This window comes from Rhinoderma darwinii, chromosome 1 (genome assembly GCF_050947455.1).
Source record: "Rhinoderma darwinii isolate aRhiDar2 chromosome 1, aRhiDar2.hap1, whole genome shotgun sequence".
In the NCBI taxonomy this organism is placed as follows: Eukaryota; Metazoa; Chordata; class Amphibia; order Anura; family Rhinodermatidae; genus Rhinoderma; species Rhinoderma darwinii.
Genome location: NC_134687.1, coordinates 249,886,174 through 250,132,341, shown reverse-complemented (window position 1 = coordinate 250,132,341; position 246,168 = coordinate 249,886,174). Strand labels below are relative to the sequence as shown.

General features: G+C 43.8%; 1 protein-coding gene across 1 annotated transcript; it reads right to left on the bottom strand.

Moving 5' to 3' along the window:
- Positions 1-8,436: 8,436 nt before the first annotated feature.
- LONP1 (lon peptidase 1, mitochondrial) lies at positions 8,437-169,310 on the bottom strand. The gene is made up of 18 exons (XM_075863488.1): positions 168,763-169,310; positions 150,501-150,589; positions 141,500-141,619; positions 117,377-117,596; positions 109,560-109,621; positions 101,433-101,562; positions 97,691-97,774; positions 85,326-85,546; positions 84,747-84,885; positions 80,536-80,714; positions 64,790-64,877; positions 56,822-56,944; positions 45,658-45,774; positions 44,480-44,620; positions 21,484-21,649; positions 21,046-21,254; positions 15,659-15,823; positions 8,437-8,747 (listed from the first exon to the last, which is right to left on the bottom strand). The coding sequence occupies exons 1-18, from the start codon at positions 169,240-169,242 to the stop codon at positions 8,598-8,600; spliced, it is 2,883 nt and encodes a 960-aa protein (XP_075719603.1). The 5' UTR covers positions 169,243-169,310; the 3' UTR covers positions 8,437-8,597.
- Between the last annotated feature and the right edge of the window lie 76,858 nt (positions 169,311-246,168).

Here is a 246,168-nt window from a genome sequence, read left to right as displayed (position 1 = left end):
ATTGGGGGATAGGGACACATCTAGGGTCGGGGTTATACAAGTGCATGGCATATCATGTCTCTCTCAGTCTATGGCATGCAGTCACATATTGTGCCGCTGTGCCCACTGTGTTTTCCTCTTCACCCAGCAGGATGTATAGTTTCTCTTCCATGGAGCTGAAGTCCGGTAGGAGATCAGAGAGTCTCCTGAAGTGAGTGTCCCTCACTACTGAGTATTTGGGGCAGTGTAGCAGGAAGTGGGCCTCATCCTCCACGGCCTCCTGGTCGCACTGTTGGCACAGTCTGCTCTCCCTGGGCTTGTAGGTTTGTCTGTGGCGCCCAGATTCGATGAGCAGGTTGTGGGCGCTCAGTCTGTAGCGGCTCAGGATCTGTCTGTCTCTGGGGTTTGGCAGTTTCTCCAGATATGGCGCCAGTTTATATGGTCTCTGTTGATTTCGGCTTTTGTGAGGCCGCGCTGAGTGACATTTTCTTCAGGCCGGGTCAGGGTGAAATGTTCTGGGGTGCCTGGTTTACCTGGGACCCTTTGGTGTAGCAAGGCTTTATGGTGATATGAACTTTGGCTGCTGCTGTGTAGATGGGCCCAGAATGATAGTGCCCTCTTCTGGATTGTGACGTGTAGTGGGAATCTGCCCAGTTCGGCTCGATATGCACTACTTGTGGTACTCCTATGGACTTAGAGAAGGGGTTTGCAGAATTCTAGGTGGAAAATTTCTGTTGGGCTGGAATCCAACCTTGAGCAGTCTGGGTATGTGTCTGGACCCCTGACTTCACTGGCATACAGGAGGATTGGGAACATGATGGAGTCAAAGATTTTAAGCCAGACCGTCACTGGTGGTTTGAGGTGGTACAGTTTTCTTCTGATGGCATAGAAGGTTTTGCCCGCCTTGTCTTTCAGCATCTCAATGGCTTGTTTAAAGCTTCCTGACTGGTTGATTTGTAGGCCCAGGTAGGTGTACCGGTCTGTCGCTGTAAGTGTGGCGTTATTTAGTGTGAAGGTCGGGTTCCTGGGGGATTTTGAGTTTCTCCTCTGGAACACCATGATGTTGGTTTTCTTTGCATTGATGGGTAGTGCCCACGTGGAGCTGAATTTTTCTAGGATTTGCAGGTTGTCTTGGAGACCTTTCTCGGTTGGTGATAGCAGCAGAAGGTCATCTGCATACAACAGAAATTTCACCTGTGTGTCATGGAGGGCGAGACCTGGTGCTGAGGAGGATTCCAGAGCTGTGGCCAGTTCATTGATGTAGATGTTGAAGAGCGTTGGACTGAGGCTGCAGCCTTGTCTGCTGGAAATCAGCTGTTCTTCTCCCGTTCACCTTCACGCTGCATCTGTTCTCTGTGTAGGAGCTTCTGAAGACGTCATAGGTTTTACCTCCTATTCCGCTCTCCAGCAGTTTCAGCAATAGGCCCGGGTGCCACACTGAGTTGAAGGCCTTTTTAAAGTCCACAAAACAGGAGTAAATCTTCCCATGCTTTGTATTGTGGACGTGGCTCTTGATGAGGCTGCGCAGAGTGTAGATGTGGTCAGTGATGCGGTGGTTTGGCATGAACCCAGCTTTGCTTTGGTTGAGGACATTGTGCTGGGTGAGGAAGCTGAGGATTCTCTTGTTCAGGATGCTATTGAACAGTTTCCCCAGGTTGCTGCTGACACATATCCCTCGGTAGTTGGCTGGGTCGTACCTGTCCCCACTCTTGTGGATTGGTGTTATAAGGCCTTGGTTCCAGATTTGAGGGAAGTAGCCGGCACTCAGCACCATATTAAATCGTTTTACTATTGCGGCCTGTATTTCCGGCGGGCTGTGTTTTATCATTTCTGGTGAGATTCTGTCTCGGCCGCTAGATTTTTTACACCTTATGTCTGAGGTTCTCTCTGTTACTTCTTGCAGTGTTATTGGTGTATCCAGGGGGTTTTGAGACTCTTTAAGTGTTTCCTCCATCGCCTTCAATTTTGATATTATTTGTTTTTGTTCTTGGCTTTGTTCTTCCTTCGGGATATCTTTGTAGAGGTCCCTGAAATATTGGAGCCAGATGTTGCCATTTTGGATGTGAAGGTTGTTTTTCTTGCAATTTTTGCCCATGTGTTTCCATAATTCCCAGAACAAGTTGTCATGGATAGCATTTCAGAGTTGGGTAAGTTTGGTGGAGATGTGACTTTGTTTTTTCTTTTCCGAGGATGGTCTTGTATTGCCTCTATATGTTGCTGTAGGCCTCCTTCAGACCGGTGTTGTTTGGGTCTCGGTGCTTCTTATTTGAGGCAGTTCTTAGGGTCTTCCGTACTACTTTGCACTCACGGTCAAACCAACTGTTAGGATGTATTTCTTGTGGCCTCTTGTAGTCACATCTTTTCAGGTCGGACCTCTCTGCCATGGTATAAAATATATTATTTAGGTCATTTACGGCCTGATTTATATGTTTTATACACTATATATTGTCAATTAGTATTATAGTATGAATGCGTTTTCTTTGGTGCAATTTCTTTTTTTATTTTCACTTCATATCGGTCCCTTCTTTGTACAGTTTTTCCTGGACCGTCTTACATACATATTTTCCCCCCATCCATACCATGCGTCTATGTGGTTTGGCATAACTCCTTATTTTACATTCTCTAGTCCAATCTTTACAATTTCTATATGCACACTTTATAGCCACTTTACCTCCTGATCTAGTCTGCCTATATGTGTCCATATACAGTGTTCCTGTTCCACATTTTCTTAGGCTGCTGTGTGGTGTCTTATTCGCTTGACCACATAGAAGGGACGGAGCGCTGTCAGGGCGGGGGAGTGGCGCACGCACCTTTCGTCCGCTGTCTTCCATCGGGGTTGGCTGTGGGCGGCGATATCCGACATCGCCGTCCCACATCCTCCCTGATGACGCGGAGCCGGAAGTGCGGCGGCGGCCATCTTTGTACCCTCTGTCAGATGCCGTTTGTTTTCCCTCCGACGTGTACAGGTGATTTGACTCCACACACCCTCATGTAGCACTATAAAAGGGAGGTCCCTGCCGGGATGATGCCACCCCCGGACGAAGGCATCCGACGAAACGCGCGCCGGGTCTGGCTATGTTCACACGGAGCATTTTGGGGGAGGAATATCTGCCTCAAAATTCCGTTTGGAACTTTGAGGCAGATTTTCCTCTCCCTGCACGCCGATTTTCGCGCCGTTTTTCGCCAGCGGCCATTGAGCGCCGCGGGCATAAAACAGCGCGAAATACGCTTTCTCTGCCTCCCATTGAAGTCAATGGGAGGTCAGAGGCGGAAGCGCCCGAAGATAGGGCATGTCGCTTCCTTTTCCCACGAGGCAGTTTTACTGCTCGCGGGAAAAAGACGCAGACGCCTCCCATTGAAATCAATGGGAGGCGTTCTCGGGCCGTTTTTGCCGAGTTTTGCGACGCGGTTTCCGCGTCAAAAAACTCGGCAAAATACTCCGTGTGAACATAGCCTTAGCGTCTTCCTCTAGCAGGACCATGAACCCTGGTATGTACGTCTTTCTGTACATGTATCTGTTGCCCATCTCCTAGGCGCATGGTTATCATTGTCTGTGTCTCTTGGTCTTACATTTTGATGGATGTGCTCTACTTATCCTTTTCACTTATGCACCTTGTAGTGGTCGACTTTTTTACATGTCTTCTTGACACAATTCAGACACAGTCAGTGTTGTTACTATAAATGCATCATATATAAAACGTACACATTTATATCTATGGGTGTTCATGCCCCGGTCATATGATATCTTGTTCTGCAAAGGTTGATGCCTTTTTTTGATTGTGTGACTCATGCTTTTTAATGTGTTTGTATCGATTTAACAATAAAATATATATTTTTTATATTCATTATTTTCGTGCCAGTATTGATCTGGTCTTGTTTAGGTGTTCCTATTACGTTTGTGGTCAATGCACCAAGTTTACTTGGTTTTACATGGGGGATGTCTCTTAGTGATACAGATGTAGAATAATTGGGTTTAGTACATGTATTAGCACATCACATAATACACTATATCAGCACATATAGAGTCCTTCCCTGTAGTCCCTCGTGTGTACAATTGGTTATGTCCTATACACACACACATATATACACACACACACACACACACACACACACACATACACATTTTCTTGGGGTGGGGGGGGGGGACATATGTATTGAGGCTATTTCCCCTGACATTTTAAGACCTTAGTGACGCCCCTGGCTGATAGTGCTGCATTGTTGGGTCACTTAGGGAGACCCAGCGATGCAACGGAAAGCTGCAAGCTGTTAGCCATGAGAATTTTGCGGGGGAGGGCCCAATAAGAACTTTTGCATCAGGGCCCATGAGCCTTTAGCTACGCCCCTGGATGATAGATAGATAGATGCATTGATGATGATAGTTAGATATAGATTGATTGATCTATCTATCGATCACCTATCTATCCATCTATGCATCTGTCTATGCGTCTGTCTGTTGGTCTGCCTATACCTCTGTCTCATATATATTGAAATATAGTATAGTTTTATGGCTGGGCCTACACGGCGACTTTGGCCGCGACACAAGTCGCACGGAAAAAGATCACTATGTTCCGTAGTCTACATGGCAAGTAATGAAAGTGAATATGGTCGTGGTAATTTTACTTGCAATGTAGGCTACCGGACAAAGCGATTTTTGGCCATGGGACCTATGTCGTGGCCAAAGTCGTCATGTAGCCCCAGCCTAGAACTATATTATATATAAATATATATGAGACAGACAGACAGACAGATATGAGATAGATAGATATAGAACAAAAATTAGGCAGCACTCCGTTTGAAAAGGTGAAAAAAAGAGGGTACTTTTATTGTCCCATAAGAAACGTTTCAGCTCCTTCCCCTGGAGCCTTTCTCAAGGGGAAAGAGCTGAAACGTTGCTTATGGGACAATAAAAGTACCCTCTTTTTTTCACCTTTTCAAACGGAGTGCTGCCTAATTTTTGTTCTATACACAATTGGGATTTTGGTCTAGTCTCTTGGGCCTGCACCCACACTATACCAGTGCTGCTGGATCTATTTGTCTAGATAGAAAGATATGAGATAGATAGATGATAGATAGATAGACAGACAGACAGATAGATATGAGATAGATAGATAGATAGAAAGTCCACAATCCAGCAGCACCAGTCAAAGTTGTGGATGGGTGCACGCCCTGGGAGCTTGATCACTGCTCCAAATCCAAGTATAGTCGTCCAAAGACAGGCAATACTCCAAGTTTTAGTGAAAAAATTGCTTTTATTTAGCCCTTGTGCAACGTTTAGGCTCAGCGTATGGAGCCTTTTTCAAGCATACAAAAAGTGTGTAAAACAGTGGTATACACTACCGTTCAAAAGTTTGGGGTCACCCAGACAATTTTGAGTTTTCCATGAAAACTCACACTTATATTTATCAAATGAGTTGCAAAATGACTAGAAAATATAGTTAACACATTGACAAGGTTAGAAATAATGATTTTTACTTGAAATAATAGATTTTCTCCTTCAAACTTTGCTTTCGTCAAAGAATGCTCCATTTGCAGCAATTACAGCATTGCAGACCTTTGGCATTCTAGCTGTTAATTTGCTGAGGTAATCGGGAGAAATTTCACCCCATGCTTCCAGAAGCCCCTCCCACAAGTTGGATTGGCTTAATGGGCACTTCTTGCGTACCATACAGTCAAGCTGCTCCCACAACAGCTCTATGGGGTTGAGATCTGGTGACTGCGCTGGCCACTCCATTACAGATAGAATACCAGCTGCCTGCTTCTTCTCTAAATAGTTCTTGCATAATTTGGAGGTGTGCTTTGGGTCATTGTCCTGTTGTAGGATGAAATTGGCTCCAATCAAGCGCTGTCCACAGGGTATAGCATGGCGTTGCAAGATGGAGTGATCTCCCACTTTACCAGCACCAAAGCAACCCCAGACCATTACATTACCTCCACCATGCTTGACAGATAGCGTCAGGTACTCTTCCAGCATCTTTTCAGTTGTTCTGCGTCTCACAAATGTTCTGTGTGATCCAAACACCTCAAACTTCGATTAGTCTGTCCATAACACTTTTTTCGAATCTTCCTCTGTCAAATGTCTGTGTTTTTGCCCATATTAATCTTTTCCTTTTAAGACACAACCAAAAATGTGTACATATAGGGTTAAAATACATTGAACAATGTTGATACTAACCTCTAATTGGTCGATGACCTAGTGAAATAGATAACTAATGATATGGCTGCTACGCTCTGAGGAAGTCACGCGGTGACTAAACGCGTAAGCGTACGCCCCTTTTCCTGACGTCACAGATTGAGTAGTGTGTGAACCCACCTGTGGAGCTATTTGCCACACATGCACGATTGAATTGCACGGTGCTTATGCTAATGTAACCCAGATGGAGTGAGACCTTTCGGCTGATACAGATGCGCCCTGTTCCCTTCCATCCTTGCTTGGAATTTGGTGCTACATATTATATGTTCTATAAAGGAACCTTATTGGGACGGATAGTTCCTTTCAACTGCCGCTGTTACCTTCTGTTCTCCTCTGGTCTAACTGCGGGCTGTCAGTTACAACGTGGACTGCCGAAAGGGCACGGACCTGGCAAATCAACAGTTTGGTACAAAAAAGGAATTTAGCGCCTATTCCCTGATCGACTTTTCGGGAGCTATACTACTGACGCTAAGTATACGAACTGATACATGCCATTGGATAAATCAGTTTCTTTCTTGCCTTTATTTATGTCCATGTGATCGATTGGTGTTTTTCTCTGACACAATAAGGCATATTGGTTATATATGTTGATTTATGATCTACGTACACTAAGAGGTTAAATTTACCTTATATTTGCAACTGACATTTATTTCAGCTTTTGTGTGGCATCGATACACTACTCTTTATCTGAACATGTTAATTTTTTGACTCACACTCATATGTTCTAATTATTAGAGAATGTAAATTGTATGCTACATTTCCTCTATACTATATATGCAATCCTTTATGAATGTTAGATATTACTAATATGAGCTAACTACTAGTTACCCGGCCGGGCTTGTGACGTCTTCTTTGCTTGTTTATTTTAGTATTTGTGTTGTGTTTGTTATTTTGACAGTGTTGCACTTCGTGCTATCTTTGTCATATTTTAATTAATTGTTCAATAAAATTTAATATAAAATTTTTACATACATGCTGAGCCGAGTGCCTATTTGCCAGTGGTAATCTCTGTCCATTCCCCAATTCCCTATCCCCGAATATATTTTTTGTATATCACTCCAATTCACTGGTCGGCACCGTACAACCTGTACTGAGCTGTATTATATGACATGATCTGGTTTTCATATTTTAAGTATGTCCTAGCAGATGCCTGTCCGTTTTAAACGGACAGGCAGTAATACACTGCAATACGAAGTATTGCAGTGTATTATAATACCGATCGGATGATCGCATATTAAAGTCCCCTAGTGGGACTAGTATAAAAGTAAAAAAAAGTTGAATAAAGTTAATAAAAAAAAAGTGAAAAAAAAAAAATGAAAAACCCACTTTTTCCCCTTACAAAAAGCTTTACTATTAAAAAAACACAATAAAGCAAAAAAGTTACATATATTTGGTATCGCCGCGTCCGTAACGACCCCGACTATAAAGCTGTTACATTATTTAACCCGCACGGTGAACGCCGTAAAAAATTAAATAACTATGGAAAAATTTCTGTTTTCTGTTAATCCTGACTTGTGATGTGATAAAAAGTGATCAAAAAGTCGAATCTACTCTCAAATGGTACCAATAAAAACTACAAGTCGTCCCGCAAAAAAAAAAAAGCCCTCATACAACTGCATCGGCGGAACAATAAAATAGTTATGACTCTTCAAATATGGAGACGCAAGAACAAGTCATTTTGAAAAAAATGCGTTTTTACTGTGTAAGTAGTAAAACATACAAAATCTATACAAATTTGGTATCTTTGCAATCGTAACAACCCGTTGAATAAAGTTATTGTTTTATTTATACCACACGGTAAACGACGTAGATTTATGGTGCAAAAAAAGAGTGGTGAAATTTCAGGTTTTCTTCTATCCCCCCCAAAAAAGTTTATGAATAAATTATATGTACCCCAAAATGGTGCTATTAAAAAGTACAACTTGTCCCGCAAAAACAAGCCCTTATACAGCTATGTCGACGTAAAAATAAAAAAGTTATAGCTCTTCGAATGTGACAATGAAAAAAATGGCTTGGTCATTAGGGCGCAGAATGCAAGTAGGGGGAAGGGGTTAAATACGCTTACGCTATTGATTTATACAAACTGCTAAAAAAACAATGCCTATTTAAGGTTATGAATTATTGATGGGGATATACTTTAAGACGACTTTATTCAAACATAGATGACGAATCCTTGTGGCACCAGCTCGATCTGCTGTATGCATGAGGGCGGAAGTTGCCTATAACCAGTTCAAAAATAACAAAATTTAATGCGTGCTCAAGTTAGATACAGTAAAAGCATTTTAATAATTACATTACTAAATAAAGGCCATTAACTAAGTGAAATAGTAAATTTAGTCATAATTAATAAGGGCTGCGTAGCAGCAACATGAAGAAAGTCTTTCCAGTGGCTGACACCGAAATGGAGAGTTACTGGAATTGGCAGGTGTCAGGGTGCAGGAAACACAATATCATAAATTTCATCATAGTGTTCAACAAAATGCACTTCTAGCCCTTCAGTGATAAATGTAGCCAGGTCATAGTAATCTTTCTTGTTTTCCGAAGGAAGGATGATGCACGTAACAGCTGCTCTTTTAGCCTGAAAAGAAAGTGAGAATATCATGAGGGTTGTTAAATCTAGTATTGTAAGAGCACCAATAAATTAAATAAATTTGTGCTCAGAGGTCTTTGGTCCATAGCAAAATTTCATCTTTTTGCATTACATTCATATGAACATAAATATTTAACCCGGAGAATACTGAAGGGTTAAGGGATTTACACTGCAGACTACCTGTGGAGTGTAATGTTTGGTAAATGCACAGTTTGTGTGGGAAGTGGTCACTCTGCCTGCTCACTGAAGCTTTAAAGGAGTTGTCCGATGAAAAACCATGTTTAGTGGTCTCAAAACTTGAAATAAAGCAACTTACCAATGTACTTATTTTCAAAACTGCACAGATTGCCCAATGCCCATGTGCGGTCACTTGGTCCCGTTAGTTTAGAGGGCTTTAAGGTAAGCTGTGACTCATCGCCACAGTCAATCGCAGCAGGGAGCTTCTCCCCCCCCCCCCATACTGTGGGTCAGAACGTAACTAGCGACATGATGAAGGGGCTAGCGGTCTGGCTCAGTTCATTAGCTAAACCTGCCCTCTACTCCGTATTAGATGGAGACTGCAGTGATGAAGAAGGGGAATAACTTAGCAAACAAATTGAGCCCGACAACCAGCCCCTTCATCACGTCACTGGTCACGTGCCAACAGGGGGAGGAAAGGAGCTCCCTGATACATGAGGTTGTGACGATGCATCACAGCCTAGCTGAAAGCCTCTGAACTCCCGACCCATGTGACCACGGCTGTAACCGGGTGCTCCATTCAGTTTTGAAATTACTAAGTTGCTTTATTTCACATTCTGACACCATGTTGACGTTATTTTTGTGCTCTTTAAAATGAAGATTCAGTTTTCCCCCAAAATATTTTTTTTTTAATAGCTATAGAGTACCTTAAACTTTAAAAGATACGTACATTAGATCTTTTTATATGCAATTATTTTTTTTCATGTTTCTCTGACTTCTTCCTATAGTATAGCTAATTAAAATTAGAGCCCAACGAGTGCCATCTCAGTGATACACGACAAACCCTCGCCTCCTCCTTTTGTGTGTTACTATATCAACACAGCAAATGGCACTGTGGCACATACTACACACTCTCAACCTCCACTCTGCTTTGTGAGGTCGTTCACTAAGGCAATCACTTCTTCTTACCCCCATTCACCACTTAAGGGTGTAATATCCCCTCAGTACTTCCTTTCTCCCTGCTGCTGAGATGGTTCTTCTCAGTTACTACAGCCTGCAATGTGACATGTGAGAAGATACAATTAAAGGATCAGCATCGGGTCATCCACTATGGACTTTAAATGTGAGATGAGACATTTAGTTCTAAACGGCATGCTCTTGAAAGACAGCTGCTGACTAATCCAAATAAGGAATATGCCTGCTGCATTAATCAACCGTATTTTATCTATCTTCCTGGTTCTAGGGCAGTGAGTCACCTCAACGGTCAGTCATTTTTAGGTAGTAAAAAATTGTGATTTGCATTTTGAATAGTTTGACATTTCTTTTCCTCACCAGATGTCCCAATACTTTTGTTCATATATAGTGTGTGTGTATATATCTATATATTACACACACATACAGTGTTGCAAGGAAAAGTTGACTCTGGAATTTGCAGATCCCCTTTAGCGGCAATCTCCTGTAAAATGGACAGCAGCGGCTTCTTCCGTGGCGTACTTCCATGATAAACACTCTTGTTTTGTGTTTTTCGAATAGTGGACACATGGTCTTTTGTGGTTACCTTTGGGTTCCCTTTCACCTATTTCAGGATTGCCCATTGTGATCTTAACAGGACACCCACACCTAGGGAGAGTAGCAACAGTCCTCAATTTTCTCCATTAGTAGACAATTTGTCTAACCGTGGATTGAGGTACCCCCAGGTCTTTAGCAATGTTTTTGTAGCCTTTTCCAGCTTCATGCATCTCTATAACACATCATTTGAGGTCCCCTGAAAGTTGTTTGCCTTGAGGTATGGCTCAAACTAACCAATCTTTCTTTAGAAGAACAGATTTGTCAGTAAACAGGCCGTGTGTGGCTTTAATGGGCACAGCACCTGTAAAACCCACACATTCAATCTCATCTCCTTAACCCCTTAAGGACGCAGCCTAGTTTGGGCCTTAAGGTTCAGAGCCCATTTTTCAAATCTGACATATTTCATTTTATGTTGTAATAACGTCGGGATGCTTACACTTATCCAAGCGATTCTGAGATTGTTTTCTCGTGACACACTGGGCTTCATGTTCGTGGTAAAATTTGGTCGATATATTCAGTGTTTATTGGTGAAAAATTGCAAAATTTAGAGAAAATTTTGAAAAAATAGAATTTTTCATAATTTAAATGCATCTGCTTGTAAAACAGACGGTTATACCACCCAAAATAGTTACTAGTTCACATTTCCCATATGTCTACTTTAGATTGGCATCGTTTTTTGAACATTCTTTTATTTTTCTTGGACGTTACAAGGCTTAGAACATAAACAGCAATTTCTCATATTTTTAAGAAAATTTCAAAAGCCTTTTTTTTAAGGTACCTCTTGAGTTCTGAAGTGGCTTTGAGGGGCCTATGTATTAGAAACCCTGATAAAACACCCCATTTTAAAAACTAGACCCCTCAAAGTATTCAAAACAGCATTTAGAAAGTTTTTTTAACCCTTCAGGCATTTCACAGGAATTAAAGCAAAGTGGAGGTGAAATTTGCAAATTTCATTTTTCTTGCTGAATTTCAATTTTATAAAAACATTTTTGTGTAACACAGAATGTTTTACCAGAGAAATACTACTAAATATGTATTGTCCAGATTGTGCAGTTTTTAGAAATGTCCCACATGTGGCTCTACTGCGCTCGTGGAATAAAACACAAGCCCTAGAAGCAAAGAAGCACCTAGTGCATTTTGAGACCTCTTTTTTATTAGAATATATTTTAGGCAGCATGCCAGGTTTGAAAAGGTGTTGAGGTGCCAAAACCGTGGGAATCCCCCAATAGTGACCGCATTTTGGAAACTACACCCCTCAAGGAATTAATTTATGGTTGTTGTTACCATTTTGACCACACATTTTTTTCACAGCACGTATTTGAATTGGGCTGTGAAATGAAAGAAATTTCATTTTTTCCAATAAAATGCCATTTGTGATCAAAATTTCTTATTTTCACAGGGAACAAAATACCCTATTTTGTTGCCCAATTTGTCGTTAGTGTGGCAATACCCCATTTGTGGTGATAAACTGCCGTTTGGGCCCATGGGAGGGCTCAGAAGGAAAGGAGCGAAATGTGTTTGTTGGAGTCCAGATTTTGCTGGATTGGTTTTCGGGTGCCATGTCGCATTTGCAGAGCCCCAGAGGTATCAAAGCAATGGAAACCCACCAGAAGTGACCCCATTTTGGAAACTACACCCCTCAAGGAATACATTTATGGTTGTTGTTAGCATTTTGACCGCACAGTTTTTTCACAGCACCTATTTCAATTGGGCTGTGACATTAAAAAAATTAAATTCTTTCCAATAAGATGTAATTTTTTATCAAAATTTCTTATTTTTACAGGGAACAAAATACTCAATTTTGTTGCCCAATTTCTCCTGAGTGCGGCAATACCCCATTTGTGGTGATAAACGGCCGTTTTGCCGTTTCATTTATGGGTGTTGTGACCATTTTGACCCCATAGTTTTTTCACAGAACTTATTTGAATTGGGCTGGGAATGAAAACAAAATTATTTTTTTCAAATAATATGTCGTTTTGGCTGAAAATTTCTTATTTTCACAAGAAACAAAATACTCAATTTTGTTGCCCAATTTCTCCTGAGTGCCGCAATACCCCATTTGTGGTGAAAAACTGCAGTTTGGGCCCATGGGAGGGCTCAGAAGGAAAGGACCACCATTTGGCCTACTGGGGATTTTCTATTGCGAAGTCATGTATGCAGAAGCACCTGAGGTACCAGTACAGTTGAAACCCGCAAGAAGTGTCCCCGTTTTAAAAACTACACCCTTAAAGGCATTCATCTAGAGGTGTAGTGAGTATTTTGACCGGAGACCTACACCCCATAAACTGTAATGTGGGTTCTCCTGGGTACGGCAATACCCTACATGTGGCTGTTATCAGCTGCCTGGGCACACAGAAGGGCCCAGAGGGGAAAGACGAGGGGGGATAAGCTGTGTGGAGTGCATCAGGGTAAGTAAAACTGGGGTAGATTAAAAATCAAGGACTGTATGATACATCTTAAAACACTCTTTCATACAGAGCTCTGGTTATTCGAGACACGTGTCACATTGATATATTGTGTCATCCCTTATCCCCCTCTTATAGCAGACTTTGCACCTCTTGACTTTTTCCCTTCTTGCCAGTTTGGGGAACTTCTCCTGGAAAGTGTTGCCACCCTGGTATGATGCGTGTGGCCCCACTTCCAGAAGTACTGGGTGCCCCCCCTTCTTGGTTCCTAAAGATTAGGTTCTTGATAATGACCTCTTGAAATTCCAGGAAAGTTCCCCTCTGGCCTGCACATCGACGTATCACGTACACATTGTACAATGTCATCTGTATGATGTGCCCGGCCAGCTTCTTATACCACACCGCATGGCGCTGTAGGGCTTCAGGATTTGATCTGACAAGTCCACCCCTCCCATGTACTTATTGTAGTCCAGGATGCAGTCTGGTTTGGGGGTGGCCTTTCCTTCATATATCCTAAACCTGTAGGTATACCCTGATGCACTCTCGCACAGCTTATACATCGTCACACCATACCTTGCCCTCTTACCCGGCAGGTACTCGCGGAATTGAACCCTCCCTTTAAAATGTACCATTGACTCATCAATAGAAATACACTTCTCGGGGGTGTAGGCTTGGGAAAACCGGGCACTGGAACGGTCTAATAGGGGTCTCCGTTTATACAAACGGTCAAAACTGGGGTCACCTCGGGGTGGGCACGGCTCATTATCAGTATAATGTAAGAAGCGAAGTATTGCCTAATTTATTTATTTTTTTAGGTTACAGTTCAGTTCTGAAGTTGCTTTGAGGGGCCCATATATTAGACACCCCATCAAACACCCCATTTTAGAAACTAGACCCCTCAAAGTATTCACAACAGCATTTAGAAAGTTTATGAACCCTTTAGGTGTTTCACAGAAATTTAGAGCAAAGTAGAGGTGAAATTTACTTTTTTTTTTGTCAGAAAATCCTCTTTATACCATTTTTTTTATAACACAAAAGGATTTATCAGAGAAACGCAACTTAATATGTATTGCTCAGATTCTGCAGTTTAGAGAAATGTCCCACATGTGGCCCCAGTGCAGTAATGGACTGAAGCACCGGCCTCAGAAGCAAAGGAGGACCTAGTGTATTTTGAGGCCTCTTTTTTATTAGGCACCATGTCCGGTTTGAAGAGGTCTTGTGGTGCCAAAACATTGGAAACCCCCCAAAAGTGACCCCAATTTGGAAACTAGACCCCTTGAGGAATCCATTGTAGTTTTCTTGGGATGCATGCGGCTTTTTGATCAGTTTTTATTCTATTTTTAGGTGGCATGGTGACTAAAAAACAGCAATTCTACTATTGTTTTTTTATTCTATTTTTTTTACAGCGTTCACCATGCGCCATAAATGACATATTCACTTTATTCTGCGGGGCGATACGATTACGGCGATACCAGATGTTTATAGTTTTTTTTTATGTCTTATGGCGTTTGCACAATAAAATAAGTTTTGTAAAAAATCATTCACTTTTTGTGTTACCTTATTCTAAGAGCCATAACGTTTTTATTTTTCAATCAATAAAGCCGTGCGAGGACTTATTTTTTGCGTAACGAACTGTAGTTTCGATCAGTACCATTTTTCGGTACATGCGACTTTTTGATCTCTTTTTATTCCATTTTTTGGGAGGTGAAGTGATCAAGCAATTGTGATTGTGGTACGGTTTATTAATATTTTTTTTTACGGCGTTCACCGTGCGGGATAAATAACAAAATAATTTTGTAGTTCAGGCCGTTACGGACGCGGCGATACCAATTATGTATAGTGTATTTGTTTGTTTATATATTTTTATTAATAATAAATGACTGATAAGGTAAAAAAAGTGGGACTTTTACTTTTATTACTTTTATTTTCTTATTTTTACACATCTTTTTAACTTTATTACTTTGTCCCACTAGGGGACATGAGGGCAGGAGGCCCTGATCGCTAATCTAATACACTGCACTACATACGTAGTGCAGTGTATTAGAGCTGTCAGCTACTCACTGACAGCAAGCATAGTGGGTCCTGACGTTGTCAGGACCCACTAGGCTTCCGTCTATGGCATAGCCGGACGCCATTGTTTGGTGTCCGGTTGCCATAGTCACCATCGCCGGCCGCTATCGTGTAGCAGGCCGGCGATGGCAGCTTAACCCCTAAAAAGCCGCGATCTCTATAGAACGCGGTTTTTAAGGGGTTAATCAGCGGGGACACAGCGATCGGTCCCCGCTGTAGGAGCTGTCACAGCTCCTGTATGTGTCGGGAGGACGGCCGAAACGGCCGTTACTCCCGAGACGTACTATTAGGTCATGGAGCGCGAACGATACAGCTGCCATGACCTAATAGTACGTCCAGGAGCGGGAAGGGGTTAATTGAATTTTTTTTTGCCAATTTTAAAATAGTCGTTAACACAGAGGTTCACTTACTTTTTCTCCCTGCACTATGTATAGAGTACGAAGGTAGCCCGTCGGTCCTTCCACATTTGTTTATTTTGTCAGGGCATGGTTTTGTGCATTCAGGAAATGTCTGGCAGTAGCTTATTCTTCTGTAGTAAACAGGTATGGCTAGTTCTATCCAAGTATTGTACAATGCAACCAAACCACTGACTTCATTACAAGCATGCCACTGCTGTGTTTCCAGGCAATAAAACTGCTGTAAAATACATAGGGAGCTAATTGATGTCTGCATACTCACAGCAATAGTTTTTTCTTTGATGCCCCCAACAGGCAGGATTTTTCCGGTCAGTGACACCTCTCCAGTCATTGCCAAGTTTTGGCGAGCTGGGCGCCCTAAAGCAAGGGAAAGCAGTGCAGTAACAATTGTGCATCCTGCACTAGGACCGTCCTTTGGTGTAGCACCCTAGATAAAACAAAGATAGATATTATGTGTATTTTACAACAATCAGGATAAGATCAGAAGAGTAATAGTGTTAAAAAGACAAAATAGCATTGTATTTTGATCCCCTCCCGACATATGCTGTGTATGTATCTATATATATTATATGTGTATGTATACACACACACATTGGAGGTGGGGGGGGGGTTTATAGAACGGGCTCAGCCCATAAGCTTAGCGTGTCGGTTGTATGAAACAGCCGACACTTCACTGAAATGAGCGGGATCCCGCTCGGTAAACCCCTTAAATGCTACGGTCGATAGCAAACGTAGCATCTAAGTCGTTAGAAACCGGTGGCGTCCCACTCAGACGTCCCGACGGCCCCCACTTGACGCGATTGCAGGGTCTGTCATCTTTGTACTCATATTAATAGAAACCTGTAAATATCACGATATACTGCAATACCATAGTCTTGCAGTATATCATGCAAGTGAGCCAACAATTGCTGTTTCAAGTCCCCTAGGGGGACTAATAAAAGAGGTAATACAGGTTTTACATAAAAAAACAAAAAACAATATAAAAACAAACATAACAAATCGCCGTGTGCGAAAAAAATCCAAAGTATTACAATATAACATTATCTAACCCGCATGCTAAACGGAGTAAAAAAATATATATCATTTTTTTTTAAAAATGCCAGAATCACTGTTTTCTGGTCATCTCATACAAAAAAAATGCAATAAAAGGTGATAATAAAACTTGTATGTACTCAAAAATTGTACCAATAAGAATGACAGCTCGTTCAGCAAAAAAATAAGCCCTCATACTGCTCAATTGACAATTTTATTTAAAAGTTATGGATCTAAGAATATGGCAACAGTAAACAACATCAGTTTTTCCCTTGTAAAAGCAGTAAAAAAAAACTATGTAAATTTGGTATTGTCATAATTGTATTGACCCGCAGAATAAAGTTAAAGAGCATCTGTCACAAGTTTAGTAATGCCCAATCTCCTAGCTAATCGAATAGGCGTCATCACATTGATAATGCGTATGTCACAAAAAGTTTATTTTAAAAGTTATGAACTTTTTTCTAAATATGCAAATAAGGCGTTATTAGACAAATGAGAGGGAACACCAGCGATTCTCCTGAGGTGGAGCCTCCTCACAGCCTCTGACACGGTCTATTCCAAAAATTCAGTGTAAGTGTACGTTTCAATTTGATAAATAGAAATTCACTGCCTGTGTAAACATTTAAAATAATTTTATTTAGGTTAATCCAAAAGATTGGGCACCAATGCCAAAGGATCTGACTACAGGCGTTGGCAACACAGATAAGTCCTTGATAGAGTGTCTAAGATATATTAGTTCACAGTTCGCTAGGTTCATACATCAATGCGACATTATACAAGAATAGTCAATTTTATTGCTGGTCTGTTTGCCATAGAGATGTAAAATTCCCATGCCTTTAATGAAGTGTCTAAGATAACATAGTCTCAATACATGTACCACTGCGACACTCCACAAAGGTACTAACAAATATAATAGTTGGTCTGTTTGCCAGAGATTGCAAGATTCCCTACGCGTTTCTACGTCCCTATAACACAGGGGAGAGTCCTCAGGGGTATAAATTGCCTAAATATTTCTAAGTGCCGGTCAGCACATATTATGCTGTTTGTGTGTTTACCGGCGTGCACTAGACACGGATAACTGGTCTAGCGCACACCGAGGAAACACTAGAGCCTTATAAGGCTACTCCAGTGATGTCATCAGGACCTAAACCAATCTGTGTGTGTGACGTCAAGCTGACGCCCACCAGATAGGACGGCCCCTTGGTAACGTCGCAACTAATTGAGTGGATGCATAAAGCATCAGTGATCACTAGGGGAGCTTCGGGCGGCCGAATATACACCACTGAACAAAACAAAACGAGGAAATGAGCGAATGAGGAAGTTGAACTTCCGAGAGTGAGGGCATTGGTGACAGAGGGATAAAAAGGGCTTATTGAAGATAAGGATTTATGCCCCAAGTAAGTATCAATGCAGGGAGTCAGACAGCATTAGATCTAGTGGATGCCAAGTCGAAACTGCACCACTAAATAAAACCCCACTATTATACTAGGGACTAGAGGGGGAAATGAGAAATGAGGTGAGGTACAGACACGTAGATAAGTGCAAATTGATGAGGAAGAAGATTGGAAATGAGGGAGATAGGTAAAGTGGGAAAGGATTCACAAATTTAGAGGAAGGGAAGATAGGATATTTGTTCATTAAGACCCAGTGGTCTGATGGTTTGCATCCTAAAGATCCACTGGGCCTCCTTCTGCAAAATCCTCCTATCCCAATCTCTCCCTCTCACGTGTGGTTGAACATGTTCCATCCGCTGGACTTTAAGGACCGTTGGGTCCCCTGAATGGCATTCCCATACATGCCTGGAGACCGATGTATCTTGCTTCCTAGCGATGTTGCATACATTATCCCTAATTCTCCGCCTAAATTCTCTCTTGGTCTTTCCAACATACTGTGTCTCACAAACACAGGTGATAAGGTACACCACCCCTTTAGTCAGGCAATTGATAAAGCATCTAGTATAGCAAAGTTCTCCTGTGGTCTTGCTCTTAAAGGTTTTAGTGTTCCGAATGGAGCTACATGCTTTACATATGCCACATCGAAACGTACCCTTAAGGTTTGATGATAGCCAAGTTGTAGTTCTCCCCGCCTCAAGAGGACTATGCAATAGTCTATCTTTAATATTACAACCTCTATAGGTGTGGTTATTGGGCCCCACCTATATCTCTGATATTCTATGTCCAGTTTACAAACATATACAAAAACAAATAAAATAGATAGCAACTAAGATACAAGCTGGACATGAATATATGTGATGTGTTCTTTTTTTTAGCACTATTACCTACCACACTAGATTAATTTATTTTGTGTCAATGCAAAGTGCGAAAGCACTAGACACATATTCTTGATACATTGTATCATTTATGTTATAGAACCTGACGTATTTACGATGCAAACATTGGCAGTGAAGCGTTGACTGCCAAGTTATATATCCCTTAAGCGACTCAGTGAAAATAATCTGAACTATACATGTTGGGGAAAACTAACGGAAACTGAGAATTACTGACAGTGATTTAACCTCCTGATGTCGCTATGACTCTGATGATCTCCTCCTTCTCTGGATGTACTTTGAGATTAATGAGAGATTCTCTATTCGCCCCCAGAGCATGTTGGTATGCTGTTTTGAGTACACCACTGGGATATCCCCTACGCTCAAACCTATCTCTCAGACCTCTTGAAATCTGATACTGTAATCCAGTTTCGTCTGGCTTTGATATATTGCCCCTTTGGTATGCCTCTTTTAAGGGGCATAGGGTGCCAGCTATCCCAACTTAGTAGATTGTTCGTTGCTGTATTTTTTCTAAACATTTCTGTCTGAATATAGCCAAGATCAGTTTTCTCTCTTAATGTCAAGGAACGTAATATCCCTTTCTTTCATTTCTGATGTGAAAAAAAGGCCCACATCATTGATATTCAGAATGGACACAAATTCCTTGAACTCACCAGATGTTCCTGACCACAGAATAAACACGTCATCAATGAATCTGAGCCACATCAAGATGGAGGAAGTGTACTTCTCCATATTTTCACAGAACTCAAACTCCTCCCACCAGCCCAGGAAAATCTTTTAGATTAACCTAAATAAAATTATTTTAAACCCCTCTGACACTGTCCTATCAGCATGAAGCTGCTTCACATACAGTATGAGAGACTCTGGCTTATAAAATATGAGATTCAAATTTTTCATATGACACCAGGATCGCAGTTCTAGCTGTGCAACAACCAGAGATATCGCCAGTTGAATACACAGTCGGGAATGGAAGCTGTATACTATATGATCAAACTGTGTTGCTGGGAAGGGGAAGTAGCTGTATGCTGATTGGACAGCGTCATACAGAAAACATTACACCGCCCAGAGTGAAAAGAACGAGTAACCTCCCATTTGGCTATTAGAGCCAAATTAGCATATTTAGAAAAATGCTCATAACTTTTAAAATAATAAAAGTTTTTGAAAAAAAGATCACACTGTAGTTATCAGCAGAAAAGCACTTATTAGTTTAGTTAGAAGATAGAGAATTAATAAACCGGAGACAGAGCCTCTTTGGTATGCGGTTTATAACGCACAGTGAACACGGTAAAAACTAAACCCAAAAAACGGGGGAACCTTTGTTTTTTTTTTCCCATTCCAGCCCACAAAATATTTTTTCCCAGCTTCCCAGTATATTATATTGTACAATAAATGGTGTGTGAAAAACTACAACTCGTCCCGCAAAAAAAAACATGCCCTATTATCAATGGAAAAATTAAAAAACGTTATGGATTTTGGAGGGTGGGAAGTAAAAAGCGAAAATTGGCAGAGGGAAGGGGCTGTATTTTCATTGGCAGTATACATAGAAGATCATACAGAAAAAAAATAAATAAATAAATAAATAAATATATATATATATATATATATATATATATATATATTCCGAAGATGTTCTAATTAGGACCAATGCAATTTGCTTCGAGGGGTTTTCCCATAATCAATATTTATCAGCTATCCACAGAATAGGTGATAAATATCTGATCGTGGGGGTCCGATCCCCAATGATCTTGAGAATGGGCTTACCTGGCCGTCCCTGTGCACTCCATATGAATGGAGCAGTACTGTGCATGCTCAGCCACCACTCCATTAAATTTCTATATAGCTGCCTGACGCTAGACGGGTGGTTTAATTCCCAAATATGGATCAATTAGATTCACACACAGCAATTTGCGGATCTTACAATCAAAATAAATTTTTAGCACACCTGGAGATCTGCAAACGTAATTTCGACAATCAAAAGTGGTCACTTATGAGTATTTACATGTTGAGACGTTTGTAAGCGACTATCAAAATCTGTGGATTATGGATTATCATGTGTAAAGGCACTTTTAAACAATAAAGATGCTCAAAAGTATATTTCTAAATCAGAGGGTAGAACTGGATTAACACAACGTCTTATGTGTTGACCGGTAGTCAGTTCATGAGCCCACGTTCAACGTTGGTCTAATAGTGAAGTCAAAGAATGCAGAATATGTTATACAGGAACTACTGTTTATATGAGATTTATAAAAAATAAAAAAAAGTGTGTAAAGGCAACTAGATTAAGTTTCAAGTATTTGTCATACAAGAGGGGGAACAAAAAAATCACTCACCTCTGGCACATGTAAATGAATGTGTGAGGTCACTAGGAATCCATTATCAGGGTGATTCTTCATCAGGAAGGCACGTCCAAATGTGTAAGCAATTTTAGCACTTTCTTTCATAACATCTCCGAGCTGGCCTGTAACTTCTAAGGAACCATCTTTATTTTCCTTGTCTAGAGGACGGCGAAGGGATGTCTCAATAAAAAGCGTGGAACCTCCTGCAAATCAAAGTTGCCAATTCAAGGATTTGAAATGCATAAGTTACATTGATGAGACAGGTTGAAAGAAGACGCAGGTCCATAAAGTCCGAGCTATAATCCTACAGCGTTAATTTCAGAGGCTTGCACATAAAAAAAACGCACCCTTAGCACCTCTTTTACAATGATGATCCAAAAGAAAAACATTATAAATACATTTCCCAAAAAAACAACTTCCTATTGTACCTACCCATGGCAGTCCAAGCTAAGCCCATCACCACCCCAGGCGGGGTGACATCATACATTCTGTCCACAGTGAAGATTGGCTTGCCTACAAAGTCTTGGAGGTTGGATGGATTCACTTCCACATACTGGGCTTCTCCATTTACAATCTTGTATGCAGACTTACGCAAAACCTTAGGCAGAAAATGCAGATGAGAGAGTTATTTATGCCCCTGCTTATATTAATTTCCTACACAGCTACTTTCTGCATTATACAATCTTAAAAAGCAACGTATCAGATACATAGTTCGTACGGTTGAAAAAAAAAAAAAAGACATGTCCATCAAGTTCAACCAAGGGATGGGAGTAAGGGAAGGGAGAAACTACAGAACTTTGTTTCACCCCTATTGATCCAGAGGAAGAGTGCCCCATTGTCTTTTGAGGGGATATTATATGGAACAGGTTTTTACCATATTTTTTGTAACGGCCATTCATACAAGTTAATCATGCCCCTCCCCCCCAGTCGTCTCTTTTCAATGCTTGCTTAATAGCTTTAATTATTTTAATATTTCCTCATAACGAACATTCTCCATGCCCCTTATAGTTTAGTTGCTCTTCTTTGTATTTTTTCAGTGAACTAGAGGCCAGAACTGAACTGCATATTATATGTTCAATATATTTTTATTGAAAAAAATAAGAGGCTGTATCTGCATGCAAGCCGGCAAAAAAGATGCACATGCACAGAATTACAGAACCATAAAAATAGACATATCAACAAATCAATGAGCTCTTATCTATATGTTTTAGTAATGGTATGTCACACTTTTAAGAGAAGAGAGATGTCAATATGGTGGATGGTGTAGATTGAACATGACAGAGTCAAAAAGTCAACATTAACATGTGACAATCATGTGTCCAGCACAGTAAAACATTGTAGAAGTAACATTCCGTTGTACATCCAAGTAGATAAGGAAGATTACCTTTGTGTAGAGGATAGGGAAAGCCTAAATGCAGGGCTCTTGGTGAAATCAAGCCAATGCTGCCAAACGTTAATATATTTGACATGAGTTCCTCTCTCCCAGCTAACAAGTTCCTCCATTCTGGAGATGCCACCAACACGGTTTAACCATTGTAATATGGTAGGAGGTGCCGTGGATCTCCATTAAAGAGGGATAAGTGATTTAGCTGCCGTCGGAAAGTAAGTCACCAAATCATTTTTGGATGGTCGAAAGGAGCTCGGCATCCACAGTAATACAAGCTTGGGAGTGATGTACAGATTAGTTTTACATATATTAATGTGTGTCGTTACTTCAGACCAAAAAAGTTTTTAATGTCAGAACAATGAAACCATATATGTGAGATGGTACCCACCTGAGCTTTACATCTCTAGCATAAAAAAAAACAATAAATAGAACAACCCTAAGTGTAATGGTACGTGTAACCTATTTAGAAATAAAACAAATGACAACACAACACGACCTTTAGTATGCAATAAAAAGAATAGACAATTAAAGTATATAGATGGAATAAAATCACAAATGCAACCTATACACTAGGACAGAGAAAGAAAAAATTGTGGCAAAAGTATATATTGTGTCAAGGTCCTAAAAGAGAATGCCAATGTGCACTGAATTCAGAGAATAAATATCATAGAAATAATCAAAAATAGTACAACCGGCTATTGAAAATCTCACAGTGGAGACACACATTGATTAGCTTCATATGGAATGGAAATCACATAGCTAGAGCATAGCCACAAAGTGTTGATATAGTGAGGACGAACTAACAATACCTGGAGATACAACCAAGTAAGGATTGTAAACAATGCCCGGATAGGACCAGTTCCACACCACCGCCGCGCTCCCGCACTCTATAACACAATTTAAATCACATCCCACCAAAACCATCACGCTTCCGAAAGTCTGTAATTTATGTAGAGTCCTCGCCAACTAGTCTAGTTATTTACGTAATAATACCTCTTTTTTGTGTATGATTACCAGTACAGATATTGCAATTGCCTATTCTTGTACCCCATCTATATTGTATCGTATGGTTATAGCACCATCTACTGGTGGATTTGTGTACTCCTAGATTGTAGTTCTCTATGTATTATGGGAAAGCTCCTGAGGCATTGTGGGTTATTTCCTGTTCCTGTTTGTGTATGAGTAGCAGCCATTTTCCTCATCATGCCAGTTCTACCTCAAGTTCAGTGCCAACAGCCTGTTCTAAGCATAGTCGGTAAGATCAATATTCATATGTTATAATCCTGTGGTTCACTGTATCAGATATCACATTGTCAGCTTGCAGTATTACCTCATGTTATATTGTGTATGTATAGCAGATTATTTGTATCCTATGCACTGTACAGTTGATATATTCTGAATACTACTGTTATTTCATCCTATAGTTTCACCCTTTCCTGTCTACCAGCAATAAAGAGAAAGATTTCACAGTTTCACAGCCTTTTTCTTAAAAAGACAGGGGGTTTAGCTACATGTCAGATTACACACCGTGTTAACGTGTATGAGGACAGAATAGTGAAACGACTGCTGAGAACAAGCTCAGAAGATCAGACCATAGGGTGCCCGCCATTATCCACGCAGAGCCTGCATACGGATATCGCAGCAACCTCCTAACGGTCGCATCACGTCTCAAAGTCGAGCATCTTCGGTCAAGACAAGGTCCCTGACAAGTGGCTCTAACAGGACATCGATCAGGGAAGTTGCCGCCATTGCCCGCGCAAAAGCTGAAGCGGCAAAAGCGAAAGCCAGCTTCGCAGAACAGGAAATACAGATAAAGCTAGAGAAAGCGCGCCTTGAAGCAACTCTAGAGAAACTCACTGTTGAGAAAGAGACAGCCGTGGAACTTCCAGAAATCGAGAATCGTCGCGGCGTTCTCCAGCCGGAACTTGAACACCAAGATCCAGAACAGCGTACCTTACAATACGTCTATCAACATTCCAAGTCAGAATATGATACCGACCTCCAACTTAACACAAAGGGTTTTATTAACAAGCCAAGCCACCCTGATTATTCAGACCGCCAGAAAGTTGACTATCAGTCTCCTTACTGCGAACAAGAGAATACACATCAAAGGGAAACCGGCTACAACAACTTCTCTTCAGAACAGAAGATCAAAAACCCGCTGCAGCTAAGAGAGACGCCCTTCGCTTCAGAACGGTACTACGCAGGTTGTAATAAATCAGAGACTCCCAACAGGTATGGTCACACACCACACATGCACTCTGACAACACACCAGTAGTCGGATCTAACGTTAATCAAGCCACAATGGACTTTGCCAGATTCCTTGTTCGACGTGAGCTGGTCACCAAGGGACTTGTAAAGTTCAGCGATCGTGCTGAAAACGACAGAGCTTGGCGAGCTTCCTTCCAAAATGCCACCAGAGACTTAGATCTATCATGTAGTGAGGAACTGGATCTCCTGGTAAAGTGGCTAGGAAGTGAGTCCGCCGAACACGCTAAAAGAATCAGAGACATCAATGTAAATTATCCAGATGTTGGTCTTAAAAAGGTCTGGGGCAGACTTGAAGAGTGCTATGGCTCAGCCGAAGTCATAGAAAGTGCCTTATTCAAGAGAATTGAGGACTTTCCTAAAATAGCGAACAAAGGCTATACAAAGCTTAGGGAGTTAAGTGATCTGTTAATGGAGTTGTGTGTCGCAAAGGCAGAAGGGGATCTGGTAGGGTTGACATTCCTTGACACTGCAAGAGGTGTGAACCCCATAGTTCAGAAGCTCCCATACAACCTTCAAGAGAAATGGGTTATGCATGGTTCTAGATATAAACAGACTTACAATGTACTATTTCCTCCATTTAACGTGTAGATTTTGTCTCTGAACAAGCTAAAATTAGAAATGATCCTAGCTTTGATTTCATGCTGTCATGTGCCGCCACCCCTGTTCGTAAACCTCGTAGAGCAATGGTGGAGGTCCACAAAATTAACGTTTCCTCCACAGGTTCAGTCCATAAAGAGTTCAGCTCCCGTCAAGGAGACAAACCCAAAGACCCGAGCAGACAGTGTCCCTTACACAGGAAGCCACATTGCCACTTAGGTGCAGAGCCTTCAGGGAAAAGTCATTAGAGGACCGCAAGGCCTTCCTTAACCCCTTCCCGCTCCTTGACGTACTATTACGGCATGGCAGCTGTATCGTTCGCGCTCCATGCCGTAATAGTACGTCACGGGAGTAACGGCCGTTTCGGCCGTCCTCCCGACACATACAGGAGCTGTGACGCTGCTCTCTTGTTCAGCAGCTGTCACAGCTCCTACAGCGGGGACCGATCGCTGTGTCCCCGCTGATTAACCCCTTAAAAGCCGCGTTCTATAGAGATCGCGGCTTTTTAGGGGTTAAGCTGCCATCGCCGGCCTGCTACACGATAGCGGCCGGCGATGGTGACTATGGCAACCGGACACCAAACAATGGCGTCCGGCTATGCCATAGACGGAAGCCTAGTGGGTCCTGACAACGTCAGGACCCACTATGCTTGCTGTCAGTGAGTAGCTGACAGTTCTAATACACTGCACTACGCATGTAGTGCAGTGTATTAGAATAGCGATCAGGGCCTCCTGCCCTCATGTCCCCTAGTGGGACAAAGTAATAAAGTAAAAAAAAAGTTAAAAAAAGATGTGTAAAAATAAGAAAATAAAAGATTTAAAAGTATTAAAAGTAAAAATACCCCTTTTTCCCTTATCAGTCCTTTATTATTAATAAAAATATATAAACAAACAAATAAACTATACATAATTGGTATCGCCGCGTCCGTAACGGCCTGAACTACAAAATTATTTCATTATTTATCCCGCACGGTGAACGCCGTAAAATAAAATAATAATAAACCGTACCACAATCACAATTCTTTGGTCACTTCACCTCCCAAAAAATGGAATAAAAAGAGATCAAAAAGTCGCATGTACCGAAAAATGGTCCTGATCGAAACTACAGTTCGTTACGCAAAAAATAAGTCCTCGCACGGCTTTATTGATGGAAAAATAAAAACGTTCTGGCTCTTAGAATAAGGTGACACAAAAAGTGAATGATTGTTTACAAAACGTATTTTATTGTGCAAACGCCATAAGACATAAAAAAAAACTATAAACATCTGGTATCGCCGTAATCGTATCGCCCCGCAGAATAAAGTGAATATGTCATTTATAGCGCACGCTGAACGCTGTAAGAAAAAAAAGAATAAAAAAACAATAGTAGAATTGCTGTTTTTTAGTCACCACGCCACCTAAAAATAGAATAAAAACTGATCAAAAAGTCGCATGCAACGCAAGAAAACTACAATGGATTCCTCAAGGGGTCTAGTTTCCAAATTGGGGTCACTTTTGGGGGGTTCCAAATGTTTTGGCACCACAAGACCTCTTCAAACCGGACATGGTGCCTAATAAAAAAGAGGCCTCAAAATCCACTAGGCACTCCTTTGCTTCGGAGGCCGGTGCTTCAGTCCATTACCGCACTAGGGCCACATGTGGGATATTTCTCTAAACTGCAGAATCTGGGCAATACGTATAAATTTGCGTTTCACTGATAAATCCTTTTGTGTTATAAAAAAAAATGGTATAAAGAGGATTTTCTGACAAAAAAAATATGTAAATTTCACCTCTACTTTGCTCTAAATTTCTGTGAAACACCTAAAGGGTTCATAAACTTTCTAAATGCTGTTGTGAATACTTTGAGGGGTCTAGTTTCTAAAATGGGGTGTTTGATAGGGGTTTCTAATATATGGACCCCTCAAAGCAACTTCAGAACTGAACTGGAACTTTAAAAAAAAAAAAAATGAGGCAATACTTCGCTTCTTACATTATACTGATAATGAGCCGTGCCCACCCCGAGATGACCCCAGTTTTGACCGTTTGTATAAACGGAGACCCCTATTAGACCGTTCCAGTGCCCGGTTTTCCCAAGCATACACCCCCGAGAAGTGTATTTCTATTGATGAGTCCCTGGTACATTTTAAAGGGAGGGTTCAATTCCGCGAGTACCTGCCGGGTAAGAGGGCAAGGTATGGCGTGAAGATATATAAGCTGTGCGAGAGTGCATCAGGGTATACCTACAGGTTTAGGATATATGAAGGAAAGGCCACCCCCAAAACAAACTGCATCCTGGACTACAATAGGTACATGGGAGGGGTGGACTTGTCAGATCAAATCCTGAAGCCCTACAGCGCCATGCGGTGTGGTATAAGAAGCTGGCCGGGCACATCATACAGATGGCTTTGTACAATGCGTACGTGCTGCATCGATGTGCAGGCCAGACGGGAACTTTCCTGGAATTTCAAGAGGTGATTATCAAGAACCTAATCTTTAGGGACCAAGAAGGTGGGGCACCCAGTACTTCTGGAAGCGGGGCCACACGCATCGTACCAGGGCGGCAACACTTTCCAGGAGAAGTTCCCCAAACTGGCAAGAAGGGAAATAGTCAATAGAGGTGCAAAGTCTGCTATAAGAGGGCGATAAGGGATGACACAATATATCAATGTGACACGTGTCCCGAATAACCAGAGCTCTGTATGAAAGAGTGTTTTAAAATTTATCATACATCCCTTGGTTTATAATTTACCCCAATTTTACTTACCCTGATGCACTCCGCACAGCTTATCCCCCCTCGTCTTTCCCCTCTGAGCCCTGCTGTGTGCCCAGGCAGCTGATAACAGCCACATGTAGGGTATTGCCATACCCGGGAGAACCCACATTACAGTTTATGGGGTGTAGGTCTCCGGTCAAAATGCTCACTACACCTCTAGATGAATGCCTTAAGGGTGTAGTTTTTAAAACGGGGTCACTTCTTGCGGGTTTCAACTGTATTGGTACCTCAGGTGCTTCTGCATACATGACTTGGCACTAGAAAATCCCCAGTAGGCCAAATGGTGGTCCTTTCCTTCTGAGCCCTCCCATGGGCCCAAACGGCAGTTTATCACCACAAATGGGGTATTGCCGCACTCAGGACAAATTGGGCAACAAAATGGAGTACTTTATTTCTTGTGAACATAAGAATTTTTGAGCTAAAATGACATATTATTGGAAAAAATATATTTTTTTTTAATTCCCAGCCCAATTCAAATAAGTTCTGTGAAGAAACTATGTGGTCTAAATGGTCACATTACCCATAAATGATTTCCTTGAGGGGTGTAGTTTCCAAAATGGGGTCACTTCTGGTGGGTTTCCATTGCTTTGATACCTCTGGGGCTCTGCAAATGCGACATGGCACCCGAAAACCAAACCAGCAAAATCTGTACTCCAAAGAACACACAGCGCTCCTTCCCTTCTGAGGCCTCCCATGGGCCCAAACGGCAGTTTATTGCCACAAATGGGGTATTGCTGCACTCAGGAGAAATTGGGCAACAAAATTGAGCATTTTGTTCCCTGTGAAAATAAGAAATTTTGATGAAATTTTTTCCAATAAGATGTAATTTTTTATTTTTTTAATGTTACAGCCCAATTCAAATAGGTGCTGTGAAAAAACTGTGTGCTCAAAATGCTAACAACAACCATAAATGAATTCCTTGAGGGGTGTAGTTTCCAAAATGGGGTCACTTTTGGTGGGTTTCCATTGCTTTGATACCCCTGAGGCTCTGCAAATGCGACATGGCACCCGAAAACCAATCCAGCAAAATCTGGACTCCAACAAACATATAGCGCTCCTTTCCTTCTGAGCCCTCCCATGGGCCCAAACGGCAGTTTATCACCACAAATGGGGTATTGCCACACTAAGGACAAATTGGGCAACCAAATGGGGTATTTTGTTCCCTGTGAAAATAAGAAATTTTGATCACAAATGACATTTTATTGGAAAAATGAAATTTTTTTCATTTCACAGCCCAATTAAAATACGTGCTGTGAAAAAACTGTGCGGTCAAAATGGTAACAACAACCATAAATGAATTCCTTGAGGGGTGTAGTTTCCAAAATGGGGTCACTATTGGGGGATTCCTACTGTTTTGGCACCTCAACACCTCTTCAAACCTGGCATGCTGCCTAAAATATATTGTAATAAAAAAAGAGGACTCAAAATGCACTAGGTGCTTCTTTGCTTCTAGGGCTTGTGTTTTAGTCCACGAGCGCAGTAGGGCCACATGTGGGACATTTCTAAAAACTGCAGAATCTGGACAATACATATTTAGTAGTGTTTCTCTGGTAAAACCTTCTGTGTTACAGAAAAAAAAATGAATAAAATTGAAATTCAGCAAGAAAAATGAAATTTGCAAATTTCACCTCCACTTTGCTTTAATTCCTGTGAAATGCCTGAAGGGTTAAAAAACTTTCTAAATGCTGTTTTGAATACTTTGAGGGGTCTAGTTTTTAAAATGGGGTGTTTTATCAGGGTTTCTAATACATAGGCCCCACAAAGCCACTTCAGAACTCAAGAGGTACCTTAAAAAAAAGGCATTTGAAATTTTCTTAAAAATATGAGAAATTGCTGTTTATGTTCTAAGCCGTGTAACCTCCAAGAAAAATAAAAGAATGTTCAAAAAACGATGCCAATCTAAAGTAGACATATGGGAAATGTGAAGTAGTAACTATTTTGGGTGGTATAACCGTCTGTTTTACAAGCAGATGCATTTAAATTCAGAAAAATGCAATTTTTTCAAAATTTTCTCTAAATTTTGCAATTTTTCACCAATAAACACTGAATATATCGACCAAATTTTACCACGAACATGAAGCCCAATGTGTCACGAGAAAACAATCTCAGAATCGCTTGGATAGGTTTAAGCATTCCGACGTTATTACCACATAAAGTGAAATATGTCAGATTTGAAAATGGGCTCTGAGCCTTAAGGCCAAAACTAGGCTGCGTCCTTAAGGGGTTAAGGAAAACAACATCTGCTTCAAATGCTGTTCTTCAACATCACACTTCGCCAGAGATTGTGAGGTTCGTGCAAAGTGTATCGAATGTGACAGTACAGAACATAACACAGCTCTACACCCTGGAGCACCATCGTGGACTTCGCCCCAAGAGCATAGTGGGGAGCTGAAGGACACAAGTACTGACACTCCAGCGGTTACTTCTAAATGCACGGAGGTTTGTAGAGGCCTCATAGGAGGAAGGTCCTGCTCAAAAATCTCCCTAGTGAGAATTTAGCCAGCAGACGACCGGGACAAAGCCATCAAAGTATATGCTATTCTAGACGATCAAAGTAACAAGTCATTAGCCAAGTCTGCCTTCTTTGATAGCTTTAACGTCAGAGGCCCTGGCACCCCCTACTCTCTAAAAACTTGTGCCGATACTGTAGAGACAGTCGGAAGGAGGGCAAGCGGCTATGTAGTCAAGTCTATAAATGGCCAAGTGTGTCTGCCCTTACCAACCATACTGGAGTGTAACCAAATTCCATATAACAGGTCTGAGATACCTACGCCGGAAGTAGCAGCGCACCAACCTTACCTGAAGCGTATAGAACACTTGATCCCGAAACTTGATCCAGAGGCTCAGATAGTCTTGCTCCTCGGGAGAGATATTCTTCGAGTCCACAAGGTTAGGCAACAGATCAATGGCCCTCACAACGCTCCATATGCACAGAGACTCGACCTAGGATGGGTCGTCGTAGGAGAGGTCTGTTTGGGAGGTGTACACAAACCGACAACTGTCAACAGCATGCTAACCAGTACCCTGGAGAATGGACGTCCATCTCTCTTCAGACCATGTGAAAATCACTTCTTCAGAAAGGAACTGCCACACAGCACTTCATCATCAAGTACCCTTGTAGGCTCTGCCTACGATGACTACATCTGGGATGGCAACCAAGATCACCTAGGGTGCACAGTCTTCCGCCAGACAAAGGAGGACAATCGTATGGCGATGTCATTCGAAGATAGACTGTTCCTAGACATAATGGAGCAGGGCATGGTGCAGAATGAAATGAAGAGCTGGGTTGCACCTCAACCATTTAGGCCTCAAAGACAACGCTTACCTAACAACAGAGAACAGGTTTACAAACGTTTCGTCTCTCTCAGACACAGCCTGCAAAGAAAACCAGAGATGAGAGACCACTTCTTTACCTTCATGGAAAAGATATTCCAGAACGGCCATGCGGAGTTAGCACCTATACTTCCAGACTCTGAAGAGCGCTGGTACCTGCCCCTGTTTAGAGTGTATCACTCAAATAAACCAGGTCAGATCAGAGTAGTATTTGACTCAAGTGCCAAGTATGAAGGTGTCTCGCTGAATGACGTCCTGATGTCAGGCCCGGATCTAAACAACAAGCTCTTGGGAGTACTTCTACGCTTTCGCAAAGACTCTATTGCATTCACGGCTGATATACAACAGATGTTCCATTGCTTCCTCGTCAAAAAAGAACACAGAAATTTCTTGAAATTCCTTTGGTACAAGGATAACGATCCCTCTAAAGATGTTACAGAGTATCGAATGAAGGTACACATCTTCGGTAATAGTCCTTCCCCTGCAGTTGCCATCTATGGGCTGAGGCGTGCGGCTCAAGAGGTCAAAACGAAGTACGGAACGGATGTCAGACGCTTCGTAGAAAAGGATTTCTATATGGACGACTGTTTGAAATCAATGCCCACAAATGAAATCGCAATTTGCTCGCTCTATCTAACCTAAGGTTACACAAGATCGCTTCTAACAGCCAGAAAGTGATGGAAGCCTTTCCTCCTCATGACCACTCAAAAAACTTAAAGGATTTAGATCTAGGCATTGACTCCCCTCCCATGCATCGGAGCCTTGGCCTACTCTGGGACCTAAAAGCTGATACCTTCACCTTCCAGGCCAACAGAGAAGAAAAACCCTTCACTCGCAGATGAGTACTGTCGGCCATAAGCAGTTTATACGACCCACTGGGATTTGCAGCTCCTGTAACCATCGAAGGTAAAGCTATGTTGAGAGACTTCACCAGGGAAGTGTCGAACTGGGACGCTCCTCTTCCCATGAAGGAAAGAGCCACGTGGACGGCTTGGAGAAATTCCCTCACAGCCTTATCTGGTCTTCACATAGCACGCCCGTATGCTTCTGTACCAACTACCAAGGTTGAGACACAAAGACTTTGTGTTTTCTGCGACGCTTCAGTCAAAGCGATTGCTGCTGTAGCTTACTTAAAGACGATCGATACCAGCGGACAATGCCACGTAGGGTTCGTCATGAGCAGAGCAAAACTAGCGCCACTCCTTGAACACACAATACCTCGCCTGGAACTTTGCGCTGCTGTGTTAGCAGTGGAGTTAGCCGAACTCATCACTATGGAAATGAACATGGAGATTAAAGACGCCGAGTTCTACACTGACAGCAAGATAGTACTAGGATACATCTGTAACTTAACTAGACGCTTCTATGTATACGTAAGCAACAGAGTGCTAAGGATTAGAAGATCTACCTCTCCCGAACAACGGCATTACATGCCTACGCATCTCAACCCTGCAGACCAAGCAACCAGATCCGTTGCCACTAACCGTCTCAAAGACACAATCTGGTTTACAGGCCCTACGTTTTCTGGACGGCATCATATAGCTACTCTTCTTGTGCAACATCACAATGAGCAAACAAGGCACCAGGGTCGTCTGTTCACAGAAGGAGCCTTACGATCAGCTAGACTGTGGAAAAAGCAATACATTCCCACTCTACAACCAAGGAGAAAGTGGCAAACCAGCAAGCCTAACCTCCAGCCTGGCGATGTGATGCTAATGAAAGATTGCCAGTCATGAAGAAATGAGTGGCCGTTAGGTCTTATTACCAAGACATTCCCGAGTAAAGACGGAAATATACGTAAGGTCGAAGTAAAAGTACGGAAGCAGAGTGAGACCAAATTGTTCCTCAGACCAGTAGGGGAACTCGTTCTACTGTTTTCATCCAACGAACCCAATAGTGACGTCGGCTGACGTCAAGCGGGGAGTGTTCTGTCCTCGCCAGCTAGTCCAGTTATTTACGTAATAATACCTCTTTTTTGTGTATGATTACCAGTACAGATATTGCAATTGCCTATTCTTGTACCCCATCTATATTGTATCGTATGGTTATAGCACAATCTACTGGTGCTTTTGTGTATTCCTAGATTGTAGTTCTCTATGTATTATGGGAAAGCTCCTGAGGCATTGTGGGTTATTTCCTGTTTGTGTATGAGTAGCAGCCATTTTCCTCATCATGCCAGTTCTACCTCAAGTTCAGTGCCAACAGCCTGTTCTAAGCATAGTCGGTAAGATCAATATCTGTATCTTATAATCCTGTGGTTCACTGTATCAGATATCACATTGTCAGCTTGCAGTATTACCTCATGTTATATTGTGTATGTATAGCAGATTATTTTTATCCTATGCACTGCACAGTTGATATATTCTGAATACTACTGTTATTTCATCCTATAGTTTCACCCTTTCCTGTCTACCAGCAATAAAGAGAAATATTACAGTTTTACAGCCTTTTTCTTAAGAAGACAGATGGTTTAGCTACATGTCAGATTACACACCGTGCTAACGTGTATGAGGACAGAATAGTAACCATCTATCTTGATGCCTATTAGGGGCGTATAGGTCAACGTGTTGCCAATTTTCCCTTTTACGAATATAAATCTGGCTGCAGGGTCAATTTGTTGAGCTAGGGGGGTAAAGGGAACATTCCTATTGATGGCTATGCTAGTGCCCCTCGAGGCAGAAGAGTATGTGCTATGGAACCACATAGAGAAAGGAGTATGTGATAGAGAGGGAAGATGCAAGTGACGGAAGTGGCGTTGTACAGAAGAGTGTATGACGCGGACCAATCAGCGTCATACATTTCCCATTGTTCCAGCGTGATTGTGCAGTGAAAGAAGCTGGGCTGGAACAATCAGAAGTGTATGTGTACAACGCCCAGTTGGTAAAAAGTAAAAACACGCCCAGTTGCTCATTAAGAAACTAATTAGCATAAATCAAAAATTGCTCATAACTTGCTCAAAAATTATAGTTTTTCAAAATAAAAACCACTGTTATCTACATTACAGCGCCGATCAGATTATGTAGGAGATAGGGCACTTATAATCTGGTAACAGAGCCTCTTTAAGCTTACCGGTGTATAATTACCCGGGGGAAGACCAAGAGCCCTTTTTGAAAAAAAACAAAACATATTTTTCCTGCGCTAGTACCTTGGCACTATACCAGCGTCCAGCGAAACTCTGAATATTATGAAGAGGGGGTCAGAAATAACTGAACTAAGTTCTTTAACCCCTTCCCACCACAGCCATTTTTTGATTTTCGTTTTTCACTCCCCTCCTTCCACGAGCCATAACTCTTATTTTTCCGTCAATAGAGTGGTCTGAGGGCTTATTTTGTTGGGGAGGAGTTGTAGATTCTATTGGTACCATTTAAAGTACCATATAATGTAGTGGGAAACTAAAAAAAAATTATTTGCAGGCTGAAATTGGAAAAGACAGATACCTCAATTGCTTTTTGGGTTTCGTTTTTACGGCTTTCACCATGCTGTAAAAACAACAACTTAACTTTATTCTGTGGCTCAATACGATTACGGTGATACAAAATTTCTATATTTTATATATATACACACACATATATATATTTATATACATATATATATACACACACACATATATATATATATATATATATATATATATATATATATTTTACTACTTTTAAAGAACAAAAATTGTCCTTCATTAGGCCCCTGGGCTGCCACGACAACCATAGCCACACCCGATCTTATTGCAGGGAGGGGGGTCGATGAGCTGTCGGAGGTCGCGATTGACTGCAGAAATTGAGGGGGTTAAACAGCCAGGAACAGTGCAATTGCTGTCCCTAGCAGTTAGTCCCAGGTGTGTTTTACAGCGTATGGAGCGCACTCAGCGTGTTCCATACATTACTCCACACACTACGACGTACCAGACACGTAGTTTTGCGGGAAGGGTTAAAGGCTATGGAAACCTTTGTGCTTTAAAGAAAAACAGAACAAAAAACTTCATCCAAGTAACGAAGTCCTTGTAGAAAAAAAATTATGCACTTATGTTTTTTGCATCCAGCTTTCCTTCGTATGCTTTCAGCAACCCTCAGAAGTGGTTTGCAAGCTTTCCTCTATTCAAAACTTCTTCAATAGGGATGTTCCCCAGCACTGGTCACATGTTCTCTTCTCTGCCTGTTTGGATTTCTTAAGCAGGAGCAGATTTCCCCATGCTCTCCCCCTTCCCCTGGTTCACAGGCGGTTTTGAATAACCACGCCCATACACAGTAACAGTCTGTAGATGTGTATCTCACCCCCCATTTCTCCTCAACTGAGAGCTGCTCAGAATCTTTCAGACTGCTGCGCTTAGCTGGCTAAGCTTTGATCACCTGGACGCCGCGTCTGATTGGCCCACCGGAGGACCAGAGGTTCCTCCGGTGGGCCCAGGCAGTGAGCTGGTTTTATCTGGCAGCGGAGCAGAGACATATTCTCCCTGCCCCGCTGCTTACACTTGTCACATAACATTTATGGGCCGGGCAGCATGGTCCCCCTCATGCCCGGTGGCGTCGCTAGGACCCAGGGGGTCCCGGTGCTAGTGACTGCCACATTCAATTGTATTTGCATCCTTAGGACGCAGATACAATTGATTACTATAGGCTGCAGGCCACGTTAGGCCTGCAGCATATAAGGCACTGGGAAGAATCCCTGCGTAGGCCGGCGTGATGATATCACTGCATCACACTGGCCTACGCAGGGGTCCCGTCTCGCAGGGAATGGGACTGAGTGTCACTGCCTACAAGAGGGGGGAGCGACAGAGTGTCACTGCCTACAAGAGGGGGGAGCGACAGAGTGTCACTGCCTACAAGAGGGGGGAGCGACAGAGTGTCACTGCCTACAAGAGGGGGGAGCGACAGAGTGTCACTGCCTACAAGAGGGGGGAGCGACAGTGTGTCACTGCCTACAAAAGGGGGGGACAGAGAAGAGGGGTCTGTGCGGCACTGCCTACAAGAGGGGGGGGACAGAGAAGAGGGGTCTGTGCGGCACTGCCTACAAGAGGGGGGGGGACAGAGAAGAGGGGTCTGTGCGGCACTGCCTACAAGGGGGGCGGGTGGCAGTGCGGCACGGCCCACAAGGGGGACGGGTGGCAGTGCGGCACAGCCCACAAGGGGCGGGTGGCACGGCCCACAAGGGGCGGGTGGCAGTGCGGCACGGCCCACAAGAGGCGGGTGGCAGTGCGGCACGGCCCACAAGGGGGGCGGGTGGCAGTGCGGCACGGCCCACAAGGGGGGCGGGTGGCAGTGCGGCACGGCCCACAAGGGGGGCGGGTGGCAGTGCGGCACGGCCCACAAGGGGCGCGGGTGGCAGTGCGGCACGGCCCACAAGGGGCGGGTGGCAGTGCGGCACGGCCCACAAGAGGCGGGTGGCACGGCCCACAAGAGGCGGGTGGCAGTGCGGCACGGCCCACAAGAGGCGGGTGGCAGTGCGGCACGGTCCACAAGAGGCGGGTGGCAGTGCGGCACGGTCCACAAGAGGCGGGTGGCACGGCCCACAAGAGGCGGGTGGCAGTGCGGCACGGCCCACAAGAGGCGGGTGGCAGTGCGGCACGGCCCACAAGAGGCGGGTGGCAGTGCGGCACGGTCCACAAGAGGCGGGTGGCAGTGCGGCACGGTCCACAAGAGGCGGGTGGCACGGCCCATAAGAGGGGGTGGCAGTGCGGCACGGTCCACAAGAGGGGGGTGGCAGTGCGGCACGGTCCACAAGAGGGGGGTGGCAGTGCGGCACGGTCCACAAGAGGCGGGTGGCAGTGCGGCACGGTCCACAAGAGGCGGGTGGCACGGTCCACAAGAGGGGGGTGGCAGTGCGGCACGGTCCACAAGAGGCGGGTGGCAGTGCGGCACGGCCCACAAGAGGCGGGTGGCACGGTCCACAAGAGGCGGGTGGCAGTGCGGCACGGCCCACAAGAGGCGGGTGGCAGTGCGGCACGGTCCACAAGAGGCGGGTGGCAGTGCGGCACGGTCCACAAGAGGCGGGTGGCACGGTCCACAAGAGGGGGGTGGCAGTGCGGCACGGTCCACAAGAGGGGGGTGGCAGTGCGGCACGGTCCACAAGAGGGGGGTGGCAGTGCGGCACGGTCCACAAGAGGCGGGTGGCAGTGCGGCACGGTCCACAAGAGGCGGGTGGCACGGTCCACACGAGGCGGGTGGCACGGTCCACACAAGAGGCGGGTGGCAGTGCGGCACGGTCCACAAGAGGCGGGTGGCACGGTCCACACAAGAGGCGGGTGGCAGTGCGGCACGGTCCACAAGAGGCGGGTGGCAGTGCGGCACGGTCCACAAGAGGCGGGTGGCAGTGCGGCACGGTCCACAAGAGGCGGGTGGCAGTGCGGCGCGGTCCACAAGAGGCGGGTGGCAGTGCGGCGCGGTCCACAAGAGGCGGGTGGCAGTGCGGCGCGGTCCACAAGAGGCGGGTGGCAGTGCGGCGCGGTCCACAAGAGGGGGGTGGCAGTGCGGCGCGGTCCACAAGAGGGGGGTGGCAGTGCGGCGCGGTCCACTAGAGGGGGTGGCTGTGCGGCGCGGTCCACTAGAGGGGGTGGCTGTGCGGCGCGGTCCACTAGAGGGGGTGGCTGTGCGGCACGGTCCACAAGAGGGGGTGGCTGTGCGGCACGGTCCACAAGAGGGGGTGGCTGTGCGGCACGGTCCACAAGAGGGGGTGGCTGTGCGGCACGGTCCACAAGAGGGGGTGGCTGTGCGGCACGGTCCACAAGAGGGGGTGGCTGTGCGGCACGGTCCACAAGAGGGGGTGGCTGTGCGGCACGGTCCACAAGAGGGGGTGTCTGTGCGGCACGGTCCACAAGAGGGGGTGCCTGTGCGGCACGGTCTATAAGAGGGGGTGGACTGTGGTGTGGCACAATCTACAAGAGGGGGTGGGCTGTGTGTGGCACAATCTACAAGAGGGGATGGGCTGTGTGTGGCGCTGTCTACAAGAGGGGATGGGCTGTTCGCGGCACTGTCTACAAGAGGGGATGGGCTGTGTGTGGCACTGTCTACCAGAAGGGGGTGCTGTGTGTGCCACTATCTACAAGAGTGGGGGGGCCTGCGTGTGGCACTATCTACGATAGGGGGCCTGTGTGTGGCACTACCAGAGGGGGGCTGTGTATTGCACTATCTACAAGAGGGGGCTGTGTGTGGCACTATTACTGTGTGGGGGTACTATTATAATGTGTGGCACCGAGAGAGCATGATTTCCATCTGGAGCACTATAAATGGTGAGGTTTTTGTAGAGGGTGGGGAGGTGCTAGAAAAGCGAGAAGCCAAAGATGTTTGTGTTTCAAATTCTGAAGAGGGCAATCTGGGCTGGATGAAGAAGAAAAGGAAAATTGAGCGACTCCAATCTGAGAAGACATCACCGGTGAGTCACTGGTTTCACTGTATTGTATTAAAGAAGTTATCCCATATTAGACACTTATGACATATCCACAAGAAATTCCAAAAATGTCTTTTAGATGCCTAAGATCTACTAAGATCTAGAACTGGCTGCAGAATCCAGGCAGAGACCAGTGAAGAGAGGGTCACGCGTGTGCGCAGCTCTCCCTATTCTGTTGTATGGAAACTGCCGAGCAGCTCTTGCTTGGCTATTTTTGTAACTCCCATTGAAAACAATAGAGCGCTGCGTGCATGCGTGACCCTCTCTCCACTGGTCTCCGTCTGGATTCTGCAGCCGGTTCTATATAACGGTGAGGGTCCATAAGCTATATGGTCTGCAGAGCGCTTGTGTAGGACTGGTGTCTACCACTATATGGTCACTATGTGGTGGTAATATTGGTCTTTGGTTTACTACACACGTTTTACTACACAATTAAGGGTGGTTGAATTATTTCTATATAGCGGACGGGTGGGCCCCAATAATTATTTCCTCTGGTGGGCCCAAGGTACTCCAGTCTGACACTGCATGGACTTATGGTTAGTTTTATATTGTTTACCCAAGTGTATTATGCTTTTTTTATCAATGGTAAACATTAACTAATTTTTTTTTTTGTATATTGCGCTCTCTAATTTTTTTTAGAATTCTATTTACATTGTCTATATATCCTAATGTATAGATTATGTTCTATATTGATTTGGATTATAATATACACACACATATATATATACATACACACACACACATGCATATATATATATATATATATATATATATATATATATATATATATATATATATATATATAATCTTATGCAAACAGTATTCCAGAGTAGACAATTTCAGTAGGTTTTCTATCTACTCAACTCATTCCTATGTCCAGCTTTTGTTTCACAGTGACTGATTTAAAAAATAAATAAAATTCAAGTCTAGGTTTAGCACCATCGTAATGCTGTAGTACATAAGGTATGCATTATGATGTTGTCCATCAGCTGTGTGTACTATAAAGTTCAGCTTTATTTTTTTTTGTTCCTCCTTCTCAAAATTCTGTATAATGATGTTCTGCATCAGAAGTGGTGTGTGATGTTCCATCACAGATAAGGTGTTTATTGCGAGGATCTGCATCACCCAATAGTGAATGGGGATTTTGGGAGAGGAATGTGATACAGAGTGAGAATAACCCATATGTGACATCTGTTTTGTCATGGCAACGATTTATTGACTATGTTCTATTTATCTGGCAGGGTACAGAATGTGAACTTGGAAGCTTCTTGAGTAAACACAGTAGGACTGAAATAGAATTTCTGGATATTAAGATTCTGTTAGAATCAGGAACTATATTTTTAGGAAGGCGACTTTGGTCAACTCATATTTGATGACAGATTCCTCCCACCCTAAACATGTTATAAAGGCGATCCCGAGAGGACAATTCCTCCGTGTGAGACAAATATGTTCCCCAGATGAGTGTTTAGAAACCAGATCTAAAGATCTCATGTCAATGTTTCAAACTAGGGGATATGAAACCCATGTAAGACAGGAGTTTATAAATGCCAAATTGAGGAAACTAAGTGACCTTCTAAAACCTAAAGTGAAGAGGGGGTCGGCCAAGGTGGTAAGATTCATTTCAGGTTACAATAAACAGTGGAATACAATGAGAGGGATATTTCAGAAACATTGGGCTCTACTAAAAACTGATAAACATCTGGCCATGATTCTAACCCCGTATCCCGCTATGACACCCAGACGTAGCCCGAATCTGCGGGACTTGTAGCCACTACGCCCCACCACCCACAAACCCCTATATTTTTGGATCGAAGGGACCGAAATGGGGTAATTTATCAAGTGGTAACTGTGGGGCATGTACAGTTATGGAAAGGACAGATTCCTTTTTTGGCTCATATGGTACAAAGAGGTACAAGATCATGAACTAAGTTAATTGTAATGTCAGGAATGTGGTCTACCACGCCAGTTGAACGTGTAATAAAATCCATATTGGTATGACCACTAGGGAGCTAAAAACTCGCGTGATGGAACACATTCGTGACATAAAGGGTATACTACCCAAAGATTTTGTGGACGAATGCGGGGACAGAAGTAAGCCCCTAGGGAGACACTTCAGGGATTACCATAATAGCAACTGGAGACTTTTGAAAGTAAAATGGTACTGATCGGTTATACGAGGGAAAAAGAGGAGGTGACATATTTAGATACCTCCTGCGGAGAGAACTAAAGTGGATTGTAACATTAGACACAATGTCACAAAAGGTCCTGAACGAATCTCTTAGCTTTGCATCCTACTTATAAATATGTTTACGTGTATTCTTTTTTTTAACCCCTTAACAACCGGCGTATAGTGTTTTTACGTCGGCCGTTCAGGGTAGTTCTTCTGAAGTGTCGGCTTTTCACGTCAGCATTTCAGAAGAACTTTTCTGTCATTGTGCAGGGATCTCCTAAAGACCGGGCTGTTAGTACTAGCAGTGGTCTCCGATCATATTTAACCCCTCAGATGCGGTGCTGAATAGCAAGTGCCGCATCTGAGTGGTTTGAGGAGGGAAGGGGCCGCATCGGAGCGGTTTTCGCGGGGATCTCCTGAAGTCCGGGCTGCTGGGCAACCATCGGAGACCACTAGCACTGGTCTCCAATCATATTTAACCCCTCAGATGCGGCACTCAATAGCAAGCGCCACATCTGAGTGGTTTGGAAGGGAGGGGGCCGCATCGGAGTGGTTTTCCCGGTCATCGGGTAATCTGATTCTGAAGCCAAGGCTGTTAGCAACAGCCAAGGCTTCAGAGTGATGATCGGAGACCAATAACAGTGGTCTCCGTTCATGTGATCACTGTGAGAAACATTCACAGTGATCACAAAATGAAAAACAAGTGTTTCTCCTCCCTGTCTCTGTCTCTCCTCACACTTGTTACTTTGTATGAGAAGAGACAGAGATAGCATTTTACTGTGACACCAAAAACACTAAATTACAAAAAATCGAATATAAAAACTTCAATTGTATACCTAGGCTAGGGTTATCTTTGGGGCACGTTCACACGTGGCAGAGTTTTTCCGCTGCAAATGTTGGTACAGATTTGGGGTAATTACGCAACGAATCTGCACCAACATTTGCATATTTGACAGGTAATTCAGACGTTGCAGAAAACATAGCGGACTTGCCACAGATTTCAGTTTTTGAATTGCAAATGCTGAAATCTGCAGTGAAATTCCGCTTCTTCTCCGCAACAGACAGTGCATGCTGCGGAGGGAAAATTCTGCACCACAACCTATCTTCCGCACCACAAGATCTTCTGCCATGATTAAGAACACTGCACGTGTTTGAAACGCGTAGGCTTGGGTATTCACCCGCACCACTCTCTGCCTTGAGACTGTGTCTCTGTTCCATTTTTAACCATTTTTGCCAATAAAAGTGGGAACAATCTTTCCCTTTTAAACTCCATTCAGCGCTGGATCATCTCTCCTTCTTCCTTGTACTACACACCGTGGGCCGTCTCGGGGATCCGAGCGACATATCTGGAGACGCAGAACCGGTGAGCTGGAGGTTTCCTCCCTTCTCTATACTTTCATATGATACAATTCTTTTATTTTGAAACGGTTACATTTTAAATTATGAAAAATCTAAACTTTTCTTTTTTTTCTGTCTTTCCACGGCTATAAAAAAAGTAACAAAAATGTTACCTATACATATATACCACAAAAAGGAAGCACTACATATCCCAAGAAACCAGTGCAAAATTCACATTGATACATAAAACACATACAGAGTTATACTGCGTTACATCTGTGAATAGCAAAACTGTGAAAATTGCTCTGGTCGCTAAGGTTTAAAACTCCTTCGGTATTAAGGGGTTAACTGAAATTCTTTATATTGACAGTGTGTGGAACGGAATGCACAATTATGACATTCTATTTTCAAAAAACCGAACAAAATTATGTGATTGAAGGAAGATCCATTCAGCAGCCTGAACCCATGATTTGATTTTGCATAGAAATAATAAATGTTTTAGGAATATTATCATGTTTAACTCAATTCGTTGAGAGTAACTCGCAGTGTTTTTTTGGGCTAGCAATTACCAGTATTGGTGAACTTTGCATGGTTCATCTCTATTTATTAAATTTATGTTGTTCACATGAAATATGCACTTTTTGAGATTATATGTATTTAGAGTTTGTATAACTGTCACTTGTGCGCGGTTGTCTGTTGCTTCCCAGGTGTGGATGACTGTTGTCCCACGCTGCTTTGGGGATCGTCTGATGGGTGCTCATTATTTATTTATTATGGGGAATGTGAATTGTCCCCATTCATCTCCTAGTTTTTTTGTGCAAATATAATTTTTAATATATTTTTTAAATAATTAAAAAATATTTTTTATTTTTTCACATATTATAGAACAACAATATAGATTTTTCACTTTATATATAGAGGTAATCTTCCACTATATGATTGCCCTTGGGAGATATCCCTCAACTAATATAAAAAACAATGCAGGGCAGGCGCAGTAGTCTTCAGGAAGCAGAAGAAGGTTGCAGTTGATCCAAACAAATATTGATGTAAAATGATATGGGCATTCACAGTGGTCTCAACAGCATGCACAGATTGTAGAGAGGATGCTCATCACGAGAGATAGGGAGAAGGGGCTGCTAAGGGAGCCGTCAGGAAGCAGACTCACGGATTTTAGCAAGAAAAAAAAAAGACAGGAGCTTGCCATATGGAGTATTAGACTACTAGTACAGAAGAACAGTAGGGCATTTTTTATTAAAACCAATTACAAATGTAAAGAGAGCCTTATCTGTGTGCATAGAACATACTGTAGCTGTCCATTATATAGGTCCCCAGTAGTATAATAGATTCACCATCTGTCATTTAATCCCTCATCCTCTACTGACCCTTCCCAAGCCTACACAGAAAAGCTGACAATTGGTCTACATTAAATTTTAGCTTTTTGTATCTGCTCTAGTGGTCAGTGCAAAAAATAAAAAAAATTCAAGAATTTTACATATAAGAAAAAAATGCACACTTTTTTTTTTTTTATATATCAGAGACAAATCCGAAATTTTATTCGGTGGGGGTACAGGTGCAGAGACCACCACCATCGCTAAAATAAAGTGTGTGCCTGCACCACCTACTTTTATTGCGCTCCCTGTTAGGCTGAAGACTAGCTCTAAGACGATCTAGAATAATGATTAGAGCTAAACGCTTCTGAACCTCCGTTTCAGTGAGTGTGGGGATTTCAGCACCCGGACCACCACAGATCAAAACTTCTTATATGTCCCTGACATACAAAAGTTTTTTCTAAATGCAGTTACTCTTTAATGCTCTAGACTGTGAGCCTGCGTATCCACCCCTTTCCCCCTCTCATATTAACATGCTTGTGCAAGCTGTGATTTCTGGGAAATATTGCAGCTCAGAAGAATCCTGTCAGTGAATAACACTACCCTACTCTGGCCACAGATGTCGCTACAGTAGAACAGCAAAAAACGGGAGTAATACATGACTGAAGGACAAGACTACTACACGATTTGTAGTCTGTAACCATGGATCAGCAGTTGCATCAAACTGGTGAACACATGCCTGCATAGGAGCTGCATAAAGCGGTTTAATTTTTATTTTAGATTCATTGGAAAAAAAAAACCCCCCCAAAAAAACAGGTTGCAAAGGTTTACATAGCCATTCATTTGGATTTAAACCTTAAATTGTTATCACTCACCTTTTCCACTTGCTTCTGCAAGTTTCGCACACCACTCTCTCTGCAATATTGCTTGATTAGAACTGTGAGTGCCTCAGATGTGATGCGAGTCTTCCCTTCATCCAAACCACACATAGTAAGAGCCTGTGGTACTAGATATCTCTACAAATAAAAGTTTTAAAAGATTAAAGGCTATGTAAACTTTTAAAAGGCAATTTTTTTTTTAATAAAAAGGTGTAAAAGGTGTACATTTTATTGAAAATTTGTTTAACTTATTTAGATACAGCTGCTCTGTATTCTCTATGACGGAAAGAGTGAATAGCGCTAGATACAGCTGCTCGGTATAGAGAACAGAGCAGCTGTAACTAAAAAAATAAAACAACATTTTTAATAAGTATTTGTAAAGTTGCACCAAACACACATACACCTTTAAATAAACAAAAATAAAAAAAGTTGCCTTTCAAAAAGTTTTAAATAGCCTTTAAGGATTTATTTTGTTTCTTAAAAGAACAGAATAATTTCCAATACCAGCTCATTTCATTGTGTCGATTTTATCACTTAAAAGTACTGAATGCTTTAATAAGTGTATGCAATATTATAATACTATAGTGTTAGGCGGAATTCACACGACAGGGTCCCGCCCGAGCCCGAGTTGTCGGCCGGTAAAATCGGCCATTTTGCCCGGCCGGTTTGCATAAAGTTTTGCATCCGTGCCGGGCCGGGCAGATCTGGACAGTGACATCAGCGGCAACTCCTGAAGGGGAATCCCCATGTGTTCGGGGATTCCGCTTCAGGAGTTTCCCCTGATGTCACTGCCCAGATATGGACAGAGACATCAAGCGCTGTGCAGGAGCGGAATCCCCGAAAACACGGGGATTCCGCTCCTTCAAGGAGCTAAAGTGGGGCTAGCACATAGCAGAGCGGGGAGATTACATCCCTGCTCTGCTATAGTGGCGTCGCTACAGTAGTAGCAGCCGCAGCAGCTGCTAGCGGTGCCATGGAATGTGTCGCCGGGCCGTCAAAAAATCGGTCGTGTGAATAGCCCCATTAGGGGTCTATTATTCCTAATGCAGCCGGGTGCCGGCCGATTTATGAACGGCCGGGAAACCCTGTCGTGTGAATGAGGCCTTAGAGCTTCAAAGTAAATATTATAGAAACGCTCTATTTTAATCTGTAAGTAAATATAAAATGCATTTCACCTCAGCTATAGCTAATTTCTCCTGGGCCACGTAACCAGAGATATTGATCATCTCCATGCGATCCCTGAGAGGTTCTGGAATGGTTTCTGTGACATTGGCTGTGCAGATGAAGAGAACCTGCAGGAAATAGATTCAATATAGATAAACACTTTTTTAACTTTATAGGAAATATAAATTCTAAAGCTTAGGAAACAAATCTAACAATAAACTTTACAGTAAATACAGGGACTGAAAATGTGAATATTTCCAGTGCTTATATAAAATGTCAAAATAAAAGGCAACTCCATATAGAGAAAAAACAAAACAAAAAGGTGATCAATGTACTAGTACGTTGCTGTCGTTAAGGACTTAACGCAACGCAACACAACGTACTGTAGCCGAGCCCGCACCATCACCATCGGGTGTCCGATGTATATTACAGTTAACATCCTGAAGTATGGCCAGGACCGGAGCAAGCTTCCGATCCGACCGTTCAACCCCTTAGATGCAGCGCTGCATCTATGGGGTTTCCTAGCAGATCGGAACTCCGCAATACAAATCGCGGGGTTCCGATGGCTGTTCTTGCAGACCAGAGGCATAACAATAGCCTGCTGTCTGCAAAGTACGAAAGCCTGCTAGGTTCCACCCGGAGGCAGGGCCTAAAAGGCTTCCAGCCGCAAAACAAAGCTGGCGCAGGCTCAGAAGCTTAGCCTGTGATATGAGCCGCCGGTGTCGTCTGTATGTTACAACTGACAGCGTGCTGTAACGACAGGTAATGGAGCTAGCTCCGATCCCTGCCATTAACCCCTTAGATGCCGCGATTGAAAGCAATCGCAGCATCTTAGTGGTTTGTAGCGATTGGCATCGTCACGATGCGATCATGAGGATGCCGATCGTCACTTTGGCAACAGGAGGCCTAACAATGGCCTCCTGGTCTGCCACGTAGGATAGCCTATTAGACGGGACCTGCTTGCTGTAAGTGAATGACTGGCAGCTCTAATGCATTGCTCTACGTGGGTAGTGCAATGTTTTAGAGTAAAGAATAGAGGTGCAGGCCTTCAAGTCCCTTAGTGGGACAAAAAAATAAAGATGAATAAAAAAAGTGTAAAAAGAAAAATTTCAAGTTAATAAAAACAAAGACTGACATTTTTCCTATAATAAGTCTTTTATTATAGGGAAAAAATGAAAACGTTAAAAAAAAAGTACACATATTTGGTATCTCTGTTGTCCGTAACGACCCAAACTATAAAACTATGTTATTTTTCCCGAACGGTGAACACCGCAAAAAAATAGCGATTCTGGCATTGACTTATTTATTACCACCTCTCCCAAAACATGGAATAAAAAGTGATCAAAAAGTCGCATGTGCCCCAAAACAGTATCAATAAAAACTACAACCGGTCCCGCATATAATAAATCCCTTACACCGTTTTTTTTACAAAAAAAAATAAAAAAAAGTTCTGGCTCTCAGAATATGGTGACACAAAAAAAAAGGGGATTTTATTATGCAAATGCAGCAAAACGTAAAAAAAACTATATACATATGGTATCGCCGTAATCTTAGCGACCTGCAGAATTAAGTAAAATTGTCATTTATAGCCTACGGTGAACACTGTAAAAAAAAAATATATATAAAAAACATTGCCAGAATTGCTGGTTTTTGGTCACCTTGCTTGCCAAAAAAATTGAATAAAAAGTGATCAAAAAATTGCATGTACCCCAACATGACACCAATGAAAACTACAGATTGTCCCGCAACAAATATTCCACCACACAGCTCCGGTGGAGAAAAAATAAAAAAGTTCTGGCTCTCAGAATTTGACAACACAAAATGTGCAAAGCTTTCCAAAAGCGGATAAGATCGGGCGCCATTTATCAGTGCGACACCGGCCACATATCTGTGAATTATTTATTTACCGCATTATTATACAGTCTTCTTATGCCCTGATGTATTCCGCACAGCTTATATATGCCCCCACATTATAAACCCAAAAAATACCAGTAAAATCCCAAAGAGAACTATTACCAAGCAAAATCTGCGCTCCAAAAGCCAAATGGTGCCACCTCCCTTCTGAACCCTACAGCGTGCCCAAACAGCAGTTTACATCCACATATATGGCATCGCCATACTAGGGAGAACCCGCTTAACCCCTTTGGCGACATATGACTTACTAAATATCACCAAGGGGAAGCATGGAGCGCACTCACACACTCCATACTCAGCACGTGACGGCTGTGTTACACAGCCGACACCTTACTCCAGTGGGCGGAATCAAAGTTCACTTTGATGCTGCCCATTTAACACCTTAAAGAGGCTCTGTCACCAGATTTTGCAACCCCTATCTGCTATTGCAGCAGATCGGCGCTGCAATGTAGATTACAGTAACGTTTTTATTTTTTAAAAAACGAGCATTTTTGGCCAAGTTATGACCATTTTTGTATTTATGCAAATGAGGCTTGCAAAAGTACAACTGGGCGTGTTGAAAAGTAAAAGTACAACTGGGCGTGTATTATGTGCGTACATCGGGGCGTTTTTACTTCTTTTACTAGCTGAGCTACTTACCTGCAAACGCTGATGCTGCTGCAGAATCAACTGTAGCCTCTGGTGCCGATGTGTCCTCGCTCGTCCGACACGATGCAGGACCTGTGAGTGACGTCACAGCGTGATCTCTCGAGAACACGCTGTCTGCACTGCCAGAAGCTGGGCGTTCTGAAGAGAAGTGGATGATACTTCTCGTCAGAACGCCCAGCTAGTAAAAGAAGTAAAAACGCCCCGATGTACGCACATAATACACGCCCAGTTGTACTTTTACTTTTCAACACGCCCAGTTGTACTTTTGCAAGCCTCATTTGCATAAATACAAAAATGGTCATAACTTGGCCAAAAATGCTCGTTTTTTAAAAAGAAAAACTTTACTGTAATCTACATTGCAGCGCCGATCTGCTGCAATAGCAGATAGGGGTTGCAAAATCTGGTGACAGAGCCTCTTTAAATGCCGCAGTCAATTGAGACAGCGGCATTTAAATTGCTAGAATCAGTAGGCGGCCACTCAAACACGTCATCGCGACCTCCCTCCCCCGCGGCGCGATCGGCCGTTTACAATTGTTGTAATGGCAGTTTGGTCTGCCATCTTTGTACTCCTTTGAAGCTCTGCCTCTGCTCTGGTAGGGCTTCAAAGGACAATGTCCGCATCACGATATACTGCAATACATTAGTATTGCAGTATATCATGCAAGCGATCGCTGGTTCAAGTCTCCTATGTGGAATAATTAAAAAAAAGTAAAAAAGACACTTATTTTTTTTGGAAACATAAAAAAATGTTTTATTTAAAGAGGCTCTGTCACCACATTATAAGTGGCCTATATAGTACATGATGTGATCGGCGCTGTAATGTAGATTACAGCAGTGTTTTTTATTTAGAAAAACGATAATTTTTGAGTTCTGACCTATATTATCTTTATGCTAATGAGTTTCTCAATGGACAACTGGGCACGCCGTTTTTAAGGAATTCACTGTGCAATTAAAACAACATGTTAAAGAGGCTCTGTCACCAGATTTTGCAACCCCTATCTCCTATTGCAGCAGATCAGCACTGCAATGTAGATAACAGTAACGTGTTTTTTTTTTTTTCAAAACGAGCATTTTTGGCCAAGTTATGACCATTTTTATATTTATGTAAATGAGGCTTTCTAAAGTACAACTGGGCGTGTATTGTGTATGTACATCTGGGCGTTTTTACTACTTTTACTAGCTGGGCGTTGTGAATAGAAGTATCATCCACTTCTCTTCACAACGCCCAGCTTCTGGCAGTGCAGACACACAGCGTGTTCTCGAGAGATCACGCTGTGACGTCACTCACTTCCTGCCCCAGGTCTTGCATCGTGTCGGACCAGCGAGGACACATCGGCACCAGAGGCTACAGTTGATTCTGCAGCAGCATCGGCGTTTGCAGGTAAGTAGCTACATCGACGGGTTAAATAATGATATATTGTAATAGTTCAGACTTTTGCGGACGCGGCGATACCAATTATGTTTATTTATAAATTTTTTTACTATGCTCTAGGGGGAAAATGGGAAAAGGTTTTTTTTTTTGAACTTTTAATTTTTTTTATTACACCCAAAAAAACTTTACTTAACTAATTTTTACTTTTTTTATTAGTTCCCCCTAGGGGACTTCAACCAGCGATCGTTAGATCGCTTGTACGATATACTGCAATACTAATGTATTGCAGTATATCGTGATTCTGACAGGCACCTACTAAGCCCTGCCGGAGGCAAGGCTTAATAGGTGTACAAAGATGGCGGACCTGGAGGCGTTCATTAAGCCCCCAGGCAGCCATAGCAACCATCGCCCCCCCATAATTGCATTGCGGGGGGCGCGATGAGCTGTTAGAGGGGGGTCGCCCCCCTCTTTCTAACGATTTAAATATTGACCGCAGCATTTAACGAGTTAAACTAGCGGGATCGTGCTCGAGCGCGATGCCGCTAGTTACTCTGAAGCGTCGGCTGTAACATACAGCCGACACCGTCATCGTATGGAGCGAGCTCACTGCCCGCTCCATACTTCCACTACCCGACTTTGGCGTATGGAACCGTCAAATGTCGGGAAGTGGTTAAAATGCCTTAAGGGGTGTAGTTTCCAAAAGAGGGGTCACTTCTTGGAGGCATGTTTTACTATTTGACCTCAGAGCCCTGCACTTGTGGGCCAATGCTTTTAAAATCACCAAAATAGACCTCAAATACGCATGGTGCTCTTCACTTCTGAGCTCTGTCATATGTCCAGGCAAATGATAAATGCCTTGAGGGGTGTAGTTTCCAAAATGAGGACACTTCATGGGGGCTTCCACTGTACTCTGGTAGCTCAGGGTTTTGCAAATGCAACATGGTGCCCAAAAACCAAGCCAGCAAATCTGCATGCCAAATAGCGCTCCTGCCTTTCTGAGCCCTGTCATGTGTCCAAGCAGCAGTTTATGACCCCACATAGGGTATTGCCGTAATTGGGAGAAATTGTTTTTAAAATGTTGGGTTGCTTTTCCTCCATTATTCCTTGTAAAAATGTCTACGTTTTGTCAGAAAAAATTTAATTTTCATTTTCACAGTATAATTCCTTTAAATTCAGCAAAAAGCCTGTAGGGTCAAAATGCTCACTATATACCCCTTGATAACACCCCTTGATAACTTCCTTCAGGGGTGCAGTTTCCCAAATGGGGACACTTTCGGGGGGTTTCCACTGATTTGGTTCGGCAGGGGTTTTGCAAATGTGACATGGCGCCCAAAAAACATTCCAGCAAAATCTGCATGTCAAGTAGCAGTCCTGCCTTTGAGCCCTGACGTGTATCCAAACAGCAGTTTATGACTACATGTGGAATATTGCCGTACTCGAGAGAGATTGGTTTACAAACGTTGGGGTGATTTTTCTCCCTTAACAGTTGTAAAAATAAAAACTATCAACATTTTAATGGAAAAAATGTTGATATTAATTTTCACAGCCAAATTCCACAAGAAACCTGTGGGGTCTAAATGCTCTCTATACCCCATGGTCACTTTTGGGGGGTTTCCACAGTTTTGGTCCCTCAGGGGCTTTGCAAATGTGACATGGCACCCGAAAACCATTCCAGCAAAACTTGAGCTCCTAAAGTCAATTGGTGCTTTTTCCCATCTGAGCCCTGCCGTGTGTCCAAACAACAGTTTATTACCACATATCGGGGGAAATAGTTTTTTATATGTTGGGGTGGTTTTTCTCCTTTATGCCTTGTAAATATTGAAGATTTCTAAATTTTATTTGTAAAAATTGGATTCTCATTTTTACATCCTATTTTCACTAAATTCAGCAAAAAAAACAAAAAACAAAAAACTTCCGGCCGAAATACGTTCCGTCCATTACGGACGTAACATGGTCGTGTGAATCCAGCCTAACTCTTGATAAATTCCTTGAGGGGTGTAGTTGCCAAATGGTGTATTTTTTTTGGGGGGGGGGGGGGGGGGTGGGCTTTCCATTGTTTTGCCACCACAAAACCTCTTCAAACCAGACATGGTGCCTAAAGTGTATTCTAATAAAATAAAGGCCCCAAAATCCACTAGGTGCTCCTTTGCTTCGGAGGCCTGTGTTTCAGTATATTAGCACACTAGGGTCACGTGTGATATTTCTAAAAACTGCAGAATCTGGGCAATAAATATGGAGTTGCGTTTCTCTGTTAAAACCTTGTTACAGGAAAAAATTAATTAACCCCTTAACGACCGCCCGTCTCTTGAAGGCAGGCGGTGCAGGTGCTTAGTCTACAGCGACGTCTTTTGGCGTCGCTGTAGAAGAGGTTGATGAGCACTCCTGTGAGCTCATCCTCTAAGCAGGAGCTGTAACTAACAGCTTCTGATCTTAGAGCAGCCTGCTAAACACAGCTGGGGTTGGAAAACGTTCGGACCCCAGTTGTTTAACCCTTCGATCGCCGCAGTCCGTGACAGCAGCAAGATCAAAGTGAAATCTCTAATCGCATCACTGGAAAACCGGGTGACGTGTTTAAGGAGCAGGGAATCCCTCTGCAGCAAGTAAAAAATAGAGTTGTAAATAAAAGTTATCCCTTAATGGGATTAAAAAAAAAAAGTAAAAAAAAAAGTCCCAAAAAGTGTTATTATTTTGCATAAAATATATTTTATTGCCCCTACATTAAATAAAACAAAAAAAAACCTACACATATTAGGTATGTACACGACCGTAATAACCTGAAGAATTAATCTAACATGTTATTTAGCGTGAAACTTGAACGAGATAAAAAATAAAGAAAAACGATGTAGAAAATGGCTTTTTCCTATATTCACACCATAAAAATATTTTTTTTCTACACCCAAATGGCGAAAACAAAAACAATTTTTCCTGCATAAAACAAGGCCTCATACGGCCACGTCAATGAAAAAATAAAAAAAGTTATGGCTGCTGAAAGGCAGTGGTAAAAATGGAAAAATGTAGCTGGACATTAAGGCCTTTTCAGACCCGGTCAATAAGGGGCTAAAACAGTTTTTCTGCAAAAAAAAATAAAAATTTGTACGTTTCACCTTCACTTTGCTTTAATTCCTGTGAAAAACCAAATGGGTTAAGAAACTTTCTAAATGCTGTTCCAAATACTTTGAGGGATGCCGTTTTTAAAATGGGGTGTTTTATAGGGGGTTTCTGATATAGAAGTCCCTCAATGCCACTTCAGAACTGAACTGGTTCCTGAAAAAATAGCATTTTGAAATTTTCTTGAAAATGTGAGAAATTGCTGCTAAAGTTCTAAGCCTTGTAACTTCCTGGAAAAATAAAAGAATGTTCAAAAAAACGATGCAAACATAAAAGTAGACAAATGGGAAATGTTAACTAGGAACTATTTTGTGTGGTATAACCATCGGTCTTATAAGCAGATACATAAAAAATTTTGAAAAATGCTAATTTTTGCACATTTTCTCAAAATGTTGGAATTTTTCACAAATGTATGTATGGACTGAATGTGTGGACTAAATTTTACCACTAACTTAAAGTACAATGTGTCACGAGAAAACAATCTCAGCTTGAAAAAATAAAAGCATTTCATAGTTATTATCAGATTAAAGGGACATGTCAGATTTGAAAAAAAACGGCCTAGTCCATTAGGTGAAAACAGGCTGTGTTCTTAAGGGGTTAATAATGATGCACATTTGGCAGTACAGATGTTATAGTGTTTGGGGCATTATAAAACGGAGTTAAAAGGACTGTCTCATGAAGACAACCCCTTTAAAAAGAAGCTGGCTTCTCTCATCCCCGGTGATGAGTTGTTATTGCTGGAGGTAGATGCAGCCAGTCACACACATGCAATGGCCTCAGCCGGAGAAAAGTAGCATAACATTTGGCAGTCCATGTAATGCAAAGAAGGTCCGGGTCCTGGAGTCGCTCTTAGGTTATGTTCACACATACAAAAAGAAGTGGCTGAAAATTACAGAGCTGTTTTCAAGGGAAAACAGCCTCTCATTTCAAGGCATTTTTTGAAGCTGAAAATGAAGCTTCACAAGAGAAAAAAAAGCTTATTTTGAGGTGTTTTTCATAGTGTCGATGGAAAATCAGCTCCAAAAAACACCTCAAGAAGTGACATCCTACTTCTTTTTACGAGGCGTTTTTTAAAATTCAGCAGTGTAAAAACACCTCTTGTGAACAGCACTGATTTTAATGGGAAGCTGTAGGCGTTTAGCTACTGTTTTTCTCAGAAATGCGCCTGAAAAAACTACATGCTAACATACTTTTACAGAGCGGCACACCGTTTTGGCATGTAGAGTGGGGGTCACAAGCATGGGATCCCTCTCTATGGCATCTAAAGGCCTGATGGGACAATTGCTTTAATAGAATTTAACCATGGATACAGAATGAGGCTCCGGGGAAAATGACTGATCTAAGGGCTTGCCCACACATCGGAATTGCTGAAGAAAATTTCTGCACAATTCCCGCTAAAACTAGCAGACTAAGGCCCCATGCACACGACCGTGTTCGGTCCGTGATATACGGTCCGCATGTCGGCTGCATGTCCCGGACCGAACACAGTGCAGGGAGTCGGGCTCCTAGCATCACACTTATCTATGACGATAGGGGTCACTGCCTGTCCGCGGAACTACTGTCCCGTACTGTAATCATGTTTTAGTGTGTGACAGTAGTTACGTGGATAGGCAGTGACACCTAGCGTCATAGATAAGTATGATGCTAGGAGCCCGGCTCCCTGTACTTTGTACGGTCCGGGACAAGCGGCCGACATGCGGACCGTATATCACGGACCGAACACGGTCGTGTGCATGAGGCCATAATGTTGCGGGCAAATCCGCACCATTTCCTGCGTTTTTTACAGCAGAAAATGGTGTGGATTTTGCTGCATTTTTTTCACGTCTGTGAGATGGTGATATCTCCTTTGAAAAACGCAATTCAGTCCACCTTCCGCAGAAGGAATTGACATGCTGCGGAACGGAAAAAAAACACACCGCAAGTCAATTTCGGATCAGAAATTTTACGCAGCGTATGGAGGAGATTTGTTAAATCTCACCCACTATGCTGCTACATATTTTCCGAAATTCCGGGCTGAATATTTGCAGCAATTTCGTTACGTGTGGACAAGCCCTAAGACCTACGAAGCAGTTGTGTAGACCCGCACAAAACCCTACATTTCAAAAAGAACTCAAGTTGCTAGTTCATTTCCAGTTGGTCTAAGTCCATCTACCACCTCTAATAATATTGTATTGTCTGAACACTGCATATAATGGAATAGAAATACCTAAATAAGTACAGGACACGAATGACGTACATAGGTTTTCAGTAGTGTAGCCCTAGTTTGCTCTCTTCAGGTAAGAAAGTGAGGGATCAAAAAGGACAAACTCCTCTAGCAGCTTACCACCCTTATAGGAGGCTGGTATCAGGAATCATCTCTGCATCTCTGGCAAAAACAGCGTTCTCTACCGAAAGGCTGTGTTTTTACGCGGCCGTTTTTCAAAACGGCCGCGAAAAAGAAGTGCAGGTCACTTGTTGGGACGTTTTTGGAGCAGTTTTTCATAGACTCTATTGAAAACGTAAACGAAAATCGCGAGTGGCTTAAAAAACGTCTGAAAATCAGGAGCTGTTTTCCCTTGAAAACAGCTCCGTATTTACAGACGTTTTTTGCCAAGAGTGTGAATATATCCTAAAAGGGTTTTTTCCGCAATTAACTTTTATCACCTATACATTGGATACATGTCTGATTGCTGGGGCCCCGACCAATCTCTAAAACGTGGGTCCTGACACCGTTCCCCCACACTGCACAATCGCAGTTAGGAGAATTTTAAATAAAGTGGCAGTCGTGCATGTGAGCTGACACACTATTTAATGTTTTTGAGCAGATGGAAACAGCCACTCCATTCAAAATCCTCCTCATTGCGTTCGAGCGACCGCCACCCTGTTCAAAATCCTCCTTGCATGCGCGACCGCCGCTCCATTTAAGATCCTCCGCACTGCGATTCCAGAGATCGCTGGGGGGCCCAGTGGTGGGCCCCTAGGAATCATACATTTAGCCCCTTTCCTGTGAGAAAAAAAATTTCCTCATAGTTAGGTTATGAAGAAAGGGGAGCCTTAGGAATAGTTCACACAGAGTTTTTTTGCAGGCTGACAAATTTGCTTAAAAATTCCTTTCAGAATTTTGAGGCAAATTTGGACCTGCCTACACTCTGTCTGCCGCGTTTTTTGGACGCGGCCATTGAGCGCCACGGGCAAAAAGCAGAGAACACCGCTTTATCTGCCTCCCATTGATGTCAATGGGAGGTCAGAAACGGAAACGCCTGAAGAAAGAGCATGGTGCTTCATTTTTGCCGCAAGTGGGGAAAAAAAAAAAGCTCGCGGGGAAGAAGTGTCATGCTCTTTCTTCAAAAAGAACGCCTTAAAAATCAAAAAACGCCCTCCGCCTCCCTTTGAAATCAATGGGAGGCGTTTTCTGATGTTTTTTGGCGCGGCTTCCGCTTGAAAAAATACTCTGAACTAGGCCTAAGTGTGTTTTGTGCTTTTAAAGCGTACCTAACCTTTCAGGTGACTTTTCAGAATAAGCAGTCTTAAGTGTGTCCTGTAATTTTGAGCAATGTTTCCTTCTGCATGTTTCGATATATTACGTTTTTTTTAATATTTGCTTGCATAGTTGATTTATGCAAAGCTTGTTGAAAAATTAGTGACCATTTAAGTGCAGCAACGTCATTCCAAATATGGATGAACACGTATCTGTTGCTGAAGTTCGCCATACACATTAGACCTTAGTTGGCTGAACCCACTGATTTCAGCGGGACATGCCAAACATCTGATGTGTAATAGATGTTTGGCCAACATTCGTTTGGCAAATGTCAGGGAAAAAAAGGAACAGGCATGTTGAATTTCAAGATACCCGGTCCTTTTTTCTCAAGAAAGATAAGCCACGTCCCAACCAAGCAAGCTTGTGTATGGAAACAAGACTTTCGCCAACAGCTATAGAAGACGTATGGCCGCATTTACTCTCAGCATAAAACCTGCTTGAGCAAGGAAACCTTGTTCATCTTTGAAACATGCAATAACCAAAAGGTAAAGAAAGGAGTCCCTGAACAAACATTCGCAGAAAAAGAAAAAGGGACCTCTCGCATTGGTTGTCTGGATTACTGCTAATCCAGTGAAAACGCCAAAAATACACACTTTACTACAAATTAATATTTTACCTTAGATAAGTCTACAGGAACATCCAAATAGTGGTCCAGAAAGTTTGAATTCTGTTCTGGATCCAGTAGTTCCAAGAGAGCAGAAGATGGATCACCTTGATATCCACGTCCAAGTTTATCCACCTATCAGAGGAGACACATTGCAATTTAATATGTACCAAAAATATAAGACCAACGCGTTCTCGTGTTGAATTCCACCCACCTCTCCACACGATAAAGCTGGTATACCTGGCAATCTATAATCTCAGCGGAAAATGTAAACACAGCGCAATTCAAGTGAATATGCGATTATATAATAAATAGTGAGGAGCCGCTCTTTGTGGAAGCTCGCTGCTCTGGCCAATAGTTAAGGGTTCTGATCCGATGACCATATGCCCTAATAGTGTATACAGACATTGTCCTCTTGGAGCAACCCCTTTAAAGCAAACTAACTTGTGATAAGCTTAAAAGGATTTACGCATCAGGGACATTTATGGCATATCCAACTATGTTCTTGTCATGAACATCGATGCCTCTTATGATTTTATTTGCCTTGCACTGGTTGCTAAAGGTAAATGTACTGTCCACCAATTTCCCCAAATCTTTTTAAGTAGTAGTTTTCCCCAGTGTTATATCATTTAATGCATAATTGTACAATTTGTTTCCTCGGCCCAAGTGCATAACTTTACATTTAACCACATTAACCCCTTCCCGCAATTTCACGTACAATTACGTGATGGGAGATGGTGTTTTCCCGCAATTCTACGTAACTGTACGTGAAACAGATGGAGCTGGCTCAGGAGCTGAACAAGCGACATCACCACCGGGTGACAGCTGTATGTTACAGCTGGCACCCTGAGGTATCGGCCAGGACCGGAGCTAGCCTCCGATCCAATCGATTAACCCCTCACATGCTGCGTTCACAAGAGATCGCAACATGTGAGGAGTTTATAGCCACCGGCACCCCAGCAACGTGATCACTGGGTTGCCGGTGGCTGCAAAGGCGATCGGAGGGCTAATACTTACCTCCCGGTCCGCCAGTAACGGAATCCTCCTATGCCCCGTCGTCGGCGGGGCCCAGGAGGCTTCCGGTACCATCGGCAAGATGGCGCCGGCTCAGCTTCCGGCTCAGAAGCTGAGCCGGGGTCATCAGCAGTGGGTGTCCGCTGTATGTTACAGCGGACACTCCGATCTATCGGCAGGAACCGGAGCTAGCTCCGATTCCTACCTTTAACCCCTTCAATGCAGCGATTCAATGCGATCGCTGCATCAAAGTGGCTTGTTTGAAATCGGCAGCCCTGCCATGCGATGGCAAGGCTGGCGACTGTTACTATGGCAACAGGATGCCTAACAATGGCTTCCTATCTGCCATTACGGAAGCCGATTAGGCCCCGCCCAGAGGCGGAGCCTGATTGGCTTGCTGTCAGTGAACAACTGACAGTTCTAATACATTGCACTACATAGGTAGTGCAATGTATTAGAACATCAAACAAACAGTTGGAGCTTCAAGTCCCCTAGTGGGACTAAAGAAAAGTGTCAAAAAAAGTGTCAAAAAAAGTAAAAATAAAAGTTGTAAAGAATACAATAAAAGTTTCAAATAATAACCCAAAACACAATCGCCCTTTTTCCCTTATCAAGTCATTTATTATTGAAAAAAAATAATAAAGCCATACATATTTGGTATGGCTGCGACCGTAACGACCTTAACTATAAAAATATTGTTATTTATTCCGCACAGTGAACGCCGTAAAAAAACAAACTAAAAAATACTGACATAATCGATATTTTTTAGTCACTTTGTCTTCCAAAAATTGAAATAAAAAGTGATCAAAAAGTCGCATGTACCTAAAAATGGTACCTATAAAAACTATAACTCGTCTCGCTAAAAACAAGCCCTCATACAGCTCCGTCGACTAAAAAATTGAAACCGTTATGGCTCTCACAACTTGGCGACAGAAAAAATCCATTCTCTTTACAAAAGTTATTTTATTGTGCAAAAAGTTGTAAAGCATAAAAAGTGCTATAAATTAGGTATCACCAGAATCGGACTGACCTGCAGAATAAAGGTAACATGTAATTTATAACACATGGTGAACGCTGTATAAAAAGAATTAAAAAAATATGCCAGAATTGATGTTTTTTGGTCACCTTGCCTCCCAAAAAAAAAAGGATAACAAGTGATCAAAAAGTCACATGTACCCCAAAATGGTACCAATAAAAACTACAGCTCGTCCCACAAAAAAAAACAGCCGTCATACCACTACGTCTATGAAAAAATAAAATTAGTTAAGGCTCCAATAAGCCAAGAAATAAAAATATTCAGTTGTCCCGGCCTGAGGGGAACATTTCTTCTGTTTTCAAGTGGCGAATTATCAAGGCCCCTAAAATTAGGGAACCAGGAAGGGGAGGGCCCAAACATATCTGCTGGAAGGGTGCCCGTATTATACCAGGACAACACTTCCCAGCAAAATTCCTTAAACTGCAAAGATCCCGAGTGTGGAGCAAAAAGGGAATAAGTAAAGACCATTTATTAGTGCGACACCGGCCTGTGCAGAAAGGATTGTGTCACATCGTAGCACACATCTATGGATTATTTTATTGTTTTTTTTTACCCCATTATTATATCACCTGACTATGCCCCTGATGTACTCTGCCCAGTTTACATGTACCTCCACATTATAAATGGAAACACCAGTAAGACTCCAAACAAAACTACTACAAGCAAAATCCACGCTCTAAAAGCCAAATGGCGCTACCTCCCTTCTGAACCCTACAGTGTGCCCAAACAGCAGTTTACTTCCACATATATGGCATCGTCATACCCGGGAGAACCCTTTTAACAATTTTTGGGGTGCATATCTCCAGTGGCACAAGCTGGGCGCCACATATTGGCATATCTATGGAAAAAAATCCCATTTTCACTCTGCAACATCGAGTGCACACCAATTTCTGCCAATCACCTGTGGGGTTAATATGCACACTACACCCCTAGGTGAATACCTTGAGGGGTGTAGTTTCCAAAATGGGGTCACTTCTGGGGGGGATCCACTGTTTTGGTCCCGCAGGGACTTTGCAAATGCGACATAGCGCCCAGAAACCAATCCAGCAAAATCTGTACTCCAAAAGCCAATTGGCGATCCTTCCCTTCTGAGCCCTACTCTGTGCCCAAACAGCAGTTTATGACCACATATGTGGTATTGCCGTACACAGGAGAAGTTGCTTTACAAGTGTTGGGGTGCTATTTTTCATTTATTTGTTGAGAAAATGAAACATTTTCAGCTAAAACTACGTCTTATTGAAGAAAAAGGATTTTTTTTATTTTCACTGCCCAATTCTAATAAAATCTATGAAACATCTGTGGGGTCAAAATGCTCACTACACCACTAGATGAATTCCTCAAGGGGTGTAGTTTCATGAATTGAGTCACTTTTGGGGAGTTTCCACTGTACTGGTACCTTAGGAGCTTTGCAAAAGTGACATGGTGTCAAGAAACCAATCCAGCAAAATCTGTGCTCCAAAAGCCAAATGGCGCTCCTTCTCTTCTGAGCCCTGCCGTGTGCCCAAACAGCAGTTTATGACCACAAATGGGGTATTGCCGTACTCCAGAGAAGTTGCTTTACAAATGTTGGGGTTCTTTTATTCCTTTATTTGTTGAGAAAATGAAAAATTTTGGGCTAAAGCTACATCTTATTGGAAAAAAAGGATTTTTTTTATCTTCACTGCCCAATTCTAATAAAATCTATGAAACCCCTGTGGGTTAAAAATGCTCACTACAACCCTAGATGGATTCTTCAAGGGGTTTCCTAAATGGAGTCACTTTTTTGGTGTTTTCACTGTTTTGGTCCCTTAGGGGCTTTGCAAATGCGATGTGGTCTCCGCAAATCATTCCTGCTAAATTTGAGCTACAAAAGCCAAATGGCACTCTTTCCCTTCTAAGCCCTGCCGTGTGTCCAAACAGCCTTTTATGACCACATGCCGGGTATTGTTTTACTCGGGAGATATTGCTTTACAAAAGTAGTGGTGCATTTTCTCCTTTTAGTCCTTGTGGAAATTAGAAAAAATTAGCTAAACCTACATTTTCTTTGAAAGAATGTAGATTTTAATTTTCACGGCCTACTTCCAATAATTTCTGCAAAAAACCTGCGGGGTCAAAATGCTCAATATACCCCTAGATAATTTCCTCAATCGGTATAGTTTCCCAAATGGGGTCACTTTTGGGGGATTTCCACTGTTTTGGCGCCGCAAGAGCCTTTCAGACCCGACATGGTGCCTAAAATATTTTCTAATAAAAAGGAGGCCCCAAAATCCTCTAGGTGTTCCTTTGTTTCGGAGGCCTGTGCTTCAGTCAATAAGTGCACTAGGGCCATATGTGGGGAATTTCTAAAAACTGCAGAATCTGGGCAATAGATATTGAGTTGCGTTTCTCTGGTAAAACTTTCTGTGTTACAAAAAAAATTGATGAAAAATGAATTTCTGCAAAAAAAATGTATCGAGCAAATTTTGCCAGTAACATAAAGTCCAATGTGTCACGAGAAAACAATCTCAGAATCGCTTGGATTGGTAAAAGCATTCCGAAGTTATTACCACATAAATTGGCTGTGTCCTGAAGGCCAAAACAGGCTGTGTGCTTAAGGGGTTAAACTTAATTTGTCATTTCTCCACCCAAACCTCCAGCTTCCCCAAATTCCTCTGTAGTATTACATTATCCTCCTCTGTGTTATATTACCTAAGGCTAAATGCACACAGGGAATTTGGTGCAGAAACTCTGCATCAAAACCGCAGGTATAATTGGCACCTAAGGGTCAATGCACACAATGCATATTCTGAACGGTTTTGCTGCACGTATTAAGAGTGCGGCAAAATTGCAGCATAAGACAGTACCAGCATAGTCAATGAGATTCTAGGTAAACTCATGTCCACGCTGCAGTATTTTTCGGGACGTAAATTGACCCGCGGTGCGTATTGTCAATTTCTCGTGATTCCGCTTGTGAATTCTATCCCTGTAGTTCTACAGAAATACACAGCAAAACCCGCAGCATGAAAACGCTGCGATTTATGCAGCAAATTGTAAAAACCGCACTGAAAACCGCACGTGCGGTATTTCCTATGAATTTCTTGCGGTTTTGCTGCGTATTTTCAGCAGCAAAATACTGAATGTGTGCATGTAGCCTAAGGGAAAATCTGCATCAAAACCGCAGGAATACGCAGGTAGTTCCACAGGTAAATTCTGCACCCAATAGTGCGTTTATAGATGCGTTTCTTATTTCTACATTTTGATGTAGATATAGGTGCGTTTTTATGCTGCAGATTATGATGCGTTTTCATTAAAACTAGTCAGATACATATCGCAGGTGGAAACGCAAGATAAATTGACATGCTGCGGATTTGAAAATACATACCGCAGGTCAATTTATGTTCAGAAAAAAACAACGTGTAGATGAGATTTTGTGAAATCTCATTTACTTTGCTGGTACTGTATTAAGCTGCGGATTTGCCGCACGAACATACGCGCCTCAAAATCACACATAATACAAATTGTGTGCATTTGGCCTCAGTGTTTTTTTTTTTAGGTATGGTTTTTACATTTTGATGCAGGAATCGGTGCGTTTTTATGCTGCAGATTTTTGTTTAAAACTAATCTAATACAATTCGCAAGCGTAAATGGAAGATAAATTGACATGTTGCGGATTTTAAAATACGTACCGCAGGTCGACTTCCATGCAGAAAAAAATGCAATGTGCAGACTAGGTTTCTTGAAATCTCATTTAGGCTTTATTCAGACGAACGTGAAAAAGGTCCGTGCAACGCGCGTGATTTGCACGCGCGTTGCACGGACCTATATGTGTCTATGGGGCCGTGCAGACATGTCCGTAATTTTTGCTCAGCGCGAGTCCACTGAAAAAAAGTCACGACATGTCCGTTCTTTGGGCGTTTTGCACGCATCACGCACCCATTGAAGTCAATGGGTGCGTGAAAACCACGCATGCCGCACGGAAGCACTTCCGTGCGAACTGCGTGATTCGCGCAAAAGAGCTGTCAAAAGGATGAATGTAAACAGAAAAGCACCACGTGCTTTTCTGTTTACAAACATCCAAACGGAGTGTCTTTGAGAAGAGCGAACCCGGACAACCGACCCGAACTTCACCGGGTTCGGCCGAACTCGTTTTGGCCGAACCCGGTAAAAAAATATCCGGTACGCGACGTCAGGAGATAGTCACTGTCCAGGGTGCTGAAAGAGTTAAACTGTTTCAGCACCCTGGACAGTGACTTCCGATCAAAATATACATGAACGAGTTGAAAAAAAAAAAGTTCTAACTTACCGATAACTCCCGGCTTCTTCCTCCAGTCTAACCTCCCGGGATGACAATTCAGTCCAAGTGACAGCTGCAGCCAATCGCAGGCCAAGCACAGGCTGCAGCGGTCACATGGACTGCCGTGTCATCCAGGGAGGTGGAGCCAGATGTCAAGAGAGGCGCGTCACCAAGGCAACGGCCGGGAAGTTCTCGGTAAGTACGAACCTCTTTTTTTTAACAGGTTGCTAGATATGGTGATCGGAATTCACTGTCGAGGGTGCTGAAAGAGTTACTGCCGATCAGTTAACTCTTTCAGCACCCTGGACAGTGACTGACGTCGGCTAGAATCATCTCTATGATGGCGGCTGCGCGAAAATCATGCAGCCGCGCATCATACACGGATGACACACGGAGCTGGCAAGTGATTTTTGCGCGCGCAAAACGCCGCGTTTTTGCGTCCGCAAAAACACCACGTTCGTGTGAATCCAGCCTTACTTTGCTGGTACAGTATTATGCTGCGGATTTGCCGCATGAAAATCTGCGTGGCAAATCCGCACGGAATACGATTCGTGTGTATTTGGAATTACAGAGCTAAGTATCAAAAAGCAAATACTGAAATTCTACTCTGCAAACCCTCTACAAGGTCATTAACCCCTTGAGGACTGCCATACTGCTATATACGTTCTAACTGCCAATGACTCGTGCAGTTAGCATGTGTATAAGGCTGGGTTCACACGACCTATTTTCAGGCGTAAACGAGGCGTATTATGCCTCGATTTACGCCTGAAAATACTGCTCCAATACGTCGGCAAACATCTGCCCATTCATTTGAATGGGTTTGCCGACGTACTGTGCCGACGACCTGTAATTTACGCGTAAAATGACTGCCTCGTCAAAGAAGTGCTGGACACTTCTTTGGACGTTTTTGGAGCCGTTTTCTCATAGACTCCAATGAAAACAGCTCCAAAAACGGACGTAAAAAACGCCGCGAAAAACGCGAGTTGCTCAAAAAACTTCTGAAAATCAGGGGCTGTTTTCCCTTGAAAACAGCTCCATATTTTCAGACGTTTTTGGTCACTACGTGTGCACATACCCTAAACGTTGACAGCCTGGAACAGGTCTAATGAGTGCAGTGCTGCTTCAGTGTGAGCGGCATTGCACTCTCATGTCGGCCGGGGATTTGAGAGCCCCGGAATATACCCCCACCGTAGATGGTGCCACCCACAACCCACTGTAGGCAGCGCAAAACCCTCCGTACATAGCGCCACCTAAGCTCCTTCCAGCATCGGAATCCCCAAACAGGAACTGCCTGGCGTCACACCCCGATGCACGTTTCGGCTCGAAGCCTTCGTCTGGGGGTGGTGCCAGAGAGTACGGAGTAAAGAGTCTGAATACTTATGCCAATGCAATTTTTTAGATTTTCCTTTTCAATAAATTAGCAAAGATTGCTAACATTCGGTTTTCACTTTGTCATTATGGGGTATTGAGTGCAGAATGACGGGGAGAAACTTGAATTTTATTTTTAACAAAATGCCTCAACATAACAAAATTTGAAAAAATGAAAAGTTATTTGCACTTAGACTGCAGAATCTACGAGGTACAGTCGTGCTTGGAGAAACAGCAATATGCAACATTCTTATTATTAGCCGGTATTACAGCACCAACCCTTATTAATAAATTAAAGGAAATCACAAACCTCATCAATAAGAACAAGAGGATTCTCCGTTTTGGTTTTCTTTAGACACTGGATGATTTTTCCTGGCATTGCCCCAACATACGTTCTCCTGTAGAGAAGTTTAGATGCTTGAATTGAAATGTTAACCATGTATTTATAAACAAACACATACTTAGACGGAATAATAGCACTTTATACAAATCATTTACTTCACAGAATTAAGCCATTGGTTTTATATCAGCATGTTCACATGATCACCATGGGGAGCTTAGATTTAGAAATCGGTTTTGTCTTGACTGAACAACCACTTAAAAACAGAGAAACGTCAAAATATTAATTTGATTGTTAAGAATTAGAAACCACAAAGGAGGAGTAACTGATATCCTTTAACCCCTTGACGACATTTGTCGCAAGTATACATCATGTAAAGCTAGTGCTTCCGGCAATTTGTCGTATACGTCCGACAAATGGATGCTGAGTCCATACCATCATCCCCGGCTGTCAGCTATGTTACAGCTGACACCCTGCTGTAATGGCGGGGACAGACTTTAGCTCCGATCCCCGCCATTAACTCCTTAAATGCAGCAGTAAAAATTAAAAAATGCATTTAAGGTTTTTGCAGCTCTTCGCCACCCCAGCAACGAAATTGCCAGGGTGCTGGTGGCTGCAATGGCAACCGGAGGCCTAATACTGGCCTCCTTGTCTGCCTATTACGGAAGCCTTCCAAGACCCACCCGAAGGCAGGGCCTAAAAGGCTTCCGTAGCCCACACTAAGATGGCACCGGCTCAGGAGCTGAGCCGGCGTCATCAGCGGTGGATGTCAGTTGTATGTTACAGCTGACAACCTCCTGTAACGGCACGGACCGGAGCTAGCTCCAGTCCCTGCCATTAACCCCTTAGATGAAGTGATTGAAAGCGATCGCTGCATCTTAGCAGTTGGTAGCAAATTGGCAGCACTGCATGTGATCGCAGGCTTGCTGACTGCTGCTATGGCAACAGGAGGCCAAACAATGGCCTCCTGCTCTGCTGTTACGGAATCCGATTAGGTCCTGTCCGGAGGCGAAGCCTAATCGGCTTACGGGTCAGTGAACGACATAGGTAGTGAATGGATTCGAAAATAAATCAGACAGTTAGAGCTTTAAGTCCCCTAGTGGGAGTAAAGGGGAAAAAGTGGGGCTGGGGGAAAAAGTGCGGAGAAAAAAGGTGCGGAGAAAAAAGGTGCGGAGAAAAAAGGTGAGGGAAGAAAAAAGGTGAGGGAAAAAAAAAAGGTGGGGAAAAAAAAAGGTGGGGAAAAATTATGCCAAAAGTTTCAATTAATAAAATAAAACAAAACACAATCACCCTTTTTTCCCTAATCAAGTCCTTTATTATTGAAAAAAAATAAAAATAAACATACATATTTGCTATTATGGCGACCGTAACGGCCTGAATTATAAAAATATAATGTTATTTATTCCACGCTGTGAAGGCGTTAAAAAAAAAATACAATGTAAAAAACAATGCCAGAATTTCTGTTTGTTGGTCACTTTGCCCTACAAAAAATTAATCAAAACGTTGCATGTATCCAAAGACGGTATCTATAAAAACTATAGCTTGTCTCGCGTGGCATCATCTGCAGGGGGGGGGGGGGCCAGCGTGGCATCATCTGCAGGGGGGGGGCCAGCGTGGCATCATCTGCAGGGGGGCGCCAGCGTGGCATCATCTGCAGGGGGGGGGGCCAGCGTGGCATCATCTGCAGGGGGGGGGCCAGCGTGGCATCATCTGCAGGGGGGGGGCCAGCGTGGCATCATCTGCAGGGGGGGCCAGCGTGGCATCATCTGCAGGGGGGGCCAGCGTGGCATCATCTGCAGGGGGGGCCAGCGTGGCATCATCTGCAGGGGGGGCCAGCGTGGCATCATCTGCAGGGGGGGCCAGCGTGGCATCATCTGCAGGGGGGGCCAGCGTGGCATCATCTGCAGGGGGGGCCAGCGTGGCATCATCTGCAGGGGGGGCCAGCGTGGCATCATCTGCAGGGGGGGCCAGCGTGGCATCATCTGCAGGGGGGGCCAGCGTGGCATCATCTGCAGGGGGGGGCCAGCGTGGCATCATCTGCAGGGGGGGGCCAGCGTGGCATCATCTGCAGGGGGGGGGGCCAGCGTGGCATCATCTGCAGGGGGGGGCCAGCGTGGCATCATCTGCAGGGGGGGGCCAGCGTGGCATCATCTGCAGGGGGGGGCCAGCGTGGCATCATCTGCAGGGGGGGGCCAGCGTGGCATCATCTGCAGGGGGGGGCCAGCGTGGCATCATCTGCAGGGGGGGCCAGCGTGGCATCATCTGCAGGGGGGGCCAGCGTGGCATCATCTGCAGGGGGGGCCAGCGTGGCATCATCTGCAGGGGGGGCCAGCGTGGCATCATCTGCAGGGGGGGCCAGCGTGGCATCATCTGCAGGGGGGGCCAGCGTGGCATCATCTGCAGGGGGGGCCAGCGTGGCATCATCTGCAGGGGGGGCCAGCGTGGCATCATCTGCAGGGGGGGCCAGCGTGGCATCATCTGCAGGGGGGGCCAGCGTGGCATCATCTGCAGGGGGGGCCAGCGTGGCATCATCTGCAGGGGGGGCCAGCGTGGCATCATCTGCAGGGGGGGCCAGCGTGGCATCATCTGCAGGGGGGGCCAGCGTGGCATCATCTGCAGGGGGGGCCAGCGTGGCATCATCTGCAGGGGGGGCCAGCGTGGCATCATCTGCAGGGGGGGCCAGCGTGGCATCATCTGCAGGGGGGGCCAGCGTGGCATCATCTGCAGGGGGGGCCAGCGTGGCATCATCTGCAGGGGGGGCCAGCGTGGCATCATCTGCAGGGGGGGCCAGCGTGGCATCATCTGCAGGGGGGGCCAGCGTGGCATCATCTGCAGGGGGGGCCAGCGTGGCATCATCTGCAGGGGGGGCCAGCGTGGCATCATCTGCAGGGGGGGCCAGCGTGGCATCATCTGCAGGGGGGGCCAGCGTGGCATCATCTGCAGGGGGGGCCAGCGTGGCATCATCTGCAGGGGGGGCCAGCGTGGCATCATCTGCAGGGGGGGCCAGCGTGGCATCATCTGCAGGGGGGGCCAGCGTGGCATCATCTGCAGGGGGGGCCAGCGTGGCATCATCTGCAGGGGGGGCCAGCGTGGCATCATCTGCAGGGGGGCCAGCGTGGCATCATCTGCAGGGGGGCCAGCGTGGCATCATCTGCAGGGGGGCCAGCGTGGCATCATCTGCAGGGGGGCCAGCGTGGCATCATCTGCAGGGGGGCCAGCGTGGCATCATCTGCAGGGGGGCCAGCGTGGCATCATCTGCAGGGGGGCCAGCGTGGCATCATCTGCAGGGGGGCCAGCGTGGCATCATCTGCAGGGGGGCCAGCGTGGCATCATCTGCAGGGGTGCCAGCGTGGCATCATCTGCAGGGGTGCCAGCGTGGCATCATCTGCAGGGGTGCCAGCGTGGCATCATCTGCAGGGGTGCCAGCGTGGCATCATCTGCAGGGGTGCCAGCGTGGCATCATCTGCAGGGGTGCCAGCGTGGCATCATCTGCAGGGGTGCCAGCGTGGCATCATCTGCAGAGTGAACATGTGACCTTCCTTTGAGTGTTTTCAGGGAGTTGGGACAAAAAAAGCCTGACAAATGAAATATCAGTTTTTGTTTTTTTAATGGCCATGAAAAACGGATGCAAAACGGATGTCAAAACGGCCATTAAAAACAGACAGACGGACTGGAAATGGATGTAAATTTGGAGACACACTGATGCAAAATGGCCATTAAAAACTGACAGTTGATCAGTTTGTAATGGCCATTATTTTTCACCGTCGTGTGAATGCAGCCTAAAAATAGACTTCTGAAATTTTCTTCAAAATGTGAGAAATTTCTGCTAAAGTTCTAAGCCTCGTAGCGTCCTAGAAAAATAAAAGAATGATCAAAAAAAGATGCAAATCTAAAGTAGACATATGGGTGATGTTAATTAGCAACTATTTTGTGTGGTATTACTATTTGTTTTACAAGCAGATACATTTAAAATGAGAAAAATGCCATTTTTTGCTAAGCTTTGGTGTTTTTCACAAATAATGAATGTATCGACCAAATTTACCACTAACTTGTGTCACGAGAAAACAATCTCAGAAATCGCTTGGATAGATAAAGTTATTACCACATAAAGCGGCACGTCAGAATTGAAAAATAAGGCTCTGTTAGGAAGGTCAAAAGTGGTTGCAGCGGGAAAGGGTTAAAACTGATGTGTCCCCCCTACTATGCTGCTCTGTTCAAGCGTAAAGTTTCGTAAAAAAATGCTAAACCGCTTCTAAAATTATAATTTCAAAATATGCCAGCTTTATTCATGTCACTTATGCCTATGTCAATATGCATACATCTTCACATAATCATCAAAACTGGAGAGACCAAAAATCACTGCAATCCTGATGTAGATTAAAATCCGAGTCATGGAGTTACTAAATGGTCTGATTAGATCTGTAACTGATCATATTCTAACCCCTGTAGGGGGGGGGGGGCACAGGATTTTTGTACTTACCTGTAAAATCCCTCTCTCGTTGAAATCACTGGGGACACAGTACCATGGGTATAGGCCGCTGTCACTGGGAGCTAGACACTAGGTAAATATCAAAAAAAAGCCCAGTAGGCTATACCCTTTGCTGAGCACTCAGGTCCTCAGTTTGTACCAAGAGCAGTAAGAGAGCAGAGAAAGTTTAACACAATGTTTCCAATGAGAAAACCAACCTCAAGAAGCAAAAAAACAATCAATATAGGAATCAGGTGGGATCTGTGTCCCCACAGTGAATTCAACAAGAAAGGGATTTTACTGGTAAGTACAAAAATCATGTTTTCTCTTTAAAGTATTAACTGGGCGACACAGTACCATGTGACGTCCTAAGGCAGTCCCTTAGGGTGGGAAAAAATAATCATAGCTATGCGAGCAGCCTAAACCACGGCTGCTTGCAACACCATCTGACTCAAACTGGCATCGGCAGAAGCTTGAACTTTAGATAAACGTGTGACAAACTTCTGACATGTCATAGTAACAATGCAGAAGTTTGGATTGGTGGGGGTCCACTGAGACCCCCACCAATCGCTAGAACAAAGCAGCTGAAGTGTTCATGTGAGCGCTCAGCCGCTTTGTGTGTGTTCGGCTTTTTACGGAAAGCCGATGTATCGGAGTACGGGCTCATAGACTTTCTATTGAGTCCGTACAACGATACATCTATTTCCGGAAAAAGCCGAACAGACACAAAGCGGCTGAATGCTCACACGAGCACTTCAGCTGCTTCGTTCTAGCGATTGGTGGGGGTCTCAGTGCTCGGACCCCCACCAATCCAAACTTCGGACATGCCACTATGACACGTCAGCAGTTTGTCAAACGTTTAGCTACACTTTAAGAATGGATCCGGCAAAACCTCGAAAAAGTATGTAACGAGGACCAGGTGGCGGCTTTACAGACCTTAAGGGCAGAAGCTTGATGCCGCACCACTCAGGAGGCACCAACTGCCCTAGTAGAATGAGCAGTGACCCGGAAGGGAGGTTCCCTACCCTCTAGTAGAGTAGGCCTTAACGGCCAAACTAATCCAGCTAGCAATGGTGGCCTTTGAGGCCGGGCCACCCTTACAAGGGCCCTCAGAAACAACAAATAGGGAGTTATTTTTCCGGAAGGACTTCGTAGCTGTAATTACTGCTGGGCGATTTTGCCAAAAAATAAAATCTAGATTTTTTTCTACACTTTGGGAGATTTTAGATTTGAATCTCGATTTTTCTTATTTTTTTCTGTTTATTTAACAGTAATACCCAGAGATAAGTGATTTATATAAAGAAAATGTATTAAATTAACATATATTGCTATAATTATTGTACGTAACTTCACAACTTTTAACCTCTGCAAATACTTTTTTTTTTTTTATCATAAATACAATTAGAGAATTGTCTATCTAATTGATTATAACTTCTGTGTCCCCTGGCAGGGAACAGGTTAACAGAATCTATAATCAATTATATACTTTGTGCACGAACATCCAACCTCTGCCCGTCACCACCTCAGCCAGTCTCTGATATTGCAGGCGAGAGCAGTGTAAAGTGCAGCAGGGCCAGGCAGATAGCACCGAGCGGGCACTCTTGGGAGCGATTACATTATAGTGTCTGAAGTCAGAGGAGGACCCACAAAGGCCCCACGATGGAGGGTTAAATAAATTACATTAAGGTCGGATTCTCACGACTGTGATTGGACCGTGAAAATAAATCTGTGTCTCCGCCGGATTCCCCAACCCCAGCATGATACATGTGAACGGGACTCCTGGCATCATAGTCATTTAGGCTACAGTCACATGACAGTGAAAAAAGATGGCCATTAAAAACTGATCAATTGTCAGTTTTCCATGTCCATTTTGCATCAGGGTCTCCAAATTCTCATCCGTTTCCAGTCCGACTGTCTGTTTTTCATGGCCATTAAAAAAAAGTTTTTTTTGTCCCAATCCCCTGAAATCACCACAGTGCCCATATATAGTGACATAGTGCCGCAACCTCCCTGTAGATAGTGCCGCAATGTCCCTGCAGATAGTGCCACACTGCCCACATCAGTGCCACACTGCCCACATGTAATGACAGTGCCACAGTGCCCACATGCAATGACAGTGCCCACATGCAATGACAGTGCCCACATGCAATGACAGTGCCCACATGCAATGACAGTGCCCACATGCAATGACAGTGCCCACATGCAATGACAGTGCAATTAGCATGACCTTAGCCAACCTTTGAGCAGCTTTAACGGAGACGCAACAGATCTATTTAGACATCTGCGAAAGCTGTGCAGCTAGCAGGGAAGTATCCACATGAGTCCCCTGAATCAATTGCATTCTGTAGTAGAGTAGCTAGATCAATACCAGCCAAGATAACCCATTATGCTGCAAAAAGGGCGCCTGACAAGCAATGGGCGTGCTTAAAGTGGCTTTTGCAATAGACTCCACTTTGCCATCAACATGATCCCTTAAGGCGGAAGCATCTTCAACCGGTAAAGTAGTATTTTCATAAAAGCAGTCCATGGGAGCATCTAACTTGGGGTGAGCTGGCCATTTGGCAATACACTCATCAGAGAAACAAAATATAGTCCACACTCCTGGACACGTAAATAGACCCGGTCAGGGTGTTTCCATGTATCAGAAAACAGTTTGTCAAAACCCTTATGATCTGGAAAGAGCAGAGGGGGTCGCTGTGGCGATGCAATAATTAAGCATTCTAAAGTGAAATCAGCAGGATTATCTGCAATCCTTAGTATATCTCTCACTGCCTGAATGAGATCCTTCACAGCAAGGAGTGGATCGCTTCTATTACACCCAAACGCCGAATCGAAAAGAGAGAGACGCCCCCTGAAGAAGTTGGTTCAGTTATAGCTCTTGAATGATTAGAATGAAGTAAACCTGCAGTATTTACACTACCGTTCAAAAGTTTAGGGTCACTTAGATATTTCCTTATTTTTGCAAGAAAAGCAGTTTTTTTCAATGAAGATAACATTAAATTAATCAGAAATACACTCTATACATTGTTAATGTGCTAAATTACTATTCTAGCTGCAAACATCTGGTTTTTAATGCAATATCTACATAGGTGTATAGAGGCTTTTTTCCAGCAACCATCACTCCAGTGTTCTAATGGTACATTGTGTTTGCTAACTTTATTAGAAGGCTAATGGATGATTAGAAAACACTTGAAAACCCTTGTGCAATTATGTTAGCACCGCTGTAAACAGTTTTGCTGTTTATAGGAGCTATAAAACTGACCTTCCTTTGAGCTAGTTGAGAATCTGGAGCATTACATTTGTGGGTTCGATTAAACTCTCAAAATGGCTAGAAAAAGAGAGCTTTCATGTGAAACTCGACAGTCTATTCTTGTTCTTAGAAATGAAGGCTATTCCATGCAAGAAATTGCCAAGAAACTGAAGATTTCCTACAACAGTGTGTACTACTCCCTTCAGAGGACAGCACAAACAGGCTCTAACCAGAGTAGAAAGAGAAGTGTGAGGCCCCGCTGCACAACTGAGCAACAAGACAAGTACATTAGAGTCTCTAGTTTGAGAAATAGACCCCTCACAGGTCCTCAACTGGCAGCTTCATTAAATAGTACCCGCAAAACGCCAGTGTCAACGTCTACAGTGAAGAGGCGACTCCGGGATGCTGGCCTTCAGGGCAGAGTGGCAAAGAAAAAGCCATATCTGAGACTGGCTAATAAAAGGAAAAGATTAATATGGGCAAAAGCACACCGACATTGGACAGAGGAAGATTGGAAAAAAGTGTTATGGACAGACGAATCGAAGTTTGAGGTGTTTGGATCACACAGAATAACATTTGGGAGACGCAGAACAACTGAAAAGATGCTGGAAGAGTGCCTGACGCCATCTGTCAAGCATGGTGGAGGTAATGTGATGGTCTGGGGTTGCTTTGGTGCTGGTAAAGTGGGAGATTTGTACAAGGTAAAAGGGATTTTGAATAAGGAAGGCTATCACTCTATTTTGCAACGCCGTGCCATACCCTGTGGACAGCGCTTGATTGGAGCCAATTTCATCCTACAACAGGACAATGACCCAAAGCACACCTCCAAATTATGCAAGAACTATTTAGGGAAGAAGCAGGCAGCTGGTATTCTATCTGTCATGGAGTGGCCAGCGCAGTCACCAGATCTCAACCCCATAGAGCTGTTGTGGGAGCAGCTTGACCGTATGGTACGCAAGAAGTGCCCATCAAGCCAATCCAACTTGTGGGAGGGCCTTCTGGAAGCATGGGTTGAAATTTCTCCCGATTACCTCAGCAAATTAACAGCTAGAATGCCAAAGGTCTGCAATGCTGTAATTGCTGCAAATGGAGCATTCTTTGACGAAAGCAAAGTTTGAAGGAGAAAATTATTATTTTAAATAAAAATCATTATTTCTAATCTTGTCAATGTTTTGACTATATTTTCTAGTCATTTTGCAACTCATTTGATAAATATAAGTGTGAGTTTTCATGGAAAACACAAAATTGTCTGGGTGAACCCCAAACTTTTGAACGGTAGTGTATGTCCAAAGAGGAATCAGAGGAAGAATGATATCTCCTTCATTTCCTGGCCCGCTTGCATCCCGCACTGGGAGAACTAGAACGAATGCAATCCAGGGAAGAATATCTGGGGGCCTGAATGAACTGTGGTGCCTGAGAGGGGTCAGAGAATTAGAACGCTAACTACTGAGTAAGGCGTTGTAAGGCACGTACCGTAGCCTGACAGAGGCGGGGAGATTAAGAACGGGGTGAGGGAGCCCCCCAGTTGGGGGGTAACAAGCTCTTTAGCCATGGGGGATATGGGATTCTGTGGTGCTTTAGGCAGATGGCATTATGGCAGATGGTGGTCTCCAGTTCTCTCATGCCCCCAGACCTGAGAACAGGCAGGGTGGGGGAGAAGGTATACTTCTTTCCCCACACTGCACTTTCCAGGTCATTCCCCCGGTCCCCTCACTCACATTTCCCTCTTTTGAAGTCCACACCCTCAGACTCTTTTACCCTTTTTCCCTCCGAGTGGCAGTTGTCTACCGCCCCCCGGGCTCACCCCGCCAATTCCTGGATAATTTTGCTGCCTGGCTTCCACAATTTCTATCCTCTGAAACACCCACTCTCATCATGGGTGACTTCAACATCCCCATTGATAACCCAATCTCCCCATCTGCCTCCCAGTTTCTATCTTTAACCTCGTCCCTAGGTCTGTCACAACTTACTAACTCTCCTACACATGAGGACGAGAAAAAGCAAAAAACACGGCGCCACATAGTGCAGGTTACCCAGGTATGGAGTGGTGTACAAGAAGAGTGGTACTCACCTGGTAACGGATGGTAGAAGGCAATAAAGGATAAAGGTACAGCTGCTGCCAGGACTCGGGACCGGTGATTCAAATGAACGACCGCGAAGTTTATGCTGGTATAGCAGGAAAAGGAGTCACCACGGGCGCTGCTGCACTTCAATGGAACCAAAATGCTGACCTGATGAAGATGCCAGTACGGCATCGAAACGCGTAGTCCTATTATTAATAAATTCCATTTATTCTTACAATCCTCCGTACATTATTACCAACGATCTGAACCTTCCAAGCATTTTGGTTCCATTGAAGTGCAGCAGCGCCCGTGGTGACTCCTTTTCCTGCTATACCAGCATACACATGAGGACGGGCATTCACTTGACCTGGTCTTCCGTCTCTGCTCAGTTTCTGACTTTATTAACTCTCCTCTCCCGCTTTCTGACCACAACCTTCTCTCCTTTACTATCAAATATTCTCTGCCTTCTCAGGTCATCCCTACATATCAGACATACAGAAATCCACATGTCATTAACACTCAGAAACTCATAGACAGTCTACAGTCCTCATTGTCCCCTATCTCTTCCCTCTCCTGTCCCATTCTGGTTGCCAAACTTTACAATAACACTCTCAAGAATGCATTGGATGAAGCAGCCCCCCTTATACTCCGAACCACTCGACAAAGACAACCCTGGCACACGCCTCAATCCCGCTTTCTTCAGCGGTGCTTGAGATGTGCCGAACGATGTGGAGAAAATCGCATTTGGATGCAGATTTCCTCCATTACAAATTTATGCTGTGAACTTACAACACTGCCCTTCACCGAGCCAAACAAGTCTATTTCACCTCTCTCATCTCCACACTATCTAATAATCCAAAACGCCTCTTTGATACTTTTCACTCCCTCCTTAGTCCTAAAGTGCAGACGCCAATCACAGATCTCAGTGCTGAAGACCTGGCCACTTATTTTAAAGTTAAAATTGACAACATCCGCCATGATATTATCTCCCAGTCCCCTAGTAACATCGATCCCCTTCCCTCCCGCACTCCCTCTTCTTCACTCTCAGCATTTGACCCAATAACAGAAGAAGTCTCTAGGCTCCTCTCTTCTTCTCGTCCTACTACCTGTCCAAGTGATCCTATCCCCTCACACCTCCTCCAGTCTCTCTCCCCAGCTGTCACTGGTCACCTAACTAAAATATTTAACCTCTCTCTTTCCTCTGGTATCTTTCCCTCCTCATTTAAACATGCCATTATAAACCCATAACTGAAAAAACCGACTCTTGACCCATCCAGCGCTGCTAACTACCGACCAGTCTCTAATCTGCCCTTCATCTCCAAACTCCTGGAACGCTTGGTCTACTCTCGCCTTATCCACTATCTCTCTGCTAACTCCATTCTAGACCCCTTACAATCTGGTTTCCGCACTCTACACTCCACAGAGACTGCCCTTACCAAAGTCTCAAATGATCTCTTGGCGGCTAAATCTAACCGCAAATACTCTCTACCGATTCTTCTGGATCTCTCTGCTGCCTTTGACACTGTAGACCACAAACTCCTACTTAAGATGCTCCACTCTTGGCCTCAAGGACACTGCTCTCTCTTGGTTTTCCTCCTATCTCTCTGACCGCTCGTTCAGTGTGTCATTTGCTGGTTCCACTTCTTCTCCTCTTCCCCTTGCTATCGGGGTTCCTCAGGGATCAGTCCTAGGTCCGCTTCTCTTTTCTCTCTACACAGCTCCTATTGGACAAACCATCAGCAGATTTGGCTTCCAGTACCATCTCTACGCCGATGACACCCAATTATATACCTCTTCCCGTGACATCACCCGCGCTCTAATACAAAACACCAGTGATTGTCTGTCCGCCGTCTCTAACATCATGTCCTCTCTCTATCTGAAACTGAATCTTTCTAAAACTGAGCTCCCAGTGTTCCCACCATCTACTAACCTCCCTAAACCGGATGTCTCCATCTCTGTGTGTGGCACTATCATAACTCCTAAGCAGCACGCCCGCTGTCTCGGGGTTATTTTTGACTCCGATCTTTCCTTTACTCCTCACATTCAATCACTTTCACCTCAAAAATATCTCCAGAATCCGCTCTTTTCTTACGGAGGAAACTGCCAAAACTCTCATTGTTGCTCTGATTCACTCTCGTCTTGACTACTGTAACTCATTACTAATCGGTCTTCCCCTCACCAAACTCTCCCCTCTCCAATCTATCCTCAATGCAGCAGCCAGGCCCATATTTATGACCAACCGCTACACCAACGCTTCTAATCTGTGCCAGTCACTGCACTGGTTGCCCATCCCCTTCAGAATAAAATTCAAACCTATTACTCTCACCCACAAAGCTCTCCACAGTGCCGCACCTCCTTTTATCTCCTCCCTCATCTCTGTCCACGACCCTACTCGGGCTCTACTTTCTGCCAAGGAGCTTAGATTAAAATCCTCCATAATCCGAACCTCCCACTCCTGCCTCCAAGATTTTTCTCGTGCTGCACCAGTCCTCTGGAATGCGCTACCCCAGACAATCAGATTAATTCCCAATATCCACAGTTTTAAACATACCCTGAAAACACATCTATTTAGACAGGCCTATAACATTCCCTAATCTGACTCCTTTCCATGGCCCCCCTTTTAGATTAGTCATCAGAATAAGATTCCCTCACACTCCTTTTCTTCATGTCAGTCATACACGGATACTGGCTGGTGACCGGCTCATGCAGCTTTATGTGTATCACCCCATGTGTATAAAAATGGCTGGACTATTGTACAGAACAAACACTGTTACACTTTGTGTCTCCCTTATTTCCTCATAGATTGTAATCTCTTGTGAGCAGGGTCCTCACTCCTCTGGTTTTAATTGTAAATTAACTTTGTCACTATGTAATGTCTGATATTGTTTGTTTCATGTTCCCTCTAAATTGTAAAGTGCTGCGTAATATGTTGGCGCTATATAAATAAAGATTATTTTTATTATTATTAATTAAACACAGAACTCTTTCCGCCCAGCGCCCGCAGGGGAGTTACCCAAGTGGAACACACAAGGGACTCGCACCCTGCACCTAAAAAAAATAAAATAAATAAAAAGTCTATCAGAATTGTCTGCAGTGCAGGACATGTCTGCCTCCTACGGACACTAGGCTAAAACTGAGCAGCGGAGTTCTCAGCAGAGGGTATAGCCCACTGGGCAGAGCCACACTTTTTTATATTTACCTAATGTCAGCCTCCTAGTGACAGCAGCCTATACCCATGTTACTATGTCTCCCAGTAAATACTTTAATGAGAAATATGCTATTCATTTTATCCAAGAAGCCTTCTAATTGGTTCTCCCAGCTCATTCTGTTCCCAAGTCAAGAGTCTAGATTATTAGAAAATCTGGTGCTGGAAAAAAGGGGAAGGTACTGGATCCTGCATTAACCACTTAATCTATAACGGATATATCCGTCAAGAGCGGGTGCTAGTTCCCGCTCTGTGACAGATCTATCCATTATCAAGATCTCGTGGCTACTGCCACTGTACCCATAAGATAAGCGGCAGGAGAACTGCTGTTATATACACTCGGCTCCTGCCGCAATATAAAAAATATCCGATCCCGGCAGTTCAACCGCTTAGATGCTGTGGTCAATTGCGACATCTAAGGTGTGTGACAGAAAGAGGGGGCTCTTTCAGCCTATCTGCATTGTGGTGCGCCGATGGGTTACCATGGTAGCCGCGGACCTAACAAAGGCCCCCAGATCGGTCATTGTTAACTGCTTATTAGGTAATAATGCTTTGGAATACTATATACTCCAAAGCATTATACAAGCGATCAAAGGATCTCTGTTTCAAGTACCCTAATTGGACCAAAAAAAAAAAAAAGTTAAATTGAGTTTATTAGAAATTTTACACCTGTTGCAATGAGAACAAATGAAACAACTAATTTCAATGATTAAAAGGGGCGTCCCAAAACTTTTGTCCATATAGTGTATGTAGAAGCTACAGCTGCATGGAGGAGCATATACAGCAGTAATGAGCAGTGTAGCTGAAAATCCAGCACTGGGGTGAAACGAACACTTACCAGGAAGCTGCTTTAGCACATCTGTGTCTATCTCACACTGTTCCCCCCCCCTCCCTTCTCCATAGGATTTTATTGGCAGCATGTCAGGGTCTTTCTCTACTCCCCCCTCCCCTCTACATAGATTTGTATTGGCAGGCAGTGAACAGACACCCCCCACCTTCTGAAGTCCGTCTGTAACATGGAATGGATTTTGCTGAACAGGGGGTGGACAGCAAATTACAGGAAGGGAGACACCTAGTGGCAGTAACTTCACACAGACTTTGAAAGGATAAAGCAAACTTTTAACAGTAAGTAAATTACAAAGTTGATCTATATAAGCTATACTATAAGATTAGCGGTTTGAAAAGTTAGTGTCCATTTAAACCCTTCTTTTAACTAGGTACCACCGCAATCCCAATGACCAGTAAAACATAATAGAACTTATTAGTTATACTGTACAAAGCATGTATATAAAAACAAAAATAGATGGTGGAATTGCATTTTTTTTTTTGCCATCCTCTCTCCAAAAATATAATAAAAGCTAACAAAGTCAACAAATTATAAATAAAAACTACAACTCTTCATTAATGGAAAAGAAAAGAAAAAATTATGGCTTTTGGAATCCAGAACCACAAAAATGACTTTTTTCATAAAACCTGTATTAAAAGGGGTTTTCCCATGAAGGATATTATGACCTATTCACAGGATATGTCAAATGTCCCGGCCACTTACCGATTACATGGTTGGGAGTTATGGAAACAGCATTTCCGTAACTCCCATAGTAGTGAATGGCAGTTACGGAAGCAGCGTAGCATGTGAGCTACGCTGTTTCCGTAATTCATCGTCGGGCATTACACTGTCAGCTACAACACAGAGCAGTAGAACGGGGTTTAGGGGGCCCCAATCTAGATATAGGTGCAGGTCCCAGAGGTGGGACCCGCATCTATGTGACATTTAACATATCCTGTGGATACGTCATAAAGGTCTCTGATGGGAAAACCCCTTTAAGGGGAAAGGATATCACAACGGCAGTATAATTCCTTTTCAAAGTTTTTCTACAGGATATTAAAATTAGCAAGTTAGGAAACTCAAAAACGTTGAGAAAAGATTATACAGCCATTCTAACACCGATCTTTAAAGTAAGTACACCAGGTAATCCGGTCTAAGAGATTAATTATGTATGCAGTTTGTATTGTGTAACCGGGCGATAGTTTACTTCCAAGGACGTAGGCAATACGTCACGACTTTAAACGCTTGTTTAAAGAAAGCTGCAAGTGAAAGCAGGAAATGACAGCCCGTTACTGTAGTCTGCCCCCTTGTACAGTCTCTAGTGACCCCAGAGGAACATTTCTTCATGTTATCACCCCTATATTACAAGGAGAGAGGATATGTGCTCTCTTGACAACTGGCCATTTCTACCCCGTACAATAGGAAAGAGAATACTAGCAGTTACAGATCTAATAACCCCTAGCAACTATTCAGATCATTTATTAACTCCATGACCGGGATCTATGCATATTGACCTAGGCATAAGTGGCAAGTGTGAACTTCGCACATCTTGAACGTTTTTTTCAAGGAGGATTTGTGTGTCTCAGGCTCTGCTTGATTCAGAATTTTTAGGCACAAATATAGACTTTTATACAGTTTTTTGTGAAACATTATGCTTGGACACAAAATTGAATGGCAGAGGCCAGTTTTAAAATAGTGCTGGGTGGCATTTTTACGAAGTGCCAGGTGTCAACTTTCAAGAAAATATACAGGTATGGGTGTATAATATGACTTTTATATTTTTTAAATTTGTGTCTGTCACATGTGTCAAAATTGTCCTGGAAGCGAAAGGGTTAAGTTAATAGCACTGTTAAATAAACTCAAATGTTTAGAGGCTTAACAGCTCACAAGTAAATCTAACTCACCTGTGACCCTTAATTTCAGCCACGTCTGTCATCCCACCCACACTGAAACGGAAATACTCCCTGTTCAGAGCACGGGCAATAGAGCGAGCAATACTCGTTTTTCCTACTCCTGGCGGCCCAAAAAAGCAGAGGATCTTTCCCTGCGTACTTCCTCGGAGCTGACTCACAGCTATAAATTCCTGTAAAAGATAACACAATAGGTTGCATTATGTATTATATGTTCGTTCCTCAATGCTGAGTTTGTAAACATGCAATCTTGGCATCGCTGGCAAGCTACTTGTATTAAAAAAAATAATTAAAAATTACATTTCAAATATTAAGTACAAAATCTACTCCTGATCCTGCTCATCTGGGTGGAAGGAAAATCCCAGCATTTATACTACTGTGGGTAATCACCTTAATCTGGAACATTATAGAGAAAGCAATGCTAGTTCTAGGGATCTGTGCAGACCTGATTTAATGCTATAGACGTCATCAATCCTGAAATCATACAGAAGAGTAAAGGCCCTTTTACACCTGCCCATAAGCAGCCGCTGCAGCGAGCGAGACATTGTTGATCGGCGCTCGCATGCTCCTGTCACATGGAGCTATGGATGGGGGAGAGCTGTCGTTACTCCGATCGCTCGCTCCCATCCATTGTCATCATGTCGGCAGCGCGTCTCCCTGTTTACACAGGCAGATGTGCTGCCGTCAACGATAATCTTTTACTTTTTTAAAACGATACGATCAGCAGATGATTGAGCGTTTGCACGGTCACCTGCTGATCGTTCCCCTGTTTACACAGGGCAATTATCGGCAACGAGCGTTAGATTAACACTCGTCTGCCCGATAATCGTCCCGTGGAACACAAAAGGCATGACAATATATGACAAAAGGTACCTAATTAAGAAGTAATCTGTATTCAGCGTTTGAAGCCCTAGATTTTGTAGATTTAAGTTTTGTTTACACAGTGCAGATTTGCTACAGATTTTGATGCATTTTTTTAAAGGAACAGTGTCATCACAAATTATTTTTTTATATGTTAAAGATGTTAGTGCTTTATTAAAAATGTTTATATTCATTTGTGTGTTTGTGTTTTACTTTTTCTTATTTTTACACTTTTTCTTCCCTATGGGGGCTGCCATTTTTTGTTCCATTTCTGTCTGTGTCGATTAACGACACATACAGACATGGAATACGGCAGCCACAGTCCCATAGGGACTGCGAACGACTCCCGTCCCGTTGACTTCAGTGTACGGCGTCTGTGTGGGAACTGCGCATGCGCCGCTCCCACACAGTCCAATTCGAAATTGGCGCCGTACGGCGCCATTTTCCTGTGGACCGGAAGTCGCGGCCGGACAGTAATATTACTACTTCCGGTCGCGGCTTCCGGATTTGTGCACTTGGACCAGCGGCAGCAAACGGAGCGGACGGGCCGGAGGGAGCCGCGGCGGCAGGAGCAGGTAAGAGATTTCAATGTATGTTCGTGTTTGTTTACTACTGTATGTAAACCTACTACACTGTGTGTTAGCTCAAAAAATGGCGACACACAGTGTAGGAGGTTACACCGTTCAAACCCCTCGTTTATCCCGGCACTAGCCAGGATAAAGGAGGGGGGGATGCTGAGAGCTCACTAGAGCGAGGGCTTTTTACCCAATTTTGCAAAGCTGCAATTTTGGGAAGAGCTCCATCTAGTGACCAAAAATGGGTAGTATTATAAATTAGAATTAATTTATAATATTTCCTGACTCTTGAAAAAAATAAAAAAAATTTGAACAATGTTTAATCACCCACACACTAAATGTTTAATTTTAAAAAAAAAAACATGTTTTTCTGGCAACACATTCCCTTTAAGCAAAGACCACAATTGGATATAGGAGAGGAGACCCTTTAACCCCTTCCCGCCACAGCTTTTCATTTCCGTTTTTTCCTCCCCACATTCCAAAAGCCATAACGTTATAATTTTTCTTCGATATAGTACTACGAGGGCTCGATTTTTGCGGGTCGAGTTATAGTTTTCCGTAGCACCATTTATTTTGCTATAGAATTTACTTGTAAACGGGACAAAAATAATTAGTGGGGTAGAAAATAAAAAAACAGCGATTCCTCCATGGTTTTTTGCGCGCCGTTTTTACGGAATTTACTGTGCAATTAAAACAACATGTTAATTTTATTCAGTGGGTCAATACGATTACGCCGATACCAAATATAAAAAGAAAATTTATTTCGTGTCTCCAAATTCCGAGAGCCATAACTTTTTTATTTTTCTGTCAATTAATTGGTATGAGGGCTTATTTTTTGCGGGATAAGCTGTAGTTTTTAATAATACCATTTCGGTGTAAACGCGACGGTTTGATCACTTTTTATTTCATTTTTTGTGGGAGATGAGGTGACCAAAAAATAGACATTCTGTAATTTACAATTTTTCTTTTTTTACGGCGTACACAGTGCGGGTTAAATAATGATATATTGTAATAGTTCAGACTTTTACGGATGCGGCGATACCAATTATGTTTATTTATTTTTTTACTATGCTCTAGGGGAAAATGGGAGTTTTTTGAGCTTTTAATATTTATTTATTTATTTTTACACAAAAAAAAACAGGAAAAAAAACCACAAAACTTTATTTAACTCATTTTTACATTTTTTATTAGTCCCCCTAGGGGACTTCAACCAGCGATCGTTAGATCGCTTGCACGATATACGGCAATACTAATGTATTGCAGTATATCATGATTCTGACAGGCTTCTATTAAGCCCTATTCACCCTAGGCTATAAACGACCATTTTACTTTATTGTGCGGGTCGCTACGATTACAGCGATACCATATGTATATCGTTATTTTTACATTTTGCAGCGTTTGCGCAATAAAATAACTTATTTATAAAATAAACTATTTTTTGTGTCACCATATTCTGAGAGCCATAACTTTTTTATTTTTCAGTCAAAAAAGCTGTGTAAGGGCTTGTTTTTTGCGGGACGGGTTGTAGTTTGTATCGGTACTATTTTTGCGTACATGCGACTTTTTGATCACTTTTTATTGTATATTTTGGGAGGGGTGGTGACCAAAAAAATAGTGATTCTGGCATTGTTTTCCGCTTATTTTTTTGCAGTGTAGACCGTGCGGGAAAAATAATATTATAGTTTTATAGTTGGGGTCGTTACGAACGCGGTGATATGTGTACGTTTTTTTTACGTGTTCATTTTTTCCTATAATAAAAGACTTATTTTGGGAAAAAAAGCAGTTCTTGTTTAGGTCACTTCTAACTTATTTTGACACTTTTTTTAAAAAATATTTTTATTCTTTTTTTAACTTTTTTTACTTGTCCCACTAGGGGACACTTAGACTTGCAGCTCTGATCGCTGCTAGAGTACATTACACTACACACGTAGTGTAATGCATTCCAACTGTCATTGTGACGTAACAGTCACACTGATAGGAAGCCTACGACGACCACCCCCTGGGTGGTCCTCATAGGCTTCTGTACATGGCAACCCGGAAGCCATTGTCTGGCGTCCGGTTGCCATGGGTACCATCGCCAGCCCCCGTGATTTCACGTGGGGGCTGCCGATCACTGCTAAACTCCTTAGATGTGGCGATCGGAATCGACCACCGAATCGAAGGGGTTAATTGCCGAAATCAGCGGCGATGGGCCGCTGATCAGCAACACGCAATGCAGTGCAGACACCCTGCAGTTACCCGCCGCTGCGGTGTAGCGCCGCGCGGCGGTTAACTGTCAAAGCACAGACGTAACTGCACGTCGAGGTGCGTGAAGTTACTGCTCACCTCGACGTGCATTAACGTCAAGGTGCGGGAAGGGGCTAACAGTCAACATTGAGCCATTATTGAGAAGATATGGTTGTATGCAAATACTTGCCCAAATATCGTATCGAATATCGTTAACACTAGTCTAAATAGAACTTTACTGCATGAGGGGCACAAATGTGGAGTTCAATAGAGGCTTGGATGACTTTATTGAAAGTAATGATATTACAAGTTATGGATAGTAGATTACAGGACATGGGTTTTGTTCTTCCTGCAATATTTGGAGTTGGGAAGAAATTTTTGTCCCTAAGATATGGAAAATTGTTTTCTGCCTAATGTTTTTTTGCCTTTGTCTAGATGAACATTGCAGGAGAATAGGCTAAACTCGATGGACTTGTGTGTCTTTTTTCAACCTTACTATGTTACTATAAAAAGAAAAACCTCCAAATTAGAATAGACTCTTACAAGGATTCTCTTCTTGACATCTTCCATTCCATAGTGATCTTCTTCTAAAATATCCTCAGCTCTCTGCAGATCCAAGTTCTCCTGGCTGTACTTCCCCCAGGGGATGGACGTTAGCCAATCCAAGTAATTTCTTGTTACGCTGCAAAAAGACAAAAATAGTATCTCACATTAACCTGTATTTAGAAAGATGCTGTTCCATAATTAAATTTGCTCTCAATGTTCTACATGAAAAACGTTAGATTTTTCAAAATGGCAAATAGAAGTTTTCCAAAATACTGCACGTTTAAAGCGGAATCAAAATGCAGAAAATACAATTTGAGGAAACAAACTAGTAATCGGTTGCTTAAACTTTCACTTCTGTATTTGGGCCTAAAATTCTGGATGAATGGAAATCAAAGCATACTTTTGAGGAAGGCGAGCCCAGTGGTAACTAGGGATCACCAGACACTGAACTGAATGGTATGTTTCTGTGTGTGACTTTGCTCAACATAAATTGTTTCCCTTCTTTCCAGAACAAATTCACTGCCACTCCAGATTGAATAATTCAACAGTTAAATAAAATACAAAATAAATTCTCACTTGAATTCAGAGGAATGGTTGTCAAGTAATCCCAGTTTGCTAAGCTCTTCATCAATGACTTCCATAACATGCTTAGGGACTGTGAGGTCAGTTAAACGCTCCCGAAATTTTTCTTCAATGGCATCCTTATCTTCTTTCTCCAGGCCAAGCTCTTTCTTTATGATTTTCAGTTGTTCTTGAAGCAAGTACTTCCTATGTGTTTGTTTGATCTTTTCTTCTACCTGCAAACCACCAGAACCATTTTGAAACTAGTTAGTAAGCCCAGTTGCAACAGCCACTCGGGCTGTTTTTCACGGCATCCGAGTGGCACCCGATTTTTTACAGAGCCATTCACTTTAGTGGGTGAATCGGGTTTGTGAAAATGGACCCGACTTTTCGATCCGTGGAAAGCCAGAACATGTTCTATCTTTCCACGGATCACGAACGAGATTCGGGCGCAGGGTTACCAATCCTCCGTAAATTTACAAACAGTCTGCAAAAATGGGTGTTTTTTTCTGTCGTCCGTAGCGTCTGGCAGAAAAAAAAGCTCCGTCTGATTTTTTTGTAGTCTGCCGAAACTTTGCACTGTGCATGCGCCAAAATGTACATGCGCAGCGCAAAGGAATAGTAGGCTGCGGCCGGGCATATTTTCAGATTCTGCGGAATCTGAAAAGATGCAGGCCGGCCGCTTCCAAGTGAGGTCGGTGCCTTGAGTGGACCAATCCAGTCCTGTGCCGTCACCGACCCAAGTCAAAAGTGATCCTCTGCGGCGCCGCTTCGCTTCATGACCACCTTGAGTCATGTCAGGCATAGTGGAGAGTAGTAGCGATAGGCGATACAAGGGGGGAGCTGTGCGGCTACGTGCAAGGATGGGCTGTGCGGCTACGTGCAATGATGGGCTGTGCGGCTACGTGCAAGGATGGGCTGTGCGGCTACGTGCAAGGATGGGCTGTGCGGCTACGTGCAAGGACGGGCTGTGCGGCTACGTGCAAGGACGGGCTGTGCGGCTACGTGCAAGGACGGGCTGTGCGGCTACGTGCAAGGACGGGCTGTGCGGCTACGTGCAAGGACGGGCTGTGCGGCTACCTGCAAGGACGGGCTGTGCGGCTACCTGCAAGGACGGGCTGTGCGGCTACCTGCAAGGACGGGCTGTGCGGCTACCTGCAAGGACGGGCTGTGCGGCTACCTGCAAGGACGGGCTGTGCGGCTACCTGCAAGGACGGGCTGTGCGGCTATCTAAAGGGACGGGCTGTGCGGCTATCTACAGGGACGGGCTGTGCGGCTATCTACAGGGACGGGCTGTGCGGCTATCTACAGGGACGGGCTGTGCGGCTATCTACAAGGGGGGGCTGTGTGGCTATCTACCCCATTTTGGAAGCTACACCCCTCAAGGAATTTTTCTAGGGGTATAGTTGAACCAACATACTTACAGCAGAGCAAAGCGTAATCTCGCTGTAACCTGTCATTTACAGCGAGATCTTGCGAGATTACGCTTGCTCTGCTTTAAGTACCAAACAAATGTTAACGAAGTGTCGGGATTGTGAATAGACATCCCGTCCTGGCTGGAAGGAATGTCTACTCACTGTCTAAACACTTCAGTAACGTTAATTGGTCAGCATAAGACAGCACATAGTGAACGCAGAGTCACTATGCGCTGACTAAATGAATGGAGAGAAGTGCATGACGCTGATTGGTCAGCATCACACACTCCTCTGTACAACTCCTACTTGGTCTAAAGTAAAAACACGCCCACTTGGGCATTAAGAAACTAATTAGCATAAAGCTAAAATCGCTCCTAACGTGGTGAAAATAGATCGTTTTTCTAAATATAAATCACTGCTGTCACCTACATTATAGCGCCCATCTCCTTATGTAGAAGATAGGGCACTTATAATGTGGTGACAGAGTCTCTTTAAGAAAGAGCAGATTATTGCTGCAGACGGCACTACTTTCCCCTTTCTGCAACGTCTGCCCCAGCAGGGTTTTGGGAAGGCCCTTCTGATTCTTCCGGATGGTGCCACAAGCCACGGTGGATCTGGACGAAATGACTTTAGGAGGGGAATACTGTTATTATAATTGTCCACGTATAGGTGATATCCCTGACCAAGTAAAGGGTGTATCAGGTCCCAAACAATTTTGCCGCTGATACCAAGAAATGAGTGGCAGTCTGCGTGATGAATTATTGAATCTTACCCCTCATAAATTTTAAAACTGTGCCCTTTTGTTAGGGAGGTATTGCCTGAAGTGCAGCCTCCCTTTGAAATTTACGAGGGATTCATGGAACGCTATATTTTTTTCAGGGGTGTAATTTTCTGAAAATGTTATATTATAGTTGTCGATGACAGGCCTAATCTTATATAGCCTGTCACAATGGGGGACCTGTGGTGGTGGCAACGGGAATTATCGTTATAATGCAAGAACTTGAACAGGGCCTCAAAACGTGTTCTGCTCATCACCGTACTGCAGAGGGGTGTATTGTACAATACGTCAGAGGACCAGTAGTCCCGGATACGTGTTTTTTTTATGAGGCCCATGTTTAACAATAGGCCCCAAAATTTTTGGAGTTCCACTGGGTCTGTGGGGGTCCAACTTTGAACTCTGGCATTATATGAGGTGGGATTGCTGGCCATAAACTGCTCTGCATACAAACTGGTCTGCTGCACCATCGCAGAAACAAATTCCTCAGAAAAGAACAAATTAAAAAAAACTAATTCCCTGAACCCCGCTGTCTCTACTTGGATCCCTGAGGAGGCGGTAAAGTTGTGAACCTGAGGGGTATAATTTACAGCGGGTACCCATATCGCCTCATTTGAATCCGGCTGCGCAGGACCAACTGCTCTTCTGCACTGTGGGGAGGGCTCATAACAAATTCCATCTCATCTTCACTTGCAGAGTCGGTGTCGGAGAATAACATGGCATATGCCTCCTCTGAACTATAAAATCTCTGGGCCATATAGGTATGGTACAGTATATAATAACTAATAAAAACTCCCTAAAAACAATATAACTAAAAAGTGATCCCTAAAAATACAGGAGCTGGACAGAGTGCACTGTATAGGTCACAGGTGGTGACAAGACACAGAGGTCAGGTAATGAGCCTATATAAAGTAGAACTACCCCTAACAAGACTCCCTTCAATTGCTAGATAACTTTAATTTTTTTTTTAATTTTTTTTTTTTTTTTTTTAAACAAGAAAACTAAACTCCCTAAAAATACAAGAGAGGACGGAGTAGGTAGGGACAGAAGACCGCAAGTAAAAAGTCAGCAGGTGACGGACATCAGCAGGTAAGCAGGATTACCAGGTGACAGAAGCTGGGGCTAGGGGTCAGTATAGGGTAAAATTGGGGAACTTTTTAAACAAAATTAACAGGGACACTGACAGGGACGTCAGATCTGACAGGGTCCTTCACAGATCGGACAGGGTCCTTCACAGATCGGACAGGGTCCTCCACACTAGGCAGGAATCAGCTGAAGGGCATGGAGGGTGAGTATAGAGGAGTTATTTTTGTATTTTTAACATTTTTTTCTGTCAGAAACACTCTGACAGTACATTACACTACACTACACTGATGACCGGCTCGGAGAAGATCTGACACGCAATGAGCTTCTTAGAGCCGGGAAACGGCACTGTGTCGTAATTGCCAGCTGTGATTGGTCAGTCACATTTGACTGACCAACCACAGCGATCGCCGACATGGGGCCGCTATGATAGGTCCTGTGCCGGGTAACTGTGATTGTTAGCGGTCACGGACTGCAACAATCATGGTGATGTCACCATGTCAAGTGACATGGTGACAGTTTGAATGCAGGGCGTTACTGTACGCCCTTTTGCGGGAAGGCACCGCTAAAAAGGATGTTCAGTAACGCCGTTTTGCGGGAAGGTGTTAACCCCTTAACGCTCAGTGACGTACTATTCTGTCATGGAAACCATCCCGTTCGCGCTCCATGACGGAATAGTACATCGCGGGAGTAACGGCCATTTCGGCCGTCTTCCCGACACATACAGGAGCTTGGACAGCTGCTGTCTTGTAAAGCGGTTGCCGCAGCTCCTATGGCGCGAACCGAGGGGTTAACCTACCATCACCAGCCTGCTACACGATACACGGCGTCCAGCTATGCCATCGACGGAAGCCTAGTGGGTCCTGTCAGTGAGAAGCTGACAGCTCTAATACACTGCACTACGCACTTGCGATCAGGGCCTCCTGCCCTCGAGTGCCCTAGTGGGACAAAGTAATAATGTAAAAAAAAAAAGTAAAAAAAAAAAGATTTGTAAAAATAAGAAAATAAAAGTTTTAAAAGTAATAAAAGTAAAAATCCCCCTTTTTCCCTTATCAGTCCTTTATTACTAATAAAAATATATAAACAAACAAACTATACATAATTGGTATCGCCCGTCCGTAACGGCCTGAAGTACAAAGTTATTTTGTTATTTATCCCGCGCGGTGAACGCCGTAAAAGAAAAATAATAAACCGTACCAGAATCACAATTGTTTGGTCACTTCACCTCCCAAACAATGGAATAAAAAGAGATCAAAAAGTCGCATGTACCGAAAAATGGTACTGATCTAAACTACAGTTCGTTACGCAAAAAATAAGTCCTCGCACGACTTTATTGATGGAAAAATAAAAAAGTTATGGCTCTTAGAGTATGGTAACACAAAAAAGTAAAAGGAGACCCCTATTAAACCGTTTCAGTGACCGGTTTTCCCACGCATACCTACAAATTTAGGATATATGAAGGGAAGGACACCAGTATTCAGCCCCCAGAATGCCCCCCCCCCCTTACTGGGAGTTCATGCAAAAATTGTGTGGGGTTTGATGCACCCACTGCTGGACCAGGGTTACCACCTCTACCTGGATAATTTTTAGACCAGCGTCCCATTCTTCAACTGCCTCGCTTCCAGAAGTACTGCGCTTCCAGAAGAAATCTGAGAGGCCTCCCTAAGACTGCTTGGGCAAACACTCAGAAGAGGTGAGAGCAGGGCACATTCTAGCAGCAGCATATTGTGTGTCAATACATGCCCACACCAGTACCTATGTACCTGTACGAGGTACCAGTACAGAGACCCCCGAACCAGATTGCAACCTGGACTATAATGGGTACATGGGAGGGGTGGAATTGTCAGATCAAGTCCTGAAACCCTACAAGAGACATGCGGTCTGGTATAAGAAGCTGGCCGTGCAGATCATACAGATGGCATTGTACAATGCGTACGTGCTACGTCGATGTACAGGCCCGACGGGAACTTTCCTGGAATTTCAAGAGGTGGTTATCAAGAAACTAATTTTTAGGGACCAAGAAGTGGGGGGGGGGGGGGCACCCAGTACTTCTGGAAGCGAGGCCACACGCATCGTACCAGGGAAACACTTTCCAGGAGAAGTTCCCCAAACTGGCAAGAAGGGCAAAAGTCAAAAGAGGCGCAAAGTCTGCTATAAGAGGGGGATAAGGAAGGACACAATATATCAATGTGACACGTGTCCCGAAAAACTAAGGCTCTGTGTGAAAGAGTGTTTTAAAATGTATCATACATCCCTTGATTTTTAATCTACCCCAGTTTTACTTACCCTAATGCACTCCGCACAGCTTATCCCCCCTCGTCTTTCCCTTCTGAGCCCTGCTGCGTGCTATTTAGAAAGTTTTTTTTAACCCTTTAGGCATTTCACAGGAATTAAAGCAAAGTGGAGGTGAAATTTGCAAATTTCATTTTTCTTGCTGAATTTCGATTTTATTCAATTTTTTTCAGTAACAAAGAAGGTTTTACCAGACAAAAACTACCAAATATGTATTATCCAGATTCTGCAGCTTTTAGAAATGTCCCACATGTGGCTCTAGTGTGCTCGTGGACTAAAACACAAGCCCCAGAAACACCTAGTGCATTTTGGGGCCTCGTTTTTATTAGAATATATTTTAGGCAGTATGCCAGGTTTGAAGAGGTGTTGAGGTGCCAAAACAGTAGGAATTCTCCAAAAGTGACCTCATTTTGGAAACTACACCCCTCAAGGAATTCATTTATGGTTGTTGTTACCATTTTGACCCCACAGTGTGAAATTAAAAAAATATATTTTTTTAACAATAAGATGTAGTTTTGGCTCAAAATGTCTTATTTTCACAAGGAATAAAATACCCCATTTTGTTGCCCAATTTGTCCTGAGTGCGGCAATACCCCATTTGTGGTGATAAACTGCCGTTTGGGCCCATGGGAGGGGCTCAGAAGGAAAGGAGCGCTATGTGTTCTTTGGAGCCAAGATTTTGCTGGATTGGTTTTCGGGTGCCATGTCGCATTTGCAGAGCCCCAGAGGTATCAAAGCAATGGAAACCCACAAGACGTGACCCCATTTTGGAAACTACACCCCTCAAGAAATAAATTTATGGGTGTTGTGACCATTTAGACTCCACAGATTTTTCACAGAATTTATTTAAATTGGGCTGTGAATTAAAAAAAAAAAAAAAGAAAAAAGGTGTTTCCAATAACATGTAGTTTTGGCTCAATATTTCTTATTTTCACAAGGACTAAAATACCCCATTTTGTTGCCCAATTTGTCCGGAGTGCGGCAATACCCCTTTTGTGGTGATAAACTGCCATTTGGGCCCATGGGAGGGCTCAGAAAGAAAGGACCACCATTTGGCCTACTGGGGATTTTCTGGTGCGAAGTCATGTACACCGCATTCCAAATTATTATGCAAATGTTATTTTTCGCTGATTTCCCTAAATAGTCGATGCAAATGATAGTCAGTATAATCTTCATGCCATCAACCGTTGGAATATAATGCAAATTTTATTGAACAAATCTCCTAATGATAACAGATTTTTTTTTTAGAAGTAAATAACTCAAAATGCACGGTTTCAAATTATTATGCACAACAGAGATCAAAACATTTTAAAGGTTTGTAAAGAGAACTAAAATGGTAATTTGTTGAGTTTGCAGCATCAGGAGGTCATATTTACAGAAATCTAAAGCTCTTTCAATCAAAAAAAGTCAGGTCAAGTTACATGTTAACATAGGACCCCTTCTTTGATATCACCTTCACAATTCTTGCATCCATTGATTTGTGAGTATTTGGACAGTCTCTGCTTGAATATCTTTGCAGGATGTCAGAATAGCTTCCCAGAGCTTCTGTTTTGATGTGAACTGTCTCCCACCCTCATAGATATTTTGCTTGAGGATGCTCCAAAGGTTCTCAATAGGGTTGAGGTCAGGGGAACATGGGGGCCACACCATGAGTTTCTCTCCTTTTATGCCCATAGCAGCCAATTACACAGAGGTATTCTTTGCAGCATGAGATGGTGCATTGTCATGCATGAAGATAATTTTGCTACGGAAGGCACGGTTCTTCTTTTTGTACCACGGAAGAAAGTGGTCAGTCATAAACTCTATGTACTTTGCAGAGGTAATTTTCACACCGTCAGGGACCCTAAAGGGGCCTACCAGCTCTCTCCCCACGATTCCAGCCCAAAACATGACTCCGCCACCTCCTTGCTGGGACATGCTGGCCATTCACCAACCATCCACTACTCCATCCATCTGGACCATCCAGGGTTGCACGACACTCATCAGTAAACAGAGTTTGAAAATTAGTCTTCATGTATTTCTGAGCCCACTGCAACCGTTTCTGCTTGTGAGCATTGTTTAGGGGTGGCCGAATAATAGCTTTATGCACACTTGCAAACCTCTGGAGGATCCTACACCTTGAGGTTCGCGGGACTCCAGAGGCACCAGCGGCTTCAAATACCTGTTTGCTGCTTTGCAATGGCATTTTAGCAGCTGCTCTCCTAATCCTATTAATTTGTATGGCAGAAACTTTCCTCATTCTGCCTTTATCTGAACGAACCCATCTGTGCTCTGAATCAGCCACAAATCTTTTCACAGTACGATGATCACACTTAAATTTTCTTGAAATATCCAATGTTTTCATACCTTGTCCAAGGTATTGCACTATTTCACGCTTTTCGGCAGCAGAGAGATCCTTTTTCTTTCCCATATTGCTTGAAACCTGTGGCCTGCTTAATAATGTGGAACGTCCTTCTTAAGTAGTTTTCCCTTGATTGGGCACACCTGGCAAACTAATTATCACAGGTGCCTGAGATTGATTACAATGATCCAAAGAGCCCTAAGACACAATACCATCCATGAGTTTAATTGAAAAACTAATAATTAAATGTTTATGACATTTAATTCCAATGTGCATAATAATTTGGAACACGGTGTATGCAGAAGCCCCTGAGGTACCAGTACAGTTGAAACCCCCCGAGAAGTGACCCCATTTTAAAAACGACACCCCTTAAGGCATTAATCTAGAGATGTAGTGAGCATTTTGACCCCACAGGTATTGAGTAAAAGATAATGCGAGGCATATGGTGCAGAGTGAGATTTGCAATTTCCTATACATATATACCATTTCAGTGTCCGATATATTGTGCCCAGCATGTTCCACCGGAGACATACACCCCATAAACTGTAATGTGGGTTCTCCCGGGTATGGCAATACCCTACATGTGGCTGCTATCAGCTGCCTGGGTACGCAGCAGTGCTCAGAAGGGAAAGATGAGGGGGGATAAGCTGTGCGGAGTGCATCAGGTTAAGTAAAACTGGGGTAGATTGAAAATCAAGAGATGTATGATAAATTTTAAAACACTTTTTGCTACAGAGCCCTGTTTTTTTCGGGACACGTGTCACATTGATATATTGTGTCCTTCCTTATCCGCCTCTTATAGCAGACTTTGCACCTGTTTTGACTCTTTCCCTTCTTGGCAGTTTGGGGAACTTCTCCTGGAAAGTGTTGCCCTGGTACGATGCGTGTGGCCTCGCTTACAGAAGTACTGGGTGCCCCTCCTTCTTGGTCCCTAAAGATTAGGTTCTTGATAACCACCTCTTGAAATTCCAGGAAAGTTCCCGTCTGGCCTGCACATCGACGTAGCATGTACGCATTGTACAATGCCATCTGTATGATGTGCATGGCCAGTTTCTTATACCACACCCTCGATTTCCGCATGGCACTGTAGGGCTTCAGGACTTGATCTGACAAGAATATGCCCTGCTCTCACCCCTTCTGAGTGTTTGCCCAAGCAGAGTCTTAGGGAGGCCTCTCAGATTTCTACTAGCAGTGCCGCATGCCGCAGTACTTCGGGAAGCGAGGCACTTGAAGAGTTGGACGCTGGTCTAAAAATTATCCAGGTAGAGGTGGTAACCCTGGTCCAGCAGTGGGTGCACCAAATCCCACACAATTTTTGCATTAACTCCCAGTAAGGGGGGGGGGGGCATTCTGGGGGCTGAATACTGCTGTCCTTCCCTTCATATATCCTAAATTTGTACGTATACCCTGATGCACTCTCGCACAGCTTATAAATCTTCACGCCATACCTTGCCCTCTTACTCGGCAGGTACTGGCGGAATTGAAGCCTCCACTTAAAATGTACCAAGGACTCATCAATAGAAATGCACTTCTCGGGGGTGTATGCTTGGGCAAACCGGGCACTGAAATGGTCTAATAGGGGTCTCAGTTTATACAAACGGTCAAAACTGGGGTCACCTCGGGGTGGGAACTGCTCATTAACAGTATAATGTAGAAAGCAAAGTATTGCCTCATAACGCATCCTGGACATTGCCATATGGTACATCGGGGTGTAGTATAAGATGTCCGTGCTCCAGTAGGTCCTAATGGACGGCTTTTTCAGAAGCCCCATGTTCAAGTGAAGTCCCTAGAAATTGCCCAACTCTGCGGGGTCCATCTGTTGGATTGGGCATAAAATGATGTGGAGTTCTTAGTAATATACTGTTAGGCATATAAATTTGTCTGGGAGACCATAAGCTCTATAAAGTCATCAGTGAAGAACTTGAAAAAATCAATTTCACGGTGCCCTGCCGTATTAAATTTGATTCCCGGGCTGCCCGTGTGGATTTGGGGCTCATAAATGTCTGGTGTTGGGGTCCAAATGGGGTCACTTCGCTCGGGGGTTTCAACTGCGGCGGGGTAATTTCGCTCGGGGGTTTCAACTGTAGTGATGGTCCTGGAGCGTCTCCTAGGGGGTTCCTCTCCATCATTGGATGAGGAGGTTGATAGATAAAAACAGAGTCTCACCATCCAACGAGTCTGTGTTGGAGGCAAGAAATGAATATGCCTCTTCGGCAGTGAATGTCCGTTGGGACATGTTTGTTTGCTTCCCTAACTAGGAGCAATAGGCTGCTACCTAAATTAGCCAAAAAAAAATTGTGTTTTTATAGAACGAGTGAGATTCCCTGAAACTAAACCTAACTAGATTATTCCGAGCTTCCCTGACGCTAAACCTAACTACGGTGAGGGGTGCCTGACACTAAACCTAGCTAGATTATTCAGAGCTTCCCTGACGCTAAACCTAACTACGGTGATGTATTTCTGACGCTAAATTCCCTGACGCTATACCTACGCTTTTTGACGGTTCCCTGACACCAACTAACCAGTTAAATTGTCTAGACTGTTTTTTTTTCTTATATTTTTGTTTTATATATTTTATAAAGAAAAAAAATCAAAAAATAATCCCCAAGGACCAAGAAATTTGGTCCTGAAGACTAAGAAGTGGTCAGTGATAGGAGATCACTGACCAGAAATGTGGGGGAAACACAAGGAGGAAGGGTACAGGAGTGGGTAGTGGATGGAGGAGGTGGGAAAAAGAAAAAAGCAGGTTTTTTTTTAACTTTTTTTCCGACTTTGCGCTTCTCTTTCTCTTCTCACAACCGCTCTGAACACCTCGCTATCTCCAACAGAGGCGTTCAGGGCGGTTGCAGCAGGATGTGATGTCAGGGAGAGGAAGTTTAGAGACAGATCACCACTATTGGTCAGTTAGTCCCGGACTGACCAATAGCGGTGATCGAGGAGGCGGGACCATCGCGTCAGGTCCCGGCGTATTGAGCTGTGATAGTTTGCTGTCCGAAACAGCAGATGTCACAGCTCGTGAACGCGCCAGCGGAAAATGGCGATGCATTTTCTCCCGTGACGTACTATTCCGTCACTGAGCGCGAACGATGCGGTCAGAATGACGGAATAATACATCACTGAGCGTGAAGGTGTTAATGGACACACAGGGGCTGGGATCGTTAGAAGACAGCTCTGATACACGTACTGTAACGAATACTGTGTGTCCATCACATGAGCATGGACAGTATTTAATTCACTGGAAGTAAACAATGAATGTTCCTACTGAATGACAAGTAGAGATATTAAAAACTGATGACTTAAAACAGAAAATCTATTGGAAAATTGTTTAACTATTAATCAAGCAAAAAATAACGAGATTCTACAGTCAAGTTTACAGGAGGAAATAGCAGAAGTGTCACATGAGGTATGAAGAACTTGCGTGAAGACAACAATAAGAAATAACAAGCATTTGCACACACATTCGTTTAACCCCTTCCCCCTGCTTGCATTCTGGGCCCTAATGACCAAGCCATTTTTTACGTTTTTCCATCGTCACATTCGAAGAGCTATAACTATTTTATTGTTTCGCCGATGTAGTTGTATGAGGGCTTGTTTTTTGCGGGACGACTCGTAGTTTTTATTGGTACCATTTGAGAGTAGATGCGACTTTTTGATCACTTTTTTTTAAAGTCAGGATTAACAGAAAACAGCAATTTTTCCATATTTTTTTTTTTTACAGCCTTCACCGTGCGGGTTAAATAATGTAACAGCTTTATAGTCGGGGTCGTTACAGACGCGGCGATACCAAATATGCGTAACCTTTTTGCTTTATTGTGTTTTTTTTAATAATAAAGCAGTTTGTAAGGGGAAAAAGTGGGTTTTTAAATTTATTTTTTTACTTTTTTTTTAATTAACTTTATTAAACTTTTTTTTTTTACTTGTCCTACTAGGGGAATTTCATATGCGATCATCCGATTGCATTTATAATACACTGCAATACTTTTGTATTGCAGTGTATTACTGCCTGTCCGCATCTGCTAGGTCATTCGTTACAGGCAGACCTGGGGGCCTTTATCAGGCCCCCGGCTGCCATCGGAGACACAGACACTCGGCTATCTTATCGCCGGGTGCCGGTGGGAGAGAGAGGGAGCTCCCTCCCTCTCTCCAAAACCACTCAGATGCGGTGCACGCTATTGTGCACCGCATCTGAGGGGTTAAACGGGTGAGATCGATACGAATATCGATCTCACCCGGCAGAGCAGGGACGCCCCCAGCCCTCAGCTGCCTCTGGCAGCTGAGAGCAGGGAGATTTCACGGCTCCCTGCTCTGTTTACTTTATTCTAATGCAGCGCCGTGGAATAGCGGCGCTGTAGAATAAAGCCCATCAATGACCGCTGTGAAAAGGCTAATCGGCGGTCATTAAGGGGTTAAGCATGGAATGGCCACAAGTTGTATAATGTTTGCTAACAATCTGTTATATGTTCTCTTACATTACCTCTCGACCCAAACGCTGTTGTAACTTGCTAAGTTCATATTCTTTCTTCAAAAGTGACAAAGATTTGTAGAGACGCTTTGGAATCTGTAAAAATGATATAAAATAAGTATATTTATAACATGTATATATATATATATATTTATTATATATATATATATATAGCAAAAGAGAAAGCTGCAGCACTCACACAGAAATTATTGACCAGGTGCCCAGCAAAACGTCCCGATCCTCGGACGGAATGTAAGGTATAGAAAAAGAAAATTTGCAGCACTCCAATATGAAAAAAATGGTGGTTTATTCACTCCAAATACAGCAGCAACGTTTCAATCCTGATAAAGATCCTATTGTAGGATTGAAACGTTGCTGCTGTATTTGGAGTGAATAAACCACCATTTTTTTCATATTGGAGTGCTGCAAATTTTCTATATATATATATATATATATATATATATATATATATATATATATATATATATATAAACCATAGAGCAAAGTAACGGCACCAGGACTTCAAGATAGATGAAAAAAGGGTGGATTTATTTTATTGAGCAGCGACGTTTCGGTTCGTCACAGAACCTCTCTCAAGCTGTGGCACATTACACACATTGTCAGGTATAAATAGAAGGTACAGCTAATAATTAACACAAGTCTAATTGATGTACAGTTTACAAAAATTCAGTGTATAAGCATCAGTTTCAACCCATATTACAAAGCAGTTATTCAAAGTGCATAAATGTAATACTAGTTTGAATATAAATGACATAAAGATGATCTACAGTACTTCAATCAGCAATTAGGCTAATTAGAGAAAGATGCAGAGGCCAATCTGAGAAATATAAACAAATGTAAACGACAGACGAGGTCATACATTACCAGTATTACACACCACGAGCGTCCATGCGCATCTACTGCGCATGCTCAAAGATGGCGTAGAGGGCGGAAATACAACCTATGGAACGCACACGGTGAAAATATCACCATTGCGCATGCGCATGACTGGAACAAGCGTTCCAGCCAGTCTGCGCATGCGCGAGCTACGTTGCTTATTAATTTGGCTCAAAAGCTTATTTCAGAACTTGTGTAAGTAGAAAACACATCAGTATGGATAGTACTGCATTAGAAACAGAGTGTGAATCATGAGAAAAATATTACACAAAACAAACATTAGATCCAACAGGCACCATAGCCCATACTGTATTATGACAGTAAAGCTACACTCAGTTTTTCTTTACTTCAGACTGGTAAACATTACTGGGAATACTATCATCCCATATGGAATTTCAAGTAGACCCACACCTATAGCCTTAGGGGATATATGTATATAAAATATTGACAAGATGAAGATATTATTTAACCCCTTCACGACCAGCCCACGTAGATTAACGGGCTGCAGTGCTTGTCCTTTGTCCTGCAGCCCGTTAATCAGAACGGAGTGCACAGCGCTCTCCCTATGCCATAAATCTCTCAGCACACGCTGCTACTAGCAGCCTTAGTGCTGAGAGAAGACATCAGGACCGGATTGGTGCCGGTCCCGATGATGTGATCACCATGATAAACCTATCATGGTGTTCACAGCAAAGTTTGTTGCAGCAACAAACTTTCGTGCTTTTAGTTTCAATGTTTCTCCTCCCTCCATGTCAGATCGTTCTGAGACAGTGGGGGAGAAGAAGCACTGTGCCGAGCAGCTGCTGTGTGTCTCCTATAAAGACACACAAACTATGAAAAACACACAAATAACACCTCCACATAGATAGTTTAGTGTAGGGGTTAAGCCAGGCAGTCCTGCGGATAACAACAATAGAAACGGAGACATGGGCCACAAGGCATCCTGCATTCAGAGAGTATTCACACGAGTGTTTAGAAGAACTAGAGAGATAATGGAAGAGGAACTCCTCTTGAGGTGCTTTATAGAGAATACCGTGACTGAGTAGCCCAAACCATTTAATGGAGGCTCTGATAACCCAAGCAGTAGAAAAAATTGGCCTCAAGGTACGTGAAAAACACATGCCACACGCAAAGCACACAGATGTAAAAATGCTGCATTTTTTACGCGCATAGATCTGTCACGCTCGTGTGAATGTAGCCTGAGTGCTGCCTGCGGTTTCCATTTTTTCTGTACAAGCAGGAGCGTCTGCCTCCTGCGGACAATAAGATTAGACGTCAGTTGATCGGTGTCTGTAGGGGTATACACTATGGGAAAGGCCAACAGTTTAATTCTTGGTGTCATATGTCCCAGTGACAACAGAATATGCCCACGGTCTCTGTTCCCCATTGAGACAAACAAGAGACCATGCACCCAAAATTACTTTTTTCATGGAATTAACAACCCCTTCTTGCCGCAGCCATTTTTCAGATTTTCATTTTTTCCTACCCAACCTTTCAAAAGCCATAACTTTTTTATTTTTCCGTCGATAAAGCCGTTGGATGGCTTGTTTTTTGCGGGACGAGTTGTTATTTTTGCACCATTCATTGTAACATAATGTTTTGGGAAACTGGAAAAAACATGCTTGTGGGGTGGAATAGGAAAAAAACAGCAACTACTCAATATTTTTGAGGTTTCGTTATTACTGCGTTCACTGTGCGGTAAAAACGGCACGTTAACTTTTTCCTGTGGGTCAATACAATTACGGCGATACCAAATTTATATATTTTTTTATGTTTTACAAGGAAGAAACTAATTGTTAAAGATAAAATTTGTAATTTTTTTGTCGCTATATCTTTTTTGTTGATTGAGCGGTATGAGGTCTTATTTTTTTGCGGGGCGAGCTTTAGTTTCTATTAGTGCCCTTTTGGGGTACATGAGACTTTTTGATCACTTTATTTCATTTTTTGTGGGAGATAAAGCGACCAAAAGACAGCAATTCTGACTTTTTAATATATGGCGTTCACCTTGCATGATAAATAATGTTATATATAATGTAATAGATCGGACTTTTGCGGAACCGGCAATACCAATTTTATTTATGTTTTAAAATAGAGGAAAAATGGTAAATGTTTTTTTTTTTTAAAGTTTTAATTTATTTTTTTACACTGCTCAGAACTTAGTCGACTCCGCTATTGATTCCGTCGGAAAACCAGAAACCTACCGGAATGGTGACAAACTGAAAGCATTAGCGATGTTTCCGTCACCATTGAGATCAATGGTGACTGAAACGGAAGCTGTGCTTTCACTTTCACTTTCCGTTGCGGGGTTCACCCGACGGAAACCTCAGACGGAACCCCGGAACGGAAATGAACGGTGATATGAACAGGCCCTTAATAAAACTTTTTTTTTTTTTTATGTACACATTTTATTAGTCCCCCTAGTGGAATTTAACAAGCGATCGTTAGATCGTTAAATACTAATGTGTTGCAGTATATTGTCATTTTCACAGACTTCTTTTAAGCACTATGGGGGGTACCGTTGACCTGTTGGGGGGAGGGCGCCCCCTCTTTCTAACACCTCAGATGCTGTGGTCGCGATGGACTGCGGCATTTAAGGGGATGAACGGCCAGGAGTAGAGCGATCGCTGTTCCTGGTCGGGAGTCCCGGGTGTCAGCTGTAATACACATCGGACACCTGCAGCATATGAAGTGGGATCAGCGGGCCCCGCCTTATGCATCACCCCCCGCACCAGGACGTGCTATTACATCATGGTGCGGAAATGAGTTAAGTATTCACAAGGAAATCAAATAGGTTTATATTGTGAACCTAAGTTTGGAATTCTTTTCCTAGACAGGAAGACATTTCTGCATGACTTACGTTCGTTTCTTCTAAAACATCTTGGAGTTCTTGGGAATCGGCTCCAGTCAGCGCTGCACCCATGTCACTCAAATAAATTGGATTGTCTACCACCCTTTGTCCTGCTTGCATCATCTGCATTACAGACTCTCTTTTAAAAACACAAAGGGGAGGGGGATGAAATATCATAAAAAAATATATATACCATACTTATATATACACACACACACACACACACACACACACTGCACTATTTTTTTTTTTTTTTTAGCAGAATTCAGCTGCCTGCCTCACAGCAAAAATATGCCAACAGGGGTTCACAGCAAAGGGCATTCAATTGTGGACCTGACTAGAAAACAGCTCTCACCTGAATCGGACAGAAAATGTGTGGCACCGATTGAAAAAGTATTCAAAACAGCATTCAGAAATTATTTTAACCCTTTAGGCATTTCACAGGAAATAAAGCAAAGTAGAGGTGAAATTTACAAATTTCAATTTTTTTTTTACGAAATTCATTTGTAATACAGTTTTTTCTGTAACACAGAAGGTTTTACCAGAGAAACGCAACTCAATATTTATTGCCCAGATTCTGCAATTTTTAGAAATATCCCACATGTGGCCCTAGTGTGGTAATGGACTTAAGCACCGGCCAAAGAAGCAAAGGAGCACCTGGTGGATTTTGGGGCCTCCTTTTTTTAGGAATATATTTTAGGCACCATGTCAGGTTTGAGGAGGTCTTGTGGTGCCAAAACAGTGGAAACCCCCCAAAAGTGACCCCATTTTGGAAACTACACCCCTCAAGGAATTTTTCAAGAGGTATAGTTAGCATCTTTAGCCCACAGGTTTTTTGCTAAATTTATTGGAACTGGTCCGTGAAAATGAAAATCTACTTTTTTTCTGAAAAAACATACAATGTTTTAGTTTTTACAAGGAATAAAGGAGAAAAAGCCCCCCAATATTTGTAAAGCAATGTCTCCCGATTACGGCAATACCCCATATGTGGTAATAAACTGCTGTTTGGACCCACGGCAGGGCTCAGAAGGGAACGAGGGCCATTTGGATTTTGGAGCGCAGATTTTGCTGGCTTGGTTTTCGGTGCCATGTCGTGTTTGCAAAGCCCTGGAGGGACCATAACAGTGGAAACTCCCCAAAAGTTACCCCATTTTGGAAACTACACCCCTGAAGGAATTTTTCTAGGGGTATAGTTAGCATTTTGACCCTACACGTTTTTTTCTGAATTTATGGGAATTATGCCGTGAAATTGAAAATCTAAATTTTTTCTAATAAGATGTAGTTTTAGCTCAGATTTTGACAACAGATAAAAGGAGAAAAAACACCCCAATATTTGTAAAGCAACCCCTTCTGAGCACAGCAATACCCCATATGTGGTAATAAACTGCTGTTTGGACACATGGCGGAAGTTAGAAAGGACGGCGCGCCATTTGACTTTTGGAGCTCAAGTTTTGCTGGAATGGTTTGCGGCCCCATGTCACATTTGCAAAGCCACTGAGGGGCCAAAATAGTGCAAACTCGGCAAAAGTGACCCCATTTGGTAAACTATACCCCTCGTGGAATTTATCTAGCGGTATAGTGAGCATTTTGACTCCACAGTTTTTTTGCTGAATTATTGGGATTATGCAGTGAAAATCAAAATCTACCTTCTTTCCACTAAAATGTTGAATTGTTTTCATTTTCACAAGGAATAAAGGAGAAAAAGCGCCCCAACAATTGTAAAGCAATTTCTCCTGAGTACGGCAATACCCCATATGTGGTTATAAACTGCTGCTTGGATACACCGCAGGGCTCAGAATGGCAGGAGTGCTACTTGGCATGTAGATTTTGGTTGATTGTTTTTTGAGCGCCATGTCGCATTTGCAGAGCCCATGAAGTGCCCGTACAGTAGAAACCCCTGAAAAATTACTCCATTTTGGAAACTTTACCCCTCAGGGTAATCATCTAGGTGTGTACTGAGCATTTTGATCCCACAGGTGTTTCATAGATTGTATTAGAATGAGGCAGTGAAAATGAAAAATTATTTTTTCCCCCAAAAATATGTAGTTTTGCACCCATTTTTTTTTTCCTACAAGGGGTAATAGGAGAAAAAACAACACATAATTTGTTACCCAATTTCTCCCAAGTACAGCAATACCCCATGTGTGGCCCTAAACTGCTGTTTGGGCACATGGCAGAGCTCATGGAAGGAGTGCCATTGGGCTTTTAGAGCGCAGATTTTGCTGGACTGGTGTACGGGCGCCATGTCGCATTTGCAGAGCTCCCTTAGGTACCAGAGTAGAGTGTAAAACCATGAGAAGTGACCCCATTTGGTAAACTACACCCCTCAAGGCATTTATCATTTGCCTGGATATATGACAGGGTTTAGGAGAGAAAGGCGCATGTGAGGCCTATTTTGGTGATTTTCGCTGCATTAGCCCACAATGGAAGAGCTCTGGGGTCAAATAGTAAAACAAACCCCCAAGTAGTGACCCCCATTTTGGAAACTGCACCCCTGAAGGCATTTTGACCACGCAGGTTTTTTTTTCTATTAGAAATGAATGCTCAGTGGATGGTGAAAATTGCAAATTTCCACAGGTATATGCCATTTTAGTGCACAAGATTTTGTGCCCAGTTCGTGCTACTGAAGACAAATACCTTAAACTGTTAAGCGGGTTCTCCCGAGTATGGCGATGCCATATATGTGGACGTACACTGCTGCTTGGGCACGCTGCAGGGCTCAGAAGGGAGGGAGCGCCATTTGGCTTTTGGAGCGTGGATTTTGCTCGCTAGTTGTTCTGTTTGGGGTATTACTGGTATTTCAGTTTATGATGTGGGGGTACATGTAATCTGTGCGGAGAACATCAGGGTATAATAAGTGGGTATAATAATTGGGTAAATAAATAATATTCCGCAGACATGTGGTCGCTGTCGCACTGATAAATGGCGCCCGATCTTATCCGCTCTTGGACACTCTGCACATTTTGCATCGCCATATTCTGAGAGCCAAAACGTCTTTATTTTTTCTCCACCGGAGCTGTGTGAGGGCTTATTTGTTGCGGGACAATCTGTAGATTTCATTGGTACCATTTTGGGGTACATGCGATTTTTTGATCACTTTGTATTTCATTTTTTTGGCAAAAAAGGCGACCAAAAACCTGCAATTCTGATGTTTTTTATTTTTAATTTTTTTACGGCGTTCGCCATGCGCTATGAATGACAATTTTAATTTATTCTGCGGGTCGGTACGATTACGGCGATACCATATGTATATAGTTTTTCTTATGTTTTGCAGCGTCTGCACGATAAAATCACTTTTGTGTCAAATAATTTATTTTTGGTATCACCATATTCTGAGCGATAACTTTTTTATTTTTCCGTCAAAAAAGCGGTGGGAGGGCTTGTTTTTTGCAGGACGGGCTGCAGTTCTTAATGGTATAATTTTGGACTACATGCAACTTTTAGATCCCTTTTTTTATTCTGTTTTGCGAGGGGTAGCGACTAACAAACAGCGATTCTGGAATAGTTATTTATTTAATTTTTTTAAGGTGTTCACCATACGGGTAAATTAGCGTGATATTTTTATAGTTTGGGTCGTTACGGACGCGGGGATACCACATATGTTTTTTGGTTTTTCCTATAATAAAAGACTTAAGGCTGTTAGTGTTTTTTAACATGAAACTTATTTATTTTAACTTTTTTACAACATTTTTATTAACTTGTTTTAACTTTTTCTTTTGTCCCACTAGGGAACTTGAAGGCATGAAGCCCTGATCGCTATTCTAATACACTGCACTACCTACATAGTGCAGTGTATTAGAGCTGTCAGCTATTCACTGACAGCAAGCCTATTAGGCTTCGCCCACCGCCGGGGCCTCATAGGCTTCCGTGCTAGGAAGCAATTGTTAGGCTACGGTTGCCATAGCAGCCATCGGAACACCCGCGGGTGTCGATGGTTGTCATTAGCAACCATAGGGTACGATCTAATCACTTAGATGCAGCCAAAGCTGCATCTAAGGGGTTAATCGGCCGCATCGGAGCCTAGCTCCGGTCCTGGCCGTTAGGGCACGGTGTCAGCTGTGACAAACAGCTGACACCCGCGCCCGTGGCAACCATCGTGGTTGCCGACAGGCTACAAGACACTTTGATGCATCGAAGGGGTTAATCGGCCGGATCGGAGCCTAGCTCCGGTCCTGGCTGTTACAGCGGGGTGTTGCACAGCCGATACCCGGCGGTGATAGCGCTGGCTCAGCTTCTGAGCCAGCGCCATCACATACACTACGTCATGGAGCTGTGATTGGTCAGTCTGCTTTGACTGACCAATCACAGCGATCGCCGGCAGGAGACGGCTGTGAATGGTCCCCTGCCGTCTTACTGTGCCGATCAACTGTCATAAACAGTTGACGGCACAGTTCTGTCACCTTGTCCTTTGACAGGGTGACAGTTTTTAGCCAGGACGCACCGGTACATCCCTGTGCCTTATAGCACTTCAATGCAGGACGTACCGGTGCGTCCTGGTGCGTTAAGGGGTTAATGACCGAGCAATTTTTTAAGATGTTCCATCGTCGCATTCAAAGATCTATAACTTTTTTATTTTTGCGTCGACATAGCTGTATAAGGACTTTTTTTTGCGGGACAAATTGTATTTTATAATAGCACCATTTTGGGATGCATATTATTTATTGATTAACTTTTAAATAACTATTAGTGCGGTACTGGAAAAAAAACCTGAAATTTCGCAAATTTTTTTGCATCTTAATTTTACACCGCTTAACGTGTGGTATAAATTACATAACATTATTCAGCGAGTCGTTACGATTTAGACGATACCAAATTAATATGGATTTTTTTTTATGTTTTCTTACTTTTACACAGTAAAAACACATTTTTTTCAAACTTATTTGCTTTTGTGTCGCCATATTTTAAGAGCCATAACTTTTTTATTTTTTGACCGATGCAGATGTATGCAGGGTTTTTTTTGCAGGACGACGTGTAGTTTTTATTGGTACCATTTTGGAGTAGATGCGACTGTTTGATCACTTTTTGGTCAAATTCTTTTGAAGGCAGGATGAACAGAAAACAGCAATTCTGGCATTGTTTTTTATTATATTTTTACGGCATTCACCGTGCGGGTTAAATAATGGAATAGTCTTATAGTTGGGTTCGTTACGGACGTGGCGATACCAAATATGAGTACATTTTTACTTTTGTTCATAATAAAGTATTTTGTAAGGCGAAAAAGTGTTTTGTTTTTTTTTTTACTCGGGACATTTATTTATTTATTTCAAACTTTATTTAACTTTTTTTTACTTTATTTTTAGTCCCACTGGGGGACTTTACTGTGCAAACCTTTAATCGCTATTATAATACACTGAAATACTTCTGTATTGCAGTGTATTATTGCCGGTCAGTGCAAAACAGACAGGCACCTGTTAGGTCATGCCTCTTGCATGGCCTAACAGGCAGTTACTAAAGGCAGACCTGGGGGCCTTCGTTAGGCCCCCAGGCTGCCATAGAACCCATCGGCACCACGTGATGCACACGGGGATGCCAGTGGGATGAGAGAGGGAGCTCAGTCCCTCTAAAATCACTCAGAAGCAGCGCCGCATCTGAGGGGTTAAATATGATCGGAGACCACTGCTCGAGGTCTCCCATCGTTGCCCTGAAGCCCGAGAGGCTGTTACTAACAGCCCAGGCTTCAGCAGCACCCCGCACGATGCGGGGAAAGTTCTTCTCAAGTGCCGACGTGAAAAGGCGGCGCTTCAGAAGAACTACCCTGAAAGGCCGACGTAAAAACACTATATGCCGGTCTTTAAGGGGTTAAAACACTTGCTGGCTCAATGAGACGTTGTGGTTATGCGGTCTTAAAAAATAAAGGCTACCCTATTAAATACTAATATCAGATTTTAGTGTATATTGGCAATGATTGCAATATTCGCAGCATAACTTTTTTCTGTACCGCAGATATTTGAAACCAGCATTCATTCTCTTTCAATTGATACATTTGCATTTAATGAAACATCACATTTTTTATCAGCTTGCAAAGTTACAAAACATGAACATTTTATAAGGCGTCAGCAACTCTGGCCACCAATGTACACTACCGTTCAAAAGTTTAGGGTCACTTAGAAATTTCCTTATTTTTGAAAGAAAAGCACAGTTTTTTTCAATGAAGATAACATTAAACTAATCAGAAATACACTCTATACATTGTTAATGTGCTAAATGACTATTCTAGCTTCAAACGTCTGGTTTTTAATGCAATATCTACATAGGTGTATAGAGGCCCATTTCCAGCAACCATCACTCCAGTGTTCTAATGGTACATTGTGTTTGCTAACTGTGTTAGAAGGCTAATGGATGATTAGAAAACACTTGAAAACCCTTGTGCAATTATGTTAGCACCGCTGTAAACAGTTTTGCTGTTTAGAGGAGCTATAAAACAGACCTTCCTTTGAGCTAGTTGAGAATCTGGAGCATTACATTTGTGGGTTCTATTAAACTCTCAAAATGGCTAGAAAAAGAGAGCTTTCATGTGAAACTCGACAGTCTATTCTTGTTCTTAGAAATGAAGGCTATTCCATGCGAGAAATTGCCAAGAAACTGAAGATTTCCTACAACGGTGTGTACTACTCCCTTCAGAGGACAGCACAAACAGGCTCTAACCAGAGTAGAAAGAGAAGTGGGAGGCCCCGCTGCACAACTGAGCAACAAGACAAGTACATTAGTCTCTAGTTTGAGAAATAGACGCCTCACAGGTCCTCAACTGGCAGCTTCATTAAATAGTACCCGCAAAACGCCAGTGTCAACGTCTACAGTGAAGAGGCAACTCCGGGATGCTGGCCTTCAGGGCAGAGTGGCAAAGAAAAAGCCATATCTGAGACTGGCTAATAAAAGGAAAAGATTAATATGGGCAAAAGCACACAGACATTGGACAGAGGAAGATTGGAAAAAAGTGTTATGGACAGACGAATCGAAGTTTGAGGTGTTTGGATCACACAGAAGAACATTTCTGAGACGCAGAACAACTGAAAAGATGCTGGAAGAGTGCCTGACGCCATCTGTCAAGCATGGTGGAGGTAATGTGATGGTCTGGGGTTGCTTTGGTGCTGGTAAAGTGGGAGATTTGTACAAGGTAAAAGGGATTTTGAATAAGGAAGGCTATCACTCCATTTTGCAACGCCATGCCATACCCTGTGGACAGCGATTGATTGGAGTCAATTTCATCCTACAACAGGACAATGACCCAAAGCACACCCTCCAAATTATGCAAGAACTATTTAGGGTGACAGTCAACCCCGCTGGTTCACCAGATAATGTGAGATAGGAATATAGGTGACCCACAAATTTTTATTATGTATCTCCATGGACTGGCTGTACCAGATCTATCAGTTGCTCATGGGTAACATGGGTCCTAGGTTGTTTTGTTTTCCTGTATATCTGTTTTTGGTTTTTGTCTTTTTGTTGAACAGTCATACATACGTCCTAGCAAACCAGTCTAAGCGCCATTATTAATGGGAAATCATCTGTTTGTAATGCTTTATATGTACTCATTACTTGACTTGCTATTTGTACATATCCTTGATCTAATATGCCATATATTGTAATTAGCAATGTGTGACTGTTTTTATACTTGTTACTGTAACAGTTCTTAATAAAACGAGTTTAAAAAAAAAAAAAAAACTATTTAGGGAAGAAGCAGGCAGCTGGTATTCTATCTGTAATGGAGTGGCCAGCGCAGTCACCAGATCTCAACCCCATAGTGCTGTTGTGGGAGCAGCTTGACTGTATGGTACGCAAGAAGTGCCCATTAAGCCAATCCAACTTGTGGGAGGGGCTTCTGGAAGCATGGGGTGAAATTTCTCCCGATTACCTCAGCAAATTAACAGCTAGAATGCCAAAGCTCTGCAATGCTGTAATTGCTGCAAAAGGAGCATTCTTTGACGAAAGCAAAAAGTTTGAAGGAGAAAATTATTATTTAAAATAAAAATCATTATTTCTAACCTTGTCAATGTCTTGACTATATTTTCTAGTCATTTTGCAACTCATTTGATAAATAGAAGTGTGAGTTTTCATGGAAAAGACAAGATTGTCTGGGTGACCCCAAACTTTTGAACGGTAGTGTATATTGTTATCCACCCCCTCTCCTTTACATACCGGTACAGAGGATTTAGTGCAATTATGTCTCGGATGGTCTTCACTATTTCAGCTGTGAGGGCCTACAGATAGAAACGGAAAAAAAACACATTTGATTGTTGGGGATTTTTGCACGCACCTCAAAATCTTTTTCTAGATGTATTTACTGGGTGGACACAGCACAATGGATACAGGTCCTTGCCACTAGAAGGCTGACACGAAGTAGGAATAAGTCTTGGCTCCATCCTGGCAGGCTATACCCTTCCCACTTACACTGGCTAAATCAGTTTGTACAGAAAGCAGTATGAGAAAACAAACAACAAAAAAAACAGGGTCCTAGGAGGAAAATCAATGAAACAGCCAGAATAACCGGTCCCGGGCCTGGAACGAGCCTGAAAAGAGGGCAGGATCTGTGTCGTAGTCCCCCCCCCCCCCACCAATGAATACAACAATCCAATTTTGGGGGACAGAGCACCATGGTACATTCTAAAGCAGTCCCAGAGGGAGTGAAAATAAGGTACAGCCATGCAACTCGCCTGATGCAAAGCTGCCTGGAGCACCTTGCGTCCAGTGTAGTACCAGAGAAGGCCACAGAATGGATCTTGAAAAACTTGGTGAATGTATGAACCAAAGCCCAGGTAGCAGCCTTGTAGACCTGAGGCTTGATGTCTGACTGCCCAGGGGGTACGAACAGCCTTTGTAGAATGGGCAGTGACCCGAGCGGAGGAACTTCAGGAGGAAGAACAGGACAGGCCAGAAAACTACCGTAATCTTGTGGATGACAAAAAGGTAGAATTATGCCTTACCAATAGTTTGGTTTTCAGGAGTCCATCATAACAGAATAAACACCGGAGAATTTGCCCTTTGACCCTATAGAAACAGGAACAGAAAGAGGTTAAAAACCCCCTTCCCTTCCCCAGTGTTTTACAACTGGGAACCGACACGAGTAAACTTTAATTAAAGAATGTACAAAGAGGTAGGAAAAATAAACGGTGCTGTCATGGTAGACTCATGAAAAACGAATTATGGTTAAGGCATAATTCTACCTTTACATATCGTCACCATGGCCGAACACCAGAGGTGTGCCAAATCGAAATAAATTAGGGAGGAACTATAGCCTGCAGAGTTTTTCTACCAAAAGCTAAATCTGAGTTGGAATCTACACCTAGTTTGTAGTGTTTAAAGAAAGTGTGTGGATTTGCATAGCTGCAAATCTGTTGTAATGCTGCATAAGATTTCTAGGCCCAGGAGACAAACTGCTGTGGCGGAATGAGATTTGAAGGCATCTGGGAGGTTTTCCTAAGATTTTGGAAGCTTCACAAATATAAATTTTTAGCCATCATGCAATAGTCCCCTTAGAAGCCTTTTTGCCTAATTATCAACTTGAAATTGTAGAAACAATTTGAACCCTTTCTCCAGGGTCCAGTTAGCTGAAGAGTCAAGCGCCTGACATCCAAAGAATGGAATTCTTCTGCCTTATTCGATTTAGGATTGCTGAAGAATGAAGGGAGGATGACACCCTGAGACCTGTGAAAATCTGTAACCACCTTGGGGAGGAAGACTGGATATTCTATTAGAGTGACCCTGTCTTCTGAGACAACCAGGAAAGGCTCTTGAATGGAGAGGGCCTATAGTTCACTTCTAGCCGAGGTAATGGCTTAGAGAAAGACCGTTTTTAAGGTAACAATAAACCTTGCAGGAGAAAATCTTTTCTAAGAGGAGAGGAACAGGGTCCTCCACTGCCATTTATTTTAGTAGGATGAACCAGCTTCTCTTAGGCCATTATGGGGCAACAAAGACTTTCCTTCTGAATTTTCTGTAGAGCTCTTGGAATCAATGGAGGAGGCGGGAAGGCATATGCCGGTATAAAGTCCCAATTTTGCGCCAGAGCATTTATTGCTAGTGCTTTGTCCCTTGGGTTTAAAGAAAAAAAAAAGCACTTCACTTTGTTGTTTTTCTTGGAAGTAAAGAGATCCACTACTGGAAGACCAGATTTGCTGGACAGCATACAAATGTTTTCCTGGTTTAAGGATTATTCTCCTGGATACGTTTGACTCCGACTTAAGTAATCCGCTACGTTTTGTTCTCCTTTTAGGCGAACTACTGTAATAGAAATAACTTGACTCTGCCCATTCAAAAAATCTTTTCTGATAGGAACTGAAGACTGTGCCTTGTCCCACCTTGATAATGTAAGAAGGCCACTGCGGTGGAATTGTCAGAGTATATCCTGACGTAATAATTTGAGAGAATGTCTTGAGCGGCTAGAAGAGATTCCCAGATTGCTCTCAGCTCTTTGTAGTTGCATGAAATATTTGTTAGATTTCAGGGCCATTTGCCTTGAAGTTTGTCCTCAACCGGAGCTCCCCTACCCCAGGCACTTGCGTATGTTGTGGAAAGGAGTGGTTCTGAAATCCATACCACCAGATTGTCCTGGTTTTTCCACCATTTCAGAGATGTTCGCGAGAAGAGAGATTTTCTTGTCTAGTGACAACTGGGATTTGTTCCCAATCAGATTATGTAACTGAGAGGTCTGGAATGGAGAGGTCTGAGATTTAGGCTTAGTCGAAGGAGTCTGTTCTCCCTATAGAAAAAGAGAACGACAAGAGACTTCTTAAAGGGAGTCTGTCACCAGAATGTCCATATTAAACTAGTAACAGGGTATTGTAGAGGAGACTAACCTGTTTCTAACGTTTATTTTCAGTTTCTGCTTACTGCCTTCTTTGTAGAGAAATAAGTTTTATTACGTTTATTTTAATGAGCATTTAGGTGCAATGAGGGAGTTAACGTTGCACCTATATGCTCTTACGTCGCTCCCCAGTTCAACCCCCCTCCCTCCCTTCTTACATTGATTGACAAGGGCCAGGCAGCGTAATCGGCGCGTTCATGCCTGGCCCTGTACTATCTGTAACGCGCACGCGTCCCTGCTCTTCACTCGGCGCATGCGCAGTACGATCTTTCTGCTCGTACTGCTCAAACTAAAATCGGCAGTACTGCGCATGCGCAGCCGCTCTTTATTCTCCGAATGCGCAGTACTGCCGATTAGAACGTTGAGCAGAAAAATCGTACTGCGCATGCGCTGAGTTTAGAGCAGGGAAGCGCGCGCGTGTTACAGAAAGTATGGGGCCAGGCATGAACGCGCCAATTACGCTGCCTGGCCCCTGTCAATCAATGTAAGAAGGGAGGGAGGGGGGTTGAACTGGGGAGTGAAGTAAGAGCATTTAGGTGCAATGGTAACGCCCTCATAAACTTAATAAAACGTATTTCTCTACAATGTAGGCAGTAAGCAGAAACTGAAAATAAACGTTAGAAACAGGTTAGTCTCCCCTACAATACACTGTTACTAGTTTAACTCTGACATTCTGGTGACAGACTCCCTTTAATAACTACAAGGAACCAACAGTATAAAAAAACCCATAGGGGGATGTTACTCACCGGACAAGGGATAACCAAGGGCTCCGCATATTCAGTGCACTGGGAAATCAGGCTGTCAGAGGCAAACATCTTGACAGAGACAAAAAAAAATGCAGGTATGTCTTACCTTAAATCTTCCTGCCCCCAAAGACATCATTGTGCCTGCCAATGGATACCGCCCCTCTGAATATCAAAACCTTTTTTCTGTCCATCCCAGCAAAAGAGGAGGAAGATTTTAAATCTGGCACTCCAAAAACGTCACGCTGGGCGCTGGACCCGGAATCAGGCTGACGTTTGCCGCACAGGAGTCCTGGTGTCAAACACACCATGCAGACACTGCGTGCATCCAACGTCAACACATCCTCCAATGCTAATGCAAGTGACGTCCGCACTCCCCCCTAACTGACTACGGGACGGAGAAGAATCGGAAGTGTGGGGAAACCTCCTGCCGATCCGTCCCGCGATACCAGCAGGGAGCAAATCAGAGGAGGATCTGAGAAAGTACAAGGAATACCATTCCTAGTAGCTCACCAGTAGGCAACTTATAACCCCACAGAAGGGCAGTTAACCATCCTTGCCATCCTTCACTGGAAGAATGGAGAAGTATTCAGAGGGAGGAAGGGAAGTTCCGATCGATCCTCACCGCATCAGGTGTAACCCAGGAAGGCCCCTAGGAAAAAAGGATACACATGTAACCTCACTGTGCCCCTGACCTGATAGGAACAGGAAAACATTGGGCATAGGAAAGGGGGAGTGGGCTTTTAACCTTTGTGTTCTCGTACCTATAGGGACAAAGGGCAATATGACGATATGCAAATTAAGAACTTGCAGGACAAGACAGCTAGCTCTCAGAAACGCGTCTGATGGAAGTGACAGCCACCAGAAAGGAAGCCTTCCAAGAAAGCAAGTGCAGTTAAATGTCCCACAAGGGTTCAAAAGTAGGGACTAAAGGAGCTCTCAAGGCCAAATTGAGCTATAAAGGCACAGTGGGATGTTTAAATGGAGGTACAGCATGAGCCACTCCTTGCAAGAAAATCTTAACTTGAGAACGAAGGGCCAAGGCTCGCTAAAAAAGAATGGGAAGACAATCCATGTCCCACCCGGGCTGATTGAGGCTTCACTGTCTTTAACATTGTCTAGATGACTGGCTCAGAGAGAACTTGGGCCCTCAGAACCTTGGCTTCAACAGCAGCTGATGTAAAGTGGGATGGAATAGCAGACATTGAAAGAGGCCGGGTCAAGTTGGAAGACAACAAGGTGTGTCCACCAGCAGACTAGGGTTGTACCAGGCCCCTCACCACCAGAGTTGCGGGAATGCCTTTTCCCTCTTGAGCACACTGGGCAAGAGGGGAAGGGGAAGAAATCGATACAGTAGGGAGAACTCGTCCCATGGAGTAACCAGGGCGTCGATCAAGATGGTCCTGGGATCCCTCACCCTAGCCGCGTAGGTCGGTACCTTGTGGTTGAGACGCGACACAAAGAAATTCATATCCGTTGTGCCCCACTTCTCGCAAAGGTGATTGAATAGGTCTAGATGAAGTGACCACTCCCATGGGTCCAGTATCTCCCGACTTAGTAATTCTGCCACCCAGTTTTCAACTCCTGGTACGTGGACCGCTGACAATACTGGTACATGACTCTCTGCCTATAAGAGAATCCAAGAGGACTCCCACAGAGCCAATCGACTCCTGGTGCCTCCTGGTGGTTTAGCCACGGAGTTGTCTGTCTGGATCCTAACCGGGTGACCTTGGAGAAGGTGCGTCCAATGGGAGAAGGCCAGGAAGAATGCCCTCAGTTCCAGAAGATTGATATGTGCGGATGACTCCTCAGTCTGCTTGGTGCCCTGGACGTCAAAAACAGCACCTAAACCGGACAGACAGGCATCTGTTGAGATGACAAGCCACTGGATGGGAAGAAAAGACCGACCTTTTGTGATGGCTGGCAAGATCTCCCACTAGCTCAGCTACTGATGAATCCAAGAGGGCAGGACAATGAACTTGTCCAGAGAAGTCTGGGACTTGTCCTATCATGAAAGTATCGCTTTCTGGATGGGCCTGGAGTGGAGTTGGGCATATGAAACTAGAAGGTCGAGACCATCATGCCCAGTACAAGCATGCAAGAGAAGATGAAAGAGGGAGTGTTTCGGCGAAGAAGTGCCAATTCTGCCCAAAGGGTCTTGATCTTGTCCTCTGGTAAATGGACTTTTGCAGATCTTGTGTTAAAGTTCATTCCCAGAAACTCCATGTTCTGAGTTTGTACAAGGGAGGATTTCTCCTGGTTGATGAACAAGCCGAATCTTTCCAACATGTCTAGAGTAATATGGAGATTGTGAAAAGTCTTATCTGGAGGAGGACTTCAGCAAAAGGTGATCGAGGTAAGGGATGACAATAACAGAAAAGGAAATCTGTGTGTGGTTGTCAGGCAGGTGTGAGCTTGAAAGTAAGCACCTGGGCTCGGTCAGACAAGTAGTCCCCTTGTCCAGTTTGTGGGAAGAGAACTCTCTGGAAGGAAGAGTTAGGAAATGACCAAAAGGATGTGAGAAAAGGCTGTGGACGGCGGGGGTCTGTTGTGAAAAACCTGTTACCGCTGTTAGCCTCTGAAATAATCTCGTCCATACGCTTGACAAAAATTCTGCTGCCAATCAGATTAGCCGACACGCGGGCATTGAAGTGGGCTGACTCAAGGGTAGATTATGAAAAAAAAAATAAAGAATAATCTGCAAATGTCACCTAAGGCCTGAGCAAAGTACCTGGTCCATTCAGGGGGAGCTACATCCTGAGGGGGTGTCTTGGATTGCAGTCACAGTGGGCAGAATGTGGAAGACTGGCCGAATGCAAACTTCCTGCGTCGGCTGCTTGGTGGTCTCCTCCCTAAATGACGATATGTCTCAAAGAAGTAGGGACACAAACAAAGACAAATAAGTCAAAGTCGATGGGAATAGTGACCCCTGGGGAGAGCTTCACCTACAAAATTATAAATAACCCCCTAGGAGGGGAAAAAAAAGGGGAGGCTGAAGAAGGTAAAAAAAGATGAAGCAGCAGTTGGAATGAGGACCACTTCTGAGCAGCAGCGCACAGAAATGGCATTGGAACGATGAAGGAAAACAGAAGGCCTGTCCCAATAAAAAAAAGTCTGTGGATCATGTGCACAGGAGGTGGATTCGCATTAGTGGCTGAAACTGGGACCTAGCACTGATGCAGGCTGGGGGCTAAAGCACAAGACTTGGACTGCAGCTCTTAGGGGACGAGTGGCGAAATGAAGAGGGGTGGCACAGCCAGCGCTGGCTCCCCCTACAGTGACTAACAGTAGGTCCTTTTCCTGCCCTGTAAAAAAAAAACAGAGGGGAAGAGGGAGCAAAGCCACTGACCTGTGGATAAGTCCCTTATCACTGCTGCCATGCAGATCTAAAATCCCCAGATAGGGTCTCACTATCTAATAAACAATTTTCCCACAGATACGGATGCCTTACTCCACTACAGGTTTCCACTAAGGAATAGCTCTGAGGTCCCCAGATTGTCTGGGAAAAGCGAGGCATCGGAGGTAGTGTAGAGGATGGAGATCTTCATACTCACCCTCTTTGGGCGTCCGCAGGGTCACCTCTTCAGAAACCTCACACACAGTGGGGTTAACTGGCACTGCACCTGCTGATGCAGAAATTCAGTGCAGAGAACTGCTTGGTTTCCCAGCATCTGCAGGGGATTGACTAGGCGGACAACCCACCTGTAGCTAAAGGAGAGAAAATAAATAACACTAAAACAAAACAAAAAGAAGGAAATCATGTCCTCGTCCTACAGACACAAATCGAAAAACTGATGCAGGGCCTGTTCACATCAGCTTCCATTTATGGGTTCTGTTTGACCTTTCCAAAAGGAGGAACCGGTGAACGGAAAGCCAAACGAAAACTATAGTTTGCATTACCATTGATTTCAATGGTAATGCTTCCGTTGCAGTTGGCTTCTGTTGGTTTCCGTTACGATTCAGTTTTATTTGTGGAAACAATAGCATAGTCGACTACAATATTATTTCCGCGAAAAAAACAGAAACTTCTACAAAACGGAAATAGACAGAAACCAATTGCAACGGAAGTATTACCATTGAAAGCAATGGTAATGCAAACAGAAGCTATGGCTTCCGTTTGGCTTTCCGTTCATCGGAACCCATTAATGTAAGCCTGACGCTGATGTGAACACACCTTTAGCCAGTGTATGTGGGAAGAGTATCGCCTGCCTTGGCAGAGCGAAGACTTCTTCCTACCTATTGTCAGCCTTCTCTGCCATTGTGCGGTGTTCCCCAATGATACAAACGTGAAAAAAGAAAAAAATATATTTTATCATTTATTAGCAGTGAATCCCACAACAGTCACAGAAATCAAAGGAAACAGGTAATCTAAGAAGAGGCCATGTGCCAACAAACACACATGTTCTTACTTTGACCTCCTCAGTGATCTGGAATTCTTCATGAGCTACATTGTCCACTTCCGCCAAGAGAATTTCAAGTGACATTTTTGGATCAAGTACGAGTTGCTCGCTCTTTTCCTTCTCATTAACATGTCTGCCTGCAGAGTTTCTTCTTCTTTTCTTCCCTTCTACTTTCTCCTCAGTCTTGGACTCCTCAGCTTCAACATCAAGTTGCTTATTGATACGGATTCTATAAAACACATTGTTTAACAGTGAAATATTATGGTTATTTTGAACTTTTGGTAGACTTCATTGTGTGGTATTTTACAGTACAAGAGTATTTTATTAACTGTAGTAAAATAAAAAATAAATTAGTCTACTCTTTGAATGGAATTTTTAATTTCTGTAGAAATAATTTTCGTAATAAACCAGACGCAATAAAATAGATGTGAAAAATGAAAAGAAGAGCGCAGCTGGACACTTTAATATTAAAGTTGTAAAGTATAGAAGTTTAACTATTATAGTTACATAGTAACGCCTCATTCACACGACAGGGTCCGAGTGTCGGCCGATAAAATCGGCAGTTTTTCCCGGCCGGTTTGCATCCATTCCGATTCCGTTCCAGGCCGTGTTGCCGTTTTTAACGGCCAATTTTGACCCGTTTTGCATCCGTTTTTTTCCCTGTCCGTTTTAAAATCGGATGAATTTCATTTAAATTTGTTGCCACACACAGCCCTCTGTAGATAATGCCACCCAGCCCCCTGTTGGTAATGCCACCCAGCCCCCTGCAGGTAATGCCACCCAGCCCCCTGCAGGTAATGCCACCCAGCCCCCTGCAGGTAATGCCACCCAGCCCCCTGCAGGTAATGCCACCCTGCCCCCTGTATGTAATGTCACACAGCCCCCTGTAGGTTGCACCCATCCCCCCCCCCCTTTCCATGAGAAGTCACTGACTTCAATGTCCATATATGGACAGTTTAGTCACTGACTTCTCCTGGAGAGGAATCCCCGGCCACAGGGTCGGGGATTCCGCTTCAGAAGTGAGTGCCGTCGCTGTGTCCATATATGGACAGCGTAGTCACTCACTTCTTCTGTAGCGGAATCCCCGGCCAAGGTGTCGGGGATTCCGCTTCAGAAGTGAGTGACGTCGCTGTGTCCATATATGGACAGCGTAGTCACTCACTTCTCCTGTAGCGGAATCCCCGGCCAAGGTGTCGGGGATTCCGCTTCAGAAGTGAGTGACGTCGCTGTGTCTATATATGGACAGTGTAGTCACTCACTTCTCCTGTAGCGGAATCCCCAATCCCTGGACGGGGATTGGAGATTCCGACTTCTACAGGGAGCGTAAAAAGACCCTCCTCCTCCTCACATGCACTCTGCACTGTGAGGAGGAGGAGAGAGAGAGCGCGAGCGACGGAATACATGGCCATCACTCGGGACACATTCTGGTGATGGCAGTGTATTACCCGGCCCCATAGACTTCTATGGGAGCCGGGCGGCCGGGTAAACGGCTGAAAATAGGGCATGTCCCATTTTTTGACGGCCAGGTTTCCCGGGCCGTCAAAAAATCGGTCGTGTGAATAGCCCCATTAGGGGTCTATTGTTCCTAATGCAGCAGGGTGACGGCCGATTTATGAACGGCCGTCACCCGGCCGGGAAACCCTGTCATGTGAATAAGGGCTTAGTACGGTTGAAAACAAAAGACATGTCCATCAAGTTCAACCAAGGGATGGGAGAAAGGTTAGGGTATGTTCACACTGAGGTTTTTTGCAGGCAGAAATTCTGCCTGGAAAAATCAGCTCCGGTTTTTTTAAGTGGTTTTTCACCACACGCGTTTGACGCGATTTTTTACACTTTTTGCCGCGTTTTCTTTAGGCTTTTTTTTTACCCATCTCTTCATCAGAAGGATGGAATGACCGCAAGCGTTTTGTTGCTGAAAAACGTGTAAAAAAAAAAAGCATCAAAAATCGCGGCAAAAAAACGTGTCAAAAAACCATCTTCCATTGATTTAAATGGGGTTTTTGAGGCGGAAAACGCCTCAGGATAGGGCATGTCGCTTCTTTTTACTGCGTGCGTTTTTTATACTCCTGTATATAGTCCCTCAATAGCCCCTCAAAAATTTTCCCCACAATGGATGTTAAGCTTACTGGTCTATTACCCAGGGAACACCTAGAGTCCTTTTTTAAAATAGGCACCACATTTTCCCAGCGACCATACCCCTGGGCACTATACTAGTCAGTAGAGAATCTCCGAATATTATGAAGAGGGGGGACAGAAATAACTGAACTAAGTTCCTTAAGAACTCTAGGGTGTAACCCATCTGGTCCCGGAGCCTCGTGCATATTTATTTTATTTAACTTAGCTTGGACCATATCTACATTCAACCAATTAACTATATTAATTGATGTATTAACAGCACTGGCACTGCCTACATCAGTTGCTTTTCTGTTGTATATACAGAGCTAAAGAACCCATTTAGTAACTCTGCCTTCTCATGATCTCCTGTGACCAACTCCCCATTACCACTATTTAGGGGTCCTACATGTTCAGACCTTGGCTTTTTTGCATTTATGTACTTGAATAGTTTTTGGGGATTTGTTTTCCTATCATTGGCCACCTGCCTTTCATTTTGTATTTTTTACAGATTTAAGCTCTTTATAATTTACAAAGGCTACAGCTGTACCCTCAGATTTGCATTTTTCAAATGCCCTTTTTTTGTCACATATTGCCCTTTTTACTGAAGGTGTAAGCCATGTGGGGTTTAATTTTAGTCGTTTACACTTGTTACCTATAGGAATAAATTTTGTACTATAATTATACAAAAACTGGATTTTAAGATCTCCCATTTAATATACGTACCATTATTTGATTAATTAGTTGTTCCCAATCTATGTCCTGAATTGCAGCCTCATCCTGGGGAAATTGGCCTTCTTAAAATTAAAGCGTTTTTTCCCTCCCAGCCGGTGTTTGTTTTTTACAGTATTGGTAAAATATAACTATATTATGGTGACGGTTACCGGAGGTTTTCACAAACAGCGAGATTGCCAACAAGCTCTGCATTATTAGAAATGAATAGATCCAACAGAGCTTCACCTATAGTAAGAAAAGAGTATCCGGCACACCAATTGAAATAAAAATTATTTTTATTTTATATGCCAGTGGCAGAGTGCAACGTTTCAGTCTTAACAAGCTACTTCAGTCACTGAGCCGTGCTGGGTATAGTGTTTAAACGAGCGCTTTGTAATGTTGTAGCGGCTGGCCGCTGTATCATGGTGCTCTGGTGCTATCTAAACCTTTACACAATAGAGCTGCAGGTTTAGGCGCAGAGGATACCCGAGATGTGTCTTAAAGCAAGCATACCAAAATGCACTTGGGTGTAATCGGAATGATCTGCTTAACCCGAAACCCAAGAAAAATGACGAAGAAATTGTAAGGGTCATAGGCACATTCGATTCTGCCAATATTGAGATCAGAGGAATCTTACAACGATACTGGGGAATTTTGAAAGCTGACCCGGATATAGGGGGTTTGGTAGGAGAGTCTCCCCTTATTACATACAGACGGGGACGAAATGTGAAGGATTGGCTGGTGCGAAGCCATATGAGTGCACAGATAAAACCTAGCACTTGATTAAATAGTAGCTTAAAAGGAAGTTACAGATGTGGCTCATGCAAAGCATGTGCCTCCATTCTATGCAATAATAATTTTAAAAGCACTAGGACTGGGAGGGTTTTGAGAACAGATCGTACATCAATTGCAAAACCAAGGGGATTGTATATTTGATCACATGTGGTTGTCAATTATAATACATTGGCAAAACTAAAAGGGAATTTAGATGAAGGATCCGTGACCATATAGGTGACATTAGGAGAAAAGAGGACACTCCAGTGTCTCGTCATGTTTGGGAATGTCACAAAGGAGATACCTTGACCCTTAAATTTCAAGGGGTTGAGCACATTAGACCTACAGTGAGAGGCGGTGACCTGGATAGGAGGATCCTACAAAAGGAGGCACAGTGGATTTTTCGACTGCAGACCATTAGTCCATCAGGTCTTAATGAACAGATCTCCTATGCTTGCTTCCTCTGATTATGCTCCCCCATTTGCCACAGTAAAGTCTATTATCTCACCCCTTATTCATCCCCCTTTTTCTGCATACTTATAGAATTCATTTGACTCTCAGACTATTTGGCATTCTTCATAAACCCCCCTCCCTCGCCTTAGATTCCCCTTTACCTCTTATGTACGTGCTTGATATGATTTATCTAATTTAACCATACTAGTATTCATATGCTATCTATAACCCTAGTTTCAAAGTCATTAATGTTCTGGTGCGGTGATCACTTATTCTTTGTTGAACTTACCCATTGTATATTATCCCTGCATGTGTAAACATCCGCTTTGGGATCTCCAGGGCTACCAGGGACGCTTTGTCGTCCAGTTGCCTCTGATTGGCGAGTAGAAAGGAGGCTCGCCGCTATCCTGAAACGTCATGAGTGACGTGTCTACTCCGGATTAGCGGCTGTCCGAAACTACGTCAGTAGAGGAGGAGGGCTGAAGCCTTTTAAAAGACCGGCACTTCGGGAGGTAGAATCGGCACAAAAACTGTGCTAACCGGCACAAATACTTTAAAACTTTAATCCCTGATGACGTATAACATGTATCTGTGATACTGAAACGCGTAGGATTACCTTTTCAGCGAGTGGTCTCAGTGCTTTATACAATAAGGGGAGATCGTGGTCTAGGGGTGGAACAAAATTATTATTAGACCCTTCTCTGTCTCTGACCACTTGTTTGAATCTGCTATATTTGAATTTGGGCTTCAAGAGCTAATTTTAGGAATCTTTCCTATATGTCCTGTCTTTCCGAAACAGTGAAAAACCTGTAGATTTACAGCCCAGTCATGTGAAGAGTCCAGCCATGTTTCAGCAACACCAACTATATCTATATGTTCCTCCAGTACCAAGGCCTCTAGCTCCCCCATTTTGCTTGCTAGACCTCTGGCATTTGTGAACAAACTTGCATTTCAAATTGTCATATTCGGTATCAGAAATGTGATTGACATTATTTTGGCATCTTTATTTTCAACGTTGTTGAGGATCTCATTATCCTGTTCCTAGTCCTCTCCCCACAGTCTATTTCTCCCCCCACCAATATAATCTTACCCCTCTCTTACCCAACTACCCCTTTATTTTCTACATTGACCTCCCTCCTCAGCCCTAATTTAAATACTCCGCCACCCCAGCTAGAACTCTCTCCCCCAGCACAGTGGACCCCATTCCATTTAGGTGCAAATCATCTGCAGAATACAGTTTGTACCCCAATGAAAAGTCAGCCCAGTGCTGTAGGAACCCAAAGCCTTCTCCTCTACGCCAAAACTTAAAGGAACAGTGTCATCACAAATTATTTTTTTATATGTTAAAGATGTTAGTGCTTTATTAAAAACGTTTATATTCATTTGTGTGTTTGTGTTTTACTTTTTCTTATTTTTACACTTTTTCTTCCCTATGGGGGCTGCCATTTTTTGTTCCATTTCTGTCTGTGTCGATTAACGACACATACAGACATGGAATACGGCAGCCACAGTCCCATAGGGACTGCGAACGGCTCCCGTCCCATTGACTTCAGTGTACGGCGTCTGTGTGGGAACTGCGCATGCGCCGCTCCCACACAGTCCAATTCGAAATTGGCGCCGTCCGGCACCATTTTCCTGTGGACCGGAAGTCGCGGCCGGACAGTAATATTACTACTTCCGGTCGCGGCTTCCGGATTTGTGCACTTGGACCTGCGGCAGCAAACGGAGCGGACGGGCCGGAGGGAGCCGCGGCGGCAGGAGCAGGTAAGAGATTTCAATGTATGTTCGTGTGTGTTTACTACTGTATGTAAACCTACTACACTGTGTGTTAGCTCAAAAAATGGCGACACACAGTGTAGGAGGTTACACCGTTCAAACCCCTCGTTTATCCCGGCACTAGCCAGGATAAAGGAGGGGGGGATGCTGAGAGCTCACTAGAGCGAGGGCTTTTAACCCAATGTTGCAATGCTGCAATTTTGGGAATAGCTCCATCTAGTGACCAAAAATGGGTAGTATTATAAATTTTGAATTAATTTATAATATTTCCTGACTCGTGAAAAAAAAAAAAAAAATTTGAACAATGTTTAATCACCCACACACTAAATGTTTAATTTTAAAAAAAAAACATGTTTTTCTGGCAACACATTGCCTTTAAGCCATGCATTTAACTCCCTGAGCTCCGGCTTTCTTTCCTGTGATTCGCATGGCACAGGCAGTATTCCAGAGAATACAACCTTGGAGGTCCTTCCCTTCAGCTTGTAGCCTAGTTCTTTAAAATTATTCTTAAGGCTCCTCCAACTACCATTTATTCTGTCGTTGGTACCGACATGGACCACAACAGCTGGATCATCACCAGCCCCTCCCAGCAATTTGTCCACCCGTTCCACCACATGCCGAACCCTGGCACCAGGGAGACAGCAAACCATTCGGTTGAGGCGGTCTTGGCGACAAATTGTTCTATGCATCTTCTATGCAATACCTGATTATAGTATCCGCTTCAACTACTAATTGTCTTGCCTTACCTGCATTACCATCCCGCCGACTACTAGCTGGGCTGTTCTCCCGGCTGTTAGGGAGATCAGTGTACATTAGGGCTGCCATTTCTAAGACCGACACCCTCGCATCATCACCCAACTTGTCAATTTTGCTTGGAACAACAGAAACAGGATTGGCCTTCCTTTTCTTAGGACCCCTTTCTACTGCCCTAACTACAATAACCCAGCTACTTGACTGGTCCTGCTGCCCTATGTCTTCACCCTCCAGTTCTACCCCACTAACTGTGCGCTCAGTGAGCAGCATACTCCGCTCAAGATTGTCTATCGCCCCCAGTGTTGCATTTTGCTCCTCCAGATCTGTAATGCAAGCTTCCAGGTGAACAAGCAGCTCACATCTGCCACAGAGGCATTTACCCTGGAACTCCTGCTCCAGTCGTGAATACATATAGCAAACTGTGAACTGAAGAAAACCTCCGATCTTGCTGTCCATTATCCCAGTTACAAAGAAAACAGTGAACAATTGATAAAGTAAAGAAAAGAAGAAGAGTACTTACAGGGACTTTAACTCCGGATTAATAACTCCACTTATAAAACAAGACACTTAGTCCACCAAGACCAATGAGAGCAAAGCTTTGAAGATTTTAAATTAATTTTAAGTCAATGTTTAACCCCTTAACGACCAAGCTTGTTTGGACCTTGATGACCAAGCCAGATTTTTCAAATTTGGTATGTCTGAATTTATCAGAGAATAACTCTGCAATAGTTTTGCATAGCCAAGTAATTTTGACATTGTTTTTTTCGTCACGTTGTACTTTATTTTAATGGTAAAAGTAGATGGATACGATTTGTGTAAATTGATTTAAAAAAATCCCAAAAATTGATGACATTTTCTAAAAATTAACATTTTTCTCTATTTTGAACTGCAATATGTCACATACATACTGTACCTTTTTTTTTTAACTAAATATATATTTCCATCTCGTTTGGCATCACTTTTGAAAGAAAATGGTTTGTTTTTTTAACAATTTAGAAGACTTAATAATAATTGTATACATTTTGAAGTACATTTGAGGCTCATGGGTGTCAGAATGATGAAAACCCCCACAAAAGACCCGATGTTGAAAACTTCACTCCTTTAGTTATTTATCTAGGGCTGTAGTAAGCATTTCGACCCCACCGTTTTTTTTTTGCTGAATTTAATGCAAATAAATAACATTTCTCTTTCACAAATGTCTGATTTTAAAGACAGATTGCACAACCCAAAATCTATCACCCTGTTTCTCCTATGTTCAAAAATACCCCCATTGCGGGCCTAATGCGCTGTATGGACACACAGCAGGGCCCAAAAGAACAGAGAACACGGTAGCTTTCAGCATTAACAGGAAAATGTTTTAGGCCGCAATGGATTTGGAGAGAAATTGAGCTGACAGAACGATAGAAACCCCCATAAATGACCCCATTTAGAAAACTAGACCCCTTAAGGTATTTATCGAGGGGGTGTAGTAAGTATTTTGAACACACAGTTTTCTGAAATTAATGCAAAGCAGGTCATTTTAAAGACAGATTTGTTTGTAAAGTGAACATGAAAATGAAGAAACACCCCCCAAAATGTATCACCCTATTTCACCTGTGTTCAGGAATATCTTTATTCTGGCCCCAACCTGCTTACTGAACACACGGCTGGGCCTAAAATGGAGGGAGCACTATTTTGTTTTAGGGCACAATTGAAGGCAGAACTATAGAAGCCCCCAAGAAATGACCCATTTCTAAAACGACACCCTGTATTTTATTCAGGGGTGTAATGAGCATGCTGACCACTATGTTCTCATAAGGGAGGAATGTCCTGAAAATGAATTTGCCTGTTTATATGACTATGTCTTGCTAACAAAGCAATTGTCCCACATTTATGTCATTCTGATGTCGTTGTGAACAGCATTCTGGTCTGATATATAATAAATTATATTGGGAAAAATCAACTGTTCTGGGGTGAAGAGCAACCTATTTTTTAAAAAAAAATGGAGGAAAATGTATCCAACTATGTGGCAAACTCGAGTTTGTTCACAAGATAAAAAACACCTGCAGGGCTATGATGACATTTTAGTTTTTATAGTGACTGGTCAGACGTCGTGTCTTTAGCCCCATCAATCCCTAAATAAGGGACAAACGTGCTACACGATAACCGGTTCCTGCCCGGCAAGGTAGGAACCGCTATGTGCACTAAACAACCAATCACCAACAGAATATATAACGGAGCAGCGTCCAAAACCATCTATAGGAACAGTAAAAGAATCAGTAGTCCCCAAAATAATGTCTCTATTTCTAGAGGTATTGGTCGGGTGTAAGGCTGTGTTCACACTGAGTTTTTTGCAGGAGGAAAATTCCTCCTGCAAAAACTGCTCCAGTAGGTTTTTGCACAGTGGTTTGACAAAAACTTGTCGAGGTTTTTTTTTCCTCTTTCTGACTCATTGAAATGGGGTTTTGGAGGCGGAAACCGCCTCAAGATGGGTCATGTTGCTTCTTTTTACCACGACGAGTTTTTTTTACTCGTGGTAAAAAAAACTCGTCTGCCTCCCATTGAAATCAATGGGAGGCATTTTCGGGCGGTTTTTGAGGAGTTTTTTGGCGCGGTTTCTGCCCCAAAAAACTCGTCAAAAAAACTCAGTGTGAACAGGGCCTAAGAGATTCCGTAAAAAACCCGAACTAAACTGTAATAAAGCCCATGGTGTATTGATAAGGAACAGCTCAATTATTAGATATCCTCCAAATAAAAAAAATATGCCCATTTCACGATACAGTAAAATAAATTGAGCTTTGTGTGAGAGGACATAGTCATTACAGGTCACCTGACATCTCAGTGACAACATAGGGCCACATTTTGAAAACTATACGACTTACGCTTTTTTTTATCTAGGTGTGTAGTGAGTAAATGTCCTTGTTTTTATCTGTTTTGTCTGTACATCAGGAGCTTTTCGCTCCAGTTAGGGACTCGCAAGTCTGGGGATCCTTGTCGTGGATTGCGAGCTTGCGTCCTTTTGGCCAAAATGATCACTAATACCCCATGTATTTTTTCATTATTACTTATATTCGCTTCTTTTGGACACAGCCAGGTCTTTGATGCTGGGAGAGCATGGTGTGTTGTTGTTTGGCCTAGCAAGCAGGGTAGCCCGCTCTATGAATTATCAAGGCGTCACAAATAGGCTTCTACCTGGCTAGACACGTTGCGCCTCATGACTTACACACTATCCCTCCATGTTTCACACACTTGCATCCCATTATTCATTTATTTTTTAGGCACTTTACTCATTACTGCCCCCTATATTTCACTTACATTATTACACTTGCACATACACTATTCATTTATTATTTCTTACTACACATCCCATGCACCACATACCACTCCCCTCAAGACTAGTGGGAGTGGCTATTATTATTTAAAGCACCTGCTCACTCGCCTTCATCAGCGTTTCTGACCTGGCTGTGTCCATTTGTAAGTATGGCCTTTTTCGGTGTTTCTGCATAAATGTCCTTGTTTTTATCTGTTTTGTCTGTACATCAGGAGCTTTTCGCTCCAGTTAGGGACTCGCAAGTCTGGGGATCCTTGTCGTGGATTGCGAGCTTGCGTCCTTTTGGCCAAAATGATCACTAATACCCCATGTATTTTTTCATTATTACTTATATTCGCTTCTTTTGGACACAGCCAGGTCTTTGATGCTGGGAGAGCATGGTGTGTTGTTGTTTGGCCTAGCAAGCAGGGTAGCCCGCTCTATGAATTATCAAGGCGTCACAAATAGGCTTCTACCTGGCTAGACACGTTGCGCCTCATGACTTACACACTATCCCTCCATGTTTCACACACTTGCATCCCATTATTCATTTATTTTTTAGGCACTTTACTCATTACTGCCCCCTATATTTCACTTACATTATTACACTTGCACATACACTATTCATTTATTATTTCTTACTACACATCCCATGCACCACATACCACTCCCCTCAAGACTAGTGGGAGTGGCTATTATTATTTAAAGCACCTGCTCACTCGCCTTCATCAGCGTTTCTGACCTGGCTGTGTCCATTTGTAAGTATGGCCTTTTTCGGTGTTTCTGCATAAATGTCCTTGTTTTTATCTGTTTTGTCTGTACATCAGGAGCTTTTCGCTCCAGTTAGGGACTCGCAAGTCTGGGGATCCTTGTCGTGGATTGCGAGCTTGCGTCCTTTTGGCCAAAATGATCACTAATACCCCATGTATTTTTTCATTATTACTTATATTCGCTTCTTTTGGACACAGCCAGGTCTTTGATGCTGGGAGAGCATGGTGTGTTGTTGTTTGGCCTAGCAAGCAGGGTAGCCCGCTCTATGCCTCCTTGAATAAAACTACAACTTTCAAGATAGTCATCTAGGGGTATAATGAACATTTTTAGTTTTATTTGGTAGTTTTGTTTTGGGTTTTTTAAATGTCAATCAGGCAAAAATGGGAAATGACAAAATTGTTGGAAATAAAATTAATTTTAGTAAGTAAATACCCAGGCGATAGAAGACCGGAAGAAAAGGGATTTAGTTAAAACCAACAGATGTGTGGTATGTTTGAGAGCACTCTCCAATGCAGAGGCCCAGTTTAGAGGGGCAGGTCTCACAGTAGTGAGTGGTGTTGTTATGGTATAAATATACATATATAATGTATTTGGGACCATAAGGAGTGAAATGTTATAAAGGAGAACATGTATTACAATATAAAGGTATTTTAGAAAGGTTAAGAGAAGAAATAGTTTGCGGATGCTCTGCCGTCCCTTGAAATTGCAAACAGATGGTGGTCAATCACTTGACCACCCCCCTAAGCATAAAGGAAACATAAGGGAATACCTGGTGCTCCACCAATGAGCTTTTATGGGAAAGGAAGCTGTAAGGCTAGAATATACAGATGACTCATATGTTATGGAATGTTCTTTGTTCGTCTGATGCTATAAGTATGAACCTTGTAGTTCAATAAATTAGAAGTATTTTACCTTGAGAAACGTCTCAGTGTATCTGTTACTTCTCCGAGCAGCTCGTCCTACCTATCGATTTGAACCTGCATGGAGATCAAGGCGTAAAGTGACCCCAATTGCGATCACAGAAATTGGCGCCCGAACAAGGACTTGACCAGACGAAGTGGTACCCAGCCCGGGTACCTACCGGGACTAGAGTGGCGACTCTCCAGACTAAGGAACGGGCAGACCACAGCTGCAGCAAGGTAAGAAGCACTTAATTCTTACAACTTTGCTCTGCATTTTCCTGTCTGGTGAGCCACCCCTCCCGGTACTAATCCCAGGCAAAAAAGGTCCACAAAAGAGGGATATTTTAGTGTAAAAATCTGGTCAAGTCTATATGTAATCCTACCCTCAGGATAAAGTGCCTGATCTCCATGACAGTATTTGTGTGAATGTGCTAGGACGATAGTTTTGTGTCACAAATGAGTTTTTAGGAAAAAAAAAATAAGAAATTTTTGGAAAAATCCGATAATCCGGCAAAATACCGAGAACGTGTGTACACGATTGGAGTACTTGCGGGGATTATCATGCGCTGATTTTCAGCTCAAAATTCCAGAAATTTCTGCAGTCCGATAAACCGGCATGTCAAATGAACAGCTTGATTTTACGTTTGTCTTGTTATTTGGATTAGGAATATTTGTCATATTACTCTTATGGTGCGGAGGGCACGTACTCGAGTGGTGTCTCAGACGAAGAAAGTAAGCTAGTTATAAAAGGAATTTAATTCTCTGGCCAGAGTAGAAGAAGGTTAAAAAGAAGTTTCGAGGGGATAAGTAACTGTCTCAAATAGGTGAGAAAGGAATTCACCTATCAGGAAAATTACCCCCTACATAACTTAGGGTCTGCCCATAGGCGACCACTTATAACTAGGCAACAATGGGGAACTTGGTGTCCCTATTACGAGATGAGCACCCACAAGGACTGACAGCCAAACAGGTAGTGGCGGAAAGAGAGGGAAAGGATGTGACAAAAGGAACGAATCAGTTAATGAAGGCATGTGGAATGGGAAAAGCGGGAAGATTAGATCCGGAAAAATGGAATGAATGTTGTGACACAAAACGTGGATGGTTGAAAGATTGCAAGTTACAGGGGAAAGCAGAAGCATGGAGAAAAGTGTCAGAAGAAGTAGTACGAGGAGGTTTCAGGGAAACAGAATGTAAAGATAAGTTTTACTACACTTGTTATAATGAAGGTGGTAAACAAGGAAAGGAAAAAGCAAGTAGCCCACCGGGGTATGGGGTAGTCACGACGCAGGGACAAGGGGGATGGACGTGTAGAGTGTGTGGTCAGCAGAATCAAGCATGGAGGGATACTTGTTTTGCATGTGGGGCAGCAAGACCAGGAGGGCAAAATCCCCTAGGGATATATCCAGTGGTACCAAAAATGAGTAGCACAAACCCCTTTGCCCCCTCACCTCAACAAGTACCAGAACCATATATACAAACAATAGGGTTGGCCGGAATAACCTCAGTAACAGGAGGAGCCGAGGGCTCAACGGATGAAAGAGTAGAAACTAGAGCGTATAGAGAGAAAAGGGAAAAAGAGGAGGCAGAAGAGAAAGAGGAAAGGGAAAGACATCAGCGTAATATGGATCAGGCAGAAGCAGCAAGGAAGCTTCCCGAGTCAAAAGATACGACGCAAGCATTAGAAAACGTGGGAAAAAGGTTACAAGTGTTGACAGACCTGTTTGCGACTGAAGCTGAGAAGAATTTTAATAAAGATAAGGAACATAAATATAAGCCATGGAACCCTAGGGATGCGTTGACTTTAGTTCAGAAAGCCCCCGACCCGGAGACAGAGCCTGTCCCTTTTTGGAGATATATAGAACAAATTCAGAAAATGTATTCAGCAACATGGGAAGACTTAGTGCAGCTCATACATACCAAAATGGGAATCTATAGCTCTACAGTCATGGATGATTTGGATTCCCGGTAGGAGGGAATTGGGCTCAGACAGAGCCATCGGGGCAGAACATGGTGGATCAATTGAAAGAATGGGCAGTGAAAAAGCAGGCAGAGCTAGGACTTAACCTGACAGACCTTACGCAAGATGGAAGTGAAACAGTGGAGAAATTTTACGCTAGACTCCAGACAAGCTGGAAAAATATGGGATACAGAAGAGACAACCAACTAGATACTAGACTACTGACAAACTGTTTTGTAGACGGGCTAAAACGACACATAAAAGACGCATTGTTAGTAGCTAGACCCGAGTACCGAAGTTTGGCCCCAGGAGACCTGTTAAAAATAGCACAAGGTATAGAGCAGGGTCAAAAAGCACAAGGACAAGGACAAAGAAAGAAACAAGTTGTTGGTGCTGGAGTATACCAGCCTCAGTACCAGCAACAGGAACAGGCACAAAGGCCATTACGGAAAGATATAACTTGCTATAATTGTCAGAAGCAAGGACACATAGCCAGGAACTGTAGAGGTCCAAAACGCCCACGACAGTTCCCGCAAGTGGAGGGCACGCAGCCTACGGCACCTCCGCAGACACAACAAATGCAAACATATCAGGCATAGGACAGTGGCAATCCCGAGGAAGGGGTAGTAACACAGATACAAGTAGTTTCCTTAGGTCCCGCTCCTACGGTCCCGTTAAAGATAAACGGAGGTCCCTCCATACCCTTCCTTATAGATACGGGAGCAGCCATGACTGTCATCAAAACCCAATTACTTCCTTCCGAGATGTTGTGGTGAAAAATCAAATAAGTAAACCTGTCACACTCCAATTTGGACCACACAGCTCGCTCGTTACTAGGTTGGTCACTTGTGATACTACTCCCGCTTGCTTGCTTGGTGCTGACCTGTTACAAAAATTACAGGCCACCATCGAGTATTTGCCGGAAGGGACGGTAAAACTATGTGGCCAGCTGAATGAGGAGGAGTTGTGTTTGGTAGCGGCTTGTGACACCAATCCATGGAGTACCTCTACGCAAGCATACGTCCAAGCATATACTCCCACAGAGCAAGAACAATGTTTGAAATATGTACCACACAAGTTGTGGTCAAAAAGTCCTACAGATGTAGGCATACTGCCAGTACCCCCGGTAGAGGTCAAACTGAAACCCAATCATCCACTACTTCAAAAGAAACAATACCCCCTCAGCCAAGCCCAATCAGATGCTATAACCAGTAGCATCAGGGACTTCCTACAAGCAGGATTACTAAGGGAAATAGTGTCCCCATGTAACACTCCCTTATACCCTGCTAAAAAGAAATCAGAAAAAGGCCAACCTGCAAAATATAGGATGGTCCAAGACCTGAGGGCAGTAAATGCGGCAACAGTTTTTAAACACACCGATAGTGCCAAATCCCCATGTATTATTGGCTCAGATCCCAGCAGCATCTTCGCATTTCACGGTGGTGGATCTGGCAAATGCCTTCTTCTCAGTCCCATTGCACCCAGATAGTCAGTATCTTTTTGCTTTCACACATGAGGGAAAACAGTATGCATGGACTGTTTTGCCCCAGGGAGCACATAACTCTCCAAGTACCTATACGGCCGCAATGCAGTCGGTACTTGCAGAATGGGTGCCTCCCGAGGAAATAGTATTATTACAGTATGTTGATGATCTACTCCTTTGCTGTCCCTCCCAACAAGAGTGCGCAGAGGCTTCTGTGTCACTCCTCACGTTCCTAGCTAACCATGGCTGCAAAGCATCAAAAGACAAGTTGCAGTTTTGTTGCACACAAGTGGTATTTTTGGGACATTGTGTGGCTCAAGGCACACGACACCTTACTCCTGATAGGGTTCAAGCCATTACTCTATTGCCATTGCCCACGTCATTAAACACCCTCAGGACATTCCTGGGTCTTGTATCCTATTGCAGGCCCTGGATCAGATCAGCATCGATCCTCATGCAGCCCCTGTATGATTGCCTAAAAAGTCAGCCATTCGGACTCACCCCAGAAGCTGAAGAGAATTTTCATAGCCTTAAATTAGTAGTACAAACAGCTCCAGCCCTTGGTACTCCAGACTATGACAAACCCTTCAGGTTGTACTGTACTGAACAAAATGGACATGCCACTGCAGTTCTCACACAAAGTCATGGACCACAGCAGCGCCCGGTAGCATATTATTCAGCTAGACTAGACCCTGTGGCCCGAGGTTCCCCATCATGTGTGAGAGCTATCATTGCTGTAAATTCAATGTTAAACAAGGCCTCAGATTTGGTCCAGGCATTTCCAGTCCAAGTTTTTGTACCACATGATATTACTGCTATTCTTACTCAAGTACAGCCGAAGCACTTGTCAACAGCAAGACATTTGAGATTAACCTGTGCACTTCTTCTTCCTGAGCAGGTTACTTTACACCGCTGTACTACATTGAACCCAGCTACCTTACTGCCTTTGGAGCAAGGGGGAGAAGACGTAGGTAAAGTATGGTCACAATTTTTGCCTGAAACTGATGAACATGATTGTATGGCCCTTATGGTCCAGGAAACAGTGGGGTTTGCACATGTAAAAGATACCCCACTCCAAAACCCAGACCTAATACTCTTTGTGGATGGTTCAAGGTATTTTGTAGAAGGATCTTTTCTTACAGGATATGCAGTAACCACCGAAGATGTAGTCCTAGAAGCAGCCTCCTTACCAGCGTCCCGCTCAGCACAAGAAGCGGAGCTTAAGGCCCTGGCAGCAGCATGCCAACATGCAGAAGGAAAGACAGCAAATATATACACTGACTCTCGATATGCTTTTGGCATTGCACATGACTATGGCCCTATATGGAAGGCTAGACAGTTTTTGACCTCTGCAGGTACACCTGTAAAGAATGCAGACTTTGTAAAATACTTGATGGAGACCCTGATGTTACCCACAGAAGTAGCAGTAGTAAAAATTAAAGCTCACACTAAGGTGAGTTCACCAGAGACAAAAGGAAATGCTTTGGCAGACCAAGCCGCAAAAGCAGCAGCCTTAAAGCCAGTAGGTCCAGTAACAGTTATGATGTACCAACATCCTGAAGACTCCGTGGTCAACATCAGCCCCACAGTACTACAAAATCTGCAAAACCAAATATCCAAAGAAGAAATAACTAGATGGCAGAATCAGGGAGCTACCCTGAGAGCGGATGGACTATGGCAACAACAAAATAAGCTGTGTCTGCCACAAACAATGTTCCCTATGATGGCACAGGTAACGCATGGACAGACACACCAGTCAAAAACAGCAATGATGGACTTGGTTAACAAAACCTAGTATGCTCCAGGGTTTAGCACTGTAGCGAGTAAGTTTGTACAAGGGTGTATGGTACGTGCCACCAATAACGTGGGGAGAACAGTGAAAGTGCCACAAAAACACACCCCAAAGCCAATTTACCCATTCCAGAGACTACAGATAGACTATATAATTACCAAAAGTCGGTACCTATGAGTATGTGCTTGTTTGTATTGATCTCTTTTCAGGATGGCCAGAAGCATTTCCAGTAACCAAAGCTACAGCCGTAGCCACAGCAAAGAAACTGATCAACGAGGTGGTGTGCAGATATGGAGTTCCAGAGGTGATCGAGAGCGACAGAGGAACTCATTTTACGGGTGAAATCATGAACCATGTGTTGTCAGCTCTAGGCATAAGTCAAGCCCTACATACACCATACCATCCACAGAGCAGTGGGAAGGTTGAGAGACTAAATGGGACTCTCAAATTGAAAATCCAAAAAGCAATGGTAGAAACCGGGAAACCATGGACCGAGTGTCTACCATTAGCCTTGTTCTCAGTAAGATACACTCCAACAAAAAGAACAGGTCTCAGCACATATGAGATCTTATTTGGATCGGCTCCCAGATTAGGATGTTATTTTCCACAGGTGCTCCAAATGCAGTATGGTAGACTAACAGATTATGTATCAACGCTGAACAAACAATTGACCAAGGTGCATGCACAAGTCTTTGCTTCCATTCCAGATCCTGATTCAGTTGAAGGGACGCATAAGTTAGAACCGGGAGATTGGGTGGTCGTTAAGAGACACGTGAGGAAAAGTCTAGACCCAAGATTTGACGGACCGTTTCAAGTCCTACTCACAACAAGCACCTCAGTGAAGCTCGAAGGAAAGGCAAGCTGGATTCACGCCAGTCATTGTAAAAAGGTTCTTCAGCCAGAAGAATGAAGATCTTGGCGGTTGTTGCGGCGGTTGTTGCGTGTGCTCTTATACAAAAAGGCAGAACTGCTACTCCTGTACACGTAATCAGTACAGAATCACTGGAACAGTTCAGGACAGGGTGGGCGAATGCCACAGTGGATAGAAAGCAGGGTAACTACACCTGTAAGGCCAATGCCCCGTGTTATACTACAAATGTGACTACAACCGAAGGGACTTGGAAAAAAGGACCACATGGAGGGACTGTGTACCTTCACATAGACAAAACAGCCAACATTAGCATACAAGAAGAGACGCCGGGGCTGTTGCTTTGTTGTTATGAACCAGATTTACAGTATCTACAGAAATATACAACCAGTAAAAATAGAAACGAAATGATAAATAAGACTTATGAAAGATGCAACAAGGAGAGGCTCAACTCTACGATTGTAATAAAAGAAACTGATGGGATGATATTATGTATGAATAATAGCGAAATAAGAAATAGAATATATTTTGTATTCTTGATAACAATTTTAAGAGATAGTTTTAAGCCACATATAACAGTACAAAGTCTGGAAAGAATCCCACACACTTGTAAGAGCGCTGTAACCCAACAGCAGAAAAAGAATGTACACTTCAATATTTCCTTCCCTGAATCCCCCAGCTGTCATAGACAAAAAAGAGAATGGTATGACACGCTATTAGGAGGGGTAGGAACGGGATTAGGAGTATTGAATGGTATACAGTTAGAAACAGTTATGAACAAATTAAACTCAGTGGGAGACGACACATCTACTGCATTAAGGATAGGTGCGTCATGGTTACCTACTACCTTTGACTTACAGCAAAAAGGGTTAGCTATAGATGAACTGTTTCTAAAAGTTTTTAATGAAAGTATGCTGACCGAATATAGAACATTACAGAATGTATCAACTTTTGTAAAATGGACAGTATGTACGCTTAAAACGATGTGGCAACAAGAACAGATGAATAATTTTAAGAATAAATTGTTTAGTAGTCATGTTAGGCAATGGACAGACATTCTGCCCATAGGAAAGAGAAATGATACGTGGTTATTGTTCCAGCCTGAGTATACTGAGTGTACACCTAAATGGTGTGCAGGAGGACTAATAGCATTTAATGTGAAAAATCCTACTCTATTATGCAAATTTATTGTTATGCCAATGGTAATGATTGATCCGGTGACATTATTAGGACAATATTGGATGCCGGAAATGAAAGGAACACACATAGATTCTCAAAATAAGACAAGGAATATAGATTTGTGCCAGTTAACAGAGCAAGGATATGTATGTAATCAACAGTCAGGGATATATGAACCCTGTCTAATGCAGCACCAGGATAATGTATGCGCACTCACTATAATCCCAGAAGCTAACCTACAGGTTTATATTGAAGTAGGTCCACAGCATGTATGCTTAATAACTAACGACAAGCAGACCCTTAGCCAGTTTAAACTCACAGGACCATTTTCAGGATGTCTATACAATGTGACGCATTTGACTTGGGGGAACCAAACTATAGTGTTCCTGCCTACTTTAGAAGAAATAATGTCCACTATATGGGTACCTGAACCTTTGCCCTATGGAAATTTTAGTTTATCTTTAGACGAATTGAAAAAGGTGTTACAACGATCAGGAGAAGTTGAAAAACGAATCCAAGCCCATAATGTAACTCTAAGTAGGGTGAAAATATTGGCTACAATAGCAGCTAGGGAAGTGATACATTTGTCATCAGCAATTAAAGATGCTAGTGCCCATCACTGGTATGACGTTTTTACAGGATTCTCACCTACAGCTACTAAAATATTACATGTGCTTTTCCAACCATTGATTTGTTTAATGATATTATTTGTATTGCTTACATGTTTTAATTGTTATGCATTTTGTAAAATAAGGGAAGCATTCAATCAGAGGCCTATACATTATGATGAAAGAATGTTGTGAGATTACCCCACCTACATACCTGTGTGAATCAAGTGAAGAAATGGATCGAAGCCTTGCTATCCGGAGATAGAAGTAGCATTGGAATTTAGGTGTTGGTAAAATCACAAAAGGAGGGATTGTTATGGTATAAATATACATATATAATGTGTTTGGGACCATAAGGAGTGAAATGTTATAAAGGAGAACATGTATTACAATATAAAGGTATTTTAGAAAGGTTAAGAGAATAGTTTGCAGATGCTCTGCTGTCCCTTGAAATTGCAAACAGATGGTGGTCAATCACTTGACCACCCCCCTAAGCATAAAGGAAACATAAGGGAATACCTGGTGCTCCACCAATGAGCTTTTATGGGAAAGGAAGCTGTAAGGCTAGAATATACAGATGACTCATATGTTATGGAATGTTCTTTGTTCGTCTGATGCTATAAGTATGAACGTTGTAGTTCAATAAATTAGAAGTATTTTACCTTGAGAAACGTCTCAGTGTATCTGTTACTTCTCCGAGCAGCTCGTCCTACCTATCGATTTGAACCTGCATGGAGATCAAGGCGTAAAGTGACCCCATTGCAATCACAGTGTCTTTCCTAATACCCCTCATCGAGCGCACTCGACACCTTCTTTTGGGCCTCCTTTTCTTTCCAGTGGGGGGAGGGGGAGTATGCCAGGGAAATGCTGCCCATGGACAATTCTTGAGTGTAGTCCTGGATACACACAGGCTTGGTGGTCTGCTCTGTAGTTCCTCGCACTGGGACTGGATCATTCTGCATGGAGAGTGGTCAATACATGGATATCATGCTAGTCTTTGCATTTGACCAGCAGCAAATTCACGCTGCAAACAGCTTTGCTTTCCCCTCGGCGCACTGTGCAATCTACAAAGTCCTTTGGGAGACCCTTTTGGTTTCTCATAATTGTGACATATGCTGCGGTTCCTCTAGCACCAAAGCACTTTAAAAGAGCGATACTATTATAAAAATTGTCAATGTATAGATAGTATCCGTGGTCCAGTAAGGGGTGCAGCAAATCCCATACTATCTTCCCACTTATTCCTAGGACATGGGGACAGTCTGGGGGCTCTGTTCTAGAATCTTTTCCCTCAGATTCTGAATTTGAAAGTGTATCCGGATACACTTTCACACACTTTACACAGCGTAACGCCATACCTAGAACTTATGTTGGGCAGGTCTGGCGGAAGGCTAGCCTGCCCTTGAAATGCACCAGGGATTCGTCCACTGCAATGCATTTCTGTAAGGTGTAAATCTCACTAAATTTCGAATTGTAGTGGTTCACTACAGGTCTAACTTTAAACAGTCTGTGAAAACTGAGGTCATTTGTGTGTGGGCATTCCTCATTATTACTCGAATACTGGAACCTTAGCAGGATCTCGAAACGAGCCCTAATGACGGTGAGGCAGTAAAGTGGTCAATGGTGTAGCATATCGGTGCTCCAATAAAAGCAAATAGTGGGCTTTTATGTAATGCCCATGTTAAGTAGTAGGCCCCAAAATTTCAGTATTTCATTTGCATTATTAGGGGTCCATTTTTGGGGCTTGGCATAGTAACTGCTGGGATTGCGGGCAATAAATTGTGCCGCACAAATATTTGTCTGCTGTATCATAAGACAAACTAGTCAGAGAAAAATATTTTAGAAAAATCTCTCTAAATCAAGCAGTGTCCACGTTGGTGCCTGGGGTGTCAGAAAATTCAGGTACCTGGGGCATATAGTTATATGGGGAAATCCATGCGGGGGCATCTGAACTGGGTTGAGGTTGCGCACTAGCCCTAGAACGTCTATGGGGGGTTCATCACTAGATGTGTCACTTGAGGATAACGACATAAAAAAACATCACCTCATCTCTGCTGTCATAGTACGGTTTATAGAAAACTTAGATTTTATTTTATAGAGCGCTAACTCCCTGAACCTCTAACACGAATTAGCCCTACCTAATACACGAACTCTATACAGTTTTTAGCTAGCCCTGACCCTACCTAACCTTACACTACGTACACCTTAACAAGCTAGTCTGATACTATCCCTAACTAATTTGCTAACTAACAAACTTTTTCTATATATCGTATTTTTCGGACACACTTTTTAGCAAGAATAAATCTTGCTAAAAAGTCCCTGCGTCTTATTATCGGCAGTCAAGGGGCCCGGCTGAACTTGAACTGAATAGTAGTTACGGAAAGAGCGTAGCTCGCATGCTACGCCGCTTCCATAACTGCCATTCACTACTATGGGAGTTACGGAAACAGCATAGCTCAGCGAGTTACGCTGTTTCCGTAACTCCCGAACATTTAATCAGGAAGTGGCCGGGAGTCAGCATGAGCACAAAAAGCTAGAACGGGGTTTAGGGGGGCCTCGTTCTAGAGATAGCTGCAGGTCCCAGAGGTGAGACCCGCATCTATCTTACATTTATGACATGTCCTGAGTAGAGGTCTTAAATGTCCCTCATTGCAAAACCCCTTTAAATGCCGCAGTCAATAGCGACCACAGCATTTAAACTGTTAGGAGGGGGACGGCCCCTCTGACAGCCCAACAGCCCCACCCGCAACGCGATCGGGGGGCGCCGATGGTTGTCATGGCAGCCCGGGGGCCTAATGAAGGCCCCCAGGTCTGCCTTCTGTCTGCCTCTGCTAATCCATGCCTCCGGCAGGGCTTAAAGGAAATGATAACACCAGAATATTTTTTTGGGTCGCCTTCGCGCTAAATTTTTTTTAATAAATAGTCATCAAAAAAATCGTATGTACCAGAAAATGTTGGTAATAAAATCTACAGCTCCCGCAAAAAATAAACCCTCACACTGCTCAATCGATGAAAAAATATAAAAGTTATGGCTCTCAGTGGTTTTTAACAAATAGCTTTTTCTTTGTAGAAGTAGTAAAATATGAAATATTTTTTTCCTGTTGACTGTCTAAAACCTGGGTGCATCTCATGGTCTGGTGCGTCTTAGGGCTTTGTCCACACGTAACGGAATTGATGTGTATTTTCCATCCGGAATTGCGGACGGAAAATACCCAGCAGAATACAGTAGCAGCAAACAAATCTCATCCACACGCCACGTAAAAAAATCCAACATGAAATTTACTTGCGGTGCGTATTTTTTGTACCGCAGCGTGTGGACTGAATTGCTGCGTTTTTCAGAGGCGATGTCACCATCTCCCAACATTGAGAAAAACGCAGCAAAATCCGCACCATTTTCTGCAGTAAAAGACGCAGGAAATGGTGCTTTTTTTCCGCAGTGGAATGTCTACTACTTCCAACAGAATTGCTGCCGAAATTTTCTGCAGCAATTCTGTTACGTGTGGACAAGCACTTATAATCTGGAAAATACTATAAAATATATATTTTTTACAAGAACAAAAAAAGAAGAAAAAAAGAAAAACCCACCAAGGGGGTTTCACACACACAGTCTGGCTGACTGGACTGTTCCAGTGATGTCTGTCACTAGGCAGTGACTGAGGGGCACAGGGACGTGCTGATGGGACACAGGGACGTGCTGATGGGGCACAGCGGGTGACTGATCGGGTTCTGGGGGTATTTTTCAAGTGATTTGTAACAATTTCTCTTCTACTCTCTCTCAATAGTCAGTCTCTGATCTCCTCTCAAAACCAACAGAGAAAATAAGAGCCGTAGACTATTGTAAAAAGCCCTGCTTACGTCACTCCACTGTGATTGGTCTGTCTGCACTGACAGACCAATCACAGTGATCGCCGACAGGGGACCACATTGATAGATCCCGTCGGCTAGCTCTGTAGCTAAGCTATCTCAGGTCACTGCAAACTGCTGTCCGTCACCTCGTCTCACGGCGCGGTGGCAGTTTAACTGCATCACATACATGCACGTCGAAATGCGCTAACCAGCCGCATTCCCCAACGTGAACATACGTGAAAATGCGGAAGGGGTTAAAGATGAAGCAACGCATAAGTGGCTGCATCCTGTAGAAAATTTGCTACAAAGCCACAAGTGGTATTTCAAATAAAGCGTGAATTAGGTAAAGAGTGTCATGTCTGGATTAGTTGCACAAGTTAACACATTTTCATTATGCGTTCAGTGTGCCCATGATGGAGACCTGGAAGCCTCTGGTTTCCACACATCTAACCTACTATAGAATAGGTAACCCTTATATTAGCAGTCATATTGCTATAGAATGTTTTACACAAACAATTGAAAAGGATGCCATACTGTACTGGCAGATTGCACGTATATCATGGTTCCTAGCATGAGACCTTAACCCTTTCAAAACAAAGGCCTTTCGATGCTTAAATTTCGCCCAAATTTCACCTTTTGCAAAGCAAAATCCTAAGCATAAATACTTTTTTTTTTTTTGACATACTATGACCAAATATTTTATTTTCCGTTTTGAGGTGTAACAGATGGGGCTTTTGTCTGGTACAAAGACCAAACTGGTAACTTAGGATTTTATTCTTCCAAAATAAAACGTAAAAAATTAATTTATGCAGAAACAATGTACCGTATAATATAATTTGCCAGCTTCTAAATACATGCCTTCTGTGTCCCATGACAATCATACGTAGCTTGTTGTCCATGTCCTGCATTTCATGGATCTGAACAAAGGTTCCTGTGTGGTAGATTTCATCCAGGCTTCTAACAGAATCAGACTCATTACTAATGTATGGGAAAAAAAAGAAATAAATAAGTTCAGATGGTGCAAAAAAAAATAATAACAAAAACACAATGAAAGTAAATAAAAAAAATTATTTCAATATGGTAACAAAATAGTCTGCATCAGAGGTTATGATGAGCAATTCCTGACCAAACGCAACAGAAAAGTGTAGCTTTGAGGCAGAGTTCACACGTTGCAGTATTAGGCAATAGTAGTAGTAGTAGTAGTAGTAGTAGGGGTTGTCCAGGCATGGGGCAGTTTTTCATACTGATGACCTATCCACATGATAGGTCTTCAGTATATTATCAGTGGGGGGTCAGACACCCGGATCCCACACCGTTCAGCTGTTCCGGCTGCCTCCAGGCATGTAAGCTTTGCAGTGGCCGGTGTCAGAAGCAGATGGCTCCGTACACTGTATAGCGGCTGTGCTGCAGTACTGCTCCTATACATTTGAACAGGAGCAGAGCTTCAGAACGGCCACTATACAGTGGTCGGAGACTTCTGCTTTCGACACAGACCACTGCAAAGCTTCCGATGCCCGGAGGCAGCTGAACGGTGCAGGGTCCGGGTGTCGGACCCCTACTGATCATTTACGGATGACCTATCCTGTGGATAGGTCATCAGTATGAAAAACCGCCTCATGCCTTGATAACCCCTGTAATAGTAGTAGTAGTAGAAAATACACTACTGCAACGAGCCAACCCAAATAAGCCAGTTGATATTCTTAAAGTGTACCTCCCTTTCCCTAATCCAGGTGTACTCTTCCTCAGTAAAGTAAGTATGCCATATAGTTGCATGCCCTTCAGAAGTAGCCCCAGTCCTTGGCAAGTGCCTTCCTGCAAACTTTGCAGAACATTTTAGGGGCAAGCCATCTATTGAGATCACTAAGGAATGACTCTTATTACAAGGTTTGATGTAGGCAGACTTTCTATATTGACTAAGCTCAGCACCGTTCTAAGAAAGGATGCTACAGAATTGTTATTTTATGAGGAATTGAAGTATTTACCAAAACATACATATTGAGAGAGCTGACAATTCCTCTTTTAAAAGATCACAAAATCCCCAAGGATTTATTTTAAATGGACACTAACTTTTCAAACAACTTATGCTATCTGATATAGATCAACTTTGCAATTTAATTATTGTTAAAATATTTGTTATATATATATATATATATATATATATATATATATATATATATATATATATATATATATATATATATATATGCGAATTCTGTGTAATGTTACTGTCATTAGGCGTCTCACTTCCTGTAATCTGCCGGCTTCCCCTTGTTGTCAAGCAAAGTCGGTCCCTAGTTACAGACAGACTGCAGAAGGTGGGGGACTGCGTGCCAACGCAGTAGGAGGGAGCAGAGAAAGAGACACAGACATATTGACCATACAAGTCTATGGAGAGGGGAAGCAGGAGCAGAGTGGGAAAGACACAGACAGACTTGCTGCAACTTCCAAGTAAGTTGTCTCACCCCAGTGCCGGATTCTCAGCTAAACTACTGATTACTGCGGTATAACCTCCTCCATGATGCTGAAGAAAATAAATATATATATGTGCCCACAATCCAAAGGAAGAGGCAGTACTCCAATATAGTAGAAAAATCCAAAACTTATTCATCCAACATACCGGCAACGTTTCGCCTTCCCATTGAAGGCAATAGGAAGGTGAAACGTTGCCTGTATGTTGGGTGAATAATTGTTGGATTTTTCTACTATATTGGAGTGCCGCATCCTCCTTTGGATTGTGGTCTGACGTTTACATGAGGTGTTCCGTCAAGATTCCTCTGAGGATGGAACCCACCATTTCTTGGTTCATGCTGCAGTACAGCTCCTATATCTCGTTTGTTCCGTGGAGGGGGGGGGCGGCGTGTGTGAGTGTGTGTGTGTGTGTGTGTGTGTGTGTGTGTGTTAGTACAGCATTGTGTAGTACAGTGTATGGTAGACATGATAGCAGTTAGCCTCCGGCCCCTAGCTCAGAGAAAACTGAGCATTTGAGATCGAGATTTTCTTGTGAGCTGTATAAGGCCTTCAAAAAATAGGACATGTCCTATTTTTGGCCGTTTTAACGGCCTGACGGCCCCCATAGAAGTCAATGGATCCGTTTTTAACGGCTGTCAATACATACCTGAAGAAGACAGCGCTGCATCGGTGAGTATGTAGGGCATTCATGTCGGGCTGTGTGGCATCATATACAGGGGGGGCTGTGTGGCATCATATACAGGGGGGCTGTGTGGCATCATATACAGGGGGGCTGTGTGGCTTCATATACAGGGGGGCTGTGTGGCTTCATATACAGGGGGGCTGTGTGGCTTCATATACAGGGGGGCTGTGTGGCTTCATATACAGGGGGGCTGTGTGGCATCATATACAGGGGGGCTGTGTGGCATCATATACAGGGGGGCTGTGTGGCATCATATACAGGGGGGCTGTGTGGCATCATATACAGGGGGGCTGTGTGGCATCATATACAGGGGGGCTGTGTGGCATCATATACAGGGGGGCTGTGTGGCATCATATACAGGGGGGCTGTGTGGCATCATATACAGGGGGCTGTGTGGCATCATATACAGGGGAGCTGTGTGGCATCATATACAGGGGGGCTGTGTGGCATCATATACAGGGGGGCTGTGTGGCATCATATACAGGGGGGCTGTGTGGCATCATATACAGGGGGGCTGTGTGGCATCATATACAGGGGGGCTGTGTGGCATCATATACAGGGGGGCTGTGTGGCATCATATACAGGGGGGCTGTGTGGCATCATATACAGGGGGGCTGTGTGGCATCATATACAGGGGGGCTGTGTGGCATCATATACAGGGGGGCTGTGTGGCATCATATACAGGGGGGCTGTGTGGCATCATATACAGGGGGGCTGTGTGGCATCATATACAGGGGGGCTGTGTGGCATCATATACAGGGGGGCTGTGTGGCATCATATACAGGGGGGCTGTGTGGCATCATATACAGGGGGGCTGTGTGGCATCATATACAGGGGGGCTGTGTGGCATCATATACAGGGGGGCTGTGTGGCATCATATACAGGGGGGCTGTGTGGCATCATATACAGGGGGGCTGTGTGGCATCATATACAGGGGGGCTGTGTGGCATCATATACAGGGGGGCTGTGTGGCATCATATACAGGGGGGCTGTGTGGCATCATATACAGGGGGGCTGTGTGGCATCATATACAGGGGGGCTGTGTGGCATCATATACAGGGGGGCTGTGTGGCATCATATACAGGGGGGCTGTGTGGCATCATATACAGGGGGGCTGTGTGGCATCATATACAGGGGGGCTGTGTGGCATCATATACAGGGGGGCTGTGTGGCATCATATACAGGGGGGCTGTGTGGCATCATATACAGGGGGGCTGTGTGGCATCATATACAGGGGGGCTGTGTGGCATCATATACAGGGGGGCTGTGTGGCATCATATACAGGGGGGCTGTGTGGCATCATATACAGGGGGGCTGTGTGGCATCATATACAGGGGGGCTGTGTGGCATCCTATACAGGGGGGCTGTGTGGCATCCTATACAGGGGGGCTGTGTGGCATCCTATACAGGGGGGCTGTGTGGCATCCTATACAGGGGGGCTGTGTGGCATCCTATACAGGGGGGCTGTGTGGCATCCTATACAGGGGGGCTGTGTGGCATCCTATACAGGGGGGCTGTGTGGCATCCTATACAGGGGGGCTGTGTGGCATCCTATACAGGGGGGCTGTGTGGCATCCTATACAGGGGGGCTGTGTGGCATCCTATACAGGGGGGCTGTGTGGCATCCTATACAGGGGGGCTGTGTGGCATCCTATACAGGGGGGCTGTGTGGCATCCTATACAGGGGGGCTGTGTGGCATCCTATACAGGGGGGCTGTGTGGCATCCTATACAGGGGGGCTGTGTGGCATCCTATACAGGGGGGCTGTGTGGCATCCTATACAGGGGGGCTGTGTGGCATCCTATACAGGGGGGCTGTGTGGCATCCTATACAGGGGGGCTGTGTGGCATCCTATACAGGGGGGCTGTGTGGCATCCTATACAGGGGGGCTGTGTGGCATCCTATACAGGGGGGCTGTGTGGCATCCTATACAGGGGGCTGTGTGGCATCCTATACAGGGGGCTGTGTGGCATCCTATACAGGGGGCTGTGTGGCATCATATACAGGGGGCTGTGTGGCATCATATACAGGGGGCTGTGTGGCATCATATACAGGGGGGCTGTAAATAGTGTCTAGGTGAACATGTGATCTTCCTTTGGGTGCTTTCAGGGGGTTGGGACAAAAAAAGCCTGACCAATGAAATTCATCAGGTTTTTTTAACGGCCATGAAAAACTGATGCAAAACGGATGTCAAACAGCCATTAAAAACAGACAGACTGACTGGAAATGGGTGAAAATTTAGAGAGACACAGATGCAAAACGGCCATTAAAAACCAACAGTTGATCAGTTCTTAATGGACTTTTTTTTCACTGTCGTGTGAATATAGCCTAAATTTGCAGTCACAGGCATTCTTGCACCTGTATACACGTTTTGTTTCATTTTGCTGGAATGTGCTGTTCAAACGTCTGTTTTTTATGTTATCCATATATGTGGGGTTAGTGACTACCTCCATTTTTTGGCCCTGAACTCCTCCCATTCTGCCCTGGGTGATATGAATTAGGCCGGATTTACACAAGGGTGTGCGTTTTGCGCGCGCAAAAAACGTGGCGTTTTGCGAGCGCGAAAGGTACTTAACAGCTCCGTGCGTCACCCTCGTATGATGCGTGGCTGCGTTATTTTCGCGCAGCCGCCATCATTATGACACTGTTTGTATGTTTGTAAACAGAAAAGCACGTGGCGCTTCATACTTTTTACTGCTGTTGCGTGAATCACGCGCGTCACACGGAAGTGCTTCCGTGTGCTGCGTGTGATTTTCACACACCCATTGACTTCAATGGGTGCGTGATGCACAAACAACGCACAAATATAGGACATGTTGTGAGTTTTACGCAGCGGACACATGCTGCGTGAAACTTACGGACAGTCTGAACGGCCCCATAGACTAACATAGGCCCGTGCGAGGCGCGTGAAAATCACGCGCGTTGCACGGACCTTTTATACGTTCGTCTAAATAAGCCCTTAGTTTAATGCTGGTTCCTACCATCCCCGGATATATGTAGGCTTAGTCCCAGTTCTGGGTGTATGTGCAGCGTAAGTTCCCACCTTATAGAGGACGCGTTTTCGTAGCAGGAGGGCTCACACAATTTGATCAAAACGTGCGCTAAGAACCTCACTATTCGTAAGTAGATTCAGCAGTAACGCATATTTATTTATCTCTAGTGCTTAGATGGGATTATTGTTCAGTGTGCGGTCACCTTTTACTTGTACGGGAATATATATATATATATATATATATATATATATATATAGTGTTAGAGACGGGAGAGCAGAATTTTGTGTACAGTGTGGACATGATAGCAGTTAGGCTCCGCCCAATAGCTCAGAGAAACTGAGAATTAGAGATAGAGCCTGCAGTGGGAAGAACGGTCATAAATTGTGTTATTCCTCATGTACACATGGCTTCTCAAAAATGCATCAGAAAAGTTGGGTACCCTTAAAGATTAACGATCATTTAATTTTTTATATTTTTTTTAACCAGTTCAGGACCGGGATATTTTGCGCCTTCAGGACCAGACATCGTTTAGCCATTTTTAGCACGTGTTAGTTAAATGGCTATAACTTTTTTATTTGTTGGGCTAACGACGTGATTTTTGAGATGTTTTTTTCCGTAGACAATGCAGGTTTCTTTTTTTTATCGTTTTTATACACACATTTTAGAATCTTTATTCATAAATTCATGAAAATAATAGTAAAAAAATATGCTTTTTTACGTTTCAGCAATTTTTTTTTGTTAGTTAATAACATAGTTGTACCCTAAAATAGACCTTTTATTTGTGATCGTCATTGTCTACCGTAAATTTTAATATATTACAGGTCTATATTAGGGTAATTGGGTCAGCGCTAGCGTTACAACAATGTTTGGCGGGGGGAACGTTTTTTTTTTGGGGTGGGTATTTTATGTGTGTTTATTATTTAATTTTTTTTGCACTTTACTTTATTATTTTTTTATTACTATGTTCTGTCACTCAAAGTTCAAAAAATACCTTTGGGGAACTTTATATATATATTTTTTCTTTCTTTTCCACTGTAACTTTCCACAGCAGCCCCAGTTACAGCGGAAATCAGCCCTCTCATAGTGACTATTGTCACTAATAGGGCTGTGCTGGGTCTAGTAAGACCCAGCAGCAGCCTGCCACTAACGGCACCCGGCGATCATGTGACCAGTCACATGATCACCCGGAGGAATAGAGACAGCGCCGCTGCTGCTGTCTCTATTCCTGTACACAGCGCGCATTGAGCGCTGTGTACAAGTGATCAGAGAAGACAGAAGCAGCGAAAGCTGCTTCTATCCTCTCCTCAGGGTCCCCGGCAGTCACTGACAGCCGGAGACCCGACATTCAGCTGCCCGATCGCGCGGGCAGCAAGTTAAAACCCGAGCCGTAGAAAGTCTATGGCTCGGGTTTTAAGGACCCTGACCGCTGGCCGTAAAAATACAGCCAGCGGTCGGGAACCAGTTAATAATGTATAGGGCAGGCGATTTCAAGAAATATTGCAATATACTTTATTAACCAATTCAGCCTCCTTTCTTTCTAAAACTGATCCTGAATGGTTACCCTTCTCCTCATCTACTGTGAGTTGCTAGGAAAAATCTGTATTCAGCAACACACTGAATACAGCTACTCTGTGGGGAACACTTCATGCTGCCTGCTCCTGAAACCCGATGTCTCAGTGCATTGTGTATTTGTACAACAGACTGCTTCAGTCCATTCCTAACAACCCACCACACTGATCTTAGGCTGTGTTCACATCAGCGCTGTCTTTCCGTTGAGAGGTTGCGTCGGAGGTTTCCGTCGACTATGCTATTGATTCCGTCAAAAACAATGGTACCCTGTCACAACGGTGAAAAGCGGAAACCATTAGCCATGTTTCCGTCACCATTGAGATCAATGGTGATGCAAACGGAAGCTGAGATTTCTGTTTGCCTTTCTGTTGAGGGATTCCCCTGACGGAAACCTCCGAAGGAACCCTCAACGGAAAGTCAACGCTGATGTGAACAGGCCCTTATCTCCCTGCCAGACACTTTGATGAGTGACAGACGAGCGAAGAAATTCAGCCTGGAGGTGTCCAGCTCCCAACCTTTACAGCACCCGGCAGAGAGATAAGAACAGTGTGATCAGTTATCAGGAACGAACTGAAACAAGTCTGTTGTAGAAATACACAATGCACTGAGACATCGGATTTCAGGAACAGGCAGCATGAAGTGTTCCCCACACAGAGTAGCTGTATTCAGTGTGTACAGTGCCGAATACGGATTTTCCCTAAGAACGACCAGTAGCTAAGGGGCAGCAGTTTAGGAACGGTTTTGCATTTAAAGGAGGATGAATTGGTTAATAAAGTATATTACAATATTTATTTAAATCGCCTTCCCTTTACATGATAAAAAAAATAAATGTAAAGTGTTACACGTTAAAAGAGTTGTATCTAGCAAAACAAACCAAAATCAAGCACATTGAAATGAACATTAACTTTTGAAACAACTTCTGCTAATCAAATAGTACACGATATATATGAACTTTGTCGTTTATTTACGGTTAGAACTTTCATGGATAAAACGATTACATTTTATGTGAAATTAATGCCACTAGGTGTCTCTATTCCTGTAATCTGCGGTCCACATCCTGCTGCAAGCTAAATCCAGCCCTAGTCTTAGGCAGACTGAAGGAAGTGGGGCGGGGGGGGGGGGTCTACACATCTATGGAGAGGGTAACAGGGATAGAAAGGGTAACAGGGATAGAAAGGGTAACAGGGATAGAAAGACACACAGACATACTGCCCATAGAAGTCTATGGGAAAGGGGGAGCAGAATCAGACAGTGCTGCACACAGAACATTATAGAGCGGGGGGGAAAGGAGAGAGAGAGAGACAGAGAGAGACTGACAGAGAGAGACAGAGAGAGACAGACACAGAGAGAGAGAGAGATAGAGAGAGAAAGAGACGCTGCCCATAAAAGTCTATGGAGAGGAGGGGCATGAGGAGGTAACAGGAGGGGAGAGAGAGAGAGAGAGAGAGCCCATAGATGTCTATAAGCAGGAGAGCGGAGCAGAACCGCTGCCCATTGAAGTTTATAGAGAGGGCAGCAGGACCAGAGTGAGACACACAGACACACTGCCCATAGAAGTCTATGGAAAGGGGAGAGAGAGCAGACGCAGAGTGAGTCAAACACAGACGTGCAGCAGCTAATGTTAAGAGTTATATGTTACCCCACTGCTCGATTCTTAGCTGCACTGGTCATTACTGCTGTAAGATCTCCATGTGGTAGATACAGATATGGGAGCAGGATTCTCCTATTCCCTATGTGTGCTGTGTATAGTAGACATGATACCCGTTAGGATCCACCGAGTAGCTCAGAGACCACTAAGAATTAGAGATAAAGCCTGCAGAGGGGAAAACTGTTAAAATAAAAAATGCTGAATACAAGTCATTTACTGTAATTGCCATAAATAGTGTTATTCCTTATGTACACAAATGACAGCGAATTCTGAAAAGTCACCTGAAAAGTTAGGTGTGCTTGAATTTTGGCGTGACTGGCTTGTCATAGAAGCCCAGCTGTTAGATAACTAAATATGATCTATCGTACCAATAATGAAAATGACAATATATATACATATTACAAATGATATTTAGTTAATAGGAATAATTATAAGAGTTAGGAAAAAAAATCTTTTACATAAATCTTTTGGTGCTAGGAGGAGAAAACAAGAACTTACTTATCATCTTTCTTGAGAAAAACTCCAGCATAGGGTTGGGCAAGCCTTACTTTACGTCTCAGAAGTGCCACCAAGTTTGGATTCTTGACCTTCATTTGAAAAACATAAAATAGTTTAACCCATTAACCGCTTATGGACGCAGCCTTGTTTTGGCCTTAAGGCTCAGAGCCCATTTTTGAAATCTGACATATTTCAATTTATGTGGTAATAACTGCGGAATGCTTAAACTTATCCAAGCGATTCTGAGATTGTTTTCTTGTGACACATTGGGCTTTATGTTAGTGGTAAAATTTGTTCGATATAGCATTTTTTTTCTGAATTTAAATGCATCTGCTTGTAAAACAGATGGTTTTACCACCAAAAAATAGTTACTAGTTCACATTTCCCATAGGTCTACTTTAGATTGGCATCATTTTTTGAACATTCTTTTATTTTTCTTGGACGTTACACGGCTTAGAACATAAACAGCAATTTCTCATATTTTGAAGAAAATTTCAAAAGCTTTTTTTTTAAGGTACCTGTTCAGTTCTGAAGTGGTTTTGAGGGGCCCATGTATTAGAAACCCCCATAAAACAACCCATTTAAAAAACTAGACCCTTAAAAGTATTCAAAACAGCATTTAGAAAGTTTTTTTTTAACCCATTAGGCATTTCACAGGAATTAAAGCAAAGTGGATGGAGGTGAAATTTGCAAATTTCATTTTTCCTACTGAATTTCAATTTTATTCTAATTTTTCGGTAACACAGAAGGTTTTACCAGAGAAATACTACTAAATATGTATCTTCCAGATGCTGCCGTTTTTAGAAATGTCCCACATGTGGCTCTAGTGCGCTCGTGGACTGAAACACAGGCCCCAGAAGCAAAGAAGCACCTAGTGCATTCTTTTTTTTTTTATTAGAATATATTTTAAGCAGCATGCCAGGTTTGAAGAGGTGTTGAGGTGCCAAAACAGTAGGAATACCCCAAAAGTGACCCCATTTTGGAAACTACACCCCTCATGGAATTCATGTATAGTTGTTGTTACCATTTTGACAACACAGTTTTTTCACAGCACGTATTTGAATTGGGCTGTGAAATTTAGAAAATTAATTTTTTCCCAATAAGATGTCATTTTTGATCAAAATTTCTTATTTTCACAAGAAATAAAATACCCCATGTTGTTGCCCAATTTGTCCTGAGTGCGGAAATACCCCATTTGTGGTGATAAACTGCCTTTTGGGCCCATGGGAGGTCTCAGAAGGAAAGAAGCGCTATGTGTTCTTTGGCGTCCAGATTTTGCTGGATTGGTTTTCGGGTGCCATGTCGCATTTGCAGAGCCCCAGAGGTATCAAAGCAATGAAAACCCACCAGAAGAGACCCCATTTTGGAAACTACTCCCCACAAGGAATTAATGTATAGGTGTTGTGACCATTTTGATCACACAGGTATTGTCTAAAAGGTAATGCGCAGCAGATGGTGCAGTCTGAGATTTGCAATTTTCTATATATGTGCCCAGCATTCGCCACCGGAGATATACACCCTATCAATTGTAATGTGGGTTCTCCTGGATAAGGCACTACCCTACATGTGGCTGTTATCTGCTGCCTGGGTACACGGCAGGGCTTAGAATGGAAAGATGAGGAGGATAAGCTGTGCGGAGTGCGTCAGGGTAGATGAAAAATCTAAGGGATCTATGATAAATTTTAAAACACTCTTTCACACAGTGCCTGGTTTTTCGGGACACGTGTCACATTGATATATTGTGTCCTTCCTTATCCCCCTCTTATAGCAGACTTTGCACCTCTTGACTTTTTCCCTTCTTGTCAGTTCGGGGGAACTTCTCCTGGAAACTGTTGCCCTGGTACAATGTGTGTGGCCTCGCTTCCAGAAATACTGGGTGCCCCCCTTTTTGGTCCCTAAAGATTAGGTTCTTGATAACCACCTCTTGAAATGCTGCTAGATTGTGCCCTGCTCTCACCCCTTCTGAGTGTTTGCCCAAGCAGAATCTTAGGGAGGCCTCTCAGATTTCTTCTAGCAGTGCCGCATGCCGCAGTACTTCGGGAAGCGAATAAATACATATAATTTTGACTATGTGATTTTCAGTTTTTGTTTTTTTTTATATATATAATCTATCTCTCACTGGTAAAATTAACCTAGCCTAAAAATTCTAGACTGTTCATATCTTTGACAGTGGGCAAACTTACAAAATCAGCAAGGGATCAAATACTTATTTCCTTCACTGTGTGTATATATATATATATATATATATATATATTTTTTTTTTTACACATTTTATTGGGGACTTGAACCAGCGGCCACTTGAATAGTACAGGCAATTATAAGAGACTTCGTAATATATCTTATCGGAGTAAGGCTTCGTTTACATCTGCGTTGGGGACCCGGTCTGACATTCCGTCAGAGGTTTCCATCACAACGGGACCCTGAACAGACACAAGCTGTCCCAAACGGAATGGTGACCGATCCGGTGCCCATAGTTTCCGTTTGTCTCTGTTGTGCACACAAGCTGTCGTTTTGCCGGAAGCAATAGCGTAGTCGACTGTGATGGAAACGGAAGCCTCTGGTTTCTGTTAGTGTCAGTTTGTGTCTATTCAGGGTCCCGTTCTGACGGAAAGCTCAGACGGAACGTCAGAACGGGACCACAACGCAGATGTGAACGAAGCCTAACAAGCCTCTTTCTGCTCTTATCTGGCTGTTTTCCTGCTCCTCCCTCCTTCTAGTAAACGGACTTTCACTCTGAAAATTCAGCGCTGTCCGTCTCTAGTCGAACTGCAGTTCACATGTATCCGATTACACATGTCACACGGCCGTTTTCAGAACAATGTAATTCTATGTATTCACAAAGCCGTTTTTTTAGCGGTCTGTGAACACTGGCCGTCAAAAAATAGGGCATATCCTATTTTTGGCCATTTTCACGGCCAGATGGCCACCCAGAGAACTCTATGGATCAGTTTTTATAGGCAGTTTTTCTGGAATCAATCCTTGTGACTGTCGTTAAAAACAAGGATCACACTTTATCTTGTTTTTTTAATAGTAAAGCAGTTTGTAAGGGGGTTTTTATTTTTTATTTTTTTTATTAACTTTATTTTTTACTTCATTACTTGTCCCACTAGAGGACTTTAATATGCGATCATCCAATCGCTATTATAACGCACTGCAATACTTTTGTATTGCAGTGTATTACTGCCTGTACATTTAAAACGGACAGGCATTTGCTAGGACATGCCTCCGGCATGACCTAGCAGGCATTCACTACAGGCAGACCTGGGGGCCTTTATTAGGCCCCCGGCTGCCATCGAAGACACAGACACTCAGTGATATTATCACTGGGTGTCGGTGGGAGAGTGAGGGAGCTCCCTCCCTCTCTCCAAAACCAGATGCGGCGCATGCTATTGAGCGTTGCATCTGAAGGGTTAAACGGGCGAGATCGATACTTCTATCGATCTCACACGTTCGAGCAGGGATGCCCTCAGCTACCTCTGGCAGCTGAGAGCAGGGAGATTTAACGGTTTCCTGCTCTGTTTATTTATTCTGATGCAGTGCCGTAAAAAGGCTTATGCATCAGAATAAAGCCCATTAGTGGCCGCCGTGAACAGGCGTATTGGCGGTCACTAACAGGTTAAAAACCAATAATTACTTTTTGCATCGCCGCTTTCCAAGAGCCGTAACGTTTTTATTTTTCAGTCGATGTAGCCATATGTGGGCTTGTTTTTTTGCGGGAGAAGGTGTCGTTTTCATTGGTAGTAATTTGGGGTACATGGGACTTATCGATTAACTTTTATTTTTATGAGGAAAATGGGAGAAAAAAAAAAAGGAATTTTGCAGTTTTTTTCGACGCCGCTCACTCAGCGGTTTAATTAATGTGATAAATTTATTGTTCGAGTCATTACGACCGCGGCAATACCATATGTGTTTTATTTTTCCTGTAATCGTATTTATTTTTTTCATAAACTTTAACGATTTTACTTTTTTCAATTTTTTTTGTCCCACTAGGGGACTTCACTTTGCGATCTTATGATTGCAGATATAATGCTTTGGTATTATTAGGCATTATTGCCTGTCAGTGTAAAAAATGGCCTAATAGACAGTTGCTGAAAGCAGATTTGGGGGCCTTTGTTAGGCCTCCGGCTGCCATGGAAACCCATCAGCGCCCCGCGATCTTGTTGCAGGGGGGGGGGGGGGGCAAGAAGATGAAAGAGGGAGCTCCCTCTGTCAAACACATTAGATTCCATGGTCGCTATAGACAGCGGCATCTAATGGGTTGAACTGCTAGAATCGGAGAACGTTTCGATTCCGGCAGGAGCCTGGCAGTGTATGACAGCCGTGCTCCTGCTGCTAAACTCGTGGGTGCAGTAGCAGTACCCACGAGATCAGAGTGACGGATATATCTGTCACTATGTAGGAACTAGCTCCTGCTTGTAATGGATATATCCGTCCTTCGTCGTTAAGAGGTTAAACATTAACTTTTTCAAATTGGGGTCTATTGGCGACGGGTGGCTGACAGAAAGAATCAGTCAGAGGGATCCGGCGGAAGTATAAGATTTTCCTTTAAATGTTTAACATTTCACACCATACATCTCGGGTTATGTGGTGATTTAAGGCGGGATTCACACGACCGGGTCGTTCCCGAGCCCGAGTGTCGGCCGGTAAAATCGGCCATTTTGCCCGGCCGGTTTGCATTAAGTTTTGCATTCGTGCCGGGCAGATCCGGACAGTGACCTCAGCGGCAACTCCTGAAGGGGAATCCCCATGTGTTCGGGGATTCCGCTTCAGGAGTTTCCCCTGATGTCACTGCCCAGATATGGACAGAGACATCAAGCGCTCTGTCCAGGAGCGGAATCCCCGAAAACACGGGGATTCCGCTCCTTCAAGGAGATAAAGTGCGGCTAGCACTTAGATACCTCCCTGCTCTGCTATAGTGGCGTCGCTACAGTAGCAGCAGCCGCAGCTGCTAGTGGCGCCATCGAAGGTGTCGCCGGGCCAGGGTGCTTTTCAAGCAGGGGAAGGGAGCCAGCGAGGCGCTCCCTTCCACCTGCTATACACCACGGCCCTGCCACACCGTGTACAGCGATGCCATTCGTCAGAATGGCATCAACTCCTCCTCCTCCTCACATGCACTCTGCGCTGTGAGGAGGAGATAGAGCGCAGGCTCCGGAAAACCCGGCCATCACTCGGGACACATCCCGGTGATGGCCGTGTATTACCCGGCCCCATAGACTTCTATGGGAGCCGGGCGGCCGGGTACCCAGGCGAAGATAGAGCATGTCCTATTTTTTGACGGCCGGTTTTTCCGGCCGTCAAAAAAATCGGTCGTGTGAATAGCCCCATTAGGGGTCTATTATTCCTAATGCAGCCAGGTGCCGGCCGATTTATGAACGGCCGGCACCCGGCCGGGAAACCCTGCCGTGTGAATGAGGCCTTAGAGAAAGAGCGGACACATCTTTAGTTAACTTAAATAACTCGGTAGCGGCGAGGAAATAGGTCCACGTAGAGAAGATGCTGTGTCTATCTATATATACATCGTTTATAAAATTGAAAAAAAGACCGTCCCATCAGGTCCAAACTATAAGGCCTTCTTCACACGGCATGTATTTGACGCGCCGAAAAACGCGTTAAAAATTAATGCTTTAACGCATTATAGTGCATGTAACGCATTTAAAAACGAGTCGTGTAAAAAAAGGAAAAAAACCTAATTTCCATAGTCAATGGAAGTCTTAATTACGCGCCAAAACATGTAAAAAAAAAAAAACACCTGTATTTTAAAAAAGTGCTTTACAAAATCGCTAGCCCTTTTGACACAATTACACGTTGTTTTTTTGGAGCGCTGTGTGAACAAGACCTAATCCTACCGTGTTAATCCAGAGGAAGGCAAAACACCCATGAGGTTGATGCCAATTGCCATCCCATTCATTCCTATGGGGCCACGCACACGACCGTGGTTTTCAGTCCGTGCATGGCCCAGGAGCCCGCACCGCAGAAACGGGCATGACTTATTACGGCCGTGTTCTGCGGTCCGGGCTCGTTGAAAATAATGTCCGCAGCCATGTGCACGGCCCACGATTTGCAGGCGTGCACATGAGGCCTAAAGGATCCCAGTCTGTGATGGTGGTGACAGCTTCTTATCCTTGATACAGGCCTAGGTGTAAGAAGATCATTTGAAAGATCTCAGTACCATCCAATTATACATTTGTACATTGTAATTTGATCGCCCCTAAGCAGTCTTTTTTTCCTTAACTGAATAGCCACAAATGTAATAACCTTTTTTAGTACTGAAATCCACCCATTCCCTTAATTACCTTGTTCACCCTTCTTTGCACCCGTTCTAGTTCAGCCATGTCCATCTTTTACACAGGTGCCTAAAATTGTACACAATATTGAATGTGTGGTCTGACTAGTGATTTGTACAGATGCATCCCATTATTTTATCTGCCTTGGCAGCAGCTGCCTGGGACTGGTTTCTAAAGGTAAATGTACTGTCCACCAATATCCCCAGATCTTTTTCAGTAGTGTTTTACCATTTAACGCATAATTGTAAAATGTGTTTCCTCAGCCCAAGTGCATAACATTTATCAACTTTAAACTAAATTAGCCATTTCTCTGCCCAAACCTTCAGCTTCCCCAAATCCCTCTATAGTATTACATTATCCTCTTCTGTGTTTATCTTTACAGAGCATAGTATCATCTGCAAATACTGAAATTGCACTCCATAAACCCTCTACAAGATCATACAGAGGGAGGCAAAGTTTTAGGTGAAGAGCGACGCATAGTGGGCCATGCGTCAGACTTTCAGGGATCACACACGGTGTGATCCTGTCTGCTGGGCCCTGCAGCTAAGACGATCACACGGTAGGCTTAGATACAAGGCTCCAGCAGACAGTAATTTTATATTGGATAAGATTACGGTCTGCTGGGCCCTGTATCTGAGCCTATCTTGAGCTTAGATACAGGGTCCAACAGACAAAATCACACATGGGCCCTGTATCTAAGCCTACCACATGAGTTACTAATGGGAGTTTTTTTTGTGTTTGTGCTTGTTTTACCGTTTCGGTTGTAGACTACTTCGGATTCGAGGACTACTTAGATGACTTTTTTTTTCTTCAATAAAATGGTTAACCAGGGTTGCGTGGGGGTTTTTTATTTCAATAAAATCTTTTTTCTATGGCTCTGTATTTTTTTTTTAAACTTTATTACTTCCACCTTCGTAATGGCCGCTGGCAGATTGACAGCGTCCATTACTGAGGAGATTAGTGTTAGTCGATGCAGAGGTTAATACTAACCCCCATTATTACCCCTGTATCCACTGCCACCAGGGGTACCAGGGAAAGCCAGGTGCGATCCAGTACCCAACCATCTGTAGTGATGGTTGGGCACTGGGGCGGCCGCAGGCTGGTATTATTAGGCTGGAAAAGCCCAAATACAGTGGCCCTTCATAACCCTTGTAATTAAAGGCTGCTGCTATGTTGCATCTGGCTAGTTAATAAAAATGGAGGGAAACGGGTGTAATTTTAAAAATATTAAAAATTTTAAAAACTGATGTGGGGTCCCCCCACTTTTTATAACCAGCCAGATACAACATAGCAGCAGTCTAACATTTCCAGGGTGGGAAGGGCCAAGGTTTCTGGCCATTCCTAGCCTTATAACACCATCCTGCGGCCGCCCCAGTGCTCGACCATCACTACAGATGGTCAGGTACTGGATAGTACCCGACTCTTCCCGGCACACCTGGTGGCGGTGGGTACCGGGGTACTAATGGGGGGTGGGGTTAATGCTAGCCTTTTCACCGGCTAACATTAAACTCTGCCTTATTAATGGACACTGTCAACCAGCCAGCGGCCATTAGTAAGGCGGTAGCAATAAAGTTTAAAAAAAAAGATACAAGGACATAGAAAAAATATTTTATTTAAAAAAAAAACACACAATCAACCATTTTATTGAGAATAAAAAATAAAAACACCGTCATCGAAGTAGTCCTCGAATCCAAAGTAGTCCAACAACCCAAACTGTAAAAAAAAATTAAAAAATAGTAACACAAAAAAGCAAAGCAATTATTATATTATGTGTCCTGGGTCCAGCGCTGGAGCCGCAATGTTAGGCTTGGATATAGGGCCCAGCTCGCTATCATGCGTGATACAGTCTGCTGAGCCATATCTAATCCGATCCATAGCTATGGGAGTCGTAGTGCTATAGATATCCTGATAAAAAATATACTAGTCCTTCTCAATGAATATCAGCAAAAAGTTAATTTATTTAAGTAATTCAATTCAAAAAGTGAAACTCATATTACATAGATTCATTACACAATTATCTATTTCCATCATTTTTTTTTTCTTCATTTTTAATATTATGGCTAACAGTTAATGAAAACCCAAAACTCTGTGTTTCAGAAAATTAGAACAATTTCAAAAATAGATTTTTTTTAATACCGAAATTATGTCCAGTTTATGCCCTCAATACTTGGTCACGGCTCCGACTCTGCATGAATTACTGCATCAATGCGGCGTGGCATGAAGGCGATCAGCCTGTGGCACTGCTGAGGTGTTATGGAAGCCCAGGTTGCTTGGATAGCGGCCTACAGCTCGTCTGCATTGTTGGGTCTAGTGTCTCATCTTCCTCTTGACAATACCCCATAGTTTCTCTATGGGGTTTAGGTCAGGCGAGTTTGCTGGCCATTCAAGCACAGTGATACTGTGGTTATTAAACCAGGTATTGGTACTTTTGGCAGTGTGGGCAGGTGCCAAGTGCTGCTGGAAAATGAAATCAGAATCTCCATAAAGCTTGTCAGCAGAGGGAAGCATGAAGTGCTCTAAAATGTCCTGCTAGACGCTGCGTTGACTCTGGACTTGATATAACACAGTGGATCAACACTGCTGCTCAGTGGTCCAAAGTCCTGTTTTCAGATGAAAGTAAATTTTTCATTTCATTTGGAAATCTCGGTCCCAGAGTCTGGAGGAAGAGTGGAGAGGCGTCAGTCCAAGTGTCTTGCGGTCCAGTGTGAAGTTTCCACAGTCAGTGATGGTTTGGGGGCCATGTCATCTGCTGGTGTTGGTCCACTGTGTTATATCAAGTCCAGGGTCGACGCCGTCGTCTCCCATGACATTTTAGAGCACTTCATGCTTCCCTCTCCGGACAAGATTTATGGAGATGCTGATTTCATTTTCCAGCAGGACTTGGAACCCACCCACACTGCCAAAAGTACCAATACCTGGTTTAACCCCTTCCTGCTTTGACCACTTTTGAGCTTCCTGACAGAGCCTCATTTTTCAAATCTGACATGTTTAATTTTATGCGGTAATAACTTCGGAATGCTTTTAACCTATCCAAGCGATTCCGAGATTGTTTTCTCGTGACACATTGGACTTTGTTACTGGCAAAATTTGCTCGGTACATTTAGTATTTAATTTAGAAAAATACCAAAATTTAGTGAAACATGGCAAAAATTTGAATTTTTCTAAATTTAAATGTACCTGCATGCAAGACAGGCAGTTATACCACACATAATAGTCGCTAAATAACATGCCCCATATGTCTACTTTAGATTGGCATAGTTTTTTTGAACATCCTTTTATTTTTCTAGGATGTTACAAGGCCTAGAACTTTAGCAGCAATTTCTCACATTTTCAAGAAAATTTCAAAAGGCTATTTTTTCAGGGACCAGTTCAGTTGTGAAGTGGCGTTTAGGGCCTTATAAGAAACCCCCAATAAGTGACCCCATTTTAAAAACGTCACCCCTCAAAGTATTCAAAACAGCATTTAGAAAGTTCCTTAACCCTTTGGGTATGTGCACACGTAGTGACCAAAAACGTCTGAAAATACGGAGCTGTTTTCAAGGAAAAACAGCCCCTGATTTTCAGACGTTTTTTGAGCAGCTCGCGTTTTTCGCGCCGTTTTCTACGTCCGTTTTTGGAGCTGTTTTCATTGGAGTCTATGAGAAAGCAGCTCCAAAAACGTCCAAAGAAGTGTCCTGCACTTCTTTTGACGAGGCTGTATTTTTACAGCTGTCAAACGACGACGCGTAAATGACAGGTCGTCTGCACAGTACGTCGGCAAACCCATTCAAATGAATGGGCAGATGTTTGCCGACGTATTGCAGCCCTATTTTCAGACGTAAAACGAGGCATAATACGCCTCGTTTACGTCTGAAAATAGGTCGTGTGAACCCAGCCTTTAGATGTTTCACAGGAATTAAAGCAAAGTAGAGGTGAAATTTACAAATTTCATTTTTTTTTGTTGCACAAATTCATTTTTAATCCATTTTTTTTGTAACAATGTTTTACCAGGGAAACGCAACTCAATATTTATTGCCCAGTTTCTGCAGTTTTAGGAAATATCCCACATGTGGCCCTAGCGTGCTACTGGACTGAAGCACCGGCCTCAGAAGCAAAGGAGCACCTGGTGGATTTTAGGCCTCTTTTTTATTAGAATATATTTTAGGCCCCATGTCAGGTGCCAAAACAGTGGAAATCCCACAAAAGTGACCCCATTTGAAAAACTACACCCCTTAATGAAATTATCTAGGGGTATAGTGAGCATTTTGGCTTTGTTGAGCTCAAATTTAGCAGGAATGGTTTGCAGCGGCCATGTCGCATTTACAAAGCCCCTGAGGGGACAAAACAGTGGAAATCCCCCACAAGTGACCCCATTTTGGAAACTACACCACTTGAGGAAATTATCTAGGGGTATAGCGAGCATTTTGACCAGCAGGTTTTTTGCAGAAATTATTGGAAGTAGGCCATGAACATGAAAATCGACATCCTTTCAAAGAAAATGTAGGTTTCGCTATTTCTTTCTCATTTCCACAAGGACTAAAGGAGAAAAAGCACCACAACATTTGTAAAGCAATTTCTCCCGAGTAAAACAATACCCCACATGTGGTCATAAACAGCTGTTTGGACACACGGCAGGGCTTAGAAGGGAAAGAGCGCCATTTTGCAGGAATGGTTTGCGGAGGCCATGTCACATTTGCAATGCCCAAAAAGTGACTCCATTTAGGAAACTACACCCCTTGAGGAATTCATCTAGGGGTGTATTGAGCATTTTGACCCCACAGGGGTATCATAGAAATTATTAGAATTGGGCAGTGAAAATAAAAACAATCCTTTTTCTTCAATAAGACGTAGCTTTAGCTCCAAATTTTTCATTTTCTCAACAAATAAAAGGAAAAAAAAAAAAAAATGAACCTCAACATTTGTAAAGCAATTTCTCTGGAAAATGGAAATACCCCCATAGATTTTGCTGGATTGATTTCTGGGCGCTATGTCACATTTGCAAAACCCCTGTGGGACCAAAACAGTGGAAACCCCCCAGAATTGACCCCATTTTGGAAACTACACCCTCAAGTTATTCACCTAGGGTTGTAGTGAGCATGTTAACCCCGCAGGTGTATTGCAGAAATTAGTGTGAACTCTATGTTGCCGAGTGAAAATGGAATTTTTCCATAGATATGCCAATATGTGGTGCCCGGCTTGTGCCACCATAATAAGACAGCTCTCTAATTATTATACTGTGTTTCCCGGTTTTAGAATCACCCTACATGTGGCCCTAATCTTTTGCCTGGACATTCGACAGGGCTCAGGAGTGAAAGAGTACCATGCGAAAGTGAGGCCTAATTTGGCAACATATAAAGTATTGGTTCACATTTGCAGAGCCTCCGATGTGAAGTAAAAAGAAACCCCTGACAAGTGACCCCATTTTGGAAACTGTACCCCTCAAGGCATTTATTAAGGGGTGTAGTGAGCATTTTCACCCCACGAGTCTTTTCCATAAATGAATCCGCTGCGGATGGTGCAAAGTAAAAATTTCTATTTTTCCCCAGATATGCCAATTCAGTGGCAAATATGTCATGCCCAGCTTGTGCCACTGGAGACACACAACCCAAAAATTGGTAAAAGGGTTCTCCCGGGTATGGCAGTGCCATATATGTGGAAGTAAACTGCTGTTTGGGCACACTGTAGGGCTCAGATGGGTCTGAGCGCCATTTAGCTTTTGAAGCGTAGATTCTGCTTGGTAGTAGTTTTGTTTGGAGTTTTACTGGTATTTCAGTTTATAATGTGGGGCATATGTAAGCTGGGCGGAGTGCATCAGGGGCATAGTCAGGTGGTATAATAATGGGGTAAACCGTAAAATAATCCATAGATGTGTGTTACGCTGTGAAGCAATCCTTTCTGCAAAGACCGCTGTCTTTACTTATCCCCCTTTTGGTCCAAACTCGGCACCTTTGCAGTTTGGGGAATTTTGCTAGGAAGTGTTGTCCTGGTATAATACGGGCACCCTCGCTTCCAGCAGATATGTTTGGGCCCTCCCTTTCCTGGTTCCCTAATTTTAGGGCGCCCCGATAAATCGCCTATTGAAACAGAAGAAATGTTCCCCTCGGGCCTGCACAGCTGCATATTTTTTATTTCCTGACTTATTGGAGCCTCAACTAATTTTATTTTTTCATAGACGTAGCGGTATGAGGGCTTTTTTTTGCGGGACGAGCTGTAGTTATTATTGGTACCATTTTGGGGTACATGCGACTTTTTGATCACTTTTTATCCTATTTTTTGGGAGGCAAGGTGACCAAAAAACAGCATTCTGGCATAGTTTTTTTTTATACAGCGTTCACCGTGCGTTCTAAATTACACGTTAACGTTATTCTGCGGGTCCGTACGATTCCGGCGATACCTAATTTATAGCACTTTTTTATGTTTTACAACTTTTTGCACAATAAAATCTTTTGTAAAAAGAATGTATTTTTTCTGTCGCCGTGTTGTGAGAACCATAACTATTTTATATTTTCGTCAACAGAGCTGTATGACGGCTTGTTTTTTGCGAGACGAGCTATATTTTTTATAGGTACCATTTTTGGATACATGCGACTTTTTGATCATTTTTTATTTTGATTTTTGTAGGGCAAAGTGACCAAGAAACAGAAATTCTGGCAGTGTTTTTTACGCCATTCAGTGCGTGGAATAAATAACAATATTTTTATAGTTTAGGCCATTACGGTTGCGGCGATACCAAATATGTAGGATTTATTTTTTCAATAAAGGACTTGATGAGAGAAAAGGGGAGATTGCGTATTATTTTATTACTTGAAAGTTATATTATATTTTTTACACTTTTCTTTAGTCCCACTAGGGTACTTGAAGGTCCAACTGTCAGATTTTTTTTCTAATGCATTGCACTACCTATGTAGTGCAATGTATTAGATCCATCAGTCATTCACTGACAGCAAGCCGATTAGGCTTCGCCTCCGGGCGGGGCCTAATCGGCTTCCATAATGGCAGACAGGAGGCCATTGTTAGGTCTCCTGTTGCCATAGTAGCAGTCGGCAGCCATGTGATTGCAGGGCACAGCTGCCGATCTGCTAACCACAAAGATGGAGCGATCGTATCTAAGGGGTTAATGGCAGGGATCGGAGCTAGCTCCGGTTCCTACCATTACAGGTGGATGTCCGCTGTAACATACAGCGGACATCCACCGATGATGACGCCGGCTCATCTCCTGAGCTCATCTCCCGCATCTCGACCTCCGGGTGGGGGCTGAAAGTTTTACGTGCTAGGCACACCAGGGGGCCACTATTAGGCCTCTCGTTGCCATTGCAGTCGCCGACACCCCGGCGATTTTATTGCTGGGGTGACGATGAGCTGCAAACAACTTGAATGCAGCGATCGCTTTTGACGGCTGCATTTACAGGGTTAACGGTGGTGATCGACGCTAACTTCGGTCCCCGCCATTACAGCAGGATGTCAGCTGTAAGATACAGCGGACATCCGGAGAGGATGGCACAGACTCAGCTTCTGAGCCGGTGCCATCCATTTGTCTTAAGTAAGCAACATTTTGCGGGAAACATTGGCTCTTCATGACGTATACTTACGACAAATGCCGGGAAGGGGTTAATAACCACAGTATCACTGTGCTTGATTGGCCAAACTCGCAGGTCATTTGCACCGGGGCCTATGAGCCTGTAGCTACGCCCCTGGTGGACCTTAAAGAGGCTCTGTCACCAGATTTTCAAACCCCTATCTCCTATTGCAGCAGATAGGCGCTGCAATGTAGATAACAGTAACGTGATTTTTTTTTCAAAAACGAGCATTTTTGGCCAAGTTAAGCATTTTTATATTTATGCAAATGAGCCTTTCTTAAAGAGGCTCTGTCACCAGATTTTGCAACCCCTATCTGCTATTGCAGCAGATAGGCGCTGCAATGTAGATTAAAGTAACGTTTTTATTTTTAAAAAACGAGCATTTTTGGCCAAGTTATGACCATTTTTGTATTTCTGCAAATGAGGCTTGCAAAAGTACAACTGGGCGTGTTTAAAAGTACAAGTACAACTGGGCGTGTATTATGTGCGTACATCGGGGCGTGTTTACTACTTTTACTAGCTGGGCGTTGTGTATAGAAGTATCATCCACTTCTCTTCAGAACGCCCAGCTTCTGGCAGTGCAGACACAGCGTGTTCTCGAGAGATCACGCTGTGTCATCACTCACTTCCTGCCCCAGGTCCTGCATCGTGTCGGACGAGCGAGGACACATCGGCACCAGAGGCTACAGTTGATTCTGCAGCAGCATCAGCGTTTGCAGGTAAGTCGATGTAGCTACTTACCTGCAAACGCTGATGCTGCTGCAGAATCAACTGTAGCCTCTGGTGCCGACACGATGCAGGACCTGGGGCAGGAAGTGAGTGACGTCACAGCGTGATCTCTTGAGAACACGCTGTGTGTCTGCACTGCCAGAAGCTGGGTGTTAACAAACAGAAGTGGATGATGCTGATTCGTCAGACACACAGCGTGTCCTCGCTCATCCGACGCGATGAAGTTCCTGTGGGAGGAAGTGAGTGACGTCACAGCGTGATCTCGCGAGGACACGCTGTGTGTCTGAACTGCCAGAAGCTGGGCGGTAACGAAGAGAAGTGGATGATGCTGATTCGTCAGCATCATACACTTCTATTCACAACGCCCAGCTAGTAAAAGAAGTAAAAACGCCCAGATGTACACACACAATACACGCCCAGTTGTACTTAAAGAGGCTCTGTCACCAGATTTTGCAACCCCTATCTGCTATTGCAGCAGATAGGCGCTGCAATGTAGATTACAGTAACGTTTTTATTTTAAAAAAACGAGCATTTTTGGCCAAGTTATGACCATTTTCGTATTTATGCAAATGAGGCTTGCAAAAGTACAACTGGGCGTGTTGAAAAGTAAAAGTACAAGTGGGCGTGTATTAGGTGCGTACATCGGGGCGTGTTTACTACTTTTACTAGCTGGGCTTTCTGATGAGAAGTATCATCCACTTCTCTTCAGAACGCCCAGCTTCTGGCAGTGCAGACACAGCAGTGTTCTCGAGAGATCACGCTGCGACGTCACTCACAGGTCCTGCATCGTGTCGGCACCAGAGGCTACAGTTGATTCTGCAGCAGCATCAGCATTTGCAGGTAAGTAGCTACATCGATTTACCTGCAAACGCTGATGCTGCTGCAGAATCAACTGTAGCCTCAGGTGCCGATGTGTCCTCGCTCGTCTGACACGATGCAGGACCTGTGAGTGACGTCACAGCGTGATCTCTGGAGAACACGGCTGTGTCTGCACTGCCAGAAGCTGGGCGTTGTGAAGAGAAGTGGATGATACTTCTATACACAACGCCCAGCTAGTAAAAGTAGTAAACACGCCCCGATGTACGCACATAATACACGCCCAGTTGTACTTTTACTTTTCAACACGCCCAGTTGTACTTTTGCAAGCCTCATTTGCATAAATACGAAAATGGTCATAACTTGGCCAAAAATGCTCATTTTTTAAAAATAAAAACGTTACTGTAATCTACATTGCAGCGCCTATCTGCTGCAATAGCAGATAGGGGTTGCAAAATCTGGTGACAGAGCCTCTTTAAGGCTCATTTGCATAAATATAAAAATGGTCATAACTTGGCCAAAAATGCTCGTTTTTGAAAAAAAAAAACTTTACTGTAATCTACATTGCAGCGCCGATCTGCTGCAATAGGAGATAGGGGTTTGAAAATCTGGTGACAGAGCCTCTTTAAAGAGGCTCTGTCACCACATTATAAGTGCTCTATCTCCTAGGAAAACAGGGAAACAAAAATAGGATCCAGCGCTGGGATGCGTTTAAAATGGAAATCAAATTTTTCCAAGTTTAATGTCATAAGTTAAAAGGAAGTCCAGTGGTATAGGTCCAGGGTGTGCATGAAGTGGAGGGAGGGTATCCTCTGTGGCCTACGCGTTTCGGACGACGCTGCGTCCTTAAACCACAGCCAAGTTTAAGGACGCAGCGTCGTCCGAAACGCGTAGGCCACAGAGGATACCCTCCCTCCACTTCATGCACACCCTGGACCTATACCACTGGACTTCCTTTTAACTTATGACATTAAACTTGGAAAAATTTGATTTCCATTTTAAACGCATCCCAGCGCTGGATCCTATTTTTGTTTCCCTGTTTTCCTACTTGTAACCCGTGTGCCGACACGAGGAACCGGGCGCTATCAACGACACACTGGAGTGTGTCAGGTGAGCTGGAGGATTTCTCCACAAGTTTTCTTTTGCTCTATCTCCTACATAATCTGATTGGCGCTGTAATGTAGATAACAGCAGTGGTTTTTATTTTTAAAAACGATCATTTTTGAGCAAGTTGAGGAACTTTAGATTTATGCTAATTAGTTTCTTAATGACCAACTGGGCGTGTTTTTACTTTTGACCAAGTGGGCGTTGTACATAGGAGTGTATGACGCTGACCAATCAGTGACCAATCAGCGTCATACACTCTTCATTGTTCCAGCCCATTGTTAGTGTGATTGTGCAGTGAAAGAAGCTGAGCTGGAACAATGAGAAGTGTATGATGCTGATTGGTCAGCGTCATACACTCCTCTGTACAACGCCCACTTGGTCAAAAGTAAAAACGCGCCCAGTTGGTCATTAAGAAACTAATTAGCATAAATCTTAAATTGCTCAGTAAAGCCTTTTAACCCTTTACAGACTCGCTGCGTGAAAACTCACAAGTGTAAACGGCCCCATAGAAATCAACGGGTCCGTCTGCTGCGCGTGATTTCCATGCGCAGCACGCGGACGTGATTCACGCTCATGTGAATGGGGCCTTTGCGCATCTATTAGATTGAAAATAAAAAAACATGTGCTTTGCGAGTGCGTGAATAATGCATGCCACTCAGAGCACAAAGCACACTGACGCATAACGCAACACGCGCGTGAATCTGATACGCTCATGCAAATGAGGCCTTAAAGAGGCTCTGTCATCAGATTTTGCAGCCCCTATCTGCTATTGCAGCAGATCGGCGCTGCAATGTAGATTACAGTAACGTTTTTATTTTTAAAAAACGAGCATTTTTGGCCAAGTTATGACCATTTTCGTATTTATGCAAATGAGGCTTGCAAAAGTACAACTGGGCGTGTTGAAAAGTAAAAGTACAACTGGGCGTGTATTATGTGCGTACATCGGGGCGTGTTTACTACTATTACTAGCTGGGCGTTGTGTATAGAAGTGTCATCCACTTCTCTTCACAACGCCCAGCTTCTGGCAGTGCAGCACTGTGACGTCACTCACAGGTCCTGCATCGTGTCGGCACCAGAGGCTACAGTTGATTCTGCAGCAGCATCAGCATTTGCAGGTAAGTAGCTACATCGACTTACCTGCAAACGCCGATGCTGCTGCAGAATCATCTGTAGCCTCTGGTGCCGACACGATGCAGGACCTGTGAGTGACGTCACAGTGCTGCACTGCCAGAAGCTGGGCGTTGTGAAGAGAAGTGGATGACACTTCTATACACAACGCCCAGCTAGTAATAGTAGTAAACACGCCCCGATGTACGCACATAATACACGCCCAGTTGTACTTTTACTTTTCAACACGCCCAGTTGTACTTTGGCAAGCCTCATTTGCATAAATACGAAAATGGTCATAACTTGGCCAAAAATGCTCGTTTTTTTTTAATAAAAACGTTACTGTAATCTACATTGCAGCGCCGATCTGCTGCAATAGCAGATAGGGGCTGCAAAATCTGGTGACAGAGCCTCTTTAAATTGCATTCTAGGTTGCCCACTTCGATGCCCATTTTTGGGTCAATTATTTCCGCATTTAGGCTGCTTCCAACTTTATTCTTCTCAGGGCAGCCAGGTCGTTGCAATTTATCAATAAAACAAGTTCTTAGTCCATAGTCAATGAACTAGGAAAAAAATTAAAATACTTTCCCCTTGAATAGGAAATTTATTAATAAGAAACCAACTTCAGCACGGTTTATAAAAGGAGGACAGAGGAGACCTTACCTCTATGATCTTGACGAACCTGGGGAATACAGGGTTCCTGGACACCGGGATTACAGGGACATTAGGGAACACTTCAGGAACTATAAGAGGAGTAAGAGCTGTCACGATGGGGGCTCCATAGCCTGCCTCTTCTGCCGCGCCGCCAGTACCATCTTCTCCACTGTTACCCCCTTCATCCTCACCGCTTGCCCCACTCTGTGCCCCATCGTCCCCAGAGAAAGCACCACTGCTCCGATTCCCGTGGCTATGTACGGCTCGACAGAACAAGGCGCGTTGGAGAGGAGGGACGGGGAAGGACGCACTGAGGCAGCGCGCGACAGGAGTCCTGGTTGATGCAAGATCTGTGTAAGAACGGAGGACGCAGCGCTGTCTTCCGACCGTGTTAAGTCTCTGCTCCAGCTCACGGATTACACCGAGCCCTGCCATTCGACATCGTCCCAGCCACCGACTGCTAGTCCACAGGCGCACGTACGCAGTCATGTTTTCTCACCCTCCCGAACCACTAGTCCACCCGGTGAGTGGCACGCTGCTTCCGACACACACTGATTACGTCAGAATCCTCAAACCAATGAGGAGACTTCTTGAAAAGTCTTGTAAAACCTTGGAGGCCATTTTGAAAACTGGTAGAAGGATACCGTGCTGTTTCAATGTCATATACTGCTGTGTTCCGCTACAGGAGGGATTCGTAACCTTGACGTGTACCCTGCCGTTAGTCACAGCATATTTTCTTACTATACGCTGTAGTTAATGTTTTGTTGCCTCATGGAACTTTATAATGGTACGACTACCTGTAAGCATGAATGCAATACAGGGCTCTATTGTGAATTCATGCGCCACGATTATCACACGGTATAAAGGCGTAAAAGCACGCAGCGTATCCATCGTGTGCGCCGCAGGGGTGTTTTTTCTGAGTTTTTTGCAGCGGGATCGCTGCGAACCCCCTGCAAAAAAAAGGCAACAACTGCTACTTGTGGGATTTAACTCACCATTGAATTCAATGGGGGATTCCCGCAACAAATAAACAGCGTTTACGCACATACAATTGACATGCAGCGGAATAAAATTCCACACCGCAGGTCAATTTAGGAGCGTTTTTTCCGCTCCGTAATTACGCAGCGTGTGGATGAGATTTCTTCAATCTCATCCACTTTGCTGCTCCTGTATTCTTCGTTCTTTTCGTCCGCAATTCCGGATGGAAAAACCACAGCAATTCCGCTGCGTGTGGATAAGCCATATAAGCAATAAAACACAATCCCAATGTTAACCTATGCGGCGCATGAAAACGTGTACATACTGTTTAGTGTGCCATTATTTGGCTGGGTTCACACGACCTATTTTCAGTCGTAATGGAGGCGTTTTACGCCTCGAATTACGCCTGAAAGGCGGCTCCAATACGTCGGCAAACATCTGCCCATTACTTTCAATGGGTTTGCCGATGTACTGTGCTGACGACCTTTCATTTTTCTATGACGTTATAAGGTTTAGAACTTTGCTATTTTTTCAGGGACCACTTCAAGAGGCTCTGTCACCACATTATAAGTACCCTATCCTACATAATGAGATGTTCGCTATAATGTAGGTGACAGGGCTGATTCAGACGACTGGCGTTTTTGCACACGCAAAACACGCAGCGTTTTGCCTGCGCAAAAGCCACTTACCTGCTCCGTGAGGCAGCATCATATGATGCGCGGCTGCGTGCTTTTCGCACAGCCGCCATCATTATGACACGCCATTTGGATGTTTGTAAACAGAAAAGCACGTGGTGCTTTTCTGTTTACATTCATCCTTTTGACAGCTGTTGCGCGAAACAGGCAGTTCGCACGGAAGTGCTTCCCTGCAACCTGCGTGGTTTTCACGCACCCATTGACTTCAATGGGTGCGTGATGCGCGGAACGTGCCGCGCTTTTTACGCAGCGGACAAACGCTGCGCAAAAAGCACGGACTGTCTGTACTGGCCCATAGACTTCTATTGGTCCATGCGTGCCGCGTGAAAACCACGCGGCCTGCACAGACGCAATTCACGTTCGTGTGAATCCGCCCTAATGCTTTTTATTTAGAAAAACGATCTGTTTTTACCACGTTATTATCGATTTTAGCTTTATGCTAATTTGTTTCTTAATGCCCAAGTGGGCGTGTTTTTACTTTAGACCAAGTGGGCGTTGAATAGAGGAGTGTATGACGCTGACCAGTCAGTGACCAATCAGCGTCATGCACTTCTCCCCATTCATTTACTCTGCGCATAGTGACACTGCGTTGTTCACTATGTGTTGTCTTATACTGACACATTAACATTACTGAAGTGTTTAGGCCCCATGCACACGACTGTTTAGGCCCCATACACACTTTCATTGAACGCGGACACCTTTCCGTAGCGCTACGGATGGGTGTCCGTGCCGTAGAAAATTATGGAACATGTCCGTTCTTTTGCATTTTGCGGGCCGTTCTCCCATACTTTGTATGGGAGCACAGCCCGAAAATGCGGGTGGCAGTAGGTGGCCGGCCGTGCCCGTGATTGCGGGCACGGTCGTGTGCATGGGGCCTTAGACAGTGAATAGACATTCCTTCCAGCCAGGACGGGATGTCTATTCACAATCCCTGCACCTCGTTAACGTTTCTGTGGTACTTACAGCAGAGCAAGCGTAATCTCGCTGTAAATGATAGGTTACAGTGAGATTACACTTTGCTCTGCTGTAAGTACCAAACAAACGTTAACGAAGTGCAGGGATTGTGAATAGACATCCCGTCCTGGCTGGAAGGAATATCTACTCACTGTCTAAAAATTTCAGTAACGTCATACCTCCCAACTTTTGAATTCGGAAAAGAGGGACATTTTAAGCCACGCCCCTAACCACGCCCAATATCCCGCATAAACATATCAAATCACGGCCAGATCCTTCTGCAAATAACAAGCGCACATTGTCACTGCGGATCTCTAGACTGTCTGGATATCACAGATATTATGGATTTGGTTATATCGTCTTTATTTTACTTTTCCTAAGTTGGGTATAACATTTGCTCATTACGGCGGCAGCTGCAAGACAAACCAAAAGGCTGAGAACAATGAAAGTCAAGAGGGAGACCCTGTGGTGGATGACTTTTCAATTGACAGGTAGCAGAGTTACATGATGGGGATTTTCTTTTTCCAGTTGTGTAACTCTGCTACTGGTCAATCGAAAAATCATCCACCAGAACCCCCCCTGTAGATTGGTCCACACACAGCCCCCCTGTACATAGCTCCAGACACAGCCCCCCTGTAGATAGCTCCAGATACAGCCTCCTGTAGATAGCTCCACACACATCCGCCTGTAGATAGTGCCAGACACAGCCCCCCTGTAGATAGCTCCACACACAGCCCCCCTGTAGATAGCGTCAGATACAAACCCCTGTAGATAGTGACAGATACAGCCCCCTGTAGATAGCTCCAGACACAGCCCCCCTGTAGATAGCTCCAGACACAGCCCCCCTGTAGATAGCTCCACACACAGCCCCCCTGTAGATAGCTCCACACACAGCCCCCCTGTAGATAGTGCCACACACAGCCCCCCTGTAGATAGCTCCACACACAGCCCCCTGTAGATAGCTCCACACACAGCCCCCTGTAGATAGCGCCACACACAGCCCCCCTGTAGATAGCGCCACACACAGCCCCCCTGTATATAGCTCCACACACAGCCCCCCTGTACATAGCGTCAGATACAGACCCTTGTAGATAGTGTCAGATACAGCCCCCTGTAGATAGCTCCAGACACAGCCCCCCTGTAGATAGCTCCACACACAGCCCCCCTGTAGATAGTGCCACACACAGCCCCCCTGTAGATAGTGCCACACACAGCCCCCCTGTAGATATCTCCACACACAGCCCCCTGTAGATAGCGCCACACACAGCACCCCTGTACATAGCGCCAGATACAGCCCCCCTGTACATAGCGTCAGATACAGCCACCTGTAGTTAGTGCCACACACAGCCCCCCTGTAGATAGCGCCAGACACAGCCCCCCTGTACATAGCGCCAGATACAGCCCCCTTGTACATAGCGTCAGATACAGCCCCCTGTAGATAGTGCCACACAGCCCCCTGTAAAATGCGCCACACACAGCCCCCTCTACATAGCTCCACACAGCCCCCCTGTAGACTGCTCCACACACAGCACCCCTGTAGATAGCTCCACACACAGCAACCCTGTAGATAGCTCCACACACAGCACCCCTGTAGATAGCTCCACACACAGTCCCCCTGTAGGTGCCACATTGCCGCCAGAGCGGTAGAGGTAGGCTTTATTCACACGACAGGGTCCGAGTGTCGGCCGATAAAAACGGCAGTTTTTCCCGGCCGTTTTGCATCCGTTCCGATTCTGTTCCGGGCCGTGTTGCCGTTTTTAACGGCCGATTTTGACCCTTTTTGCATCCGTTTTTTTCCCTGTCCGTTTTCAAATCGGATGAATTTCATTTAAATTTGTTGCCACACACAGCCCTCTGTAGATAATGCCACAGCCCCCTGGTAGGTAATGCCACACAGCCCCCTGTAGGTAATGCCACCCAGCCCCCTGTAGGTAATGCCACACAGTCCCCCCTTCCAGGAGAAGTCACTGACTTCAATCTTCATATATGGACAGTGTAGTCACTGACTTATCCTGGAGAGGAATCCCTGGCCAAAGGGTCGGGGATTCCGCTTCAGAAGTTAGTGACGTCACTGCGTCCATATATGGACAGTGTGGTCACTCACTTCTTCTGTAGCGGAATCCCCGGCCACAGGGTCGGGGATTCCGCTTTACAAGTGAGTGACGTCACTGTGTCCATATATGGACAGTGTAGTCACTCACTTCTCCTGTAGCGGAATCTCCGGCCACAGGGTCGGGGATTCCGCTTCAGAAGTGAGTGACGTCGCTGTGTCCATATATGGACAGTGTAGTCACTCACTTCTCCTGTATCCCCGGCCGGGGATTGGGGATTCCGACTCCTACATGGAGCAAAAAAAGACCCTCCTCCTCCTCCTCACATGCACTCTGCACTGTGAGAAGGAGGAGAGAGAGCGTGAGCGACGGAAGACACGGCCGTCACTCGGGACACGTCACTCACCGTCAGAAGAAGGCAGGAGTCTTGCAGCGGCGTTCTCACTGGTGTCGATGCCGACCCGGGAGTTAACCAGTCCAGTCACCTGACCGATGAGGTCAGGTGACTGGACTGCCTTCTTCTGATGCCTTCTTCTGATCGCAGCTGCAGTCAGCAGCGATCAGCTGTTCTGATGCAGTGCTCAGCGGGACATTTACAGACCGCCCGGGACAGCGGTGAGAAACTGGGACTGTCCCGCCGGATCCAGGACGGTTGGGAGGTATGAGTAACGTTAATGTGTCAGTATAAGACAGCACATACTGATCTAGCACAGGGAGAATGAATGGGGAGAAGTGCATGGCGGGTGTACAATTACTGCTGCTGCCGCAGTGTGTGGAGCTCATCCACTCTTTGTATTTTTTTGCTTTATACCTTTTGTCTCCTCCTGTTTTCTCTAATGATATATGTAACTGATTGTCATTTAGTGGAATGTTTAATATGATGCACTCTAAACACTTTTATATGAGAACACTGCTATGCATGTAATTGTACACCTGTGTTAGTCTCTCTGACATGCTGATGTCTTGATTGGATTACCTGCACCATGTGATGTTGTATACTTCCTTATTTAAACTCACACTGTTAGACACATTGTTAGGCTTGAGAAAGACCCTCCACTTGTCACGGGTCGAAACGTTGCCATTTTTTACTGGATGTTTGACCAATAAAAGAACTTATTGATTGAAACTTGGGAGACGTGTGCTGCTGTTCACCACGCTTTTTCTGAAGATTACAGGACTGATCAGTCACAGGGAGAAAAAAATTTACATTGAGTGACTCACAGGTGATGTCTCAGATTCTTTTTCGTTCTTGTTCTCTTTTCTTCTCCATCCGGTCCAGACCTCTATGATGACTTCTCTCGGGCACCGTCCATTTCTCACAGCTCAGATGTCTTCGGCTCCTCACTTTTCCAACATTTCTGCACCTGTAAACGAAGATAAAATTCTCATGATGCCACACTCCATGCTTCTAAATATAATAGTATCATACAATGAATATAATAGTACTATACACTGTACTCCTGAATATAATAGTATTATACACTGTACTTCTGAATATAATAGTACTATACGCTGTACTCCTGAATATAATAGTACTATACGCTGTACTCCTGAATATAATAGTACTATACGCTGTACTCCTGAATATAATAGTACTATACGCTGTACTCCTGAATATAATAGTACTATACGCTGTACTCCTGAATATAATAGTACTATACGCTGTACTCCTGAATATAATAGTACCATACACTGTGCCCCTGAATATAATATTACTATACACTGTGCCCCTGAATATAATAGTACTATACACTGTGCCCCTGAATATAATAGTACTATACACTGTGCTCCTGAATATAATAGTACTATACACTGTGCCCCTGAATATAATAGTACTATACACTGCACACCTGAATATAATAGTACTATACACTGCACTCCTGAATATAATAGTATTATACACTGCGCCCCTGAATATAATAGTATTATACGCTGCACTCCTGAATATAATAGTACTATACACTGTACTCCTGAATAGAATAGTACTATACACGGTACTCCTGAATATAATAGTACTATACGCTGTACTCCTGAATATAATAGTACTATACGCTGTACTCCTGAATATAATAGTACTATACACTGTACTCCTGAATATAATAGTACTATACACTGTGCTCCTGAATATAATAGTACTATACGCTGTACTCCTGAATATAATAGTACTATACACTGTACTCCTGAATATAATAGTACTATACACTGTGCTCCTGAATATAATAGTACTATACACTGTGCTCCTGGATATAATAGTATTATACACTGTACTCCTGAATATAATAGTACTATACACTGTGCCCCTGAATATAATAGAACTATACACTGTACTCCTGAATATAATAGTACTATACACTGTACCCCTGAATATAATAGTACTATACACTGTACTCCTGAATATAATAGTGCTATACACTGTGCTCCTAAATATAATAGTATTATACACTGCGCCCCTGAATATATGTGTGTGTGTGTGTGTGTATGTCTGTGCATGTGTGTGTGTGTGTGTGTGTGTGTGTGTATAGGAGACAGCATATCTATAGCACTACGACCCTATAAACTATGGATAGGATTAGATACAGTGGCTCCGCACAGTATCACACATGATGGGATTACATATAGTAGCTCAACAGAAAGTATCACACATTATAGGATTAGATACAGTAGCTCAACAGACAGTATCACACATGATAGGATTAGATACAGTGGCTCAGCAGACAGTATCACACATAATAGGCTTAGATATAGGGACCAACTCGCTGACATTGCAGTTCCAGCGCTGGACCCAGAAAAGGTAAGTATAGGAATTGTTTTGCTTTTTTATGTGTTACTCATTACTTGTGTGTGTTTGTGTTATTTTACAGGTTCGGTTGTTGGACTACGTCGGATTCGAGGAATAGTTCAATGACAGCGTTTTTTTTATTCTCAATAAAATGGTTAATGAGGGTTGTGTTTGTTTTTTTATTTCAATAAAATGTTTTTTCTATGTCCTTGTATTTTTTTAAACTTTATTGTTACTGCCTTATTAACCCCTTAAGCACACAGCCTATTTTGGCCTTGTGGCACAGCCGATGTAAAGGATCTGCCAGGCACTACGTCTGTGGATACTCCCAGGATTAATCAATCCACACCTGAGGCCAGACCTCTTAGACTGACACCGGCTCCCACCAATCAGGGTGGCAGGCTCAGGAGTGGGAGAGCCTATCGCGGCCTGGTCAGTCGGAGTTAGCTCCGCCCCCTGTCCATTTATACCTGCCGTTTTCTCTTCCTCATTGCTTGTGATTCTTCTTGGGTTCCTGGCCCCACTGCTGCCTTGCTCCAGCCTGCTTCTGCCGTGCTTCAGCCTTGCTTCAGTTCCCGCTTATCCTGCTTCGCTCTGCCCCCGGCTTGCTTCCTGCTCCGTGCTCTGCGTTTGTATACTTCATTACATCCTGATCCTGACTGGCCCGTTCACCACTCCGTTTCCTCACTGTGTTACGTGGGCTACTGCCCCTTCCCTTGCTTGTTCCCTGTTTGTATTCCCTTGCACTTAGTCAGCGTAGGGACCGCCGCCAAGTTGTACCCCGTCGCCTAGGGCGGGTCGTTGCAAGTAGGCAGGGACAGGGCGGTGGGTGATTAGGGCTCACTTGTTCCCTTCACCCCCTTCCTGCCATAACATAATCACAAGCCCATACCTAGTCTACCATTTCTCCTACGCTGACGCTATCATGGACCCCCTTGAGACCCTGACCCAGCAGATGCAGGGCCTCTCCTTACAGGTCCAGGCCCTGGCTCAGAGGGTCAACCAGTCTGACGCTGCCATAGTAGTACCCCTCACCTCTCCTCTAGAACCTGACCTCAAGTTACCTGACCGGTTCTCAGGGGACCGTAAGACTTTTCTCTCCTTCCGGGAGAGTTGCAGACTTTACTTCCGTCTAAAACCTCACTCCTCAGGTTCCGAGAACCAGCGGGTGGGAATCGTTATATCCCGACTCCAGGAAGGGCCCCAAGAGTGGGCCTTCTCCTTGGCTCCTGACGCCCCTGAACTTTCCTCCGTTGATCGTTTTTTCTCTGCCCTCGGACTCATTTACGACGAGACTGACAGGACTGCCTTAGCCGAGAGTCAGCTGGTGACCTTACGTCAGGGTAGGAGACCTGTTGAGGAATACTGTTCTGATTTTAGAAAGTGGTGCGTAGCTTCTCGGTGGAACGACCCGGCCCTAAGGTGCCAGTTTAGGTTAGGATTATCTGACGCCCTGAAGGATCTGCTTGTTAGCTACCCCTCTTCTGACTCCCTAGACCAGGTTATGGCCCTAGCAGTACGACTTGACCGACGTCTCAGGGAACGTCAGCTTGAACGTTTCAGTGTTTTCCCCTCTGACTTCCCTGCGATTCCCCCCGAGGTCCCGTCTCCTCGCTCTTCCACGGAAGACTCGGAGGTACCTATGCAACTCGGGGCCTCCATGTCCCCTCGACAACGTAGAGAGTTCCGCAGGAAGAATGGTCTCTGCTTCTATTGTGGGGATGACAAGCATCAACTGAACACCTGTCCCAGGCGCAAGAATAAGCAGCCGGAAAACTTCCGCGCCTAAGTGATCATCGGGGAGGTCACTTGGGCGCACAGGCATTTCCGGTTAATATGAAACGCAATAAAATTTTGCTTCCCTTTCAGGTCTCGTTTGCTGGCCGGTCTGCCACTGGCAGTGCCTTCGTGGATTCTGGCTCATCTGCTAATATCATGTCTGTGGAATTTGCTATGTCTCTATAAATGCCTTTTATTGATTTTGTAATGGCAGGGGGTAGGGAGACGAACAAGTCAGCCCTAATCTACCCGCCACTCTGTCCCTGCCTACTTGCAACGACCCGCCCTAGGCGACGGGGTACAACTGGGCGGCGGTCCCTGCGCTCAGTAAGTGCACGACAAACATACAAAGGAACACAAGCATGGAAAAGGGGCCGTTGCCCACGGCAACACCGTGAGCAACCAGAGAGGTGAACGAGCCGAGTCAAGCCAGGAGTGTGCGAGGTACAAAACGAAAAGCAGAAGACTAGTCGGTAAGCCAGGGTCTGTATGGAGCAGGATCAAAAATAGCAGGAGCTGTAGCTTGGCCAGGAAACCACAAGGAAAGAAACAAGCAATAACAAGCACCGAGGGACAGGAAGTGCAGGCTTAAATAGACCGAGGGCGGGAGCTAGCTGAGTCTGGCCAGGTTACGATAGGCTCTCCCACTCCTAAGCCTGCCAGCCTGAATGGTGGAAGCAGGAGTCAGTCTCAGGGATGTATTCTCAGGTGCTGACTGATTAGTTCTGGGAGTTAACCCCGAAGCTGTGCCTTGCAGATCCTTTACAGATTTGCCTTATCCTGTCCCGGTAGTGGGTATCGACTCCACTCCTCTTGCTAATGGTTATTTTACTCAGCATACTCCTGTTTTTGAACTCCTTGTTGGCTACATGCATTTGGAGCAGTGCTCTGTACTGGTGATGCAGGGATTATCGTCCGATCTGGTATTAGGTCTTCCCTGGTTGCAGCTGCATAATCCCACGTTTGATTGGAATACTGGGGATCTCACCAAATGGGGTAGTGAATGCCTGACGTCATGTCTTTCGGTTAACTCTATTTCTCCCCGTGAGGAGGTAAACACGCTACCTGAGTTTGTTCAGGACTTCGCTGATGTTTTTTCTAAGGAGGCCTCCGAGGTGTTGCCCCCTCATAGAGATTACGATTGCGCCATCGATTTGGTACCAGGTGCTAAGCTTCCTAAGGGTAGGATATTTAATCTTTCATGTCCTGAGTGGGAAGCCATGAGGGAGTATATCCAACAATGCCTGGCCAAGGGTTTCATTCGCCCCTCGACTTCTCCTGTAGGTGCTGGCTTCTTCGTGGGGAAGAAGGATGGTGGTCTTAGGCCGTGCATTGACTATCGGAACTTGAATAAGGTCACAGTAAGGAACCAGTATCCCCTTCCTTTGATTCCGGATCTTTTTAATCAGGTTCAGGGGGCCCAATGGTTCTCTAAGTTCGATCTACGGGGGCGTATAACCTTATCCGCATCAAAGAGGGGGATGAGTGGAAGACTGCGTTCAACGCGCCCGAAGGTCTTTTCGAATACCTGGTCATGCCCTTTGGGTTGTGTAATGCCCCTGCTGTCTTCCAGAATTTTATTAATGAAATTCTGAGAGATTACCTGGGAAATTTTCTTGTAGTGTACCTTGATGACATACTGGTGTTTTCCAAGGACTGGTCCTCCCACGTGGAGCATGTCAGGAAGGTCCTCCAGGTCCTCCGGGAAAATAATCTGTTTGCAAAAACCGAAAAATGTGTGTTTGGGGTACAGGAGATACCATTTTTGGGTCAAATCCTCACTCCTCATGAATTCCGCATGGACCCTGCCAAGGTTCAGGCTGTGGCGGAATGGGTCCAACCTGCCTCCCTGAAGGCGCTACAGTGTTTTTTGGGCTTCGCTAACTATTACAGGAGATTTATTGCCAACTTCTCGGTCGTCGCTAAGCCTCTTACGGACCTCACTCGCAAGGGTGCTGATGTCCTCCACTGGCCTCCTGAGGCCGTCCAGGCTTTTGAGACCCTCAAGAAGTGATTTATCTCGGCCCCCATGCTGGTTCAGCCCAACCAAAGGGAGCCATTTATTGTGGAGGTTGACGCGTCCGAGGTGGGAGTGGGGGCCGTCTTGTCCCAGGGTACCAGCTCCCTCACCCATCTCCGCCCCTGTGCTTACTTCTCTAGGAAGTTTTCGCCCACGGAGAGTAACTATGATATTGGCAACCGCGAACTTTTAGCCATTAAATGGGCTTTTGAAGAGTGGCGTCACTTCCTGGAGGGGGCCAGACACCAGGTAACGGTCCTTACTGACCACAAGAATCTGGTTTTCCTAGAATCTGCCCGGAGGCTTAATCCTAGACAAGCTCGATGGGCGCTATTCTTTACCAGATTTAACTTCTTGGTTACCTATAGGGCTGGGTCCAAAAATATTAAGGCTGATGCACTGTCACGTAGTTTCATGGCCAATCCTCCTTCTGAGAAGGATCCTGCTTGTATTTTACCCCCTGGTATAATCGTTTCTGCCACTGATTCTGATTTAGCCTTTGACATTGCGGCTGATCAAGGTTCAGCTCCCGGGAACCTCCCTGGGGACAAGCTGTTTGTCCCCCTGCAATACCGGCTAAGGGTACTCAGGGAAAACCATGACTCCGCACTATCTGGTCATCCTGGCATCTTGGGTACCAAACACCTCATTACCAGAAACTATTGGTGGCCTGGGTTGCCTAAAGACGTTAGGGCTTACGTCGCCGCTTGTGAGGTTTGTGCTAGGTCCAAGACCCCTAGGTCCCGACCTGCGGGCTTACTACGTTCTTTGCCCATTCCCCAGAGACCTTGGACCCATATCTCCATGGATTTTATCACCGATTTGCCTCCATCTCAGGGCAAGTCGGTGGTGTGGGTGGTAGTAGACCGCTTCAGCAAGATGTGCCACTTTGTGCCCCTTAAGAAACTACCTAACGCCAAGACGTTAGCTTCTTTGTTTGTTAAACACATTCTGCGTCTCCATGGGGCCCCAGTCAATATCGTTTCTGACAGAGGGGTACAATTTGTTTCCTTATTTTGGAGAGCTTTTTGTAAAAAGTTGGAGATTGATCTGTCCTTCTCCTCCGCCTTCCATCCCGAAACTAATGGCCAAACGGAAAGGACTAATCAATCCCTGGAACAATATTTAAGGTGTTTCATCTCTGACTGTCAATTTGATTGGGTCTCATTCCTTCCCCTCGCCGAATTTTCCCTGAATAACCGGGTCAGTAACTCGTCAGGGGTCTCCCCGTTTTTCTGTAATTTCGGGTTTAATCCACGGTTCTCCTCCGTTTCTCCTGGTTGTTCCAATAATCCCGAGGTAGAGGACGTTCATCGGGATCTATGCACAGTCTGGGCCCAGGTTCAGAAGAACCTAGAGGCGTCCCAGAGCGTACAAAAGATTCAGGCTGATAGAAGACGTTCTGCTAACCCCCGGTTTGTCGTCGGGGATCTGGTGTGGTTGTCGTCTAGGAACTTGCGCCTTAAGGTCCCGTCCAGGAAGTTTGCTCTCCGATTTATTGGGCCTTATAAGGTCATTGAAGTCCTCAACCCTGTATCCTTCCGTCTGGAGCTGCCCCCATCCTTTCGCATACACGACGTCTTTCATGCCTCCCTCCTTAAATGCTGCTCCCCGTCCTGGTCCCCCTCGAGGAAACCTCCTGTTCCCGTTCTCACCCCTGAGGGGGTGGAATTCGAGGTAGCCAAGATTGTGGACAGTAGGATGATCCAGGGCTCCCTCCAGTACCTGGTCCATTGGAGAGGTTACGGGCCGGAGGAGAGGACTTGGGTACCTGCTCGAGATGTTCACGCTGGGGTATTGGTCAGGAGGTTCCACCTTCTCTTCCTCACTAAACCAGGTCCTCTTAGTAAGGATCCAGTGGCCCCTCATAAAAGGGGGAGTACTGTAAAGGATCTGCCAGGCACTACGTCTGTGGATACTCCTAGGATTAATCAATCCACACCTGAGGCCAGACCTCTTAGACTGACACCGGCTCCCACCAATCAGGGTGGCAGGCTCAGGAGTGGGAGAGCCTATCGCGGCCTGGTCAGTCGGAGTTAGCTCCGCCCCCTGTCCATTTATACCTGCCGTTTTCTCTTCCTCATTGCTTGTGATTCTTCTTGGGTTCCTGGCCCCACTGCTGCCTTGCTCCAGCCTGCTTCTGCCGTGCTTCAGCCTTGCTTCAGTTCCCGCTTATCCTGCTTCGCTCTGCCCCCGGCTTGCTTCCTGCTACGTGCTCTGCGTTTGTATACTTCATTACATCCTGATCCTGACTGGCCCGTTCACCACTCCGTTTCCTCACTGTGTTACGTGGGCTACTGCCCCTTCCCTTGCTTGTTCCCTGTTTGTATTCCCTTGCACTTAGTCAGCGTAGGGACCGCCGCCAAGTTGTACCCCGTCGCCTAGGGCGGGTCGTTGCAAGTAGACCGGGACAGGGCGGTGGGTAGATTAGGGCTCACTTGTTCCCTTCACCCCCTTCCTGCCATAACAGCCGATTTTTGCAAATCTGACATGTGTCACTTTATGTGGTAATAACTCCGGAATGCTTTTGCCTATCCAAGCGATTCTGAGATTGTTTTCTCGTGACATGTTGTACTTTATGATACTGAAAAAATTTTGTCGTTAAATTCAATATTTATTTGTAAAAAACACCAAAATTTAGAGAAAATTTGCAAAAATCTGCATTTTTTCTAAATTGTAATGTATCTGCTTGTAAAACAGATCGTAATACCACACAAAATATTTACTAGTTAACATTTCCCATATGTGTACTTTATGTTTGCATCGTTTTTTTCACGTCCTTTTATTTTTCTATGACCTCACAAGGCTTAGAACTTTAGCAGCAATTTCTCGCATTTTCAAGAAAATTTCAAAAGGCTATTTTTTCAGGGACCAGTTCAGTTCTGAAGTGGCTTTGAGGGCCTTTATATATTAGATACCCCCTATAAAACACCCCATTTTAAAAACTGCACCCCTCAAAGTATTCAAAACCACATTCAGAATTTTTTTTAACCCTTTAGGCATTTCAGAGGAAATAAAGCAAAGTAGAGGTGAAATTTACAAATTTCAATTTTTTTTTTTTACTAAATTCATTTGTAATACAGTTTTTTTGTACCACAGAAGGTTTTACCCAAGAAATGCAACTCAATATTTATTGCCCAGATTCTGCAATTTTTAGAAATATCCCACATTTGGCCCTAGTGTGGTAATGGACTGAAATACCGGCCTCAGAAGCAAAGGAGCACGTGGAGGATTTTGGGGCCTCTATTTTATTAGAATATATTTTAGGCACCATGTCAGGTTTGAAGAGGTCTTGTGGTGCCAAAACAGTGGAAAGCCCCCAAAAGTGACCCCATTTTATAAACTACACCCCTCAAGGAATTTTTCAAGAGGTATAGTTAGCATTTTTAGCCCACAGGTTTTTTGCTACATTTATTGGAACTGGTCTGTGAAAATGAAAATCTACTTTTTTTCTGAAAAAACATACGATGTTTTCGTTTTTAAAAGGAATAAAGGAGAAAAAGCACCCCAAAATTTGTAAAGCAATGTCTCCCGATTATGGCAATACCCCATATGTGGTAATAAACTGCTGTTTGGACCTAACGGTAGGGCTCAGAAGGGAACGAGGGCCATTTGGATTTTGGAGCGCAGATTTTGCTGGAATGGTTTTCGGTGCCATGTCGTGTTTGCAAAGCCCGGGACCATAACAGTGGAAACTCCCCAAAAGTGACCCCATTTTGGAAACTACACCCCTCAAGGAATTTTTCTAGGGGTGTAGTGTGCATTTTGACACTACACGGTTTTTGCTGAATTAATGGGAATTATGCCGTGAAATTGAAAATCTAAATTTTTTTCTAATAAAATGTCGTTTTAGCTCAGATTTTTTAATTTTTACAACAGATAAAGGAGAAAAAACACCCCAATATTTGTAAAGCAAACTCTTCTGAGCACAGCAATACCCCATATGTGGTAATAAACTGCTGTTTGGACACATGGCGGAAGTTAGAAAGGACGGAGCACCATTTGACTTTTGGAGCTCAAGTTTTGCTGGAATGGTTTGCGGCCCCATGTCACATTTGCAAAGCCACTGTGGGGCCAAAATAGTGCAAACCCGGCAAAAGTGACCCCATTTGGGAAACTATACCCCACGTGGAATTTATCTAGCGGTATAGTGAGCATTTTGACCCCACAGTTTTTTTGCTGAATTATTGGGATTATGCAGTGAAAATGAAAATCTACATTCTTTCCACTAAAATGTTGAATTGTTTTCATTTTCACAAGGAATAAAGGAGAAAAAGCGCCCCAACAATTGTAAAGCAATTTCTCCCGAGTACGGCAATACCCCATATGTGGTTATAAACTGCTGTTTGGATACACCGCAGGGCTCAGAATGTCAGGAGTGCTACTTGGCATGTAGATTTTGGTTGATTGTTTTTTGGGCGCCATGTCGCATTTGCAGAGCCCCTGAAGTACCCGTACAGTAGAAACCCCTGAGAAGTGACTCCATTTTGGAAACTTTACCCCTCAGGGTAATCATCTAGGGGTGTACTCAGCATTTTGATCCCACAGGTGTTTCATAGATTGTTTTAGAATGAGGCAGTGAAAATTACAAATTATTTTTTTTCCAAAAAATATGTAGTTTTGCACCCAATTTTTTTTTCCCACAAGGGGTAATAGGAGAAAAAACAACACATAATTTGTTACCCAATTTCTCCCGAGTACGGCAATACCCCATGTGTGGCCCTAAACTGCTGTTTGGGCACATGGCAGAGCTCAAAATGGAAGGAGTGCCATGTGGCTTTTAGAGCACAGATTTTGCTGGACTGGTGTACGGGCGCCATGTCGCATTTGCAGAGCGTTCTTAGGTACCAGAGTAGAGTGTAAAACCCTGAGAAGTGACCCCATTTTGTAAACTACACCCCTCAAGGCATTTATCATTTGCCTGGACATATGACAGGGCTTAGGAGTGAAAGGCGCATGTGAGACCTATTTTGGTGATTTTCGCAGCATTAGCCCACAACGGCAGGGCTCTGAGGTCAAATAGTAAAACAAACCCCCAAGTAGTGACCCCCATTTTGGAAACTGAACCCCTCAAGGCATTTTGACCACACAGGTTTTTTTTTTTTCTATTAGAAATGAATGCTGAGTGGATGGTGCAAAGTGAAAATTTCCACAGGTATGTGCCATTTTAGTGCACAGTATTTTGTGCCCAGTTCGTGCCACTGAAGACAAATACCTCAAACTGTTAAGCGGGTTCTCCCGGGTGTGGCGATGCCATATATGTGGACGTACACTGCTGCTTGGGCACGCTGCAGTGCGCGCCATTTGGCTTTTGGAGCGTGGATTTTGCTCGCTAGTTGTTTTGTTTGGGGTTTTGCTGGTATTTCAGTTATGATGTGGGGGCATATGTAAGCTGTGCGGAGAACATCAGGGGTATAATAAGAGAGTATAATAATGGGGTAAATAAATAATTATCCACAGATATGTGGCCGGTGTCTCACTGATAAATGGCGCTCGATCTTATCCGCTTTTGGACACTTTGCACATTTTGCATCGCCATATTCTGAGAGCCAAAACGTCTTTATTTTTTCTCCCCCAGAGCTGTGTGAGGGCTTATTTGTTGCGGGACAATCTGTAGATTTCATTGGTACCATTTTGGGGTACATGCGATTTTTTGATCACTTTGTATTTCATTTTTTTGGCAAGTAAGGTGACCAAAAACCTGCAATTCTGATGTTTTTTATTATTTATTTTTTTCGGCGTTCGCCATGCGCTATGAATGACAATTTTACGTTATTCTGCGGGTCGGTACGATTACGGTGATACCAGATGTATATAGTTTTTCTTATGTTTTGCAGCATCTGCACGATAAAATCACTTTTGTTTCAAATAATTTATTTTTGGTGTCACCATATTCTGAGAGCCATAACTTTTTTATTTTTCCGTCAAAAAAGCGGTGGGAGAGCTTGTTTTTTGCGGGACGGGCTGCGTTTTTTAATGGTATAATTTTGGGGTACATGCAACTTTTAGATCCCTTTTTTTATTCTGTTTTGCGAGGGGTAGCGACTAACAAACAGTGATTCTGGAATAGTTTTTTATTTAATTTTTTTACGGTGTTCACCGTACGGGTAAAATAGCGTGATATTTTTATAGTTGGGGTCGTTACGGACGCGGGGATACCACATATGTGTACTTTTTTTTATGTTTTTTGTTTTTTCCTATAATAAAAGACTTATTATAGGAAAAAAGGCTGTTATAGTGTTTTTTAACATGAAACTTATTTTTTTTTTACTTTTTTACAACATTTTTATTAACTTGTTTTAACTTTTTTTTTGTCCCACTAGGGAACTTGAAGGCATGAAGCCCTGATCGCTATTCTAATACACTGCACTACCTACATAGTGCAGTGTATTAGAGCTGTCAGCTATTCACTGACAGCAAGCCTATTAGGCTTCGCCTCCCGGCGGGGCCTACTAGGCTTCCGTACTAGGAAGCGATTGTTAGGCTATGGTTGCCATAGCAACCATCGTAACACCCGTGGGTGCCGCTGGTTGTCATTAGCAACCATAGGGTACGATCTAAGGGGTTAATCGGCCGGATCGGAGCCTTGCTCCGGTCCTGGCCGTTAGGGCACGATGTCAGCTGTGACAAGCAGCTGAAACCCGCGCCCGTGGCAACCATCGTGGTTGCCGACAGGCTACAAGACACTTTGATGCATCGATCACGTTAAGGGGTCATCGAAGGGGTTAATCGGCCGGATCGGAGCCTAGCTCCGGTCCTGGCCATTGCAGAGGGGCGTCGGACAGCTGATTCCCGGCGGTGATAGCGCTGGCTCAGCTTCTGAGCCAGCGCCATCACATACACACGTCATGGAGCTGTGATTGGTCAGTCTGCTTTGACTGACCAATCACAGCGATCGCCGGCAGGAGACCGCTGTGAATGGTCCCCTGCCGTCTTACTGTGCCGGTCAACTGTCATAAACAGTTGACGGCACAGTTCTGTCACCTTGTCCTTTGACAGGGTGACAGAAATTAGCCAGGACGCGGCGGTACGTCCCTGTGCCTTAAAGCACTTCAATGCAGGACGTACCGGTGCGTCCTGGTGCGCTAAGGGGTTAATAGCTGCTGGCTGATTGACAACACCCATTACTAAGACGGGGCTTAATGTTAGCAGGCGCAGAGGCTAACACTAACCCCCATTATTACCCTGGTGGCGGTGGGTACCGCGGTAATAATGGGGGTTAGTGATGACCTCTGCACCGGCTAACACTAATCCTCGCCTTAGTAATGGACGCTGTCAGTCAGCCGGCGGCCATTACTAAGGCGGTAGTAATAAAGTTTAAAAAACAAACAAAGACGTAGAAAAAATATTTTATTGAAATAAAAAACACCCAGACAACCCTCATTAACCATTTTATTGATAATAAAAACGGCGTCATCGAAGTAGTCCTCGAATCCGACGTAGCCCAACGACCGAACCTGTAAAAAAACACAAACACAACAAAAAGAATTAGTAACACATGTGGTAGGCTTAGGTACAGGGCCCATGTGTGATACTGTCTGTCAAGGCAGGCTTAAATACAGGGTCCAGCAGACAGTAATCTTATACAGTACTTGTGGTAGGCTTATATACAGGGCCCATCAGACAGGATTACACCTGGGCCATGTATTTAAGCCTACCATGTGCTTATGTAAGATGCTTAGATACAGGGCCCAGCAGACAGGATCACACCTGGGCCATGTATCTAAGCCCACCATGTGCTTATGTAAGATGCTTAGATACAGGGCCCAGAAGACAGGATCACACATGGGCCATGTATCTAAGCCCACCATGTGATAAGTAAGATGCTTAGATACAGGGCCCAGCAGACAGGATCACACATGGGCCATGTATCTAAGCCCACCATGTGCTTATGTAAGATGCTTAGATACAGGACCCAGCAGACAGGATCACACATGGGCCATGTATCTAAGCCTACCATGTGCTTATGTAAGATGCTTAGATACAAGGCCCAGCAGACAGGATCACACAGGGGCCATGTATCTAAGCCTACCATGTGCTTATGTAAGATGCTTAGATAAAGGGCCCAGCAGACAGGATCACACAATCTGTGATCCTGTTTCATGGGCCCTCTAAGCCTGCAACATCATAGGCTTAAAGGGATTGTCCTGTCCCTAAGCATTGATGGCCTATCATCAGGATAGGCCATCAATTGCTGATGGGTCGGGGTCCATCTCCCGGGAGCCAACAATCCCCTTAATTTCCCTTACTCGCTCACACTGTGAATCGCTGACACGGATTCACAATGTGAGCAAGTGACCTGAATGAAGGGGAAGCACCAGCTCTCGTAGGAGCGCTGCGGCCCCTTCAAAACAGGTGATTGGTGGGGGTCCTGGGAGTCGGACCCCGCCAATCAACCTCAAGCAGACAGGGATATTAAACTTACCCTCCTCTTCAGCCGCGGCGGATGTACTGACTCTATCCAGGACCAGGATGCTGTGCGCGGCGCATAGTGTTGTGACGTTATGCGCTGCGCACTGGAAACAGGAAGGTAAGTACTGTAGTTACTATAGTAACGGGCCCGCAGCTCCAGTTACTATATTAACTTTTTATTGATGTAGTGCGGCCCCTATAGCTATGCCACTGGTTGGCTGAGAGCGTCGCTGTCAAAAGACGGCTCGTAAAATTACAGCCTCGTCAAAAGTAGAGCAGGACACTTCTTGGGACGTTTTTGGAACCGTTTTCTCATAGACTCCAATGAAAACAGCTCCAAGAACGGCTCTAAAAAACGCCGCGAAAAACGCGAGGTGCTCAAAAAACGTCTGAAAATCAGGGGCTGTTTTCCCTTGAAAACAGCTCTGTATTTTGAGACGTTTTTGACTCTGCGTGTGCACATACCCTTAGGGTATGTTCACACGATAGCAGGCATTTACGTCTGAAAAGACAGACTGTTTTCAGGAGAAAACAGCTACCTCGTTTCAGACGTAAATGATCCTCCTCCCATTTTGCGAGGCTTCTCTGACAGCCGCAAATTTTGAGCTGTGCTTCATTGAGTTCAATGAAGAACGGCTCAAATTACGTTTGAAAGAAGTGTCCTGCACTTCTTTTGCCGAGGCTGTATTTTTACGCGTAAATGACAGGTCGTCTGCACAGTACGTCAGCAAACCCATTCACATTAATGGGCAGATGTTTGCCGACGTATTGTAGCCCTATTTTCAGACGTAAAACGAGGCATAATACGCCTAGTTTACGTCTGAAAATAGGTCGTGTGAACCCAGCCTTAGGTGTTTCATAGGAATTAAAGCAAAGTAGAGGGGAAATTTCAGAATTTCTTTTTTTTGCCGAAATTCATTTGTAATACATTTTTTCCTGTAACACAGAAGGTTCTACCAGAGAATCGCAACTCAATATTTATTGCCCAGATTCTGCAGTTTTTAGAAATATCCCACATGTGGCGCTAGTGTGCTAATGGACTGAAACACACACCTCAGAAGCAAAAGAGCACCTATTGGATTTTGGGGCCCCCTTTTATTTTTAGAATATATTTTAGGCACCATGTCAGGTTTGAAGAGGTCTTGTGGTGCCAAAACAGTGGAAACCCCCCAAAAGTGACCGTATTTGGCAAACTACACCCCTCAAGGAATTCATCGAGAGGTATAGTGAGCATTTAGACACCACAAGTTGTTTGAGCTGTTTTGTGGAATTAGACTGTGCAATTGAAAATCACAAGGAATAAAAAAGAAAAAGCACCCCAACATTTTAAAAGCAATTTCTCCCATTTTGGAAACTACACCCCTCAATGAATTTCTCTATGGGTATAGTTAGAATTTTGACCCCACAGGTTTTTGCCAGAATTTCATGGAATTAATCTGTTAAGATGAAAATCGACTTTTTTCTGAAACAACATAGAATTTTTAAATTTTTACAAGGAGAAAAGGACTCCAACATTTGTAAAACAATTTCTCCTGATTACGGCAATACCCCATATGTGGTAATAAACTGCAGTTCGGACCCACGGCAGAGCTTAGGAGAGAAGGAGCGCCATTTGAAGCACAGATTTTGCTAGAATGGTTTTCGGTGCCATATCACGTTTGCAGAGCTTCTGAGGTACCAGTACAGTGGAAATCCCCAAGAAGTGACCCCATTTTGGAAACTGCATCCCTCAAAGAATTTATACAAGGTTGTGATCACTTTTATGACCCCATAGTTTGTTTTTTTTTTGCTAAATTTAGTGGACATCTGGCATGAAAAATAAAATGTTACATTTTTCACAAATGCGTCATTTTTAGGACAGATTTTTCAGACACAGAGCATGTAAGTGAAGGAAAGCACCTCAACATTTATTGGACTATTTCTTCAGAAATACCCAAAGTGGTCTAAATATGTTGTCTGGACATAGTAGTCCCTGGAAGTGAATAAGCACCACAAGGATTTTGAGGCCCCTTATTTTGGATCTTGGATGATTCTTTGCCACAAGCATATGCCTTAAAAAATTGTGCGGCTCATACACGATTGTTATAGTATTAGGTATTCATCCAGGGGTATAATGAGGGATTTTAGTTTTGTTATACATTTTAAATTTGGTTAAAAGTCAAGAATGATAAAGGGAGGGGTGGGGGTTTTAAAAGTATAATTTTTTTTAATCCAGTGTCCTTCATACAGAGTCCGGGTTTTGATGGGCAGGTCTCGCACTGATATAAGGTATCCTTACGGATACCCCTTTTTGCACAGACACAGCACTTTTTTTGTGCCCTGCATTTTTTTGGTGTGGCAGGCACTTCACTTGGATAGTGCTGCCCAGGAACTATACAGCAAGAACTACTTGAAGCAGCAGAAGCTTCTCCCACCTCGTCTCCAAGCAGAAGAAATGTTATAATTTTTTTTCCTTGGCACTCCAAGTAGGTACTGGGGCGGCCAGCTTTAGGAAAAATAAAAAATGAATTCTACAGTGCCATCTATACAAGGTGTACTGCCAATTTCTCGTACCTTATTTTACTTTTTCACATGGCACTGTAGGGTTTTAAAACCAGATCATTCAGGTCAACCACCCCATTAATTTATTATATGCCTGAATGCACACATGCTTCATTGTGGATGATGTGAATCCATGTGTGGGGACAGAGGTGCAGCTGGCGTCATGCATAGATATCAACATATATATATCTTTTTTAGCCTGGTATTTCAGACACCGGACCCTATCCTGCAGCAATGCCCTGCCTTCGCCAATTTGTAGAGATTGGCCAAAGGTGCCTCTGGTTTTTTAGGACCATCCCACATGCCACCGTTTTTTCTCTTTTAGACATTTGAACAGGGGTACACTTGTGTACCAGTTGTCCAAGTACAAGTTGTACCTCTGATCAAGCAGTGGGTGCAGGAGGTCCCACACTATCTTCCGACTGGTTGTTATGCAGGGTGGACAGTCTGGGGGCTATACTGTCCTGTCCTTGCCCTCAGATCCGGAAAGCATGTGTGTATCCGGTCTCAGACTCACACAGCTTGTGGACCGTGGTCCCGTACATGGCGCGTGAGAAAATTTTGACGAGGGACTCAATTTTGAAAAGTCTGTCTGAATTGGGGTCATCCTAGGGGGGGCATTGGGAGTTGTCGCTAAAGTGCAAAAATGTATGGAGGGCCTCAGAGCGGGGTCTGGTCATAGTATTGCGGTACAACGGACAATGGTACAAAATGTCCGTGGACCAGTAGGATCTCACTTTGGGCTTTTTAGTGAGACCCATGTTGAGTACTAACTCCCAATATTTTTGCATTACTGCACAATGCGTTGGTTGCCGATTGGGCTGGGCACAAAAGGAGTTGGGGTGTTCAGCAATAAATTGTTGGGCATAAATATTGGTTTTGTCCACCATGAGCTGTATTAAATTGTCGGTAAAAAACTATTTTTAAAAAGCCGATTACAGGCAGCCCTTCTGTCTACACATGAATTCCTGCCGCAGCAGTAAATTCTGGGATTTGGGGGGTGTAATTGGTTGGGGTAACCAATCACTGCTGGCTGTACCAGGGTCAGGCAGAACGGCAGTTGCAGGGTCAGGCATAACCTGGGCATTAGCCCTCCTGCGACTACTAGGAGGTTCCTCACTGTCACTGGATGAAGAGGATTACGAGAGGAAGAACTCTGGTTCCTCACCGCTCACTGAGTCCGTATCGGATGCGATCATGGCATTCGCCTCTTCAGCGGTGTAACGTCTCACGGCCATTTTATGTGTTTGTGTATATATCTGTACAGTATACACACACACACGTAGCTCAGTGAACTGTTAGGGTATGTCCACACGGCAGCTTCCGTTACGGCGGAAATTACGGAGCTGTTTTCAGGAGTCAATGGAAAACGGCTCCAATTACGTCTCAAGAAGTGACAGGTACTTCTTTGACGCGGGCGTCTTTTTTACGCGCCCTCTTTTGACAGCGGCGCGTAAAAAAAATGACCGTCGGCATAGTACATCGTAAAACCCATTCAAATGAATGGGCAGATGTTTTCCGGCGCATTGGAGCCGTATTTTCGGACGTAATTCAAAGCTAAAACGCCCGAATTACGTCCGTAAATAGGGTGTGTGAACCCAGCCTAAGGCTGGGTTCACACGACCTATTTTCAGACGTAAACGAGGCGTATTATGCCTCGTTTTACGTCTGAAAATACGGCTACAATATGTCGGCAAACATCTGCCCATTCATTTGAATGGGTTTGCCGACGTACTGTGCCGACGACCTGTCATTTACGCGTCGTCGTTTGACAGCTGTCAAACGACGACGCATAAAATGACTGCCTCGGCAAAGAAGTGCAGGGCACTTCTTTGCAACGTAATTAGAGCCGTTCTTCATTGAAGTCAAAGAAGAGCAGCTCAAGATTTACGAGCGTCACAGATGCCTCACATAATGCGAGGCGGAGCTTTTACGTCTGAAACGACGCAGCTGTTTTCATCTGAAAATACAGACCTGTTTTCAGAGAAAACAGCCTCTGATTTTCAGGCGTTTTTGAAGCTGAAAATGAAGCATCTTTTAATTTGGAGCTTCTTTTGAGGCTTCTTTTCAGGCTTCTTTTGAGGAGTTTTTCGAGTCGTATACGCCCCAAAATACGCCTGAAAACACTGCGTGTGAACATACCCTAATCGTTGTATAATAAAGATATTTTCTCTTCTCATAAAACACTAAGGCTGGTTTCACACGACCTATTTTCAGACGTAAACGAGGCGTATTATGCCTCGTTTTACGTCTGAAAATAGGGCTACAATACATCGGTAAACATCTGCCCATTCATTTGAATGGGTTTGCCGACGTATTGTGCAGACGACCTGTAATTTACGCGTCGTCGTTTGACAGCTGTCAAACGACGACGCGTAAATTGACTGCCTCGGCAAAGAAGTGCAGGGCACTTCTTTGCAAGGTAATTTGAGCCATTCTTCATTGAACTCAATGAAGAGCAGCTCAGCATATACGAGCGTCACAGACGCCTCGTATATTACGAGGAGGAGCATTTACGGCTGAAATGACGCAGCTGTTTTCTTCTGAAAACAGGCTGTCATTTCAGCCGTAAAAGCCAGCTAGCGTGTGAACATACCCTCAGGGTATGTGCACACGGTAGCAGGCTTTTACGTCTGAAAAGACAGACTGTTTTCAGGAGAAAACAGCTGCCTCGTTTCAGACGTAAATGTTCCTACTCGTATTTTGCGAGGCTTCTCTGACAGCCGTAAATTTTGAGCTGTGCTTCATTGAGTTCAATGAAGAACGGCCCAAATTACGTCTGAAAGAAGTGCCCTGCACTTCTTTTGACGAGGCTGTATTTTTACGCGTCGTTGTTTGACAGCTGTCAAACGACGACGCGTAAATGACAGGTTGTCTGCAATGTCAAATACTTTTGTGTCAAAAGTATAGAAGGTATGATACCTTTATTGGCTAACCATAAGGGTATGTGCACACGATGAGAGGCTTTTACGTCTGAAAAGACAGACTGTTTTCAGGAGAAAACAGCTGCGTCGTTTCAGACGTAAATGCTGCTCCTAGTATTATGCGAGGCATCTTTGACGCCTGTAATCTTGAGCTGCTCTTCATTGACTTTAATGAAGAACGGCTCAAATTACGTTGCAAAGAAGTGTCCTGCTGTCAAACGACGACGCGTAAATGACAGGTCGTCTGCACAGTACGTCGGCAAACCCATTCAAATGAATGGGCAGATGTTTGCCGACGTATTGTAGCCCTATTTTCAGACGTAAAACGAGGCATAATACGCCTCGTTTACGTATATAGTTCTATATGCAAGCTTTCAGAACACAGAGGCTCCTTCTTCAGGCGGTTTACAAATGAATGACTTAGAAAAAAGCACAATATTTAGATGTTACACAAAGACAATTAGTACATGAGGTGATACATCATTAAGTAGGTTTTTAAGGTTTTTGCAAGTGCATTCGTTTTTCGCGGCGTCCATTACGGACGTAATTGGAGCTGTTTTTCAATGGAGTCAATCAAAAACGGCTCCAATTACGTCCCAAGAAGTGACATGCACTTCTTTGACGCGGGCGTCTTTTTACGCGCCGTCTTTTGACAGCGACGCATAAAATTACACCTCGTCTGAATAGAACATCGTAAGACCCATTGCAAGCAATGGACAGATGTTTGCAGACGTATTGGAGCCGTCTTTTCAGGCGTAATTTGAGGTGTAAAACGCCCGAATTACGTCTGAAAATAGGCCGTGTGAACATACCCTTACACTGACACACTAGTTTTTTTCCAAATTTTTCAAGTAAAACACTAAACGTTAACTGACAAGTGACGCAACTGACAATCGACTGCACTATTGATTCCGTCATTAAAACGGAAACCTGCCGGAATGGTGACGAACGGAAACCATTAACAATGTTTCCGTCACCATTGATATCAATGGTGACGCAAACGGAAGCTGTGGTCTCAGTTTGACTTTCCGTTGCGGGGTTCACCCGACGGAAACGTCCAACGGAACCCCGGAACGGAAAGCCAACGCAGATGTGAACAGGCCCTAACTGACAAGTGACGCGACTGACAGTGACGGATTGACACTAACTGACAAATTACGAGACTGACAGTAATGGATTGACACTAATTGACAAGTGACGCGACTGGCAGTGACGGATTGACACTAACTAACAATTGACGTGACTAAGGCTGGATTCCCACGAGCATGTTCGGTCCGTAAAGGACAGAGCGTATTTCGGCCGCAAGTCCCGGACTGAACACGCTGCAGGGAGCCGGGCTCCTAGCATCGTGTATGACGCTGGGAGTCCCTCCTCTCCGTGGAACTACTGTCCCGTACTGAAAACATGATTACAGTACGGGACAGTGGTTCCACAGAGAGGCAGGGACTCCTAGTGTCGTACATAACTATGATGCTAGGAGCCCTGCTCCCTGCAGTGTGTTCGGTCCGGGACTTGTGGCCGAAATACGTTCCGTCCTTTACGGACCGAACATACTCGTGTGAATCCAGCCTAACAGTGACGGATTGACAACGACAGAAGCTACGAATGGGAACTGACAACAGATTGACACTGATGCGGCGAATTGACGTAGACGAGCTAGACTACATAACAACTACAGTGGGTATAAAAAGTCTACACACCCCTGTTAAAATACCAGGTTTTTGTCATGTCAAAAAATCAGTACAAGATGAATAATTTCAGAACTTTTTCCACCTTTAACCCCTTAAGGACCCAGCCTGTTTTGGCCTTCAGGACCCAGCCGATTTGTGTTACTTTATGTGGTAATAACATCGGAATGCTTTTACCTATCCTAGCGATTGTTTTCTCGTGACATGTTGTACTTTGTTAGTGGAAAAATTTGGTCAATAAATTCGGTATTTATTTCTGTAAAACACCAAAATTTAGAGAAAATGTGCAAACATTTGCATTTTTCTAAATTTAAACGTATCTGCTTGTAAAACAGATAGCAATACCACACAAAATATTAACTAGTTAACATTTCACATATGTCTACTTTATGTTTGCATCGTTTTTTGAACGTCCTTTTATTTTTCTAGGACGTTACAAGGCTTAGAACTTTAGCAGCAATTTCTCATATTTTAAAGAAAACCTCAAGGTTTTACAGGGGGGCAGTTCAGTTCTGAAGTGGCTTTGAGGGACTTACATATTAGAAAGTCCCCATAAATCACCCCATTTTAAAAACTGCACCGCTCAAGGTATTCGAATCAGCATTCACAAAGTGTTTTAAACTTTTAGGCTTTTCACAGGAATTAAAGCAATGTAGAGATGAAATTGACAAATTAATTTTTTTTTGCCTAAATAATTTCTAATAAAAATTTTTTTGTACCACAGAAGGTTTTACCCGAGAAATGCAACTCAATATTTTATTGCCCAAATTCTGCTGTTTTTAGAAATATCCCACATGCGGCCATACTGTGCTAATGGACTGAAACACAGGCCTCAGAAGCAAAGGAGCACCTAGTGGATTTTGGGCCCCCTTTTTTTTTAGAATATATTTTAGGCACCTTGTCAGGTTTGAAGAGGTCTTGTGGTGCCAAAACAGTAGAAACACCCCAAAAGTTACCCCATTTTGGAATCTACACCACTCAAGGAATTTAGCTAGGGGTATAGTTAGCATTTTGACCACACAGATTTTTTGCTAAATGTATTGGAATTAGTCTGTAAAAATTAAATTCTACTTTTTTTCTGAAACATAGAAATATTTAATATTTACAAGAAATAACGAAGAAAATGCACCACAACATTTGTAAAGCAATGTCTCCCGATTACAGCAATATCCTATATGTGGTAATAAACTGCTGTTTGAACCCACAGCAGGGCTCAGAAGGGATGGAGCGCCATTTGGATTTTGGATTTCTGATATTGCTGGAATGGTTTTCGGTGCCATGTCACATTTGCAATGCACTGGAGGGACCAAAACAGTGGAAACACACCAAAAGTCACCACATTTTGGAAACTACACCTCTCAAGGAATTTATCTAGGGGTATAGTGAGCATTTAGACCCAGTGGCGTAACTACCGCGGTAGCAGCAGTAGCGGCTGCTACGGGGCCCGGGGCTTGAGGGGGCCCGTGCCGCCAGCCGACACGCCCTCCCAAATACATGTATTAGCACTGAATGGCAGGGCATGTTCCGTGCCTGACCATCCAGTGCCTTACAATGACACTGATTGGCTAGCGGCGCGATGACATAATCGCGCCGCTTCCATGCTTGGAAGGTGCTGATTGGCGGGGCAAGTCATTCTGCCCCGCCAATCAGCGTCATTGAAGGACGCTCATTCAGCTCCTGCAGACATGCTCAGAAGAGAGCATGTCTGCATCGCCAGTGAACAGCGTGGGAACCGGAGAATGTGAGTATGTCAACTTTATATATTTTTTTCCTCATAAAAATGTGAATGGCATTATCTATAGTGGGGGGGTCTATCTACAGGGGGGGGTCGTCTTTATGTGGGCTATTATATATAGGGGGGTCTATATGTGGGGCAGTAGCTACAGGGGGGTCTATATGTGGGGCAGTAGCTACAGGGGGGTCTATATGTGGGGGTGTGGGCCACTATATACAGGGGGGTCTATATGTGGGGGTGTGGGCCACTATATACAGGGGGGGTCTATATGTGGGGGTGTGGGCCACTATATACAGGGGGGTCTATATGTGGGGGTGTGGGCCACTATATACAGGGGGGTCTATATGTGGGCCACTATATACAGGGGGGTCTATATGTGGGGCACTAGCTACAGGGGAGGTCTGTATGTGGGGATGTGGGCCACTATCTACAGGGGGGTCTATATGTGGGGCAGTATATGTGAGACACTATACAGGGGTGGGCTATATGTAGAGCACTATCTATAGGGGAACTATTTTTTAGGGTACTTTCTATAGAGGTGGGCTATGTGTGGGACACTATATACTGGGGTGGGTTACCTGTGGGGCACTAGCAACAGGGTGGCTATATGTAGTGCACAGTCTACAGGTGTGGGCTATATGTGGGACAATATCTACAGAGGTGGGCTATACGTGGAGCACTAACTATAGGGGAAGCTATATGTAGGGCAGCACGGTGGCTCAGTGGTTAGCACTATTGCCTTGCAGCTCTGGAGTCCATATGTCGGCACTATCTACAGGGGCTTCTATGTAGGTCACTATCTACAGGGGGCACTATCTACAGGGGGCACGGTGTGTGTGTGTGTGTGTGTGTGTGTGTGTGTGTGTGTGTGACAGTTATATTTAGATGTGTTGAGAATTTTAACTTTGTTTACAGGTGCAGAAATGTTTTAAAAGTGAGAAGCTGAAGACATCTAAACGTTAAACTGCAGAAATGGAATCCATCATAGATGTCTGAACCGGAGGGAGAAGAAAAGAACTAGAATCTGAGACGTCACCGGTGAGTCACTTAATGTAAATGTTTATTCTGCCTCTAATCAGTATTGTAGTCACTGTATGATCTGCAGCGAGATGATGGTGGTATGATTTTTTTTTGTGAAACCGCATTTCCCAGCATATCCTTATCATTGTTCCGGCCATGCTGGGAGCTGTAGTTTTACGCCGTACAAACCTATACGCAGTGGCGTAACTACCGCTATAGCAGCCATAGCGACTTCTACGGGGCCTCCCATGGCCGCAGGCTCCGCTAGCAGCCGCTATGGCTGCTACAGCGCGACGCCACTGAAGGGGTTGTTCCTACAAAAGACATGCATCCCCTATCCACAGGACAGGGGATACATGTGGGATCGCTGGGACGCCCAGCGATGAGGAGAACGGGGGACCGGAAGTCCCCCCTAAGTTCTCCATGACAAACCTCGGACTTCCGTAGTCTGTCTGCAGCTCCATGGAAATGACTTGCGCACCGGTCGTGCTTGTGCGCATGTGTGACCAGCGCTCCTTTCATTTTTATTGAACTGCGCAGACGCCGGAAGTCCGAGGTTAGTCATGGAGAACTTCGGGGGACTTTCGGTCCCCCGTTCTCCTTATCGCTGCCAGCGATCACACATGTATCCCCTATCCTGTGGATAGGGGATGCATGTCTATATGCCGTTTTTTTTTGGGGGTGGGGTCTGTATGGCGTAATCTACAGAGGGGGCTGTATGGCGTTATCTACAGAGGGGGTCTGTATGGCGTTATCTACAGAGGGGGCTGTATGGCGTTATCTACAGGGGGCTGTGTATGGTGCTATCTATAGGGGGGCGCTGTGTGGTGGAATCTATAGGGAGGCACTATCTAGGGGGGGGTTGTGTGATACCCAGCAGAGGGGGGGGGCCAGTCAAAAGTTTGCTATGGGGCCCAGTCTTTCCTAGTTACGCCCCTGTTTAGACCCCACGGGTCTTTTGCAGAGTTTATTAGTATTAGGCCGCGAAAATGAATATCAACATTTTTTCCACTAAAATGTTGCATTTTCTCATTTCCACAAGGGATAAAGGAGAAAAAAAAAAATCATTTGTTATAAAGCAACTTCTCCCGAGTACGGAAATACCCCACATGTGGTCATACGTTTTTTCATTAGAAATTAATTATCCCTTTCACGACTGATCCATTTTTTGCTTTCTTATTTTAGTTTTTCACTCCACACCTTCCAAGAGCCATAACTTTTTTATTTTTCCATCAATAGAGTGGTGTGATGGCTTATTTCTTGCTGGAGGAGCTGTAGTTTTTATTGGTACCATTTTTTGGTACATAAAAATTGATTAAAAAGTAGTATTACAGTTAGCTGAGCGGATGCACCAATTTGAGCTCTGTGAGCAATAGCTTCTGTCAAAAATATTTTAATTATCTTTTAAGGAGCAGATCAAATAACCTTGGCCGAATGGACAATGACTGTTTACCATCTCTCAGCCTTGGATTCAGGCCTCTGTTTAATTAATTTAAACTTCTCTGTAGTCTCCATTCTCTAGTGAGATAAGAAGTAGAGACAAATTAACTTGTGTATCTGAAATGTGTGTCTTTCTCATGGGACAAGGTTCAGGCCACCTGGGGCTTGGAGGGTGAAGAATTATTATAATGCATTGATATAATTCTTATTGGCTGAATCAGAGTCATTATCATATTGTAGATGATTGGCTGAAACCAAAGCCTACACCTTTCCTGTCATTATACCATATGTGGAGTTTTGGGATATTACCATATATAGAATGTTTATGTTTGCAAGTATAAGGTCACCACCTACTCTCATTTTCCTATAAATAAAGATGGATCCGCCCCCTGTGGGCAGAGATCGTTTGAACACTGAAGCTGCGTGTCATGGTCTCTCTCCGGCCGGCCTCTCTCAGATCCACTATTGAGAGAGCATTCACTAATTTGGAGCTCATAGACAAATGCAGATAATGTCCAACGTTAACGGACATACTAAATTCTGCAGCGACATTACTTGGGGGCTCGTCCGGGATTCTCAACACAGATCGAAGGCGACAATCGAAGGTGGATGACGGCTAAGATAACGGAGAACTGCACACAAAACCGGTGAGTAAGAAATGTTATTCTTACTGTACACTTCTCTCTTGTTTTAGCTGCCGTCCAGGTATTGTCTCTTTTGACTATTTGGGAACCATGAACACCATTTGTCTATGAGTTGTTGTATGTATGAATTATAGGAATAGGTGTGTGAGTAGAAATGAATCTGTGAGTGTATCTGTGAGAGGCTGAGATAAGGGAGCGTTTGTTTTCTGATCCCAAAACATACAAAAACAACCAAATACCGAGAAAACACTAAACGGCCTGTCCGAAGTGTTCCCTCCGGCCCCTGGGTTTTGTATGTATTAAGATCAGGTTGCAAATTGATCCTTGCAGAAGTGACGGGTAACCATCCCCGCCCAAGTGATTGTTAGGACTTTCGCGTATCCAGACTGTGACCCATAGGAGGCGCACCTGGCCGGAAGTAAGAGTACGTATGTGGGCTAATCCTCAGACGCCCGATCTGAATGTGTTGCTGATTATTAAGTAACATCTCTGTAACTAGAAAGTTTATGGAATATCCACGGGCCCCTGAGACAGTGAGATAGTTATAAATCACACCCATCCCTTTTAAATACAACATAAAGTAGGTTAACGTACACTGCACCAAGGGACTTGCAATAATTGTGATCTTGTTGACAATTGTTGTGATTTGGCTGCTGTTTAGGAGACAGGATCAGAGACGTGGTTGCCCAATGACAGTCTAAAATATTTAGCAGAGCGCGTGGGGGGGTAAACTCCATGACAGTCTAAAATATTTAGCAGAGCGCGTTGGGGGAAACCACCATGACAGACTAGAAATAGGCCCAGGATTTAGCAGAGTGCTTCGAGGAGCCCTACGGACAGACTAAACACAGGAGTTAGCAGAGTGCCTAGGGAATTCTCATTGACAGACTAAGAAAGCCGAAAGTCTAGCAGAGGGCATGGGGACTTCTGATTCAAAGTATGCCCAAGGTAAAGTGCTGGCCAGCCGGGAATGGGGGCATAACACCCAAGGTACATGGTGTGGACAAACAGCAGCAGATATTGTTGAAAACCGATGCGGGGACGGTGCAGTAAATAACCTGGAGAAAATAACAAAAAAGGCGGGAATGTCCAAGTAGAGGAATCCTCAGTTATACCAGATGGGATGATTTCTTGAGAGATGATGGGCCCTGGATTAATAGACAGAGTTGCAGAGAACAGATAGAAGTGATTGAATGTACGGAAAAAAAAACAAAAACAAAAAAACACATGGAAGCACAGTTGTCAGTTGTCAGTAAGAATTAACCAGTGTCTAATTCTATAGATAGACATTCCAGTAGAAAATAATGTGCCAACATATAATTCTTCTATGTACAGCTTTATAAACCAAAGGTTTCCAGAAACAAGCGGTTTCCAGGGGTGACATGTGATCAGTTATTAGCCATACATAGAAAGTAAGGCGTCATCTCAATTCATAAAGGAATCAATTAACTCTTCACTTCCTAAAAAGGGAACATTGGGTGAAATGTTCAGGGATTATTGATAGAGAGATAGATAGACGTGGATTAGGTATTGGCTAGAAATAGAGTTAAAGCCAATAGGATAATTATAAGTGTAATAAACATGGATTGTAGAAGAAGTGAGATTGATAAAGTGAAGATTCTTATGTATTTCTATCCAGATCTGCTTGTTGGAATATACTGTATATCATCTGTCCTAAATTGTCACTAATGAAATTTCCTCTCGTTATAGGAGTTTTCCAAGACGTTTTAAACTTTACTGTAAATCTTTTTCCTTTTTGGTTTATTTAAGTCATTTTAATAATTGCATGGAATGTCTAACAAGATATTGTTAATCTATAGTAACCTGGTTAGACTAATAGGACTAATGATAAGAGAATAACATGTGTTAACATGAAGATGTTTGGTCATTGACTGACAAGAGCACATGGTGACATTTTGACCTTGTAGCTCATAAATTTTAGCTAGTAAGGGGTTAATGCTACATTCTCTGTTATCTGTAGTATAGCTGTGTCTGCAGAAACTGCACATTTAGTGCAAAATAAGAACTGTAATTTAAAGATTAAGAGGGAAAAAAAGCCTAATAAGAACACAGGATTGAGTATTATATGTTTTATGTTTATATGTTATATGTTACGTTATATGTGTTTTATGTGTCGACCACAATGAAAAACTTAATTCATATTTAAATGTAATATGATGCGCATTACTAAATGAAGATTATAGTTCATTGGATGAATAATCCAAGATTAGGAGTTTATACACAGTCATTCTAGTTATATACTTGTTTTACCAAAGATACACACAAAAGGTATACCTGTGTGAGATTGGATTCTCAGTACTGAGAGTGTCTGGGAACAGCTGGTATTGTGAGTGACTGGTGTAACCTTGATATGTCCTTTCAGATTATAAACCATAAATCTATTATTCCGTATTTCTTAAGTACAGCAAAACTCATAATTGCTCGTCACTGGAGGGAGACGGATACACCCTCTGTTTCAGAATGGAATAATGAAATTTGTTTACTACAGTCCTTTGAAAAAACTAATTGGTCAATAGAACAAAATCTAGATAAATACTTCACGATTTGGGACGGATGGATTGAAGTACAAAATCCTGATGATCTTATTAGACTTTTGTGACCTGGTGAGGTGTCGGTCTCCTCTTTAACTCATAATTTTGGAATATTTTGATGTCCGTCAATTCCTTTTTTCTTTTTAGCTTGTACAAAATACATCTCAAACTCATATTAGCAGAGACAATTGTTAGTTTACCCTTTGTTCTCTTATTACAATTTGTATACTTTGTAACTCCTAACCCTCTTCCCTTCCTTTCTGTACTCTCCTTCCATACCCCTCCTTTCCTATGTTTTAAAAGAAAAACTTAAATAAAGAATTTATAAAAAAAAAGTTGTATTACTTTTTTTTTTTAGAGCTAAGTTGACAAAAAAAAACTGCGATTTTGGCGGTTTCAATTATAACATTTTTTTACGGTGTTCACCGCGCAAATTAAATAATGGTATATTGTAATAGTTCGGACTTTTACACACGTAGCTATACCAATTTTGTTCATTTTTTTACATTACTTTAGAAGAAAAATGGGAAAAGGTATTTTTTTTAACTTTGAAAAAAAATAATTCTTACTACTAATAACTTTAATTCTTCTACACATTTTATTAATCCCCTTAGGGGACTTAATGTTGCGATCATTGGATCGCTGGTACAGTACACTGCAATACTAATGTATTGCAGTATATTGTTATTCTTACATGCTTCTGTAACAGAGCGATCGCTGTACCTGTCCGTTAGTCCCGGGTGTCAGCTGTAATACACAGCTGACACCCGCATCGTATGGAGCAGGCTCAGCATGTGAGCCGGCTCCATACATCAACCACCGCACCATGACGTGCAATTAAGTCATAGTGCGCAAAGGGGTTAATGCACAGCGGATGGTTCAAAGTGAAAATTGCAATTTTCCACTGATATGCCATTTTAGTGCATAATATATTGTGTCCAGTTTGTGCCACATAAGACAAATACCTCATAAAACGTTAAGCGGATTCTGCCGGGTATGGTGATGCCATATATGTGGGTGCAAACTGCTGCTTGGGCACCCTGCAGGCTCAGAGGGGAGGGAGCACCATTTTGCTTTTGGAGCGCAGATTTTGCTTGGTAGTAGTTTTGTTTGGGGTCTTACTGGTATTTCAGTTTATACTGTGCGGGCATGTGTAAGCTGGGTAGAGTACATCAGGGCATAATAAGAGGGTATACACCGCATTCCAAACTATTATGCAAATGTTATTTTTCGCTGATTTTTCTAAATAGTCGATGCAAATGACAGTCCGTATAATCTTCAAGCCATCAACCGTTGGAGTATAATGCTAATTTTATTGAACAAATCTAATAATAACAGATTTTTTTTTAGAAGTAAAAAACTAAAAATGCACTATTTCAAATTATTAGGCACAACAGAGATCAAAACATTTTAAAGGTTGTAAAGAGAACTAAAATGCTAATTTGTTGAATTTACAGCATCAGGAGGTAAATATTTACAGAAATCAAAAGCTCTTTCAATCAAAAAACAGGCCAAGTTACATGTTAACATAGGACCCCTTCTTTGATATCACCTTCACAATTCTTGCATCCATTGAATTTGTGAGTATTTGGACAGTTTCTGCTTGAATATCTTTGCAGGATGTCAGAATAACCTCCCAGAGCTTCTGTTTTGATGTGAACTGCCTCCCACCCTCATAGATATTTTGCTTGAGGATGCTCCAAAGGTTCTTAATAGGGTTCAGGTCAGGGGAACATGGGGGCCACACCATGAGTTTCTCTCCTTTTATGCCCATAGCAGCCAATGACACAGAGGTACTCTTTGCAGCATGAGATGGTGCATTGTCATGCATGAAGATAATTTTGCTACGGAAATCACGGTTCTTCTTTTTGTACCACGGAAGAAAGTGGTCAGTCATAAACTCTACGTACTTTGCAGAGGTCATTTTCACACTGTCAGGGACCCTAAAGGGGCCTACCAGCTTTCTCCCCATGATTCCAGGCCAAAACATGACTCCGCCACCTCCTTGCTGACGTCGAAGCCTTGTTGGGACATGGTGGCCATTCACCAACCATCCACTACTCCATCCATCTGGACCATCCAGGGTTGCACGGCATTCATCAGTAAACAACACGGTTTGAAAATTAGTCTTCATGTATTTCTGAGCCCACTGCAACTGTTTCTGCTTGTGAGCATTCTTTAGAGGGGTGGCCGAATAATAGCTTTATGCACACTTGCAAACCTCTGGAGCATCCTACACCTTGAGGTTCGCGGGACTCCAGAGGCACCAGCGGCTTCAAATACCTGTTTGCTGCTTTGCAATGGCATTTTAGCACCTGCTCTCCTAAGCCTATTAATTTGTCTGGCAGAAACCTTCCTCATTATGCCTTTATCTGAACGAACCCGTCTGTGCTCTGAATCAGCCACAAATCTTTTTCACAGTACGATGATCACGCTTAAGTTTTCTTGAAATATCCAATGTTTTCATACCTTGTCCAAGGTATTGCACTATTTCACGGTTTTCGGCAGCAGAGAGATCCTTTTTCTTTCCCATATTGCTTGAAACCTGTGGCCTGCTTAATAATGTGGAACGTCCTTCTTAAGTAGTTTTCCTTTGATTGGGCACACCTGGCAAACTAATTATCACAGGTGTCTGAGATTGATTACAATGATCCAAAGAGCCCTAACACACAATACCATCAATGAGTTTAATTGAAAAACTAATAATTAAATGTTTATGACACTTAAAGCCAATGTGCATAATAATTTGGAACACGGTGTAGAGTCCACTGCCACGAGGAGCTGATCCTGCCTAGCTCGGAGATCCAGCAGATCCGCCTGCATGGCCTTGGAGGGTGCCAAGCCCTTGAATTGACCAGCGGAGTCCATGGCCAGAGCGTACTGTCTTGATGCCGGGTGTGGACCCACTGGGCCATACCGCGTAGCGGAATGGCAGCTGGCCTTTCAGGTAAGTACAGAGTGCAATTAGTTCAGCGAGGGTACCTGAGGCAATCCTAGGCAGTAGCGAGGCAGGCACGTCCCGGACCAGGTGGCGGGAAGTCGTCAGGTGAGGCGTAGCAGATCAATCGTAGGCTGTAGCACAGCACAGCAATAGCACAGCATGGCAATAGCACAGCACGGCAATAGCACTAGGTAGCATGGAAACAGGATACGTGATACAGGAGCAAGGTACACTGGGAAACTGGAAGACACTGGGAGACCATAAGCACGACAAACGAAGGGTAACGAACAACGCTCTGGAAAAGAGCAAGAGGACAGAGCTCTTTTTATAGCCCAGGGCATCCTGGGCTAGTTTGCAGACTTCCTGCAAAAATGCGCGCCCGCCCGCCGGAGACACTCGAGGACCGGAAATGAGTGCCGGCGCCTCAGAGGGGGATGACACTGCAGCGAGGTAAGATGTCCATGGCCACGGCCGTCGAGGTTAACGACCGAACGACGGACCGTGGCCATAGACATTACATATATATTGTGGATTGTGCGGTCCATGTCTATTTCCTCACAATGCTGATATTATAATTATAATCCTCTGACAATATAAACAATAGGGCCTCAACTAATAAAATATTGCTATCACCAATCTCATACTATCACCAATCAGGTTTGGGTCCAATTAGTTCATTGCAAGTCCTGTACATCATCGTCCTCTTCTGTCTTCTGCTCTTCACTGACTGTCGCCCTTAGGGTATGTTCACACGCAGTGAGCAAATATGTCTGAAAATACGGAGCTGTTTTCAAGGGAAAACAGCTCCTGATTTTCAGATGTTTTTTGAGCAACTCGCATTTTTCGCAGTATTTTCACTGGCCGTTTTTGGAGCTTTTTTCAATGGAGTCAATGAAAAACGCCTCCATCCCAAGAAGTGTCCTGCACTTCTTTTGATGACACGTCATTTTACACGCCGTATTTTGACAGCGACGCGTAAAATAAAGGCTCGTGGGAACAGAACATCGTAATTCCCATTGAAAGCAATGGGCAGATGTTTGTAGGCGTATTAGAGACGTATTTTTCAGGCGTAATTCGAGGGCGTATATCGCCCGAATTATGTCTGAAAATAGGTCGTGTGAACATACCCTCAGGTTAACCCACACAATTATGGAGTCAGTCTGTACGGTGGTGTCCAGTGTGGGATTTATTATTACCCTCCTCCTGGTCACTTACTTATTAAAACACTTGGATGCTGCTGACGGATTCACTCAGGCTTTACTTTGATCTTTGCTGATGTCATCAGGACTTGGTTTGGTCCTTCTCATTTGTCAGACACCGTCTCTTTTAGTATGCGTCACAGGGCTGTAAACAGCACCTCATGCTGTGAGCCTGGGGTGAGATCCCATGTAGACGGAGTAGTGGAGTTTTATTTTGACTACTACAAACCCTCCGCATCTGTCCTCTTACTCCGGTAAGTTGCATGTCTGCACGGCTGCTTAAGGCCTTATTCACACAAACGTGTTATACGTCCATGATACGCGCGTGATTTTCACACACGTCGCACGGACCTATGTAAGTGAATGGGGCCGTTTAGACTGTCAGGGATTTTCATGCAGCGTATGTGCGTTGCGCAACACACACGACATGTGCTATACTTGCCCATGTTTCGCGCAGCACACGCCCACTGAAGTCAATGGGTGCGTGCAAATCGCACATGACACATGGAAGCACTTCCGGGTGCCGTGAGTGATTCGCGCAACAGTAGTAAAAAGAATGAATGAAAACAGAAAACTACCTTCTGCTTTTATGTTTGTAAACATAAAAACAGAGTGTCATAATGATGCCGGCTGCGCGAAAATCATGCATCCACGCACCATATACAGATGACACACTGAGGTTTTGCGCGTGCAAAACGCAGCGTTTTTTGCACGTGCAAAACGGACACGCTCGTGTGAATAAGGCCTATAATTGTGACACTGCCGTCAGTTCATGACAAACGCGTTGTATTGGCTCTCAGTGATAGAGTTCATCATATTAAAAGTCTTTTAGTTGAAAGTTTTTAATTCGGTGTCCTCCTCGTGTCCCTTTGCGCCTCAATCCCTCGAGGCTCATATAACTCTCCTACCAAAACCAGGCAAGGATCCAACAGTGTGCGCAAACTTCAGGCCCATTTCGCTAATTAATGTAGATGTGAAGCTTTTCGCAAAGTTGCTTGCTTCTCGTTTATCGCCATTACTGCCTGACTTGATCGTGGATGATCAGGTGGGGTTTGTGTGTGGGCGGGAAGCGCGGGATAACACAAACAAAACTCTCCTTTTGACGTCATACTGCCAAACCCGTAAGATACCGATGTGCTTACTCTCGATAGATGCCGAAAAGGCTTTTGATAGAGTGCACTGGGTATTCCTCCGCAGTGTCTTGACGCAGGTTGGCCTTGGCACCACCACGGTGGATAGGATAATGGCCTTGTACCAAAGGCCTACTGCTCGAGTTCGTGTCAACGGACTATTATCTGATCCTCTGTCTATTGCTAATGGCACGAGACAGGGGTGCCCACTTTCGCCTCTTTTGTATGTTCTGGTCATGGAACACCTGGCCGTGGCACTGCGCAACAACCCTAATATTAATGGTATACGCGTTGGCTCACAGCATCATAAATTGGCGTTATACGCAGATGACCTCCTGGTATACATTACAACTCCCATGATTTCTTTGCCATCTTTGACGGAGGAGTTTGAGTGCTTTGGTCATTTAAGTAACTTTAAAGTCAATTACTCTAAATCGGAGGCCTTGAATATCTCTTTGGATCTCCCTCTAGCTGCCCATCTCGCTTAGGTTTTTCCGTTCAGGTGGCAACCTACATCTTTAAAATACCTAGGGGTACATGTCCCCACACAACAGTCGGATTTGTATGCTCTGAATTATACGCCCATTCTACAGCATACCATGAAGGACTTGGCGGAATACGGCGGGAACCGCATGTCGTGGTTTGGGCATATCAATGCGGTTAAAATGGATATCTTGCCCAAATTTCTATATATCTTCCAGACTGTCCCTATTGCTGTACCATCCAGTTTTTTCCAGGCTTTACATAGGGCCATAACCAAGTTTGTGTGGGGCTCCTCTAAGCCTCGTATCCGGTTTGCTGTCCTTAGCCGGCCAAAAATAGACGGGGGCGCGGGTCTCCCAGACTTTAAACGATACCATCAAGCAGCGATAATTATGAGAGTAGTGGATTGGTTCCGTTCGGAAGCAGGTAAGCAATGGGTGCGCATTGAAAAGGCTATGTCTCCTCTTGCATTGTCCTCTCTGCCGTGGCTATCAGTCCTTCAGAGACAAACTCTCTCTCTACCTTTCCTCACACGTCAGTTTCTCATGGTATGGGAACGGATCCTGGGTACTACGGGCCTTGTCCATCGCCCGGGTCCCTTGACTCCTCTATTTGATAATCCTTCTTTCCCTCTGGCGGAGGGTGTTGATACATTCCTCTGTTGGGAGAGAGGAAATGGTGGATGTTTGTCTGAGACTCTCACTCCAGACGGTGCCATATTTCCAATGACTGATGTACAGTGGAGGAAATAAGTATTTGATCCCTTGCTGATTTTGTAAGTTTGCCCACTGTCAAAGTCATGAACAGTCTAGAATTTTTAGGCTAGGTTAATTTTACCAGTGAGAGATAGATTATATAAAATAAAAAAAAAGAAAATCACGTAGTCAAAATTATATATATTTATTTGCATTGTGCACAGAGAAATAAGTATTTGATCCCCTACCAACCATTAAGAGTTCAGCCTCCTCCAGACCAGTTACACGCTCCAAATCAACTTGGTGCCTGCATTAAAGACAGCTGTCTTAAATGGTCACCTGTATAAAATACTCCTGTCCACAGACTCAATTAATCAGTCTGACTCTAACCTCTACAACATGGGCAAGACCAAAGAGCTTTCTAAGGATGTCAGGGAAAAGATCATAGACCTGCACAAGGCTGGAATGGGCTACAAAACCATAAGTAAGACGCTGGGTGAGAAGGAGACAACTGTTGGTGCAATAGTAAAAAAATGGAAGACATACAAAATGACTGTCAATCGACATCGATCTGGGGCTCCATGCAAAATCTCACCTCGTGGGGTATCCTTGATCCTGAGGAAGGTGAGAGCTCAGCCGAAAACTACACGGGAAAACTTGTTAATGATCTCAAGGCAGCTGGGACCACAGTCACCAAGAAAACCATTGGTAACACATTACGCCGTAATGGATAAAAATCCTGCAGTCCCCCTGCTCAAGAAGGCACATGTACAGGCCCGTCTGAAGTTTGCAAATGAACATCTGGATGATTCTGAGAGAGATTGGGAGAAGGTGCTGTGGTCAGATGAGACTAAAATGGAGTTGTTTGGCATTAACTCAACTCGCCGTTTTTGGAGGAAGAGAAATGCTGCCTATGACCCAAAGAACATCGTCCCCACTGTCAAGCATGGAGGTGGAAACATTATGCTTTGGGGGTGTTTTTCTGCTAAGGGCACAGGACTACTTCACCGTATCAATGGGAGAATGGATGGAGCCATGTACCGTCAAATCCTGAGTGAAAACCTCCTTCCCTCCACCAGGACATTAAAAATGGCTCGTGGCTGGGTCTTCCAGCACGACAATGACCCGAAACATACAGCCAAGGCAACAAAGGAGTGGCTCAAAAAGAAGCACATTAAGGTCATGGAGTGGTCTAGCCAGTCTCCAGACCTTAATCCCATCGAAAACTTATGGAGGGAGCTGAAGATCCGAGTTGCCAAGCGACAGCCTCGAAATCGTAATGATTTACATATGATCTGCAAAGAGGAGTGGGCCAAAATTCCATCTAACATGTGTGCAAACCTCTTCATCAACTACTAAAAATGTCTGACTGCTGTGCTTGCCAACAAGGGTTTTGCCACCAAGTATTAAGTCTTGTTTGCCAAAGGGATCAAATACTTCCCTGTGCACAATGCAAATAAATATATATAATTTTGACAATGTGATTTTCCTTTTTTTTTCTTTCTATATAATCTATCTCTCACTGGTAAAATTAACCTAGCCTAAAAATTCTAGACTTTTCATGTCTTTGACATTGGGAAAACTTACAAAATCAGCAAGGGATCAAATACTTATTTCCTTCACTGTATCTGCTGCCTGCCCGGGGAGGCGGTCAACTTGGTGGTCCTATTTGCAGTTGCGGTCCTATCTCTCCTCCATGGGGGACTGTCTGGTATTACTACAGGATAAGACTCCTCTGGAACTCTACTTGTCCTTACCCACAGCCCCTTCTCATGTGTTGTCCCACCTACATGGGATCATCCTGCCAAAATTTTCTTTTTCTCAATGATCCTTTACTGCCGCATGGGATGAGGAAATGGGGGTTAGACACTCTGAAGAAGAGTGGGGCACCGCCTTCTTTCTAGCCCATAAGTTACCGATGTCTTGTTTTGCCCAGGAAAAGAATTACAAAATACTTACCAGGTGGTACCGTTGTCCGACCTTGTTACATAGGATATATCCTGATGTGTCTGCTGATTGTTGGAGGTGTGGGGGGGCTCCTGGAACTATGTTGCATATTTGGTGGGACTGTCCCATGCTACGTCCCTTTTGGGGAAAGATTTTTTATCTAGGCAACAAGCTTTTCCATACTGAGGTCCCGACCTCGGCTTCCATAGGCTTGCTTTCTATGGTTCCTGGATCACTCCCACACCTCAAAAAGGGGATCTTTCGAAATTTCTTGACGGCAGCGAGAACGGTGATACCTCGTCACTGGAAGTCGCATACTGTACCGTCCCTGGCGGAATGGGTAACGGAGGTGAACGGGATTATGAGGATGGAGGAGTTGCTGTCCGCTGATGGGGACAAATCAGGGCTCTTCGTCTTGGATGGTGTGGTCTGGTTTCCGGGATGGTGCTGATTTGCCTCTGTGGCTGGATGGAATGTTCTGAACAAATTATATTACCTACCGGAGGCGCTTTGTCTGTATGTGTTTCCTTTTGTTGTCTGGTGTTATCTGTTGTGTGTCCTTATATTCAAAAGTGCTCTTATATGTGTCACTTTTCAATTTACTGGGGGGGCGGTCTCCCTGACTATTGCACTGATTTGACGCGAACATGGTACAGTTATTGCCGTTATATCTCTCTTATCACTCAATTCTGATAGGTGGGAGGCTACCTTTTACTGTTGTTCTTATTCATGTATATATATGCATACTGTTGTTACACTATAATGCATCATTTAAATGTATTGCACTGCGTGCAAATTTCTTTTTTTGCATAAATCGTGAAATGTTTCTGTATTGTTATATTTTCAAAATAAAAATCTTTGATAAAGAAAAAAAAAAAAAAAAGTATTTTAGTTCATGTTCACTGGCAATTGCTGGGGACCCAACCCTTGTCAATTGTTAAAATAAATGTTCATCTGGTGATAACATCATCCACGTACACTATAAAAATTGTTCTAAGTACATACAATAACAATGTCAGGCTCTTAAATTAAATCAAACACACACCTTTATATAAGAAAAACTTCTCTGTCCCAATGGACAGGGCACCTAGAAAATGTGTAGTTACTGGGTACATTTTATTTGCACTTGGTGTTACACTTTTCAGCAGGATTTGTACCTTGTTTTGAGCTGATTACCTGGAACAGCTCCTACTCACAAAAATATACACAGATTCCACATGTTTGTCTGAGAAGTGTCTCAAACCAATTTTTCTTACTCTAATTTGTATTGCATGGGAAGGCCTCTCTCAAGATCTCTTCTCTTTGTGGGAGGCGGGTAAGATAAAGTTGGCACCAATCTGCCAGAACTGTTCTGTAGGCAAATCAAACAGCTCTAACAGAATTTAGCAGCAACAGCTGTAAAACCTGGGACATACCAATTAGATCTTACCAAATCGATCCTTGCAGTCTTGGGGGCATATGTGAGGCCACACACCATCAATGCAATGCCATCAAGAGTGCCTTGGGTGCTACCGGTTTACCTTCCTTTATCCGTCCAAATTCTGTTAGAATCTGGTTTTCACGCCTTCCGCCCCCAGTTGGACACTTCCTGTGGAGAACAAACTTTTACATCGCATAATCATTAATTGATCTTAATCAGATAATTCAATTGAAGAAAAACATTAACAAATAACATCTTTACATTAAACGTTCACATTGAGCAGTAACTAGAAGTGATACATGCAAACTGATTTTTCTTCTTTATATATACTGCACAGAATTTTCTGCTCTAATATTTTCCTTTCACAACAACATTTTTTTTTCAAATGGGAATATTCCACTTCTGTACCTTTTATCTGACGCATGCCTCCAATAGTCCAATGCTAAGGCACGTTGCTCTAGAACTTTACATAAAACTTAAAGAGGCTCTGTCACCGCATTATAAGTGCCCTATCTCCTAAATAAGATTCCAGCAAGGCAAGCGTAATCTCATTTGAAATGACAGGTTACATCGTAATCTCGCGAGATTACGCTTGCCTTGCTGGAATCTCACAGAAAAGATTCAGAAGTGACAGGATTCTGAATAAACATCATGTCCAGGCTGGTAGTGATGTATATTCATTATCAGGACACTGCAGTAATGTTAGTGTTTGTGTATGTAGCTGCACATAGCGATATAACTATATCGCTAGTGCAGTGTAAATGAATGGAGAGGTGTATGACGCGGATTGGTCAGCGTCATACACTCCTCTGTACAACGCCCACTTGGTCTAAAGTAAAACACGCCCACTTGGGTATTAAGAAACTCATTAGCATAAAGCTAAATATCGCTCATAAAGTGTTTTAAAATAGATAGTTTTTCGAAATTACTGTCACCTACATTACAGCGCCGATCTTCTTATATAGGAGATAGGGCACTTATAATGTGGTGACAGAGCCTCTTTAACCCCTTAAGGACGCAGCCTAGTTTGGGCCTTAAGGCTCAGAGCCCATTTTTCAAATCTGACATATTTCACTTTATGTGATAATAACGTCGGAATGCTTAAACCTATCCAAGCGATTCTGAGATTGTTTTCTCGTGACACTTTGGGCTTCATGTTCGTGGTAAAATTTGGTCGATATATTCAGTCTTTATTTGTGAAAAATTGCAAAATTTAGAGAAAATTTTCAAAAAATAGCATTTTTCAGAATTTAAATGCATCTGCTTGTAAAACAGACGGTTATACCACCCAAAATAGTTACTAGTTCACATTTCCCATATGTCTACTTTAGATTGGCATCATTTTTTGAACATTATTTTATTTTTCTTTGAAGTTACAAGGCTTAGAACATAAACAGCAATTTCTCATATTCTTAAGAAAATTTCAAAAGCCTTTTTTTGAAGGTACCAGTTCAGTTCTGAAGTGGATTTGAGGGGCCTATGTATTAGAAAACCCCATAAAACACCCCATTTTAAAAACTAGACCCCTCAAAGTATTCAAAACAGCATATATAAAGTTTTTTAACCCTTAAGGCATTTCACAGGAATTAAAGCAAAGTGGAAATGAAATTTGCAAATTTCATTTTTTCTGCTGAATTTCAATTTTATTCAATTTTTTTCTGTAACAGAGAAGGTTTTACCAGAGAAATACTACTAAATATGTATTGTCCAGATTCTGCAGTTTTTAGAAATGTCCCACATGTGTCTCTACTACGCTCGTGGACTAAAACACAAGCCCCAGAAGCAAAGAAGCACCTAGTGCATTTTGAGGCCTCTTTTTTATTAGAATATATTTTAGGCAGCATGACAGGTTTGAAGAGGTGTTGAGGTATCAAAACAATGGAAACCCACCAGAAGTGACCCCATTTTGGAAATTACACCCCTCAAGAAATTCATTTATGGTTTTTGTTATCATTTTGACCGCACAGTTTTTTTACAGCACCTATTTGAATTGGGCTGTGAAATGAAAAATATGATATTTTTTCCAATAAGATGTCATTTTTGATCAAAATGTCTTATTTTCACAGGGAACAACATACCCCATTTTGTTGCCCAATTTATCCTTAGTGCGGCAATACCCCATTTGTGGTGATAAACTGCCGTTTGGGCCCATGGGAGGGCTCAGAAGGAAAGGAGCGCTATGTGTTTGTTGGAGTACAGATTTTGCTGGATTGGTTTTCGGGTGCCATGTCGCATTTGCAGAGCCCCAGAGGTATCAAAGCAATAGAAACCCACCAGAAGTGACCCCATTTTGGAAACTACACCCCTCAAGGAATTCATTTATGGTTTTTGTTATCATTTTGACCGCACAGTTTTTTCACAGCACCTATTTGAATTGGGCTGTGAAATGAAAAAAATTATATTTTTTCCAATAAGATGTCATTTTTGATCAAAATTTCTTATTTTCACAAGGAACAACATACCCCATTTTGTTGCCCAATTTGTCCTTAGTGCGGCAATACCCCATTTGTGGTGATAAACTGCCGTTTGGGCCCATGGGAGGGCTCAGACGGAAAAGAGCGCTATGTGTTTGTTGGAGTCCAAATTTTGCTGGATTGGTTTTTGGGTGCCATGTCGCATTTGCAGAGCCCCAGAGGTATCACAGCAATGGAAACCCACCAGAAGTGACCCCATTTTGGAAACTACACCCCTCAAGGAATTCATTTATGGTTTTTGTTATCATTTTGACTGCACAGTTTTTTCACAGCACCTATTTGAATTGGGCTGTGAAATGAAAAAAATTATATTTTTTCCAATAAGATGTCATTTTTGATCAAAATGTCTTTTTTTCACAAGCAACAACATACCCCATTTTGTTGCCCAATTTGTCCTTAGTGCGGCAATACCCCATTTGTGGTGATAAACTGCCGTTTGGGCCCATGGGAGGGCTCAGAAGGAAAGGACCACCATTTGACCTACTGGAGCTTTTATGGTGCTAAGTCATGTATGCAGAAGCCCCTGAGGTACCAGTAGAGTTGAAACCCCCGATAAGTGACCCCATTTTAAAAACTACACCCCTCAAGACATTCATCTAGAGGTGTAGTGAGCATTTTGACCCCTCAGGTACTGTGTAAAAGATAATGCGCAGCAGATGGTGCAGAGTGAGATTTGCAATTTTATATATATATATATATATATATGGCAAGTCAGTGTCCGATATAGTGTGCCCAGCATGCGCCACCGGAGATATACACCCCTTAAATTGTAATGTGGGTTCTCCTGGGTACGGCAATACCCTACATGTGGCTGTTATCAGCTGCCTGGGCACACGGCAGGGCTTAGAAGGGAAGGACCACCATTTGGCCTACTGGAGCTTTTCTGGTGCTAAGTCATGTATGCAGAAGCCCCTGAGGTACCAGTACAGTTGAAACCCCCGAGAAGTGACCCCATTTTAAAAACTACACCCCTTAAGACATTCATCTAGAGGTGTAGTGAGCATTTTGACCCCTCAGGTACTGTGTAAAAGATAATGCGCAGCAGATGGTGCAGAGTGAGATTTGCAATTTTATATATATATATATATATATGGCATGTCAGTGTCCGATATAGTGTGCCCAGCATGCGCCACCGGAGATATACACCCCTTAAATTGTAATGTGGGTTCTCCTGGGTACGGCACTACCCTACATGTGGCTGTTATCAGCTGCCTGGGCACACGGCAGGGCTTAGAAGGGAAGGACCACCATTTGGCCTACTGGAGCTTTTCTGGTGCTAAGTCATGTATGCAGAAGCCCCTGAGGTACCAGTACAGTTGAAACCCCCGAGAAGTGACCCCATTTTAAAAACTACACCCCTTAAGACATTCATCTAGAGGTGTAGTGAGCATTTTGACCACACAGGTACTGTGTAAAAGATAATGCGCAGCAGATGGTGCAGTGTGAGATTTGCAATGTTATATATATATATATATATGCCATTTCAGTGTCCAATATATTGTGCCCAGCATGCGCCACTGGAGATATACACCCCTTAAATTGTAATGTGGGTTCTCCTGGGTACGGCAATACCCTACATGTGGCTGTTATCAGCTGCCTGGGCATACGGCAGGGCTCAGAAGGGTAAGATGAGGGGGGTAAGCTGTGCGGAGTGCATCATGGTAAATTAAAAATCAAGGGATGTATGATACATTTTAAAACAATCTTTTATACAGAGCCCTGGTTTTTCGGGACACGTGTCACATTGGTATATTGTGTTCTTCCTTATCCCCCTCTTACTTTTGACTCTTTCCCTTTCCACCGCTTTGGGGAACTTCTCCTGGAAAGTGTTGCCCTGGTACGATGCGTGTGGCCTCGCTTCCAGAAGTACTGGGTGCCCCCCCTTCCTGGTCCCTAAAGATTAGATCTTGAAATTCCAGGAAAGTTCCCCTCTGGCCTGCACATCGACGTAGCACGTACGCATTGTACAAAGCCATCTGTATGATGTGCCCGGCCAGCTTCTTATACCACACCGCATGGCGCTGTAGGGCTTCAGGACTTGATTTGACAAGTCCATCCCTCCCATGTACCTATTGTAGTCCAGGATGCAGTCTGGTTTGGGGGTGGCCTTTCCTTCATATATCCTAAATCTGTAGGTATACCGTGATGCACTCTCGCACAGCTTATACATCTTCACGCCATACCTTGCCCTCTTACACGGCAGGTACTGGCGGAATTGAACCCTCTCTTTAAAATGTACCAGGGTCTCATCAATAGAAATACACTTCTCGGGGGTGTATGCTTGGGAAAACCGGGCACTGAAACGGTCTAATAGGGGTCTCCGTTTATACAAACGGTCAAAACTGGGGTCATCTCGGGGTGGGCACGGCTCATTATCAGTATAATGTGAGAAGCGAAGTATTGCCTCATTTATTTATTTTTTTAGGTTCCAGTTCAGTTCTGAAGTTGCTTTGAGGGGCCCATATATTAGACACCCCTATCAAACACCCCATTTTAGAAACTAGACCCCTCAAAGTATTCACAACAGCATTTAGAAAGTTTATGAACCCTTTAGGTGTTTCACAGAAATTTAGAGCAAAGTAGAGGTGACATTTACATTTTTTTTTGTAAGAAAATCCTCTTTATACCATTTTTTTTATAACACAAAAGGATTTATCAGAGAAACGCAACTTAATACGTATTGCCCAGATTCTGCAGTTTTGAGAAATATCCCACATGTGGCCCTAGTGTGGTAATGGACTGAAGCGCCGGCCTCCGAAGCAAAGGAGCACCTAGTGGATTTTGAGCCCTCTTTTTTATTAGGCACCATGTCCGGTTTGAAGAGGTCTTGTGGTGCCAAAACATTGGAAACCCCTCAAAAGTGACCCCAATTTGGAAACTAGACCCCTTGAGGAATCCATTGCAGTTTTCATGTCATGCATGCGGCTTTTTGATCAGTTTTTATTCTATTTTTAGGTGGCGTGGTGACTAAAAAACAGCAATTCTACTATTTGTTTTTTTATTCTATTTTTTTACAGCGTTCACCGTGCGCTATAAATGACATATTCACTTTATTCTGCGGGGCGATACGATTACGGCGATACCAGATGTTTATAGTTTTTTTTTATGTCTTATGACGTTTGCACAATAAAATACGTTTTGTAAACAATCATTCACTTTTTGTGTTACCTTATTCTAAGAGCCAGAACGTTTTTATTTTTCAATCAATAAAGCCGTACGAGGACTTATTTTTTGCGTAACGAACTGTAGTTTCCATCAATACCATTTTTAGGTACATGCGACTTTTTGATCTCTTTTTATTCCATTTTTTGGGAGGTGAAGTGACCAAACAATTGTGATTGTGGTACGGTTTATTAATATTTTTTTTTACAGCGTTCACCGTGCGGGATAAATAACAAAATAATTTTGTAGTTCAGGCCATTACGGACGCGGCAATACCAATTATGTATAGTTTATTTGTTTGTTTATATATTTGTATTAATAATAAAGGACTGATAAGGTAAAAAGTGGGACTTTTACTTTTATTACTTTTAAAACTTTTATTTTCTTATTTTTACACATCTTTTTTTAACTTTTTTTTAACTTTTTTACTTTGTCCCACTAGGGGACATGAGGCAGGAGGCTCTGATCGCTATTCTAATACACTGCACTACATGCGTAGTGCAGTGTATTAGAACTGTCAGCTACTCACTGACAGCAAGCATAGTGGGTCTTGATGTTGTCAGGACCCACTAGGCTTCCGTCTATGGCATAGCCGGACGCCATTGTTTGGTGTCCGGTTGCCATAGTCACCATCGCCGGCCGCTATCGTGTAGCAGGCCGGCGATGGCGGATTAACCCCTAAGAAGCCGCGATCGCTATTGAACGCGGCTTCTGAGGGGTTAATCGGCGGGGGAGCTCCGCGATCGGTCCCGGCACATTGAGCAGTGATAGTCTGCTGTCGGAAACAGCAGCTATCACAGCTCATGAACGCGCCCCACGCGAACGGCGCCGTGTTTACTCCATGACCTACTATTAGGTCACTGAGCGCGAACGCTACAGTTAGCATGACCTTATAGTAGGTCATGGAGCGTTAAGGGGTTAACCTCAGTATTCAACATTCCCACAACACTTCTTGAATACCATTATTAAACAAACTAACTTTGGGATAACATATGGAGAACTGCTGATATCTTAATCATTGTACAAACACCAGTTCAATACTTGGGATAAAAACTATTCCCCTGTCACTACACACAACTTCTACAGTGGGGAAGGTACAGGCCGGGCTTCAAGCCACCCTGAGAACATGTCTACACATACGAGTACAACTTCATACACACCTAGCTCGGGTAGTTGTATGTTCTCCAGTCGCTGGAACAGGTAATCTGGCCGGGGTGCACTTTTCATAGGTACCTTTGCTGTTTTACCTATGTCATGCATTATGCAGGCTGCTACAAACCTAGTGGTGGCATTATTGAATCCAGGGACAAGCCAATTTACCGATACCTGGCTGCACATATATATATAATTTTGACAATGTGATTTTCTTTTTTTTTTTTTATATAATCTATCTCTCACTGGTAAAATTAACCTAGCCTAAAAATTCTAGACTGCTCATGTCTTTGACAGTGGGCAAACTTACAATATCAGCATGGGTGGGCTGTGTGTGGCACTCAGGGGAGTGGGGCCCAGTCAAAAGTTTGCTATGGGGCCCAGTGTTTCCCAGTTACGCCCCTTCGTGACACTCAGTACATATATACGGCACCAGAACCAAGCTCTGTACATACATATAGTACCAGAACCAAGCTCAGTACGATATACAGCACCAGAACCAAACTCTCTACATAAATGTAGTACCAGAACCAAGCTCAGTAAATAAATACAGCACCAGAACTAAGCTCAGTACATATATAAAGCACCAGAACCAAGCTCAGTGCATAAATACAGCACCAGAACCAAGCTCAGTGCATAAATACAGCACAGAGAACCAAGCTCAGTACATATTGTAACGTCTATGGCCACAGCCCGTCGTTCTAACTTACCCCTCTACAGCCGTGGCCATGGACATCCGAGTTGCTTGCAGCGTCGTCTTCCTGTGAGGCACCGGCACTCACTTCCGGGTATCGAGACTGTCTCCGGAGAGCGCGTGCGCGGTCTTAAAGGGCCAGTGCATGCATAATTGCAGAAAGTCTGCAATCTAGCCCAGAATGCTACTGGGCTTTAAAAGGGGCCCTGCCCTCTTGTTCTTTGCCTGAGCGTTGTTCGTTACCCAAAATTTGTCTTGCTAATGGTCTCCTAGTGTTCCCTGTTCCTGTATCCTGTTCCTGTGCTATCCAGATCTAGTGCCGTGCTGAGCTGTTGCCGTGCTGTGCCGCATTCCACGCCTGTTCTGCTACGCTACGCCTGATGTCTTCCTGCAACCTGGTCCCAGCCAAGCCTGCCTTGCTGCTGTCTACATTGCCTCAGGTACCCTCTCTGGACTATAGACTCTGTACTATACCTGTTAGGCCAGCTGCCATCCCGCTACGCGATACGACCCAGTGGGTTCACACCCCACATCATGACACATATATACAGTACTGGAACTATGCTCAGTACATAAATACAGTACCAAAACCAAGCTCAGTACATATATATATATATATATATATATATATATATACAGTGGAGGAAATAAGTATTTGATCCCTTGCTGATTTTGTAAGTTTGTCCACTGTCAAAGTCATGAACAGTCTAGAATTTTTAGGCTAGGTTAATTTTACCAGTGAGAGATAGATTATATAAAAAAAAAAAAAGAAAATCACATTGTCAAAATTATATATATTTATTTGCATTGTGCACAGAGAAATAAGTATTTGATCCCCTACCAACCATTAAGAGTTCAGCCTCCTCCAGACCAGTTACACGCTCCAAATCAACTTGGTGAATGCATTAAAGACAGCTGTCTTACATGGTCACTTGTATAAAAGACTCCTGTCCACAGACTCAATTAATCAGTCTGACTCTAACCTCTACAACATGGGCAAGACCAAAGAGCTTTCTAAGGATGTCAGGGACAAGATCATAGACCTGCACAAGGCTGGAATGGGCTACAAAACCATAAGTAAGATGCTGGGTGAGAAGGAGACAACTGTTGGTGCAATAGTAAGAAAATGGAAGACATACAAAATGACTGTCAATCGACATCGATCTGGGGCTCCATGCAAAATGTCACCTCGTGGGGTATCCTTGATCCTGAGGAAGGTGAGAGCTCAGCCGAAAACTACACGGGGGGAACTTGTTAATGATCTCAAGGCAGCTGGGACCACAGTCACCAAGAAAACCATTGGTAACATATTACGCCGTAATGGATTAAAATCCTGCAGTGCCCGCAAGGTCCCCCTGCTCAAGAAGGCACATGTACAGGCCCATCTGAAGTTTGCAAATGAACATCTGGATGATTCTGAGAGTGATTGGGAGAAGGTGCTGTGGTCAGATGAGACTAAAATTGAGCTCTTTGGCATTAACTCAACTCGCCGTTTTTGGAGGAAGAGAAATGCTGCCTATGACCCAAAGAACACTGTCCCCACTGTCAAGCATGGAGGTGGAAACATTATGTTTTGGGGGTGTTTCTCTGCTAACGGCACAGGACTACTTCACCGAATCAATGGGAGAATGGATGGAGCCATGTACCGTCAAATCCTGAGTGACAACCTCCTTCCCTCCACCAGGACATTAAAAATGGCTCGTGGCTGGGTCTTCCAGCACGACAATGACCCGAAACATACATCCAAGGCAACAAAGGAGTGGCTCAAAAAGAAGCACATTAAGGTAATGGAGTGGCCTAGCCAGTCTCCAGACCTTAATCCCATCGAAAACTTATGGAGGGAGCTGAAGATCCGAGTTGCCAAGCGACAGCCTCGAAATCTTAATGATTTACAGATGATCTGCAAAGAGGAGTGGGCCAAAATTCCATCTAACATGTGTGCAAACCTCATCATCAACTACTAAAAATGTCTGACTGCTGTGCTTGCCAACAAGGGTTTTGCCACCAAGTATTAAGTCTTGTTTGCCAAAGGGATCAAATACTTATTTCTCTGTGCACAATGCAAATAAATATATATAATTTTGACAATGTTATTTTTTTTTATTTTTTTTATATAATCTATCTCTCACTGGTAAAATTAACCTAGCCTAAAAATTCTAGACTGTTCATGTCTTTGACAGTGGGCAAACTTACAAAATCAGCAAGGGATCAAATACTTATTTCCTCCACTGTATATATATATATACAGTGAAGGAAATAAGTATTTGATCCCTTGCTGATTTTGTAAGTTTGTCCACTGTCAAAGACATGAACAGTCTAGAATTTTTAGGCTAGGTTCATTTTACCAGTGAGAGATAGATTATATATATTAAAAAAAAAAAATCACATAGTCAAAATTATATATCTTTTTTTGCATTGTGCACAGAGAAATAAGTATTTGATCTCTTTGGCAAACAAGACTTAATACTTGGTGGCAAAACCCTTATTGGCAAGCACAGCAGTCAGACGTTTTTTGTAGTTGATGATGAGGTTTGCACACATGTTAGATGGAATTTTGGCCCACTACTCTTTGCAGATCATCTGTAAATCATTAAGATTTCGAGACTGTCGCTTGGCAACTCGGATCTTCAGCTCCCTCCATAAATTTTCAATGGGATTAAGGTCTGGAGACTGGCAAGGCCACTCCATGACCTTAATGTGCTTCTTTTTGAGCCACTCCTTTGTTGCCTTGGCTGTATGTTTCGGGCCATTGACCCAGCCACGAGCCATTTTTAATGTCCTGGTGGAGGGAAGGAGGTTGTCACTCAGGATTTGATGGTACATGGCTCCATCCATTCTCCCATTGATGCGGTGAAGTAGTCCTGTGCCCTTAGCAGAGAAACACCCCAAAACATAATGTTTCCACCTCCATGCTTGACAGTGGGGACGGTGTTCTTTGGGTCATAGGCAGCATTTCTCTTCCTCCAAACACGGCGAGTTGAGTTAATGCCAAAGAGCTAAATTTTAGTCTCATCTGACCACAGCACCTTCTCCCAATCACTCTCAGAATCATCTAGATGTTCATTTGCAAACTTCAGACGGGCCTGTACATGTGCCTTCTTGAGCATGGCGACCTTGCGGGCACTGCAGGATTTTAATCCATTACGGCGTAATGTGTTACCAACGGTTTTCTTGGTGACTGTTGTTCCAGCTGCCTTGAGATCATTAACAAGTTCCCCCCGTGTAGTTTTCGGCTGAGCTCTCACCTTCCTCAGAATCAAGGATACCCCACGAGGTGAGATTTTGCATGGAGCCCCAGATCAATGTCGATTGACAGTCATTTTGTATGTCTTCCATTTTCTTACTATTGCACCAACAGTTGTCTCCTTCTCTCCCAGCGTCTTACTTATGGTTTTGTAGCCCACTCCAGCCTTGTGCAGGTCTATAATCTTGTCCCTGACATCCTTAGAAAGCTCTTTGGTCTTGCCCATGTTGTAGAGGTTAGAGTCAAACTGATTAATTGAGTCTGTGGACAGGAGTCTTTTATACAGGTGACCATTTAAGACAGCTGTCTTTAATGCAGGCACCAAGTTGATTTGGAGCGTGTAACTGGTCTGGAGGAGGCTGAACTCTGAATGGTTGGTAGGGGATCAAATACTTATTTCTCTGTGCACAATGCAAATAAATATATATAATTTTCACTATGTGATTTTCTGTTTTTTTAAAAAATATAATCTATCTCTCACTGGTAAAATTAACCTAGCCTAAAAATTCTAGACTGTTCATGTCTTTGGCAGTGGGCAAACTTACAAAATCAGCAAGGGATCAAATACTTATTTCCTTCACTGTAGGTCTGAATAAAAGTCTCTCAAAACTTTTACAACTTCCAAGTTCTCTGTAACTAAATGGCCCTCCGCCGTTTTTAAAGCAGTGATATGTGTTACCCCCTGTTGTGCCTTTGCTACCACTGCTAGCATATGACCAGCCTTTTCTCCTTCTTCAAAGGTATTCTGTGCAAAAAACTGCCGTTTTCTGCTCGCTACAGCTAACAGATGTAAATTAAGTGCCTCTTGTGCTCTTCGCAAACTCATTTGCTGCACCACAGTAGGATTTAAAATAAATGCCGCTTCTGCCTTACTCATTTCTTCATGTAATCTCGCATCTTCCACCCTAGTAGCTGTTTTGTGCCTGCTAATTGCCTGCATAAACAGGCCTCTCAAATACGCCTTCATTGCATCCCATACATAGGGAACAGAAGAAGAGCCACAATTAATTTGAAAATAGTCCTCTAGCCTTTGGGCAATGAGACCTTGCCCATCAACCAAAGTCAGCCAGAAGGCACCTTTAAACGAATGTTCCGTGAGGACAGCCAGACTTTTGGAACCTGGAAGTTACTGAGGCGGCTCTCTTCTCTTTATATCCGCCTTTCGCTTCATGCGATCGACTGCCAGCAAAATAGAGGACCGTGTCTGTTGCCAGATTTGCAGAAAGTCCCCAAATGCAGAGTCAGCAGCGGGTACCTGAGATGTATTCGACACAGGAAGAGGAACTCTAGGATGTTGACTGTACACAATGTAAAATGGTGTGGAAGTGGTGGACTCACTTGTGTGGTTGTTGTATGAGAACTCGGCCCATGGAAGAAGCTGTACCCAGTTATCATGCTGCAAGGAGTTGAAGTGGCGGAGATAATTCTCCATGATCTGGTTATCCTCTCGACTTGCCCATTGGACTGGGGGTGATAGGCTGAAGAAAAGTTCAATCTCACATTCAGGATTTTACAGAGGGCTCTCCAGAATTTTGAGGTAAATTGAACCCCCTGATCGGACACGATGTGAAGGGGCAGGCCATGCAAGCGGAAGATGTGCTGAATGACGAGACTCGCCAGTCAGGGAGCAGAAGGTAGGCAGGTCAGCGGGATAAAATGTGCCATCTTGGAAAACTGGTCCACCACCACCGAGACAGTGTTGCATCCTGCTGAGGGAGGAAGGTCTGTGACAAAGTCCATTGCAATGTGCTGCCAGGGGACAATTGGTACAGGCAGAGGTTAGAGCAGGCCAGTAGGCCTGGAGTGAGCAACCTTGTTAGAAGCACACACCGTGCAGGAAGAGAAAAAGTCCACAACATCTTTGGGTAGCGTGGGCCACCAGAAGTGATGAGTAATCAGGTCTTACGAACACCAACGTGCCTTGCCAGTTTAGAGTTGTGTCCCCAGCTGAGAATTCTTCTCCTGTCCACCAACCGAACAAAAGTCCTCCGCGGAGGGATGTCTCTAACTTGCAGAGGGTTGACCGAGACAATGCAAGATGGGTCAATAATACTTTGTGGATACTCCATGGTGTCCTCTGTCTCGAAAGACCTGGACAAGGCATCGGCCCTCAGATTCTTGTCGGTAGTGGAGCTCAAACTGGAACCGGGCAAAAAACAGCCACCACCTGGCCTGACTAAGGTTCAGCCGTTGGGACGTCTAGAGATTGTTGAGATTCTTGTGGTCAGTGAATATCAAGATAGGATGAACTGCGCTCTCTAGAAGATGTCTCCACTCCTTCAGAGCCAATTTGATGGCCAGTAACTCCAGATCCCTAATCGAGTAGTTGCATTCTGCGGAAGAGAAGAGTTTAGAGTAATAGCCACATACCATTGTCTTGCCCTTGGAACCTCTCTGGAACAGGACTGCACCAGCACCAACAGAGGAGGTCCCCACCTCCAGCGAAAACTGTCGAGATACATCTAGATGATGGAGGATAGAGGCTGAGGTTAAGGCACTCTTCAGGCTATTAAATGCGTATTCCGCCTCTGGAGTCCACACCTTGGCGTTCATGCCTTTCTTGGTGAGGGTGGAGATAGGAGATGTCAGTGAGGAGAAGTTTGGAATGAACTGTCTGTAGAAATTGGCGAATCCCAGGAAATTCTGTATGGACCTCAAGCCGTGAGGATGTGGCCATTCCAGGATGGCCTTGACCTTCTCAGGATCCACCTTGAGGCCTTGATCCGAGATGATGTAGCCCAGGAAGAGTAAAGCCTTTTTCTCAAACACGCACTTCTCCAACTTGGCGTACAGGTGATTAATCTCAGCAAAACTTGACGGACATGTCCCTGGTGAGTCATCGAACCTGGAGAAAAAATCAAGATGTCATCAAGATAGACCACAACACAAACATAGAGGAGGTCATGGAAAATATCATTAATGAACTCCTGGAAGACCGCGGGAGCGTTACACAGGCTGAAGGGTATTACTAGATATTCATAGCGTCCGTCACTGGTGTTAAATGCCGTCTTCCATTCTTCACCCCGGCGAATCCGGAGTAGGTTATAAGCCCCCCGCAGGTCTAGCTTAGAAAAAATGTTGGCTCCTCGTATGCGCTCAAACAGTTCGGAAATCAATGGAAACGGATATCTATTTTTTTACCGTGATCTGGTTGAGACCCCGGTAGTCGATGCGGGTTCACAGAGAGCCATCCTTTTTCTTGACGAAGAAGAACCCGGCTCCTGCCGGAGAGGAGGACTTCCGTATGAAGCCCCTCTCCAGATTCTCCTTAACATAAGCGGACATGGACCGAGTCTCTGTCAAGGAGAGAGGATATACCTTACAACGGGCAAGGGATGCACCAGGAATCAGCTCGATAGGATAGTCATACACCTGGTGTGGGGGCAGCGTCTCCACCTCCTTTTTGCTGATGACATCCGAGAATGTAGAACAATGACAAGGCAATCCTGCCAAGGACTGAGGCAGAGGAGGCTGGGCCGGATAAATCTGCACCAGGCAGTGGTTGAGACACTCGGGGCCCCACTGGAGGACCTCTCCAGAGTTCCAGTCCAGGACTGGGGCAAGCAGTCAGAGCCAGGGCAGGTCCAGCAGCACATGGTTGACGGCCTTAGACGGGACAGAGAATGAAAGGAGCTTGGATTGGAGGGCTACCACTTGGAGCTTCAGTGGCTTGGTCACAGCTAGAACCGTGTCTGGCAGAGGTAGTCCATTCACAGATGCAACCATCAAAGGCCTCTCCAGATAGGTTGCGGGCAACTGGAGAAGATCCACCAGGTATCTCCAAATGAAGTTAGCTGCAGATCCAGAGTCCAGATAAGCAGAGACCCGGTGCGTTTTTTTTGCCGGACACTATGGTCACGGGGATGGACAATTTAGAAGAAAGTCCTTCTTCACCCAGGGTTGTCTCTCCAACCAACCCTAGGCTCTGGGGCTTTTGGGGGCACAGACGCACAAGATGGCCTCCGAGGCCGCAATACAGACAGAGTCCCGAAGTGCATCTGCGTTGTCTCTCCTGGGTAGACAGCTTGAAATGGTCCATCCGCAAAGACTCCTTTGGAGGAACAGCTGATCAGGACAGCAGGGATTGTTGCAAAGTAGGTGTTATTATGTTAAATGTTGGCATATGTGGGGGCCACATTGGACCCCATGGCTGTTCCGCGGAGCTGTACATAGAAGTCGTCTCCAAAGACAAACTCAAGCAGTTCCAGGATTAGGTCTGTACACCCTGGGGGCATGTCCGAGCTGGCCAGAGCCTGAGTAACTGCTGATAGGCCCTTGTCATGCTCTATCGATGTATAAAGGGAGACTATAGCTAGAGAGGCCAAAATAATCTTACCACTGCCTACATACTATTTTTGTCCATTGCTTTCACATTGAGATCTGATCTCAGTTTGTCTCCCTCCCTGTAAATTGTTGTATCCAATATGGCCCTCACATATGCCAATATTTATATTACTGCGTTTGAAGACAGGTTTGTGTACACCTCTAAATACTGGAGAAATGTCCGATGCTGGCTAAGATACATTGATGATTTGTTCCTAATATGGTAAGGCACACTGGACGAGTTAAATTTGTTCCACCAGGAATTAAACAGCAAATACATTGAGTTACAATTTACACTATGTGGGTCTGAAGATAACGTCCAATTTTTGGATACAACAATTTACAGGGAAGGAGACAAACTGAGATCAGATCTCTATGTAAAGGCAACAGACACAAATAGTATGCTGCACTATCAAAGCAGACATCCAAGAAGGCTGGTTGAGTCCCTACCACAGAGTCAATTACTCCAAGTCAGGCGGATAGTGGACAATGAGGAAATACTAGATGCGAGATTAGACACAATGGGCAAGAAGTTCTTGGAAAGAGGATATCCTAATAGATTCGTTTCCAAACACAGACATACAGTTAGAAATATGAATCTTGGTACAAGGAATAAAGAGAAAGATACAAACACAGACAGAATACCATTTGTTTCTACACATGGTCCCATGAGTGGAAAATTTGCACAAGCCATCAGAAATAATTGGTCTTTGATCAAAAGGGGTTGTCCTAACGTACCAATAATGCCTTATCGATGTAGTAAAAATCTGAGTGATTCTCTAGTGCGTTCGGATATAGGGGGATCTAAAAGTCCTGTACAGACAGATCTGAAAACTTGTCTTGCTAATGGTCTCCTAGTGTTCCCTGTTCCTGTATCCTGTTCCTGTGCTATCCAGATCTAGTGCCGTGCTGAGCTGTTGCCGTGCTGTGCCGCATTCCACGCCTGTTCTGCTACGCTACGCCTGATGTCTTCCTGCAACCTGGTCCCAGCCAAGCCTGCCTTGCTGCTGTCTACATTGCCTCAGGTACCCTCTCTGGACTATAGACTCTGTACTATACCTGTTAGGCCAGCTGCCATCCCGCTACGCGATACGACCCAGTGGGTTCACACCCCACATCATGACACATATATACAGTACTGGAACTATGCTCAGTACATAAATACAGTACCAAAACCAAGCTCAGTACATATATATATATATATATATATATATATATACAGTGGAGGAAATAAGTATTTGATCCCTTGCTGATTTTGTAAGTTTGTCCACTGTCAAAGTCATGAACAGTCTAGAATTTTTAGGCTAGGTTAATTTTACCAGTGAGAGATAGATTATATAAAAAAAAAAAAAGAAAATCACATTGTCAAAATTATATATATTTATTTGCATTGTGCACAGAGAAATAAGTATTTGATCCCCTACCAACCATTAAGAGTTCAGCCTCCTCCAGACCAGTTACACGCTCCAAATCAACTTGGTGAATGCATTAAAGACAGCTGTCTTACATGGTCACTTGTATAAAAGACTCCTGTCCACAGACTCAATTAATCAGTCTGACTCTAACCTCTACAACATGGGCAAGACCAAAGAGCTTTCTAAGGATGTCAGGGACAAGATCATAGACCTGCACAAGGCTGGAATGGGCTACAAAACCATAAGTAAGATGCTGGGTGAGAAGGAGACAACTGTTGGTGCAATAGTAAGAAAATGGAAGACATACAAAATGACTGTCAATCGACATCGATCTGGGGCTCCATGCAAAATGTCACCTCGTGGGGTATCCTTGATCCTGAGGAAGGTGAGAGCTCAGCCGAAAACTACACGGGGGGAACTTGTTAATGATCTCAAGGCAGCTGGGACCACAGTCACCAAGAAAACCATTGGTAACATATTACGCCGTAATGGATTAAAATCCTGCAGTGCCCGCAAGGTCCCCCTGCTCAAGAAGGCACATGTACAGGCCCATCTGAAGTTTGCAAATGAACATCTGGATGATTCTGAGAGTGATTGGGAGAAGGTGCTGTGGTCAGATGAGACTAAAATTGAGCTCTTTGGCATTAACTCAACTCGCCGTTTTTGGAGGAAGAGAAATGCTGCCTATGACCCAAAGAACACTGTCCCCACTGTCAAGCATGGAGGTGGAAACATTATGTTTTGGGGGTGTTTCTCTGCTAACGGCACAGGACTACTTCACCGAATCAATGGGAGAATGGATGGAGCCATGTACCGTCAAATCCTGAGTGACAACCTCCTTCCCTCCACCAGGACATTAAAAATGGCTCGTGGCTGGGTCTTCCAGCACGACAATGACCCGAAACATACATCCAAGGCAACAAAGGAGTGGCTCAAAAAGAAGCACATTAAGGTAATGGAGTGGCCTAGCCAGTCTCCAGACCTTAATCCCATCGAAAACTTATGGAGGGAGCTGAAGATCCGAGTTGCCAAGCGACAGCCTCGAAATCTTAATGATTTACAGATGATCTGCAAAGAGGAGTGGGCCAAAATTCCATCTAACATGTGTGCAAACCTCATCATCAACTACTAAAAATGTCTGACTGCTGTGCTTGCCAACAAGGGTTTTGCCACCAAGTATTAAGTCTTGTTTGCCAAAGGGATCAAATACTTATTTCTCTGTGCACAATGCAAATAAATATATATAATTTTGACAATGTTATTTTTTTTTATTTTTTTTATATAATCTATCTCTCACTGGTAAAATTAACCTAGCCTAAAAATTCTAGACTGTTCATGTCTTTGACAGTGGGCAAACTTACAAAATCAGCAAGGGATCAAATACTTATTTCCTCCACTGTATATATATATATACAGTGAAGGAAATAAGTATTTGATCCCTTGCTGATTTTGTAAGTTTGTCCACTGTCAAAGACATGAACAGTCTAGAATTTTTAGGCTAGGTTCATTTTACCAGTGAGAGATAGATTATATATATTAAAAAAAAAAAATCACATAGTCAAAATTATATATCTTTTTTTGCATTGTGCACAGAGAAATAAGTATTTGATCTCTTTGGCAAACAAGACTTAATACTTGGTGGCAAAACCCTTATTGGCAAGCACAGCAGTCAGACGTTTTTTGTAGTTGATGATGAGGTTTGCACACATGTTAGATGGAATTTTGGCCCACTACTCTTTGCAGATCATCTGTAAATCATTAAGATTTCGAGACTGTCGCTTGGCAACTCGGATCTTCAGCTCCCTCCATAAATTTTCAATGGGATTAAGGTCTGGAGACTGGCAAGGCCACTCCATGACCTTAATGTGCTTCTTTTTGAGCCACTCCTTTGTTGCCTTGGCTGTATGTTTCGGGCCATTGACCCAGCCACGAGCCATTTTTAATGTCCTGGTGGAGGGAAGGAGGTTGTCACTCAGGATTTGATGGTACATGGCTCCATCCATTCTCCCATTGATGCGGTGAAGTAGTCCTGTGCCCTTAGCAGAGAAACACCCCAAAACATAATGTTTCCACCTCCATGCTTGACAGTGGGGACGGTGTTCTTTGGGTCATAGGCAGCATTTCTCTTCCTCCAAACACGGCGAGTTGAGTTAATGCCAAAGAGCTAAATTTTAGTCTCATCTGACCACAGCACCTTCTCCCAATCACTCTCAGAATCATCTAGATGTTCATTTGCAAACTTCAGACGGGCCTGTACATGTGCCTTCTTGAGCATGGCGACCTTGCGGGCACTGCAGGATTTTAATCCATTACGGCGTAATGTGTTACCAACGGTTTTCTTGGTGACTGTTGTTCCAGCTGCCTTGAGATCATTAACAAGTTCCCCCCGTGTAGTTTTCGGCTGAGCTCTCACCTTCCTCAGAATCAAGGATACCCCACGAGGTGAGATTTTGCATGGAGCCCCAGATCAATGTCGATTGACAGTCATTTTGTATGTCTTCCATTTTCTTACTATTGCACCAACAGTTGTCTCCTTCTCTCCCAGCGTCTTACTTATGGTTTTGTAGCCCACTCCAGCCTTGTGCAGGTCTATAATCTTGTCCCTGACATCCTTAGAAAGCTCTTTGGTCTTGCCCATGTTGTAGAGGTTAGAGTCAAACTGATTAATTGAGTCTGTGGACAGGAGTCTTTTATACAGGTGACCATTTAAGACAGCTGTCTTTAATGCAGGCACCAAGTTGATTTGGAGCGTGTAACTGGTCTGGAGGAGGCTGAACTCTGAATGGTTGGTAGGGGATCAAATACTTATTTCTCTGTGCACAATGCAAATAAATATATATAATTTTCACTATGTGATTTTCTGTTTTTTTAAAAAATATAATCTATCTCTCACTGGTAAAATTAACCTAGCCTAAAAATTCTAGACTGTTCATGTCTTTGGCAGTGGGCAAACTTACAAAATCAGCAAGGGATCAAATACTTATTTCCTTCACTGTAGGTCTGAATAAAAGTCTCTCAAAACTTTTACAACTTCCAAGTTCTCTGTAACTAAATGGCCCTCCGCCGTTTTTAAAGCAGTGATATGTGTTACCCCCTGTTGTGCCTTTGCTACCACTGCTAGCATATGACCAGCCTTTTCTCCTTCTTCAAAGGTATTCTGTGCAAAAAACTGCCGTTTTCTGCTCGCTACAGCTAACAGATGTAAATTAAGTGCCTCTTGTGCTCTTCGCAAACTCATTTGCTGCACCACAGTAGGATTTAAAATAAATGCCGCTTCTGCCTTACTCATTTCTTCATGTAATCTCGCATCTTCCACCCTAGTAGCTGTTTTGTGCCTGCTAATTGCCTGCATAAACAGGCCTCTCAAATACGCCTTCATTGCATCCCATACATAGGGAACAGAAGAAGAGCCACAATTAATTTGAAAATAGTCCTCTAGCCTTTGGGCAATGAGACCTTGCCCATCAACCAAAGTCAGCCAGAAGGCACCTTTAAACGAATGTTCCGTGAGGACAGCCAGACTTTTGGAACCTGGAAGTTACTGAGGCGGCTCTCTTCTCTTTATATCCGCCTTTCGCTTCATGCGATCGACTGCCAGCAAAATAGAGGACCGTGTCTGTTGCCAGATTTGCAGAAAGTCCCCAAATGCAGAGTCAGCAGCGGGTACCTGAGATGTATTCGACACAGGAAGAGGAACTCTAGGATGTTGACTGTACACAATGTAAAATGGTGTGGAAGTGGTGGACTCACTTGTGTGGTTGTTGTATGAGAACTCGGCCCATGGAAGAAGCTGTACCCAGTTATCATGCTGCAAGGAGTTGAAGTGGCGGAGATAATTCTCCATGATCTGGTTATCCTCTCGACTTGCCCATTGGACTGGGGGTGATAGGCTGAAGAAAAGTTCAATCTCACATTCAGGATTTTACAGAGGGCTCTCCAGAATTTTGAGGTAAATTGAACCCCCTGATCGGACACGATGTGAAGGGGCAGGCCATGCAAGCGGAAGATGTGCTGAATGACGAGACTCGCCAGTCAGGGAGCAGAAGGTAGGCAGGTCAGCGGGATAAAATGTGCCATCTTGGAAAACTGGTCCACCACCACCGAGACAGTGTTGCATCCTGCTGAGGGAGGAAGGTCTGTGACAAAGTCCATTGCAATGTGCTGCCAGGGGACAATTGGTACAGGCAGAGGTTAGAGCAGGCCAGTAGGCCTGGAGTGAGCAACCTTGTTAGAAGCACACACCGTGCAGGAAGAGAAAAAGTCCACAACATCTTTGGGTAGCGTGGGCCACCAGAAGTGATGAGTAATCAGGTCTTACGAACACCAACGTGCCTTGCCAGTTTAGAGTTGTGTCCCCAGCTGAGAATTCTTCTCCTGTCCACCAACCGAACAAAAGTCCTCCGCGGAGGGATGTCTCTAACTTGCAGAGGGTTGACCGAGACAATGCAAGATGGGTCAATAATACTTTGTGGATACTCCATGGTGTCCTCTGTCTCGAAAGACCTGGACAAGGCATCGGCCCTCAGATTCTTGTCGGTAGTGGAGCTCAAACTGGAACCGGGCAAAAAACAGCCACCACCTGGCCTGACTAAGGTTCAGCCGTTGGGACGTCTAGAGATTGTTGAGATTCTTGTGGTCAGTGAATATCAAGATAGGATGAACTGCGCTCTCTAGAAGATGTCTCCACTCCTTCAGAGCCAATTTGATGGCCAGTAACTCCAGATCCCTAATCGAGTAGTTGCATTCTGCGGAAGAGAAGAGTTTAGAGTAATAGCCACATACCATTGTCTTGCCCTTGGAACCTCTCTGGAACAGGACTGCACCAGCACCAACAGAGGAGGTCCCCACCTCCAGCGAAAACTGTCGAGATACATCTAGATGATGGAGGATAGAGGCTGAGGTTAAGGCACTCTTCAGGCTATTAAATGCGTATTCCGCCTCTGGAGTCCACACCTTGGCGTTCATGCCTTTCTTGGTGAGGGTGGAGATAGGAGATGTCAGTGAGGAGAAGTTTGGAATGAACTGTCTGTAGAAATTGGCGAATCCCAGGAAATTCTGTATGGACCTCAAGCCGTGAGGATGTGGCCATTCCAGGATGGCCTTGACCTTCTCAGGATCCACCTTGAGGCCTTGATCCGAGATGATGTAGCCCAGGAAGAGTAAAGCCTTTTTCTCAAACACGCACTTCTCCAACTTGGCGTACAGGTGATTAATCTCAGCAAAACTTGACGGACATGTCCCTGGTGAGTCATCGAACCTGGAGAAAAAATCAAGATGTCATCAAGATAGACCACAACACAAACATAGAGGAGGTCATGGAAAATATCATTAATGAACTCCTGGAAGACCGCGGGAGCGTTACACAGGCTGAAGGGTATTACTAGATATTCATAGCGTCCGTCACTGGTGTTAAATGCCGTCTTCCATTCTTCACCCCGGCGAATCCGGAGTAGGTTATAAGCCCCCCGCAGGTCTAGCTTAGAAAAAATGTTGGCTCCTCGTATGCGCTCAAACAGTTCGGAAATCAATGGAAACGGATATCTATTTTTTTACCGTGATCTGGTTGAGACCCCGGTAGTCGATGCGGGTTCACAGAGAGCCATCCTTTTTCTTGACGAAGAAGAACCCGGCTCCTGCCGGAGAGGAGGACTTCCGTATGAAGCCCCTCTCCAGATTCTCCTTAACATAAGCGGACATGGACCGAGTCTCTGTCAAGGAGAGAGGATATACCTTACAACGGGCAAGGGATGCACCAGGAATCAGCTCGATAGGATAGTCATACACCTGGTGTGGGGGCAGCGTCTCCACCTCCTTTTTGCTGATGACATCCGAGAATGTAGAACAATGACAAGGCAATCCTGCCAAGGACTGAGGCAGAGGAGGCTGGGCCGGATAAATCTGCACCAGGCAGTGGTTGAGACACTCGGGGCCCCACTGGAGGACCTCTCCAGAGTTCCAGTCCAGGACTGGGGCAAGCAGTCAGAGCCAGGGCAGGTCCAGCAGCACATGGTTGACGGCCTTAGACGGGACAGAGAATGAAAGGAGCTTGGATTGGAGGGCTACCACTTGGAGCTTCAGTGGCTTGGTCACAGCTAGAACCGTGTCTGGCAGAGGTAGTCCATTCACAGATGCAACCATCAAAGGCCTCTCCAGATAGGTTGCGGGCAACTGGAGAAGATCCACCAGGTATCTCCAAATGAAGTTAGCTGCAGATCCAGAGTCCAGATAAGCAGAGACCCGGTGCGTTTTTTTTGCCGGACACTATGGTCACGGGGATGGACAATTTAGAAGAAAGTCCTTCTTCACCCAGGGTTGTCTCTCCAACCAACCCTAGGCTCTGGGGCTTTTGGGGGCACAGACGCACAAGATGGCCTCCGAGGCCGCAATACAGACAGAGTCCCGAAGTGCATCTGCGTTGTCTCTCCTGGGTAGACAGCTTGAAATGGTCCATCCGCAAAGACTCCTTTGGAGGAACAGCTGATCAGGACAGCAGGGATTGTTGCAAAGTAGGTGTTATTATGTTAAATGTTGGCATATGTGGGGGCCACATTGGACCCCATGGCTGTTCCGCGGAGCTGTACATAGAAGTCGTCTCCAAAGACAAACTCAAGCAGTTCCAGGATTAGGTCTGTACACCCTGGGGGCATGTCCGAGCTGGCCAGAGCCTGAGTAACTGCTGATAGGCCCTTGTCATGCTCTATCGATGTATAAAGGGAGACTATAGCTAGAGAGGCCAAAATAATCTTACCACTGCCTACATACTATTTTTGTCCATTGCTTTCACATTGAGATCTGATCTCAGTTTGTCTCCCTCCCTGTAAATTGTTGTATCCAATATGGCCCTCACATATGCCAATATTTATATTACTGCGTTTGAAGACAGGTTTGTGTACACCTCTAAATACTGGAGAAATGTCCGATGCTGGCTAAGATACATTGATGATTTGTTCCTAATATGGTAAGGCACACTGGACGAGTTAAATTTGTTCCACCAGGAATTAAACAGCAAATACATTGAGTTACAATTTACACTATGTGGGTCTGAAGATAACGTCCAATTTTTGGATACAACAATTTACAGGGAAGGAGACAAACTGAGATCAGATCTCTATGTAAAGGCAACAGACACAAATAGTATGCTGCACTATCAAAGCAGACATCCAAGAAGGCTGGTTGAGTCCCTACCACAGAGTCAATTACTCCAAGTCAGGCGGATAGTGGACAATGAGGAAATACTAGATGCGAGATTAGACACAATGGGCAAGAAGTTCTTGGAAAGAGGATATCCTAATAGATTCGTTTCCAAACACAGACATACAGTTAGAAATATGAATCTTGGTACAAGGAATAAAGAGAAAGATACAAACACAGACAGAATACCATTTGTTTCTACACATGGTCCCATGAGTGGAAAATTTGCACAAGCCATCAGAAATAATTGGTCTTTGATCAAAAGGGGTTGTCCTAACGTACCAATAATGCCTTATCGATGTAGTAAAAATCTGAGTGATTCTCTAGTGCGTTCGGATATAGGGGGATCTAAAAGTCCTGTACAGACAGATCTGAAAACTCCCAAAAAAGGTAATTTTCCTTGCATGGGGTGCTCCTGTTGCGGTAATCTTCTCAAAGGTTCCAATTTCTCACATCCATTCACAGGTAGAAAATGCAATATACCCTGCAGGTTCACATGTGCCACTAGTTTTGTGGTTTATATTATTACCTGCCCATGTGGTATTGTTTATGTAGGTGAAACTATCAATGAGGTAAGGGATCGTATAAATAAACACAAGACTACCATACGGAGAAAACAGATAGACCTGCCAGTGGTGAAACACTTTATAGAATCTAAACACTCAATTAATCAATTGAGATTCAGAGTGATAGATCACGTACCGGTTTTGCGTAGAGGTGGGGACAGACAAAGACTTTTGAAAGAAAAGGAATTAAAATGGATATTTCAGTTAGACAGTTTGCAGCCTAAGGTTATGTGCACACACAAAATCAAAAACGTCTGAAAATACGGAGCTGTTTTCAAGAAAAAACAGCTCTTTTTTCGCGGCGTTTTTAACGGCCGTTTCTGGAGCTGTTTTTCTATGGAGTCAATGAAAAACGGCTCCAAAAACATCTCAAGAAGTGAAGTGACATGCACTTTTTTTTCACGCCCGTTTTTTTACGCGGATATTTTTCAAAACGGCAGCGTAAAAAAACGGCCTGTCGGAACAGAACGCCGTTTTTCTTATTGAAATCAATGGGCAGATGTTTGGAGGCGTTCTGCTTAGCATTTTTCGGCTGTTTTTCGGCTGTTTACGGCCCAAAAAACAGTAGAAAATAAGCCGTGTGAACATACTGTAAGGGTCTTAATTTGAAATATGCCTTAGGCACCTATACTTCGATCCAATTCTTGCTGCTTTCGTTTTATAACGAGTATATAACACTCACTGATTATGTTTTTATTAATTTTTCTTTATTAATTTTTCTCTGTAGATAGTCCACGCATGTTTGAGGATGTCGGGATGCTGCTCCACTTTGACCCAAATGCTCAGGAAGCATACATTGACCTATCTCAACAATGACAATTATTCTGCATAATGGTCCCATACAGGGACTTAACCGCTTCCCGACCGCCCACTGTAAATTCACGTCGGCATTTGCTGGGCTCTGTGCAGCGCCGACGTGAATTCACGGTGGGTGTTAAAAGCGCGATACGGGTGTCTCAGAGTAGCGCTGACACCCGGATCACGCTGTTAACCCCTGCCTCTGGTCCTGGAGACATGACCGAGACCTAATTGGTTCAAGTCCCGGTCATGTGATCGCAGGAAAAGTTTGTTGTAGCAACGAACTGGAAAGTTTGTTACTACAACAAACTGGAAAGTTTGTTGCTACAACAAACTTTCCCCGGGACCGATTGTAGGTGCTGCAGTCGGTTATAATACAGAACCGGAGGCCATACAACGGCCCTCGGGTCTGCCATGCACAGCAGCCTATGAGAACCAGCCGGAGGCCGGTCCTCATAAGCTTCCTGTCAGTGTGACTCTCAGCGTCACACTGACAGTTTATAATACGTTACACTACCTAGGTAGTGTAATGTATTATAGCAGCGATCAGTGCTGCCAGTCTTCAAGTAAAACAAGTAAAAAGTAAAAAATAAAGTAATAAAAATGTTTTATAAATGTGTAAAAACAAGTTATAAAAGTTACAAAAACAAAAACTGCTTTTTTTCCTATAATAAGTCTTTTATTATAGGAAAAAAATGAAAATGTTAAAAAAAGTACACATATTTGGTATGACCACGTTCACAAAGAACCCAACTATAAAACTATAATATTATTTTTCCCGCACGGTGAACAGCGCAAAAAAAATAAATTAAAAAACAATGTCAGAATCACTATTTTTTTGGTCATCAACCCTCCAAAAATATAGAATAAAAAGAGATCAAAAAGTCGCATGTACCCTAAAATAGTACCAATAAAAACTACAACCCGTCCCGCAAAAAACAAGCCCTTACACAGCTTTTTTGACTGAAAAATAAAAAAGTTATGGCTCTCAGAATATGGTGACACAAAAAATAAATAATTTTATCGAAAAGTGATTTTATTGCGCAAATGCACAAAACATAAAAAAAACTATATACATCTGGTGTCGCCGTAATCGTATCGACTCGCAGAATAAAGTAAAATGACATTTATAGCGCACGGTGAAAAGTGTAAATAAAAAAAAGACAAAAAACATTGTCGAAATTTGTTTTTTTGTCACTTTGCTTACCCAAAAAATCTAATAAAAAGTGATAAAAAAATCGCATGTATCCTAAAATGGTACCAATGAAAACTACAGATTGTCCCTCAACAAATAAGTCCTCGCACGGCTCCGGTGAAGAAAAAATAAAAAAAGTTCTGGCTCTCAGAATATAGCGACAGAAATTGTGCAGTGTCCATAAGCTGATAAGATCGGGCGCCATTTATCAGTGCCACATTGGCCACATATCTGCGGATTATTATTTATTTACCGAATTATTATACCCTCTTATTATGTCCTGATGTACTCTGCCCAATTTACACATACCCCCACATCATAAACTGAAGCACCAGCAAAACCCCAAACAGAACAGTTACCAAGCAAACTCTGCGCTCCAAAAGCCAAATGGCGCTCCCTCACTTCTGAGCCCCACAGCGTGCCCAAACACCAGCTTACGTCCACATATATGATATTTTATATCCGGGAGAACCCGCTCAACATTGTATGAGGTATTTGTCTTCAGTGGCACAAACTGGGCACAACATATTATGCATTAAAATGGCATATCAGTGTAAAATTTAAATTTTCAGTTTGCACCATCCGCTGCGCATTAACGCCTTCGCCCACCACGACTTAAGAGCATGTCATGGTGCGGGGGGGTTATATATGGAGCGGGCTCATGCGCTGCGCCCGCTCCATATTCTGCAGGTGTTCGCTGTGTATTAGAGCTGACACCCGGGACTAATGGACAGGAACAGCGATCGCGCTGTTACAGGAGCCTGTAAAAATGATATTATAGTGCAATACATTAGTATTGCAGTGTATTGTGCCAGCGACCTAATGATCGCTCGTTCCAGTCCCCTAACGGGACTTTTGTTTTGGCACCTCAGGGGCTTTGCAAATGCGACATGACACTCGAAAACCATTCCAGCTAAATTTGAGCTCCAAAAGCCAAATATTGTTCCTTCCCTTCTGAGTCTTGCCGTGGGTCCAAACAGCAGTTTATTACCACATATGGCGTATTGCTGTAATCAGGAAAAATTGCTTTACAAATTTTGGGGTGATTTTTCTCCTTTATTCATTGTAAAAATTAAACGTTTCTATGTTTTTTCAGAAAAAAGTAGATTTTCATTTTCACGGCCTAATTCCACAAAATTCAGCAAAAAAACTGTGGGGTCAAAATGCTAACTATACCCCTAGAAAAATTCCTTGAGGGGTGTAGTCTAAAAAATGGGGTCACTTTTGGGGGGGTTTCCACCCCGTTTTGCTCCCTCCAGGGAGTTGCAAACGCGACATGGCACCAAAAACCAATCCAGCAAAATCTGCACTTCAAAATCCAAATGGCGCTCCTTCCCTTCTGAGCTCTGCCGTGAGTCCAAACAGCAGATTAGTACCACAAATGGGGTATTTCTGTAATCGGGAGAAGTAACTTTACAAGTTTTGGGGTCCTTTTTATTCTTTATTCCTTGCAAATATTTTCACTTTCACAGGCAAACTCCAATAAATATAGCAGAAGACCTGTGGGGTCAAGATGCTAACTACACCCCTAGATAAATTCCTTGAGGGGTGCAGTTTCCAAAACCATGTCACTTTTGGGGGATTTCCACTGTTTTGGCACTACAAGACCTCTTCAAACCTGACATGGTGCCTAAAATATGTTCTAAAAAAAGGAGGCCACAAAATCCACTAGGTGCTCCTTTGCTTCTGAGGCCGGTATTTCAGTCCATTATCACACTAGGGCCACATGTGGGATATTTCTAAAAACTGCAGAATCTGGGCAATAAATATTGTGTTGCGTTTCTCTGGTAAAATCTTCTGTGTTACAGAAAAAAATGTATTACAAATGAATTGCAGCAAAAAAAATAAAATTTGTAAATTTCCCCTCTATATTGCTTTAATTCCTGTGAAACGCGTAAAGGGTTAAGAAACTTTCTGAATGCTGTTTTGAATACTTTGAGGGGTGCAGTTTTTAATATGGGGTGATTTATGGGGTCTATCTAGTACATAAGGCCCCCAAAGCCGCTTTAGAACTGAACTGTTCCCTTTAAAAATCGCCTTTTGAAATTTTCTTGAAAATGTGAGAAATTGCTGGTAAAGTACTAAGCCTTGTAACGTCCTAGAAAAATAAAATTATGTTCAAAAAACGAATATAAATATAATATGCAAATATAAAGTAGACATATGGAATATGTGAAATAGTAACTATTTTGTGTGGTATTACTATCTGTTTTACAAGCAGATACATTTAAAATTAGAAAAATCATAATTTTTTCAAATTTTCTCTAAATTTTGGTGTTTTTCATAAATAAGCAATGAATTTATTGACCAAATTTTTCCACTAATATAAAGTACAATATGTCACGAGAAAACAATCTCAGAATCGCTTGGATAGGCAAAAGCATTCCAGAATTATTACCACATAAAGTGACACATATCAGATTTGAAAAAATGGGGCTGGTCCTGAAGGCCAAAATTAGCTTGGTCTTGAAAGGGTTAATGTATTGTAAATAATTAAAATAAAAAGATTATGGACGTTATATGGCGTCATTAGAACCCTTTTGTTAGACTAGTCCGTTTTCAATAATGATTTTTTTTCTATATAAATCACAAAACAACAAAGGTAGATGCCCTATATGACAAGTATGATAAGATGGGATCCATTTAAAAACATATACGGGTGAATATTTAGTACCAAGATGTTTTTTTTGCACATTCCACTCGATGGTGATCTATGATCGCCATCTAGTAGGCTGAAAGTGTGCTACTATAAGTTTCTAGCAACATAGTAGTTATAACTATTTAATCTCCTAGAAGAATCCAAAAATCAGGCAGCACTCCAAGGTATAAGCAGGGTAGAAAAAGGTGCTTTATTGGTCCATATACACACGACGTTTCAGCTCAACACAGGAGCCTTTCTCAAGTCTCCTGAGAAAGGCTCCAGGGAAGACAAACAGCATGTATGGGTAGACGTGATCTGCAACAATGGATTCATACCAAAATAGGTTCAGAGTGCCTTCCTTCCACATGGATGAGTGGGCCCAGAGAATGCCATGAAAAAATTCCCCAGCCCATAACGCTGCTGCCACCAGCTTGTGTTATTCCAGCAATGGTTGCAAAGATGTTTGTTCTTTTATATTTCTCGCCTGACACGCCAACGTCCATCCGTTTGATGAAACAGAAAACGTGACTTATCGGAAAAGGCAACCCTTTGCCGATCATCGGTGGTCCAATTCCGATTCTGCCATGCAAATTGAAGCCTTTTTTTTCCGATGCACCTTTGTTAGCATAGGAGCGGTGACCATCCATCTGCTTTAGAGTCCCTTACGCAGTAGGGTGCGCTGAACTGTTGTCTTAGACACATGTCTGGTTCCCCCCTGGTTGATTTTCACGGTGAGCTGCTCCACTGTAGCGTGTCGTTCGGCCCTCATGCACCTTCGTAGGCGATGTTCACCTCTCAATGGCACGTGGTGCTCTGTAGTTTCCACGTCGGTTATTTATAATAGTGCCATTTGTCCACTCACGTTACACTTTAACCACAGCAGCACGCGAACAGTACACAAACTGCGTTGTTTAAGAAATACTGCCACCCTTGGCCCGAAAGCCAATAATTATCCCTTTTTGCAACTCTGATAAATCATCCCTTTTACTCATGGCAACAACGAGTGATATGTTTTCAGACAGCCTATCGCACACCTTATATACCCACCAAGCCAGCCCACGACACATCACTTCCTTCATGGGCTACGTGCTGCCAATGTCGAGAGTAGGAGGTGATCATAACAATGTGACTCGACTGTGTAGTATGGCGCTGAGTAGGAACTTACTCCCACTGGCACCATACTATTACAGCACCACGCAGTCAACTATTTTATTATAGAGTAATTATTATATTATTTTACAAAATGCAAATAATATCCTTACTACCTTGTACCATTGAATAAGGCTGGGACTCCGCACCAGCATATCGTATGTAATATGTGGCATTGCAAATCAAATTCACAAGTGATATGCTAGCAACAGTAGTAGTAAGCAAGAAGATAAATAAAAAAAATATAATATTTTTATGGTATCGGATAGCATGACAATGCATGTGTATGATGTGCATCTGCCATTTCGTGATCCCAAACAAATCCAACAGTGTTTGAATTTTTCGCTATTATGGGAGAAATCCAATTGATGTCCCTTGCCCAACTTCCTAAAATAGCATCTATCCATTCAATTATGACGTTACAGCCCATGTGACCGCTGCAACCAATCACAGGCTGCCGCGGCCTCTGCAGCCAATCACAGGCTGCAGAGGCCTCTGCAGCCAATCACAGGCTGCCGCGTCAGAAAAGAAGGTCGGACTGGAGGAAGAAGAGGGACTCGTCACCAAGACAACGACCGGGTACGTATGAAATGCTTTTTATTTTATTTTTAATCAGCAGCCTCTTTTCTCTATCAGTGATTGATAGAGACAAGTGGCTGCCGATTTGTATAATATTTTTGACCGGGTTCGGTCAAAACGGGTTCGGCCGAACCCGGTGAAGTTCGGATTCGCTGCGAACCGAACTTTTCCCGATGTTCGGACCGAAACCGGGTTCGGTTGTCCCGGTTCGCTCATCTTTACACATAACCATGGTTTCCACGGTCTGTGCATTGCCCGGAGCCTGAACCACAAAAAAAAAAATAGGACGTCATTTTACAGGCCGCATTTGCGGTCCAGGTTCATTAAACTCAATGCACTCTTGTGTGTGTACGGTCCGTGATTGCGGACGGCCCGTGGGCAGGGCCAGCCTTAGGATAGATGGTGCCCTGTGCAAAATTATCTTTTGGCACCCCACCACCACCAAAAAAAAATGCCCCATTAAAAAATATAATGCCCCTGTCCCTGTGACCGGGGATTCCACTCCAGGAGAAGCCCCTGACGTCTCTCTCCATTTATGGACAGTGACGTCAGGGGCATCTCCTGGAGCCGAATCACCAACCACCGCTCTGGCAACGCTGTGGATGGGGACTTCGCTTCAGGAGTTGCCCCTGATGTCACTGTCCATATATGGACAGAGACATCAAGCGCTCTGTCCAGGAGCGCAATCCCCAGGCACAGGGTGAGTCCGCTCCTTCGGGGAGCTACAGTGGTGGTATGTACAAGAAGGACAGCTGGGGTGCCATTTACGGAGGTGGGGGGTGCTATCTACAAGGGCGCTGCAAAAAAATCTCCTGCTCCTCTCATGCACTTCGCATGGCAGTGATTCAGAGGGGTACCGTGGCTAGTAGACAGCAGAACAAGGAGATACCTCCCTGCTTTGCTATACTGTTCAATTGTATCTGCGTCCTAAGGACACAGATACTATTGAATGTGGCGTCGCTACCGCTGTGGCCCACATGCCAGGTGCCGCCGCTAGCAGCCGCTATGGGTGCTATTGCAGTAGCGACGACACTCAGAGAAGAAGCGCCCAGGTGGAAAGGCAGCTGCTGTGTCGCCGTTCCCGGGTCGATACTGAAACACAAGCAGCTCCCCCTTCCACCTGCTGGAGTGATGCGCCCTGTCCAATGGCACGGGTCACACACCCCTTAGGCCGGCCCTGCCCCCGGATGACACTTCTTGGGCCATCCGTGCTGTAATCATGGACCGTGTACACAGCTACCGTCGTGTGCATGAGGCCTTACTACTACCTTCTGATAGTAATGTTATGGTTTTGCCACAATTACAAAAATCGTGGAAAAAGTCTATGGCTATATATAAAGGCTATGGCTCCACTGCATTTTAATGTGTGTCATGTGCAATGCGATATTAGTAGGACACGTTTGTGAGGGACTGTTTTGTCATTTTTTTAAATGTGACATTGTGGACCCATGAGTGCGTTTTGATGCAATATATTTTGCACACACAATAACGCACATTAAGGGTGGATTCACACGAACATGTATTGGGTCCGTACAGACAGTCCGTGGAGTCCATGGAAAACGGCTCCATTTACGTCTGAAGAAGTGACAGGCACTTCTTTGACGCGGGCGTCTTTTTTACGGCGGCGGCGAGTAAAAAAAATTACCGTCGGCACAGAACATCGTAAAGCCCATTCAAATGAATGGGCAGATGTTTGCTGCCGCTTTGGAGCCGTATTTTCGAACGTAATTAGGGGCTAAAACTCCCGAATTACGTCCGTAAATAGGGTGCGTGAACCCAGCCCAAAGCACTACGTGCTTTTCGGTTTACAAACATGCAGAGTGTCATCATGATGGCGGCTGCTCGAAAAGCACGCAGCCGCGCATCATATGGTGATGACACACGGAGCTGTCAAGTGCCTTTTGCACGCGCAAAACGTTGCGTTTTTTGCACACGCAAAACGCACACGCTCATGTGAATCCGGCCTTTGGGCGTTTAATGCCTCAAATTACGCCTGAAAAAAGGCCCCTAATACGCCTACAGGCGAAAACAGCTCCGTAATTTCGGACGTATTTTTCTACTGCGTGTGAACATACCCTAAAAGTATTAAAACATAGAAAAGACTATATACATTTGGTATTGCCCTAATCGTATTGACCCACAGAATAAAGTTAACATGTTGTTTTACTTGCACGGTGAAACCCGTAAAAACGAAGCGCAAAAAACAACGGAGGAATCACTGGTTTTTTTTCATTTTCTACTCCACAAATATTTTTTTTCCCGTTTCCTAGTAAATTATATGCAAATACTAAAGAAATGGACCCCAATAGTTGGTGGGCACATTAGAGATCAATACAAACATTGCCTGCCGGCAACAAAAGCCCTGTTTTCCAACTATCGATTGGTTAAAGTAACAAAGTTTTAAAGTAACAAAATTTTATTATGCAATTATAGCAATTGTAGCCTCAATACCCCTGAAGACGCTACATCAGTAGCGAAACATGTCGGGGGGACTCTTTCTGAAATTTTAACCCATGTCCCTGCTGACTAATTTAACTGAGAACCTAAGTGCAGCGTTCTGCAGCCGCTAGCACTCTGAATCCCCACAATAGAGATGTCTGACATTGCACTATGCTGATCAATATCAGCTATGGACTTGAATCTTTTAATTTCTATGTGGTCTGTTCTTTTGCTATAATTGCATAATAAAATTTTGTTACTTTAAAACTTTGTTACTTTAACCAATCGATAGTTGGAAAACAGGGCTTTTGTTGCCGGCAGGCAATGTTTGTATTGATCTAGTACATTATATGGCACAACAAATGG

Excerpts from the sequence above, each read along its gene's own strand:
- LONP1 (XM_075863488.1), bottom strand. The coding sequence starts at position 169,242 with ATGACTGCGTACGTGCGCCTGTGGACTAGCAGTCGGTGGCTGGGACGA. Across the intron at positions 45,775-56,821 it reads TTCCTGTAGACTTATCTAAG|GTTCTCTTCATCTGCACAGC; the intron begins GTAAAATATTAA and ends TATTTCCTGCAG. Across the intron at positions 21,650-44,479 it reads TGCAGAAGCAAGTGGAAAAG|GTTTTGCGTAAGTCTGCATA; the intron begins GTGAGTGATAAC and ends TTTCTGCCTAAG.